The sequence below is a fragment of the Ranitomeya variabilis genome, chromosome 5, assembly GCF_051348905.1.
Source record: "Ranitomeya variabilis isolate aRanVar5 chromosome 5, aRanVar5.hap1, whole genome shotgun sequence".
Lineage (NCBI taxonomy): Eukaryota > Metazoa > Chordata > Amphibia > Anura > Dendrobatidae > Ranitomeya > Ranitomeya variabilis.
In genome coordinates this window covers 670,352,583-670,640,940 of record NC_135236.1, presented here as the reverse complement: position 1 = coordinate 670,640,940, position 288,358 = coordinate 670,352,583, and the positions used below count along the sequence as shown (strand labels likewise).

General features: G+C 42.2%; 2 protein-coding genes across 11 annotated transcripts; one reads left to right on the top strand and one right to left on the bottom strand.

Annotated features, from left to right (window-relative positions):
• Positions 1 to 85,031: 85,031 nt before the first annotated feature.
• On the top strand, positions 85,032 to 270,808 carry CHRM2 (cholinergic receptor muscarinic 2). 10 transcript variants are annotated; one of them, XM_077266742.1, is made up of 4 exons: positions 85,032 to 85,115; positions 86,271 to 86,375; positions 97,364 to 97,485; positions 267,357 to 270,808. In XM_077266742.1, the coding sequence occupies exon 4, from the start codon at positions 267,410 to 267,412 to the stop codon at positions 268,826 to 268,828; it is 1,419 nt and encodes a 472-aa protein (XP_077122857.1). In that variant the 5' UTR covers positions 85,032 to 85,115; positions 86,271 to 86,375; positions 97,364 to 97,485; positions 267,357 to 267,409; the 3' UTR covers positions 268,829 to 270,808. The 10 variants fall into 10 exon arrangements, with proteins under 10 accessions (XP_077122857.1, XP_077122858.1, XP_077122856.1 ...); XM_077266743.1 differs by having other exon boundaries at positions 85,034 to 85,231; positions 86,271 to 86,318; XM_077266741.1 differs by having other exon boundaries at positions 85,034 to 85,231.
• On the bottom strand, positions 235,754 to 262,569 carry LOC143775160 (uncharacterized). The gene is made up of 4 exons (XM_077263001.1): positions 262,361 to 262,569; positions 254,486 to 254,612; positions 253,015 to 254,179; positions 235,754 to 235,803 (listed from the first exon to the last, which is right to left on the bottom strand). Exons 1-4 carry the CDS (start codon positions 262,567 to 262,569, stop codon positions 235,754 to 235,756), a joined length of 1,551 nt encoding a protein of 516 aa, XP_077119116.1.
• Positions 270,809 to 288,358: the final 17,550 nt, after the last annotated feature.

The following is a 288,358-nucleotide window of genomic DNA, read 5'->3' as shown; positions in this document are numbered from 1 at the left end:
CACAAGAACCAACCGGATGCCATGCCGAATCCCCTGCCCCACCACGGATGGGCGGAGACCCAGGATGGTGACCCCGCGGTCCGTCGGGTGAAAGAGCTCTTGACGCAGGCAGGGTTGCATCCCGGCCCAGATGATCAACAGGAGACCCAGCAGCTGTGGAAGGGGAGAAGCAAACTATTTATCCATGATGGCAAGCTGTGCCGGAGAAGCATCGACCCACGTACTCACGAATTGGTATGGCAGATAGTAGTGCCAAGGCGAGATGCGCCCATGGTTCTGGGAGCCTACCACGATGGAGCCGGACACTTCGGATGGAAGAAGCTGGAGAGGCTACTCCGAGGGAGGTTCTATTGGATTGGCATGAAGAGAGCCATTGAGAAGTGGTGTCAGGAGTGTGGTCCATGTCGCCTACGCAGGAGGGACCGTGGCAGCCAACGGGCTCCCTTGCAGCCTATCATCACCAAGCGGCCGCTCGAACTGGTCGCGCTGGATCATGTGAAGCTGACACCTAGCCGGTCAGACTATGTCTACGCTCTTACCATCGTGGATCACTACTCCAGATTTTTGGTGGTTGTGCCTGTCAAGGATCTAACGGCCAGGACGGCCGCCAAGGCTTTCCAGCAGTACTTTTGTAGGCCCCATGGCTACCCGGAGAAGGTACTGACCGATCAGGGACCAGCATTCGAAGCGGAAGTGTTCCAAGAGTTCTGCCAATTGTACGAGTGTAAGAAGATCAGAACCACACTGTACCATCCCCAAACCAATGGGATGTGCGAAAAGATGAACCAGGTGGTGATCGACTTACTAAAGACCTTGCCCGTAGAGGAACGGAGCCTGTGGCCAACGAAGTTGCCTGACTTGGTGGACATATATAATCACATCCCAGTAAATTCCACCAACTGCACTCCAGCGTACCTGATGCGAGGAAGGTCTAGCAAGTTACCTGTTCATCTGGATATGGGGGTCCTAACCCCCGAAGATACCTCGCCGGATGCCGATTGGGATACCGAGAGGCGGCAAAGGTACCGCAAGGTACAGGAGTGCGTGTAAAGAAGCCTTGCTCAGACCAGGCAAAAACAGGAAAAAGACTACAATCAGCATGCCCCTGCAATTCCCTTGCCACCGGGTGAGCACGTACTCAAACGAAAGAGGAGGCTACACAAACTCGATGACCAATGGGAAGCGGAACCGTATACTGTCCTGCCATCCGATTTCGACAACACGAAGGTTTGCCTCATCAGCAAGGATGGAGGGGAGACCTCGACGGTGATATCCAGGGACCACCTTAAAACCTGCCCTGAGAAACTGAGAGCGAGGGAAATGGATCCAGGAACCTCCCCACCTGTAGAAAAGGAGAAGATGATCCACACTGTCCTTGGTGACTTTCCCCAGTCCTGGACTCAGATAAATCAGGCCATCGTGGTACCTGTTCTAACATTCCAGCAGCCGAACCCACCAGAACCAATGGTGGTACCAGATCATCCGGCCCCGCAACCTCAACAAGCCCTACCTGAAGATGCAGTGCCGACCGTTGAACTGGCAAATCTTCCCTCTGCTATCGGCGAGCCTGCCGTACCCACTGTTGCTAGCAGCAGCCCTGAGAGCCCCAGCCTGCCAGTGCTACCCAGACTCACTAGAAGTGTAGCTAGAAGGCAGTGCACTACACCAGCAGTAGCAAGCATAGTGGGCCCTGTTAGGCCAGTAGCAACCCCTGCGCTGCGAAGGTCTACGCGCAGCACTCAGAATCAAACCCCCCTCCGCTACAAAACTTGGAGGTATTAGTGAGGGCTGCTATTTAGTCAACAATTGTTTGTGTGCATATCTTTTGTTACAGGTTTTAAAATGGACAACGGAGTAATGGACAGTGAATTACTCCAAAAACTTCTAAAAGGGGACCCCTTTGTTTACCTGGGGTCCCCGCTGTTTCAACTACTGAACTGAGAGTCATAAACTGTGCATGACCTAACTTTCGCAATGTTCAAGAGTGCTCACCTCCCATAAAGGGAAGCACTGTTATGTTTAATTGTTTATGGTATTTCAAAATTTTGTGTGTTTTCTGTTAACATGTACTGTTGTTCTTGTTTTCCCAGCCCGGGAGTACTGGATTTAACCGGGGGGGAGTGCAGCGCCCCAGAGTCCTGGTCGTTGCAGTAATGTCGCTCTGCCACTAAGGGGAGTGATGTTACGTCTGACTGCACTAAAGGAGTTCACCTGACCAGGTAACACTCACACTACACTTCACACTCCGGCCACCAGGGGGGGTGGTTCTATCTAGTAGGCCACTCCTCACACTCTGGTAAAACTGGGGGTTGGACAGGAAGACAAGGAGAAGTAACTAGGAAGAGCTAGAGAGAGGACCTGTCAGGGATGGGATCCTGACAGATTCCTAAGAAAGGACAAAAAGAGAGAAAAACGGGAATACAGCAAAGAGGCGATAGGACCAGAAGGAGTCGTGCTGTAAGATCGAGGCAACATCCTTCTGAGGCGCAAACAGTCGGTGGCTGGAACGCCGAGAAAGTAAGAGACTTTAAGCATTACTTCAAACCACGGCAGGACAGTCAATTATAGGTTGGCTGTCTCACTAAAACACCTAAGCAGACAACGGAGGCAGTTGTGGGAGAGGGGCAACTCTAGAGTCCCGGAAGAACTCCAGGCCTACCCCGTCATACGGGTGCGTCCTACCATATCACCTGGGGGACGGAGAGAACGAACATCAGAGACAGACAGAATCAGTTGTGAGGACTATCCCGGGAGCTCAGCAGGGAAGAACTACAACACACAGGCGCTAGAAGGTAGACACTGATTCCCACCTGCAAAGGGAACTCTGGATGTGCCGTTAACAGTGCTCTGGATTGGGGACCTCCAAACCTTCAGTAAAAAGGTAAAGAGACTGCAACCTGGTGTCCTCGTTATTTACTGCGACCTGCACCGCACCACCACAACATCATCACCATTCCCTCCACCTTCATTGTACGCCCCTCAGCAGGGTCACGGACCGGGTCTAGCCACCGTGACAACCCCAGAACAGAGACTCAGAGGCCCGGTACCGGGTACCCCTCGGCCCTGCGGCAGTGGGGGCGCTACACTTATAGCATAGATTTTCTTACTTATTCTTATATTTATGTTATGGTTGTTACCATCATACATTATTCATGCACATATATCTTGGCACTGGTAGTGCGCTTGCGCCTCGTGGTCCCAGCCGGATTCTCCCCCTGGTGGCACAGGATGGCTCTGCACCCTCGCTCGACTTCTGCCGGGCCAGTGTGCGGACTTGTTCGCCGCCGCCAATGGGTGGATCCCTGTGGCTTGAGGAGTCCGACAGCGCATGCGCCGCCCACACCAGACCATTCACTTCTCAATATATATTTTCAGCCCAGCAGGTTATGTATAGGTTGCGGGCTTATATTATGTTTACACCTTATTAGCATTTTATGATTTTTTTCACAGCAAAATGCTTTTTAGCTTTATGCACGTTCGCACGTTCGTGTCCTTGCAGTCCGGCAATCTAGCGTCCTGGTATTTTGGCTACAAACCTATGGGGGGATAACGCTGTAATTTTTTCCAGCCTAGCTGGTTATGCATGGGTTGCGGGCTTGTATTATGTCCACATCTTAATAGTATTTTATGATTTATCACAGCAAACATTTTATGCACATCCGCACTTGCGCACTGATGCACTGTGTCCTTGCAGTCCGGCAATCAAGTGTCCTGGTATCCTAGCTACAATCCCACGTGGGGATATTGCCGTCATGCTTGGTCCAACGCTTTTGAGCAGCATTCTAACATTTGATTGGTCGGCATTAGGGTAAATACATTCCCATTTCCTGTCTGTATACACGCCCCTGGAAGAAGAATTCTATCGAAACGCGCGTCGGGCAGTCGGCAGGTCCTGTGCTCTGTCACAAGTGGTAATTATACTTCCAACTTTTCTGTTTGGGATTGATTCCTGGTTTCCACCATGGTTGCAAATGGTACTTTTATCGCTGTAACAGTAGTGGTCTTGATACAAGTAGTTCTCAGTGGAGTGTGTCATGGAGCCTTAATAACGCTTTAAACACTTGGTATATAAACAACGCTCTTTTTGCACAACTGCTTATGCAGCTTCAGTAGCAACTTATCATTTGGCACACATCAGTGTCTTGGTGCATGATTGTTAACATACAGTTTTAATATTAGCTTACTATTGATATGTATAGCGTTTTTCAATTTTGTATATACTTTTAGTATTTTTTTGGGCATAACGGTTACCATATAGCTTGAACAGCAGTTCATTATTCGGTATTTATACGGCGCGGTCTTTGTTGCACAGCTGCTATTATGCAGTTTTAGTATTGACATAGACATTATATAGCGTTTTTTTACGCATAATTACTTATTGTGCAATCCTAGCAGTAGCTTACCATTTCTACACATATATGGCATCTTTATGCATAATTGTTTCTCAACAGATGTTTTTTATTTACCACAACCATTATGCCATTTTTAGGCCAATTGCTATTCAGGCTGGCCAAGAGTAGGCGACGTTTTAGGTATTCGTTGGCACAATCACATGTGACCTGCTGTTTTGTAGATCAGAGGTATTTTTTATCTTAATGACCTATTTACGGTATATGGTTGAGAATTTTTTAAATTGTATGTTCTTTTCAATAAAAATATTCATGGTTTTGAACTCTACATTCATGTGATCTCTCTGGTTATTTATTTGAGGGGTCCTTATGTGCTTACCCCCATAGCAGTACCTAAAACATTAATTTATAAGTCACAATGAAAAATCTGTAACTGTGTGCCATTGATAATACTGGTGCCTTTCTATATGAAAAATGCACCTCTGGGCTCCGTCAGGCAACAGTACCTAGCTGCAGTGGCTACCTTTGTACCATTATTATTGTGTAGTACCACTACAAGGATTAAATGTTCCTATTTCCAACTTTTTGTTTCAATGCTTCTTTAATCATTGTGCCTAAGGTGGACTGGTATATGGTTTACCTATTGTGTATTAGGAAAAAGTGCCAAGGCAGACAAGGAATGGGGGTGGAAAAAAACGGAGGAAACGTATCAAGACAAATAGGTGAAACTCGTGGGCAGGATTTAGGCACAGAAGTGGAGGGGGTGATAATAATAATAATAATAATTTTTATTTATATAGCGCCAACATATTCCGCAGCGCTTTACAACTTATAGAGGGGACTTGTACAGACAATAGACATTACAGCATAACAGAAATCACAGTTCAAAACAGATACCAGGAGGAATGAGGGCCCTGCTCGCAAGCTTACAGACTATGAGGAAAATGGGAGACACGAGAGTTGGATGGTAACAATTGCTTTAGTTATTTGGACCAGCCATAGTGTAAGGCTCGGGTGTTCATGTAAAGATGCATGAACCAGTTAACTGCCTAAGTATGTAACAGTACAGACACAGAGGGCTATTAACTGCATAAAGTGTATGAGAACACGATGCGAGGAACCTGATTATGTGTTGTTGTTTTTTCTATTTTTAATAGGCCACACAGGGATAGTTAGGTTAATGCGTTGAGGCGGTAGGCCAGTCTGAACAAATGAGTTTTTAGGGCACGCTTAAAACTGTGGGGATTGGGGATTAATCGTATTAACCTAGGTAGTGCATTCCAAAGAATCGGCGCAGCACGTGTAAAGTCTTGGAGACGGGAGTGGGAGGTTCTGATTATTGAGGATGCTAACCTGAGGTCATTAGCGGAGCGGAGGGCACGGGTAGGGTGGTAGACTGAGACCAGAGAGGAGATGTAGGGTGGTGCTGAGCCATGGAGTGCTTTGTGGATGAGGGTAGTAGTTTTGTACTGGATTCAGGAGTGGATGGGTAGCCAGTGTAATGACTGGCACAAGGTAGAGGCATCGGTGTAACGGTTGGTGAGGAATATGATCCTGGCAGCAGCATTCAGGACAGATTGGAGGGGGGATAGTTTGGTAAGAGGGAGGCCGATTAGTAGAGAGTTACAATAGTCCAGACGGGAATGAATAAGAGAAACAGTAAGAGTTTTTGCAGAGTCGAAAGTAAGAAAAGGGCGAATTCTAGAAATGTTTTTGAGATGCAGATAAGAAGAGCGAGCCAGTGATCATATGTGGGGGGTGAATGAAAGCTCGGAATCAAGGATGATCCCAAGGCAGCGGGCATGTTGCTTTGGAGTAATGGTGGAACCACACACGGAGATGGCAATGTCAGGCAAAGGTAGGTTAGTAGAGGGAGAGAACACGAGGAGTTCAGTTTTTGACAGGTTCAGTTTCAGATAGAGGGAGGACATGATGTTAGAGACAGCGGTAAGACAATCACTGGTGTTTTCTAAGAAGGTCGGAGTGAAAGCAGGAGAAGACGTGTATAATTGGGTGTCGTCAGCATAGAGATGGTACTGGAAACCAAATCTACTGATTGTTTGTCCAATAGGGGCAGTATATAAAGAGAAGAGGAGGGGGCCTAGGACTGATCCTTGAGGAACCCCAACAGTAAGGGTACCGTCACACAGTACCATTTACATCGCTACGACGGCACGATTCGTGACGTCGCAGCGTCGTATGATTATCGCTCCAGCATCGTAGACTGCGGTCACACGTTGCAATCACGGCGCTGGAGCGATGCCGAAGTCCCCAGGTAACCAGGGTAAACATCGGGTTACTAAGCGCAGGGCCGCGCTTAGTAACCCGATGTTTACCGTGGTTACCAGCGTAAAAGTAAAAAAAAAAAAAACGTACATACTCACCATCTGATGTCCGTCAGGTCCCTTGCCGTCTGCTTCCTGCTCTGACTGAGATCCGGCCGTACAGTGAGAGCAGAGCGCAGCGGCGACGTCACCGCTGTGATCTGCTCTTACTTTCCGGCCGGCAGACAGTCAGAGCGGGAAGCAGACGACAAGGGACCTGACGGACATCAGATGGTGAGTATGTACTGTTTGTTTTTTTTTTACTTTTACGCTGGTAACCACGGTAAACATCGGGTTACTAAGCGCAGCCCTGCGCTTAGTTACCCGATGTTTACCCTGGTTACAAGCGAACGCATCGCTGGATCGCTGTCACACACAACGATCCAGCGATGACAGCGGGAGATCCAGCGACGAAAGAAAGTTTCAAACGATCTGCTACGACGTACGATTCTCAGCTGGGTGCCTGATCGCAGTAGCGTGTCAGACACTGCGAGATCGTAACGATATCGCTAGAACGTCACGAATCGTGCCGTCGTAGCGATAAAAATGCCACTGTGTGACGGTACCCTAAGGGGAAGGTGAGAGGAGGAGGAACCAGCAAAACATACAGTGAAAGATCGGTCAGAGAGATAGGAGGAGAACTAAGAGATAATGTTTCTATGAAGCCAAGCCATAAGGAAAGGGGTTGCTCTCCCCTTGTCATGCCACCCCACTGTGCAGTATTCAGCATAGAGCTGCAGAAGTCAAAGAAACATGACCAAGGCTTTGTCCTCATCACATTTAGAGCCTACAATGGAGGTATATGTCAAAAAGATATTTTTCAAGTTTCGGACTACTCCAGGGATTAAAATCGGAGAATACATGATGGTGTCTGTTGACCGTGATCTCACTGGTCAAAATGGAACTAAAGCACTAATAGGTGGTTAAAAATACTGTGTAGGGAATCAGAAAATCTGATTTTTGGAGGAGTTATCCATTTCTGGACTTTTGTAACATACACAGAAGATAGAGAGCGCATTCCATACACTTTGGCTTCAGACAATGAAGTGCAAACATTTGACCCTGTTCCACGCGAAGCATCTCACGGTTAAGCAGTTATTTTATCATGTGTCCCCCGAGATTCAGAGGCCTTGTTTACAAGCACTCAAGAATGGTATAAAGATAATTATATTTAGCAGGAGCTTCTAGAGTTTGTCCTTGACTGACAGCCAGCGTTAACACAGCCTTCGCTTCCCGATCGGCCAGAGTCTATTATCCACCTGTTCGCTGTCAGCCTTGGGAATTGCCATCACATTGCCTCATAATGCTCCAAATAGTCAATGACGATTAATGGGTATTTTATTTTTAACTATGCCCATGAATTTTCTAAATTGTCAAAGTTCTCATAGTCCCGGATAGTAGTCTCCAACCCTTGGCTCGCCAATTGGTTGGAGGCCGGTGATCGCGGCCTTACGGACATGTTCTTCCTTAGCTTTTCCTCTTAGCTCGAGACGTGTTGAGATGGTGTAAGGTGACCAGCTTTCAGAAAAACGCTTTAGGAAACTTATACTGCCCAACAGATTAGTGCATGTAGGATCACATATTTCGGTTATATCTTGAAACCAGAGGAGGACACATCTGATTTTTCAGGTTTCGTTTTATGCTTGAAGTCTAATATTTGATCATTGTTTCTGAATTTTTTAATAATTAAATAGCATGACCAATCTACGGATCAAGAAAAACACGCCAAAGTAGCAACTTTGGATCAGATTAAGGTCCCTGATTTTGCCCCCGGTACTGTAAGGTTTGGTGCTTGATTTCCCTTTTCCAGTTACGTTTGTGACTCTTGGGACAACATCTCATATTTTGCAGTTCCAAAAAAAAGGGCACCCAGCACAGGAAGGCCACTACTGAATAGGATTGGTAAAGAGAGCTAATGGTGTCCAAAGTTACTTTTTTGTGAGCTTTTGTTCCTCTCATTGAACTCAATGTCTCTGGCAAGTGACTGATTATCGTTTTTTTATATTTAGATGGAAGCAGGAACTATGACGCCTGTTGTACTCTCAACTCTTTGTTGCACATGGGCAATTTTTTGCGTCTGAAGATCTATGAATGGTTTTATGTTTGAAGGGCTGTTGGCGAAGATGTCCATTAAAGTTCCTAGGCCACAATACAAAACACATAACATGGCCTCCACCGTACCTATCATCATTTATAAGCTGGTGCCTTCTTATGAGGACCAAGGATCCTTGGACACCAGGGCCTGGATGCATCGGCCAACTTTTCATACATCTATGCCTCTGGCTCTAAGTGCAGATTGGTTGGCCAATTTCCATCATGCTAACCTAGACTTCTCCTGACGTGAAAAAGGGATTTTCCAAAATGTCAACCAGGGATCCGGCATCCCATTCCCTGCATCTGGGAGGTCATATGTTTGTAACCACATTTCCATTGAAGGGATAAGGTGTTAGGGTTTCTATTCATGGTGGAACACATATAGCCATGGTTCCACTGAAATTATAAACCAGAACTCGTCTTCATCAGTGGACCACCAACTGGTCCACACAGTCGTCCATCTTTGAAGGTTGAATATCAAAACAAAGAGGGAAAAATAAAGGCTTATATGCAGAATAAATAAAAATAAATTCTTGCCTATCACAGGCGTTGTATGAGATTAGATAAAAATGGCTTCCGGAAGCAGTGCCATACATGTCCATGGCCTGGACTGGTAACACAGCCCAGCTCTGCTCAAATCATGTGGTACTATCAAGGGCGCATGTACCATAAGGGCAACTGGCATGGCAGAAATTGGGCCATTTGAGGGGCCAAGCTTTCCTGTTAAATTCTCCCTCTAGGTAGAGAGAGTGCTTCTCTTACTTTCTTCCTTCCTTCTGTCTTTGTAATAATTATATGGATACTACGGAATCTGATAGCATGGGATAAAGCCAGTCTGAGAACAAAGTTGCAGCAAAAGATGTATTTACTCACAAACGAAAATGTAAATAGAACTAACAGATATTTCTGCAATTGTAACGAGAGCTTCAGCTCTATATAGAAAACAGCCAACAGGTTAGCAAACAAAACATAGTACAGATATTTCTGCAATTGTAACGAGATCCTCAGCTCTATATAGAAAGTCACAGCAAACTGAGTAGCGGGGAGCGACCGCTAATGTGAACCAGTCCAGCAAGGAAATTATGTGGGAGCAAACAAGACACTTAAACAAGGAAGTCCAATAAGGTTTAGTGCACACAGTATTTAAATGATGATGTCCAGCAACACTTGTTAATACGTGCGCACAGTACTTGCAAGTAGGAGTCCAATAGTTCACAGAAGATGCGTCATGTGAATGTCGTCCTAGAAAAGAGAGGGCGAGGGGAGAAAGAGGGAGAGCGCCATCTAAGCGTAGTAGATGAGTAAATATTTCTTGTAGCGATAACACAGCTTGAATCTTGCTCACCTGGTGTGGTTGTGCAAAGAGGCACAACACTGGGAAAGGTTTGGTACACAAAGGAAACTGGTGTGCTGCCAGTCGCAGCAGTTCCAGAGGCGAGAGGTAGCTGAACAGGGCGAGGCAGATCTGAGTAGTGAGCAGCAGCAGGGAGTTAACCAGCAAGCAGGCAGATGCTCAGGAGCCAGCAGCACAAAATATTCAGGCACAGGTGAACACAAGACCCGGACTTAAATAATCAGACAGACAGGAAGTTCCATGACAGGGTGAGATCCAAGCCTCCATCTTGGATCAGGGCAAACAGACACCAGGAAAGTCCGGAATCCTTACATTACTCCCACCTCAGAAGCGGCCTCAGGACGATCCAGGACCAGGCTTGTCAGGATATTTTTGATGGAACAAAGTAATCTTTTGAGGAGCACAGATATTGTCCACCGGCTCCCAAGAGTTCTCCTCAGACGGATATCCTTGCCATTTAATGAGGTACTGCAGTTGATTCCTGCGGATCCTGGAGTCCAGAATCTTCTCTACCACAAACTGTTCTTGTCCGTCCACTAACACAGGCTGAGGAGGAGGTGTAATCCGACCCTGAAATGTATTTGGAGACACCGGTTTTAACAGGGAGACATGAAACACAGGATGTACCTTCAAGGTTCTTGGCAACTTCAAACGACAGGCAACGGAACTCACAATCCCAGAGATCTTGAACGGGCCGATGAACTTTTGTCCGAGTTTCTGTGATGGAATGTTCAATCTCAAATTTTTAGTAGATAACCATACAGAATCCCCTACCTTGAACATAGGTGCAGGCTTCCGAAACCTGTCGGCAGATCTCTTATATCTCTCCTGTGCAGTAGACAGTGATTCCTTCAGGGTTTCCAGATTCTGTCTCATGGCCGCCAACCTCTCATGAACTGCAGGCACCGGTGCGTTGATTGGGGATCTGGGAAGAATACTGGGATGATAACCTAGGTTGGCAAAGAAAGGTGTTACCTTAGTAGAAGAACTCTGAGAGTTGTTATAACAGAATTCTGCGAGCGGGAGCAACTCCAACCAGTCATCCTGAGAATGGTTGATGTAACATCGAAGATACTGTTCCAGAGTCTGATTCGTCCGTTCTGTCTGCCCATTAGTCTGAGGATGGTATGCAGAGGACAAACAAACATTAACACCAAGCGAAACACAGAATCCTTTCCAGAACTTGGACGTAAACTGCACTCCCCGATCTGAGATGACTTCGTCCGGAACTCCATGCAGCCGAAACACATTCTGGATGACCAGATCTGCCGTCTCCTTGGCTGAAGGAAGACCATTGCAGGGGATGAAGTGGGCAGCCTTAGTAAGGCGATCTACAACCACCAAAATAGAATTTTTTCCCCCAGAGGTGGGCAATTCAACTATAAAGTCCATTGAAATAGACCCCCAAGGACGAGAGGGGACAGGTAGTGGTTGAAGCAGTCCAGTAGGTGATACACGAGGAGTCTTGAAACGTGCACATACCTCACAAGAGAGAACGTAACTTTTCACGTCCTTCAGACAGGTAGGCCACCAAAAAAAACGACTCAGAAACTCCTGTGTCTTCTGTACCCCCCGATGACCCGCCAACTTGGAATCATGGACAAACTTGAGGACCTGCAGCTTTATGGCCTCTGGAACGTATAAACGTTGATCCCGAACCCACATACCGTTTCTGAGAACCAAGTTCACATCAGCAGTCGGGTTGGCGAGAAATGGATCTGCGTCGTAGGCCTCCTTAATGGTCTTCCATAAGTCCTTATTCTGAATGACTCCAATAAAGTTGGCATCAGACAGGATGGTCTTAGACGGGGTCCCAGGTACGGAATCCGTGGCATGGATTCGGGACAAAGCATCCGCTTTCCCATTACGTGAACCTGGGCGGTACGAAATGACAAAATTAAATTGATTCAAAAATAGACTCCAACGAGCCTGCCGTGGAGAAAGACATCTTGCAGATCTAAGGAACTCCAGGTTGCGATGATCCGTGAGAACAATAACTTGTTGTGATGCCCCCTGCAGATGATGTCTCCATTCCTTAAATGCAGCGATGATAGCAAGAAGTTCCTTATCTCCCACATCGTAGTTCTTTTCTGCAGCGGAGAGTCTGCGAGAAAAAAAAGCACATGGATGTAACAAGCTTTTCTCTCCCATTCTCTGTGAGAGGATGGCCCCCAGAGCACAATCCGAAGCATCCACTTCTACAATGAAAGGCAGTGCTGGGTTTGGGTGAATTAGTACAGGTGCAGATGTAAACCGGGATTTAAGACAATCAAAAGCATCCTGAGCCTGTGCGGACCACAAGAAAGTATTTTCCTTCTTAGTTAGCTGTGTAATGGGTCGCACAATTTCAGAGAAATTACGAATGAATCGTCTGTAGAAGTTTGCGAATCCGATGAAACGCTGTACCTCCTTGACATTTTTAGGTGCGGGCCAATCAAGAATAGCCTGGATCTTACTTGCCTCCATGTTAAGCCCCTGTGGCGAGATGACGTACCCCAGGAACTGAATCTCTGTGCGATGGAATTCGCATTTCTCAGGCTTAATGTAGAGGTGATTCTCCTTTAGACGCCTCAGGACAGTCTTCACATGCTGCTGATGTTCCTGCAAAGAGTCAGAAAAAATTAAGATGTCATCCAGATAGATCACGACAAAATGGTCCAAAAGATCTCTGAAAATATCATTAGCCAGATGTTGGAAGGTTGCCGGAGCATTGCAGAGACCAAAAGGCATCACCAGATATTCGAAATGCCCATACCGACATCTAAAAGCAGTCTTCCATTCATCTCCAGAGCGGATCCTTATTAAATTATATGCTCCCCGAAGATCTAACTTGGAGAAGATCTTGGCCTGTCGCACTCTTTCCAGCAGTTCAGGGATCAACGGCAATGGGTAGCGATTCCGAATAGTCACTTTATTGAGCTCCCGATAGTCGATGCATGGTCTAAGAGTTCCATCCTTCTTTTTAACGAAAAAGATAGGTGCTCCTGCCGGTGATGAGGAGGGGCGAATAAAACCCTTAGCCAAATTCTCATCGATGTATTCCTTTAAAGCCTTCAGCTCAGGAGCTGCAAGTGGGTAGACATTCTTAAAAGGAATAGCGGCCCCCGGAAGAAGCTCAATGGGACAATCATACGGTCTGTGAGGAGGAAGCTGGTCTGCCATCTTCTTCTCACAAATGTCAGAGAACTCACTATACACAGATGGTAAAGTAGATACCTCAGTGGCACATTTAATATCTTGAGGACTCACTTGACCTGTCACCAGTGTCTCCTTTGATGGGAAAGTGATTTCCTTTGTCTCCCAGTTGATAATAGGATTTTGTGACTGCAGCCATGGAATCCCTAAAATTAAAGGGAAATGTGGTGAAGAGATCAACATAAATGACAGCATTTCCTGATGATCAGGGTCTATGAAGACTTCCAGAAGTACAGTCTCTTGATCTACTGGTCCAGAGACTAGAGGGGAACCATCCACCGTTTCCATAGTTACTGGGGTGGCTTTCTGCTGGGTCTGTATTCCATGTTCCCGGGCAAATGATAAGTCCATAAAATTTCCTCCTGCCCCTGAATCCACCATAGCTGCACAGGGAATCCATTGGCCCGACGACCGGATCTTAATAGGAAGGGAGCAATGTGTGTCCCTACGCTCCAGCGTCTTGGGAGAGGCAGTCATAGATAGAGAATGAAAAATAGCATTCACAGAAAAACTAGACTCAGATGTAATGGATTCAGCATCCTGATTATCAAATTCCCCAACCGTGGCTAGTATCTTGCGGGGCCGCTTCGGACAATTGATAAGAAAGTGATCTGACTGACCGCAGTAAAAGCACAGACTTTCTCGGAAACGATGCTCCCTGCGCTCGTTACTTTCGCGCCGCTGTAGTGCATCCACCTGCATGGGAACTGGTTCAGCCTCCCAAGAGGATTTGCCTGACGGTTCTTTAGAAGGAAGGGAAGGGTTAGCGACACGATTAGAGGCTGCAAATTTCTCCTGTCTACGCTCTGTAACACGTATATCTATGCGTACACAATGCTGTATAAAAGCATCTAACTCTTCCGGAGCATCTGCATGAGCAAGTTCATCCTTTAACACATTAGACAATCCCCTCTTAAAAATGGGTAATTGAGCATAACTGTCCCAAATCGTATCCACCGCCAGCCGTCTAAACTCAGTAGCGTATTCAATGACAGGACGCTTACCCTGACGTAGTGATAACAAGGCGGTCTCAGCTGTAGTGCGACGATTAGGGTCATCAAACATCATAGACATTGCAGCAAGAAAATCATCTAGGTTATTCAGTCGAGGGTCACGAGTCTCCATAAGCGGATTTGCCCATGCAAGAGCTCGGGATGTGAGCAACATGATTATACATAAAACCTTAGATCGGTCAGTAAGGAAATGGGCGGCATGCACATCAAAATACAAAAGGCATTGGTTTATAAACCCACGAAACTTGTAACGGTCCCCACTGAACCTAAATGGTGGTAACTTTGGAGGAGTAGCTGGCTGTGGCTGTACTGGGGGTGGAGGTGCTCGTGCAGTCATCTGCCCAGCCACCTGATTACCTAAGTCCTGAAGAGCCTGTCCAAAATGACCCTCCAAGTTAGCAACCTTGTTTTGCAATGCCTCAACATCCCCCTGTAAAGAGTGGATCATAGAGAACAACTGATCCATCTTTGTCTCAGTCGACATTATCCCAGCAGATTCCTTTAATGGCCTGAATATCCTGTAATAATTATATGGATACTACGGAATCTGATAGCATGGGATAAAGCCAGTCTGAGAACAAAGTTGCAGCAAAAGATGTATTTACTCACAAACGAAAATGTAAATAGAACTAACAGATATTTCTGCAATTGTAACGAGAGCTTCAGCTCTATATAGAAAACAGCCAACAGGTTAGCAAACAAAACATAGTACAGATATTTCTGCAATTGTAACGAGATCCTCAGCTCTATATAGAAAGTCACAGCAAACTGAGTAGCGGGGAGCGACCGCTAATGTGAACCAGTCCAGCAAGGAAATTATGTGGGAGCAAACAAGACACTTAAACAAGGAAGTCCAATAAGGTTTAGTGCACACAGTATTTAAATGATGATGTCCAGCAACACTTGTTAATACGTGCGCACAGTACTTGCAAGTAGGAGTCCAATAGTTCACAGAAGATGCGTCATGTGAATGTCGTCCTAGAAAAGAGAGGGCGAGGGGAGAAAGAGGGAGAGCGCCATCTAAGCGTAGTAGATGAGTAAATATTTCTTGTAGCGATAACACAGCTTGAATCTTGCTCACCTGGTGTGGTTGTGCAAAGAGGCACAACACTGGGAAAGGTTTGGTACACAAAGGAAACTGGTGTGCTGCCAGTCGCAGCAGTTCCAGAGGCGAGAGGTAGCTGAACAGGGCGAGGCAGATCTGAGTAGTGAGCAGCAGCAGGGAGTTAACCAGCAAGCAGGCAGATGCTCAGGAGCCAGCAGCACAAAATATTCAGGCACAGGTGAACACAAGACCCGGACTTAAATAATCAGACAGACAGGAAGTTCCATGACAGGGTGAGATCCAAGCCTCCATCTTGGATCAGGGCAAACAGACACCAGGAAAGTCCGGAATCCTTACAGTCTTTCTTCTTTCCACCCTCCTTGACTTAGTTTCTTCTCCTCCCATTTTTTCCTTATAACCTTTCTATGGCTTTTAATTTTTTAACATTATCTATTTAGTGGTGAATACCCATTTTCTTTTTTGTTTTCATCAGACTCCTATTGTTTTCTTTCTTTTTCTTTCCTTTCTTTCTTTCTTTCTTTCTTTCTTTCTTTCCTTCCCTCCTTCCTCCCTCCCTTCTTTAATTCCCTGCTCCCTTTCTCTCTTCCTTCCTTCCTTTCTTCCTTCCTTCCTTCCTTCCTTCCTTCCTTCCTTCCTTCCTCCCTCCCCCCTTCCTTCTTTCCTTCCTTGCTCCCTTTCTCTCTTCCTTCCTTTCTTCCTTCCTTCTCTCTTCCTTCCTTCTCTTCCTCCCTTCTTTCTCCCTTCTTTTCCTCCTTCCTTCCCTCCTCCCTTCCCTCTTCCTTTCTTCCTTCCTTCTTTCCCTCTTTCCTTCCCTCCTTCCTCCCTTCCTTTCATTCCTGACTTCCTTCTTTTCTTTCTTCTTTCTCACTTTCTCATATCTTTATTCTCTTTCTTTTATTTTTCTCTCTTTCATTTCCCCTCTTTCTTTTCCTTCTTCTTATTCTCTGTGTGCTGTCTATGAGACATGTCCTACATTTCGCCCCTTCTCTCTTTTATACATTTATTTTTATTGTTTACTTCTTTGCTTGTTCCTTCCTTAAAGAAAACCTCGTACCAGGTCAAGATAGGACAGATTTTGTACTTTCTTCCCACTTCTCATACCGAGTATTATGTGTTTTATTTTTTTTAATTCTCCCCTACGGCAAAAGAGATATGGGTCTTTTTATTTAGTGCTAATTTTTATTGTCTTTACCAAGGGGGCGGTACTTACAGAATAATTATGCAAGTGGGTCAAAAGACACGCCCCAGAGGAGCCTGCCTCCTTGATAAAAACCATAAAAAGCACTGTAAAAAAGCCCATATCTATAAAACTATATGACGATCTTTAAAAAAAATGGATTCTTCAGGTGAGCAATGGGAGAAAAATTAGAGCAAAAACTGGTAGTTTTATTTACCTAGTCTTTAACTTGGTCTCATTAAGTTACCAGTGGACACCTGTAGAGATGCAGCATAGTAATAATAAAGTGCAAATTTATCTCCCTGTATGTACTGAGACATTTCCCTACAGAATTCCAAATTTAAATTCTCATTTGAGTGATTTTTCAATGAGGATCTTAGAAGACACCTGTTGACAAGTAGTAGATAATTCTCTTTTTCTATCTGTAATATCTGCATTCACCACTAGGGGAGCTTAGAAGTATACGGCATACAGTTGTATTATAAGCAGTAGGCACTTAGCTCCCCCTAGTGGTGGCTGCAGACACCCTGAATATAATGATATAACTCAGATTTGTGCCGTGGATGTTATACTGTATCAAGACCCAGAACTTCATCCAGATTATAATCTGTGAATCCAAATTACCTTTTTAAGTGTTGCAGACTTTGTAAAATACAATATAATCTCAGGGCTGACCGAGCCACAGTAATACTTGAGCAAAAAAAAATGTCTGCTTTTGGATTTTTAGAGTTTTTTTTAAATTTAATTGCTTATCTCCTCGCCTAGCTCTCCGTGCTTACTGTGAGCCTCCTCTCTCCACTATCTGAACACAATGCTGGTTGTCTGTAATAATTACAGGTAACGTGATTTCACAATCGTGTTATTATTTATCTCTGTTCTCTGCATTTACCTTTATTATCCCTAGATCTAATTAATGGTGTGTGATTAAAAAGCCTTTAAAATGTATAATTATTGTAATTCGTTTTCATTACTTTTTTTTTGCAATTTTATAGAAAAAAAAAGAAATCTTTGACTTGTCTTTTACCCCTAATATAATGGTATACATAGATGAACTGCTATATAAAGACGTATCTCTATATGCCAGTGAAATATGCCTGTAAAGAAGAAGATTCATATTTAGATCTTTAGGCAGAAAAGACAGCACAGGCCTCTGTGTAGATGCGCATGCGGTTTGTCTTCTGGTTCCCTGTATTGATTTATCCAGAATTTATGTTAATCATTTTCTTATTTAGATCTTTAGGTAGAGAAAATCTTCCTATACTTAGCTATGCAGCCTGTGGCTCACTGCTAAGGTTTCTGTCTCTGAGTTTGAGTCCCGGGAAAGACTGCCCAAGCTCATGTGGTTTGTCTTTCATTCCCCTGTATTGATTTATACAGAATTTATCCTGATCATTTTCTTATTTAGATCTCTGGGCAGAGAAAATCCTCCTACAGTTATCAGTGCAGCTTGTAGCTCACTGTTAAAGTTTCTGCCTGTGAGTTTGATTCCCGGGAAAAAATGCCCAAGCCCCTGCATAGCTGCACATGCAGTTTGTTCTCTCCTGTATCGATTTATCCAGAATTTATCTTGATCATTTTCTTATTTAGATATTTAGGCAGAGAAAATCTTCCTATACAGCTATGCAGCCTGTGGCTCACTGCTAAGGTTTCTGTCTCTGAGTTTGAGTCCCGGGAAAGACTGCCCAAGCTCATGTGGTTTGTCTTTCATTCCCCTGTATTGATTTATCCAGAATTTATCCTCATCATTTTTTATTTAGATCTCTGGCAGAGAAAATCTTTCTATATATATCAGTGCAGTTTGTGGCTCACTGTTAAAGTTTCTGCCTGTGAGTTTGAGTCCCGGGAAAAAATGCCCAAGCCCCTGCATAGCTGCACATGCAGTTTGTTCTCTCCTGTATCGATTTATCCAGAATTCATCTTGATCATTTTCTTATTTAGATCTTTAGGCAGAGAAAGTCATCCTATACTTAGCAGTGCAGCCTGTGGCTCACTGTTAAAATTTCTGTCTGTGAATTTGGGTCCTGGGAAAAACCACACAGGCCCCTGTGTAGCTTCACATGTGATTTGTCTAAGTTATCCAGAATTTATCTTGATCATTTTACCATTTAGATCTTTAGGCAAAGAAAATCCTCCTATACTTAGCAGAGCAGCCTGTGGCTCACTGTTAAAGTTTCTGTCTGTGAGTTTGGGTTCTGGGAAAAAAACACCCATGACTCTGCGTAGCTGCCCAAGCAGTTTGTCCTCCCCTGTATCACTTTATGCAGAATTTATCTTGATCAGTTTACCATTTAGATATTTAGGCAGAGAAAATCCTCCTATACTTAGTAGTGCAGCTTGTGGCTTATTGTTAAAGTTTCCATTTGTGAATTTGGGTTCTGGAAAAAAAAGCCCAAGCCCTGCGTAGCTGCACATGCAGTTTGTTCTCTCCTGTATCGATTTATCCAGAATTTATCTTGATCATTTTCTTATTTAGATCTTTAGGCAAAGAAAATCCTCCTATACTTAGCAGTGCAGCTTGTGGCTTACTGTTAAAGTTTCTGTCTGTAAGTTTGGGTTCTGGGAAAAAAAGCCCATGACTCTGCGTAGCTGCACAAGCAGTTTGTCCTCCCCTTTATCAGCTTATCCAGAATTTATGTTGATCATTTTACCATTTAAATATTTAGGCAAAGAAAATCTTCCTACACTTAGCAGTGCAGCTTGTGGCTTATTGTAAATGTTTCTGTCTGTGAATTTTGGTTCTGGAAAAAAATCCAAACCCCTGCACAGCTGCACATGCAGTTTGTTCTCTCCTGTATCGATGTATCCAGAATTTATCTTGATCATTTTCTTGTTTAGATCATTAGGCAGAGAAAATCCTTCTATACTTAGCAGTGCAGCTTGTGGCTCACTGCTAAAGTTTCTGTCTGTGAGTTTGGCTCCCGGGAAAGACTTCATGGTCCCCTGTGTCCCCCCTGCACATGCAATTTGTTTCTCCCTGCATCTATCAAACTAGAATTTATCTTTATTACCATATTTTCCCTTTACAGATTTCAATAAATCAATGTTATTAGTACATATATCATCGGTGACAGATACATTCACTTCTAATTAAAATTATAAGCATCACGTCTCTGCTGAAGTGAGATTCTGCAATCAATAATGACTGTTATTATTGATTTCTTTTCATTACATAACCAACTATCTAACTTAACCCTCCCTTGCCCACTATCCATTAATTTTAACTCTGGGTACAAATACTTAAAAGACTTTTTTCCAAAAGCAGCGCCACTTACGCTACTTTACTCCACATGATACGCAGAATTTTCTATTTCTAAAGGGAAATAAAATTGTGTTAACTCTTTAACATTGCTGTGTCTTCCCCAGTGACTTCGATCCTTGAAGCCTTTGGTCCAGATAAGCACTTTTTAGAGCAACACGGACAGGCGATGCGGTGCATCAGGATGGCAGAAACGAAGTGAAGTGGTGTTGAAGATGTAATGAGCTGGAGAGAAACTGATGCAGCAGAGCTGGACCAGCTATGAGAAAGGTTACACAGCTGGAACAGCAATGAGAAATGTTATAGAGCTGGAACAGCAATGAAAAATGTTATAGAGCTGGACCAGCTATGAGAAATGTTATAGAGCTGGAACAGCTATGAGAAATGTTATAGAGCTGGAACAGCAATGAGAAATGTTGCAGAGCTGGAACAGCAATGAGAAATGTTGCAGAGCTGGAACAGCAATGAGAAATGTTGCTGAGCTGGAACAGCAATGAGAAATGTTGCAGAGCTGGAACAGCAATGAGAAATGTTGCAGAGCTGGAACAGCGGTGGCAGATGTAGCAAAGCTTGAACAGTAATGACAGATGAAGTAGAACTGGAACAGCAATGACAGATGTAGCAGAGCTGTCATAGCAATAATAGATGTAACAGAGCTTGAACAGCAAGGACGGATGAAGCAGAGCTGGCACAGCGGAGGCAGATAAAGAAGAGGTGGAACAGCAATGACAAATATAGCAGAGCTGTAATAGCAATAACAGATGTAGCAGAGGAGGCAACGAGAAATGCCACAATGCTAGCACAATGCTAGGTATCACAGATGTGGGACAACAAGACTGATGTAGCAGAGTTGAAACAGCAGATACTGATATAGTAGAGTTGTAAAAGTGAAGGCTTATGTACTAGAGCTGGAACAATGATGATTGGAAGAGCAGAGTTTTAGCTGAAGTGGCTGATGTAGCAGAGCATGAACAATAATGGGTGGAATAGCAGGGTTGTAGCAGCGGAGTGGAACCAACGCGGGATAGCTGAGTTTGCAATGGTGGTACAATGTGGCAAATCTGAGACAGTGGCACTGTGATAAAGGAGAGACCAGAATGCCAGACACCTGAATACTCAGGCAGTGACATGCCTCCTGAACAGAGTATAAATTACCCAGGCAGATGACAATACTGAGCGGAAAGACAGACAAGACCAGGCACTACAGAGAGGGGATGCAGGAAAGCCAGAAGTGGTGAATCACAGACATTTTTTCATAAAGCATGATGATAGTTGCAATAGTATGTCTGTTTCTCTTTCAATTTTGGGCTGATTTATTTCCTTATGTTTCTTTATAGCGATCTGAGCTTTATTGATACGAATACCAAACCTCCTGCATACAGGTAATACAGATATTTCCAACAGGTAATACAGATATTTCCAAAAACCGGCCACCACTAGTGGGAGCTCACAACAATCATGCTTTAACAGGCTCCCTCTAGTGGTCGCCAAAGGCTGACAAAATTTTAGAACTTAAAGTTGTTTTCCCAAATTTCAGTATTAAAAAGGCTGATCACTCCTATGACCACCTCTTCTTAAAAACTATATCCCACTCAAAAAATAAAAGGACCCTATAGTCCCCTTCCGCACTGGCACCACTCCAGCAATATTGGCGCTGGGTCTCCCGAGGTTGGCGTGACATTGTTGTGCTATGTGAGTCTGCAGACGATCAGCGGTTGCTCTTCAGCTGCGGCACTCTCACGTCTTTCGAACAAACCTTGGACGCCAGAGGGAGGTGTGCGCTCTACAGCAAAATAGCAGCCACTGATTGGCTGCAGGGCTCATGAGGCAAAACAATATCATGCCCACCCCCCGAAACCAGCGCCGACATCGCTGGAACGGGAGATAAAAGTAAGGTGTTTTTATTTTACATTGGGAACATAATATGTAAGAACTTAGGTTTAGTGCTGGTAGTTAACCCCCTAATGACGACGTATCCTTTCAATTTCTCACTTGTTCCGCCCTTCCTCTACTCAGACAACCCCTTTATAGCCAATTATTAGGATAGGTCCTCAAAAGGGGGCTACGCCACCTTACCTACCAGTACGCTGAGCAATCAAAAAATCAAGTGAGAGTAAGGGCGGAAGGTAGGAAGATATAAGGGAGGGATGGATGGAGGGAGTGATGGAAGGAAGGAGGGAAGGAGAGAGGGTTTAAGGATGAAGAGAGGGGAAAGGGATGAAGGAAGGCGATAAAAGAAAGGGAGGGAAGCAAAAGAAAGTGTAGGTTTGAGAAAGGAGAAAAGAAGGAAGGAAGGAATTGAGAAAATCAAAAAGGGGATAGGGTTGGAGGAGAAGAGAAAAGAATGAAGTAAAGAAAAGAGGAAGGAAGAAAGGGAAAAGTCAGAAAAGGGTAAGGGTTAGAGGAAAGGAGAAAAGAAGGAAGGAAAAGAAGAAGAGAGGAAGGGAAGAAAGGACAGAATGACAGAAGTTAGGAAGGAAGGAAGTGAAAAATCAAAAAGGGGATATGGTTGGAGGAAGAAAGAAAAGAATTAAGTAAAGAAAAGAGGAAGGTAATAAAGGAAGGATAGAAAAAAGGAAGAAAGGCAAAAATCTGAAAGGGGAAAGGGTTAGAGGAAAGGGGAAACAAGGAAGGAAAGAATAGAGGAAGGAAAGGCAGAAGAGAGGAAGGGAAGGAAGGACGGAAGGAAGGAAGGAAGGACGGAAGAAGGAAGGAAATTAGAAAGGGCATAGGGTTAGAGAAAAGAAGGAAGTGAAGAGCAGAGTAAGTACAGAATGAAGGAAGAGAGGAAAGGAAGGAAGAAAGGAAGAAAATAAGAAAGAAAGTAGGAAGGAAGATTTGGGTGCACATGGCATTAGAAAAAAAGAAGAAATGCAGGAAGGCAGAATGGAAGAAAGTAAGGAAGAAATAAAAAAAGAAAAGAAAAATGGAAAAAGGAAAGCATGAAAGAATGGAAGTAGGAAGGAAGATTTGTGTGTGGCCTTAGAGCGCAAGCTGCGAGTGCCCGTGCCATCAGAGCCCATGTTGCCCTTCTTGAGCTCGCACACCCCCACAGTTGTCGCTGTGCCCCACAACACACACATGTCCCACAAGTGCAGCGGATCCTATAGACGACCGCTGCGCTAATGATATATGTGAGCCGGCGCTGCCACCACAAGACGAGCTGCTCCTTTATAATCCGCTCTTATTTCTGTCCCTTTGTTTCCTCGGCAGATTTCACAAGGCGAGGCCATTACACCACGTCTTATCTGTCTATTCCGCTGACGCGTTCCTTTTTATTTTTTTCACATTGTGCACAAATAATTACCAATAATTGCACATATAGCGCGCGCCTTCATCAGCTCGTATTTATGCTGCTGCAGCGCGTGTTTTCACACCACAGTCCTTTGTATATAATTAGGAAGGAGACGCGAGGGAACTGTCAGGCCGGCTGTAATTATCTCCTGTTTTATTCCTTCTGACAGTGACGTGTTTTCCCACTCGGTGTGACCTGTGGCACATGGATCTTCAGACAATGTGGCGGATTTATCGGCTCCGCCTAACGTGCGGACAGCTGAGACTAAGACCAGACCGTTTACACGTCTCTCAGGTGACTGACAGGGTGGCAGAAATCTGCTGCAGATTTTGGAGCGTTTTTGGCGCACGGTTTATTATTTCGGCCATGAGATCTAAAGTTTAGTAAATGTCCGCCATTGTGATGGGAGCAGCAGTGCGATAGCGGAGATATAAGGCGAGGAGGGAGCAGCTCCGCGGCGTAAGGGCCGTTCTCTGCTGCTCACACTGCGGCCAGGGCGGAAGTATACAGCATGTGTGCATGGAGGAAGGTGAATAGGCGAGAGTGAAGAAATACTGTCACTGTGTAGTGAGGAGGGAAGTATGGAATAAGAGGGGAAGGGAAGGAAGGAGGAAAAGGAGGAAGGAAGGAAGGAACGGAGGAAGGAAGGATGTAGGGAGGGAAGGTGGGAAGGAAGGAAGGAAAGAAGGAAGGAAGGAAGGAAGTAGGGAGGAAAGGAAAGAAGGAAGGAAGGACATAGGGAAGGAAGGGAGGATGGAGAGAAGGAAAAAAGGAAGGAAGGGCATACAGAAGGAAAGAAGGAAGGAGGGAAGGGAGGAAGGAACGGAGGAAGGAAGGATGTAGGGAAGGAAGGTGGGTGGGAAGGAAGGAAGGAAAGAAGGAAGGAAGGACGTAGGGAGGAAAGGAAAGAAGGGAGGAAGGAAGGACATAGGGAAGGAAGGAAGGGAGGATGGAGAGAAGGAAAGAAGGAAGGACATACGGAAGGAAAGAAGGAAGGAGGTAAGGGAGGAAGGAAGGAATGAAGGAAGGAGAGAAGGAAGGAAGGTGGGAAGGAAGGAAGGAGGGAAGGAAGGATGGACAGGAGGAAGTAAGGATGTAGGAAAGGAAGGAATCAAAAGGAGGAAGGAAGGACGTAGGGAAGGAAGGGAGGACGGAGAGAAGGATGGAAGGACATACGGAAGGAAAGAAGGAAGGAGGGAAGGGAGGAAGGGAGGAATGAAGGAAGGAGGGAAGAAAGAAAAGTGGAAAGGAAGGAAGGATGGACCGGGGAAGTAAGGAATGAAGGAAAAAAGGAAGGAAGCATTGAAGGAAAGAATAAGATAAGGAAGATGTGACAGCGGTGGATGTGGACCCACTGTGTCACTAGCCGGGTTTACCTTGGAGGGGCATAAATAAGTGGCTACCTGAACTTTACTAGGGCCTTTGATGGTGAAGAGAGGCTTAGGCCATTAGGGTAGTCACCAGGTGCCGAGGCAGGGCATTCCTCGGACCTGAAGCAGCTGGTCAAAAGGTCAAAGGCAGAACACAAGGCACTGAGGGCAAAGACAGAGACTTGGTCAGGAAGTCTGAGGTCGGGGCGGGCAGCACAGGTTCAAAATACAAAGCCGGAGTCAGGAGAGAAGAGATCGGAGAGATTGAGTAAACTAGCGAGGTCGGCAACAGAAGAATCACAATTAGTGTTGAGCGATACCGTCCGATACTTGAAAGTATCGGTATCGGAAAGTATCGGCCGATACCGGCAAAGTATCGGATCCAATCCGATACCGATACCCGATACCAATACAAGTCAATGGGACTCAGGTATCGGACGGTATTCCTGATGGTTCCCAGGGTCTGAAGGAGAGGAAACTCTCCTTCAGGCCCTGGGAACCATATTAATGTGTAAAAGAAAGAATTAAAATAAAAAATATCGCTATACTCACCTGTCCGACGCAGCCGGGACCTCAGCGAGGGAACCGGCAGCGTTGTTTGTTTAAAATTCGCGCTTTTACTTGGTTACGTGAGGTCCCGGCTTGTGATTGGTCAGGGCGGCCATGTTGCCGGGACGCGGACCAATCACAGCAAGCCGTGACGAAATTACGTCACGGCTTGCTGTGATTGGTCCGCGTCCCGGCAACATGGCCGCCCTGACCAATCACAAGCCGTGACGTCACGGGAGGCTGGACACGCGCGCTTTTCAAAATACGCGCATGTCCAGCCTCCCGTGACGTCACGGCTTGTGATTGGTTAATGGCGGCCATGTTGCCGGGACGTCACTGGAGGCTGGACACGCGCGCTTTTCAAAATACGCGCATGTCCAGCCTCCCGTGACGTCACGGCTTGTGATTGGTTAATGGCGGCCATGTTGCCGGGACGCGGACCAATCACAGCAAGCCGTGACGTAATTTCGTCACAGCTTGCTGTGATTGGTCCGCGTCCCGGCAACATGGCCGCCCTGACCAATCACAAGCCGGGACTTCACGTAACCAAGTAAAAGCGCGAAATTTAAACAAACAACGCTGCCGGTTCCCTCGCTGAGGTCCCGGCTGCGTCGGACAGGTGAGTATAGCGATATTTTTTATTTTAATTCTCTTTTTTACACATTATTACATTAATGTTGTTGCGATACCCGATACCCGATACCACAAAAGTATCGGATCTCGGTATCGGAAATTCCGATACAGCAAGTATCGGCCGATACCCGATACTTGCAGTATCGGAATGCTCAACACTAGTCACAATAATAAAGCACTTAGACTAGATACTACTGTAGAAACAAACTGCAACTAAAACCAAAGCTCTGGAAAGAAGTTGAGGGATGAGCTGCCTAATACAATATTTCCACTGCTGGCAGGGAATAGGCCAGGGAAGCAAAACTCTGCAGGACACAGTGGCCTTAAATTGCTATAGAGTCTGGCTGTGCCTCTCTGTAGCCAGGAGACTGTAGCAGTACTGGAAGGGTTTGCCAAAGGCAGCTCAGCGAGATGGTCTGACAGTGGAAGGAGCAGAGCGGTGTATGCAGGGAGTAGGACGATGCTTAGAAACCATGTGAGTCACCAGCATAAAAGAAAAAAAGATAGAAAAAAGGAAGTAAGAAAGAAAGAAAGAAAGAAAGAAAGAAAGAAAGAAAGAAAGAAAGAAAGAGGAAATTAATGAGGGAAAACAGTAGGAGAAAAGGTAGAAAAGAGTGAAGAAAGATTGGAAATATGAAGGAAGGAAAGAAAGAAGATTTAGATGATAGGAAGGAAAATGAATGAAGAAAAGAGGGAAGAAGTGAGGGAAGGATGAATGTCTTTCTTACAATGAAAAGTAATGTTCCCAATTTTGTAGATCTCAGAGACCCCTGCTCTCCTCCTGTATACTATAGTAGGGTCTTGCACACATCCCCTCCACTGTCGTTTCTGTCCCTCAGTCTCCTCTCACTTCTATGACACAATCAGACACTATTACAGCGCAGATATTCTCAGGATTCATTATTCCTATTTGTTACATGGAGAATCTGAATACGGCGATGTCTGACAACGATCAGTTATTGTGAAGCCCAGAGTCTCATGGGAAAAGGCAACATGAGAGACATGTACAGTGCTGTGACTACTCAATAGGGGCAAGCATGTCAAGCTGTGTGATCTGCTGCAGAACCACACAATACACCTCAGCTGCTGCAGAACCTCATCAAACACCTCAGCTGCTGCAGAACCTCATAATACACATCAACTGCTGCAGAACTTCATCATACACCTCAGCTGCTGCAGAACCTCATCATACACCTCAGCAGCTGCAGAACCTCATAATACAGCTCAGCTGCTGCAGAACCTCATAATACACCTCAGCTGCTGCAGTACCTCATAATACACCTCAGCTGCTGCAGAACTACATCATACACCTCAGCAGCTGCAGAACCTCATAATACAGCTCAGCTGCTGCAGAACCTCATAATACACCTCAGCTGCTGCAGTACCATATAATACACCTCAGCTGCTGCAGAACTACATCATACACCTCAGCTGCTGCAGAACCTCATAATACACCTCAGCTGCTGCAGAACCTCATAATACACCTCAGCTGCTGCAGAACTACATCATACACCTCAGCTGCTGCAGAACCTCATAATATAATGTCACTATCATTATTCTTAGGCTAGCTGCTTGCAGCGTCCGAGGTGCGTCCGAGGTCCATTCCTCGCTAGCGCAGATCAGGGATCTGCGCTAGCGGGACGGCGAACGCGAACCCTAAAGATACATTGCGTTAGCGCAATCCGCTAGCGCTATGCGCTTAACGGATTGCCCTAACGCAATGTGAACCTAGCCTAACACTACTGGTTTCCGCAGACCCGGCTCTGACTTGGCTTTCTCCTGAGTTTCCTTTCCTCCTGCTTATCAAGCACATCTAACAATCATTAACTAACTGCAGGAATTTATTTTTATGAGACTTAATTATTTGGCTACACAAGTTCTCTGGGTGTTATTGCAGCGCCCCAGAGTCCTGGTCGTTGCAGTACTGTGGCTCCGCCACTAAGGGGAGCTATGGTACGTTTGATGGCACTGAAGGAGTTCATCTGATCAGGTATCACAGACACCAATACATTTCACAGTCGGGCCTCCGGGGGGAGCTAAGGGTTCTATTCACTAGGCCACTCCCCACCATAGTGGGTAAACTGGGGGTCAGAGTATATAATTCACCACCACAAAGATCTTATTTTTAAAAAATTCAATTTTTATTTGTATATTCCATATAAAAACAATAAAGTACAAATAAATACAATAGAGGAGAACAACAACTGAGCACTCAAAGGGGGATGTACATCCCCTTTGAGAAAGCCATCTAAACGCGAAACGCGCGTCAGGGGTCGCAGGGTGGACCACCGCTTCTAACCGAACTTACAATGGGTAAGCAATGATGCTGGGAGTGTATATGTATTGTTAGGGATTATGTGGTATCAAGTAACTTGCAATTTGGGTATGATCTTGAAACTAATAGCATTCATAGCAACGATATCACCTCCCAAATATATGGACACATGCTATACCTAGTCAGACTAAATGGAGCAGTGGTTCCCCCTTTGAGTGCTCAGTTGTTGTTCTCCTCTATTGTATTTATTTGTACTTTATTGTTTTTATATGGAATATACAAATAAAAATTGAATTTTTTAAAAATAAGATCTTTGTGGTGGTGAATTATATACTCTGGTTCCTTTAGTATATAATCTGTTTTTTGGAGTATTTCACCGGGCGATGTGCCAGATTGTTATATGGGAAAGGTTTTAAATCATTCACCTTTGGCCCTTGGGAATATGCAGTGCTGGATTATTTCTGTTTGTAAACTGGGGGTCAGGCAGGAAGTTAGATCAGAAAGCTGACTGGGTTGGAACCAGGCAACACCTTGTGGCAGAGGGTGTTGTGGGGGAAGATACAGTAGGGTCTCTGTCAGGGGTGGGATCCTGACAGGGGCTTGGCAACTTGAGAGAACGTAACGGGACCGTGCCTGCTCAGCATAGCGGCGGTGCCCAAGGAAGGATCAGAAGCGAGATAGATTGTGCTGAGTGAGAAACGAGATCACGCAAAAGGAGAAATACCAGTAGGAGTCGTGCTGTAAGACCGAAGCAACATCCTACTGAGGCGCACTACCGGTGGCCGGAACGCCGAGGGAGTATCATAACATTCAGCTTCAAGCAATACTCCAAACAGCGGCAGGACAGTCAGTCTAAGGCGGGCTGTCTAACTTAAATCACATATGCAGTCTTGGGGGGCAACTTGTGGAGAGGGGCGACTCTAGGGTCCCGGAAGAGCTCCGAGCCTACCCGTCAAACGGGTGCCGTCCCAACCAGAACACCAGGGAGGGACGGAGGATTAGCAGAACATCATCTAATCGAGTTGTGAGGGAACTTAAGAAACAGACACAACAGTTGTGGGGACTTTCTGTAAGCACAGCAGGGAAGGACCGCAACACATAGCGCTAGAAGGAAGGCACAGATTTCCACCTGCTAAGAGAACTCTGGAGGTGCCATTGGACCGGCCGGACTTGCGCAGCCTGGTTATCCGGATTCCGGACTGAGGACCCAGAGACCTTCAGTAAAGAGATAAAGAGACTGCAACCTGGTGTCCTCGTTATTTACTGCACCGCACCACTACAGCCTCACCACTACCTCCACCTGTCACATCATTCACTGTGCGCCCCTCGGCAGGGTCACGGACCGGGGCCTAGCTACCGTGACAACCCCAGAGCAGAGACTCGGAGGCCCGGTACCGGGTACCCCTCGGGCCTGCGGCGGTGGGGGCGCTACAAACTTGGCGTCACGAACAGGATCTACTTAAGCCTGAAGAATCAGGTCATGTGTGCCTTGGAACTGTGATTTATTGTGCTTGGACTGTACTTTATTGCAAAGACTGTGGATTGTCACTTGCCGCCAAAAGTTCGCGCCAAAACCGCCGCCATTACAGCGCTAAGGAGAGCGCAGGAGAAGAAGAAGGGCGTGGAAGTGGGCGTGAACAAGCTGAAGAGCGCGAAAGACAATGGCCGCCCAGTCTAAATATCTCGGCCCCTTGAGGACGTGTCTGTCAGCAGCCGAGATCCGCCTCCTGATCCTCAATGGTGGGCAGAGACAGAGAAAACGAAACCGCCCACGAAGGAGAGAGCGGGAAAAGGACCAGGAAGAAGAAGTCAGAGACATGGAGGACGCCATGGCGAGCCACCCGGAGCCGGAGCGTGGGGTCGGAGCCGAGGACTCCCCCAGCTACCAGGAGGGGCACCGCAACCAGGCCTCCACTGCTGATATTGAATTCCTGCAGGCCAGAGCGGACGAGCTCGGCGACCAACTCCGGCGGACGCAGCGGAGCACTGAGGCCGAGTGGAAGAAGACCTTCATCGGGAGCCTCACCAGATGTCTGTCGGTAGCCTCGTCTGGTCCGGAGCAAGAAAAAAGTTCCAGCGCTCCGAAGCCAGAAGGCAAGGCCCTGCCGGAAAGCGAGATGCTGCAAACGGAGATGACAACGCCGCAGCGCAAGGCCCTGCAGCTAGCGTTCCAGACCCCAGCGGAGACGGAGCAGACCGGCACCGGAGGGACCGCATCTGAAGCAGGTATGAAGGACGACCCTGCCCTGATGACTGACACCACTCCCGCGACTGCTAGTGCCACAGCTGCTGACTCCGTTCCAGTGACTGACCTTGCAGCAGCCACTACCTCTGCTGCAGCAAATGCCCATACTCAAGCTGCGCAGACCTCCATCGCTGCGCATGATTTTACCGTACATGAAAGACGGATTAACGGCGTTTGTCCAGCACTGGGTGCAACCCTGGACCTCACTTTTCCCAGACCAAGAAGGGTTAAGTGCCAGGTGCAGCCCTGGAAGCCGTCCAACTAAACCTCGGAAACCTGAACATGTAAATAGTTAACTGTTTGTTTCCCTGCTTTTGCTGCTTTAAACCCGACTAGGGTTATTCTTAAAGGGATCCCTTTGTTTACCCGGGATCCCTATTGCCTTTTATTTTTGCTTTTGTTTTCCTTTTTGCTTTTTGTTCACCCATGTTGAAAAGAACTGCTGGATCATGAACAGTGCATGATACAAACTGCTTGCAAAAAGTTTGCACCTTATTAAAGGTGCTCCCTACTGGTTTTACTTAAAGAAGGACTCTTTGTGAAGATACCACACTGGAACCTTTGCTGAGTATGGACTGGTAGCTTGAGAAGACGTGCTACCTCATAGAGACTTTGTCCCCTCTTAAAGGGGATGTTCGTTTGTCGCACTTAAACGGTGATATTGCTTTAAGACGGGTAGCAATAATGTTTTGACGAAAGAAAGTGATGATAATGTTTACATGAGAAAGTTAGATGTATCCAACTAGTTAATTGTGAAGAAATGTTGATGATGTTCCCTGAAAGAAAGTGAAAGATGGAAGAAAGTTTAATGTTCTATAGGAAATGATTGATAATGTTGATAGACAATGGGGATAGAAGGTGAACCCTGAGTCCTCCTAGGAGCCATATAGAAATGGCTCGGTGCTCTTAAACTGAAAGTAATGTTATGCTCTATACCGTGTATAGTAGTTGAAAAGGCAGTAGGCCCGGGCTGAAAGGAGCGGTCCTGTAACAGAAAGGAGAGGCAGTAGGTCTGGTGCCGTTAGGACAGGCGGTCCTGCAGATTTAAAGTAGGAGAATGAAAAAGTTAAACTGCCTTATAATGTGATTATAAGAAGGTCTTTAGTGGATTCAGAGTGTATGTCCTTAAAGGCAATGTTAAATTATTGTTCAACAATTTTGCACTTAGTAGAATACCCGGTTGGGTAGAAGCAAGTTATTTATAGCATGTTGCTATGACATTTAACCATGTTTGTAACGTTCAAGTGTCCTCACCTCCCATAAAGGGAAGTTCTGTTTAAATATGCTTATTGTTATTGCACTCAACAAAACTGTATGTCTTTTTGCTAACCTGTATTGTTGTTTTCTTCTCAGTCCCGGAGTACTGTGTTTAACCAGGGGGGAGTGCAGCGCCCCAGAGTCCTGGTCGTTGCAGTACTGTGGCTCCGCCACTAAGGGGAGCTATGGTACGTTTGATGGCACTGAAGGAGTTCATCTGATCAGGTATCACAGACACCAATACATTTCACAGTCGGGCCTCCGGGGGGAGCTAAGGGTTCTATTCACTAGGCCACTCCCCACCATAGTGGGTAAACTGGGGGTCAGGCAGGAAGTTAGATCAGAAAGCTGACTGGGTTGGAACCAGGCAACACCTTGTGGCAGAGGGTGTTGTGGGGGAAGATACAGTAGGGTCTCTGTCAGGGGTGGGATCCTGACAGGGGCTTGGCAACTTGAGAGAACGTAACGGGACCGTGCCTGCTCAGGATAGCGGCGGTGCCCAAGGAAGGATTAGAAGAGAGATATATTGTGCTGAGTGAGAAACGAGATCACGCAAAAGGAGAAATACCAGTAGGAGTCGTGCTGTAAGACCGAAGCAACATCCTACTGAGGCGCACAACCGGTGGCCGGAACGCCGAGGGAGTATCATAACATTCAGCTTCAAGCAATACTCCAAACAGCGGCAGGACAGTCAGTCTAAGGCGGGCTGTCTAACTTAAATCACCTATGCAGTCTTGGGGGGCAACTTGTGGAGAGGGGCGACTCTAGGGTCCCGGAAGAGCTCTGAGCCTACCCGTCAAACGGGTGCCGTCCCAACCAGAACACCAGGGAGGGACGGAGGATTAGCAGAACATCATCTAATCGAGTTGTGAGGGAACTTAAGAAACAGACACAACAGTTGTGGGGACTTTCCGTAAGCACAGCAGGGAAGGACCGCAACACATAGCGCTAGAAGGAAGGCACAGATTTCCACCTGCTAAGAGAACTCTGGAGGTGCCATTGGACCGGCCGGACTTGCGCAGCCTGGTTATCCGGATTCCGGACTGAGGACCCAGAGATCTTCAGTAAAGAGGTAAAGAGACTGCAACCTGGTGTCCTCGTTATTTACTGCACCGCACCACTACAGCCTCACCACTACCTCCACCTGTCACATCATTCACTGTGCGCCCCTCGGCAGGGTCACGGACCGGGGCCTAGCCACCGTGACAACCCCAGAGCAGAGACTCGGAGGCCCGGTACCGGGTACCCCTCGGCCCTGCGGCGGTGGGGGCGCTACAAACTTGGCGTCACGAACAGGATCTACTTAAGCCTGAAGAATCGGGTCATGTGTGCCTTGGAACTGTGATTTATTGTGCTTGGACTGTACTTTATTGCAAAGACTGTGGATTGTCACTTGCCGCCAAAAGTTCGCGCCAAAACCGCCGCCATTACAGCGCTAAGGAGAGCGCAGGAGAAGAAGAAGGGCGTGGAAGTGGGCGTGAACAAGCTGCAGAGTGCGAAAGACAATGGCCGCCCAGTCTAAATATCTCGGCCCCTTGAGGACGTGTCTGTCAGCAGCCGAGATCCGCCTCCTGATCCTCAATGGTGGGCAGAGACAGAGAAAACGAAACCGCCCACGAAGGAGAGAGCGGGAAAAGGACCAGGAAGAAGAAGTCAGAGACATGGAGGACGCCATGGCGAGCCACCCGGAGCCGGAGCGTGGGGTCGGAGCCGAGGACTCCCCCAGCTACCAGGAGGGGCACCGCAACCAGGCCTCCACTGCTGATATTGAATTCCTGCAGGCCAGAGCGGACGAGCTCGGCGACCAACTCCGGCGGACGCAGCGGAGCACTGAGGCCGAGTGGAAGAAGACCTTCATCGGGAGCCTCACCAGATGTCTGTCGGTAGCCTCGTCTGGTCCGGAGCAAGAAAAAAGTTCCAGCGCTCCGAAGCCAGAAGGCAAGGCCCTGCCGGAAAGCGAGATGCTGCAAACGGAGATGACAACGCCGCAGCGCAAGGCCCTGCAGTTAGCGTTCCAGACCCCAGCGGAGACGGAGCAGACCGGCACCGGAGGGACCGCATCTGAAGCAGGTATGAAGGACGACCCTGCCCTGATGACTGACACCACTCCCGCGACTGCTAGTGCCACAGCTGCTGACTCCGTTCCAGTGACTGACCTTGCAGCAGCCGCTACCTCTGCTGCAGCAAATGCCCATACTCAAGCTGCGCAGACCTCCATCGCTGCGCATGATTTTACCGTACATGAAAGACGGATTAACGGCGTTTGTCCAGCACTGGGTGTAACCCTGGACCTCACTTTTCCCAGACCAAGAAGGGTTAAGTGCCAGGTGCAGCCCTGGAAGCCGCCCAACTAAACCTCGGAAACCTGAACATGTAAATAGTTAACTGTTTGTTTCCCTGCTTTTGCTGCTTTAAACCCGACTAGGGTTATTCTTAAAGGGATCCCTTTGTTTACCCGGGATCCCTATTGCCTTTTATTTTTGCTTTTGTTTTCCTTTTTGCTTTTTGTTCACCCATGTTGAAAAGAACTGCTGGATCATGAACAGTGCATGATACAAACTGCTTGTAAATAGTTTGCACCTTATTAAAGGTGCTCCCTACTGGTTTTACTTAAAGAAGGACTCTTTGTGAAGATACCACACTGGAACCTTTGCTGAGTATGGACTGGTAGCTTGAGAAGACGTGCTACCTCATAGAGACTTGGTCCCCTCTTAAAGGGGATGTTCGTTTGTCGCACTTAAACGGTGATATTGCTTTAAGACGGGTAGCAATAATGTTTTGACGAAAGAAAGTGATGATAATGTTTACATGAGAAAGTTAGATGTATCCAACTAGTTAATTGTGAAGAAATGTTGATGATGTTCCCTGAAAGAAAGTGAAAGATGAAAGAAAGTTTAATGTTCTATAGGAAATGATTGATAATGTTGATAGACAATGGGGATAGAAGGTGAACCCTGAGTCCTCCTAGGAGCCATATAGAAATGGCTCGGTGCTCTTAAACTGAAAGTAATGTTATGCTCTATACCGTGTATAGTAGTTGAAAAGGCAGTAGGCCCGGGCTGAAAGGAGCGGTCCTGTAACAGAAAGGAGAGGCAGTAGGTCTGGTGCCGTTAGGACAGGCGGTCCTGCAGATTTAAAGTAGGAGAATGAAAAAGTTAAACTGCCTTATAATGTGATTATAAGAAGGTCTTTAGTGGATTCAGAGTGTATGTCCTTAAAGGCAATGTTAAAGTATTGTTCAACAATTTTGCACTTAGTAGAATACCCGGTTGGGTAGAAGCAAGTTATTTATAGCATGTTGCTATGACATTTAACCATGTTTGTAACGTTCAAGTGTCCTCACCTCCCATAAAGGGAAGTTCTGTTTAAATATGCTTATTGTTATTGCACTCAACAAAACTGTATGTCTTTTTGCTAACTTGTATTGTTGTTTTCTTCCCAGTCCCGGAGTACTGTGTTTAACCAGGGGGGAGTGCAGCGCCCCAGAGTCCTGGTCGTTGCAGTACTGTGGCTCCGCCACTAAGGGGAGCTATGGTACGTTTGATGGCACTGAAGGAGTTCATCTGATCAGGTATCACAGACACCAATACATTTCACAGTCGGGCCTCCGGGGGGAGCTAAGGGTGCTATTCACTAGGCGACTCCCCACCATAGTGGGTAAACTGGGGGTCAGGCAGGAAGTTAGATCAGAAAGCTGACTGGGTTGGAACCAGGCAACACCTTGTGGCAGAGGGTGTTGTGGGGGAAGATACAGTAGGGTCTCTGTCAGGGGTGGGATCCTGACAGAGGCCTGGCAACTTGAGAGAACGTAACGGGACCGTGCCTGCTCCGGGTAGCGGCGGTGCCCAAGGAAGGATCAGAAGCGAGATAGATTGTGCTGAGTGAGAAACGAGATCACGCAAAAGGAGAAATACCAGTAGGAGTCGTGCTGTAAGACCGAAGCAACATCCTACTGAGGCGCACTACCGGTGGCCGGAACGCCGAGAGGTTATTTCAACATCCAGCTTCAAGCAATACTCTAAACAGCGGCAGGACAGTCAGTCTAAGGCGGGCTGTCTAACTTAAATCACCTATGCAGTCTTGGGGGGCAACTTGTGGAGAGGGGCGACTCTAGGGTCCCGGAAGAGCTCCGAGCCTACCCGTCAAACGGGTGCCGTCCCAACCAGAACATCAGGGAGGGACGGAGGATTAGCAGAACATCATCTAATCGAGTTGTGAGGGAACTTAAGAAACAGACACAACAGTTGTGGGGACTTTCCGTAAGCACAGCAGGGAAGGACCGCAACACATAGCGCTAGAAGGAAGGCACAGATTTCCACCTGTGAAGAGAACTCTGGAGGTGCCATTGGACCGGCCGGACTTGCGCAGCCTGGTGAACCGTGTTCCGGACTGAGGACCCAGAGATCTTCAGTAAAGAGGTAAAGAGACTGCAACCTGGTGTCCTCGTTATTTACTGCACCGCACCACTATACCACCATCACCATTATATCATATCTATCACTGTACGCCCCTCGGCAGGGTCACGGACCGGGGCCTAGCCACCGTGACAACCCCAGAGCAGAGACTCGGAGGCCCGGTACCGGGTACCCCTCGGCCCTGCGGCGGTGGGGGCGCTACATTATTCTACGCATTTGCCTTTATAATAGTTTTACAAATGCAGCAGAGCTGAGTGTGCGACCTAAGAGAGCGCAGAGTGATACCGCAACGTGTCATCGGTGCAGCTGAAATAGCTGCATTATAATAAGTCATACGGGAATCCCCATAATGCAGGTCAGCAATGTATGTACACGGAATAGTGAGTCCAGCTCTGGGGTATAATACAGGATGTAACTCAGGATCAGTAATGTAATGTATGTACACAGTGACTGCACCAGCAGAATAGAGGATTTTTTTTTTTTGGTATTGTAGTATTTTTCATTGATTCTGAGCTGTAGTACCATGGACTGTGGTGCTGCCTCTTAACATAAATCAGCCGTGTTTTCTGAATCTCATTGTTATGTTACCTATGAGCCAGTGCTGTATTCTGTCACGATGATATGATCTCGCTGTCCTCTGTCCATGGTGCTGAACTCCGGATCCTGCTGTAGGAGCTCATGTCTGTCATTTGTTCACTTGACCTTGAGTTTTTTCTTATTGCATCCGATTAGGATTTAGCCATGCATTTGTATATCTTACTTCTGCTATCTATAATGACAAGGACACAGACTCCATTAATCCCTATAGGAAATGTAAAACTCAATCTCACCACTAGGAGCGCTGTAGTGGAATTGAGCGATCACTGATTGATTCCCCAAGGTTTATAGCTCTGTCATTGAATGATGCTTTCTGAATCTATGTTAGTGGCAGGACTTGACCCCACCGGAAGATCTACCGTTATCCCGATGCATCATTATGACCCTAATTTTATCTTATATTCTGTTTATTCCATTAAAAAATAAATAAATAAATAAATGAAAAATATTGACAGACTGGAATCACTAATGACTGACAAGTCAGCGATAGCAATTATCAGTGTTTTGCTCCTCATTATCTGACAACAAATAGGGCCTGACCAAATTGCCCCATTACCTAGTGAGGTTCACGGTCCTAATTACTGGGACTCTCGTGTTCCAAGTTGTAACCTCCTAACCCTATTTTACATATCCATCTTTGTATGTTTGTCTTGGGTCCATTAATAGGGCAGCTCAGTTCTCAGCGGACCGTAGAGGAAACCACCAATCAACGTGGCTGTAATGTAAGCCCGGAGAGAAATTCTCCAGGAATCGCAGACTGTTTGCACACATTAAATAACTGGAATGCCTGGAAACTCTCCAGAGGTGAGCAAAGTACAGACGCGTCTCGCGGACTAGAATACTTTCTGCGCCCAGCACCTACTGGAACCTCTACATAAAGCTATGACTCTAGTTCTAATTTCATGACTTAAAGTTGTCATGATATATTATTTTTTTCCCCAAACAGAACCATTCTTGTCTATGAAGTTCAACAGCATTCAACCTATGAAGATGTCCTATGTGTGTGAGGAACTGGACGTGGAACAAAAACTACTGGACCAATGGACGTAGAGTGGAGTCCACGGCTCTACCAATGGACGTAGAGCAGAGTCCACCGCTCTACCAATGGACGTAGAGCAGAGTCCACCGCTCTACCAATTGACGTAGAGCAGAGTCCATGGCTCTACTAATGGATTAGAGCAGAGTCCACGGCTCTACTAATGGACACAGTGTGGAGTCCACGGCTCTACCAATGGACGTAGAGCAGAGTCCATGGCTCTACCAATGGACATAGAGCGGAGTCCATGGCTCTACCAATGGACATAGAGCGGAGTCCGTGGCTCTACCAATGGACGTAGAGCAGAGTCCATGGCTCTACTAATGGATTAGAGCAGAGTCCACGGCTCTACTAATGGACACAGTGTGGAGTCCACGGCTCTACCAATGGACGTAGAGCAGAGTCCGCGGCTCTACCAATGGACATAGAGCGGAGTCCGTGGCTCTACCAATGGACATAGAGCGGAGTCCGTGGCTCTACCAATGGACGTAGAGCAGAGTCCATGGCTCTACTAATGGATTAGAGCAGAGTCCACGGCTCTACTAATGGACACAGTGTGGAGTCCACGGCTCTACCAATGGACGTAGAGCAGAGTCCGCGGCTCTACCTCCCTGACGAAGCTGCCTAGCGGCAGCGATACGCGTGGGATCTTCCCACACCCTTCTCCTTGTTATGCTCAGCCCTGTCATTCTTGGACCTGAATTCTACCTGCATCTTTCTCTGTGAACTTTTGCAGACATGACTGCTTTCCAGGTCTGGTTATCGGTTCCACGCACGGGGTAGGCGCATTATCTTTTGTGTTAGGCTCAGCCACTTTATATGGCATTTTTCCAGCCATTACCCTATACTTTGCCATGGTTTGGTCATTTGGCTGCAGGCTTTTCTAACTTTTACAGGGCTTCATCTTACCCGTCCATTGTCCTACACAACACATTTGCTGGGCATTTATTTATTTATGACAAATTTGAGGCCGCCCACTTTTTGTCTCACTATACTCATACTAAGACCATGGCCCAGCGCTATATGTTTCTATTTGTGGTATGCACAGTGACTTTTTATACATGATCACTGTATTATATGACAGTCTATATACAGTTTTGTGTTACAGATTGTCGGGTATAGATGTATAGCACTATATATACTGTATGTGTATTATTTCTTGATATTGGCATATGGGGAAGGGTGTTTTTGTCATGCTTTTAATTGGTTTTATATTGATGTTTGTGTCCTTGCTGTTATAATAATAAAAATGTATATTCTTTTGCATTACGTAGCAGGTGTGCACATTTGTATGCATTGGCTTTTCTCCCTTGTTGTAGTTTACAGTTTTCCATGCTTTTTGGAGCACCCTGACTTATATATATATATATTTGTTGTGATAGTGGTGCACCCGATTCTGGATTTTTCCTCTACCAATGGACATAACGCAGAGTCCACAGCTCTAAGGGATACAGACTTTTTCCAGAACAGAGCACCGGTCACGTCTTATTGTTGTATTTTATTAGGAATTTTCTTGCTTGGTGTAAAGGTGTAAAAATCTCTCCTTAAAAAAGCTCTGCCTCCGGAACCAATGTTTCCATTCAGTGACAGAAAGTAGAGGAAGGTATGAGGGCTTGATCTTATGCATATATAAGTCCAGAAACAAGACTGGTAATCATGTAAAGCAATCATTCCATTACTCTCATCAGGGTCTCGGGGGGCCTCAATTAAGACATTGTTCTCCCAGTCACTAGTCCCATTGTGTGGCTGGTGCTAGAAGACCCAATGGACCCATCACCACAGGGGCTCTCACATGCAGTCCTAGGTGATGGAGCTTGGCCTGATGAAAATACCTCCACCAGTGCACAGTTAGCTTAAGATAGAGTATTTCCCGAAGGCAGGGTTTAATTCCCGAGGGGCAACTTGTAGTATTTAGGACACTGACAAGAAAATGGAGGATTTCTTGCTGGCTGGAGTGGGATATACGTGCTATGGTCGTGATATCCATCATCTGGAGGAGCATGGGCAGACTATCCTGGCATGAGATACAAAAGCTGTAGGCCAAGTAAAAGTTGAAAGACAGTGGGTATCACCTGGTATGAAGGCAGTGGATGGGATCTTGTGGACTGGGAAAATTGCATTGTGACCATCTACCTGTAAACGGACGTAAAGAATAAAAAATAGTTGCATCATTAACCTGCGTAGGTTATTCGCTCCTCTCCCATGATGTGTTTAATGCTACATTAGTCAGTAATAATTCATCAGAAGTGAAGTGCCCATTGCAGTTCCTGCAGTTCCTGTCCTTTATTCCCAAAATGGAGTTTCATTCCCCGATACATTAGCCCTGCTCCATTCTTCTGTGTTGCAAGTTCTATCCTGAGAATGTCTTACTTCTCCATTATCACTAATCAGAAATGCGTTGCCTGTTACAGGTCCTGAAGGTCCTGTATCCTTACACAGAACTTCCTTCATCTATTTTGTCCCAATGTTTGCATCCAACCCCACTGATGTGAGTGAAATGGTTACGTCCTTGTTCCACATGTTGGGAATTCTTTAAGAGGTAGTGTCACGAGGTCCTTCTCTGATACCACACAATCAACAGAGCGAGGGAAGTGTGAAAAATCCCAAGACCTTTATTATAGGCAAAACTAAAAGGTCCATAAACAATCCACCACACTGAGGATACAATAGTCCAGAACACGAATGCAGTTCAGTAATAGGATAAAAGTCCAAGGAGATGAGAGTCCAATAATCCAGCAGACAGAGGATAAAAATGGTCCATATGCTTCCCTTTCTCTCTGACGTGCTGTGTTCACACCATCCTCATCACACGGGATCTGACTTCCAGCTCCTGTCCTCCCCAGGCCCCTCCTTATGTCCAGGGGTAGTCAGACAGGTTGGGGCAGTTTTCAGGCCTCCCAGACCTGATATAGGTGCCTCCGGGATTAAGGCATTACAGGGGTTTCATCAGGAGGCATAGATACAGTCAGGCTGCAGACAGTAAGTGAGCTAATTCAATTATCAGCCTTTTGGAAGGTAATTGAGACTCTAGACAATATGGGGAAAACACGGAATGATACAGGGCAACAAGAGAACACTATGAAAATCAGTACAATATAAATATACACAAAATGATACCCACATAACATATCACACCATCACAGGTAGTGACGTCTTTAGCTGAAGATCTGTGTAATAAGGGTCTTACTGAAGTTGTAGGGGGTGTAGAGGTTATAGCCAGACCCCAAAGGAGACGCCAATGTTATAAATATCCCACTATGACCCGGGGTCTGTTTCTAGCTTGTGTTCGTAACCAGCTGCTGTTAGTTCTCATTATACGGACCCCGGCTTGGCAGTCGTCTCATTTGCTGATAGTCAAGCTGGAATTAGGATGGAATGGCGCTTAATGCAGGCGGTTAATTGATTTTTATTCCCAGTTACAGATGAACAATAGACGGGATCCTGACACAGTCACCCCCTCGAAATGAGAAGGAGCATTCAATTTGCAAAGCATCCATATTGATCTATTTTAAGAGAAACGATGGGGCGCAAATGAGAGTGCCGAGTCAGGAGCGAGGGTTTCAGCATTAAAAGAGGAAAAGAAAAAAAGATTCACTGTCACGTTGTTTTAATTAATGAACTAGAGCCCAAAATAAAGTTTAAAATTCCTATTAACTCTATAAAGACCGCTTTCTTCTGACAACACCTTTATAATGAAGTCATACCAAGCTTCTGTTCATTACTTTCTTTCCTGGTGTTACTCCATTTTTATTTCTTATAGGTAAAATAAAAAGATGCATGTGGAAACCAACAGTGAGTAGGTGTGCTGACCGTATTTTATCCCATTTATAAAGGAAAGATTGGCCATTCATGAGTTCATGTATCTACTAAAGGAGGGCACTATAAAGTGTCTATAACCTAATGGGGACACCCTCTATGATGTCTGTATACCCTATTAGGCCACATTAAAAGGGTTTTACTTCATGAAGCAACCCTTAAAGTCATACAGATGTTACAGAATAAAGTCTTCGAATTGAAACTTCCAATCTTTGTCATAGCAGAGAATAGAATAAGGTCGTCCCCTATAGGACTCTACCCATTGTAGTGCCTGGAGCCCGTGATGGAGGAGAAAGCTGCTAAACCTCAGTTATATGATGAAAACATTTCCACATTGAAAGGGGTTAACTTCATGAACCAACTCTTAAAGTCATACGGACGTTACAGAATGAGGTCTTCTACTTGAGAGTTCCACTCTTACTCATGGTAGAGAATAGAGTAAGGTCGTCCCCTGTAGGAATCTCACCATCTTAACGCCTAGAGCTCTTGATGGAGGGATAAGCAGCTAAACGTCCATTATATGATGAAACCATTTCCATAATTAATTTGCATTTTAATTGCATGAAATAAGTATTTGATCACCGACCAACCAGCAAGAATTCTGTCTCTCACAGACCTGATAGTTCTTCTGTAAGAAGCCTCCTACTCTGTGCTCATTACCTGGATTAATTGCTCCTGTTTGACCTCGTTACCTGTATCAAAGACACCTCTCCACACACTCAATCACACTCCACCCTCTCCACCATGGCCAAGACCAAAGAGTTGTCTAAGGACAAAATTGTAGACCTGCACAAGGCTACAGAATAAAATATGGAAACCTTCTTTTAAAACCGTTCTTATTTCCTAATCCACAGTCTATGGACGGGACAAGACACCGATGGCTCCACTTTACCGCGCTTAAAGGTGAATGTAAAAACACAGGAGTGGAGGATTCTGGGTAATAAAAATGGATTAAAATAATAATAATAAAAAAAAAGCACAAGACAGAAGTGATTAAGATCACGCTCCGTGCCCCGATTGTCTTCTTATCGCTGCATTTGATAATGGTGCAGTTGGGTTTATGGGCGACGGCCCTTGACTACTGCCCTGTCCTGTCCTATTATCGCCGCCGTTCTAAGCCTGCCGGCGATAATACGTTAAAGTCGGGGAGTTTATCTCCGGCTTTTGTTTTGTAGACGGTAACATTATGCAGGACTCCTCTTTAATTCCGCTGTCTCATCCGAGCACAATCGCCTGGGCTGAAGCCGTGCCGTCTATCCCATTACCGCAATCCAGAGGCTTTTGTTTTTTTCCCTTATAATGATTGTGCTCATTATAAATCCCCCACAGTCCTGGAGATCCCAGCGCCCCCTCCGCACCGCTCCATGTGCCAACCCTTCAGTAACCACGGTAAATAGCGAATATTACAATCCCAGGGGGCGTTTCTCTCACGTCTGATATTGAGAGGATGAATCTGGGTTAAAATAATAGAAAAAAAAATTTTACATTTGCATAACAATACGATATTCTTATTTTCGAAGCCGAAATGACTTAAAAAGAGAGATATAGACGTAAATGTCATGAGTTGCAAAAGTTTTCACACCCACAATGTGAGGGGGTTGGAACCTATAGAGGAGGCATATTTATCGAACTCATTTCTGAAGAAAAGGAAAGGATTAGGGGAGGGGTGCCAAGAAGTTTCAAATAATTTCCATATTGCAGTTTCACCCCACGTCCCAAGGTCGGGGTCGGCCATCGCCATACACGTGAGATTGGTAAATCCTCCAAAATATGACCCTAAAGGTGTCTCGAAAGCATAAATCTGCAAAGCTGAGATAGGCGGTGTTGTTTGATGGGATCATAGTTTATGGGGTTTTTCATGACCCAGAACACACTATTAAAAGGGTCTTTTTACATCTAATATCTCCCCCCAAAATGCTCCCACATATTTTTTTTCTTAACTTCTCCCTTTCCACTTTGAAAAACAGCTTGGATAAAATAAAAGGGACAGTCAGGTCACTGAGGTATCAGATTACAGCTGCCTGTTGAAGGGATCAGATTACAGCTGTCTGTTGAAGGGATCAGATTACAGTTGTTGAAGGGATCAGATTACAGTTGCCTGTTGAAGGGATCAGATTACAGTTGTCTGTACTCTGATCGTTAAGGGATCAGATTACAGTTGCCTGTTGAAGAGATCAGATTACAGCTGTCTGTTGAAGGGATCAGATTACAGTTGTTGAAGGGATCAGATTACAGCTGTTGAAGGGATCAGATTACAGTTGCCTGTTGAAGGGATCAGATTGCAGCTGTCTGTACTCTGATCGTTAAGGGATCAGATTACAGTTGCCTGTTGAAGAGATCAGATTACAGCTGTCTGTTGAAGGGATCAGATTACAGTTGTTGAAGGGATCAGATTACAGCTGTTGAAGGGATCAGATTACAGTTGCCTGTTGAAGAGATCAGATTACAGCTGGCTGTTGAAGGGATCAGATTACAGTTGTCTGTACTCTAATCGCTAAGGGATCAGATTACAGTTGCCTGTTGAAGGTATCACATTACAGCTGTCTGTAGAAGGGATCAGATTACAGTTGTCTGTACTCTGATCGCTAAGGGATCAGATTAGAGCTGCCTGTTGATGGGATCAGATTACAGCTGTTTATTGATGAGATCAGATTACAGCTACCTGTTGAAGGGATCAGATTACAGTTGTCTGTACCCTAATCACTAAGGGATCAGATTACAGTTGCCTGTTGAAGGGATCACATTACAGCTGTCTGCTGAAGGGATCACAATGTAGTTGTCTGTAATTTGATTGCTGTAATCTGATCACTAAGGGATCAGATTTCAGCTGCCTGTTGAAGGGATCAGATTACAGTTGCCTGCAGTTGGGATCAGATTACAGCTGCCTGTTGATGGGATTAGATTACAGCTGTCTGCAGTCTGATTGCTAAGGGATGCCTGTTCAAGTCAATGAAGAGGAGAAGAGAGGAGTAGAGTCAAAAGTAGATTAAAGGGAAAAAAAAGCATAGACCAATGCTGTGGATTTCCAGTGAGTTTTTTTTATCTCACACAAATCTGGATTCAAGGCTACACTGCTTAGTACCACTGTGAAATGTACTCCATAGTCTAGCTTAATATTAAGTCTTTTATTTAATCCCACATCTAAATTTAAATCTACGCTGCATAGTATTACTGTATAATACCCTCCATTCTGCAATTTTTAAGTGTTTTATGTCATCCTAGAACTGGATTCAGCTTTCTAATAAGTGTATTATCTTACCCCAGAGCTGGATTCATAGTTACACTGCTCAATGCTGCTATGTTATGCCTTCCATACTGCAACTTTTTAGAGTTTCATCTCACCCTATAACTGCAATAGAATGTTATAAATACTGTACCTTTCTAACAAGTGATTTCTCTTACACCAAAGCTGGATTCACAGTTACATTGGTCAGTTTATTGTCCTCCATATTGCTAAATACTGCTGTAAATGTCTGCCGTATTGTTGCATTGTACTAAGTGTTTCATCACACCTCACAGCTGTTTTCACTTCTACACTGCTCAATACTGCTGTGCGTTGTGCAACTTTTTAGTATTTTCTGTCACCCTAGAACTGGATTCAATGCTACATTGCTGTAAAATGCCACAAGTGCTGTAGCTTTCTAGTAAGTGTATGATCTCACCCGAGAGCTGGATTCATGTCTACACTGCTTAGTACTGTTGTAATATGTCTTCCATCTGCCACATAGAGAAAAAAGGCCTGGAATCCCTCATGTCTGTGTTTGTGTTGTATGGGAGACATCATTGAAGCTAGTCTCTCCCCACTAGCTCGGAAAGAGCTGTAAATTTGAGGCCACAGAGGGAAAAACTGGTGATAAATACCGGGTACAACTCATATAACGGACAAAAATATTGTTACTCCTCATGTCCACACACGGCAGCTCATTCATGCCTGACACTACAAGTGAATTTCAAAAATTTCAGAGCCTTTAAAACTCAAAGTCATCAACACGTCCCGAATAAGTGAACCCCTCTTTCGTACCCGGGGCAGAGAGGAGAGCAGCTTTGTGCTACAGCAACCGGCCTGACTATGTATTACTTAATTGGATATGTGCAATACTTTATGTCACCTGCGGGAGTGCTGTAGGGAAGCTGAGCACTTACTATTTGTTTTTATCACAGATCAGCAGCTATCATAGGTGTTAATAAATATTGTCCAAACTGAATAACCGCCTTTAAGCTTAGAATTATGGCTAATAAGTTAGGAGAATATGTTGGGGGTTGTAGTTTTTTGAGTAAATTATCTCAGTCTCTTTGGAAAATACTCCCAAAAATTCTATTTAACTCTTTTCCGGCCATTTGTTAGCGAACTTCAAGCACTGGAGCTACTTAAAAGTCCTTTCTTTCCTTAGAACCGTATATCATTTCATTAAATAGCACGAAGCCAAAAGAAAAAAAAAATCAATAAAAACCATAAAATGTGCTAAAATACATTTAAAAACAAGCAGGAAATCGATTTAGAGGAATGAGTCCGCGGAGCCAAATTTGGATACTCTTACTGCTTTAATAAGCAGAAATGAAATTAAGGAATTCTCGTCGGCCAGAAATATATTGCGATTGAATTGCCAACCTGACTGGAATATTAGAGCCGGGCAGCACCAAATGGAGACTGTGTTCTGCTCGTCGTCTACGGGAGGCTCAAAGCTGTTAATGAAAAAATGGAAAATGTTCCAGTTTTTCTTTTTTTTTTTAATTAATGAAATTTATGCCCATAACTATTTATTTTTCTCTTCCTTTTTATTACAGTTTTTCATTAGTGATTTAATTATTTACATTCGAATTAAAGTTAGGATTAATCAGTCTAAGGTCGGTTTTTCTAATACAGAGCTTTTCAAATTTCCATAGACAATTTTTGTTGCAGGTAGTCACCACTAGGGGGAGCAGAGAGTTGACTGCATACAGTTTATACATTAAAATCAATTGTAAATCAGTATTCCTTAAGCGCCATTGCTCCCTCTAGTGGTGAATGCAGATAGAAAGAAGTTATCTCTGTTTATGAAGATTTGGAGCTCTGTATCAGAGCAATAGGGGCGTCTCACAAAATTAGAAAATCATCAAAAAGTTAATTTATTTTAGCTCTTTGATACAAAAACTGAATCTCATATATTACATAGAGTCATTACAAACAGAGTGATCTATTTCACATTTCTGATAACGTTGATGATTATGTCTGTGTGGAGGCTCTTGAAGCAATGACTCCAGCAGCAGTCCACTCCTTGTGAATCTCCCTCAATGGCCTTTTCTTAACATTCCTTCCAAGGCTGCGGTTATCCCGGTTGCTTGTGCACCTTTTTCTACCACACCTTTTCCTTCCACTCAACTTTCCATTAATATGCTTGGATACAGCATTGCTTCTTTAGCAATTAATTTTTGTGGCTTCCTCTCCTTGTGGAGTGTGTCAGTGACTGCCTTCTGGACATATGTGAAGTCAGCAGTCTTCCCCATGATTGTGGAGCTACTGAAACAGACTAAAGGACCTTTATAAATGCTTTGTCAAGTCAGCAGTCTTCCCCATGATTGTGGAGCTACTGAAACAGACTAAGGGACCTTTATAAATGCTTTGTCAAGTCAGCAGTCTTCCCCATGATTGTGGAGCTACTGAAACAGACTAAGGGACCTTTATAAATGCTTTGTCAAGTCAGCAGTCTTCCCCATGATTGTGGAGCTACTGAAACAGACTAAGGGACCTTTATAAACGCTTAGGAAGCCTTTGCAGTTGTTTTTTTGTTAATTATTCTTATTTACTGAGATAATGACTTTTGGGTTTTCATTGGCTGTAAGCCATAATCATCAACATTAACAGAAATAAACACGTGAAATAGATCACTCTGTTTGGGTTCAACTTGACATGTCCTACTGATCCTGAGATTCCTGATTGTCCAAGTTCTCACGGTTCCTTGTATCCTCTAGGAAGCTGCACCAACTGCCGAGGTCCATGTGAGCACCGAGATTTGAGGCTTAGTGGATCCACATCTCTAGGTGTTTCTTACGGTTTGAGAATAGATGCTCCTCTCTGACAATGCACCAACTGCAAAGCCCCATGGGGCAGACTGTCCAACATCTTTTCCTCCCCGATAGACTCATTTTACCACATCTTTATTGTATTTTTCTGAATTGTATGTAGGGCTCCCTGACAAAGGTGAAACCACCTGGACTCTTGGAGAAGTTGGCAAAACTTAGCTCCCAAGTAAGCAGCACTTTTAGGAGCTTTGTAGCATGACACCAGGATTCTCCATCCTTAGACGGACCTCTGATGAACAATCCTAAAATTTGGGTGTGAAAAATTGGTTGTAGTCAGTGAAAAAGGCATGGGTTTGCGAAAACCCTTGCCTTGACCTGCAGGCTCTTCGAATTAACTTGATAAGTATGGTCTACGATGGGGCATCACCACCAAACATCCAACCATTGAGTTATATCCTGGATTATTTTTGGCCCATACTGAATTTTCAGCTGCGGTCTTGGATCATCGTTTTCCAGCCCATGGAACTCCACAACAATATTATTGCATTCAGTCATTATCCCAGATGCTGTAGAACATAAAAATAAACTTTTTGAAACTTAGCGCGATCATTTATCATAGCTGGAAGCGGTTCAATTACTGGAATCTCCGCGGACCTGGCCCTCTTGGATCACCTTGGCACAGAGTAACCAGTCAGAAAGACATCTTGTTTGTAGCGGCCTGTTACAGAACAATTAGGTGAATAAGGGACACGACCGGAGGTGGAAAAGATGACAGTTCTAGAACATGGCTGGGGGCTTAGGAAGGAGGAGGACAAGAAGATCACCCTGAGATCACCGCGCTGCCTCCAACATGGACACAACACATGATAAATGGGAAAAAGAGCCGGACTATTAAAGGAACTGTCCACTTCAAGGCATATGGAGTTAATGATGAACGAGCCCCTAATTAGGATTCCTGCTATTAGGGGGTCTGAGGAAAGGGAGGGAGGTGATGTTAATGTTCCGTGACTAGTCACATTACGGACAGTCCATGACAAAGAAACATAAACATACCCAGTGCTCCACCGCCGGTCCGGTATCGAAAAAAGTATATTTATATCACTAGTTCTTGCATTTTATCCTCCCGCTCGTGTCCGCGGTCCCGCTGTCCTGCCACTTGTATATACCACACTCTAGGCAGGAGGTAAAAGATGTTTTATATATAAAATATGAAAAATCTTCTCTTGTCTCCTCCTGGCTTCACCTTTTTCAAGCTTTCTCAGTAGATGCAGAACATGGAACAACACGGAGCGCGAACATAAAGGTGCGGAAAGGTTTCTATAGTACTGCAATGGTGCCGGTATCTGTATAGGGCGCAAGGAAAAGTAAAAAGGAAGCTGACAACACCGACTCTACTTGTTATAGAGGGATAAGGGTACAATAAGAACTGTTGTTAGAAATATCAATTGTTTCCAGCTACCTCGATAAAGGGCATGAGTTACATCTTGTATTATTCCCCAGAGCTGCGCTCACTATTCTGCTGGTGCAGTCACTGTGTACATACATTACATTACTGATCCTGAGTTACATGCTGTATTATACCCCAGAGCTGCACTCACTATTCTGCTGGTGCAGTCACTGTGTACATACATTACATTACTGATCCTGAGTTACATGCTGTATTATACCCCAGAGCTGCACTCACTATTCTGCTGGTGCAGTCACTGTGTACATACATTACATTACTGATCCTGAGTTATACCCTGTATTATACCCCAGAGCTGCGCTCACTATTCTGCTGGTGCAGTCACTGTGTACATACATTACATTACTGATCCTGAGTTACATCCTGCATTATACTCCAGAGCTGCGCTCACTATTCTGCTGGTGCACTCACTGTGTACATACATTACATTACTGATCCTGAGTTACATCCTGTATTATACCCCAGAGCTGCACTCACTATTCTGCTGGTGCAGTCACTGTGTACATACATTACATTACTGATCCTGAGTTACATCCTGTATTATACTCCAGAGCTGCACTCACTATTCTGCTGGTGCAGTCACTGTGTACATACATTACATTACTGATCCTGAGTTACATCCTGTCTTATACCCCAGAGCTGCACTCACTATTCTGCTGGTGCAGTCACTGTGTACATGCAGCGCCCCAGAGTCCTGGTCGTTGCAGTACTGTTGCTCCGCCGCTAAGGGGGGCTATGGTACGTCTGATGGCACTGAAGGAGTTCATCTGACCAGGTATCACAGACACCAATACATTTCACAGTCTGGCCTCCAGGGGGAGCTAAGGGTTCTATTTATTAGGCCACTCCTCACAATCTGGTAAAACTGGGGGTTAGGCAGGAAGTTAGGAAGAAAGCTGACTGGTTGGAACCAGGCAACACCTTGTGGCAGAGGGTGTTGTAGGGGAAGATTCAGAGGGGTCCCTGTCAGGGGTGGGATCCAGACAGAGGCCTAGCAACCAGAGAGAACGTTACGGGACCACGCCTGCACGATATAGCGGCGGTACCCCAAGAAAGGACAAGAAGCGAGGTTTATTATGCTGAGTGAGAAACGAGATCAATGCAACAAGGAGATTACCAGTAGTAGTCGTGCTGTAAGACGAGGCAACATCCTATTGAGGCGCATAACCGGTGGCCGGAACGCCGAGGAAGTATAGAGCTCCAAGCCAAACTTCAAACCTACGGCAGGACAGTGAGTTACAGGCGGGCTGTCTCACCCAGACCCAGGAAGACACAGGGGGGTAACAACAGGAGTGGGGCGACGCTGGAGTCCCGGAAGAGCTCCGAGCCTCCCCGTCATACGGGTGCGTCGTAACCGTAAGATCAGGGGGACGTAGAGGGAGAACATCAGAATCGAGTTGTGAGGGAACACGAGAAACAGACACAACAGTTGTGGGGACTATCCCGTAAGCACAGCAGGGGAGGACCACAACACACAAGCGCAGGAAGGTAGGCACAGATTTCCACCTGCAAAGGGAACTCTGGAGGTGCCATCGGACCGGCCGGACTTGCGCAGCCCGGTTAAACGTATTCCAGATTGAGGACTCAGAAGCCTTCAGTAAAGAGGTAAAGAGACTGCAACCTGGTGTCCTCGTTATTGACCCCGACCGGCACTACACCGCACCATAACATCAGCACCATACCATCACCTATCATTGTGCACCCCTCAGCAGGGTCACGGACCGGGTCTAGCCACCGTGACAACCCCAGAACAGAGACTAAGAGGCCCGGTACCGGGTACCCCTCGGCCCTGCGGCAGTGGGGGCGCTACAACTTGGCGTCACGAACAGGATCTACTTAAGCCTGAAGAATCAGGTCATGTGTGCCTTGGAACTGTGATTTATTGTGCTTGGACTGTGACTTATTGCAAAGACTGTGTATTGCCACTTGCCGCCAGAAGTTCCCGCCAAAACCGCCGCCATTACAGCGCTAAGGAGAGCGTAGGAGAAGAAGAAGGGCGTGGAGTGGGCGTAGACAAGCTGAAGAGCGCGAAAGACAACGGCCGCCCAGTCTAAATATTTTGGCTCTTCGAGGACGTGTCCGTCAGCAGCCGAGATCTGCCTCCTGATCCTTAATGGTGGGCAGAGACAAAGAAAGCGAAACCGCCCACGAAGGAGAGAGCGGGAAAAGGACCAGGAAGAAGAAGTCAGTGACATGGAGGATGCCATGGCCAGCCACCCGGAGCCGGAGCGTGGGGTAGGAGCAGAGGACTCCCCCAGCTACCCGGAGGGGCACCGCAACCAGGCCTCCACTGCTGATGCTGATCTCCTGCAGGCTGGCGTGGAAGAGCTCAGCGACCAACTCCTGCGGACGCAGCTGAGCACTGAGGCCGGGTGGAAGAAGATCTTCATCGGGAGCCTCGCCAGACGCCTGTCGGCAGCCTCGTTTGGTCCGGAGCAGGAAAGAAGGTCCAGCGCTCTGAAGCTGGAAAGCAAGGCCCTGCCGGAAAGCGGGATGCTGCAAGCAGAGATGACGACGTCGCAGCACAAGGCCCCGCAACCAGCGTTCCAGACCCCAGCGGAGACGGAGCAGACCGGCACCGGAGGGACCACGTCTGAAGCAGGTATGAAGGACGACCCTGCCCTGACGACCGACACCACTCCAGTGACTGCTAGTGCCACAGCTGCTGACGCCGTTCCAGTGACTGATCTTGCAGCAGCCGCTATCGCTGCGCATGATTTAACTGTACATGAAAGACGGATTAACGGCATGTGTCCAGCACTGGGTGTAACCCTGGACCTCACTTTTCCCAGGCCAAGAAGGGTTAAGTGCCAGGTGCAGCCCTGGAAGCCGTCCAACTAAACCTCGGAGAACCGAAGATTGTAAATAGTTAACTGTTTGTTTCCTGCTGTTTTGCTGCTAATACCCGACTAGGGTTATTCTTAAAGGGATCCCTTCGTTTACCCGGGATCCCTATTGCTTTTTATTTTTGCTTTTATTTTCATTTTTGCTTTTGTTCCACAATGATACAAAGACTAACGAATCATGGACGATGAATGATTCACAAACTGTTTTGTAAATAGTTTGCACCTTATTAAAGGTGCCCCCTACTGGTTTTACAAGGAAAAGGACACTTTGCGAAGATACTGTTTTTGAAAACATTACTGGAGTCCTTATTGCGAACAGGCTTGCAGCTTGAGAAGTTGCACTACCTCATAGAGACTTGGTCCCCTCTTAAAGGGGATGTTCATTGATAGTACTTAGAGAATGATGATGCTCTAAAAGAGAAAGTACTAATGCTGATATGTGAAAGTTGAATGTAACTAACTAGTTGATTGTAAGAAATGTTTAATGATGTTGATAGAAGAACGAGGACAGGAAGTGAACCCGTACGGGGTTAGTTAGTGAGTCCTCCTAGGAGCCATACAGAGATGGCTCAGTGATCTTGAACTGAAAGAAAAATGATATGTTCTATACTGTGTATAGTAGTGGAAGGACAGTAGGCCCGGGCGGAAAGGGGCGGTCCTGTACAGAAAGGAGAGGCAGTAGGTCTGGAGCAGTTAGGACAGGCGGTCCTGCAGACGTAAAGTAGGAGAATGCAAAAACGTTAAGTAGCCTTATAATGTCTTATAAGAAGGTCTTTAGTGGATTTAGCGAGTATGTCCTTAAAGGCAATGTTAAATTATTGTTCAAAGATTTTGCACTTAGTAGAATACCCGGTTGGGTAAGAGAAGTTATTTATAGTCTGTTATTGAAAGTATTTAACCATGTTTGTAACGTTCAAGTGTCCTCACCTCCCATAAAGGGAAGCTCTGTTAAAAAGTTTACTAGTACTTGCATTTTCAAAATTGTATGTCTTTTTGCTGACATGTATTGTTGTTTTCTTCCCAGTCCAGGAGTACTGGATTTAACCGGGGGGGAGTGCAGCGCCCCAGAGTCCTGGTCGTTGCAGTACTGTTGCTCCGCCGCTAAGGGGGGCTATGGTACGTCTGATGGCACTGAAGGAGTTCATCTGACCAGGTATCACAGACACCAATACATTTCACAGTCTGGCCTCCAGGGGGAGCTAAGGGTTCTATTTATTAGGCCACTCCTCACAATCTGGTAAAACTGGGGGTTAGGCAGGAAGTTAGGAAGAAAGCTGACTGGGTTGGAACCAGGCAACACCTTGTGGCAGAGGGTGTTGTAGGGGAAGATTCAGAGGGGTCTCTGTCAGGGGTGGGATCCTGACAGAGGCCTAGCAACCAGAGAGAACGTTACGGGACCGTGCCTGCACGATATAGCGGCGGTACCCCAAGAAAGGACAAGAAGCGAGGTTTATTGTGCTGAGTGAGAAACGAGATCAACGCAACAAGGAGAATACCAGTAGGAGTCGTGCTGTAAGACGAGGCAACATCCTATTGAGGCGCATAACCGGTGGCCGGAACGCCGAGGAAGTATAGAGCTCCAAGCCAAACTTCAAACCTACGGCAGGACAGTCAGTTACAGGCGGGCTGTCTCACCCAGACCCAGGAAGACACAGGGGGGTAACAACAGGAGTGGGGCGACGCTGGAGTCCCGGAAGAGCTCCGAGCCTCCCCGTCATATGGGTGCGTCCTAACCGTAAGATCAGGGGGACGTAGAGGGAGAACATCAGAATCGAGTTGTGAGGGAACACGAGAAACAGACACAACAGTTGTGGGGACTATCCCGTAAGCACAGCAGGGGAGGACCACAACACACAAGCGCTGGAAGGTAGGCACAGATTTCCACCTGCAAAGGGAACTCTGGAGGTGCCATCGGACCGGCCGGACTTGCGTAGCCCGGTTAACCGTATTCCGGATTGAGGACTCAGAAGCCTTCAGTAAAGAGGTAAAGAGACTGCAACCTGGTGTCCTCGTTATTGACCGCGACCGGCACTACACCGCACCATAACATCAGCACCATACCATCACCTATCATTGTGCACCCCTCAGCAGGGTCACGGACCGGGTCTAGCCACCGTGACAACCCCAGAACAGAGACTCAGAGGCCCGGTACCGGGTACCCCTCGGCCCTGCGGCAGTGGGGGCGCTACATACATACATTACATTACTGATCCTGAGTTACATCCTGTATTATACCCCAGAGCTGCACTCACTATTCTGCTGGTGCAGTCACTGTGTACATACATTACATTACTGATCCGGAGTTACATCCTGTATTATACTCCAGAGCTGCACTCACTATTCTGCTGGTGCAGTCACTGTGTACATACATTACATTACTGATCCTGAGTTACATCCTGTATTATACTCCAGAGCTGCACTCACTATTCTGCTGGTGCAGCCACTGTGTGCATACATTACATTACTGATCCTGAGTTACATCCTGTATTATACCCCAGAGCTGCACTCACTATTCTGCTGGTGCAGTCACTGTGTACATACATTACATTACTGATCCTGAGTTACATCATGTATTATACTCCAGAGCTGCACTCACTATTCTGCTGGTGCAGTCACTGTGTACATACATTACATTACTGATCCTGAGTTACATCATGTATTATACTCCAGAGCTGCACTCTCTATTCTGCTGGTGCAGTCACTGTGTACATACATTACATTACTGATCCTGAGTTACATCCTGTATTATACTCCAGAGCTGCACTCACTATTCTGCTGGTGCAGCCACTGTGTGCATACATTACATTACTGATCCTGAGTTACATCCTGTATTATACCCCAGAGCTGCACTCACTATTCTGCTGGTGCAGTCACTGTGTACATACATTACATTACTGATCCTGAGTTACATCCTGTATTATACTCCAGAGCTGCACTCACTATTCTGCTGGTGCAGTCACTGTGTACATACATTACATTACTGATCCTGAGTTACATCATGTATTATACTCCAGAGCTGCACTCACTATTCTGCTGGTGCAGTCACTGTGTACATACATTACATTACTGATCCTGAGTTACATCCTGTATTATACTCCAGAGCTGCACTCACTATTCTGCTGGTGCAGTCACTGTGTACATACATTACATTACTGATCCTGAGTTACATCCTGTATTATACTCCAGAGCTGCACTCACTATTCTGCTGGTGCAGCCGCTGTGTGCATACATTACATTACTGATCCTGAGTTACATCCTGTATTATACCCCAGAGCTGCACTCACTATTCTGCTGGTGCAGTCACTGTGTACATACATTACATTACTGATCCTGAGTTACATCATGTATTATACTCCAGAGCTGCACTCACTATTCTGCTGGTGCAGTCACTGTGTACATACATTACATTACTGATCCTGAGTTACATCATGTATTATACTCCAGAGCTGCACTCACTATTCTGCTGGTGCAGTCACTGTGTACATACATTACATTACTGATCCTGAGTTACATCATGTATTATACTCCAGAGCTGCACTCACTATTCTGCTGGTGCAGTCACTGTGTACATACATTACATTACTGATCCTGAGTTACATCATGTATTATACTCCAGAGCTGCACTCACTATTCTGCTGGTGCAGTCACTGTGTACATACATTACATTACTGATCCTGAGTTACATCCTGTATTATACTCCAGAGCTGCACTCACTATTCTGCTGGTGCAGCCACTGTGTTCATACATTACATTACTGATCCTGAGTTACATCCTGTATTATACTCCAGAGCTGCACTCACTATTCTGCTGGTGCAGTCACTGTGTACATACAGTGGGGCAAAAAAGTATTTAGTCAGTCAGCAATAGTGCAAGTTCCACCACTTAAAAAGATGAGAGGCATCTGTAATTTACATCATAGGTAGACCTCAACTATGGGAGACAAACTGAGAAAAAAAAATCCAGAAAATCACATTGTCTGTTTTTTTATCATTTTATTTGCATATTATGGTGGAAAATAAGTATTTGGTCAGAAACAAAATTTCATCTCAATACTTTGTAATATATCCTTTGTTGGCAATGACAGAGTTCAAACGTTTTCTGTAAGTCTTCACAAGGTTGCCACACACTGATGTTGGTATGTTGGCCCATTCCTCCATGCAGATCTCCTCTAGAGCAGTGATGTTTTGGGCTTTTCGCTTGGCAACACGGACTTTCAACTCCCTCCAAAGGTTTTCTATAGGGTTGAGATCTGGAGACTGGCTAGGCCACTCCAGGACCTTGAAATGCTTCTTACGAAGCCACTCCTTCGTTGCCCTGGCGGTGTGCTTTGGATCATTGTCATGTTGAAAGACCCAGCCACGTTTCATCTTCAATGCCCTTGCTGATGGAAGGAGGTTTGCACTCAAAATCTCACGATACATGGCCCCATTCATTCTTTCATGTACCCGGATCAGTCGTCCTGGCCCCTTTGCAGAGAAACAGCCCCAAAGCATGATGTTTCCACCACCATGCTTTACAGTAGGTATGGTGTTTGATGGATGCAACTCAGTATTCTTTTTCCTCCAAACACGACAAGTTGTGTTTCTACCAAACAGTTCCAGTTTGGTTTCATCAGACCATAGGACATTCTCCCAAAACTCCTCTGGATCATCCAAATGCTCTCTAGCAAACTTCAGACGGGCCCGGACATGTACTGGCTTAAGCAGTGGGACACGTCTGGCACTGCAGGATCTGAGTCCATGGTGGCGTAGTGTGTTACTTATGGTAGGCCTTGTTACATTGGTCCCAGCTCTCTGCAGTTCATTCACTAGGTACCCCCGCGTGGTTCTGGGATTTTTGCTCACCGTTCTTGTGATCATTCTGACCCCACGGGGTGGGATTTTGTGTGGAGCCCCAGATCGAGGGAGATTATCAGTGGTCTTGAATGTCTTCCATTTTCTAATTTTTGCTCCCACTGTTGATTTCTTCACTCCAAGCTGGTTGGCTATTGCAGATTCAGTCTTCCCAGCCTGGTGCAGGGCTACAATTTTGTTTCTGGTGTCCTTTGACAGCTCTTTGGTCTTCACCATAGTGGAGTTTGGAGTCAGACTGTTTGAGGGTGTGCACAGGTGTATTTTTATACTGATAACAAGTTTAAACAGGTGCCATTACTACAGGTAATGAGTGGAGGAAAGAGGAGACTCTTAAAGAAGAAGTTACAGGTCTGTGAGAGCCAGAAATCTTGATTGTTTGTTTCTGACCAAATACTTATTTTCCACCATAATATGCAAATAAAATGATAAAAAAACAGACAATGTGATTTTCTGGATTTTTTTGTCTCAGTTTGTCTCCCATAGTTGAGGTCTACCTATGATGTAAATTACAGACGCCTCTCATCTTTTTTAGTGGTGGAACTTGCACTATTGCTGACTGACTAAATACTTTTTTGCCCCACTGTACATTACATTACTGATCCTGAGTTACATCCTGTATTATACTCCAGAGCTGCACTCACTATTCTGCTGGTGCAGTCACTGTGTACATACATTACATTACTGATCCTGAGTTACATCCTGTATTATACTCCAGAGCTGCACTCACTATTCTGCTGGTGCAGTCACTGTGTACATACATTACATTACTGATCCTGAGTTACATCCTGTATTATACTCCAGAGCTGCACTCACTATTCTGCTGGTGCAGTCACTGTGTACATACATTACATTACTGATCCTGAGTTACATCCTGTATTATACCCCAGAGCTGCACTCACTATTCTGCTGGTGCAGTCACTGTGTACATACATTACATTACTGATCCTGAGTTACATCCTGTATTATACCCCAGAGCTGCACTCACTATTCTGCTGGTGCAGTCACTGTGTACATACATTACATTACTGATCCTGAGTTACATCCTGTATTATACTCCAGAGCTGCACTCACTATTCTGCTGGTGCAGTCACTGTGTACATACATTACATTACTGATCCTGAGTTACACCCTGTATTATACCCCAGAGCTGCACTCACTATTCTGCTGGTGCAGTCACTGTGTACATACATTACATTACTGATCCTGAGCTACATCCTGTATTATACCCCAGAGCTGCACTCACTATTCTGCTGGTGCAGTCACTGTGTACATACATTACATTACTGATCCTGAGTTACATCCTGTATTATACTCCAGAGCTGCACTCACTATTCTGCTGGTGCAGTCACTGTGTACATACATTACATTACTGATCCTGAGTTACATCCTGTATTATACTCCAGAGCTGCACTCACTATTCTGCTGGTGCAGTCACTGTGTACATACATTACATTACTGATCCTGAGTTACATCCTGTATTATACTCCAGAGCTGCACTCACTATTCTGCTGGTGCAGTCACTGTGTAGATACATTACATTACTGATCCTGAGCTACATCCTGTATTATACCCCAGAGCTGCACTCACTATTCTGCTGGTGCAGTCACTGTGTACATACATTACATTACTGATCCTGAGTTACATCCTGTATTATACTCCAGAGCTGCACTCACTATTCTGCTGGTGCAGTCACTGTGTACATACATTACATTACTGATCCTGAGGTACATCCTGTATTATACTCCAGAGCTGCACTCACTATTCTGCTGGTGCAGTCACTGTGTACATACATTACATTACTGATCCTGAGTTACATCCTGTATTATACTCCAGAGCTGCACTCACTATTCTGCTGGTGCAGTCACTGTGTACATACATTACATTACTGATCCTGAGTTACATCCTGTATTATACCCCAGAGCTGCACTCACTATTCTGCTGGTGCAGTCACTGTGTACATACATTACATTACTGATCCTGAGTTACATCCTGTATTATACTCCAGAGCTGCACTCACTATTCTGCTGGTGCAGTCACTGTGTACATACATTACATTACTGATCCTGAGTTACATCCTGTATTATACTCCAGAGCTGCACTCACTATTCTGCTGGTGCAGTCACTGTGTACATACATTACATTACTGATCCTGAGTTATATCCTGTATTATACCCCAGAGTTGCACTCACTAATCTGTTGATTAGTGTGGGACTTGTGAGGATTTCAGCTCTGAAGCTAACCTACCTGTTATTCTATTCACAATTCTACCAGCTGAAATCCCTCATCACCTCCTGCTTGTTCATGAACATCTACCCTCCGTGTCCCAGCACAGCCGCAGCCTCAGCAGATGAAGCTTCATTACAGTGCAGTTCCTAATAGCAGCCATACAGTTAATTCTGCCAGCTTAGTTTCCGCCCTTTGTATATTCCTTTCCCACTGGTGATTTATCCCAGTTCTCCCACTAAACATAATAAACTGACGGTACTTTGGCGATTGGGAGCGGAGCAGTCGGTGATCATCCATCGCTGTCTGGCGCACCAACCTCCGAGAAGCGTCTGCTGACTAATGGGACGTCGCTGCGGTTGAATTTATCAGGAGAACTAAGTCAAACCAAAGTGGCACTGTTTACCAAACACCGCTCCGGGAGAGCAGACGGCAGCGTTTGCTTAGTGCAAATATTACAATGTACCAGCGGGTGCGTTATAGAGTGGAGGCAGCGGGAATAGCTCTGCATCTGTGGAAAACTCTCACATCACGGTTGTATCTCCAAAGCAAGAGGCCGGAGCAAAAACTGATCATTAAAGGGGTTCTCTGCTTGGGCTTTCTCCTTTCCACTGACAATAAGCTAATTACTACCAGTTCTACTGCTGCAACTCCCAGTGATCAGCATAATTTGTGATGGAAGCTAGCAGTAAGTGTTCGATTTCCCTGCAGCACCCCCGCAGGTGAAATGGAGAATTACAAGGTTTCCAATGCGTTGTCCTTGTAATGTATGGACATGCTGGGTCCTCCAGACTGGGAGATGCTATTTTTAGTTTTCAGAACTTTTGACGAGGTTTATATTTGTTCCTGACAACCATAAAGGCAGGATTAACGATGTTATTAGGGGTTGTCACCCAGCCTTCATAGAAGTCATGTGGGATTGGGGCATCCAGGCAGAAGCAGAACATGTGGCTGCAACGTTGCCTTTGGGAAGAGAGGTTTGTACCTAGTTGTACTCATCTCCTCTGTTACTTGAACCTCGTAACCATCATGTCCGAATACTGCTATCTTCTTATATGGAGTGAAACCAATGGACCCATCAGAGCAAGGGCCCAGATGTGACTGGTGTCTATACACATCATTTACATTATTAATACCCCTGGAGGAGCTGTCACGAAGGGTCAGCTCCATTCACTAGCTCTGTACTCTGGCCATGGCCAAGGGGCTTGATGGCACCACCTGTGGCACCAAGAACCTTGGGTATATTTTTTGATAGTCCCTCAACTAAGCCCCTGACCTTTAGCAAGAACCTGTCCAGGATTTATTATTTATCTAACAGCCTTCAGCTCAACCTCGAGCTATGGTGACTTGATGGATGAATGCTCTGTAGGAAGATCGATCTTGTGCAAGCCTAGATACAGTAGGTCCACCATATTGATAGTATCAAGCCATCAGGTTGCTTGTTCTTTCTCTTCTTCCGACCATGATGTCCTTCTCTAGTGATTGCTTTCTTTGTATGATGTGTCCAAAGTAGACAAGTCGTAGCTTGATGATCCTTGCTTTGAGGGACATGTCTGGCTTGAGTTATTTGTTCCTCTTGCCAGCCGTGGTTTTGGTAGAATCCTTCTCCAGCACCACATTTCAAAGGCATCGATTCTTCTTCTGTCTCGTTCCTTTATCATCCAGGTTTTGCAACCGTATGTTACCACAGAGAAGACCAGACAATGTACGAGCCGTGTCTTCATCGCCAGTGAATTGTTCCTCGATTTTAAGACCTTGTCCAGTGACTTCATTGTTGACTTGCCGATAGCTATTCTACTTTTGATTTCTGGTGTTGTCGCTACATCTTGAGTCATCATCGAAATGAGAAGATTGAAATCCTTTACAACTTCCTTGTTCGTTGTCCATCTCAAGTGTGTCCTGGCAGTAGTCAATATCTTTGCCTTCTATGTGTCGAGGAGCAGACCCATATTCGAGCTTTCCATCTCAATATTGGCCCACAAGACGGGCTTGGAGTTGAAAGCAAACATAAGCCCCTTCTGTCTCCAGCGGCACCATATCTCCAGTGGCAACTTTTGACATCCCTTTTGAATTGTTATAGAGTTTCCCTACATTCTGGAATCATCCATGGTTGGATATTCCCCACAAAAATTCCCTCATCCTTGGGAACTAAGGAAATGAATCATTAAATCATTAGTCTGTGGGGTTAGGCGGACCATATGAAAGCTGCTATTTTTGGTGGGAAGGTAGAAACTTTTCACCTACGACATTTTTTTTTCCCAAAATTCTACAAATTTCAATATCCGTTTGTTTTGCTTTTTTTCCCGAATATGTCACTAGGGCGCATGCAGCGCCCCTCCCCCTCTCTTCTTTTCCCTACCTATTATATGGCAAATAATGGATTAATGAAATATCGCATTAGACAAGCCGTAAATAACACGACACTTCCCATCTTAATAAAACCCGTACGTTCGTACACATCGGACAGGACGTGGCCGGTGCTGCCGCCGTACGGCGGTAATGAATTTTCTCGGTATACCGGAGATTAATGAATAAATCAACGGATGTAATTTAAAACCGATGCAACCCACTGTGGCCCCTGACCCACATTTCCTTTCCACGGACATTCTTAGTTATAGGTTTAATAATTCCTACAAATCTGGGCGCCACTTTTATTACGATACATTAAAGCATTCCGGAGGGCACCGCACCCCTTCTCGGGGCTCGTACTTTCTCTGCGTAATGATAGGTTTGGGGTCATCGGTGTTGCCCCCTGCGACCTGGTACACAGTCATATTTTTAGACATTGTATGCTATAAGCAAAGTTTATAGGGTTCAGTTTGCTAAAGTTTACTGTCTATTTAGGGCACACGTTACGCCACTTAAAATAGGGCCCACATCTTTTTCCAAATAGTTAATAATCCAAACTTTCTCGACCCCCCCAAAATTTTGTTATGATCAATGTACTGATGGCATTAATATATTATTATATGATTTATATTATATTAAACCCAGCATTGTATACTTCTCTGTAAACTGTACATTCCACATATCAAAAATAAACAAGTTCGGGTCTAGTATTAATTTAGACCCAGCATTGAACACGTGTCATCAAATTAGTTTAAACATTTTTTATTTAATTATTAATCACTCTTTGCAAAGTTACATTTTTAATATTCTCCATTAATTTGTTTACCGTGCTGAAAGTGCTGTTTTAGCTGCCTAGTTTATACTCTTTTATGAGCTGCTTTGAACTGCTGCTCTGGCAAGAATCCGTGCTCAGCCATTATTTAAAACCCCTTGCCTGTGTGCACTGTGAGAAGATGAAGTGTAAAAACTGGAATAACAATAAGCACAATATTGTTTTATCCAAGTAACAATGGGGAGACCAATGGCAATGGTACTAACCACAATCACTATAAAGCTCAAGGCTGCTGCAGATCCACGTCTTGGAAAACAACTGAAATGGAATGATAGGGTTAATGTATGGAAGGATAGAAGAGAAGAACGATATCTAGGAATGCGGTTTGTCAACGTGTTTCGAAATTCCAAACTTCTTCATCAGGACAAACCACAATTAATCACTGTGTAACAGCGGTTTGGCTTAATGAAGACGTTTGGAACTTCGAAACGCGTTGACAAATAAATTATATTCCTGGATACCGTTCACCTCTTCTATCCTTCCATACCGACAGCGCAGAATTAAACCTACCATTCCATTTCAGTCAGTGTGAGAAGATGATACACGGAGGATGATTGTAAAAAGCATTTAAGTGTGGAATTTTGCTGGAGCAGCAATTCAAAGCAGCTTATAAAAGAGTATGAATTAGGCAGCTAAAACAGCACTTTCAGCATGGTGTTTGAGAGAAGCAAGATAAAAATAATGGTGGATACAACAAAGAACGTTACAAAAAAGGTAACGAAGTATATTACAAAGGTATAGTACATTATAAAACAAGGTAGTGAAGCATATCACAGTTTCCTAATTTCGCAGATTCTATTCAATATTTAAAAACTAAAAAAATTGAGATCGTCTGACACAAGGTGAGGTCATCATACTAGAGGATAGGACTGTCCCGATTGGGGTACATCTTGTTGCGGTGAGATGGCTTTTACGCCTTTTTGTTTACTAAGCGCCGTATGTTGTTTATATGCACTATTAATATTTACAGGGTATTTGCTCATCTCGTTTCTATCTAAGGTTTTGTCTGCTAAATGGCCACAGTGTGAACATGCTCTTATAGGTTGCATGTACACTAACTTATGCTCCAGCTCATTTATTTAGCTTTAATAAAAAAAATTAGTAATAATTAATAAATTAGTCGTTAGTAGTGTTGAGCGATACCGTCCGATACTTGAAAGTATCGGTATCGGAAAGTATCGGCCGATACCGGCAAAGTATCGGATCCAATCCGATACCGATACCCGATACCAATACAAGTCAATGGGACTCAAGTATCGGACGGTATTCCTGATGGTTCCCAGGGTCTGAAGGAGAGGAAACTCTCCTTCAGGCCCTGGGAACCATATAAATGTGTAAAAGAAAGAATTAAAATAAAAAATATCGCTATACTCACCTGTCCGACGCAGCCGGGACCTCAGCGAGGGAACCGGCAGCGTTGTTTGTTTAAAATTCGCGCTTTTACTTGGTTACGTGAATTCCCGGCTTGTGATTGGTCAGGGCGGCCATGTTGCCGGGACGCGGACCAATCACAGCAAGCCGTGACGAAATTACGTCACGGCTTGCTGTGATTGGTCCGCGTCCCGGCAACATGGCCGCCATTAACCAATCACAAGCCGTGACGTCACGGGAGGCTGGACTTGCGCACTTTTTAAAAAACGCGCGTGTCCAGCCTCCCGTGACGTCACGGCTTGTGATTGGTTAATGGCGGCCATGTTGCCGGGACGCGGACCAATCACAGCAAGCCGTGACGTAATTTCGTCACGGCTTGCTGTGATTGGTCCGCGTCCCGGCAACATGGCCGCCCTGACCAATCACAAGCCGGGAATTCACGTAACCAAGTAAAAGCGCGAATTTTAAACAAACAACGCTGCCGGTTCCCTCGGTGAGGTGCAGGCTGCGTCGGACAGGTGAGTATAGCGATATTTTTTATTTTAATTCTTTCTTTTACACATTTTTACATTAATGTTGTTTCGATACTGATACCCGATATCACAAAAATATCGGATCTCGGTATCGGAAATTCCGATACAGCAAGTATCGGCCGATACCCGATACTTGCAGCATCGGAATGCTCAACACTAGTCGTTAGCCACATATTATATTACACTCAGCATTGTATACATTCTGTAACTTGTAACTTATTTTTCAGACTAAACATAAACAATTATGGGCCTAATATTAGTTTAATACATTTGTAAATTAGCAGCTAGTAGAGATGAGCCAATCTGATTAAATTTGGCTAGGAAATTCACTCGAAAATTGGCAGAGAAATTGGATTTTCCTCAAATTTACAGGTGTGGGGGGATAATAAGCAGAGGAATTAAAAAGTTAAAAAATCTAATACTCTCCTCTCCCCTTACTTGTCCTCCTGACCCACAGCTCCCTTCTTGTTCTCCCCTGGTTGACTTCCTCCTTCCAACTTTTGTCTTCTCTACTTTCTTGAGTATTTTTTACTTTTCGGCTCCTTCAACACTCGGTGAAGATGGAAGAAGAGCCAGAGGGAGGAAGCGACCCAGAAAAGAACTGGGCAAGGAGCTTCAGTGCCAGGTGTCACGAGTGGGTCACATCCTCCTGCAAAATGTGGGGTTAGGAGATCACTACGTATTGTGAATCGAACATCTTCCATTTAGCCTGTGTGTTTATGTTCCATATTAAATGGATTTGGTTTCCTTTGGTGCTGAAGAGGTTAACAACCCTTTTCTATGCTGGTCAGAAACTTAGCGCTCAATTTCATCTGCTTCTGATCTGGTCATTACCTCTCCCTATAAAACCTGGCCAGACCTTGCCTTGCCAGTGAAAGCTTTGCTTCCTAGCTCCTTGGAGACGCTGTGCTGAATTGGAGTCTGTTGTGTGCTGTTTTCGGGTGTATGCTTTCCCCATTGTCCTCTTCCCATTTGGTTGGTATATTCCTATCCTTCCTAACATACCTCTTTACCTTTGGTGTTTGTATGTTTGCTGCTTTCTGTTATCCCTGTTTTGTCTTTGCGTCCTGTTTACCTTACATTTCTGTCCCATTCCTCATGGGGTTTGTGAGTGGACAGCTTAGGACATTAACAAGAGCATAATAAGATCAGAGACTCAGGCCTCTCTACCTTCAAGAGTACCCCCCGGACAGGGATAGTTAGGGTCCCAGTTCCAGGGACAGCTTGAGGCCCCCCTTCCTTACAGAAGACCGTCATAGCGTGACACCAGGACAGTTGAGGGCTGTGGTGAGTATAATCTTTTTTTATTTTTTCACATTAAAAAGAATCAAGCAGAATGAATCAAGTAGGCAACACAATTTTGCTTGACGCCAGATTTGAGCTCGGGAGAACCTGAATTTTTAGGGAAATTTGAAACGAGAAATCTGAGATTTTTCTTGAATTTTTGTCGTATTTGAGACGAAATTCCTAACAAATTCAATTTGCCTTGAATCAATTTGCTCATCTAGAGTGTTGGGTAAATGTCAGTAAAATCAGATGATTTTTCAGACAAACCATGAACAATGCTGGACCTAGTATTGGTGTAGTCACCAAAAATTATAGATTCAGAAAATGTCAGGAATATTGTACATTATTCCCATCATTGTATGTAAATCACAATTTAGTTTACAGATCAAACATAAGCAATGTTGGGTCTAGTATTGTAGTTCAAGCATTGCACATTTCTCATTAGCAGCATATTTGATGAGAACCAGTGTTGTTCACTATTTGTCAAGAAAAAAATGTCTTTTTCAGACCAGTCACGACTCACGAGCAATGTCTGAATTTAGACCCGGCTTTCTATATCTATCAACAAACCAAAATGAGTTTTACACAACTCATTAGCAATGAACTAGATAATGAAAATAAGAAAAAAATACAGCTCTTCGAAACTTCAGGGTGCACGGAACTCCGTCCTGGTGAGACGTAAATGCATGAAGAGAAAACAAACTTGTTGTTCCAGCTCCTTGGGGTTAAATCTATTGAGACATAATAAAGCATGATATGCTCCTAGACCGCACTATAGTGCACACTGGGACAAAGAGCGACACAAGAGCGATCTTTATCAAAGCTGAACTAGATAATACCCAACACTGAATACTGACTGTAAACTGGACCAGAATATATACCATGTATCAGGTTTAGAGATTAGCAAATCTTTTAACATTCCAATTCGCCAACTTTCCAATTTTTTCCAAGAAATTCCATTTGAAGCAAATGTGTTAGTCACAAATTGCATGTACTCCAAACCTGTAATTGCAACGAAAAGACATGCTTGAATTACAGCTGCAATATAACCATACTGATCAATGAAACAACAGCTGCACAATAGCTATACTGATCAAGGAAGCAGAAGATGCACTATAGCTATACTGATCAAAGAAATAGCAGCTGCAGTATAACTATATTGATAAAGGTAACAACAGCTACACTATAACCATACTGATCAAGGCATCGTCACATGCACTATAGCTATACTAATCAAGGAATCATCAGCTGCACTATTACTATTCTTTTTTTTTTATTTAAATAGGTTTTTATTAAGAATGAACAAAAACATTACATATCAATCACCTTTCAATTTGTTACATACAAATTTTCTCATTTTCCAACGACCCCAACAATCCCAAGGACAACTCAACTCTATTGGAACTTCTATATCTGGCATTAATGACTCTCCATCCCACTTATCTCAGTTATGACCGCTTAAACGTCTAGTAATTTCCACCATTAAAAGGCGCTCAGCCACCCATTCCTTTTACCCACTATCCCAACTCAATCCATGGAGACCACATTTTATCAAACGTTTCTATTTTCCCGCGTCTCTTGTAAACCCCCTTTTCCAGTTCGAGACCATGTTTAACATATTGAAGGAATTCTCTCCTAGCAGGCGGATCCTCCTTAATCCCGTTCCGTGCTAGCACTTTCCGAGCCATATATAATAGCCTAGCGATTGCTATCTTCCAGGCGTTATCCACTCCAATTTCATCCATATATCCCAGTAAGCACATAATCGGATCTCTCGGAACCCTACATCTGTACGCACCTTCCACTCTACTCAGAACCACCAACCAAAAAGCAGCCAGTCTTGGACACGTCCACATCATATGATATATTCCTGCATTCTCAGTCCCACTATTACTATTCTTATCAAGGAATCATCAGCTGCTCTATAACTATACTGATCAAGGAAGCAGCAGCTGCTCTATAACTATACTGATCAAGGAAGCAGCAGCTGCTCTATAACTATACTGATCAAGGAAGCAGCAGCTGCTCTATAACTATACTGATCACGGAAGCAGCAGCTGCTCTATAACTATACTGATCAAGGAAGCAGCAGCTGCTCTATAACTATACTGATCACGGAAGCAGCAGCTGCTCTATAACTATACTGATCAAGGAATCATTAGCTGCTCTATAACTATACTGATCAAGGAAGCAGCAGCTGCTCTATAACTATACTGATCAAGGAATCATCAGCTGCTCTATAACTATACTGATCAAGGAAGCAGCAGCTGCTCTATAACTATACTGATCAAGGAAGCAGCAGCTGCTCTATAACTATACTGATCAAGGAATCATCAGCTGCTCTATAACTATACTGATCAAGGAAGTAGCAGCTGCTCTATAACTATACTGATCAAGGAATCATCAGCTGCTCTATAACTATACTGATCAAGGAAGTAGCAGCTGCTCTATAACTATACTGATCAAGGAATCATCAGCTGCTCCATAACTATACTGATCACGGAAGCAGCAGCTGCTCTATAACTATACTGATCAAGGAATCATCAGCTGCTCTATAACTATACTGATCAAGGAAGCAGCAGCTGCACTATAACTATACTGATCAAGGAATCATCAGCTGCTCTATAACTATACTGATCACGGAAGCAGCAGCTGCTCTATAACTATACTGATCAAGGAATCATCAGCTGCTCTATAACTATACTGATCAAGGAATCATCAGCTGCTCTATAACTATACTGATCAAGGAATCAGCAGCTGCTCTATAACTATACTGATCAAGGAATCATCAGCTGCTCCATAACTATACTGATCATGGAAGCAGCAGCTGCTCTATAACTATACTGATCAAGGAATCATCAGCTGCTCTATAACTATACTGATCAAGGAATCATCAGCTGCTCTATAACTATACTGATCAAGGAAGCAGCAGCTGCTCTATAACTATACTGATCAAGGAATCATCAGCTGCTCTATAACTATACTGATCACGGAAGCAGCAGCTGCTCTATAACTATACTGATCAAGGAATCATCAGCTGCTCTATAACTATACTGATCAAGGAAGTAGCAGCTGCTCTATAACTATACTGATCAAGGAATCATCAGCTGCTCCATAACTATACTGATCACGGAAGCAGCAGCTGCTCTATAACTATACTGATCAAGGAATCATCAGCTGCTCTATAACTATACTGATCAAGGAAGCAGCAGCTGCACTATAACTATACTGATCAAGGAATCATCAGCTGCTCTATAACTATACTGATCACGGAAGCAGCAGCTGCTCTATAACTATACTGATCAAGGAATCATCAGCTGCTCTATAACTATACTGATCAAGGAATCATCAGCTGCTCTATAACTATACTGATCAAGGAATCAGCAGCTGCTCTATAACTATACTGATCAAGGAATCATCAGCTGCTCCATAACTATACTGATCATGGAAGCAGCAGCTGCTCTATAACTATACTGATCAAGGAATCATCAGCTGCTCTATAACTATACTGATCAAGGAATCATCAGCTGCTCTATAACTATACTGATCAAGGAAGCAGCAGCTGCTCTATAACTATACTGATCAAGGAATCATCAGCTGCTCCATAACTATACTGATCACGGAAGCAGCAGCTGCTCTATAACTATACTGATCAAGGAATCATCAGCTGCTCTATAACTATACTGATCAAGGAATCATCAGCTGCTCTATAACTATACTGATCAAGGAAGCAGCAGCTGCTCTATAACTATACTGATCAAGGAATCATCAGCTGCTCCATAACTATACTGATCATGGAAGCAGCAGCTGCTCTATAACTATACTGATCAAGGAAGCAGCAGCTGCTCTATAACTATACTGATCAAGGAATCATCAGCTGCTCTATAACTATACTGATCAAGGAATCATCAGCTGCTCTATAACTATACTGATCAAGGATGCAGCAGCTGCTCTATAACTATACTGATCAAGGAATCATCAGCTGCTCTATAACTATACTGATCAAGGAAGCAGCAGCTGCTCTATACCTATACTGATCAAGGAATCATCAGCTGCTCTATACCTATACTGATCAAGGAATCATCAGCTGCTCTATAACTATACTGATCAAGGAATCATCTGTTGCTCTATAACTATACTGATGAAGGAATCATCAGCTGCTCTATAACTATACTGATCAAGGAATCATCAGCTGCTCTATGACTATACTGATCAAGGAATCATCAGCTGCTCTAAACTATACTGATCAAGGAAGCAGCAGCTCCTCTAAACTATACTGATCAAGGAATCAGCAGCTGCTCTATAACTATACTGATCAAGGAAGCAGCAGCTGCTCTATAACTATACTGATCAAGGAAGCAGCAGCTGCTCTATAACTATACTGATCAAGGAAGCAGCAGCTGCTCTAAACTATACTGATCAAGGAAGCAGCAGCTCCTCTAAACTATACTGATCAAGGAATCAGCAGCTGCTCTATAACTATACTGATCAAGGAAGCAGCAGCTGCTCTATAACTATACTGATCAAGGAAGCAGCAGCTGCTCTATAACTATACTGATCAAGGAAGCAGCAGCTGCTCTATAACTATACTGATCAAGGAATCAGCAGATGCACTATAACTATACTGATCAAGGAAGCAGCAGCTGCTCTATAACTATACTGATCAAGGAATCATCAGCTGCTCTATAACTATACTGATCTAGGAATCATCAGCTGCTCTATAACTATACTGATCAAGGAATCAGCAGATGCACTATAACTATACTGATCAAGGAATCATCAGCTGCTCTATAACTATACTGATAAAGGAAGCAGCAGCTGCTCTAAACTATACTGATCATGGAAGCAGCAGCTGCTCTATAACTATACTGATCAAGGAATCATCAGCTGCTCTATAACTATACTGATCAAGGAATCATCAGCTGCTCTATAACTATACTGATCAAGGAAGCAGCAGCTGCTCTATAACTATACTGATCAAGGAATCATCAGCTGCTCTATAACTATACTGATCACGGAAGCAGCAGCTGCTCTATAACTATACTGATCAAGGAATCATCAGCTGCTCTATAACTATACTGATCAAGGAAGTAGCAGCTGCTCTATAACTATACTGATCAAGGAATCATCAGCTGCTCCATAACTATACTGATCACGGAAGCAGCAGCTGCTCTATAACTATACTGATCAAGGAATCATCAGCTGCTCTATAACTATACTGATCAAGGAAGCAGCAGCTGCACTATAACTATACTGATCAAGGAATCATCAGCTGCTCTATAACTATACTGATCACGGAAGCAGCAGCTGCTCTATAACTATACTGATCAAGGAATCATCAGCTGCTCTATAACTATACTGATCAAGGAATCATCAGCTGCTCTATAACTATACTGATCAAGGAATCAGCAGCTGCTCTATAACTATACTGATCAAGGAATCATCAGCTGCTCCATAACTATACTGATCATGGAAGCAGCAGCTGCTCTATAACTATACTGATCAAGGAATCATCAGCTGCTCTATAACTATACTGATCAAGGAATCATCAGCTGCTCTATAACTATACTGATCAAGGAAGCAGCAGCTGCTCTATAACTATACTGATCAAGGAATCATCAGCTGCTCTATAACTATACTGATCACGGAAGCAGCAGCTGCTCTATAACTATACTGATCAAGGAATCATCAGCTGCTCTATAACTATACTGATCAAGGAAGTAGCAGCTGCTCTATAACTATACTGATCAAGGAATCATCAGCTGCTCCATAACTATACTGATCACGGAAGCAGCAGCTGCTCTATAACTATACTGATCAAGGAATCATCAGCTGCTCCATAACTATACTGATCAAGGAAGCAGCAGCTGCACTATAACTATACTGATCAAGGAATCATCAGCTGCTCTATAACTATACTGATCACGGAAGCAGCAGCTGCTCTATAACTATACTGATCAAGGAATCATCAGCTGCTCTATAACTATACTGATCAAGGAATCATCAGCTGCTCTATAACTATACTGATCAAGGAATCAGCAGCTGCTCTATAACTATACTGATCAAGGAATCATCAGCTGCTCCATAACTATACTGATCATGGAAGCAGCAGCTGCTCTATAACTATACTGATCAAGGAATCATCAGCTGCTCTATAACTATACTGATCAAGGAATCATCAGCTGCTCTATAACTATACTGATCAAGGAAGCAGCAGCTGCTCTATAACTATACTGATCAAGGAATCATCAGCTGCTCCATAACTATACTGATCACGGAAGCAGCAGCTGCTCTATAACTATACTGATCAAGGAATCATCAGCTGCTCTATAACTATACTGATCAAGGAATCATCAGCTGCTCTATAACTATACTGATCAAGGAAGCAGCAGCTGCTCTATAACTATACTGATCAAGGAATCATCAGCTGCTCCATAACTATACTGATCATGGAAGCAGCAGCTGCTCTATAACTATACTGATCAAGGAAGCAGCAGCTGCTCTATAACTATACTGATCAAGGAATCATCAGCTGCTCTATAACTATACTGATCAAGGAATCATCAGCTGCTCTATAACTATACTGATCAAGGATGCAGCAGCTGCTCTATAACTATACTGATCAAGGAATCATCAGCTGCTCTATAACTATACTGATCAAGGAAGCAGCAGCTGCTCTATACCTATACTGATCAAGGAATCATCAGCTGCTCTATACCTATACTGATCAAGGAATCATCAGCTGCTCTATAACTATACTGATCAAGGAATCATCTGTTGCTCTATAACTATACTGATGAAGGAATCATCAGCTGCTCTATAACTATACTGATCAAGGAATCATCAGCTGCTCTATGACTATACTGATCAAGGAATCATCAGCTGCTCTAAACTATACTGATCAAGGAAGCAGCAGCTCCTCTAAACTATACTGATCAAGGAATCAGCAGCTGCTCTATAACTATACTGATCAAGGAAGCAGCAGCTGCTCTATAACTATACTGATCAAGGAAGCAGCAGCTGCTCTATAACTATACTGATCAAGGAAGCAGCAGCTGCTCTATAACTATACTGATCAAGGAATCAGCAGATGCACTATAACTATACTGATCAAGGAAGCAGCAGCTGCTCTATAACTATACTGATCAAGGAATCATCAGCTGCTCTATAACTATACTGATCTAGGAATCATCAGCTGCTCTATAACTATACTGATCAAGGAATCAGCAGATGCACTATAACTATACTGATCAAGGAATCATCAGCTGCTCTATAACTATACTGATAAAGGAAGCAGCAGCTGCTCTAAACTATACTGATCAAGGAAGCAGCAGCTGCTCTATAACTATACTGATCAAGGATGCAGCAGCTGCTCTATAACTATACTGATCAAGAAAGCAGCAGCTGCTCTATAACTATACTGATCAAGGAAGCAGCAGCTGCTCTATAACTATACTAATCAAAGAATCATCAGCTGCTCTATAACTATACTGATCAAGGAATCAGCAGCTGCTCTATAACTATACTGATCAAGGAAGCAGCTGCTCTAAACTATACTGATCAAGGAAGCAGCAGCTGCTCTATAACTATACTGATCAAGGATGCAGCAGCTGCTCTATAACTATACTGATCAAGGAAGCAGCAGCTGCTCTATAACTATACTGATCAAGGAATCATCAGCTGCTCTATAACTATACTGATCAAGGAATCAGCAGATGCACTATAACTATACTGATCAAGGAATCATCAGCTGCTCTATACCTATACTGATCAAGGAATCATCAGCTGCTCTATAACTATACTGATCAAGGAATCATCAGCTGCTCTATGACTATACTGATCAAGGAAGCAGCAGATGCACTATAACTATACTGATCAAGGAAGCAGCAGCTGCTCTATAACTATACTGATCAAAGAATCATCAGCTGCTCTATAACTATACTGATCAAGGAATCAGCAGCTGCTCTATAACTATACTGATCAAGGAAGCAGCTGCTCTAAACTATACTGATCAAGGAAGCAGCAGCTGCTCTATAACTATACTGATCAAGGATGCAGCAGCTGCTCTATAACTATACTGATCAAGGATGAAGCAGCTGCTCTATAGCTATATTGATCAAGGAATCATCAGCTGCTCTATAACTATACTGATCAAGGGTGCAGCAGCTGCTCTATAACTATACTGATCAAGGGTGCAGCAGCTGCTCTATAACTATACTGATCAAGGAAGCAGCAGCTGCTCTATAACTATACTGATCAAGGAAGCAGCAGCTGCTTTATAACTATACTGATCAAGGAAGCAGCAGCTGCTTTATAACTATACTGATCAAGGAAGCAGCAGCTGCTTTATAACTATACTGATCAAGGAAGCAGCAGCTGCTCTATAACTATACTGATCAAAGAATTATCAAATGCACTATAACTATACTGATCAAAGAACTACCAGTTACGGTTTCTTCATCATTTTATGACTAAATTGTGAGCTGTGTTGTCCTGTCACTATCCATGATCACCCCAATATAGCTGCTGCATTCCCTGCCTCTGCTTTTGCATGGGCTGTTATAATCCCTTCTGATTTTCGGTGCTACATAATGTGATGTTATAGCTGCAAAGCATTATGGATAAGCCCACGTGGCCATGCCCGAGGACATGTGATCCTTCTCTGGTCGATGCAATATTCTACATTATTGTTCTAATTTATTGAGTTCAGTGAATTCCTAAAACTGAATTAAAGGTGAATTAAATTTGCATCAAATCTTTTCGCTCATCTCTAATTATTATAAACCAAAATTATATATTTGTCACAAAAATTAAATGTTTAAGGTGCATTTACACTGTCCGATTATTGAAAACGATAGTGACTTTCTATACGCTTTTTTACCAATAATCGGCCAGTGTAAATACCGTGATGATCAATAAAAGGAATAGGCAAAATGTTCTTTAAGCTCGCTTAAAAAAAATCATCTTTCTCTGCAGCACATTGTCCTGTGTAAACAGAATATGTGCTGCCGAATAAAGAAACAGACTACGTGCAGAGAACAATAATTTATCGTTCATTCTTTAATTATCATTCCGTGTGGATAGGAGTGCGGTTGACCTATCTAAAGGAGCAATTAAACAGCCTCAATCGATCAGAGTAACTGCTTCCTTACACCAGTAAAAAAAATTAACAGTCTTGTATACTTGTCCGCAAACCAGAATACGTTTCTCAGACTAGCTGCCAATGTTGGAAGGTTATAAATTCGATCAGGCCAAGCAATATATTACTATTTGTCCCCAAATTAGAATCTGTTTTCTACTTTATTCCTTAACGATATATCACATTAAATGCATCATTGTCTATTGGTCACCAAACCAATATTAGTTTTATAGACTAATCATAGGCGGTGAGTTATACAAGATGCAGCCTCATAAATGTATAAAAAAAACAGATTTATTAGTAATTGTGCAATACTTATTTTCTCCTGCGGAGGTGCTATAGGGAAATGGAACACTTTGCTTTCAGGTTCCATCACAAATTACAGCTGATTGCTGATACATTGTTATCTGCTTATCACTGGCGGACCCTCCTAACTATAAAGGAGGTTGGCCAAAATGGACAACCCCATTAAATAATAATAATACCTTTCCTAAGGAGTAAATGTCACCATGTTGCCTCTTGTCTTTTAGATTCATGGTGATCTCACCTGCCTTAAAAATCATGCAGAAAAAAATGATTGGATTGGGATAACTGAGGGCTTCATGGAGAGAAAAGACATTTCTACAGCCACGATCCTTGAATATATCCAGTATATCCAGTATATGGAAAGAAATAGATATCACAGGCTCAGATTTCTTACTATGTGTGGGAGAAGTGGAAATCTGTCTGAGGATCTCCCCTAAAGGTGAGCTGCATCGTTATTAGAGTTGTATTATCGGAGTGACGGAGAGAACCCGGTGTGGCCCAGCAAGTGGTAACCCCCAGCTGCCATTTAATTAACCATTAGGAAGCCTGTAAAATGGTATTTTGTGTGGATGACCTTGTGTGACACCCCAGGTTATTGGTTGTCACAGTGGCATTGCTTTCCTCACGGGGAGAGTGATGTCACGCTTGGAAGCGAGGAAGGATCTTCTTTACCAGATAAACACAAGCATACAACATGTTCACACTCCAGGCCAAAAAGGGGAGCTCTGATCCAGCTTGTGGGTGGCTCCCCTATATATATTCTGGTCTGGAGGGAAAGTGGGTCAGTGAGTGCCAGACAGCAGACTGGAGCAGTCTGAGTCAGAGAGTTCCTGTAAGAGAGACAGAGGAGAAGGAAGCAGAGGGGCTGCAGCTCCTAGAAAGAGAAAGCCAAACAGCTGTAGGAGAAGTAAGCGCAGGAGAGTGAGAACTGGGGAGAATAGCTGCGACTGGGCTACCTCCCTACAGAGCGCAGACACCGGTAGCCGGAAGACCGAGGTTGTGAGGAACTCCATGACTCACAGCAAAAACCGTCAGGACAGCTAGATTACAAGTCACCTGTCCACCCTGACACCTGGAGACAGTGGCACATAGAGCCCGGGTCGTGATAGAGACCCTGTGAAAAGGCTCAAGCCACCTGTCATACGGGTTAGTGTCCTACCTACAAGGAGGACAGAGAGAACAGGTGAGGACCTTGCCAGAAGCCATAGGCAGCAAGGAACTACACCACAGTGCTAGAGGGAAGGTTTCTAACGCCACCTGGTAAAGGGGACTCCCACCTCGCTTCCAAGCCAGCCGGACTCTACCTGTACCTGTGATCTGGTACCTTGGACTGTGGCTGCATGAATTCTTCAGTAAACCAGGTAAAAAGACTGCAACCTGTGTCCTCCATTTCTTTCTACACTACCCACCATCTCCATCTATACACTGGGAGCCCTGGGGACCCAGCTTCACCTTTGGGAAGCCATACCATTCCTGCTGCAAAAACATCACCCCACAGGACTCCTTTAAGCAGCGTCGGTCACCTCTGACCGAATACCACAGGTGGCATCACGAACAAACTTTATTTCACAAATCCCTTTAAAGACATTCCCGTTTTCATGGGTGCCCAGGGCCACAGACTGGGTCACCACCGCTGTGACACATCCCTTTAAGTACTGGACCCGGTACCAAGTACACCACGGCCCTGGTGGGCGTTCCACTTGTCAGAAGACCACCTTCTCCTCACTAATAATTGGACCCATAACGGGACACATATTGACACTAGCCTCAGTATTTGTCAGCACCTCATTTTATGCTGCCCATGAGGTCCGGACACAGAAGTACTGACTCTCCACGAGCCTCGTACGGAAAGCTGTAAGTGTCCGAAAAGTGCAGGGTGGAGGTGTACATCGGAGATGCCCAGGAGCTGTGGTATGATCAGACCATGTCCCTGTACGGTCAGACACAGCCATTACACAGTACACAGCAGGGGCACATTTATAAGATTATCTCAGCACAGGAACATTTTATTTAAACACATCCAATTGTGGAATTATTCCAAGATCTACTGATTAAAATCAACTTTTGTTCATGGGCAAACCCCTTTAAGGAAAGCCAAATAGTTAATAGTAAAATCAATTGAGAGGGACAGAAGGAAGGATGAAAGAAAATAAGCAAAAAGTAGGAGGTAGGAAGGATGGATAGATGTGGAAAGGAAGGAAGAGAGAAAGGAAGGAGGGAGGGAAGGATGGAAGGAAAGAGGGAGGGAGGAGGGAATGAAGGAGGGAGGGAGGAAAGGAAGAAGGGAGGGATGGAAGTAAGGAAGGAAATGGGGGAAAGGTGAGAGGGAAGGTAGGAAGGAGGGAGGAAAGGAGGAAAGGAAGGAGGGAGGGAAGGAAGAAAGAAGGAAGGGAAGGGAGGAGGGAGGGAGGAAAGGAAGGAGGAAGGGAAAGAAGGAAGGAGGGAGAGATGAAAGGAGGGAGGAAAGGAGGGAGGGAAGGATGGAGGGAGGGATGGAAGGAAAGAGGGAAGGAATTAGGGAGGGAGGAAAGGAAGAAGGGAGGTGTAGAAGTAAGGAAGGAAAGGGAGGAAAGGAGGGAGGGAAGGTGGGAAGGAGGGAATGGAGGAAGGTAGGAGGGAGGGAAGGAAGGAAGGAAAGCGGGAAGGAGGGAGGAAGGAAGGAGGAAGGGAAAGAAGGAAGGAGGAAGAGAGGAAAGGAGGGAGGGAAGGAAGGAGGGGTGGAAGGAGAGAGGGGGAATGAAGGAAGGAGGGAGGGGGGAAAAGAAGGAAGGAGAGAGGGACGGAAGGAAGGGAAGAAGAAAGGAGAGAGGGAAGTAAGGAAGGAGGGAGGGAATGAAGGAGGGAGAGAGGGAAGGAAGAAAGGAGGGAGGGAAGGAAGGAAGGAAAGAAGGATGGAGGGAGGGAAGGAGGGAAATGGTAGGGAACAAAGGAAAGAAGGGAGGGAAAGAAGGAGGGAAGGAAGGAAGGATATAAAGAAGGAAGGAAGGTGCGTGCATGCTCTGGCTCACCTTGTGAGCTGAATTCTCTAAGCCCCAGGTCCAGCTGGGCACACAGGCATCGGTGCTGCAGGGAAACACGTATGGAGCAGGTAGTCGTGCACAGTGAAATATGAGTCTTAATAGCAAGACACAGGTGTGGGACTTCTATAGGCAGATCATCACATGGGGGCATGCTAGACCACAGCAGAGAACAGCGGACCGGAGTAAGGGGAGCAGAGCCTGACCTGGGATAGGTGTGTAACAGTAGGAAGGAAGGAAGACATTTGACATTGAACCTATGATATTGCTATTTACCCAGTGCTGATCCCGTAGACGTCCATTAGATGTGAGCGGACGTTTATTTTCTTTCGTCAGGCACAGGCAGTTCTGGGCGCAGTGATACTCGCCGTCTAATTGAATTGCTGCATAAATCAATTGCCGAATGAATAATGCAGGTTGAATCATATTACCATTTATTCATTTAGCAAGTACATGTCAGGCTGAGCCATAAGACAGGACACATACAGGATGACAGCGGCAAACATTAAACCTGGGAGCTGCGCTCAGGCCAAGTTCCTGCACGTGCCTGGATACTGCAGACTCCGGAGTATATATCTGGACGGTATACTCATGACGGATCTGCAGCATTATGCCGTATATTATGCCATTACATTAGGACAATCAATTTCATAAATCTCATTAAATGTGATTGCAATGTCTGTCTTTTTCTACAAAGATGCTCATCATGCACAAGCAACAAAGTCTGGGAAACGTCCAGTACAATGGACCAGGCAGAATAAAACCTAATAAACCCTGGAAGGGGAGGGCAGGTGGAACAATGGACACTTAGGACCATGGAAATGTCGATCTTTCATTAAATGTAAAACGTTTTGTATAGATTTTTCAGTCCAAAGTGTTGAATGTCGATCACCGATCAGTAGTCAAAAACAATCTGCAAAGATCGAGATGGGACCCCATAATACTGTAGTGTCAAGTCTTTGCCCGTGCATATGTTCCTCACCTATTTATGGATTTTATAAAGTTACTTATTCATGGGATCATCCTCAAATCAAGATATAGAGCGGATTAGCTCTGAGAATTTCCCAGCTTATCAGTCCTGGTGTTAAAAATATTAGTCACATGATAAAAATTGACATCCCCCTTTAAGATATTTCAAATCATGTGCCCAATAATAATGGTTGAATGTGGTGCCAAAATAATAGTGCCATTGTGTGCACAATAATAATGGTACAACATGGTGCCTAAATAATAGTGCCATTGTGTGCACAATAATAATAGTACAACACGGTGCTTAAATAATAGTGCCATTGTGCACCCAATAATAATTAGTGATGAGCGAATATACTTGTTACTCGAGATTTCTCGAGCACGCTCCGGGGTCCTCCGAGTGTTTGTTAGTGCTCGGAGATTTAGTTTTTCTTGCCGCTGCTGAATGATTTACATCTTTTAGCCAGAATAAGTACATGTGGGGGGTTGCCTGGTTGCTAGGGAATCCCCACATGTACTTATGCTGGCTAACAGATGTAAATCATTCAGCAGCGGCAAGAAAAACTAAATCTCCGAGCACTAAAAAATACTCGGAGGACCCCCGAGCATGCTCGAGAAATCTCGAGTAACGAGTATATTCGCTCATCACTAATAATAATCGTACAATGTGGTGGCAAAATAATAGTGTCATTGTGCGCCCAATAATAATGGTACAACATGGTGCCAAAATAATAGTGCCATTGTGTGCCTAATAATAATGGTAAAATGTGGTGGCAAAATAGTAGTGCCTAAAAAAGCCCAATAAATAATGCAGCCCAAATAGTAGTGCCATAAAGTGCCCACTTTTATTAGTACAAGACAGTGTCAAAATAATATTGCCATAAAATGACCACTGACCAATAATAATAGGACAATATAGTGGCAAAATATTAATGGTATAAAGTGCCCAAAAATAACAGTTCTTACAGTACCATAAAGAATCCAATATTAAAACACTAGGCAATAATCCAAAATAATACCAGATAATGCCAGAATAACATTACCATATGTGCCCAATAACATTAATACTATGCAGAGCTCAAATAGTAACGTATTACCTGCAGCTGCATTGCCCTCCTACCCCTCCTTTTTTTTCCTGCTGTCTATAGTTTTACTCAGGAAGGATTTTTTTTCATACTTGAGATTTAGGATACAAAACTTGGGGCACCATACACAATACATACATAGCTATCAGCTGAACGATGGTTTGACCAGTGGTTCAGCAGGTGGTTTGGCAGGTGGCTCGGCCGGTGGTTCAGTAGGTGGTTCGGCAGGTTGTTCCGTAGGTGGTTCAGCCAGTGGTTCAGCAGGTGGTTCCGCAAATCGTTCGGCAGGTGGTTCGGCAGGTGGTTCGGCAGGTGGTTCGGCAGGTGGTTCAACAGGTGGTTCATCTGCTGATTTGTCTGATGGTTCAGCCAGTAGCCACCTCTCCTGACTCATACACATGATAGCTTGCTGTCCTGAGCCTTTTTTTGAGAAGGATGCAGTAAGACATCTCTGGCCATGGTTCTTCTAGCTGAGAAATAAGGGCTCTGAAATCAAACATGCGTATCTCTCCCAACATCATCTGTCGGGGAAGTTTTGGGAGGCTCTCAAGTACATTAAGCTGTCAGCCGAGTTTGTTGTTGGGTATGGTCAATCTTAAGCTAGTGTGCATGGGGGCATCTACAGTCAGGAAAAAGTCTGCTATAAGGTGGTAAAGATGAAGCTGAGTGAGAAACTGCAGTTGCATCTCCCTCTTACCCATATTTATTATTACTGTACATATATACAATTTAAAAACTTGTAGGAAATGAGGAGGTTTCTGAATATTTACTGATATTTTTAAGACAGGAAATGGGGAACCACAGGATGCTGTAGGCGGAGGAACATGATGCTGAGTGAGAAGCTGAAGCTGCATCCCCCTCTTACCCCTCCTCCCAATTTTCATTTACAACTGGATGGATTTTTAAGTACTTTCAAGGCTATTTTACTAGTGGGGTGAATCCGCCTGGTGGATGTGCCTATCTTAACGGTAATATGTCAGCAGATTTTTGCTATGTAATATGAGAGCAGTACGATGTAGGGTCAGAGTCCATGATTCCAGCAATGCGACACTTACCTAGCCTGTGTGCTGCTGTTTCAATAAAATCAGTGTTTTATCACCAGGAGATTATTACTACAGGACTAGGTGTCTCCTGAGTCCTGACATGTAATCCATCTGCTATTTGTAACCCCATTACTGTTTAACTGATTTCTGCATATGCTCAGCGTACATAGAAAGCTGCCAATCAGCGGTATAGGCAGTGTTATAAAGATTTCAGCATTATGAGCACTGCTAGATCTGCAGCAGAGAAAACAGTGATTTTATCAAAATGACAGCAAGTAACACATCACTGGAATCAGGGTCTCAGACACTACATCTTGCTGCTCCCAGATTACACTGCAAAAGCCTCTTAATAGACTACCTTTAAGCAGCATGGACAGGAGGCACTAGGGCAACAGAGAGGATGAGTCAGTAATGAAAGCAGCATCAGAGTTCTGGTTGTTTTAAAACTGAGCAGCAGAACTGAAGAAATGGAGACGGGAAGAGTAGCAGAACTGAGTTGTAGAACTGAACAAATGGAGACTGCTTCAATAACAATCAAACTATGCCTCAAACCCAAGATAGATGGATAATTAGTTCCTGTCCAGATTGTAAAAAAGTGCAGATGTAAGAGGGTGGGGCTGTTATGGACAGTAAGGAACATGCTGTCACTTTAAGAGACTGCGCCCCATTGTCTGGTGTGATGGAATGTTCTGCTTCTCCCCTGCAATAGACTGTGTGAATGAGCTGGACTGTGCAGAGGGTGGGGGTGAAGCCTGAACAGTGTGTGTGAGCTGAAGCTGCTGCAGAGAGAACTTTGTGCTGTTTTCTGCAAGAGAGGACCCACAGCCTGTAATGGAGTGGACTTGTGAAATTTGACAGACTTTTCTGGGTGCAGCAAGAGTGGCTGTCCTGTGTGAGTTTGAGAAGCCACGAAGATACCGAGAAAGGGATTTACAGTTTCCAGGAGCACCTCCAGGACCCAGAAGCAAGGAGAAGACCACGTTTCACGGAGCTGGCAGAAAGCCGTGCGCACCACCGTACTAGACTGTAGGGCCCCCCCCGGGACTGGATTTGAGTCCCCAACATCACTTTGAGTTTGTTCCTGTTTTGTGCACATGTCAGGGCCTAGTGTAGGCTTCAATAGTCAGTAAACGGGAGCCGTGTGGCCTGCTTAGTAAAGGCCAGAGAGGTTATAAATAGAGTAACATTATTCTTTGTTTATTGTTTGCATTTACTTGTGTGACATATATTGAGTCTGTAACAGTTGGAGCACTGTGCTATTTTACGGACAAGCTAAAGAATATAACTCTTGTAAAGTGTATTTTGCCATTGCATACCCCTGTTTGCATCTTCCTCATCCACTTCATTCCTTGCCTTCCAATAAATCTACCCGTTGTTGTTTGCACCTCATCTTGTGTGTTATTATGGAGTCTTTATAGATTAAAAATAATGGTCTATCAATGACTGTACTTAGTTCCTGCAGTACTCGGGGGTGTATCCCATCCGGGCCCGGAGATTTGTCAATTTTAGTGATTTTTAGACGCCGCCGTACTTCCTGCTGCGTTAAGCAGGTGACACTTAATGGGGAATTTTTGTTATCACTGATCATATTGCAGATAGCAGAACTGAGTTGCAGAACTGGAAAAATGGAGACGAGAAGAGTAGCAGAACTGAGTTTCAGAACTGGAAAAATTGAGATGGGGAGAGTAGCAGAACTGAGTTGCAGAACTGAAGAAATGGAGATGGGGAGAGTAACAGAACTGAGTTGCAGAACTGAAGAAATGGAGATGGGGAGAGTAACAGAACTGAGTTGCAGAACTGGAATAATGCAGACGGGGAGAGTAGCAGAACTGAGTTTCAGAACTGGAAAAATGGAGATGGGGATAGTAGCAGAACTGAGTGCAGAACTGGAGAAATAGAGACCAGGAGAGTAGCAGAACTGAGTTGCAGAACTGGAATAATAGAGATGGGGAGAGTAGCAGAACTGAGTTGCAGAACTGAAGAAATGGAGATGGGGAGAGTAGCAGAACTGAGTTGCAGAACTGGAATAATAGAGATGGGGAGAGTAGCAGAACTGAGTTGCAGAACTGAAGAAATGGAGATGGGGAGAGTAGCAGAACTGAGTTGCAGAACTGGAATAATGGAGACGGGGAGAGTAGCAGAACTGAGTTGCAGAGCTGAAGAAATGGAGATGGGGAGAGTAGCAGAACTGAGTTGCAGAACTGGAGAAATAGAGACATGGAGAGTAGCAGAACTGAGTTGCAGAACTGGAATAATGGAGACGGGGAGAGTAGCCGAACTGAGTTGCAGAACTGGAATAATGGAGATGGGGAGAGTAGCAGAACTGAGTTGCAGAACTGAAGAAATGGAGATGGGGAGAGTAGCAGAACTGAGTTGCAGAACTGGAGAAATAGAGACAGGGAGAGTAGCAGAACTGAGTTGCAGAACTGGAATAATGGAGACGGGGAGAGTAGCAGAACTGAGTTGCAGAACTGGAGAAATAGAGACAGGGAGAGTAGCAGAACTGAGTTGCAGAACTGGAGAAATTGAGATGGGGAGAGTAGCAGAACTGATTTGCAGAACTGGAATAATGGAGACTTGGATGTAGTGGACCTCAGCGATGGAACTGGACTTTGCTGTAGCAGAACTGAGGAGTGGTATCGCAGGAGCAGAGACCTGAATGTAGCAGAGCTGAGCAGTGGAGCAGGAGGAAAGACATATGGATGTAGGAGAGATGACCACCAGTGACATTCGATTAGTGACATTTGGATGTAGCAGAGCTGAGCAGCGATATTGTAGTAATGTCACATAGATGTAGCAGAGCCGAGCAGGAATACTGGAAAAGAGGCGAGCTACTAGAAATGTTGACTACCTGAATACTCTGGTTTGAATGAGTTGGAGGCATGAGGCTGATACCTGTCGAGCAGGAGAGGAGATGGGACTGGATGTAAAATTGATGTAAGAGCTAGGGAAGACTAGAAGGACTTAGAATGTTTTGGGACATTTACAGAGATCTATTTTATAGAAAATGGGAGCTACAGGCCGCTGAAAGGTGAGAAAGATGATTCATAGTGAGCAGCTGCAGCTGCATCTCCCTCTCCCCTCTCTTATTATCTTTCATTCACACTAGATTCATTTTTAAGTAACTTAGAAGGTTCACATGCATGGAGAAAGCTTAGGAAGATTTCCTGGGGAGGCGGGTGTACTTACTGATATAGAATTTTGTATTATTTTTTTTGCAAAAGATACTTTCAAGATAAAAACACTTTTTTTTTTACAACAGGTCATTTTCTGAATTTTCTGATTATATATTCCCGGTTACTGAATGCAGTCTTCAGGCTAATCTCGGTTGCCATGCAGAACACATACCGGTACCTACAAAACAAAAAAGGGCAAGTTCAGTCAAAACTCCTAATCCCGATCTTGCTTTGTTCATTTTCCTTTGGTTTTATGTACTTGGGTCTCAAACATTCTTGAAATTATTCCTGCCCACATACCGAAAATACTTTCACTTCATCTAGGAATACTAAAAGTCCTTAAAAAGCAACCTATCACCTTGTACGTGGCGTCTGATCTGCAGGCAAAATGTTATGGAGCGTGAGGAGCCGAACAGATTGATATATGGCTTGTGGGAAAGGGATTCACTAGAACTTGCAATTTATTCATTAAAATAAAGCTCATTCAAGGCTTAGGAGTCCAGTGGGCGGTCCTACCGGTGACTGACAACTGAGTCTCTACACGCTTGGACCGTAAAGGTTGTTAATCAGTGATTATTATTGGCCAGATCTGGCCGTCAGACAACTGGCTGAAGCAGAAACTCTCCCTTGAGACAAGATGATTATTGCTAAGGTTCCCATCAGCTATTAAAAGTGCTTAATAGGGCTATAAAAATAGCACCATCCTAGTCTATAGGCTGTCTCTGGTATTGCGACTTAGACCAATTCAATCCCATTGTTGCCTTGACAACTGCAGAATTGGGGGACAGGACAGAATAAAGTCCCCTTGGGTATAAGTCTATGCTCCCCAGTGCTCCTCCATCTCCCTTGTATATACACTTTAATATGGAAGTATTATCTTATGATTTCCATGATAATCTAGGAGAAGCACTGCCATAGCTATAGTAGGTGTGGAGGCCTAAACGCCTAAGGCAGCCCTGAGACCCCTCTATAAGAAGCGTTATCAATGCAGTATGGCAGATTGAGGCCTAGATATGGGTTTTATATTGGGGTCTAGCAGGCTCAAGTTACGGCCATACTGGTTTTATATTGGGGCCTAGTAGGCCCAAGATACGAGAAATACTGTTTGGTTGCTCATAGCAACCAATCAGAGCCCAGCTTCCATCTCTGAAACTGCTCAGTTAAAATGAAAGCTGCACTCTGATTGGTTGCTATGGATTCTCTTAGAGACCGTGCTGGTAAATCTGGGGCCTAGTGGTGTCGCCAGTAATATGGCACTGCCCTCATACTGTAATCTTATGTTAGTGTTTTGGCACCATTTCCTTGGTAGGAAAAACACCAGAAAAATAAAATTAAATTCTTGTATTGTTCTTGCTTTTGACAGAGGTCCGTCCCGGTATAATACATGAGTGACGGGCCACAGAAGGCGGACATCTCCACCGGTATGCTGGCCTAGTTATGGGGGTTCCTCTGGGAGCTCAGGGACAACCTACAAAAATACACAGTTGAAAGGCCCGAGATGCTAGAATCTACAAATGGAGACAGATTTAACAATTGTTATTTAACCCCCTCATGCCGTGGCCATTTTTAGTTTTTGTTTTCATTTTATCATGTGAGGGACTGAAAAGCGGGAAAAAAATTCCAAGTGCATTAAAATTGCAAAAAAAAAGGGGAAGTTTCAAAATTATTTATTTTTTCTATTTACCATGTTCACTATATGGTAAAATTGACCTGCCATTATGATATTCCAGGTCAGTGCGAGTACGCAGATACCAAATATGTATAGTTTTGGGATTTTTGTTTTATTGGTGAGACAAAATTTGGAAATTCGTAAAAAATTAAAACCTTTGTTGTGTCGCCATTTTCCAACACCTGTAACGGTTTTATTTTTCGGGATATGGGGCTGTGTGAGGGTTTATTTTTTGCGCCCTGAGCTGACTTTTTTTCTGTTACCATTTTAGGGTACATGCAATGTTTTCAATTTTTTTCTTGTTGCGCCATTTACTGATCAGATTAATTTACATTATATTTTGATACTTTGCACTTTTACGAACGTATGTGTATTTTTACATTTTTTTATTTTCAATGGGGCAATAAAGGGGTGATTTGAACTTTTGTGTTTTTTTATTTTTTTAATTTTTTTTCATATTTTTAAAAGCATTTTTTTCACTTTTTAACTTTATTCAATAGTCCCCTTAGGGGAGTTGAAGCTGCAATCACATAACAGAGCATTGCAGGAGGATCATAATGACAGGCACAGGGGGAGGACTAATTTTTAAAAAAATTATTTTGGCTTTATCTTACTGGTGAAATATTGTGATTTTTTTAAATTGTACACACTATGATACCAAATATGCCTTTTCTTTCTTTTTTTAAAATTTTGCATTTCGAAAATTGGTTTGACCTTTAATTTTTTTTGTATACTTTTTTTTGTGTACTTTTTTTGTATACTTACTGTTTTCTTTTTCCATTTTTTTATAGGTCTCCCAAGGGGACTTGAACCTGCAATCGCTCCTGCAAAATACTTCAGTAAGTTTTGGGGTGCCATAAAAACACCATAGGCACCCCACAATCGTACAGTGGAAGGTTAGTCACCCGAAGCCTAATTGCCAACTGTTATCTGCTGTGGTCACAATTTACAGTGACATAGGCTACTTTCACACTAGCGTTTTTCTGCATACGTCGCAATGCGTCGTTTTGACGAAAAAACGCATCCTGCAAAAGTGCTTGCAGGATGCGTTTTTTCTCCATAGACTAGCATTAGTGACGCATTGCGACGCATTGACACACGTCGCAACAATCGTGCAACGGTTGCGTCGTGTTGTGGCGGACCGTCGGCAGCAAAAAACGTTGCTTGCAACGTTTTTTGCTACGTCGAGAACGTCTTTTCCGACCGCGCATGCGCGTCCGGAACTCCGCCCCCTCCTCCCCGCACCTCACAATGGGGCAGCGGATGCATGGAAAAACAGCATCCGCTGCCCCCATTGTGCGGCGCATTCACTGCTAGCGTCGGTACGTCGGCTCGACGCACTGCGACGGGCCGAGTACGACGCTAGTGTGAAAGTAACCTTAGGGGTTGATCTGCTGCCATCGGATTACAGCAGTTACACTTGGGTGCAGGCTGTATAACACAGTCAACACCTGCTCTCTGACATTGTTTTTTTTTTTAATTGTTTTTACAGCGTACATTGTGTGTTAATCATGACTTAGAAATATGATTGTGGTCGTCAGTACGATTACAGCAATGCTAAACATGTCCACATTTTTTATTATTTTGACGGTGAAAAGAAAAATCTGAAAATTTGAAAATTTGGGGGGTTGTGTCCCCATTTTCCGACACCCCTAACATTTTCATTTTTCAGTCGATGGAGCTGTGTGAGGTCTTATATATTGCGGGGCGAGGCGCCCTTTTTATTAATCCCATTTTAGTATAAATATGACATTTTAATCGCTTGTTACAGCATTTTTTGTGTTTTTTGACCCCAAAAATGTCATTCTTGAATTTTTGTCCTTTATAGTGTTTAGTTATTGGGTTAATTATTTTTTTTATTTCGATAGATCGGTCTTTTCTGAATGTGACAATACCACCTATGTGAATTTTTTATTATCTTTATTTTTTAATGGGGGAAAAAAGGAGGGTTATTTGAACTTTTAATTTTCTAATTTTTTACATTTTTTCTTAAAAAATATTTTTCACTGTATTTGTTAGTCCCCTTAGGGGACTTGAACCTGCGATTGTCTGATCGCTTCTACTATATTCTGCAATTAAACAGTATCGCTATATATATAGTAAAAATCACTGTTTCAAGAACCAAGGCCCGTATATTAAGGTTCTTAATAAAATATTAAGGTTCTTGAAAAAAAAATTCAGGAACGTGGCGTAACCCCTTTCATACCCCTTAAGGACGCTCCAGATGTGCTTCTCTTACACACGAGAAACAGAAATCCCAAAATCAGCATTAATAAATAAACGACTGTCACTGCGAGTCTCCGTTCACAGTCTGGCGATGGAACAATCAGATCGGATATGTTGAAAGCTTGTAAGATGGTCCTTCATCATCAACATTAACCCTAGCTCCAAATTTGCAGACGGTCCTCTAATGGGCCACATGTTCAAGCCACAAATTGCGTCCAAAACTTTTTAAATTTTTTTTTAATTTTCACTGTATTTGTTAGTCCCCTTTGGGGACCTGAATCTGCGTTTTTATGGGTGATGTACTTCCACATAAAAGCAACCAGTCTTTCATCCATGGTGCTTTTCCAGACCCCAGTTTTACTTCAATGTATCAGTGCAGATAAAATGTATCAGCCAAGTTCCTTATCATCAATGATTTTCTAGACTGGATGCATTGTAGCAACCGTTCACATGGAAAAAGAATTAGGTCTGAACCAGAAGCTTCTGGGAGCTAAAGAGATATTGAAAATGGCAAAGGATTAATAGACAAACTTTAGTAAAAAGTTACAGACATTTTTATTATTGGAGATAAAGTCAATAGAAATATCAACGTGTGTCCACGAGACATGAGCATGTAAATACAGAGGAAGATGAGGGATTCCTTGTCTTTCATCAGCACAAAGCAGAGATAAAGGATTTCATATTATCTGGAAGCCTGAGAAGATGACTCAATTATCCAAACCATTTACTGCTAAAGCTACTCAACATCTTGTACTGTGAAACACCCAGTGCGGAGAAACGGAGGAACGAGACTAAAATCCCAAAGATTGGATATTCGATAATAAAAAAAAACATAAAACATTTCTCAGTATCCCAACGGCTTAGTTATCTCCATGAGGTGTTGAATTGTCATTCATTGTGCATAAGGGATCATACATACTTCTCATAATTAATACTGCCCCTATGTACAAAAATATAACTACTATAATACTGCCCCTATGTACAAAAATATAACTACTATAATACTGCCCCTATGTACAAGAATATAACTACTATAATACTGCTCCTATGTACAAAAATATAACTGCTATAATACTGCCCCTATATACAAGAATATAACTACAATAATTCTGTCCCTATGTACAAGAATAGAACTACTATAATACTGTCCCTATGTACAAGAATATAACTACTATAATACTGCCCCTATGTACAAGAATATAACTACTATAATACTGCCCCCTATGTACAAGACTATAACTACTATAATACTGCCCCTATGTACAAGAATATAACTAGTATAATACTGCCCCTATGTACAAGAATATAACTACTATAGTACTGCCCCTATATACAAGAATATAACTACTATAATACTGCTCCTATGTACATGAATATAACTACTACAATACTGCCCCTATGTACAAGAATATAACTACTATAATACTGCCCCTATGTACAAGAAACTACTATAATACTGCCCCTATGTACAAGAATATAACTACTATAATACTGCTCCCTATGTACAAGAATATAACTACTATAATACTGCCCCATGTGCAAGAATATAACTGCTATAATACTGCCCCTATATACAAGAATATAACTACTATAATACTGCTCCTATATACAAGAATATATCTACTATAATACTGCCCCATGTGCAAGAATATAACTGCTATAATACTGCCCCTATATACAAGAATATAACTACTATAATACTGCCCCTATGTACAAGAATATAACTACTATAATACTGCTCCTATGTACAAGAATATAACTACTATAATACTGCCCTTATGTACAAGAATATAACTACTATAATACTGCTCCTATGTACAAGAATATAACTACTATAATACTGCTCCTATGTACAAAAATATAACTGCTATAATACTGCCCCTATATACAAGAATATAACTACAATAATTCTGTCCCTATGTACAAGAATAGAACTACTATAATACTGTCCCTATGTACAAGAATATAACTACTGTTGTGAAATTGGATTTTGGGCTCCCCCGGTGGCCACTGGTGGAATTGAACTGGTGTGCATCATCCTCTCTGTTCACCTGTTTCCATCAGGATGTGGGAGTCGCTATTTAGCCTTGTTCCTCTGTCACTTCCATGCCAGTCAACATTGTAATCAGAAGCCTTTCTGTGCATGTTCCTGCTGCTAGACAACTCCCAGCTAAGTTGGACTTGAGTCCTTGTTTGTTTTTGCATTTTGTTCCAGTTCACAGCTGTAGTTTCGTTTCTGTGTCTGGAAAGCTCTTGTGATCTGAAATTGCCACTCTGATGTTATGAGTTAATACTAGAGTCTTAAAGTAATTTCAGGATGGTGTTTTGATAGGGTTTTCAGCTGACCATGAAAGTGCCCTTTCTGTCTTCCTGCTATCTAGTAAGCGGACCTCAATTTTGCTAAACCTATTTTCATACTACGTTTGTCATTTCATCTAAAATCACCGCCAATATTTGTGGGGGCCTCTGTCTGCCTTTCGGGGAAATTTCTCTAGAGGTGAGCCAGGACTATATTTTCCTCTGCCAGGATTAGTTAGTCCTCCGGCCGGCGCTGGGCGTCTAGGGATAAAACGCAGGCTACGCTACCCGGCTACTGTTAGTTGTGCGGCAGGTTTAGTTCATGGTCAGTTTAGTTTCCATCCTTCCAAGAGCTAGTTCTTATGTTTGCTGGGCTATGTTCTCTTGCCATTGAGAACCATAACAGTTTGACCGGCCAAAAAAGGGTTAAATTAATTGACAGAGAAAGGAGAGAAAAGAGAAGTCTGCTGAAGATTTTTTTTTTTTTTTCCTCAGTTCTGAGTGTGCTTGTAATTGAATCTCTCGCAAGTCTGCCTCTATTGCAGCCTTTCTCTCTCTCTCTCCTTCTAATCCTGGAATGGCTCTGTGTTCACCTGTTTAAAATGGATATTCAGAGTTTAGCTGCAGGTTTGAATAATCTCACCACGAAAGTTCAAAATTTACAAGATTTTGTTGTTCATGTTCCTATATCTGAACCTAGAATTCCTTTGCCTGAATTTTTCTCGGGGAATAGATCTTGCTTTCAAAATTTCAAAAATAATTGCAAGTTGTTTTTGTCCCTGAAATCTCGCTCTGCTGGAGATCCTGCTCAGCAGGTCAGGATTGTGATTTCCTTGCTCCGGGGCGACCCTCAGGATTGGGCTTTTGCATTGGCTCCAGGGGATCCTGCGTTGCTCAATGTGGATGCGTTTTTTCTGGCCTTGGGGTTGCTTTATGAGGAACCTCAGTTAGAACTTCAGGCGGAAAAGGCCTTGATGTCCCTATCTCAGGGGCAAGACGAAGCTGAAATATACTGCCAGAAATTCCGCAAATGGTCTGTGCTTACTCAGTGGAATGAGTGCGCCCTGGCGGCGAATTTCAGAGAGGGTCTCTCTGATGCCATTAAGGATGTTATGGTGGGGTTCCCTGTGCCTGCGGGTCTGAATGAGTCCATGACAATGGCTATCCAGATCAATAGGCGTCTGCGGGAGCGCAAACCTGTGCACCATTTGGCGGTGTCTACTGAGAAGACGCCAGAGAATATGCAATGTGATAGAATTCTGTCCAGAAGTGAACGGCAGAATTTTAGACGAAAAAATGGGTTGTGCTTCTATTGCGGTGATTCAACTCATGTTATATCAGCATGCTCTAAGCGTACTAAGAAGCTTGATAAGTCTGTTTCAATTGGCACTTTACAGTCTAAGTTTATTCTTTCTGTGACCCTGATTTGTTCTTTATCATCTATTACCGCGGATGCCTATGTCGACTCTGGCGCCGCTTTGAGTCTTATGGATTGGTCCTTTGCCAAACGCTGTGGGTATGATTTGGAGCCTCTTGAAACTCCTATACCCCTGAAGGGGATTGACTCCACCCCATTGGCTAGCAATAAACCACAATACTGGACACAAGTAACTATGCGGATTAATCCGGATCACCAGGAGATTATTCGCTTTCTTGTGCTGTATAACCTACATGATGTGTTGGTGCTTGGATTGCCATGGCTGCAATCTCATAACCCAGTCCTTGACTGGAAAGCTATGTCTGTGTTAAGCTGGGGATGTAAGGGGATGCATGGGGACGTACCTGTGGTTTCCATTTCATCATCTATTCCCTCTGAGATTCCTGAATTCTTGACTGAATATCGTGACGTTTTTGAAGAACCTAAGCTTGGTTCATTACCTCCGCACCGGGAGTGCGATTGTGCCATAGATTTGATTCCGGGTAGTAAATACCCTAAGGGTCGTTTATTTAATCTGTCTGTGCCTGAGCATGCTGCTATGCGAGAATATATAAAGGAGTCCTTGGAAAAGGGACATATTCGTCCTTCGTCATCTCCCTTAGGAGCCGGTTTTTTCTTTGTGGCTAAGAAAGATGGCTCTTTGAGGCCGTGCATTGATTATCGGCTTTTGAATAAAATCACGGTTAAATATCAATATCCGTTGCCACTGCTGACTGATTTGTTTGCTCGCATAAAGGGGGCCAAGTGGTTCTCTAAGATAGATCTCCGTGGGGCGTATAATTTGGTGCGAATTAAGCAGGGGGATGAGTGGAAAACCGCATTTAATACGCCCGAGGGCCACTTTGAGTATTTGGTGATGCCTTTTGGTCTTTCAAATGCCCCTTCAGTCTTTCAGTCCTTTATGCATGACATTTTCCGTGATTATTTGGATAAATTTATGATTGTGTATCTGGATGATATTTTGATTTTTTCGGATGACTGGGACTCTCATGTCCAGCAGGTCAGGAGGGTTTTTCAGGTTTTGCGGTCTAATTCCTTGTGTGTGAAGGGTTCTAAGTGCGTTTTTGGGGTTCAAAAGATTTCCTTTTTGGGATATATTTTTTCCCCCTCTTCCATCGAGATGGATCCTGTCAAGGTTCAGGCTATTTGTGATTGGACGCAACCCTCTTCTCTTAAGAGTCTTCAGAAATTTTTGGGCTTTGCTAACTTTTATCGTCGATTTATTGCTGGTTTTTCTGATGTTGTTAAGCCATTGACTGATTTGACTAAGAAGGGTGCTGATGTTGCTGATTGGTCCCCTGCTGCTGTGGAGGCCTTTCGGGAGCTTAAGCGCCGCTTTTCTTCCGCCCCTGTGTTGCGTCAGCCTGATGTTGCTCTTCCTTTTCAGGTTGAGGTCGACGCTTCTGAAATCGGAGCTGGGGCGGTTTTGTCGCAGAGAAGTTCCGATTGCTCCGTGATGAGACCTTGTGCTTTTTTCTCGCGTAAATTTTCGCCCGCCGAGCGGAATTATGATGTTGGGAATCGGGAGCTTTTGGCCATGAAGTGGGCTTTTGAGGAGTGGCGTCATTGGCTTGAGGGGGCTAGACATCAGGTGGTGGTATTGACTGACCACAAAAATCTAATTTATCTTGAGTCCGCCAGACGCCTGAATCCTAGACAGGCGCGCTGGTCGTTGTTTTTCTCTCGGTTTGATTTTGTGGTGTCCTACCTGCCGGGTTCTAAGAATGTTAAGGCGGATGCCCTTTCTAGGAGTTTTGAGCCTGACTCCCCTGGTAATTCTGAACCTACAGGTATCCTTAAGGATGGAGTGATATTGTCTGCCGTTTCTCCAGACCTGCGGCGGGCCTTGCAGGAGTTTCAGGCGGATAGACCTGATCGTTGCCCACCTGGTAGACTGTTTGTTCCTGATGATTGGACCAGTAAAGTCATTTCTGAGGTTCATTCTTCTGCGTTGGCAGGTCATCCTGGAATCTTTGGTACCAGGGATTTGGTGGCAAGGTCCTTCTGGTGGCCTTCCCTGTCTCGAGATGTGCGAGGCTTCGTGCAGTCTTGTGACGTTTGCGCTCGGGCCAAGCCTTGTTGTTCTCGGGCTAGTGGATTGTTGTTGCCCTTGCCTATCCCGAAGAGGCCCTGGACGCACATCTCGATGGATTTTATTTCGGATCTTCCTGTTTCTCAGAAGATGTCTGTCATCTGGGTGGTGTGTGATCGTTTCTCTAAGATGGTCCATTTGGTTCCCCTGCCTAAGTTGCCTTCTTCTTCCGAGTTGGTTCCTCTGTTTTTTCAAAATGTGGTCCGTTTGCATGGTATTCCGGAGAATATCGTTTCTGACAGAGGTACCCAATTCGTGTCTAGATTTTGGCGAGCATTCTGTGCTAGGATGGGCATAGATTTGTCTTTCTCGTCTGCTTTCCATCCTCAGACTAATGGCCAGACCGAGCGGACGAATCAGACCTTGGAGACATATTTGAGGTGTTTTGTGTCTGCAGATCAGGATGATTGGGTTGCTTTTTTGCCTTTAGCGGAGTTTGCCCTCAATAATCGGGCCAGCTCTGCCACCTTGGTGTCTCCCTTTTTCTGTAATTCGGGGTTTCATCCTCGATTTTCTTCTGGTCAGGTGGAATCTTCGGATTGTCCTGGAGTGGATGCTGTGGTGGAGAGGTTGCATCAGATTTGGGGGCAGGTAGTGGACAATTTGAAGTTGTCCCAGGAGAAGACTCAGCTTTTTGCCAACCGCCGGCGTCGGGTTGGTCCTCGGCTTTGTGTTGGGGACTTGGTGTGGTTGTCTTCTCGTTTTGTCCCTATGAGGGTTTCTTCTCCCAAGTTTAAGCCTCGGTTCATCGGCCCGTACAAGATATTGGAGATTCTTAACCCTGTGTCCTTCCGTTTGGACCTCCCTGCATCTTTTTCTATTCATAATGTTTTTCATCGGTCATTATTGCGCAGGTATGAGGTACCGGTTGTGCCTTCCGTTAAGCCTCCTGCTCCGGTGTTGGTTGAGGGCGAGTTGGAGTACGTTGTGGAAAAAATCTTGGACTCCCGTGTTTCCAGACGGAAACTCCAGTATCTGGTCAAATGGAAGGGATACGGTCAGGAGGATAATTCTTGGGTGACTGCCTCTGATGTTCATGCCTCCGATTTGGTCCGTGCCTTTCATAGGGCTCATCCTGATCGCCCTGGTGGTTCTGGTGAGGGTTCGGTGCCCCCTCCTTGAGGGGGGGGTACTGTTGTGAAATTGGATTTTGGGCTCCCCCTGTGGCCACTGGTGGAATTGAACTGGTGTGCATCATCCTCTCTGTTCACCTGTTTCCATCAGGATGTGGGAGTCGCTATTTAGCCTTGTTCCTCTGTCACTTCCATGCCGGTCAACATTGTAATCAGAAGCCTTTCTGTGCATGTTCCTGCTGCTAGACAACTCCCAGCTAAGTTGGACTTGAGTCCTTGTTTGTTTTTGCATTTTGTTCCAGTTCACAGCTGTAGTTTCGTTTCTGTGTCTGGAAAGCTCTTGTGATCTGAAATTGCCACTCTGATGTTATGAGTTAATACTAGAGTCTTAAAGTAATTTCAGGATGGTGTTTTGATAGGGTTTTCAGCTGACCATGAAAGTGCCCTTTCTGTCTTCCTGCTATCTAGTAAGCGGACCTCAATTTTGCTAAACCTATTTTCATACTACGTTTGTCATTTCATCTAAAATCACCGCCAATATTTGTGGGGGCCTCTGTCTGCCTTTCGGGGAAATTTCTCTAGAGGTGAGCCAGGACTATATTTTCCTCTGCCAGGATTAGTTAGTCCTCCGGCCGGCGCTGGGCGTCTAGGGATAAAACGCAGGCTACGCTACCCGGCTACTGTTAGTTGTGCGGCAGGTTTAGTTCATGGTCAGTTTAGTTTCCATCCTTCCAAGAGCTAGTTCTTATGTTTGCTGGGCTATGTTCTCTTGCCATTGAGAACCATAACAAACTACTATAATACTGCCCCTATGTACAAGAATATAACTACTATAATACTGCCCCCTATGTACAAGACTATAACTACTATAATACTGCCCCTATGTACAAGAATATAACTAGTATAATACTGCCCCTATGTACAAGAATATAACTACTATAGTACTGCCCCTATATACAAGAATATAACTACTATAATACTGCTCCTATGTACATGAATATAACTACTACAATACTGCCCCTATGTACAAGAATATAACTACTATAATACTGCCCCTATGTACAAGAATATAACTACTATAATACTGCCCCTATGTACAAGAAACTACTATAATACTGCCCCTATGTACAAGAATATAACTACTATAATACTGCTCCCTATGTACAAGAATATAACTACTATAATACTGCCCCATGTGCAAGAATATAACTGCTATAATACTGCCCCTATATACAAGAATATAACTACTATAATACTGCTCCTATATACAAGAATATATCTACTATAATACTGCCCCATGTGCAAGAATATAACTGCTATAATACTGCCCCTATATACAAGAATATAACTACTATAATACTGCCCCTATGTACAAGAATATAACTACTATAATACTGCTCCCTATGTACAAGAATATAACTACTATAATACTGCCCCATGTGCAAGAATATAACTGCTATAATACTGCCCCTATATACAAGAATATAACTACTATAATACTGCCCCTATGTACAAGAATATAACTACTATAATACTGCCCCATGTACAAGAATATAACTACTATAATACTGCCCTCTATGTACAAGAATATAACTACTATAATACTGCTCCCTATGTACAAGAATATAACTACTATAATACTGCCCCCTATGTACAAGAATATAACTACTATAATACTGCCCCTATGTTCAAGAATAGAACTACTATAATACTGCTCCTATGTACAAGAATATAACTACTATAATACTGCCCCTATGTCCAAGAATATAACTAGTATAATACTGCCCCCAATGTACAAGACTATAACTACTATAATACTGCCCCATGTACAAGAATATAACTACTATAATACTGCCCCTATGTACAACAATATAACTACTATAATACTGCCCCAGTACAAGAATATAACTAGTATAATACTGCCCTTATGTACAACAATATAACTACTATAATACTGCTCCTATGTACAAGAATATAACTACTATAATACTGTCCCCTATGTACAAGAATATAACTACTATAATACTGCCCCTATGTACAAGAATATAACTACTATAATACTGCCCCTATGTACAAGAATATAACTACTATAATACTGCCCCTATGTACAACAATATAACTACTATAATACTGCCCCTATGTACAAGAATATAACTACTATAATACTGCCCCTATATACAAGAATATAACTACTATAATACTGCCCCTATATAGAAGAATATAACTACTATAATACTGCCCCTATGTACAAGAATATAACTACTATAATACTGCCCCTATGTACAAGAATATAACTACTATAATACTGCTCCTATGTACAAGAATATAACTACTATAATACTGCTCCTATATACAGGAATATAACTACTATAATACTGCCCTATATACAGGTATATGAACTGGTTTTAGCCTGTGCATTTCTAGCTGTAGCTGCTCATTTGGATGCATACGGTGACTTTCTATCATAAGTGCTTCACATTTCTGCACTTCTGAATCTAATCTGAGCAGTTAACTCTTTTCCTCCTGTGTCATGTTAGGCCATAAATCACACAGGAATATTTGGCGCTGCAGCTACCACCAAGTCTTCCTGATGTCTCACTGTTTAATTAAACAGAGATACGTGGCAGCCAGTGAGATGTAATAGCGCTCGGCTCTTTCTTCATTTGTCATTCTTTCCCATGAATATGTAATTATGATAATCTGTTTACATAAGGAAAAAAAGAATCATAAGAATGTAACATTTGTATCCATTTACAGGATAGACCCCCTTATAAACAGAAGGTACGCAGATAAAATGGAAGCAAACAGCCTGTCAGCCCCAGAAGCGGAGATGAAATGTGAGACCGAGCGGTAAAACTGGGGGTGATACAAGGTGTCAGGTAGGAAGTGCGGGGGGAGAATGGCAGCGTTTGATGTGACAGGTGGAGATAGGGAGGAGGAGGGTGTCAAGGTTACGGAACGAGAGAGAATATTAAGCAAATCATGAAAATACTAAATATATTGTCGCTGTTCGGAAAAGTGATGGGAAAGAGAACTGCGGGAGTGATAGATAGGAGAGGCAATGCATATAATTTGTATCCAGAGGAAACACTCAAGTTGTCGCTTGCTCTTTAAGACGCTAATCTGATAGCATGACGAATCTGCAAGTCTCTTACTCCAATCTCTTCTTTCTTACTTTCTGTCCACTGCCTGTTGTCAAGCATAATCCATCATTAGCAGCACAGAAGTTGAAATGGGTTACAAGTAGTGGGTTCGGTTTTTGTCCTTTTGTTGCTGCACTTTTTTCCTTTGCACCACTCTTAGGCATAACAAAGACAGGACACTGAATCTATTGAATAATTGCCAGTGCACTATATACTGGGAAGTGTCGAAAAGGGGAGCTCCAGCATGTGGTTTCTACAAATTGCATCTACTGCTGCTCAGGCCTGCAGGTTAACACATTGTTTGCTGTAAGCATCATGAACTGTTAGCTTCAGGTTATTGATGTTGTACTGCATTCATCTGCAATCTTTTGTGGCCTGGGATGTTTCCTGCTTGGCTCATCTGCCATTCAACATAACCTGTTGTCCTTGTCCTTGCTATGTACGAGTGACCGAGAAGAACTGATGGAGCCGACGGGAGGCGAGGTGACTAGAGGCCTTGAGGCCACATGGGAGGTTGTCAAGGATAAAAGAATTACTCCGAGACATATATGCAAAAACAGGAAGACAAGGAGTAAAGACATAACGACAAAGGAATTGTGAATGAAGGACTCACATAGAGTAAGTCTGGGGTCAACACAATTAAAATATAAGAATTTCTAAATTAAAACAATGGGGTTTAAATCCCAGGAAATGAAGATGTAACAATCCTCAATGGTGATAAATATCGCAGCATGCAGTATAAAGTTATGTTTGAGGATAAGTATCACTCAACTACCCAAGAATAAATGGGGATAAACCTCTAATACATGTGTAACTTAGTGAAGTGCTGCAGGAATGCTCCTTACCCATGTGAATCCCTGTATGACGCCAGACCACACAGCCCCAACGCGCGTTTCGTGTGGGATTCTTCAGGGGGCCGTTCCTCCATAACCTGTGTACAAGTGACCGAGAACAACTGACGGAGGCGACGGGAGGTCACCAAATACTGACGAGCTTTAGATTTCTCTATTGTTTATTTTAGTTTCATTGTTCAATTGGTAAAAATAAGTTATTAACACTTCTGTTTCTGAAAGCTTCTCACTCTGCAGCATTTTTTTCCACAGCAGCCTGAAACTTTTGCACAGTACTATATACTGTATATATATATGTACACTGTATAATGTTTACATACATGTGTGCATGATATCTGTAATTGTGTCTCCGTAATGTGTCTTCATATATATATATATATATAGATATATATATATCTGTGTGGTTGTTGTACTAATAAATCCTTTTTCAAAAGTCTGAAAAAGAAAGGCGGATAAGAGATCAAACCAAGAAAACAATAGGAGAAGGCAGCAAAGTGTGAGATATAAGACAAGAAAGAACAACAATAGTGAGACAATGTGAGAGTGTCTGGGGGAGAGACATGCAGGGACTGATAGGAAAGAGAGGGAGAAAGTGGGGGAGAGACACACAGGGACTGAAAGGAAAGAGAAGGAGAAAGAGGGGGAGAGACATACAGGGACTGAAAGGAAAGAGAAGGAGAAAGTGGGGGAGAGACATACAGGGACTGAAAGGAAAGAGAAGGAGAAAGTGGGGGAGAGACATACAGGGACTGAAAGGAAAGAGAAGGAGAAAGTGGGGGAGAGACATACAGGGACTGAAAGGAAAGAGAAGGAGAAAGTGGGGGAGAGACATACAGGGACTGAAAGGAAAGAGAAGGAGAAAGTGGGGGAGAGACATACAGGGACTGATAGGAAAGAGAGGGAAAAAGTAGGGGAGAGATATACAGGGACAGATAAGATAGAGAGGCAGAAAGTAGGGGAGAGACATACAGGGACTGAAAGGAAAGAGGAGAAAGCTGGGGAGAGACATACAGGGACTGAAAGGAAAGAGAAGGAGAAAGTGGGGGAGAGACATACAGGGACTGAAAGGAAAGAGAAGGAGAAAGTGGGGGAGAGACATTCAGGGACTGAAAGGAAAGAGAAGGAGAAAGTGGGGGAGAGACATACAGGGACTGAAAGGAAAGAGAAGGAGAAAGTGGGGGAGAGACATACAGGGACTGAAAGGAAAGAGAAGGAGAAAGTGGGGGAGAGACATACAGGGACTGATAGGAAAGAGAGGGAGAAAGTGGGGGAGAGACACACAGGGACTGATAGGAAAGAGAGGGAGAAAGTAGGGGAGAGACATACTGGGACTGATAGGAAAGAGAGGGAGAAAGTAGGGGAGAGACATACTGGGACTGATAGGAAAGAGAGGGAGAAAGTAGGGGAGAGACATACTGGGACTGATAGGAAAGAGAGGGAGAAAGTGGGGGAGGAACATACTGGGACTGATAGGAAAGAGAGGGAGAAAGTGGGGGAGAGACATACAGGGACTGAAAGGAAAGAGAAGGAGAAAGTGGGGGAGAGACATACAGGGACTGAAAGGAAAGAGAAGGAGAAAGTGGGGGAGAGACACACAGGGACTGATAGGAAAGAGAGGGAGAAAGTGGGGGAGAGACATACTGGGACAGATAGGACAGAGATAAGACAGAGAGCAGTGCAGAGAGGTAGGTGTAAAGAGACAGCAGTGGTCAGTGAGTGAGGTGTGAACATAAAAAGTGAGTGATGGACTTGCAAAGACTGTAACGGTATATGACATAAAAGAGAGACAGAGGAGTGAGGGAGCAGAGAACAGACAATGAGGGATAAACATACAGCAGAGTCAGAGAGAGCCATGAGACAGGCGAGAGAATATCAGAGCCATTGATAAATGGACAGAGAAAGGAGAGAGAAGAGACATTGTGAGATAACATGAGCGATACAGAGACAGAGGAAAAGAGACATAAAAACAGAGGACACTGGGAAATGGATGGAGGAAGGAGAGAGAAGAGACACATTGTGAGACACACATGAAAAAAGACTGGGGGACACAGAGAAGCAGAGACAGAGGAACAAGAGAAGAGACATAGTGAGGGAGGTAGGAAGAGGAGTAGAGAAAGAAGAGACAGAGGAATATACCAGACAGGTAAAGATGAGAGACAGAAGAGGGACATGCAGAGACCACCAGAGAGGAGGGCGAGACTACCCAAAAACAGAAGACAAAAAGATAAACTGGATGTGAGAGTCTCATCAGAGATGCAGGAACAGAGAAATCAGCATGGAAGACACAGAGAGAGGAAAGAGAAAGACAGAGGGGAGCAGAGGCAGTAAAGAGACAGCAGGAATGGGGAAGAGACAGAGAGGGGGTGATGTGTGTAGAAAGAGGCAGCAGAATATGATGATGAGAGTGACAGGAGGGGAGACAGAGTCATTCTCTATTCAGCCAGAGCCACCAAATCAGGGAGCAGTGCGGATCTCATTGGAGGAGCCGCACATTCAGCAGCTGTAATCCTGTCCTAGTGCAGGGTCTGCGCACAGTCACCGCCAGCAGCTCAGCGGGCAGCAGCAGCACCAGGAGCAGCGGGCACTGAGCGGAGCCGGCACCTGCAGGAGCAGCGGGCACTGAGCGGAGCCGGCACCTGCAGGAGCAGCGGGCACTGAGCGGAGCCGGCACCTGCAGGAGCAGCGGGCACTGAGCGGAGCCGGCACCTGCAAGAGCAGCGGGCACTGAGCGGAACCGGCACCTGCAGGAGAGGTGGGCACAGAGGGGAGCCGGCACCTGCAAGAGCAGCGGGCACTGAGCGGAACCGGCACCTGCAGGAGCAGCGGGCACTGAGCGGAGCCGGCACCTGCAGGAGCAGCGGGCACTGAGCGTAGCCTGCACCTGCAGGAGAGGTGGGCACTGAGCGGAGACGGCACCTGCAGGAGAGGTGGGCACAGAGGGGAGCCGGCACCTGCAAGAGCAGCGGGCACTGAGCGGAACCGGCACCTGCAAGAGCAGCAGGCACTGAGCGGAGCAGGAGCAGCAGGCACTGAGCGGAGCCGGCAACTGCAGGAGAAGTGGGCACCTGCAGGAGAGGTGGGCACTGAGTGGAGCCGGCACCTGCAGGAGCAGCGGACACTGAGCGGAACCGGCAACTGCAGGAGAGGTGGGCACTGAGGTGAGCCGACACCTGCAGGAGAAGTGGGCACTGGGCGGAGCCGACACCTACAGGAGAGGTCGGCACTGAGCGGAGCCAGCACCTGAAGAAGAAGTGGGCTCTGACCGGAGCCGACAACTGCAGGAGAGGTGGGCACTGAAGGGAGCCGGCACCCGCAGCAGAGGTGGGCACAGCACCTCCCCCGCTTCACCTTTATGACCAGATGGATGAATTCTCCTCACCTTGCAGCCTCTGACACTGCAGCCATTCCCCACATTGCCTGAGAGCGCATGAAGTTGGCAGTGCCATCTTCTAACAGCAGGGATGTGACCATCACCCAGGACAATGCCACTGCTCTTCTGACTGTCCTGCCACAGCAGCCAACACCCTCAGCTCCAAGGAAGACAGGATGGGAGACTTGTTCCAAGACCCCTGCCCCTTCTTATGACTGGTGGGCACTGCACCGACCACCTCTGCTGCCCAGCGGGGAGCCCAGCTTGCAGAGCGCTCTTTCCCAGGTAGGTGGCTGCTCTTGTCTTGTCCCCATAGAGCTGTGACTGTGGTGCCATGCTGCCTGGGGCATGTGTAGGCTGGCATTGGCGCTGGCTGCGTTGGCACCTCTCGCTGTGGGGACGCAGAAGGTGCTGTCGTCAACTGTTTCAGTAACACCAGATGCTCCCTCTCTGCAGAAATCCAGAAATCCACTACAGTCATTTGTCAGTTTCCCACCCAAGGCAAACATTGCTGCACTTAATTACCGCCAGTCCTAATGACAAACTGCATTGTTTGCCATGTCGTCATTTAACACTTTCACCTATCAGCTGGCGAGGAGGTGCCAACCTTGCAGGGTTGTGCTTAGGTGCCAGTCTGGATGGTCTGCTGATCCCATCCCACCCCTACTTAAGGATTTCATTCACACCTTCATGGTTCACCTGTGGCTGTTGCTCAGTGGACAAGGGGTTAATTCCTACCTATGCCTCCTACACCACTGGCAACATATTGGCCAACATTGTTTTTTTTAATCACGTTCACGTCTGTCCCTAACCTGGTTGGCACAAGTTCAGTATAATCTGTCACCTATTACGGAGCCCATTGTGATGTCCAATTGTTTATGCAGCATTGGCAGCATCCAGAACATGGCCGGTCATTGCCCTGGAATACGGAGGGTTAAATACTCTCATTACCTCCATTATTACTAGCAGCATATTCGTGGCACCGTATATTTATTATGGCGCTAACTTATTATGCAGTGTCGTACACAAGCTTATTGGTGCACTTTCCTCTTGGTTGATGCCCCTTCCTCCTTGTTGTTGCCTCTTCCTTTTTGTTGGTACTACTTCCTCCTTATAGGTGCCTCTACCTCCTTGTTGCCCATTTGTCCTTGTTGGTGACCTGACCTCCTTGTTGGTAACCCTTCCTCCTTGCTGGTGCCCCTTCCTCATTGTTGCTTCCCCTTCCTCCTTGTTGTTACCCGTTCCTCCTTGTTGTTACCCACTCTTCTTGGGTGCCCCTTTCTCCTTGTTGGCACCCCCTCCTCATTGTTGGCGCCCCTTCCACCTTGTTGATCCCCATTCCTCCTTGTTGGTGCTCCTTATTCCATGTTGGTGCCCCTTCTTCCATGTTGTGGCCCCTTCTTACTTGTTGTTGCCCATTCCTCCTTGTTGATACCTCTTCCTCCTTGTTGGCACACCTTCCTCCTCATTGGCACCCCTTCCTCCTTGTTTGTGCCCTTACCTCCTTATTGATGTCTCTTCCTCCTTGTTGGTGTCCCTTCTTCCTTGTTATTGCCCCTTCCTCTTTGTTGGTGCCTCATCCTCCTTGTTGTTGCCCTTTTGCCTTGTTGGTGCCCTTTCCTCATTGTTGGTGCCTTTTCCACCTTGTTGATCCCCCTTTCTCCTTGTTGGTGCTTCTTATTCCGTGTTGGTGCCCCTTCCTCCATGTTGTGGCCCCTTCCTCCCTGTTATTGCCCTTTCCTCCTTTTTGATACCCCTTCCTACTTGTTGGCACCCCTTCCTTCTTGTTGGCACCCCATCCTCCTTGTTTGTGCCCTTTCCTCATTGATGTCTCTTCCTCCTTGTTGGTGCCCCTTCTTCCTTTTTATTGCCCCTTCCTCTTTTTTGGTGCCTCGTCCTCCTTGTTTGTGCCCTTTCCTCCTTATTGATGTTTCTTCCTCCTTGTTGGTGCCCCTTCTTCCTTGTTATTGCCCCTTCCTCATTGTTGGTGCCTTGTCCTCCTTGTTGTTGCCCCTTTTTCCTTGGTGGTGCCCTTTCCTCGAGGTTACGCCTTCCTCCTTGCTGATGCCTCTTCCTCCTTATTGTTGCCCCTTCCTTCTTGTTGGTGTCCTTTTTTCCATGTTGGTACCCCTTCCTCTTTTTTGTTGCCCCTTCCTCCTTGTTGGTGCCTCATCCTCCTTGTTGTTGCCCCTTTTTCCTTGGTGGTCCCCTTTCCTCGTTGTTATGCCTTTCTCCTTGCTGATGCCCCTTCCTCTTATTGTTGCCCCTTCCTGCTTGTTGATGTCCCTTTTTTCATCTTGGTACCCCTTCCTTTTTATTGTTGCCTCTTCCTCCATGTTGGTGCCCTTTCTCAATTCTCCTCTTAGCTGCTCAAAAATGTTAACATTACCAGGTTGGGATTTCAATGGGTTAATAATAGTGTCTAATTTTCTGTTATTTCCATAGCACCAACCTATTCCACGGCGCTGTTTGCCTCCACCTGCTAGTGAGAGTGCCTTCCCCTACCTAGCCCTTTGTTCCTAATCTGTTGAGCATCCCTCTTAATTCTCGGGTTACTCCTCAACACAACCTGGGAGGTAGATGGAAAAATAAAAAGGAAGAGGAGGAGGAGGTCCCGCTGCAACATTTCTGTCCACCACCACCCTTCTCCCAAATCTACGTAATCTTATTTCCCATAATCTAGAACATTTTTGCTGATGGCGACTTTATAAGGACAAGTAGGTTAAACCCATTATACAAAGGACCTATGCTCCATCTCCAGACCCCCTCCCATCCTCCTACTAAGGATGGCGGAGAACATGGGCAGTGGGATCTGATACATTAATATACGGACGATTACCAAGGGGGGAACTTGGTCTTCTAATTAAAGGGATGATATAAACTGGAAGCCCATGAATCATTTATACCCGGGGAGAGGAGCTCTTTAATTTTCCTGCCCGGGAACATTAAGTGATGATGATCTCTCTATACGTTTGGGGAAGACTTTGTTACCAGCTCGGAAGGCACCTCAAGAGTGGGCAAATTGGAAGCGTTAAGGGATTAATCTTCGGAGCCTTTGATCATTTGCTTCCAGGGGGCTTTCATCTTCTCCTAGCCAGAGCCCGATGTCCACGGAGGATGAGTGGTGGGACACGATTCCGTAGCTGCATCGATAAGGACATCTGATGGGAGATCTATTTTATGATCATGAGATCAAATTAGGTCCAATTAAAACATAAAAATCAAGATGGGGGTTCACAAACTTTCCAGATTCGTTATATTGTGGTAGCCATGAGCATGAATCAATAGTGTGAGGGAGGTGTGATGGCTGTGAAATGGTGCAGAAGGGGAGCGAACTGGGGTATGATCTGTATACTGGGAAATACCGACATGGCGAGGACTAGAGGCGAAGGGTGGAAAGTAATGGTATAGATGTAAAAACCTGCAGAATAGTGGGATGTTTACATGAGTTATTCTATCATCTATCTATTATCTATTATCCATCTATCTATCTATTATCCATCTATTATCTATCTATCTATTATCTATCTATCTATCTATCTATCTATCTATCTATCTATCTATCTATCTATTATCTATCTATTATCTATCTATCTATCTATCTATCTATCTATCTATCTATCTATTATCTATCTATCTATCTATCTATCTATCTATCTATTATCTATCTATTATCTATCTATTATCTATTATCTATCTATCTATTATCTATCTATCTATCTATCTATCTATCTATCTATCTATCTATCTATCTATTATCTATCTATTATCTATTATCTATCTATCTATTATCTATCTATTATCTATTATATATCTATCTATTATCCATATATTATCTATTATCTATCTATTATCCATCTATTATCCGTCTATTATCTATTATCTCTCTATTATCTATCTATCTATCTATCTATCTATCTATCAATTATCTATTATCTATCTATCTATCTATCTATCTATCTATCTATCTATCTATCTATTATCTATCTATCTATCTATCTATCTATCTGTTATCTATCGATCTATCTATCTATCTATCTATTATCTATCTATCTATCTATCTATCTATCTATCTATCTATTATCTATATATCTATTATCTATATATCTATCTACCTATCTTTTCATCCATCCATCCATCCACCTTTCCTTCCATCCATCCCCCATCCTTCCATCTTTCCATCCATCCATCCATCAATCATCCATCCATCCACCCATCTATCCACCCATCCATCAATCATCCATCCATCCACCCATCCATCCACCCATCATCCATACATCCACCCATCCATCAATCCATCCAACCATCAATCCACTCACCCATCCACCCATCCATCCACCCATCCGCCCATCCATCCGTCTGTCCATCCATCCATCCAACCAACCATCAATCTACCCATCCATCCATCCACCTATCCATCCATCCACCCATCCATCCATCCATCCATCCATCCATCCATCTTATCTCTCTATCTGCACCTTGCGGCGTGGCCATTTTTCTGTCATGCAATCTTATTGTGAATGAGCATGTATTGGCAGTGCAGAGTCTTTGCTCCAGGTGAAGTAAAGCCTGGCCAGTGGCCACATCTCTGCCATATTGGGCTAGCTGTGGTTGGGCACGGCTCGCCGGCTGTGTTCCTTCCCATCACTGGTGCCCATTGTCTGTTGTCGGCCTCATCCCTCACAGAACGAGTATTTCACCGATGCCCTTGTAATTGGCCCCCTGCCCCCCATTAATGCAGTCGTTCATCCTCCTGGCTCTGTTGGATTTACATCTATTGGACTTACAGTGGCAGAAGTGAACCAGCCTGGATGGCATGAGACCGATGTAGCAGAGCTAAGGTTGTCATTTCACTCGTATTCAAACTCCTGAAGCAAACTGATAGCATCAGAACAGTGAAGGATTGCTGAGCTCAGGCTGCGATGCTGCAGATGTAGCAGAGCTAAATTTGTCATTTATCTCATGGTCACATTGATTCTTGAAGCCCGAAAGCTGTAGCATGAGAACTGTATAGGAATGTGAATTTTGCAGATGTCATTTAACTCAGTACATGAAGCCCAGTGAGGACAGTATATAGGGATGTAAAGCCAATTACAACCATAAAGCTTTTAGATGTAGCAGAGTTGACTGCGTCTTCCATCTCATCACAGGATATAGGAATTTTCATTTTGATGACTGCGTCCCTCTATTCAGCCCAATGTGAACAGTGATGCAGCAGAGCTGAGTTTGGTGAAGCAGAGCTCACTTTATCATTGTCACGACTCCCCAAGACCCTGCAAGGTGTCACCTGAGGTTTTCCATAAGACTCCTTCCTTATCTGCAGAAATGAAGCGGTTAAGGACAAAGTCAGCTCTGCTACATCTGTAAATGGGTTACTGCGAGGCCGAGCAGCGTGAAGTTACGTAGGAGAAGATTAGATATTAAATCAGTATTTTATCTCAATGAGATACTATACAGCGATGCTAGCTTTGTCAGAGGTAGCAGAGCTGGCTTTGTCGCTGAGTGCAGGCGAAACGTGTTGCCAGGTGGTTTTGCGGCAGAGTAGCAGAGCCGCCCCGTATGGGGTGCTCAACAAGTGTCGGAGCTTACGGCGCAGAGGCCGCTGGCTCGCGGGGAATACCGCAGCAGTGTGTTTCTCCGCAGGATGTGCTTTCATTAGTGCAGATCTAGATTTATGGGAGCGAAGCCTCGTGCCAAGCTGGACCGCACTCAAGACGCTCGACGGCTTAATATCCTAATGGCTCTTAGGGAAAATCTTCTCCGTCCGAAACACAAACAACTGGTTCCACCGAAATAAAAGCTCGTCAGACACGAAGAGGGGATGGCGCCGTAGATTGCAAGCTCCTGCGCTTCTCTGCTTCCATTTGTAAATATTTATTTCAAATATATTGTTGAATTATTTCAAAACTTTTTTATTTTTTTATATTTTTTTTTGCAATCAAAGCCAATAATCAATATCTGTGTGTGCGAAGCTACACGATTAACGTTCTGGCCAACAACCATGGGCACGGTCTGATCATATGGGCCAAATATTGGGCCCCTTAAGCTCCAGGGCCCGGGTGCAATTGCAACTCCTGCACCTATTATAGTTACACCCCTGTATATTAATCCTAATGAATTCAGTATAGATATATAATAGAATACGTGAGATCACTGACTATTAGTTGTGCCGTCAGCATTCGGAATTATAATAATGGCAATTAGCTATTTATTATTCTGATTTTTTATTATAATTATATTTGTACTAGTATTATTTTGTGTTGTGCTATTTTATGGGGTTGGGGGGGAGGGGCGGTCACAGCTCATAAATCCTCCTCTGACAGTCAAGTAGTAGATTATTTAGCAATAATAACAATGCAGATTTATGGATGGATAGATAATAGATAGATAATAGATAGATAATAGATAGATAGATAATAGATAATAGATAGATAATAGATACTGTACATAATAGATAGATAGACAGATAATAGAGGGATATATAGAGAGATCAATAGACAGTTTACAGATGTCCCCCTACATGTCATGTGTAATATTGGGGGCTTATTATAGGACCCTTTTAGATACAGGGGCCCAGATGAGACTTCAGATTCTGACCCCGCTATATCTAAACCTCAGATCACTACAGGTGTTTTATCCATCTATATCGGTTAATTGCTTAATTATTAGGTGTTAGTTTAAAAAAAATCCTCAAATATTTATGATTTTAATTGATTTTATTTTCCAATATTTAAATTTTTTTTTCATTGTGTTATTAGCATCTTACACAATGTAAGACACATTTCTGCCCTTATTATTGTTATTATTGCTTTTATGTTTTTTACCCCGCTATTATAATCAGCATAGATGCAGCGATCCCCCGATCCTCCATCCATTCTCCCTTGATCCTCCCTCTATTCTCCCCCATCCTCCAGAATCCTCCCCATTGTCCCCCAATCCTCCCCGCAACCTCCCCCGATCCTCCATGTATCCTCCCCATCCTCTCCTGATCCTCCCTCCATCCTCCCCCAATCCTCCCCTCCATCTTTCCCCGATCCTCCCCCACATCCTCCCCTGATCCTCCCCCCAACCTCCCCCAATACTCCCTCCATCCTACCCCAATCCTCCCCTGCATCCTGGCTACATTCTCCCCTGCATTTTCCCCCGATCCTCCCTTTATCGTCCCCAATCCTCCCTACATCTTCCTCCTCATACTCCCCCAATCCTCCCTCGCATCCTCCCCCAATCCTCTCTCCATCCACCCCCGCTTCCTCCCCTGATCCTCCCCTTATCCTCCCCGATCCTCCCCTCCATCCTCCCCAATCCTCCCCCGATCCTCCTTCTATCCTCCCCCAATCCTCCCCTGCATCCTCCCTGATCCTCCCTACATTCTCCCCGATCCTCCCCCACATCCTCCCCTAATCCTCCCCCGCATCCTCCCTTTATCCTCCCCCGATTCTCCCTCTTTCCTCCCCCGATCCTCCCTCTTTCCTCCCCCGATCCTCCCCTGCATCCTCCCCAATCCTCCCTATATCCTCCTCCGATCCTCCCCCACATCCTCCCCTAATCCTCCCCCGCATCCTCCCTTTATCCTCCCCGATCCTCACTCTTTCCTCCCCCGATCCTCCCCTGCACCCTCCCCCGATCCTCCCCCCATCCTCCCCAGGTCCTCCCCCATCCTCCACCGGTCCTCCCCCATCTTCCCCGATCCTCCCCCGCATCCACCCTCTTTCCTCCCCCAATCCTCCCCTTCACCCTCCCCCGATCCTCCCTACATCCTCCCCCGATCCTCCCCCGGTCCTCCCCCTATCTTCCCCGATCCTCCCCTGCATCCTCCCTTTATCCTCCCCCGATCCTCCCTCTTTCCTCCCCCGATCCTCCCTGCATCCTCCCCCGATCCTCCCCTGCACCCTCCCCCGATCCTCCCCCCATCCTCCCCCGGTCCTCCCCCCATCTTCCCCGATCCTCCCCCACATCCTCCCCCGGTCCTCCCGATCCATCATCCCATTAGTTCTCCCGGAGCCTCCGTGTGACATAATGGACGCTGCACGTTCTGATATCTGACGCTCCACTTTTCACTGCTCGTCGTGATCACGTTAAGAGAGGAAATTGCAATTTGTGGAAGACCTCGTGTGATTGCAGCAGGCGGGACTGCCCGGATTAACGAACCTTCAGGGATTTATAAAAATAAAAAATATCAAAAATATCAAACTTAAAAAATTCGGAATGAAGCAAAAGTCGTCCTGAGCCCATGTCTTCTCTTGGAGTTTTATCTTGTCAGTCCAGCAGATTCTCGCTGATCCTTCCTCGCGCTCGTTTGTTCCTTCTTCCAGCTTCTTTTTTTCCTGTAAATTTAGGGATTTCAAGGATAAAAATGCATCTGGGAGCAGCCGTAGAATCCATCTGTGAGTCTCATTTTTATAAATTCCATATTCGAGGCTTTGCAATTCTCGGGCTTCATGGGTCAATATTGTTTTTTTTATATTTTAAAGATGGCGCTCGCCATTACATTAATCAGAATGCTGGAACTGCAGAGAACACTTTCCAACCAAATTGATCAGGCCCTTTTGTAACTACAGCCCAATCTACTGGCACCATGTTATAGAGCAGGAGGAGCTGAGAAGATTGATATACCGTTTTGTGGAAAAATATTCAGTATATCTTGTATTTTTCTTAATGTTAAAACTGACTTTTTTATATTTAAGAGTCCAGTGGGCGGAGATTAGGTCCGCCCACTGGACTCCTAAGTCTAGAATCAGCCGGGATTTAAATAGATACAGTACAAGATGTATTGAATGTTTTTCCAGAAACCTATATATCAATCTGCTCAGCTCCTCCGGCTCTATAACATGCCGCCTGAAGATTGGGCGCCCCAAAATTTTAGAAAATATCAATTTATGGAAGTCTTATTGATTGGTCCACATTGGAAATAACATCAGTTTTAGTTACAACTATGGTTCTTGATTGGCTGAAACCTTTTCTATTGTGACAGAGCAGAAATCAACAAGGTTGCATGGAGCTATTACTATGGACAACCCCTTTAAGCAAGATTATATCTGAATCCTGATGAAGGGCGCTTAGCCAAAACGTCGCTACAATTAATATTTGTTGACCCTCCCTTCATATAGTGAACACTCCCACCTAACAAAAACCTTCAGGGTATACAGAAGAGAAAGGGGCTCCACAGCCAAAGATTAAAGGGAACCTGTTACTGTGGGTAGCATTGCATAGAGAAGAAGGAGCTGAGCAGATTGATATATCATTTTGTGGGAAAAGATTCAGTGTTACTTATATAACTCATTTAAAAGAGTTTTTATGCTTAGGGGTCCAGTGGGTGGTCCTACTTAGCGAGAGGTAACGCCCACTGGACTTCTCAGGCAGGAATACCAGGCAAGTCCTAGCTGTGGGCTGCTTTGTGTAAAAAAGAAGAAGCTGAACAGATTGATATATGAAAAGATTCAGTATAACATATAACTCCCTTAAATGCCTTTTTATGCGTAGGAGTCCAGTGGGTGGTCCTTCTTAGTGAGTGGTACTGCCCACTGGACTTTTCAGGCAGGAATACCAGGCAAGTCCTAGCTGTGGACTACATTATATAGAAAAGTAGGAGCTGAGCTGATTGATATATCATTTTGTAGGAAAAGATTCAGTATAACACATAACTCCATTAAATGCCTTTTTGTGCTTAGGAGTCCAGTGGGTGGTCCTAATTAGTGAGAGGTACCACCCACTGGACTTCTTAGACAGGAACACCAGGCGAGTCCTAGCTGTGGGCTGCATTATATAGATAAGAAGGAGCTGAGCAGATTAATATATCACTTTGTGGGAAAAGATTCAGTATAACTTATATAACTCAGTTAAGTGCCTTTTTGTGCTTAGGAGTCCAGTGGGCGGTCCCGCTTAGTGAGAAGTACCACCTACTGGACTTTTCAGTTAAGAACAGGAAGAATAATGTATAAAATACAAGTTCTCCTGAAACTTTTTCCAGAGAGTGATATATCAATCTTCTCGGTTTCTCCTGCTCTTTACTACGGCGCCATCAGATTGGACTTTATATACACTCTGTAAACTTTCCCTTTATTTATGTTCAGTTTTGACACTCAGAACTTGGGAATGGTATTTGTTTCCCCTCCCCTTCATGAGGAACTGATCGGATTGATATACACTTTTGTTGGAAAAGTTTCAGTAAACCTTGCATTTTATTCATCAAACTCCATGGTGTTCGTATGCCTATGAGTCCAGTGGGCGGTCCTATTCAGTGTTCACTGGGTTAGGACCGCCCACTGGACTCCTCTGCATACAAACGCCAGGGATTTTAAGCATAAAATACAAATTTTACTGGCTATTTTCTAACAAACCTATATATCGTTCCGCTCAGGTTCTCTGTCGACAGACACAGCGTGACAGATTCTCCTTAAAGTTGGCTTTATCTATCATAACATGGCATTAATTATTATCTATGTGTTTTATACTGTTCACATGTCCTTTGTGTAGTATAAACTTTTAGGGCTAGTGTCAGGCAGCTGCCGTAAAGCCAAATGTGACCATCCGTGACACAGCCCAGTTACAATTATTTTTATGTTCCTGCTGGCGCCCCCTGTGCTTGGTTGAGTGGAATTACATTGTAAGAGCCGCAGAGCAGAACAAAACCTTCTTTTCTCCGATTTTCTTAAAACGTATTGTGTGTCAGCTGGCTGCAACAAGATAATGAGTGCTCATTTGCATAGGAAATCAATTATAATGAGGTAAAACTTATTTTTATCTGCGCCCTCACAAAGCGCTGACAGCTTTGCGCCGCAGGAGGAGAGGCAGGCGCGGCGATGTCGCCTATTGATGCATTGTGTATAGGAGACGGGCGGTCCAGGTAGTCATCACTCGGGGCAGATTGCAGATTTTGGCCCTCGTCTCTCCGTGTTTATGGGTTCAGGATGACCTCATGCTTGATATGGATCGTGCATGGCAGAAAAAGAAAGAAAACCCAATCCCCCAGCAGCTCAGTCTTGTCTGATTTGGCCCAAACGGATGATTGAATTTGGGCCGAGAGTCAACGAGCAGATTGCAGATTAGAAGCCTTTTATAGTATTTTTTTTGTGCTGTTTTGGTTGAGGACAGAATACCCTGCCACCAACAAAAAAGATTTACGCGATCGGAGAAAATGATTTTTTCTTAAAGGATCCTTGGAAAATCAGTTGATCGGAGAGCAAGGCAGCAAGTGTTTAGTTTCCCTGCAGTGACACCACTGGCTAGATGGAGTATTACAGCTTCCATTTAAATCAATAGGGTGCCCCTGTAATACACGGACTTGTAGGGTCCTCCAGAGGGAGAGATGCTTGTGTAGCCACTTACTACTCCAAAGATGCCTAAAAAAGGACTGTCCCTTTATTATATTCTGAGAAAGTGATTAAAATTGGGGTTTCCAAACCAGACAACTCCTATAAGTCACTGAAATGTTCTCAGCAGCGTAGGATGAGTGTTGACGTGCTTTGGTCCAGTGGGTGGTGAAAGAACCTGTTGTAGCCAATGAGATCGCAAGAGCAAATAATGAATTCTGGCAGTGGGCGGAGATAGAACACTATGTAGCCAATCAGAAACGAGCAGTAGAAGAGGAATGTTCTGATTCTGAGGGAGGCAAGTGACCTGCGAGGAGAAAGCGACTGAGTAGTTTGTGGTTGTAGATAAATGATAATTCGAAAGAAGAGGGCCTTTTAGTAGCACAAATGGTTTCAGGAGAGGAGTGTGCTGATTTTTTGGGGGTGGGCAGTGCTTTTTCCACTCATATTAATTATGTAATAGGAAAGTGTCACGAGTGTAAAAACATTTATATAAAACATTTCATTTTTACATGTAGTACCCCTCCTGGCCATATGGAGTGCTGTTACAGCCAAACATAACTATAACCTCTTGGAGGAAAAAAAAATGTACTTACAGCCTTGTGCTATGCCACCTACTGGTAAAAAAAAAATTAGTAATACAGTCATTTGAACATTTTTAACAGTTTTTTTTTAAACTTTACAACCTGCATGTTAGTGCTTAGCTTAATGTGGCTACCAATAAAACCAGGACAAAGCTAAGCTTTTTTTTATCAAACAATTATTCAGAAGGCTACAACCATGGCTTTATTTCAGACTAATTTCATGCTGTTTTAGCAGGCTGGTGTCGCTTCTAACAGAACTGTGATACATATTGAGTTTCATAATTGATGGCAGATATTGCTGTGACGACTCTGTAGTTGAGTATCGCGGGATTCCTTGTCCCTAACACTAAGGGTGCCCTATCTTGCCCTGTTCCCCCGGATTACTTCTGATGGTGAAGATGCCTTTTCCAGATACCTTGCTTTAGCTCTTGAATCCGCCCTCAGTCTCCCAGGTGAGAGGAGAGTAGTAGTGTACTGTAGTAAACCAACCAGACTAACAAGGTAATATGAACAGGGATAAAGGAAAATACCAATAATACAAATGTACTTACACATATAACAGAGGAATGCAGTGACTGGCGGATGGGGTAAAACCAAAGTAGGAGAAGGAGGGGAATTAGCATACATCCAAAACCTAGCAACAGTCTTAGATAAATCCACCAAACGCCTTCTCAAACAACTACAGCAAACCACCATCTACTAACCATGCAGCATGGAGCTATCTCTGACAATGAGTGCTATCCAGGACCAGATTATATAGGAGATGGGAGTGGCTAACAGTGAACAGCTGAGAGCCTTAATGCAGGAAAGCTTCCAAGAGCTCTCAACTAAGCAGATTAACCCTTGCACTGCTAAAAAGAAACCTGCACCATTTAATATGAAGGTGAAGTTATTCTTTACATTGCAGGAGTAGGAGAAATAAGATGCTGCGGTCTTCTGGCTCCTCTCTGTCTTGGTAAACCAGTGACAATTGCATTATTGATACAGGACACATAGAGTTAATTTAAGTTTATTCATTTCTGTAATTGAGGCAAGCTGTTGTACAATATACTTTACACCAGATGGGAACTTTGTCTATTTCCCTAAATATTTCACTAGAAGTTTATAACAGTCACGATTCGTTCATACGTAGGACATTTTTAAAGAAAATGTAGTGAGCATGCTTTGTTTGTGTGCAGAGGTCACGCTACAGAGAGAGGGAGAAGGAGCTGAACTTCATCAGTCGTCATTGTATGATCCCGTTTTACTATTTACTTTAATCCGTTCATAATATTAAAATGAGATGAAGAAAGTATTTTTTCTTGAATCATTTTTTTTAAAGGAGACAATAGTGAGCATGCTTTATGTGCAGAGATCACCATACAGAGAGGAGAAGGAGCTAAACTTCATCTATTTTCAATGGTACTGTGTTACCTTTTTATTGTCATTCTTCCATGATAATGAGATGAGATCAATAAATAATTATTTTTCCTTCGTAAATGCAACTTTTTTTAAAAGAACAATGGAGTGAGCATGCTCTATGTGCAGAGGTCCCAATACAGAGAGAAGGAGGACGAATTGAGCTTCATTTTTTGACAATGGTATCATCCTATGTTACATTTATTGTGATCCTTTCATAATAATGAAATGACATTAGGAAAGTATTTTTTTTTTCCTAAATATTATATTTTTAAAGAAAGACGTAGTGGGCATGCTTTATGTGCTGAGGTCACCATATATAGAGAGGGAGGAGGAAGGAGGAGCTAAATTAATCTGTTGTCAATAGAACAATCCCGTTATCGTTTATTGAGGTCAAGAAAGAATTTTCTCTTTCTTGAATATGACTTTTATGTAAAAGAGACTGTAGTGAGCATGCTTAATGTACAGAGGTTACCGTACAGAGAGGGAGAAGGGAGGTGGAACTGAGCTTCCTCTTTTGTCAATCATATGATTACGTTACCATTTATTATAATCCTTTTATGATATTAATATAAAATTAAGAAACTTAAAATATGTATATATATACATTTATTTTAAAAGATACTGTAGTGAGCATGCTTTATGTGCAGAGGTCACCGCACAGAGAGAGGGAGGAGCTTATATTCATCTGCTGTCAAATGTATGATCATGAGTGACCTTTTATTGATATTAAAATCAAATCAAGAAAGTATTTTTTAACTTAAATATATATATATATCTGCGCATAAAGCATGCTCACTACATTTTCCTTTTCTTTATATATATATATATATATATATATATATATATATATATATATAAAGAAAAGGAAAATGTAGTGAGCATGCTTTATGCGCAGAGGTTACCATACAGAGAGAGGGAAGAATATGGAGGAGCTGAACTTGATCTGTTGTCAAAAGAATGATTCCATGTTATCTTTTAGTTAGAGCAATAAATAATTTACTTTTTCTTGAATAGGGCTCTATTTAAGGGAGGATGTCATGAGCATGCTTAATGCATGGAGAAAGGGAGGAGGAACTCAACTTCCTTTGTTGTCAATCATATTATCCTGTGTTACCTTTTTTTGCTATCCTTTTAGGATATTAATTTGATATCAAGATAGAATTTTTTTATACATGGAGAGTGTAGTGAGCATGTTTTATGTGCAGAGGTCACCATACAGGGAGGGTGAGGAGCTTATATTCATCTGTTGTCAAACATATGATCCTGTGTGACCTTTTATTATAATACTTTCATGATGTTAAGCAAGTCATTTTTTTCCTAAGTAGATAAAAATAGAAAATATAGTGAGCATGCTTTATGTGCAGAGGTCACTCTGAAGAGAGGAGGAGGAGCTGAACATCATAAATTATCAATACGATCTTGTTTTACCTTTTATTGTAACCTTTCCATTATATTAACATGAGATCAAAAAGTATTTTTTATACATGGAGAGTGTAGTGAGCACGCTTAATGTGCAGAGGTCACCGTACAGAGAGGGTGAGGAGCTTATATTCATCTGTTGTCAATATGATCTTGTGGGACCTTTTATTATAATACTTTCATGATGTTAATCAAGTCATTTATTTCCTAAATAGATTAAAAAAAGAAAATATAGTGATCATGCTTTATGCTCAGAGGTCCCTATACAGAGAGGAAGGAGGAACTGAACAGCATAAACTGTGAATGACACGATTTTGTGTTACCTTTTATTGTAAACTTCCCATAATATTAACATGAGATCAAAAAAGGAATTTTTCCTTCGATTTTTTTAAGGAGAGTGTAGTGGGCATGCTTTTGTGCAGAGGTCACCGTACAGAGAGGAGGGAGGAGCAGCCGCACTTCATAGTTTGTCGATAGTGGGATCCTATGTACTTCCCATAATATTAACATGAGATCAAGAATGTAATTTTTCCTTCGATTTTTTAAGGAGAATGTAGTGGGCATGCTTTATGCGCAGAGGTCACTATGCAGAGAGGAGGGAGGAGAAACCACACTTCATTTATTGTCGATAGTGTGATCCTGTGTACTTCCCATAATATTAACTTGAGATCAAGAAAGTAATTTTTCTTTTAATTTTTTTAAAGAGAGTGTAGTGGACATGCTTTATGTGCAGAGGTCACTATGCAGAGAGGAGGGAGGAGAAGCCACACTTCATCAATTGTCGATACTGTGATCCTGTGTAAACATGTCATTGTCATTCTTTTATAACAAGCTGGAACGTGATGGGGATCACAGCCTGTTATTCGGGGTTTAGTGTGATATTTGAGGAGTTTAGAGAACGACAAAAAAATGTTGTACACATTGAGTAATTTTTTAAATATATCACTCCTGTGCTTGGGTTTTTAGGTTACTGTCCTCATATCCCTATGACAACACTTCTAGCTCATGTTGATCATTAACATAGGTACGTTGGAACTCAACCCGACCAATCGTTATAAGTTCAGAGAACGGCTGATATAACTAAATATTGAATGTTTGTGGTAAAAGCAGGAAGTGTTGTCATAGGGATTGCAATAAATGAATTACTAGGAATTTAGAAGAGAGAGCAGAAGTGACATCTCCTTCTCACGAAATGACGCTTTGGCATCAGAACAGAACGTTCCCAGCGGACTTAAATCCATCTACTGAAAGTGGTTCATCAGTCTGCATTGCTCCGTTGGTTGCTGCGTACCCTTCTGTATGAAGAAATGGATTATTGCCAGGGATCAGCCTTTTAACCCTATCGTGTCCAAAGCATTGGACAGTATGCGCCATGACACACACGGCACATGATGCCTCATTAGCGGAAATTATCTGCCCGGCATGGCAGCTCTCCATGTAACCTTGTTAGATATGGGTGAGCAGGCTTTAGCGGCTGCAGACTGACTCTACACATTCCACCGATCACAGCAACCCTGGGAGAAGAACCTGCAAGACCAGGCTCAACGTTGGGGGGATGAAGCTGCACATACGGATGGATTAACCTTCTTCTACCCCTTCCTGCATGTTTTTGACTTTTTGGGGAGGAAATGGAAAAACGCCCAAAAAAACCCAAAGTCTAACCCAGATAATCCCTAAATCTGGGGTAAAATGTAGGAAGGAATGAAGAAATTAGGGCTTGTAAAAATTGTCTTCCGTAAACAGCTCCACTCTCATCCATGTGGCTGTGTGCGATTGGGTCTTGCAATACCAAACATGGCCACATTAACAAGAGTGGCGCTATTTATACAAGAAAAAAATTAAAATTTCATGCATCTACTAAATAGGTTCCTCTTCCGGCGTCGCCCCAAAATATCTAAATATTTCCAAATTTAAATACTTCCAAATAAGTCCGTCATATTTATCTATTTTATATGATAATAACTTTATCTATTACTTTTTTTCGTCATTTTTATCTATTTTATGATAATAACTTTACCGTGTCACTTATTTTTCAGCTCAGTAGAGAAAGCCCTATTTTCTATATGGAAACTGTCAGCAAGTAGCTAGAAGGTGGAGGTGTAGGAGGTGAATGGTTGGAGGTGTAGTGTCCGGTCTTTGCTCTGTGTGAGCTTTTTTGCTGTCTTTATTTGCTCTTCTGATGTGACCTACCTGCTGACAGTTTCCAGCTACATATATGACGTATTTATCGGTTAGGTTAGAGGAAGCTTTGCTTTTTGGGCAGCTGATGATCTATGAATACCCACAAGCGCTGCACAGACCTTCTGCCGCGATTGTGTACATTTATAGGACGGCGGCCATTTATGTGTCGCTTGAGTCATCCGCCCTAGAGCGGCTGTGAGTTAAGCCGCACTTGACGTAATTCCGGGACGGCAGCTCTTTTCACATCGTTCAATAATCATACGCACCAATATGGGATAAGTATCCGAGACCCGGGGTGTCCTACTCTGAAAATCAAAATTGTGCCTGGCTGTGTCTCATCATTCCAAAAATACAGGCGCAGCAGAGCTCAGTTTGTCACTTGGCAGCTGTTATGAGTCATGGTTATGGATGATCCTATGGAACGTTGGGCCATCATTAAAAATATCGGGGTCCTCAAATGGTTACCGGCGCCCCCCTGAATTCTCCATTATGTCCATCCACCACCCATCTCCAATGAAAGGTAATACTTTGATCTTTATGCCTCCTCTTAGCCCCGCGCTATAAATGTAGTGGTCCCATGTGGAAGGGGGGTAATTAATAGTAATTGGACCCTGTGCATTTACACTTTTGTGAAATAGATGGCACCCCCCTGGGCACCAGATTTGCACCCTCTGCCCATGGGGCGTGGGGAACAGAATACTGATAGTCTAGGCTGCATTTGCACTTATGTAAAGTGAAAGGCACCGCACTGGGAACCGGGTCGCACCTCATTATGCATCATTGCCCAAAGGGGAAGGGGGTAATTAATAGTAATTAGCACTTGTGCATTTACATTTATGTGAAACAAATGGCACCGCGTTGGGAACCAGATTTGAACCCTGCTGCCCATGGGGAGTGGGGACCAGAATACTAATAGTCAGCCTTGAGTTTGCACTTACGTAATGTGAGAGGCACCCCATTGGGAACCGCGTCGAACCTCATTACGCATCATTGCCCAATGGGGAAGGGGGTAATTAATAGTAATTAGCACTTGTGCATTTACATTTATGTAACATGAAGGGCACGACTTTGGAAACCAGATTTGAACCCTGCTGCCCATGGGGAGTGGGGAACAGAATACTAATAGTCAACTCTGCATTTGCACTTGCGCACCACATTGGGCGCCAGGTTTGCACCTCATTACCCATTGTCCATAATGGAGGGGGCACAGAATACTAATTGATATTTGTGCACTCAGGACCAGGTTTGCACCACATTGCCCATTGCTCCTGGCAGACAGTGTGCAGAATACTGATTGGCGCCTGTGGCTCCAGGTTGGCACCTCAATGCTCCTGATATAGGTTCCTATGAAGCTCCTCTGCATTGGCGGCTCGTGGCAGGATGGTGGCCATCCCTGTGGCCCTGGAAGATGTAGCAGAGCTTGGTACAATTGGTGATGACTGCAGGGACACCCTCAGAATATCCAGCTCTGCTGCATCGCAGCTATTGACTTTCGCTCTGCTCTCGTGCCTCCGTTCTCCGCTCGGTGGAATATTCTGAGTTGCCCGCAGTTGTTTTGCATATGGATAAGACACCGCTGGAGTTGCCGTACTCAGGGTGCCCATTAGTGAGTACGGTTGGGTACTTGCCAATTTTTTTTAAGCAGCCGGTAATGGTTCTCGATCCAGGAGACGATCAGCCGAGCATTAAATATTCTGTTCGCGTTCAGCGGCGGTCTGCAGGTACGGCTCTGCGTCCTCACATTCCGCTAATTGCTCACAAATACTTATCATTACGAGATATTGTGAATGCGGTAAGGGTAATTATTGAAAATCTGGCAAGGTGATTATCTTTACGTGCTGCTCCGCACTAGGAATGTGCACTCCGCGTTCCCGGCAATCATCGCTTCTCCAACGCTCTCTGGACACTGTTATGTGAGAGCGGGGCGGAGGAGGGATTCCATGATAGACTTCAAGGGAAGCTTAATGTTTCTTGATTACATTAAAGGAAACATTACAGAAAACTGATGCTTTATATTATGTCCAGCGCAGGGACGGAGCATGACCGCGAGGTTCCAAGAACCGCAAAGAATTCATGTAATATTCCGGCAGTCCCTGTATTAAGCTTCGCTCGATGGACAAGTTTTATGACCGACTTTGTGCTTGTTTTTTTTTGTATAATTGTTAACTCTCTTAAAACATCAGGGAGGTTCCTGAAAACAAAAATGTAGACCTTCTGACCTCCGGATATATAGACCTTCTGACCTCCAAATTCTCAAGTCAGACTCCTGTGCCTCCCAAACAAAGGTTTCGAGAGTTTTTTTGTGTGTTCCGACCGGTTGGACATCAAGGAGAGTCAGAAACGGGGCCAATGAGATGTGACTAGAGATGGTCAGGCCAAATTCGGATTCGCTTGTTTACATGTTTTTCTAGGGAAATTGGCAGAGAATGTCAATTATTACATTCTGTGGTGTATCTCAGAGCATAGTAAATGTAAGATGTAAAAAATAAGAAAAAATCCTTATACTCACCACATTGCTCACTTCCCCGGCCCTCTCTGCTCCTCACTGTCATTCATCTGGTCCTCGCGGAGTCTTCAGATCGCCACCGCTCACACTGAGATCCTCAGGTCTCTCACACGGGGCTGAGACTTCTAGGTTTGATGGGGCCCGGGAGGGACTTGAGCATACGCGCGCAAGTCATTACCTTTCGAACACTTGCGCAGAACCCTCCTGGACCCTCATAAAAGCCGGAAGTCCCGGCCCAGCATGAGAATGGCCAAAGATTTCAGCACGAGCGCTGGTAATCTGAAGATGCGGTGAGAACCAGATGGGTGATGAGGAGGGGCCGGAGAGGTGAGTATAAGGTTTTTTTAACATTTTGATGGCCTTTTATGGTTCAAAAATGGCACCACATTAAAAATATGAATTTTGGTGAATTTAGTGATTTTTCTAAAATGCGAATAGAATTTGGCTCCACTCAAATTTTTTGCTCATCTCTAGATGTTTTTTTTTTTTTCAAAAGTGGAGGTGGACCCCAGATTTATTAAAACTTGTGTCCAAAATTAACGCAAATCTAGATGTCAATCTTCGGAAAAAGACGCTCCTCGTAAGAAATGTGGAGCATCTTAGTTCCACGTCAGGATTGGTACCAGCCTTGGTAATTTCTCCCCTATGTATCAATTATTTTCAAGTGTTGGAAAACTATGAGTTTGGGGGGTTTTAGTCTCCTGGAGGAAGGTAAATCTCCCGATGATGCTAACCCTCGATCTCGGGATCAGTGGTGGTCTAGAGAGTAGAGCCTCCTATGACCAATAATTTATGGTCTATTCGGAAAAAAATTGACAACAATTTTGGAGATGTGAAATTGTGATTAATGTATATTCTGGAGTTTACTGTCTCCTTCAACGGATGCTAACCTCGATCTGAGGATCAGTGGTGGTCTAGATGGTAGAGCCTCCTCTGATCAGTAATTTATGGTCTATCTACAAAGAATTGACAACAATTTTGAAAATTGGAAATGCTGATTATCTCCCCTCCAACTGAGGCTAACCTCGATCTCAGGATCAGTGGCGGTCTAGACGGTAGAGCCTCCTCTGATCAGTCATTTGTGGTCTATCCAGAGAAAATTGGCAACAATTTCAGAGATTGGAAATTCTGATTACTGTATATCCTGGAGTTTACTGTTTTCCCTCCAATTGATGCTAACCCCGATCTCAGGATCATTGGCGGTCTAGATGGTAGAGCCCCCTCTGATCAGTAAATTATGGTCTATCCGGAAAAAATTGACAACAATTTCGGAGATGGGAAAATGTGATTAATGTATATTCTGGAGTTTACTGTCTCCCCTCCATCTGATGCTAACCCCGATCTAAGGATCAGTGGCGGTCTCGACAGTAGGGCCTCCTCTGATCAGTCATTTATGGTCTATCTACAAAGAATTGACAACAATTTCAGAGATGGGAAAATGTGATTAATGTATATTCTGGAGTTTACTGTCTCCCCTCCATCTGATGCTAACCCCGATCTAAGGATCAGTGGCGGTCTCGACAGTAGAGGCCTTCTCTGATGTCATTTATGGTCTAACCGGAAAAATTGCCAACAATTTCGGAGATGGGAAACCCCAAAGATTTACATTTCTTTTCCCAAAAAGAATGTCGTCATTTCTAGATGTGTCTGTGCCCACAGTCTCACAGGGGAAATTCATCCAGATTAAGGAGAGGGAATCACGGGGTTAAATACTCGGATTCGGTATATTTTTAGCCTTCAAAGGCTCCTGGAGCTTATACACTGAAGATGAAAACACGAGGCAGACAGACTAAAGTATACACCAGAAATGCCTCCTTCTTTCTTTGAAGAGCGGCAGGGAACAGCTGGTGGACTCCGAGGGGACCTTGTTTATCTCACTTATACACCGAAAACTTAATGCCTTTAAAAAAAATCCCAATTTTCCGGATAATGGGATTGGGATGATGGGGGGGGTGAAACAACCACAGGTGATATTATCGGGCAAGAAGAAGAAGCTTTTTGACCACTGATAGCCTTAAACGGAAGATAGCCTCACAAAATTTATTTTTTAAACAAGCCTTTACAAAAAAAATGACTTTTTTTTATATCAAAATAATGACATTTTCACACTGGCCACTAAGGCTTTATTTAGAACCATATTTTTAATCGGGCTCATTGTCATCAGACGCAGGATTGCAGTGACAGCTGAAAACACAGGATCCACCAATCACATGCTTGGCTCCTCCTACCATCACTATGACCTTTGCACATGCTTATTAGATGCTTCAAAATAAAGGATAGGGGCGGAGTCTGTTTACTGTGGCTAATGTGCGTGTGTTGTTTCCTGAAACAACAGAAAGTGGGAGTCTAAAAATTATAAGATTTCTAAATTTTTTATTTTTAGTACAGAATGTGTTTACAAAATGAAAAAAAAACAAAAATTAGTTTAAAAATATGTTTAGACAAAACCTGGCAGTGTAACATGGTAGTCTATGTTAATATTACATCTTAGCAGTACGGCACAATTACCTGCACACTGTATGGCAATGCAATATGGTAATCTATATTACTATTACATATTAACAGTATGGCTCAATTACCTGCACGCTATATGGCAGTGCAATATGGCATTCTATATTAATATTCCATTTTAGCAGTATGGCACAACTACCTGCGCATTATATGACAGTATTATCACTGTATAGGTCTGTTACATCTTCGCTGTATGGCACAATTATTTTCCCACAATATAGCAGCATTATATCACACTGTATAGTGCTGTTATATCTTAACTGTATGGCTCAATGACCTATACACTATATGGCAGCATTATGTGGCACTGTATAATACTATTATATTTTAGCTGTATGGCACAGTTATCGGCATACAATATGTCAGTATTATATGACACTGTATATGTATGGCACAATTGTTTGGACACAATATGGCAGCATTATGTAGCACTGTATAGTACTGGTATTTCTTAGCAGTACGGCACATTTATCTGCACACAATGTGACAGTAGTGTTTAATACTGTATAGTACTATTACGTCTCAGCTCTATGGCACAATTATTTGCACACAGTATGGCAACATTGTGTAGCACTGTATAGCATTGTTGATTCGTAACTCTATGGCACAATGATCTACACACTATATGGAAGTATTATGTGGGACTGTATAGTACTGTTATATTCCCTGTACGGTATAATAGACTGCATACTATATGGTAATATTATGTAGCCCTGTATTGTAATTATTTTCTTGTATAGGGCAATTTTCTGTGCATTATATGGCAGTATTATTTGACAACGTATAGTACTGTTACTTCTTAACGGGAACTCTGATCTATGTTTTCACATGTAAGTTAGGCTGGAAGTACCTCATGGGCGTGTCTATGCATATTCCCCCCTAATTTGCATGGAACTTTAAAGCTTGATTTCTCAGAGCTGGCACATCCAATCACTACAAGACAGGTGTCATTTTTATTTTTGTTCTATATCCTATACAGCCATAATAACACTGTTTTAGTTAAAACAACCTCATATCAATGATAGGTTAAACACTATTACTTTGCATCCTATGGGATGCAAAACAAGCTAACAAAAATGTAAATATTATCTTTGTATAAATCTAAGGAAAGGTTTATTGAGTTATATCACATAAAATATATAAAGCGGAAGAGCAGTACAGAACATCTATTGCCACAAAAGTGAAGATACCAACAGTATGTCGCCATATAAAGAAGAACATTTGTGTTGCCAGATACAAATCAACACAAGATAAGGAACTCGGCGTATATATTCTGCTTTATATGGCGGCATACTGTTTATATTTTCACTTATGTGGCAATAATTGTTCCGTATTGCTCTTCCTCTTTACTCACATTATAATGATGTATTCTATAAAACTCAATAAAGCATTTGCTGTATCCCACATACATGGCTAAGTAAGAGTGTTTAGACTATCCTATCGGCCGCTCAATTGAACCAGTGGGCTGGCTGTCTAGGTCGTAAAACCACAACAAAAATGACACCTCTCATGTTGAAATCCGATTTACCATTGCTGAGAAATTAAGCTTTAAAGTAATATGCAAATTAACCAAGAAGTACATTGACACGCCCCCAAAGCACTTCGTCTAATTTGCATCTTACTTGAAAGCTTAATTTCTCAGTCATAGCACATCAGATTTCTACAAAAGAGGTATCGTTGTTATTGTTGTTCCATGATCTATACAGCCATGCCACATGTTTGGTTATTTAAAGTGCCTTGACAATTCCCTTTAAGTGGCATAATTGTCTGCAGACTATATTGCAGTAGTACTAAATTGTATTAATATTTTTTTTCTGCATAGTATAGAGGATATAGACACTATATAGAGCCACAAAATGGGGTGGCATAAAGATATCTGTGTGGTGTAGCATCATCAGAACTGGGAATCTGAAAAATTATGGATGAGAAAAACTGATTAGTTGTCAGACCGCAAGAAATTTGCAGAAGTAGCAGAGCTGAGTTTGTTTTTGGCACAATAAGCCATTCTATAAGAGGGCTGGGCGTTATTGGTCGAAGTGTCATCATATGAGGAGGTGAATAAAAACAAGTGGCTCACGGAAAGCTCATAGCATAAGGCATCCCAGCAGCACAGAGTATTTTAGAAGGGGAGTGTGCTGACCTGGTTGGTGCCAGTAATATGTCTATCTATGGGCTGTAAATACTGGGCACAGGGTAGGTGTAAGAGGAACAACATCATGATAAAGGGGGAGTAGGATTCAGGTTTTCCAGCAGTACAGAGTATTTCAGGAAAGAAGCAATAGGCACTGACTACTTATATGATGTAGTCAGTGAGAGCAGCCCCGTGTGTTATAGAGGCACTATAATGATGGGAGGAAGGGAATGGAGACAAGTCCATTGTCATTCCAACGGCGCAGAGTATTTCAGGAGAGAAATGTGCTAATCTTAAGGAAGGCTGCAATAAAAAAGGAGAATAACTTTACATGCAAATTGAAATCATTCTTGGAATATCAAAACCATCCAGTCCTCGAAGTGAAGTGTACGCTGTGGTGACGCTTAAGTGTTTAGAGGCTTTAGAGTAAAGTGAGGCATAAAATGCACAAGGGTCTCCCCGTAGGGTCACCTCCACCCCCTCCTTCCACGAGGAAAAACATCACACTCACTGACAATTCTGGGTGTAGCTGGACTGGGTTTGTCAGGCGCAGCAGAGCTAAGCTTGGCAGGTGTAGCAAAGATGAGTTTGATAGCCACAGCAGAGCTTAGTTTGTCAGGTGTGGTAGAGTTGAGTCATTCAGGTATATCAAAGACGAGTTTGTCAAGAATAGCTGAACTTAGTTTGTTAAGTGAGAAAATTGAATTTGGAGAGTACGGTAGAGCTTAATTTGTCAGGGATTGCAAGGCTGAGTTTGTTAGGTTTAGCAGGGCTTAGTTTCTCAGATGTACCAGTGCAGAGTTGGTAAAGTGTAGCAGAGCTTAGTTTGTCAGTAGCAGGGTTTAGTTTGTCAAGTATAGCAGGGCTTAGGTGCAACAGAGCTGAGTTTGGCTTAATTTGTCAGGTGTAGCAGAGCTAAGTTTGTAATGTGTACTAGAGTTTAGTTTGTCAGTAGCAGTGATGAGTTTGTCAGGTGTAGCAGGGCCCAGTTGGACAGGGGAGGCAGAGCTGAGTTTGCCAGTTTTAGCAAGGCTTAGTTTGCCAGATGTAGCAGAGCTTAGTTTGTCAGGTGAAGCAAAGTTGAGCTTGCTAGTTTTAGCAAGGCATAGTTTGTCAGGTGTAGGAGAACTTAGTTTGTCAGTTGCAGCAGGGCTTAGTTTGTCAAGTGTAGCAGAGCTGAGTTTGTCAGGTGAAGTAGACCTGAGTTTGCTAGTTTTAGCAAGGCTAAGTTTGCTTTAATTTCTCAGCTGTAGCAGAGCTGAGTTTGTCAGTTAGTAGGGCTTAGTTGGTCTGGTGTATTAACGCTGAGTTTGTCAAGCATAGCAAAACTTAGTTTGTTAATTGTGGCAGATTTGTGCTGGTCGGATGCAGCAGAGCTGAGTTTTCCAGCTTTAGCGCGTTTATATTTGTCAGTTGTAGCAGAGCTACAGCTGTCACATATCGCAGGGCTCTGCTGTAACAGAGCTTAGTTTGACAGGTTTGTTAGGTGTAGCAATTTTTCTCTGGTTTCAGCCCATAATGCGGCGATTTAGTAAGAATTTTGGCCCAAATTGGCCAAATTTGTGTTTTCGACACTTTTTCACCTTTATTAATACCTTACAGCAACACCTAAAGGTGCGTATAGCAGGGCTGAGTTTGCTATCTTTATAATGAACGGGTCAACACTTGAAAAGTTTCCAAAGGATTTTCAAATGCAGAATTATTTTTTTTCCGGCGAGATCTCAGATACCTGCCAGCTGATCCGAAGGCTAGAAGACCCCCACGTCCCCCCCACCAAGTATCAAACTTCTTCATGATAATTGTGACCTCTATGGAAATAGAATAATCTATTCCGGTTCCGTTACCATGGAGATAAGGAGCGGAGAACATGGGGACTCCATACCGCAGCAATTTGTCCTGCTGTTCTCCATGACAGAAGAGACACTATTCAATCCACGCGGAGGCTTCTCCTTGGGTGGGATGCGGGGAGCCACTTAATCATGGCCGCCTCTGGAAAACTCTGGGGGTTAATCTTTGAGGTCGGAGGAAAAATAAAAATAAAAATGAAAAAAAAAGTTGCTGTCAATGAGACAGAAGGTTCTGAGCCATAATCTATGGAGATATATTACGTGTAGATGTAGCAGAGCTGAGTCTGCCATTTTGCACGCTTCATTATGAGGTCCCCATATGTTGTCTGAAGTTCTGCGGCATCTACACGGTTGCTAAGATACAGCAGAGCTGAGAAAGCAGCGACGACAAACTCAGCTCTGCTGTTTCTGTACCGGATCATTAGATTCCAATGTAATGCTTATTAGCCGAGTTATCAGTAATGGCAGAAAGGGACAACTGAGGCGAGATGGACTCCAGTGATTTGGAGAACTGTTCCATAAACAGCGCCACCGCTGATCACAGGCTGTGTGGGGTACGGCAGCTCTGCTCCATTCAAGGAAATTATGCTGAGCTGCAATACCACACACGGCCTCTGGAACAGAGTGGTGCTGTTTCTGAAAGCATGCAGTTAGTTTCTAATCATGGACAACCCCTTTAAGGGTCTTTAAGGTATGTGACTTCACCTCGTCCATGAACCTTTTATCAAACTTCAGGGTAGAGGGGCTTATATAAAGAGGTGGGGCTTATATAAAGAGATAAAAGGTGGGGCTTATATAAAGAGGAGGGTCTTATGTAAGAGGTGGGGCTTATATAAAGAGATAAGAGGTGGGGCTTATATAAGAGGTGGGGCTTATATAAAGGGGAGGGTCTTATGTAAGAGGTGGGGCTTATATAAGAGGTGGGGCTTATGCAAAGAGAAAGGGTTTATATGAAAAGGTGGGGCTTTTTGTAAAAAGGCGTGGCTTATATAAAGAGGTGGGACATATGTAAGGAGGTGGGTCTTAATGAGACTTATTGGTCTCCATCGCTGACAGAGCAAAAGGCTGGAAGCCAAAGACCAAGTGATGTAGACCGCTCCAAGCATACTTCTCTCTGCCTTTCTTTTCTTCCCTACCTTCCTTATTCTTTCCTTCTTTCTTTCCTTCTTTCCTCAACTAATTTCCTGCTCCTTCACAAGCACTGGAAAAGGAGAAGGTGATAGAATGTATAGCTACTGGGATGCACACTTTCATCTACTATCTATATATTTATCCATCCGTCTATCATTATCTATCTATTATCTATATATGATCTATTATCTATCTATTATCTATATATGATCTATTATCTATCTATTATCTATTATCTATACATCTATTATCTATCTATTATCTATTATCTATACATCTATTATCTATCTATCTATTTATATATCTATTATCTATCTATCTATCCATTATCTATCTATTATTTATCTATCTATTATCTATCTATTTATTATCTATCTGTTATCTATCTCTCTATTTTCTATCTATCAATATATCTATCTATCTATCTCTCTATTATCTATCTATTATCTATCTATCTATCATCTATCAATCTATCTATCTATCTATCTATCTATCTATCTATCTATCATCTATCTATTATCTGTATATTATCTATCTATCTATTATCTCTCTATTATCTATCTATCTATCTATCTATCTATCTATCTATCTATTATTTATTATCTATCTATATATTATCTATCTATTATCTATCTATCTATCTATCTATCTATTATCTATCTATCTATCATATATTGTCTCTTTTTCTGGCTGTTCCTCCATCCTCGGTCTTTCTGCCTCTGCACAGACCCCTCTCTCCTCTTTCACTTTCTTACAGTTGTTCACTGAACACCACTGGATCGGAGATCAGTAATTAATGCCCAAAGCTTTCATAATCTTGCGACATCTGGCTGCCGGGCATTACCCATGTTTCCCGCAGATCCTGCAGCCGCCGTGCACAGAGTGTGTTGTGTGTTTGCACTTTATTGGATACGCGGGTTGTGGCGCTGGCAGTATACGCCCCTTGTATTACAGTACAGCCGGGAGCCGGCGTGCTAGCCCCGGCCTTCCCCCCGTATGTGCCCTCTGGATGAGACTATATATCATCATTAGTCAGGCAGAACTTTATAAAATATTAATGTTTGTGTTGAAAACAACATGTGGCTTCCGTTGCTGTTCGGGCTGGAGCGCGGTTCATGTCGTATTGACACAGAGAGTTTCCTCGGTGTAATTGTATCGTCTTTCATGGGTTCTCTCACATTGTCTGCCAAATTTGTATTGTTTCAATGCATCTAAGAATAAATAGAAAAATGGACGAACTTTGCAAATAGTTTTCGTTATAAATATCCTACCATATTAAGCCGATGTTTCCTTGGTAACAGACTACAAACACTCCCTGTGTAGTCAGATCCTGCAGTCATATTTCCTGTCCACAAACTTCTCCCTATCTTCGATCTTCTCAGGGGCTGCAATAAGTCATAATAACCCTAAGAGAAATTCGGCAGCCTCTCAAGCAACAATAATGAGTGCACCCCTAAAGATATGCAGATAATGTGAAGACACATTATCACAGCAAACTGTTCCATAGAGAGAGAAATTGCAGCCGCATCCCCCTCCTCCCTCTCTCTACAAATCTCATTGCATCTTTTTTGTGACTTTGCACATAGAAGAAATGAGTAATTACCGGCTGATGGAGGAAGAGGATGATGCCACTTTCCCTATGCTATAAGTCCAATACTTTGCATTTATATACAGGATGTTACTGAGTTATACTTAGCCTTGAAGTCCACTTTTTCCCACTGCCAATGACTTCCTTTAATCCAGAATCAGTAACTTGGGGTCTCCAAAAATTCAAGATAGTCATACTTTGTATCAAAAGCTCTTTAAGAAATGAACCGATCAGCCATATTGGTCATTCTTGCCTTCTGTCGAAAAACTGTTATGAAAATAATTGCTTATAAAATGAACATGAGGAACAGATAAGTCTTGGGTTAGTAGAAGGGGCTATTGATGGCCCTCTTATATTAGCCAAAGAAGAAAGTGACTACTAAGAGTTGTCTTCTACATTGGAGGACCCGACAGCCATTGATTCCAGGATAAGTAGTGTAATGCCTTATTTCACCAGCGGTGGCACTGCAGGGAAACGGAACACTTGCTTCTAAGTTCATTAGCTGATCATTAGAGATCCAAGAAGACACCTATCATCAGGAGAATAATGTTCTTTTTCAGCTGTGGGCTCTGGAAATAATAGAGTTACAAGAAAACCAAATGATGTGGATAGATGGAATGGTTGTTGGGTTCATTGATCCTTATTAATATATTCCCAGGGGGCACAGCCTTCAAAAAAAGCACTGCCCAAAGTGAACAATTCCTGTAAATGTTTCTTACCTTACCAGTCTGGACAAATTTACACTGACGAGCGTGTGACGTCTTCTTTCTTACAGTCACTGCCTCATACTGTGAATATTTTAACCCAGAATTGTGAGACATTAAAGATCCACCTTTGTTGTTTCCTGGGAACATTCTTTAACCCTTTTTTAAGCAATTTATGAATTTTGCGGAAATGTAAAAAAAAAAAATTGCATATACAAGAATCAGAAATTTTTGGGATTCAATTTCCGCGAATCCAGCAAAGTACTGGACAGATGGACATCATTTTTGGTGGCCACTTCCACTTACCTCTTCTCTACCTTCCCCATACTTGTTTTGCCACTGCCCAGTCATCTTATTGGCTCTTGATTCAGATTTATTCCCTTTCCGATCATTTAAGGGTTTTCTCTGCCATTTTCTGAGCCTCACATGGTAATCTGGTTGTGATCCACTAAATTAATGGCAATGATGTGACCATGTGGGTTCTAGTCAATGGCAGCAGGATCCAGTAGAAGATAGAAGGCCAAAGAGGAGCCAATCAGGAGCCCTGACGGTAGCAAGTATTGAGAGGGCCATGGAGAGGTCAAAACCCTTCTACGAAGATTTGATTTCTACTGAATTTATTTGTACCAAATTTCGGTATGAAAGAATCTGCCCATTCAAACTGAGCGAATCTGCCACAAATTTTGGAAAATGTGCTTAACTCTATTACAAAATTATAGGGGGTGCAAAGATAGCAGTGACATCCAGGCCCTGGGTCTCCAAAGACCCCACTTGGTAGAACCGGGGGTCTCGACTACAGATTTTGCATTGATAATTTGCAAATTATATATTTGACCCCCAAATAAAAATCTAACACATGTAAAATCAATGTAAAAGAAAATAAAAACCGGTAAAAAAAAAGAAGAGTAACTAAGAGTAAAAAAAAGAGTAACTGAGAGTTAAAAAAGAGTAAAAAAAATAAAGTAACTAAGAATAAAAAAATAACTGAAAGTTAAAGATGAGTAAAGAAAAGAGTAAATAATAAAAAAAAAGTAAATAAAAGTAAAAAAAAAAGAGTTAACACAAAAAGTAATTAAGAGTAAAAAGAAATAACTAAGAAGTAGTAATTATTACATCCATTGATCTTCAGGCAATTCAAGTGCCTGCTAAGTAGGAAAAATCAAGAAGAAAGTTTTCTACTCTTTAATTCTTAAAATAAATCAATAAAAAAGGAAACTTTTTAACCTAATTTAAAAAAAAATAAAAGAAAATCTTATTGGACAAAACCCATGGATTTACTGGTGGAGAACCTTATTAGTGTTTTTTTTTTTAATAAACAGTGAAATTTATCGATCTCATTTTAATTTTTTTTATTTATTATTTAAGGTGAGATTTAAAGTGTATCGTGGGGTCTATCACTTATCATCCTGTCTCAGTTTGTATCTAGGCTAATAAGATTCACTGGCGCCCCAGGCATCAAATCAAGCAGCCAGTGCTTCGGATCTATCATATGTGTGGAGCCTGCTGGGATTCAGACATGCTGACATTATGCTGCATAAAAAACATATATCATTTAAATATGTTTATGCAAATGAGCAAAACTCTGTAACTACACTTGTGTGGCACCGTACGTAGCAGGCGAGCGGCGCGCTTCATGCGAGGCGCAGTCAGCGACGCTTGGGTATCGGGCCAAGGATCTGATTTGCATAATCGACTGAGAATCTCCCATGATTAAAAAATTACAATGTTTCATGTAGCCACCGGTGTTCAGAGAAACAAATACAAGGCAGAGCTGTGTTACATTGTTTCTTCCCCCATTTAAAGGGGTTGTCCGGTGAAAAGACTCGTTGGGATTCTGACCAGTCATCAGAATGGGGCACTTTTATCCCCATTAGACAATTTTGCATAAGCCCAACTTAGTATGACGGAGAAGAGCAAGACCACCTTAGTCTAACTACATTCCGTGGATGGGAAGGGGCCCCAGTACTCATCCAGCCAATCAGAACCCAGCTCTGTACTGATGAGGACAGCTCCGAGACAGCTGTCTACAGATGGAGGTCTCTGGATTAGCTAATATTCATGGTCATGATCCATGGCCCTTTAATGGTCCAGATGTTGACTTACCGGGCAACCACCTGTAGGTGGCACTAGAGAGAGTTTTCTTCCTTCTGGAGGAGAGCTAATGTACATGCTCTTTAGAGAAATTCCCTACACCATCTGTATGTCAATAAGGAGAGCCAATACCCCCAGAGAATCCATGGTAAAAAGAAAGCCTAGTTTCATTCTTGGCTAAGGAGAACATCATTATAAACTAAGTAACCTCAGAAGTTCATTATCGTCTTTAGATGAAGTTTATGAACAGCTGCAGGACACTATTTACTCAATTTGTATTTTTTTGGATGCCACTTAAAATATCAGCACAGACAAAAAAATAAATAAAAGGAGTTGGCGCCGTGCCCATCGCTGTCCCTCCAAACACGGGGTGACATTCAAAGGCAAGACTGACTTGTCAGGTCAACTGAACATGTACAAACAGAAATAAAGGGTTAGGAAGCCAAAAAGACCACAGATGTGTCGGCTATTGCAAAGATCATGAATTGCTCCGGGCAGGCGGCACTGAATTGACAGCTCATGAATAAAAAAAAGATTACATACACACTTAATTAATGTTATCGTTCCAAGTTGGAGGAAAGAGACTAAAAAAAAAAAATTGGACTTATTTCATGTTTGACCTGAAAAAACTTGTGAACTTTTGGATTCATCTATTTTATAACAGGAAGGACGGATTCGATTCCAGAAATTGTTTTTCACAATCAAGTCCCCTTTTGCAACTCAACTTGAAATGATCTCATTTTTTTTCCATATGTATTTATTTATTAGCTGAAGAGCCCGGCATTGCCGGGCATAGTAACTAACTTTGGTTAGTTATAAGAAATTATAATGATTACGTTGCGCATAAAAACATTTCACATCATATATTCAACACTACAGATTTGCAACACAAATTAACTAAATAATTACCCAAGTATTGGTAGTATTCATTCAAGAGGCTTTTGGATAAACAACATTGTTGGTGAACACAATATTAACCCCTTATCGACTGCCGATACGACTTTTAACAGCGGTAGTTAAGGGGCCTCATTCCTCCTCCACCTCACGCTCCTCCTTTATTCACAGAATTTTTCTGCAGCACAGCTTTTCTCCTTTATAGTCGCCTCCTCCGGCAGCACCTCACTCTCCTCTTCCATATACAGTTGGAAACACTTGATCACGAGAGAAAGCGTATCGTATGCACAGCCTACTTCTTCTGCACCACCACACTTTTCTCCTTTAGACCTCGTTCAAACGTTATTTGGTCAGTATTTTTACCTTAGTATTTGTAAGCTAAAACTTGGAGTAAAACAATCAGAGGAAAAGTATATTAGAAACACGTCACCATTTCTGTATTTTTCTCCCACTCTTGGTTTGAGCTTATAAATACTGAGGTAAAAATGCTGACCAAATACTGAACATGTGAATGTGGCCTTATACACAACTTCCAACAGCATCGCTTCACTCTTCTCAATACACAACCTCATGCTGCAGCAGCACCTCACTTGTCTCATTTTCCCCTCACGTCTCTCATTTTCCCATCACACCTCTCATTTTCCCCCTCACATCTCTCCTTTTCCCCCTCACATCTCTCATTTTCCCCTCCTCTCATTTTCCCCTCACATCTCTCCTTTTCCACCTCACATCTCTCCTTTTACCCTCCTCTCATTTTCCCCTCACATCTCTCCTTTTCCACCTCACATCTCTCCTTTTACCCTCCTCTCATTTTCCCCCTCACTCCCCCCATTTTCCAATCACTCCACTATTTTCCCCTCACTCCTCAATTTCCACTCACACCTTTTCATTTTCAATTCACACCTCTCATTTTCACCTCACATCTCTCTCGTTTTCCCCTCGCTCCACTATTTTCCCCTCTCTCCTCTCATTTTCCCTTCACTCCTCTCATTTTCCCCTTACTCCTCTCATTTTACCCTCACACTTTTTCATTTTCAATTCACACCTCTCATTTTCACCTCACACCTCTCATTTTCACCTCACTCCACTATTTTCCCCTCACTCCTCTCATTTTCCCCTCACTCCTCTCATTTTCCCCTCACTCCTCTCATTTTCACCTCATTCCTGTTTTCCCCTCACACTTGCACAGCAACTTCCTGTTATGAGCACAGCGGTGTAATCCATGAGGCTCCTCCATTTCCCTGATGTTATGGAGTGCCAACCAGGGCCGTGGGGTACTCGGCACCGGACCTGTCAGTTCTTCGGGGGTTTGTCACAGCATCAGTGACCCAGTCCATGGCCCTGGGCATCCACTAAAAAGTGAAGTTTAGGGGAATAAAGTTTATAAGGGATTAGTTTGTGATGCCACCCATGGTATTCGGAAATAAATAAATGGCCCATGCAGCAATTTAGGTCCACTGGGGCAGTTGGTGACGCAGCTGAGATATTACAGCTCTCCACAGGTAGAGCTAGGCCTCAGGGCAGTTAAAGTCAATGATGAGCTGTTGTAGTGCAGGGCAGGTGACGCAGTAAATAATTCTGAGGACACAGCAGGGTGCAATTTTCACGCTTTACTCACAGTCTCCAGATTACAATCACCAGCCGGGTGCTGTGTCCTCTGGGTGAGTGGTCTCAGGTAGTTTGGGGTGCACTTTTCCAGGACCCCCTTCTTGTGTACCTTTCTCAGTCGTCTTCCTGCGCTGGCTCTCACCCTTCCTGCCCTGCGCCTCACACACAGTGTCCCAAGCCAGCAGCCTTGGATTCTGTCGGCGACAAACTCCTAGTCCCCTTGATCCTATGTGGCTGCCTTTTCAGCGAATGTGTGCAGATTTGACTGTTACTACAGCCTCCGGTTTGCTAGCTGAGTCTTACACTCTCTCCACTAGTCTGGGGCTGGTCCCTTACTGCGACTTGGTCCCTCCACCCGACTACGGTCAGCGTGGATTCGGGTGCCACAGGTGGATTCTTCACTTCCCTGTCCCCTAGGACCCCTTCTTTCTTCAGAAGCTTCTCTCCTCACCTCCGTACTCCTCTCACTCCTCTCACCAACCCTCGCTCTCCTTCTGTTCCTGCCAACTGCACTACTCCTCCTCCCTTTTCCATGACAACACCTCACTTCAAACTGTCACTCCACCTTTATCTACTTACTCCACCCACACCCTCTATCTAGTCTCCCCTCCAGCCTGAGATGGGGCCCTCCCTAAATAGGGTCCACCCAGATCCCCTGGCCTGGAGTGGTGTAGTGTTGGATGCTAGTGTGTGGGTACCAGATAGTGTCCCCTCCTTACCAGAGAGCTGGGGCACCACACCTCTGGCTGAGGTGCAGTACCTCTGTGGTGACTGGACCCTCAGGGGCGCCACAGTCATGCCTCACAGGAGCAACTCCATTCTAGACACAACGGAGCTAGATATGGCCTGTGCCTGCCACGCACTGATACTCTGAAGGCGGCAGCCCTGATTGTAGGTCACAGTGGCTGGGACGTCGCAGCCGGTGAGTTTTGCAGGGTGGCTTTCGAGGTGAATGAGTCTCCGCCCATGTGCGCTAACAACATGGAAAGTGTGCACAGGGCTTTGTGTGTGGAGAGAGTGTGGCTATGTGGATTGGGTGGGGTTATGTGGAGTGGGCGTGGCTTGATACATACACACATACGTACACTCAGCTTCAAATATATACCGTATTTCGCGGACTATAAGACGCACCGGACCATAAGACGCACCCCAAATTTGGGGTGAAAATTGCAGAAAAAAAGATTTTTTATAAGATGGGGGTCCGTCTTATTGTCCGAATTTACAGTATCTTACCTGTGGGCTGGTGGTGGCAGAGCAGGGTCACAGGAGGCATGGTGTCGGCAGAGGTGGGGTGAGGCGGTACGGCGTGCACCTGAGCAGGGTCCCTTCCTGCTTAGGTGGGCGACGCCACGGCCTGGTGTCCATGGGAGGGTGGCAGCAGTGGTTACCGGCAGAGGTGTTGGGATGAGGAGGCACAGTGAGAGGTATGGCGTTAGTGGGGTCCCTTTCCCCGGTGAGGTGATGCAGCAGCCCGGTAATGCAGCAGAGCCGGGTGAATCCTGTTGTTACCGCGGTGGCAGAGGTGTGGAGACGAGGAGGCGCAGTGAGCGGGGTCCCTTTCCCCGGTGAGGTGATGCAGCAGCCCCGGTAATGCAGCAGGGCCGGGTGAATCCTGTTGTTACCGTGGTGGCAGAGGTGTGGAGATGAGGAGGCGCAGTGAGTGGGGTCCCTTTCCCCGGTGAGGTGATGCAGCAGCCCTGGTAATGCAGCAGGGCCAGGTGAATCCTGTTGTTACCGTGGTGGCAGAGGTGTGGAGATGAGGAGGCGCAGTGAGCGGGGTCCCTTTCCCCGGTGAGGTGATGCAGCAGCCCCGGTAATGCAGCAGGGCCGGGTGAATCCTGTTGTTACCGTGGTGGCAGAGGTGTGGAGATGAGGAGGCGCAGTGAGCGGGGTCCCTTTCCCCGGTGAGGTGATGCAGCAGCCCCGGTAATGCAGCAGGGCCGGGTGAATCCTGTTGTTATCGGTGCGCGCGGCCATCTTCCTGAGGCCGCGCGTTCGCAGATGGAGCTCTGCTGCCCGGGGCTTCAGGAAAATGGCCGCGGGATGCCGCGCGTGCGCAGATGGGGATCGCGGCGGCCATTTTCCTGAAGCCCCGGGCAGCAGAGCTCCATCTGCGAACGCGCGTCCTCAGGAAGATGGCCGCGCGCACCGATAACAACAGGATTCACCCGGCCCTGCTGCATTACCGGGGCTGCTGCATCACCTCACCGGGGAAAGGGACCCCGCTCACTGCGCCTCCTCATCTCCACACCTCTGCCGCCACACCTCTGCCGCCGCACCTCTGCCGCCACGGTCCACGGTAAGCCTGCATTGTGAATATAAGACGCACCCCCCATTTTCCCCCCTTTTTTGGGGGGGAAAAGTGCGTCTTATATGCCAAAAAATACGGTAGATTTATTTTTTACATTTATGACTGTTTTTATTGTCATTTAGTATTTAATTTGTATATGTGCTTATTTTTTATTTTATTTCTAATTTGTGTTTTTTTATTTAACTTTTTTAGACTATATATTTTTTCATTTCATTTTTTTCATTTGTGATTGTTTTTCTTAAAAATTTTGTATCCATTTTTTAAAATTAATACATGACTTTATGTAAGGTTTTTTTTAAATAAATGTTTCCATTTTTCTACATGGATTTCATTTATATAAGCATGCTTTTTATAGTCTTTTTTATTCATTTGTGGATTTTATTTATTCTATTTCATCATGGCCTTTAGGTGAACGCTTTTCTAAGATAAGATTATTATATTATTGGTTTTTTTTTAATTTTAATTTCAGGAAGGCTAAATAAATAAAATGTCAAATAAACTATGTTAAATGTAATGGAATTTTTCAGATTTTTTCCCTGTAGTCATTTAGATTAGGTTGTAGATAGGGGGATGGGTTTTATTTAAGAGACACTGAAGGGCATTTGCAGAGGACAGGATGGAAATGACCATCAGTCTGCTTGCCCGGAGGGTGAACTTATGTGGCAAAACACACACATGAATGCCAAGAAAGTCCTCGGCTGTTTGCAAACTCTTCTTGCGTAAGAGTTGTCCGTCTGTGCCCTGACTTTAAAGGTCACCAAGCATGTTAATTATTAATTAAATGTTTTACTAATTTGTTTGAAAAAAAGGCAAAATCAAAAAGATCGATTTTTTAACAAGATTCTATTTTATAAAAAAAAATTGAAAAATCAATTCTTAAAAAAATATGTTTTTGAATAGTTTTCGTTTTTATTTTACCATTTTCTCAATTTTTAATGAGTAACTCACCCTTCTTATCCCTCTGTTTGTAACCCACAGGAAACAGGTACAAGTGGCACTGGACATTCCTGTATAAGAGAAAATCTATTATAGAGGTCTCTTTTTATAGTGCCCCCTACAGGTAGAGGATATTACCGATACATCTCAGACATCTAAGCCTGCTATGTAACATAGAAAAAATGCAATAAAAAATCATATTCTCCATTTGAGGAAACTATCACAAAATAATGATAAAAAAAATTAAATAAAATTGAAAAAAATAATTTTAGGGAAAAATAATGATAACAAAATAAAAAAATTAAAAAAAAAAAATTTAGGGGAAAATGTTAAAATAAAATTTGAATGAAAATTGGGGGAAACATTCCTAAACAAAAATTTGAATTAAATCAAATTTATTTTAAGGAAAACATTTTAAAAGGAATTGGCGAAAATATTCCTAAATTAAATTTGAATTAAAACAAATGAGGAAATTTAAATGAAAAATAAAAATAAATACATTTTAGGGAAACTTTCACTTCCACAAAACAATTTATAATTTTTTATTTAAAAGTAAATTTGGGAAAGCATTCCTAAAATAAATTAGAATTTAATTTTACTGAGATTAAAAGAAAAATGTGAAAAAAATAATATATAATTAAAAAAGTGTTAAACAGTTAAATAATGAAAAATAAGTCCGCCATCATTGGTCCAATCTAGAATCACAATGCTGCACTGACTGACCGAGCATCTCGAGACCCGAGCGTGATAGCTGCATATATTTTAAGAGGCTCAGGAGATGTGTGGTCAGTGAGTGCATGATGATCCGTGATTGGACCGATGATCGCGGATGTCTGAAATAACCCTAAATGAAATTAGTAAAACAGCAAAAATGATAAAGTGACAAAATAGCTAAAGAGTAATTGCCATTTTAATTTTTATTTCAGTATTTAAAGGGAACCTGTCACCAGCTTTGGCAGATTAGAGATACGGCAATCACCTTTCAGGGCTGATATACAGCATTCTATAATGCTGCATACAGTTGTGCTCAAAAGTTTACATACCACGAAAGAATTTTTCACATTTCAGAGAATGTGAATGATAACACCAAAACGTTTCCTCCACTCATGGTTCGTGGTTGGGTGAAGCCATTTATTGTCAAACTACTGTGTTTTCTCTTTTTAAATCATAATGACAACCCAAAACATTCAAATGACCCTGATCAAAAGTTCACATACCCCATTTCTTAATACCGTGTATTGCCCCCTCTAACATCAATGGCAGCTTGAAGTCTTCTGTGGTAGTTGTGGATGAGGTTCTTTATTTTCTCAGATGGTAAAACTGCCCACTCTTCTTGGCAAAAAGCCTCCAGTTCCTCTAAATTCCAGGGCTGTCTAGCATGAACTGCGCGTTTGAGATCTCCCCAGAGTGACTCAATGATATTGAGGTCAGGAGACTGAGATGGCCACTCCAGAACCTTCACTTTGTTCTGCTGTTGCCAATGACAGGTCGACTTGGCCTTGTGTTTTGGATCGTTGTCATGTTGGAACGTCCAATTACTTCCCAATCAGTCCTTGGAGCAGATATTGCGATGTCTTGCTACGTCCAGACAGGATGATTGGTGTTCTGCGGTACCCATGGCGGAATTTGCTTTTAATAATCGTGTCAATCAGTCCACTGGTACGTCCCCGTTTTTCTGCAACTATGGGTTTCACCCTCACTTTGGTGAGTTTTCCCGGCTGGATTCGGGGTGTCCAGGGGCTGATTCAGCCTTTCTGCGGTTAGGAGAGATCTGGAGGGAGGTTCAGAGAAACATGGGGGAGGCTTATGGCAAGTATAAATTTTTTGCCGATAAACGACGTTCTGTGGGGTCGACTTACCAGCTGGGGGATAAGGTATGGTTATCCACTAAGAATATTAGATTGAGGATTCCCTCTGCTAAGTTGGGTCCCAAGTTTATTCGCCCTTATGAAATTTTGGAGGTGCTTAATCCCATGTCCTTCCGTCTGCGCTTGCCTCCATCATTGCGGATCCCCAATGTATTCCATAAGGCGCTTCTGAAGCCATCTGTGCCTTCCTCAGGTGAGTCTCCCGCGCACCCTCCGCCTGTTGTGGTTGATGGCCAGACTGAGTATGAGGTGGAACGGGTGGTGGATTCTCGTATGCTCCCCCGTTCACTACAGTACTTGGTCCATTGGAGGGGTTATGGTCCTGAGGACCGGTCGTGGGTGCCGGCGCGTTCGGTCCATGCAGATCGGTTGGTCCGGGCCTTTCACGCTCGTTATCCAGGGAAGCCTGGGGGTCCAGTGGCCCCCCATTGAGAGGGGGGTACTGTCATGATCCAGTTCTGTGTTTATTTTTAGCTGTCTTGTCTCTGGACTGGTCATGTGGGAGTTAATTCCCTCTGCCTCACTTTGAAGCTGGCTGAGCTATTTAAGTCCTCTGCAGCCTGTGGGCCAGTGTCTGCTATAGTTCATGCTGCACGGCTTGAGCACCTGACCTGTTCACTTGTACTAGTGTTCCTTTTTGCCTCTGACTGCCTGTACCTGTTTATGACTTGTTCTGACCTTTGGCTTGTATCCTGACTTCGTCTTATGTCTCACGTTTTTGTTACCATGTTCCCGGTAGGCTCTGACTTCTTGTTTGTCCCCGACCATTCTTCTGACTTCCCCTGTGTACTGCGCTTATCTCTATGTGTATGACCTTGGCTTGTCTGACTTCTCTTGCATTAGCTGTGACACCTGTGTTGTTGTTCAGTATTGCTGCACTGTGTGTACAACCTCTTTTCCTGAACCATGCAGCACATTATAGTGGCATTTGCAAATATCAGTGGGGAGGAGCTAGAGACAGACAGACATTTTGCTGCCAGTTGTCCTGGAACGACAGTTACAGTTTTCCGTAGAACGTTTTGAGCAATAACTGCCATTTCCTATCTCGCTGAAGACAGATTTTACCTGAGACTTGACAATTTTGAAAATGAAAGTTCATTCCAGGAGGAGAAATAAGCAGATTTATCTGATAAGATACATTACAAAGTTTTTCATTTTGGTGTATACTACTGATTTATGAAATAAAAACTGAAAGGATGGAGACACTTTAAATGTCACCAAACCGTTGCGGAATGGTATGTTGTTATTCGGTAGCACAATTCTCTGGCGGTCATTATATTGTGAGATGCTGATGGTGTGGATGTGATGTCATGATTTCATGGGACCTAGTTACGATTACGAAAGATGGTGAAAAGAGAGTTGTGACAATTGTAATGAAATGGAAGTGGATTTCCCTGTAGGATTTTCCTGTGGCTCGTTAGTCCCGGTGACATGCAATAATATGGAGGTTATGGGAAGTTTAATAACATTTCAGGCCCCGGCAGATCATAAACTTGGCCTCCTGTTCTCTTGCATTGTTCTCCTTGCTGTCTCACCTTTTTTTGCAGGCTACATTGTAAAAAAAAAAAAAATATATATATATATATATATATCCCTTGGAGATGGCACACTTACTGCTTAGCATTTAATTAAATTCTGCCTTTGACAGTCGCAGCTTCCTGCTGCCATCCCACTGGGGCGACATCGCTTAGCAGGGGGACCGGAGCGAGAGGAAGTCTATGTATAATGTGTCTGATATCAATGTTCTGTCACCGTTGATATTATTTCAAGGATTTTTATTGTTCGGGAGCCACGGAAAATCATTTCTTCTGAACCTCGCACTGTTTCCTTTTAATAAGTGTATAATCTGATTGTGGAATAACCCTTTCGGGGCCGCAGATGTCGTCTACAAAGCCGCGTTTTCTTTATCTTTGTAGATATTTATTTGACTTTGGCTCTTTGTTAGATCAAGGAAGAGGTTCAGGCAGGAGAGACAGCCTGGAATTGTCACCCCTGCCTAAAAGTGGCAAATATGCATTAAAATTGGGCAAAACCACCAATTTCGGTTATCGTATCTGTGATGTCCTCATGACATCAGGGACTAGAAGAAAAAACTGAGCCACTAAAGAAGTCAATATTAAAGAAGCACTCCCATCAAAGATTGATATAATGCAATCACCAAATTCACAATTGCTCCTTTTGCCTTTCTACCCAGTTAGTTCTTCTCTTTTCTCTGCTCTACGTAGAAACAGGAAAGCGCTGGTCCCTGCTTTTATCATTCCTCTCTTCACCTCCTGACCCAGCTGGTCCTCACCTTCCCCTGTCCCTGCCATAGACTATTGACTTGACTCATGACTTGTGCAGAGAAATTTGACCTCCTGTTTCTACATAGAGCTTTGGTGGATTCAGCTAGATAGATTTTAATCACGGGATGTCATAGACCTAATGGAAAAGAGAAGAATTAGCTGGGTCGAAAGGCAAAATGAGAATATTAGTAGGGTAAAAACTTTGGTGGGAGTGCTTCATTAAACCATTGGACACCAGGGATCTAGTCACCAATCCAGACAAAATTAACCAACCAACTGGACACCAGTGATCTAGACATAAAAAAAAGTCAAAAAATAAATGTATCCTGTGGATCCAGTCCCAAAATCAGTCAACAATAAACCAGTGGATAATATGAATCTATTCACTAAAACAGTAAAAATTTAACTATTGGAGATCAGGGATCAAATCACCAAAAAAGTAAAAATTAAACTACTGGAGACCAGGGATCAAATCATAAAATAAGTAAAAATGTAACCACTGGAGACCAGGGATCAAATCACCAAATAAGTAAAAATGTAACCCCTGGAGACCAGGGATCAAATCACTAAATAAGTAAACATATAACTACTGGACACCAGGGCTCTAAAATGGGAAACAGTGAAAATGAAAAACCTGGAAATCGTGGATTAGTCCCCAAACCGGCCAACAGTGAATTACTAGACTCAAGTGATTTAGACGCTAAACCAGTTAACACTTAACTACTGGACACCAGGGATCAAATCACCCATTAAGCAAAAACTTAATTGCTAGACACCAGGGATATAGACATTAAAACAGTCAAAACTAAACTGTTTAGTCCATAAACCAGTCAACAATAAACCACTGAAAACCAGTGAGCTAGTCACCAAACCACTAGGCACCAGGGATCTAGTCACCAAATTAGATAACATTAAACCACTGGACAGCAGGGATGTAGACACCGAACCAGTGAACACTTAGCTACTGGACAACAGGGATCTAGACATCAAAACATCCCTTGGATCCAGGGATTAAGTCACCACTAAATCACTAGGCACCAGGGATCTACTTACTAAACCAGTTAACACTTAATCACTGGACACCAGTGATCTAGACAATAACCAAGTCTAGACTAAACTATTGGATCCCAGAGATCTAGACAACATCAACACTAGGACATTAGGGAAGGACCCAGTCAACCAATCAACAATACACCACCGGACACCAGGGATCTAGACAACAACCAAGTCTACACTAAACTATTGGATCCCAGAGAGCTAGACAACATCAACACTAGGACATTAGAGAAGTACCCAGTCAACCAATCAACAATACACCACTGGACACCAGGGATCTAGACAATAACCAAGTCTACACTAAACTATTGGATCCCAGAGATCTAGACAACATCAACACTAGGACATTAGGGAAGGACCCAGTCAACCAATCAACAATACACCACCGGACACCAGGGATCTAGACAACAACCAAGTCTACACTAAACTATTGGATCCCAGAGATCCAGACAACATCAACACTAGGACATTAGAGAAGTACCCAGTCAACCAATCAACAATACACCACTGGACACCAGGGATCTCATTAAAACCGCTGTCTTTTAAGAGACTAAAAGAAAACCAGGGACTGAACAAGTAATTAATAAGGGAGGGCACGTGTTTGGCCATTTTACCTTTGCAACCAAAGGAGCGCTGGGATAAAAGTTAGGTATGGCTGGCTTCCTTGGGGTGCAAGTGAAAAAGGGGGACATATCTTTGCTGTAGGACAGTGTCCTAGCTTTCTGTTATAACGAAAGCTGTTAATGGGGTCGATGGGAAATATTCTGTATTTTCAACACTGGCTACATGAGTTTGTCAGCAAGCTAAGTATCTTTAATAAATCCTTCAGAATCGGAAGGATAATTCCGCAGATTAGCAAGAGGGTGATTCTCCTTGCCAAGATGTTCTGCAGAGGTTGACGACCTGTTAAGATCAATCAGTCATGGAAAATGGAGATATGACACTTTACAGGCAGAGTAAGGCAGAAAAAGGACCCAAATGATGTGACTGGTGTTGTCCCCTGCACAGTGTTCTGCCGGCACAAGGATATGAGCAGTGACCTCGATGACCTTGTCCTGTGTCACCCGCTCTGCTTCATGTGGAAGTGGAGCTGCCAATCACAGAGGAGGCCGCAGCCTGGGATGAGTGGCAAACATCTGCCCGCTGTGGGCACCACACATATGTTCCATCATCCTCAGCAGCAAAAAGAAAAGCGTCAGCGACACTGACTGTTCTGTACGGAGGATCCTAAGGGCAGAGCGACTGGGCAAACACAGCTCGATGGAAGCTCTTATTGTCCACCAATCAGAAGGGTTCCTGGTCTGAGCTCACATATCTACAGTATCTATCTATCTATTATCTATTATCTATCATCTATTATCTATTATCTATCTATTATCTATATATTATCTATCTATATATTATCTATCTATTATCTATCTATCATCTATTATCTATCTATTATCTATCTATCTATATATTATCTATCATTTATTATCTATTATCTATATATTATCTATCTATCTATCTATTATCTATCTATTATCTCTTATCTATATATTATCTATCTATTATCTTTCTATCTATGTATTATATATCTATTATCTATCCAATGTTAGTTATAGTCAGAATGAATTTTAGAGAACCATTTCTGGATACAATCTATCACTATGCATGCATCTAAATACTAAAACTCTGATATTAATCAACACTGTGGAATGGGCAGATATAATATAACTAGATGGTGGCCCGATTCTAACACATCAGGTATTCTAGAATATGTATGTAGTTTATTTATGAAGATGTAAGAATAATGCAATGAATACACAGGATTTTCCGGGTAAAATAGCGAAGCGAAGCGTGGTTCAAATCCCGCGCCAATTCGCGGCCGGACTGCACCTGTCGCTGATTGGTCGTGGCCAGACGGGTGCGACCAATCAGCGAAGCGGTGTTTATATCCCGCGCCAATATCACTGATTGGTCGCGGCCAGCCGGGCGTGACCAGTCAGCGAAGCGTGGTTCAAATCCCACCCCAATTTGCGGCCGGACTGCGCCTGTCGCTGATTGGTCGCGGGCGGCTGGCGCGACCAATCCGCAACGTGGGATTTCCATTACAGACAGACAGAAATAGACGATTATATAGTAGATTATGGTTGCCTGTAGAAAACTAAACAAAGTTGCAATGTACATGACAGGCAAGGAATATACTGTAAGTGCGGTCGGGAAAGGACAGGAAACCAGAACCTCTAATTGTGATGATCACTGGAGGCCTAGAAATATACAGATCAGCTCTGTGGGTCTCTTATTGGTCTCTTAGAGGGGTGCAGGCTATCCCTTCTCCTTATAAAACATCAATTTGCATACTGGCCACTAGTAACACACAATGGACTCTTTGGCTTTTCTGCGTAGGCTGGGAGAGATTCAGCAGAGTCATCTCATTATCTTTAGACGGCTGGAGATTTATTTGCAACTCGATTATGCTACTGGAGTCTTACATATGGTAGAAAAGTAACAACATACACTAGATATCCTGATATGATATTTCTTCTGCTACTTGCTGGTTGCTGAAATAGAAGGGTCTCTTCTCGGTGACTGTATTTACAGTATGGACATTTTTATGACCATTAGCTCTAATTCATAAACCACATACATCCCACTAAAAATAACTCTACAAAAAGAGCTGTCATTCTTAAATCCCCAGGCTTTAGTAAAAATGAGATGACTCTGCTGACCCCGCCTGCTATTGACCATGAGATGACTGTGCAGAGGCTGCCCTTTAACTATAACAAGATGCATCTGCTGACCTTACCCTCTAATAACAATGAGATGCCTCTGCTGACCCTGCGTTCTGATAACAATGAGATGCCTCTGCTAACCCTACCTTCTGATAACAATGAGATGCCTCTGCTGACCCTACCTTCTGATAACAATGAGATACATCTGCTGGCCCTACCTTCTGATAACAATGAGATGCCTCTGCTGACCCTACCTTCTGATAACAATGAGATGCCTCTGCTGACCCTACCTTCTGATAACAATGAGATGCCTCTGCTGACCCTACTTTCTGATAACAATGAGATGCCTCTGCTGACCCTACCTTCTGATAACAATGAGATGCCTCTGCTGACCCTACCTTCTGATAACAATGAGATGCCTCTGCTGACCATACCTTCTGATAATATAGAGATGCCTCTGCTAACCCTACCTTCTGATAACAATGAGATGCCTCTGCTAACCCTACCTTCTGATAACAATGAGATGCCTCTGCTGACCCTACTTTCTGATAACAATGAGATGCCTCTGCTGACCTTATCTTCTGATAACAATGAGATGCCTCTGCTGACCCTACCTTCTGATAACAATGAGATGCCTCTGCTAACCATACCTTCTGATAACAATGAGATGCCTCTGCTGACCCTATGTTCTGATAACAATGAGATGCCTCTGCTGACCCTACCTTCTGATAGCAATGAGATGCTTGTAACCCTACCTTCTGAAAACAATGAAATACATCTACTGACCCTACCTTCTGATAACAATGAGATTCGTCTGCTGACCCTACCTTCTGATAGCAATGAGATGCCTCTGCTGACCCTACCTTCTGATAACAATGAGATGCCTTTGCTGACCCTACCTTCTGATAACAATGAGATGCCTCTGTTAACCCTACCTTCTGATAACAATAAGATGCATCTGCTGACCCTACCTTCTGATAACAATGAGATACATCTGCTGACCCTACCTTCTGATAACAATGAGATGCCTCTGCTAACCCTACCTGCTGATAACAATGAGATGCCTCTGCTGACCCTACCTTCTGATAACAATGAGAGACATCTGCTGACCCTACCTTCTGATAACAATAAGATAAGATGCATCTGCTGACCCTACCTTCTGATAACAATGAGATGCCTCTGCTGACCCTACCTTCTGATAACAATGAGATGCCTCTGCTAACCCTACCTTCTGATAACAATGAGATGCCTCTGCTAACCCTACCTTCTGATAACAATGAGATGCCTCTGCTAACCCTACCTTCTGATAACAATGAGATGCCTCTGCTAACCCTACCTTCTGATAACAATGAGATGCCTCTGCTGACCCTACTTTCTGATAACAATGAGATCCCTCTGCTGACCTTATCTTCTGATAACAATGAGATGCCTCTGCTAACCCTACCTTCTGATAACAATGAGATGCCTCTGCTAACCCTACCTTCTGATAACAATGAGATGCCTCTCCTGACCCTACGTTCTGATAACAATGAGATGCCTCTGCTGACCCTACCTTCTGATAATAATGAGATGCCTCTGCTGACCCTACCTTCTGATAGCAATGAGATGCCTTTGCTAACCCTACCTTCTGATAACAATGAGATACATCTACTGACCCTACCTTCTGATAACAATAAGATGACTCTACCCTTTAATGCTAAGAAGATGACTGTACCAGGCTCATCCTCTTATGATAATGAGATGACTATGCCTATTGTGCCTTAGTCTAATCAGTAAAGCAAAAACATGAAATGTCAACCTTAATGGGCTAAGTGAAAACTTGGTTGGAAAGGGAATGGGGACTAAGAACCATTTTGCAGGTTAAGGGTAAAATCAAGGATAATTTTAGGGTTTCTCCAAGTTTTTGTGAAATTATCTGGCATGCTGTAGAGATATGCCTCTTGTAGGATAGCGCAAGCTCATAAATAACCCTTTCAACCGGTGACACAGGGCGCTACATGTACTTAACACTAACTGCAGTGTTTACAGACACTCTTACTGCTAACGTAAACCGTCCAGGAAAAAAAATGCTAGCAATCAATATAACACAGGGGAGGCTTGTCAATTTATACAGAGGTGTTTATGACTGTTGTGTAGCAGGATTCAGCAAACACCAGCTCATTAAAGTTTAACACTCAGCAGCTGCCTTACAATCTTAGGTCACCGGTATCGGGGAAAAATGAAGAGTTTCAAGAGATTCTTCTTCAGATTGTTTGAAGTGGAAAAAAGTGGATTGAACATATATATATATGTTTTATTATTGTTATTTTTTTATTATGTATAGCAATAATATTGACTAAGATATAAAACACACAACTATAAATAACACAAAATAAGAAAAGTAATTCATGTAAAAATAGCAGTAAAAACAGCAATTAAATACATGAAATTGTATCAATAAAGTAAAGAAAAATATAAATACACATGTAATTAAATTAATATTGATAAATAATAATAATAATAATTTAATAAACTTTCCAATAAATAGTACTAGAGAATTTAAGAAACTTTGCAATATATCTTACTTGAGAAATCTGCTCCTTTCTCCTCTTATGAGACACTTTACCTTCTCCACCCGCCTCCTGAAAAAAAAAAAAGCCCAACTCCATCTTAGTCAAGACAGGATGGGCCACCAAGTGCAGTTACACCTCCTATTATACTTTATGGAGAGGGAAGAAAGGGGGAGCAGAGTAAGAAGACAGGCAAAAGAGAAAAACAGATTGTGCTGAGCTTTCTAACAAGTCTTTAACCTCACTCCAGAGCTGGATTCACATCTACACTGATCAAAACTGCTGCATAATTTTTTCCATGCTGCTGCTTTTGCTTAAAAATAAGTCCCAATCTGTTTCACAATCATGAATGAAAACTTATCATATACTAACTTGCATCTATGGAAGGCATCATCAATAGTGCAGGGTATTGCCCTTTAAGCTGCATGTTTTATATATATATATATATATATATATATATATATATATATATATATATATATAGTCCTCAACTAAAAAAATAGCTAAAAAGCAAATAATGAAAACATTTTAATTAAAAGAGAAGAAAAATGAATATTTGCTTTAGTAATTGAAGTGACTGAGCAGAGCCGCCCGCACAAGATGCTGTTTACCTTCCTGTGACCTGAGACAGTCTGTAGAGTTCATCTGATTAGTAATATTCTCTCCAAAGTCCATGAAATAAAAAGGAAGAGGCTGCAGCCTGGATTTTTTTTTGCTGAGTATCCATCATCTAAATCTGCTGCCAGTCATGCAGATAACTCGTCCGGTTGGGATGTGTATATATTCACATCTGACAGGCTAAATTTATGTAATGGAGGGCACAACCTTACAGCGGGCGTCCACGTATCCAGGCAGGACGCCGGCCTGGGAGGCCTTTTCTTTCAATTAGATTAATAGATATAGACTTAAATGGAAAACTAATGATGAAGAAAAAAAAAACTCATAGAAAATTATTCATCCAATGCCATAGTTAGAAGCAGATAATAAACTAAATAAAGTTGTTTAAATTAAACGTATTTTTAAAAAAGCGACATAATATACATTTATTTGGAATTTTTTTTAATGTTTTTAATTAAAATGTATTTCCTCGCATCTGAGCGTCCGTTTGACATCCGTACAGCGAGGTTTTCTCGCCGGCTTGCAAAATGGACATATAATGGATCAATGGCCTCAAATATTCTTGAAAACATATATACAGTCTATATACAGTATATGTCAGTGAGACACCTATATATATATATATATTTATATTTCATACAGCGCTAGATAGCAGAAAAGCCGGTAATTCAATTGTTGGCTTTTGCTAAGTCCTTACCGAACCCGACAGGATATGAGACATGGTTTACATACAGTAAATCATTACATATCCCTTATATTTTTACATATCCCTCACTAATAATGTTGGAAATGTTTGTGTGCAAAATTTGGGAGCTCTAGGTGTTAAAATAAAGGGTTAAATCACAGAAAAAACAGGCGAAGGCTCCCGTGCAATTTTCTCCGCCAGAGTGGGAAAGCCAGTGACTGAGAGCAGATATTAATAACCTAGAGAGGGACCATGGTTATAGGACCCCCCCCTGGCTAAAAACATCTGCCCCCAGCCACCCCAGAAGAGGCACATCTGTAAGATGTGCCTATTCTGGCACTTGGCCTCTCTCTTCCCACTCCCGTGTAGCGGTGGGATATGGGGTAATGAAGGGGTAAATGTCACCTTGCTAGTGTAAGGTGACATTAAGCCTGGTTAATAATGGAGAGGAGTCAATAAGACACCTATCCATTATTAATCCAATAATATTAAAGGGTTGAAAATACACACACATTAAGAATAAAGTATTTTGATGAAATAAATAGACACATGGGGTTTTATTATCTTTATTGTACTCTCAATCCAACTGACGACCCTCGATCTTCCGGAAAAAAAATAATAATAAAAAAACAACAATATCCCATAGCTGTCCACCGTACAGTCATGTCCCACGATGTAAATCCATCGCAAGGGGTTAAATAAATTTTACAACCAGGAGCCTGCTAATGCAGCTGCCCCTGACTGTAAAAACTGAACGGAACTCTGTCTTAACTTGGACGTGTAGCAATAGAAGACGAAAAGAAGAAATTGGTGTTCCAGCTCCGTAAATTGACAACTCTTTAATGATCCATATAAACATTTATATGGATCAATAAAAGAGTTGTCAATTTTAAGGAGCTGGAACGCCAATTTCTTCTTTTCATAATCAGGAGATGACTCTACTGACCCAGTCCTTTAGTGATAGTGACATAACTCAGCTGACCCTGCCCTCTAATGATAATGATGATTCTGCTGACCCTGCCCTCTAACAATAATGATGATTCTGCTGACCCTGCCCTCTAATGATAATGATGATTCTGCTGACCCTGCCCTCTAATGATAATGATGATTCTGCTGACCCTGCCCTCTAATGATAATGATGATTCTGCTGACCCTGCCCTCTAATGATAATGATGATTCTGCTGACCCTGCCCTCTAATGATAATGATGATTCTGCTGACCCTGCCCTCTAATGATAATGATGATTCTGCTGACCCTGCCCTCTTCTAATTATAAGATGATTTAGTTGATCCTGCCCTTATAATAAGATGACCATGCTGACTCTATCTTAGTCTACACGGCAAATCAAAATGTTGAAATGAGCTGCAGAAAACATGGAATTTATTCTCTTCATTAGCTAATGTGAAAATTTTATTAATACAGAAATTTGTATATGGTTAGTCACATACAGAGAATACATTTTTTTTATAAAACTATGGAAATATGATGCCATTTTCTGATGATACATTATCTATAAATACTTAATATGTGGAATAAAAATTCAGCTGCTCGTAGAAGTCACGTGATTCATCCCTCTGGCTAGAAAATTTTGACCTTGTTTTTTTTTTTTTACTATTTATCTGTTACTTTTTTTTCTTATTTTAACCAAGTAACAGTAACCCATGTCATTGCCCAAAGATATCCAACTAACATAGAGAGTAAAGCAATGTGACAAGCCGCAGATAAAAAGCGATGGATATTTCAGCTAATTGGATATTTGTAGATATAAATCTAAAATGCAGCAAGGAGTTTATTTCATATGGTGCAATAATGATGGGTAAATTATATCACAGCTCCATAATTAACTCTGGGAATGAGTCACCATTACTATATCTGTAGCGCAGAACATCTTATACGCAGGGCGGGCGGGGGGCACCTGTAGTCGCACTTTCCAGAACTAGATGTGCAGTGAAAACTTTATATTGGTACTTACAGATTACTGAGAAGCGAGGGCACAAATTTAATCAATTTTGATCGTTACATCAATAATACATATGTGTATTTAAAAAAAACCAGAAGAAAATATACTTCCTGGTGGTCTAGGGGAATGAAAACTGGTTGCTGTAGCAATGGCAGAAGAGGGTGTATATAGGTATAGAAATGTTTGTACTATGAGACATACTTAAGTTTACACGCGGAAAATGATTCAAGACTTCCCTGGTATTCTTGGATAGAGGACGTGATAATGATGGATCCCTGGTGGTCTAGAGTAGAGCAATAGTTAATATATTTTTTTCTTGGTTGTCGCAGTTTCTGTCTATTTCCCTGATGGGTGGTTAACAGTACAAGAGTAGATAATGTCTGTTTCCCTGGTGGTCTAGAATATAGAAGTAATTGATATTTTTCCCCTGGTGGTATAGAGGAGTGAGTAGTTAATGTCTGTTTCCCTGCTGGTCTACAGTACAGGAATATTTAATGTATCTTTCCCTGGTGGTATAGAGTAGAGGAGTAGACAATGTCTGTTCCCCTGGTGGTCTTGAATAGAGAAATAATTAATATCTTGCTCATGGTGGTACAGAGTAGAGGAGGAGTTAATATCTGTTTCCCTGGTGGTATAGAGTAGAGGAGGAGTTAATATCTGTTTCCCTGGTGGCCTAGAGTAGAGTAGAAGTTAATATACATTTCCCTGGTGGCCTAGAGTGGAATATGAGTTAATATCTGTTTCCCTAGTTGTATAGAGTAGGGTAGGAGTTAATATCTGTTTCCTTGGTGGTCTAGAGTAGAGGAGGACTTAATATCTGTTTCCCTGGTGGCCTAGAGTATAATATATGTTAATATCTCTTTCCCTGGTGGCCTAGAGTAGAAGAGGATAGTATCTGTATCACTGGTGGTCTAGAGTAGAGGAGAAGTTAATATCTGTTTCCTTGGTGGTCTAGAGTAGAGGAGAACTTAATAAATGTTTCCCTGGTGGCCTACAGTATAATATATGTTAATATCTGTTTCCCTGGTGGCCTAAAGTAGAGTAGAAGTTAATAAATGTTTTGCTGGTAGCCAAGAGTAGAATATGAGTTAATATCTGTTTCTCTAGTTTCCTAGTGTAGAGAAGGAGTTAATATCTGTTTCCCTGATGGCCTAGAGTAGAGGGATAGTTAATATCTGCTTCCCTGGTGAATTAGAATAAAGGAGTAGTTAATGTCTGTTTCCCTGGTGGTCTAGAGTAGTGGAATATATTTGTCTCGTGGTCGTCTCTCTAGAATAGAGGAGCAGCTTATTTATTTTTCCCTGGTGGTCTAGTGGCAGGGTTAATGATTTCTTCCCTGTGCTCTGGGTAAGTCCTTACTTTGTGGTCCGTAGTAGGTGCAGCAGCCACAGAGAATGGGTTGCGGGTGGACACAAATATAAATATAGTCTTTTTTTTTTACTATACGATATACCCATGTTCAGATAAGAAAAAAATAGATGTCAGATTTCATTGATGATCTAGGAAAGAGGACGAATGAATATCTGCTTCCCTCCCTCTACCAGAGTAATACAGCAATCAATGTTTGCTGTCCTGGTGGTCTAGAGTAGTTGATAAGTTAATTCCAATTTATATGGTGGTATAAAATAATGTAATACCACCGCGATCATGCGCTCAGTAGAAAGACTCTTCAATGTCAATGATGCATTCTGATTCGGGATTATTAGGGTCGTTGTGAAGTTTGCAATTATACAAGGATTGTGATTACTATGAATATACACAATAGTATTGTTATTAGATTACAGTTTATTATTTTTGTAGAGTACGGTGTGGCGGCACTATATAATATTTGGGATATGTGTTCTTCAGCTTATGTATATCACTCTTATGGCGTCACTGACAATGGTCAGTAATTCATATGTACTATGTACGGTGTGGCGGCACTATATAATATTTGGGATATGCTTTCTTCAGCTTATGTATATCATCATTATGGCATCACTGACAATGGTCAGCAATTCATATTTACTATGTACGGTGTGGCGGCACTATATAATATATGGAATATGTGTTCTTCAGCTTATGTATATCACAGTCATGGCGTCACTGACAATGGTCAGTAATTGTACGGTGTGGCGGCACTATATAATATATGGAATATGTGTTCTTCAGCTTATGTATATCACAGTCATGGCGTCACTGACAATGGTCAGTAATTGTACGGTGTGGCAGCACTATATAATATATGGAATATGTGTTCTTCGGCTTATGTATATCACAGTCATGGCGTCACTGACAATGGTCAGTAATTGTACGGTGTGGCGGCACTATATAATATATGGAATATGTGTTCTTCAGCTTATGTATATCACCGTTATGGTGTCACTGACAATGGTCAGTAATTCATATTTACTATGTACGGTGTGGCGGCACTATATAATATTTGGAATTTGTGTTCTTCGGCTTATGTATATCACCATCATGGCATCACTGACAATGGTCAGTAATTGTACGGTGTGGCGGCACTATATAATATATGGAATATGTGTTCTTCGGCTTATGTATATCACAGTCATGGTGTCACTGACAATTGTCAGTAATTCATATTTACTATGTACGGTGTGGTGGCACTATATAATATTTGGGATATGCTTTCTTCAGCTTATGTATATCACCGTTATGGTGTCACTGACAGTGGTCAGTAATTCATAGTTACTATGTACGGTGTGGCGGCACTATATAATATTTGGAATATGTGTTCTTCAGCTTATGTATATCACCGTTATGGTGTCACTGACAATTGTCAGTAATTCATATTTACTATGTACGGTGTGGCGGCACTATATAATATTTGGAATATGTGTTCTTCGGCTTATGTATATCACCGTCATGGCGTCACTGACAATGGGGAGTAAATGATATCTACTATGTACAGTTTGGCAGCATTACGTAGCGTTTTTCAGTTAGGAAACAATATGAAAGTATTATTTTGACAACGCATATTTCGGCACTACATCGCATGCTTATTTGTATGGGATCTCGCAGAACTCCCCACGTCGGGTATCCTGGGGCCAGCTCTGATTAATGGTAAATTTCGCAGCTGTCGGGTGCATTAATGTATATGTGTCATTCAGAGTAACTTGAGGAAAGCCTCCACAGTTTTTGCTCGTTGCTTTTATGTTTATTTTTACCTCTCGGCGAGTTACTTTTCCCTAAGTGCTGCTTATAGTTTCTTAGCTAAATAATAAATTAGATGTTGGTTCCGTCTTAATTAGAGATGTGTGTATTGTGGGGCGGTGTGTGACACGGAGAACCTCACGTCATATCACAAACACTATATAATGTGTTACTTACCCTTTGGCAGTGAAAAGGGCTGAATAATTAAAAGCGCATAGCTGGAATACTGAGGGTTTCCATGCGGTATTATCAGGGGGTTTCATCGCTAAATATACTGGAGGCTACGAGTGCTGAAAAAAATGTTATTATTGACCATTTTCTATACATGAACTGACAACTAGTTGTTTCTAGATGTAATTGTGCGTCTCTCTCACTCAGCGAGATCTTCTAAGACATTTTCCGATTTCAATAATTTTCATGCAGTGCCTCATTTCCCCTGCGGAGGTGCTGCAGGGAAATTAAACACTTGCGGCTAGATTCCCTCGCAAATTCTTTTAATGTTAATGCTCCAGGGCTTGACGGGATTATACAAAATGCAAAAGGGGCAGTTTCTCAGTAGTCTCCCGCACCTAGGAGCCTTCATTGACCAGTTTTCTTCACTCCTTTCCAGCACCAAGACGGGGGGCTACGAAAATGTACCTCTTGAAATGTATCCAGAGTCAGTCTGGCAGTTCCCAAAGCATGGTGCTAGAAATCTTCAACTACATCCTTGCTCCTTTTAGAGGTCACATTCCCTCTATGCATATTCTCTGCCCTTCTAATGTCCATTTTCTGCTCCTCCACAACCATTCTAAGCCCCTCCACATCATTTTAAACCCCTCTCTTCCCCTGCTTCCATGTCCCACTGATGTCAAGACACAAAGAACCTCAATGGTTCCTCAGCCCCTCCACATCATTTTTACACCCCTCTACTCCACAACTCCCATGTCCCATAGATGTCAGGGGTCAGGACACAAAGAACCTCAGAGGTTCCTCAACCCCTCCATATCATTTTCATGCCCCTCTATTCTCCAGCTTCCATGTCGCAGAGATGTCAGAGGTCAGGACACAAAGAACCTCAGAGATTCCTCAACCCCTCCACATCATTTTTACACTTCTCTAATCCTCAGCTTCCATGTCCCATAGATATCAGGGTCAGGGCACAAAGAACCTCAGAGGTTCCTCAACCCCTCCACATAATTTTTACACCCCTCTATTCCACAGCTCCCATGTCTCATAGATGTCAGGAGTCAGGACTCAGGACATAAAGAATCTCAATGGTTCCTCAACCCCTCCACATCATTTTTACGCCCCTCTATTCCCCAGTTTCCATGTCCCATAGATGTCAGGAGTTAGGACATAAAGAAACTATTATTATTATTATTATTTATTTATTTATATAGCACCATTAATTCCATGGTGCTGTACATGAGAAGGGGTTACATCAAAATACAAATATCACTTACAGTAAACAAAACTAACAACGACAAACTGGTACAGAGGGAAGAGGACCCTGCCCTTGCGGGCTTACATTCTACAGGATTATGGGGAAGGAGACAGTAGGTTGAGGGTTGCAGTAGCTCCAATGGTGTTGAGGTGGCTGTGTGGTCTTTACAGGCTGTAAGCTTCTTTGAAGAGATGGGTTTTCAGGTTTCTTTTGAAGGATCCAAAAGTAGTGGATAACCGGATGTGTTGGGGCACTGAATTCCAGAGGATGGGTGATATTCAGGAGAAGTCTTGGATGCGATTGGGTGAGGAGCGAATAAGCGTGGAGGAGAGGAGGAGGTCTTGGGAGGATCGGAGATTACGTGAGGGAAGATATTGAGAGATTAGTGTGGAAATATACGGAGGAGAAAGATTATGGTTCCTCAACCCCTCCACATCATTTTTACGCCCCTCTTTTTCCCTGCTCCTCTGTCCCACAGATGTCGTTATACAAAGAGACTTGCCCACATTTCCAGGATTCCTTTTTTCTGTGAACCTCCCTGAGTTAACTGGGAGTGAACGTATCTGCTCTCATACGCATTGGATTGTTGTGAGGTCACTTCAACATCGATGAGATCTAGCTCTGTTGACAAAAATATGGCCATCATACTTAACATGGTTCTTGTGAAAATGGGCAGCTGCTATATTTTTTTGTTGCTTAGAGAGTTCCATCACACTTGATCTGGCCATGTTAAGGACCTAAAACAAGTCTGTAGCACTAGAAGGCAGTACATTATATTGAAGATACTGATATTGAAGCTACATTGGCATTAGTGGTGGTCATCTTAATGGGAAGTTTATTGGTTCCACCCATTCCACTCATCAACCATTACTCCAATTTAGATGAAATTTCACTGTAAATTAGGGAGGATGCAACAGTTCTCTGCAACTAGGTCTACAAGTGGGATATGTTGCTACCTGCTACGACATTTGGATTTGTAAGCCAGGGAAAAGTGTGGTCATACGTGCACCTCGTCTAATGCGAACACTGTTTAAAAATCATCTACTTTCACCTTAACCATGACACAGTCCATAGGGACAATGGACCATGAAGAATCTGCCCAGTCCTAAAATAATTTTAAGTCTTTTCAACATTTAGACTCTAACATCAAGAACATAGGTGCTCATGAAAGGGCACCAAATTCAGACAAGTCCACCAGAAAAGGTTTTTTACCAAAAGTTTCTTGTCAAATACATATTACTATCTTTAGCCTTGCGACCCTAACTCCCAAATTTTGGATACTTCTTGTAGAAATCTTTAAGTTCTCATATAGAGAACTTTCAAGCAATAGTTGCCCAAATTATGAGCTCTTCATTTTTGGATATTTCCGATAGGGAATGTTTGACCACTAATTGGCCAAATTATTGAAACCTTCAAAAAAGGATATTTATCACAGAGAACTTTCAACCAATTGTTCCAATTGTTGGCCAAATTGTCAACCTCTTCAATTTTGGATATTTCGTATAGAGAACTTCTTCCAACCAATAGTTATCGAAAATTATTGAGTCCTTCAATTTTACATATTTCTCGTAGAAAACTTTCAACCAATAGTTGGCCAAATTGTTGAGTTCATCAACTTTGAATATTTCTCGCAGAGAACTTGCGACCAATGGTTGGCCAAATTGTCAAGCTCTTCGATTTGAGATATTATTTATAGGAAACTTTTTACCAATTGTTGGCCATTTTGTTGAGCATTTCAATTTTGGTTATTTCTTGTAGAGAACTTTCAACCCATTTTTGACTAAATTTTCTTAGCTCTTCGATATTGTACATTTCTCTTAGAGAAATGTCAACCAATTGTTGGCTATATTCTCACGCTCTTCAATTTTGGATGTTTAGTATAGAGAAGTTTCGACCAGTAGTTAACCAAATCGTTGAGGTCTTCAATTTTGGATATTTCTTGTAGAGAACTTTCAACCAATTTTTGACTAAATGTTCAAGCTCTTCAATATTGTGCATTTCTCTTAGAGAAATTTCAACTAATTCTTGGCCATATTGTAAAACTCTTCCGTTTTGGATATTTATCATAGAGACGTTTCGACCAATAGTTGGCCAAATCCTTGAGGTCTTCAATTTCGGATATTTCTTGTAGAGAACTTTCAACCGATATTTGGCCAAATTGTTGAACTTTTAAATTTTGGATCTCTCAGAGAGAACTTCCGTCCGATATTTGTCCAAATTATCAAGCTCTTCTATTTGGAATGTTTCTCATAGAGAACTTTCGACCAATAGTTGGCCAAATTGTTGAGTTCTTCCTATTTTTCCTAATTTTTGTAGAGAACCGTTCAACTAAGCTGTCAAGATTTTTACCATGGATATTCATCTATTGTCTTCTTCTCCGGCTTTACATGTTGGACACCAATACTGGTAAAGTCATCCAGTATGGTAGAGGTTAAACCTGTTCCAACATTTCCATTTTCCACCGTGATTGAGGGTGGGTGCCTAAAATCGAATAAGGAATGTAATCAGCCCCCTGTCTCTTTGTATTATCTTACGGCAGCTTTCTTCTGTGCAGGAACCACAACTCATTTACTTGTGACAGACATTTCATTGCTGGGGGAACCTCCATCAGGTACAATTCGTATCATCCCAAGGTATTTTGTGGTTTTGCAGCGGAGCTCTTTGGCTTTGTAGGTGGTGCGACAATGCCGAGGAGCAGAGCACCACAGGAGCTGACAGCTGATAAGGACCTCTCTGTGCCTGCACACTCTCACAAACAGGTCTCTCGGGCACAGATAATATGTGAGCTCTGGATGTTTTCCATATCTGAGATACGTCTATTTTTTCCATCCTATGGATGGATCCTTGCCAGCGACCGGTCACTACTGATAAAGGGGGACTGCAACCTGACAATGGATAATGAGTACAATTGGATGGAGGTCTTTTCATTGGATCTGGCTCATGTCCCATACCCATGCATTTTTCCCTACACTGATAGTGGGTCAGAGCAAGGAAAGGATAAATCATAACATCCCTGATGGGCTAGGGAAGCAAAGGGATTAATGGTAAAATGCCTAATGAGCTAGGACAAAGAAGGATTAATGGTAACATCGCTTGTGGGCTAGTGCAAAGAGGAATTAATGGTGATAACCCTGGTGGGCCACGGAAAAGAGGGATTAGTAGTAACATTCCTTGTGGGCTAGGGTAAAGAGGAATTAATGGTAATAACCCTTGTGGCCTAGGGAAAAGAGGAATTAATGGTAATAACCCTTGTGGGCCACGGAAAAGAGGGATTAATTGTAACATCCCTTGAGGACTAGGGAAAAGAGTAATTAATAGTAATAACCCTTGTGGGCTAGGGAAAAGAGGGATTAATTATAACATTCCTTGTGGGCTAGGGCAAAGAGGAATTAATGGTAATAACCCTTGTGGCCTAGAGTAAAGAGGAATTAATGGTAACCCTTGTGGGCTAGGGAAAAGAGAGATTAATTATAACATTCCTTGTGGGCTAGGGCAAAGAGGAATTAATGGTAATAACCTTTGTAGCCTAGGGAAAAGAGGGATTAGTAGTAACATTCCTTGTTGGCTAGGGCAAGAGGAATTAATGGTAATAACCCTTGTGGGCTAGGGAAAAGAGAGATTAATTATAACATTCCTTGTTGGCTAGGGCAAAGAGGAATTAATGGTAATAACCCTTGTGGTATAGGGAAAAGAGGGATTAATGGTAATAACCCTTGTGGTCTAGGGAAAAGAGGGATTAATGGTAACATCCCTGGTGGGCTAGAGAAAATAGGGATTAATGGTAACATTTCTTGTGGGCTAGGACAAAGAGGGATTAATGGTAACATGCCTGGTGGCCCAGGGTAGTGAACAAATAATGGTAGCAGCCCCTGGTGGGCTAGGGCTGTGAAGAAATGAATGTTAGTATCCCTAGTGGGCTGGGTGATGACTAGATTCATGATTACAGCCTCGGTGGGCTTGGGCAACGCAGTGAAGAAAATGTTTGAGCTCCCTTCTGGGCCTCTATTCAAACCTTTTTAGCCAACCCATTATTTGGGGAAATCCAATGGACTCAGTACCTCTAAATCTCTGGCCACATCTCCATTGAAACCAATGCCTTGATGAAGACTAGACTGGAGGTAATCCGGTCCTTGGCCCCCCACCGACATCACTTTCATGTATTTTGGTGACGAGTCGACGCCTTCCAACAGGTGGACAGGGGTGCGTGTAAATTACCAAAAAAAATGTTTGCCTGTTCTACGAGAGGTAAGAGAATAAGGATCACTGACGCGCTCCAAACCTTGTCATCTATCACATTGATAGACTATTCTCATAATTGCCAATCCCAAAAATGGTTTCTCCACTCCGATAATATATGACAGGCTGATATAAGTGGAGAGCGGCTATTGATTGAGCGACGCTCGGCCGCTGTTAGGGGGAATTAGTCCGTCACTGTTTTACAGTTTGCAGCTGATGTACATACGTGAGGAGCATACAGAGCCGGGGTGACGGATGAATGGCTCGTCCTCCGTCCATCACAAAACCTTCATAATAGTGAGAAGAAGAGGACAGGAATCACAAGGCATCCATCACAGCCGCCTGAGCGTGGAGAACAGAACTCATCACTTATTCAGGTCAAAACTACAAATATCATAAGAATATCTATGTAGATAGCGCCATTAATATACACAGCGCCGTACAGGCCTTGTCATCATTGTCCCCATAGGGGCTCACAGGCTAAATCCCCTATCACTAAGTCTTCGGAGTGTGGGAGAAAACAAGACGAAACTCAAGGAAAAAACAGACACATTTCTCCTATTTGAACATTTTGATAGTTATAATCTTGTACATAGGGGGCAGTATTATAGTAGTTATATTCTTGTACATAGGAGCAGTATTATAGTAGTTATGTTCTTGTACATAGGAGCAGTATTATAGTAGTTATATTCTTGTACATAGGAGCAGTATTATAGTAGTTATATTCTTGTACATAGGAGACAGTATTATAGTAGTTATATTCTTGTACATAGGAGACAGTATTATAGTAGTTATATTCTTGTACATAGGGGCAGTATTATAGTAGTTATATTCTTGTACATAGGGGCAGTATTATAGTAGTTATATTCTTGTACATAGGAGCAGAATTATAGTAGTTATATTCTTATACATAGGAGCAGTATTATAGTAGTTATATTCTTGTACATAGGAGACAGTATTATAGTAGTTATATTCTTGTACATAGGAGCAGTATTATAGTAGTTATATTCTTGTACATAGGAGACAGTATTATAGTAGTTATATTCTTGTACATAGGGGCAGTATTATAGTAGTTATATTCTTCTACATAGGAGACAGTATTATAGTAGTTATATTCTTGTACATAGGAGACAGTATTATAGTAGTTATATTCTTGTACATAGGAGCAGTATTATAGTAGTTATATTCTTGTACATAGGAGACAGTATTATAGTAGTTATATTCTTGTACATAGGAGCAGTATTATAGTAGTTATATTCTTGTACATAGGAGACAGTATTATAGTAGTTATATTCTTGTACATAGGATACAGTATTATAGTAGTTATATTCTTGTACATAGGAGCAGTATTATAGTAGTTATATTCCTGTACATAGTAGACAGTATTATAGTAGTTATATTCTTGTACATAGGAGCACTATTATAGTAGTTATATTCTTGTACATAGGAGCAGTATTATAGTAGTTATATTCTTGTACATAGGAGACAGTATTATAGTAGTTATATTCTTGTACATAGGGGCAGTATTATAGTAGTTATATTCTTCTACATAGGAGACAGTATTATAGTAGTTATATTCTTGTACATAGGGGGCAGTATTATAGTAGTTATATTCTTGTACATAGGAGCAGTATTATAGTAGTCATATTCTTGTACATAGGGGCAGTATTATAGTAGTTATATTCTTGTATATAGGGGCAGTATTATAGTAGTTATATTCTTGTACATAGGAGCAGTATTATAGTAGTTATATTCTTGTACATAGGGGCAGTATTATAGTAGTTATATTCTTGTACATAGGAGCAGTATTATAGTAGTTATATTCTTGTACATAGGAGCAGTATTATAGTAGTTATATTCTTGTACATAGGGGCAGTATTATAGTAGTTATATTCTTGTACATAGGGGGCAGTATTATAGTAGTTATATTCTTGTACATAGGGGGCAGTATTATAGTAGTTATATTCTTGTACATAGGGGCAGTATTATAGTAGTTATATTCTTGTATATAGGGGCAGTATTATAGTAGTTATATTCTTGTATATAGGGGCAGTATTATAGTAGTTATATTCTTGTACATAGGAGCAGTATTATAGTAGTTATATTCTTGTACATAGGGGGCAGTATTATAGTAGTTATATTCTTGTATATAGGGGCAGTATTATAGTAGTTATATTCTTGTATATAGGGGCAGTATTATAGTAGTTATATTCTTGTACATAGGAGCAGTATTATAGTAGTTATATTCTTGTACATAGGGGGCAGTATTATAGTAGTTATATTCTTGTACATAGAGGCAGTATTATAGTAGTTATATTCTTGTACATAGGGGCAGTATTATAGTAGTTATATTCTTGTACATAGGAGCAGTATTATAGTAGTTATATTCTTGTACATAGGGGCAGTATTATAGTAGTGTGTTCTAGTACATAGAGGGTAGTATTAGAACTAGTGATGAGCGAATATACTCGTTGCTCGGGTGACCTCTGAGTATTTGTTAGTGTTCGGAGATTAAGTTTTCATCGCCTCAGCTGAATGATTTACAGCTATTAGCCAGGCTGAATACATGTGGGGGTTGCCTGGTTGCTAGGGAATCCCCACATGTAATCAAGCTGGCTAATAGCTGTAAATCATTCAGCTGCCGAGATGAAAACTAAATCTCCGAACACTAACAAATACTCGGAGGTCACCCGAGCAACGAGTACACTCGCTCATCACTAATTAGAACTAGTAATAATCTGGTCTGGATATTGCATATGTACGTACTAACCCACATTTTTCATAGACAAATGTTTAATGGAATGATTACTATAATTTCTTATGCTAAAATCTGCCTTAAGCTAATAAAGTGCGGTGGTTTTTCAATGTTGGGTCATTAACAATGGGATTTGGCGATGATTATTTTTTCTGTCTCAGAGTCAGGAAGGCTTTTCATGTTGTGTATGAGCAATGATATCCCATGGATAGATAGAACCACCGATTAGCGGGCAGTCCATGAATTAGCTGCACCGTTAATATCCTCCCCATTGTAAATGGTTCCCTATATTTTATAAGTGATGCATTATCCCTTAATGTTCTTCTTGTATAATGCTATTATAAGTTATCTCGGCTCCCTGATAAGGATGAGAGCTTCGCTTATAGAGCCCGGAGCCATATGGTGATTAACTCCTTAACTAACATCATACGTTATACCCCATGACGGGAGACATAATGGCTTTACTATCTGAGCTTGACACATTGAACGTGTCATTGTTTAATGGATTAACTTGGTTTCCAACATAATGGGATCCTCCGATGGGGCTTCTTCCGTCTTTACCCACACGCCGTAATGTTCATCTCCATTGATAATGCAAATATGGACATTTCCGACAAAGGTTTAACCACTAAAGACCAACATCAGGCCCTACACTTGGACCTATGACTTAGATAATAATTGGGTATAAGAGTAATTCAATTGTCCAGTGAAGATTTTCATTTACAACATTTTCAGTGGTACCCCCAAAAATCCAGAAATTGGCTTTGTGAAGTTGGACACTTGTTGATGCCATATTTTTAGACTCTCTATACTGGTGGTCTCCAGTGCCTCGTTCTTTAGGTATTGTGCCCAGTCCTTGATCTCGTCTTTGGAAAAATTTAGGTAAAACCCAAGATTTTAGTCATCGATACAGTAACATACCATATCTGATGATTTATAGGACTGGTCTCCGAGCTGTCGAATAGACTACAGGGTGGGCCGCATTTTCCTTCCGTAGCCTGTGATTCACATATATATTGGTTTGATCTGGAAGCTGCTGATGGTGAAAGAAAATTGGACACTACTTGTTTGGAGTGGCCACTAAAAAATAGACGCCAGCAATTGTTTATTACTCTTCTTTAATCCTTGGACTGCTCACACTCAGAGGCGGCAGCTAAAGTGATTTAGGCACACATGGTCATTTTTTATGAGGTCAACTTCTTGGGAACTATCGTAATCCTCTCCTGGACATCTGCAATAACGACTAGTGTCCATACACATAGTGTACATTTTTCTTTCGCCTTCAACCTCTTCCATGCCAAACAGTATATGTGAAACAAAAAAACAAGAAGGGAATACGGCCCACCCTATAATTTTTCAACAGCTCAATGACCAGTCCTGTAAATCATCAGATATGGTATTTTATTGTATTGATAACTAAAATCTTGGGTTTTTGTAAATTTTTTCAAAGGGCAATTCATTTTTAAAACACCTTTACAAAAAAAAATAATTGAAGAACTGGGAGTTAAAGGGGTTCTCCGAGACGATGTGTACATACTGTCTCCCTTAGTTGATTCGGGTTTACGTCACGAGGCTTGGACTTGATTGCTCCCAATTTTATATGAATTTTACTTTAGTTATTATTTGGGCAGCCCCTAAGAAAATTCTGCATCTCGGGTGCCCATAAAGAAGACATCCAGTCTCTCGAGAACTAAGCTGAGAGTTTGTGGAAGGTCGGCTCATGCCTCCCCACGGACATTGTGATGCCCCCTTCTCATCAGTTTCTGTAGACTTTTTGACACATCTTCATTTCTCAGGAATGTTTTCTACTGTTCAGTTAATTGCGGTGGAGATGGGAACGTGGGAACAGATGACGAGCCATGTCCTACATTGATAGAATATTCCGTCTCCCACACAGACTCCCGGGAACTCTGTATTTCCCGGATAATAGTTGGCTCAGGATTATCTCCAAACCCACAGAGATACACAGGGGGCCGCTGATCGTAAGGATCTGCATAAGTAACATTAATATTCATGGACCACCGATGACTTTCAGTTCGGAGTTGCTATGTATACAGTTATAGCAGGGTCCCAACATTGAGTGGTTTACATGGTGCCATTCATCCATAGCACAGAGACGTAAAAAGAAAGGTGTCGTGAATGGGGGACCTCCTGTACAGACCTAATAATTTCCACAGCCGTACAGTAGTATCCAGTATGAACAACATTTCTATTCAAAAATGCCATATAGTGCAGATATAATACAGTCACACAGTACACACAGATTGCACAGTTGTCACGTTCTACTGTACACTGGCGTCATACTCGTCTGCACTGCTCTTCCCGCCTGTCTCCTGTGCAGACCAGATCCACAGCAGTGGCAGGAATCAGCACACGGTAATGCTGTGTGTGTAAATGAGGATGAAAAGGGATTTAAGTGATTATAGAAGGATGGACAAGAGCTTAATGCCGCGCAGTCGGGGCAGAGAGCTGAGCCGCCAGAGCAAGGTGCCACTCTATTAATAAGACTGCTGGGATAGTAACCATTTCATGTTCGCTCTATACCAGTGCAAAACCTGTAGCAGACCCTCATCTACTATGTACCAGTGGTAATAAATGGTTGGACATGCAATAGGAAGAGTGTTACAAGTGGGGTACCACAAGGCTCTGTCCTGGCCCCAGTGTTGTTCAACATTTTTATAAATGATGTAAATAAGGGAACTGAAAGTAAACTGATCACGTTTGCAGACGATGCAAAGCTAGGAGGGACAGCTAACACTAGAGAAGATAGAGAAAAGGATTCAGAAGGATCTAGATAAGCTTGAACAATGGACAGCCACTAATAGAATGGTATTTAACAGGGAGAAATACAAGATTCTACATCTGGGCAAAAACACAAAAATTATATCCACAGAATGGGAGGAATAGAACTAAACAACAGCACGTGTGAAACAGACTTGGGTAAACTAATACTGGAATACTGTGTCCAGTTCTGGGAACCACATTGTAAAAAAGACAGCACGTTCAGAGAGTAGCGACCAGGATAGTGAGCGGTCTGCAAAGTATGTCCTACAAGGAACGGTTAAAGGATCTGGGAATGTTTAGCTTGCAAAAAAGAATGTTAAGAGGAGACTTAATAGCTTTCTACAAATATCTGAAGGGCTGTCACAGTGTAGAGGGATCATTCTCATTTGCACATGGAAACATGAGAAGCAATGGAATGAAACCGAAAGGGAGAAGATACAGATTAGTTATTGCAAATTACTGGTAAGGAAACAGATCTGCAAAACAATCTCCCGGAACGTCAGCCATCCCCTGCACCTGCCGAGCAGAAAACTAACAGTGACATAAAATAAAGCAATTCAATTACCGATATTCAAGACAGCTGGATATTAAATGTGGAGTAGAAGTCTACACCAGTGCCTTGAAAAAAAAGTTTGTGCCTCCCCCCTCCGGTCACCTTCATATCTGCTTGTCGAAAATATTGTTCCAAAACGTAGTTGGAAATTTCGCCTTTTCCCTGGTTTTCCGATAGACAAGACTATGACTTTGTGATTTCACGTGGTCAGTCACCATTTTGAGTCTTGTGATCAAGTTTATCGTAAAGATGTTGGATTAGGTTGACGTCGGGGGGCATTGCATAAAGACGAAGAATCCCTGGATAACGCTCTTATTCTCATTTGGAAACACAAGAAGCAATAGAATGAAACTGAAAGGGAGAAGATACAGATTAGATATTAGAAAAAAAAAATTGACAGTGAGGGTGATCAATGAGTGGAGCAAGCTGCCACGAGAGGTGGTGAGTTCTCCTTCAATGTAGGTCTTCAAACAGAGGCTGGACAGACATCTGTCTGAGATGGTTTAGTGACTCCTTCAATGAGCAGGAGGTTGGACACGATGACCCTGGAGGTCCCGACAACCCTGGAGGTCCCGACAACCCTGGAGGTCCCTTCCAACTCTAACATTCTAGGAGTCTATGATTTATCTACTGGTGTCTTCTAATGTGGCAGAGGGGCTTGTGGTGGTCTCATGAACCCGTGCAGGGGATAACAGAATCCTATGGGATCACAGGTGCCCACGGTGAAAATATAACTTACCATTTAACTAATGACTAAAATAAAAGACAAACAACCAGGACTTGGAATGAAAGGCCGCGGTGTTTATTTAGGGTTACCCAAGAATTATAATTAATTACACCACACATTAATAATGTTTTTATTCAACCATCAATCCAAATATTATATCAATCCATTCAAAAATCCCTTCCAGCCAACGTTAGCAGGGCGACTCCCTCAAACTAAACACTGTGACGAATGTCATGGGCGGGTGGGCGCGGGGTGCTTCAGGGTAGATCTCTTCAGTCAGACAAGTCCCGAGCCGGCGAGCTGGAGCTTTTATAGAACTTCTTTCCCGCCTAAATTGACATCTGCCAATCAGAGACCTGTCGCTCAAATCTGCCTCCCCGTGCGACCTGATGGCAGACCTTTCTAGAAGGTTAGTACCAACACAATTTACCTCAGCACAAAAGGAGGAGAGAAAAAGGGGACGAGGGAGAACTAAGAAAGCGGAATGTACCATTATGATTCACACCAAAGATGCATAAAGGGGGCGACGTGATCCCAAGTGCCCCTTCTGGTGATATGTTTCAGGGGCTCACAGTAGTTATCTGCTGGAGACCAGCGCCAGACGGTCAGGTGACGGGTGACATCGTCTCATCTATGCGGTAATGATGGAAAATCTCTGGTCACATGGAAACTGATAATTGCCTGTAGAAAATAAGAGCTGAAGTGCTAAATGTTGGGAAAATTAATTAGAGATTCATTAAGGAGTCATTACCCTACATAACAGTGTATAAATAAGAGGTGATGTGGAGGCAAAAGTGTCCGAAAATGAGATAGCGAGAGATACAGATAGGTAATGGACAGATAATAGATAGATGATAGACAGATAGATAATAGAAAATAGATAGATCATAGATAGGTAGATAGATAATAGATAGATAGATAGATAATAGATAGATAGTTAATAGATAGATAATAGATAGATAGATAGATAGATAGATAGATAGATAATAGATAGATAGATAATAGATAGATAGATAGATAGATAATAGATAGATATATAATAGATAGATTAATAGATAGATAATAGATACATAGATAGATAATAGAGAGATAATAGATAATAGATAGATATATAATAGATAGATAATAGATACATAGATAGATAATAGAGAGATAATAGATAATAGATAGATATATAATAGATAGATTAATAGATAGAAAGATAAAAGTAAAAAAGGAAAACAGCACAGAAAAAATTATGAAAAAAGTGGGCTTTAATGCCTGAACAGCAGATAGATAGATAGATAAATAGATAGATAGGTAATAGATAGATAGATAATAGAAAGATAGACAATAGAGAGATAATAGATATATAATAGATAGATAATAGAAAGATAGATAGATAGATAATAGATAAATAGATAATAGATAGATAATAGATAAACAATAGATAAATAATAGATAGATAATAGATAGATAATAGATAGATAGAAGAGGATTCAGGATATCTCTGTACTTGGCCACATTCATGTTTCCTTCAATGACAACCAGTCGTCCGTCCCTGCAGCTGAAAAACACCCCCATAGCATGATGCTGCATCCACCATGTTTCACTGTTGGGATGGTATTGGGCAGGTGATGAGCAGTGTCTGGTTTTCTCCACACATACCACTTAGAATTATCCCCAAAAAGGTCTATCTTTGTCTCATCAGACCAGAGAATCTTATTTCTCATAGTCTGGGAGTCCTTCATGTGATTTTTAGCAAACTCTATGCGGCTTTCATATGTTTTGCATTGAGGAGAGGCTTACGTTATGCCACTCTGCCATAAAGGCCCGACTGGTGGAGGACTGCAGTGATAGTTGACTTTGTGGAACTTTCTCCCATCTCCCTACTGCATTTCTAGAGCTCAGCCACAGTGATCTTGGGGTTCTTCTTTACCTCTCTCACCAAGGCTCTTCTCCCATGATTGCTCAGTTTGGCTGAACGGCCAGGTCTAGGAAGACTTCTGGTGGTCCCAAACGTCTAACATTTAAGGATTATGGAGGCCACTGTGCTCTTAGGAACCTTGAGTACTGCAGAAATTCTGTTGTAACCTTGGCCAGATCTGTGCCTTGCCACAATCCTGTCTCTGAGCTCCTTGGCCAGTTCCTTTGGCCTCATGATTCTCATTTGGTCTGACATGCACTGTGAGCTGTGAGGTCTTATATAGACAGGTGTGCGCCTTTCCAAATAAAGAGATAATAGATAATAGATAAATAACAGAAATATAATAGATAGATAGTAGATAGATAGATAGATAGATAGATAGATAGATAGATAGATAGATGGATAGATAGATGGATAATAGAGACAAAAAAAGAAGACAGAACTCCATTAATATATATATTTTTTCCAAGCGATAGTGGATTTTATTTAGACCCACATGGTGTGGTGACATTTCGGCTCAACTAAGCTTTTCTCAAGCAGTGAAATTACCACTCAAACAGGTGTATATAGGGGTGATCTAGTTAATATTAATGGAGTGTTGCCATCCTTTTTTGTCTCTATGAAATTCTGGCAAGTAATGGATGTATTGCTGGGGAGGCCTGAGCACCCGATGTTCTACTATTGTGCTGTTCCATTTTTTCTAGATAACAGGTAATAGATGATGGATGGATAGATAGATAATAGGTAGATAAAAGATAGATGATAGATATATGATAGATAGATAGATAGATAGATAGATAGATAGATAGATAGATAATAGGTAGATAATAGATAGATGATAGAGAGATAATAGATGGATAGATAGATAATAGATAGATTATAGATAGATAATAAATAATAGATAGATAATAGATATATACAATAGATAGATACTGTAGATACATAGATAGATAGATAATAGATGGATTATAGATAGATAATAGATACAATAGATAGAAAATAGATAGATATAATAGATAGATACTGTAGATAGACGGATGGATAGATAGACAGATAATAGATAATATAGGTAATAGATAAATAATAGATAGATGTTTGTGTCTTTCTACATAGATAGATGTGACATTGTTACACATACGAATAGATAAAAAGTAGATACTAAATATATTGCCTGAAACAGTGAATTAGATAGAGTCCGATGGGCCCCGTTTGGACCTGGGTACCCAGTTGTATGTTGGGCCCTTGTAGCATTTTAGATTGTATAAAATGATATGTGTTCACCCTCCAGGTTATGATGTCCCTCATCCTGGCCCCTTTCTTTAATGTCCCCTTTCTTGGCCCCTTCTTGTAATAATGTCCCCCATTCTGGACCCTTTCTGTAATAATGTCCGCTGTCCTGGGCCCTTCCTGTAATGTGCCACATTCTGGGCCCCATTAGTTGATCATGTCCCCCATCCCGGGACCCTCCTGGATGTTTGTTCTTCCTCTCTTTTCCAACACATCACATAAATGATTCTTCTTACCTTCCTCCGCTCTGCGGCCTGCAGCTGACTGACATGCCTGCCCTGCGCGGCCCCTGACCTCACTGCCCTGCGTGGCCCCCGACCTCACTGCCGTGCATCGCTCGTGACAGTTATCTCAGCTGCCAGCCTCTGATTGGAAATTCACGCTGGTGTCGGCGGCCATCCTCCCGCTCAGCCCGGTTACCGCCGCACCGTCTGCGACTTCGATCGTCACACCCCTGGATTTTGAGGTAAATAATGGAGGGATAAGTAGAGATGAGATAGACATTTAGTAAATTTCCGGTTGAATCTTCGGTTTTATTGTTTTTAGCTTCGTCCTTTCTTAAAGTCCCGCCGCCGGTTTCTCATTATTCCTCCTTCTTCCTTCTCGCCTCACATTTCACATAACATGCCGGCGACAAGGACACGATAGTTGTGAATCCTGCGGTAACGGGCGGTGCTGGGTCATTACCGCCTCGCGACTCATCATATGGCGGCAGGACCCCTGAGGAGCCGCACAGGAGCGACGGTGGGATCCGTCACCGCAGGATGTTACATTAGGCTCCTCTGCTCAGCGCCGATGTTACTCCGCATTTCTTACCTCTATCACATGTACAGGAGACCCAGATCTGTGAGTCAGGACTCCGCTATTGTTATTTTTAGGCCGTCTGTTCTCCTTCTTCCCATCGATGACGGTAATTGGCCCATTATAAAGTTTTGTCTTAAGCGAGATTCTCATTATCAAACTTTTAGACCTTTTATATAAACCAGACTGTCATAAAGTAGCGGATCAGAGAGTAACAAATGCTGATATAACCCGGGCATCTCCTGTATATAATTATATATGTACAACTGGTATAACCTGGGTATCTCCTGTATATAATTATATATTTACAGCTGGTATAACCTGGGCATCTCCTGTATATAATTATATATGTACAGCTAGTATAACCTGGGCATCTCCTGTATATAATTATATATGTACAGCTGGTATAACCTGGGCATCTCCTGTATATAATTATATATGTACAACTGGTATAACCTGGGTATCTCCTGTATATAATTATATATTTACAGCTGGTATAACCTGGGCATCTCCTGTATATAATTATATATCTACAGCTGGTATAACCTGGGCATCTCCTGTATATAATTATATATTTACAACTGGTATAACCTGGGTATCTCCTGTATATAATTATATATTTACAGCTGGTATAACCTGGGCATCTCCTGTATATAATTATATATGTACAGCTGGTATAACCTGGGCATCTCCTGTATATAATTATATATGTACAACTGGTATAACCTGGGTATCTCCTGTATATAATTATATATTTACAGCTGGTATAACCTGGGCATCTCCTGTATATAATTATATATCTACAGCTGGTATAACCTGGGCATCTCCTGTATATAATTATATATGTACAGCTGGTATAACCTGGGCATCTCCTGTATATAATTATATATGTACAACTGGTATAACCTGGGCATCTCCTGTATATAATTATATATGTACAGCTGGTATAACCAGGGCATCTCCTATATATAATTATATATTTACATCTGGTATAACCTGGGCATCTCCTGTATATAATTATATATCTACAGCTGGTATAACCTGGGCATCTTCTGTATATAATTATATATGTACAGCTGGTATAACCTGGGCATCTCCTGTATATAATTATATATGTACAGCTGGTATAACCTGGGCATCTCCTGTATATAATTATATATTTACATCTGGTATAACCTGGGCATCTCCTGTATATAATTATATATCTACAGCTGGTATAACCTGGGCATCTCCTGTATATAATTATATATGTACAGCTAGTATAACCTGGGCATCTCCTGTATATAATTATATATGTACATCTGGTATAACCTGGGCATCTCCTGTATATAATTATATATGTACAGCTGGTATAACCTGGGCATCTCCTGTATATAATTATATATTTACATCTGGTATAACCTGGGCATCTCCTGTATATAATTATATATCTACAGCTGGTATAACCTGGGCATCTCCTGTATATAATTATATATGTACAGCTGGTATAACCTGGGCATCTCCTGTATATAATTATATATGTACAGCTGGTATAACCTGGGCATCTCCTGTATATAATTATATATGTACAGCTGGTATAACCTGGGCATCTCCTGTATATAATTATATATGTACATCTGGTATAACCTGGGCATCTCCTATATATAATTATATATGTACAGCTGGTATAACCTGGGCATCTCCTGTATATAATTATATATGTACAGCTGGTATAACCTGGTTATCTCCTGTATATACTTATATATGTACAGCTTGTATAACCTGGGCATCTCATGTATATAATTATATATGAGCAGCTGGTATAACCTGGGCATCTCCTGTATATAATTATATATGTACAGCTGGTATAACCTGGGCATCTCCTGTATATAATTATATATGTACAGCTGGTATAACCTGGGCATCTCCTGTATAGTATTGTATAGCTGGTGTAAGTTGTACTTCTCCTTGCATATCACACAGTTGTCTCCATACCACCAGTAGATATTTTTCAGGTCACTTCATTATGTATTTCGGCATTAATTTAAACAACTACCACATTTGCATAATTTAACTCTACTCCTACGCACTCTAAAACGAATTGCGGCGGTTGCTGGAACGCGCATCACTCCTGCAGCTTTGATGAATGACCTGCTTCCTGCACCCGTCCCTGAAGATCGTATTTGCAATGAATTGACCCCTTTGAGGAGTCTCGTGCATAACGCTGGCTGTAGGATGGAGATGGCTCGGCGCTACCTGCCTTGGTGACAAAGACCTACTGGCAGCACACAGTTAGGTAGACGGAATTTATTAATGGCTGTGCATAGCTGCCAGGGGTACGGACTGGAAGATCCATCATACTGACAAGACTGTAGAGCAGCAGAGTCTTGGAAATGCCCCTTATTTGCCTCCTGGAGTCCCACAATTGTGCAAAGCAATCTGAACATTCCCTACCTCGGGGAAATTCACTTTCTTGTATAAGAAGAGACCATCAAGGTTTATGTTACACCTGATTACTCAGAAAACTGCAGTCGGATCCCCCGGTCTTCTTCTTTCCCTACAAGCTCTTTCTATCTTCTTGTCCCCAAGGATCTCAGTCCTCTTCCCCTCTCCAGTTACTATATAGTGCCATCTATCTAGATACTACCGATACGATATCTGCAGACAGAGAGAGAGGAAAGAAAGCAGAATAGGTCCTTCTTTGCTACAGAATTCCAATAAAGTGTAATATTTTTTCTGATATCATTAAGGAAGAAGGTCCTGGCAAGAACTAGATAGCTGAAATTGCAAATTTTGAAAAAAAAAGTTATTAAAGGGGATCTGTCATCGAGTCAAACGTATCTAGTTTTTGCTCTGATTTTATTCCTGCCATTCCCCTGAGTATTCCGCTTTTTGTTTTTTTTAAATCCAACAAACGATTCCAGAGATATGGGCATTTTTATTTGGTGCTAATTTTTATGGCCTCTACTAAGAAGGCGTGGCTCGCACGATTCTCTGGGGGCGTGTCTTTATGCTGCTCTGCAGTATTACCTTGTGAACTATGCCCCTCAGTAAAGCTCTAAATAAAAAGGCCCATATCTCTGAAACCGTATGGCGGATTTGAAAAAAACAAAAAATGTAATGCTCAGGAGAGCGGCGAGAATGAAATAAGAGCAGAAACCAGTGACTTATTACCTGATGACAAGATCCCTTTAAAGTCAATTATTATGAGTATTATTTTGGGCTATGTCCTATTTATATATTTTAAGGTCCTAAATATGGCCAATGCCCACCGGGAGCGAGTCATTTCTGCAAAGCATCTTTAGATGGCCTCCGCAAGGAGACATCTTTCTTGCATACGTTCAGAGTATTAATTCTCATCATTTCCATTATGGTGATAAAATGGCTGCTTTAGATGAAGATGTTAATGACGTCTATTTATCAAACTCCAGATGTGAATCCGGTGATGAGGATGGATGTGTTTTTCTCCCGCTTGTCAGTCAGAGACGATTTGTAAGAAAATCCTGCCCCAGGATTTGGCATTAACTGCCTTGTATCTGTGTATCAATTAAGGATAATGAATACAAATTCTCCGCATTTTTTTGAATACATTCCCGAGATCTGAAGAGGTTTGCCAAATCTGCTATATCTGGGCCGCACAGAGACAGGAAAATAAAAAAATGTGGCAAAATGATCCAGATTTAATCCACCATAGTTTATTTTATTAAATTTCAGAACAGCACTCCCAGAGGGGAAAATAAGTATTACACTACGCTCATAAAAATCAATAAGCATGCCTGGTCCTCCAAAGCAAGAGATACTCTAACAGATAGGATTTCCCATCAGACTCACTCCTGAACCGGCTTGTGAATAAAAGGAGCTTTGACATATGTCCCCCTTGTCCTCTAGGAGCAGGAATAGGAATGAGCAACTACATCTCTCTAAATAAGGCGGAAAAAGCTCCTTCCTGTGATATTGATGCTTCCAGGTCTCGAATTAATAATTATCCTTATTGACAAAGTTGCAATCAGCTATGGATCAGCAAAGGAAACAGGCAGCAAGTGTTTAATTGCTCAACAGCGCCTATTTCTGCCCATAAACCGGATTGCTATCAGCTGTAATATTTAAAGGAAATCATCAGCAAGTATTTCATTCTACAACAGTGCCCCCGCAGGTGAAAGGCAGTATTACACAGATTGACAGAAATCAATTAGCATATGTGACAGGTAGGAGCTGCACTGTTGATTTAGAATCATCCAGTAACTATAGGGGATAAAATGGTCATAGCAGACAGTGAGTGGTTAGCTCAACCCCAGGGGTTACTGGGAAAGTTGTTGTGTCTGGGACATCCAAGAGTAAGGTGTGTGCTAGAGAGTCTCCTGCCAGATTGAAATCAGACAAGCTGTATAGACTAGTTCTTCCTGGTAGGCAATTGCTGTAATGATAGAAGCAGTCAGGACAGCCAGGAGCCTCTTTATTACCTCAATATAAAAGTGAGAGAGCTACAGCACCGGACTCATCCCCCTTCCTCAAGCTCACTGCATGAGGAAGGTACAGCTTTGCTTAGGTTAAGACACTGTGTGTGATGAGAAGTTATCTGTGAAAAGAAGTTATCTGTGAAGAGACTTTCATATATGTAGATGAAGCATTGCATGAAGTGATTCTGTGTGATGAAAAAAACCTTGAATAAAACCCCTGTGATCAACTTAAGTCAGAACTGTGTCATAGCTGTGTGCCTGTAAACCGTTACCTCCCCTCTACTGTGAAGAATTCTAATTAATGGTCGCCCTGGGTAAGATTTCCCCAGGAATTTAAAAAAAGTAACTCATGTTTCCTTTGTTTCACCCTCATATCCTGAGTGTCGCCCAATTCCTCCAAGGGCAATCTAATATATAGAGACACCTACGCTCTGTGAAGGCCCTCTCCTGTGATATCGGTGTTTGCTTGTCCAGGATCTTGGTCTTTAATAATATTTTCTGCTCATAACCCAGGGTTGTAATCAGCTGTGATCTATTAGATAAATCTGTTTGATTTAATAACAGCACTCCTGCAGGTGAAAAAAGGTATTACAACATGGTTATAGAAATCAATGAACACTGATGATTTTCCAAACCACAAAGTGCTCTATCAGATAGGGATCTAGAATGAGGGATCTAGAACATTTTAAAATTGTTTTTCAAAACAGAACACTTCCTTTATAAAAAAAAAAAAACCCTAGGTCAGCTATCTAATAGTTACCAGGTATGTTGATCTTGGCAGTCCTATGTAAGACCACACAGAACACATTGTAATATGACCAGTGACTAACACAGTTCTAACACTGGTGATCACATACGTACATGAACAGTCTGCTTGAAAACTTTTTTTTCCCACGCTAAGCAGCATCCATATGGTTCTTACTGCCCATTATGGGTATAATAGACCATTCCTGAAAAGAGGGCATACATGTCCTAAAATAGGATTGTGTAGGCGAAAGCCATAGTGCAGTGTAAGAACGATTCTTCACTAGCAGATTCACACTAGGTCTGCAGCGCGATGGCGGTTCTATTTATTTCACACTCTATTTTGGAAAAATTGCACCTGTATCTAATATTGTCTCTGCGCCCCCTGCAGGGCTGAAATAGAACAAGCAGGGAGCACATAACACTGTGGAACAGTGGCGACATAGGCATTATAGGGGGCTTGTGCATGACTGTGAAGGGTCCTTGTGCGGGATTTGTGCCGACAGATTGTCTATACACAGTGCTACACCACATGGGTCACTACCTCTCTACACTACACCACACAGGACACAACCTCTCTACACTACACCACACGGGACACATCCTCTATATACTACACCACACGGGACACGTCCTCTATATACTACACCACACCGGGACACATGCTCTATATACTACACCACACAGGACACAACCTCTATATACTACACCACACGGGACACATACTCTATATACTACACCACACGGGACACATCCTCTATATACTACACCACACAGGACACAACCTCTCTACACTACACCACACGGGACACATCCTCTATATACTGCACCACCCGGGACACATCCTCTATATACTACACCACACGGGACACATCCTCTATATACTACACCACACGGGACACCTCCTCTATATACTACACCACACATCCTCTATATACTACACCACACGGGACACATCCTCTATATACTACACCACACGGACACATCCTCTATATACTACACCACACGGGACACCTCCTCTATATACTACACCACACGGGACACATCCTCTATATACTACACCACACGGGACACATCCTCTATATACTACACCACACTGGACACATCCTCTATATACTGCACCACACAGGACACAACCTCTATATACTACACCACACGGGACACATCCTCTATATACTGCACCGCATGGGTCACTACCTCTATATACTACACCACACGGGACACAACCTCTATATACTACACCACACGGGACACATCCCCTATATACTACACCACATGGGACACATCCTCTATACACTACACCACACGGGACACCTCCTCTATATACTACACCACCCGGGACACGTCCTCTATATACTACACCACACGGGACACATCCTCTATATACTGCACCACACAGGACACAACCTCTATATACTACACCACACGGGACACATCCTCTATATACTGCACCACACAGGACACAACCTCTATATACTACACCACACGGGACACATCCTCTATATACTACACCACACGGGACACATCCTCTATATACTGCACCACACGGGACACATCCTCTATATACTACACCACACGGGACACATCCTCTATATACTACACCACACCGGGACACATCCTCTATATACTGCACCACACGGGACACATCCTCTATATACTACACCACATGGGACACATCCTCTATATACTGCACCACACAGGACACAACCTCTATATACTACACCACACGGGACACATCCTCTATATACTGCACCACACAGGACACAACCTCTATATACTACACCACACAGGACACATCCTCTATATACTACACCACACGGGACACATCCTCTATATACTACACCACACGGGACACATCCTCTATATACTACACCACACGGGACACATCCTCTATATACTACATCACACGGGACACAACCTCTATATACTACACCACACGGGACACATCCTCTATATACTACACCACACGGGACACATCCTCTATATAATACACCACATGGGACACATCCTCTATATACTACACCACACGGGACACATCCTCTATATACTACACCACACGGGACACATCCTCTATATACTACACGGCACGGGACACATCCTCTATATACTACACCACACAGGACACATCCTCTATATACTGCACCACACGGGACACATCCTCTATATACTACACCACACGGGACACATCCGCTATATACTACACCACACGGGACACATCCTCTATATACTACATCACACGGGACACAACCTCTATATACTACACCACACGGGATACATCCTCTATATACTACAACACACGGGACACATCCTCTCTACACTACACCACACGGGACACATCCTCTATATACTACACCACACGGGGCACATCCTCTATATACTACACCACACGGGGCACATCCTCTATATACACCACACAGGACACATCCTCTATATACTACACCACACGGGACACATCCTCTATATACTGCACCACACGGGACACATCCTCTATATACTACACCACACGGGACACATCCTCTATATACTACACCACACGGGACACCTCCTCTATATACTACACCACACGGGACACATCCTCTATATACTACACCACATGGGACACAACCTCTATATACTGCACCACACAGGACACATCCTCTATATACTACACCACACGGGACACATCCTCTATATACTACACCACACGGGACACATCCTCTATATACTACACCACACGGGACACATCCTCTATATACTACACCACACGGGACACATCCACTATATACTACACCACACGGGGCACATCCTCTATATACTACACCACACGGGGCACATCCTCTATATACACCACACAGGACACATCCTCTATATACTACACCACACGGGACACATCCTCTATATACTACACCACACGGGACACCTCCTCTATATACTACACCACACGGGACACATCCTCTATATACTACACCACACGGGACACATCCTCTATATACTACACCACACGGGACACATCCTCTATATACTACACCACACGGGACACATCCTCTATATACTACACCACACGGGACACATCCTCTATATACTACACCACACGGGACACATCCTCTATATACTACACCACACGGGACTCATCCACTATATACTACACCACACGGGACACATCCTCTATATACTACATCACACGGGACACAACCTCTATATACTACACCACACGGGATACATCCTCTATATACTACACCACACGGGATACATCCTCTATATACTACACCACACAGGACACATCCTCTATATACTACACCACACAGGACACATCCTCTATATACTACACCACACGGGACACATCCTCTATATACACCACACGGGACACATCCTCTATATACTACACCACACGGGGCACATCCTCTATATACTACACCACACGGGACACATCCACTATATACTACCCCACACGGGACACATCCTCTATATACTACATCACACGGGACACAACCTCTATATACTACACCACACGGGGCACATCCTCTATATACTACACCATACGGGACACCTCCTCTATATACTACACCACACGGGGCACATCCTCTATATACTACACCACACGGGACACATCCTCTATATACTACACCACACGGGACACATAATCTATATACTACACCACACGGGACACATCCTCTATATACTACACCACACGGGACACATCCTCTATATACTACACCACACGGGACACATCCTCTATATACTACACCACACGGGACACATCCTCTATATACTACATCACACGGGACACAACCTCTATATACTACACCACACGGGACACCTCCTCTATATACTACACCACACGGGACACCTCCTCTATATACTACACCACACGGGACACATCCTCTATATACTACACCACACGGGACACATCCTCTATATACTACACCACACGGGACACATCCTCTATATACTATACCACACGGGACACAACCTCTCTACACTACACCACACAGGACACAACTTCTCTACACTACACCACATGGGACACAACCTACACTACACCACACAGGACACAACTTCTCTACACTACACCACACGGGACCCATCCTCTATATACTACACCACACGGGACACATCCTCTATATACTACACCACACGGGACACATCCTCTATATACTACACCACACGGGACACATCCTCTATATTCTACACCACACGGGACACATCCTCTATATACTACACCACACAGGACACATCCTCTATATACTACACCCCACAGGACACATCCTCTATATACTACACCACACAGGACACATCCTCTATATACTTCACCACACACATAGCTCCCAACCGTCCCTCATTGTGCGGGACTGTCCCGGATTTGATGCTTTGCCCCTCTGTCCAGCACGGGACACTCTGATCCCGCAGACAGCAGGAGAAGCACCCGACACGCCCCCTTGTGTTAAGCCATGCCCCCCTGCAGTCTGTTTATCTTCCAGTGTGCGTGGTACAGCTCAGAGGGAGAGAGAGGAGACATGTTTGAGTTACGTGTCACGCCCCCTTGTGTTAGGCCACGCCCCTTCCCCTTCGGGTATGTTCCTGAGTGAGTTTCCAGTGTGCGTGCGGTACAGAAATTCAGAGAGGGAGACAATGAGAGGGGACACTTCTGTTCTTTGAGGTACATAAGTTACAACACAGTCAGTCACCACCTCCAGGGCTTATCTGCCGAACACAGCCCTGGGTGCCGCAATAAGCAGCAGACTAGTGGACTGCTGAGCTAATCATGCCTGGCTAGTAAACTAATCATGCATGGAATGAGTGGGGCTGAGCAGGGTGGGATGGACCACTCACAGCCGCCTCTGTTACTGGCCTCTGCTGCTGTGATTGCAGATCGATGTATCAGGTATGGAGAAGTCTGTGCAGTTAGCCGTGTGTGTATGAGGTGTACGGAGCGGAGCCGTGTGTGTATGAGGTGTACGGAGTGGAGCCCTGTGTGTGTAAGGTTTATGGAGCGGAGCCGTGTGTGTATGAGGTGTATGGAGCGGAGCCGTGTGTGTAAAAGGTGTATGGAGCGGAGCCATGTGTGTACGAGGTGTACGGAGCAGAGCCGTGTGTGTATGAGATGTACGGAGTGGAGCCATGTGTGTACGAGGTGTATGGAGCGGAGCTGAATGTGTACGAGGTGTACGGAGCGGAGCTAAATGTGTACGAGGTGTATGGAGCGGAGCCGTGTGTGTATGAGATGTATGGAGCGGAGCTATGTGTGTATGAGGTGTATGGAGTGGAGCCGTGTGTGTGCGAGGTGTATGGAGCGGAGCCGTGTGTGTGCGAGGTGTATAGAGCGGAGCCGTGTGTGTATGAAATGTACGGAGTGGAGCCATGTGTGTACGAGGTGTATGGAGCGGAGCCTTGTGTGTATGAGGTGTACGGAGCGGAGCTAAATGTGTACGGAGTGGAGCCGCGTGTGTACGAGGTGTACGGAGTGGAGCCGCGTGTGTATGAGGTGTATGGAGCGGAGCGCGTGTGTACGGAGTGGAGCCGTGTGTGCAAAGTGTACGGAGCGTAGCGGCGTGTGTAGGAGTAGCTATGTGTGGCCATTATATGGTACGAAGTATCATGTGCGGCCAATATACAGTATGGAGCATCATGTGCGGTCATTATACAGTATTGAGCATCATGTGGGGTCATTATACAGTATGGAGCATCATGTGGGGTCATTATACAGTATGGAGCATCATGTGCGGTCATTATACAGTATTGAGCATCATGTGAAGTCATTATACAGTATGGAGCATCATGTGCGGTCATTATACAGTATGAAGCATCATGTGGGGTCATTATACAGCATGGAGCATCATGTGCGGTCATTATACAGTATGGAGCATCATGTGGGGTCATTATACAGTATGGAGCATCATGTGCGGTCATTACACAATATGGAGCATCATGTGCGGCCTTTATACAGTATGGAGCATCATGTGCGGTCATTATACAATATGGAGCATCATGTGCAGTCATTATACAGTATGGAGCATCATGTGCGGTCATTATACAATATGGAGCATCATGTGCGGCCATTATACAGTATGGAGCATCATGTGCGGCCATTATACAGTATGGAGCATCATGTGTGGCCATTATACAGTATGGAGCATCATGTGCAGTCATTATACAGTATGGAGCATCATGTGTGGCCATTATACAGTATGGAGCATCATGTGCGGCCATTATACAATATGGAGCATCATGTGCAGTCATTATACAGTATGGAGCATCATGTGCAGTCATTATACAGTATGGAGCATCATGTGTGGCCATTATACAGTATGGAGCATCATGTGCGGCCATTATACAATATGGAGCATCATGTGCAGCCATTATACAATATGGAGCATCATGTGCAGTCATTATACAGTATGGAGCATTATGTGTGGCCATTATACAATATGGAGCATCATGTGCAGTCATTATACAGTATGGAGCATCATGTGTTTCCATTATACAGTATGGAGCATCATGTGTGGTCATCATACAGTATGGAGCATCATGTGTGGCCGTTATACAGTATGGAGCATCATGTGCGGTCATTATACAGTATGGAGCATCATGTGCGGTCATTATACAGTATGGAGCATCATGTGCGGTCATTATACAGTATGGAGCATCATGTGTGGCCATTATACAGTATGGAGCATCATGTGCGGCCATTATACAATATGGAGCATCATGTGCGGTCATTATACAACATGGAGCATCATGTGCAGTCATTATACAGTATGCAGCATCATGTGGGGCCATTATACAGTATGGAGCATCATGTGCGGTCATTATACAGTATGGAGCATCATGTGCGGTCATTATACAGTATGGAGCATCATGTGCGGTCATTATACAGTATGGAGCATCATGTGCGGTCATTATACATTATGCAGCATCATGTGTGGTCATTATACAGCATGGAGCATCATGTACGGTCATTATACAGTATTGAGCATCATGTGCGGCCATTATACAGTATGGAGCATCATGTGCGGTCATTATACAATATGGAGCATCATGTGCAGTCATTATACAGTATGGAGCATCATGTGCAGTCATTATACAGTATGGAGCATCATGTGCGGTCATTATACAGCATGGAGCATCATGTACGGTCATTATACAGTATTGAGCATCATGTGCGGCCATTATACAGTATGGAGCATCATGTGCGGTCATTATACAATATGGAGCATCATGTGCAGTCATTATACAGTATGGAGCATCATGTGCAGTCATTATACAGTATGGAGCATCATGTGTGGCCATTATACAGTATGGAGCATCATGTGCGGCCATTATACAATATGGAGCATCATGTGCAGCCATTATACAATATGGAGCATCATGTGCAGTCACTATACAGTATGGAGCATTATGTGTGGCCATTATACAGTATGGAGCATCATGTGCGGCCATTATACAATATGGAGCATCATGTGCAGTCATTATACAGTATGGAGCATCATGTGTTTCCATTATACAGTATGGAGCATCATGTGTGGTCATCATACAGTATGGAGCATCATGTGTGGCCTTTATACAGTATGGAGCATCATGTGCGGTCATTATACAGTATGGAGCATCATGTGCGGTCATTATACAGTATGGAGCATCATGTGCGGTTATTATACAGTATGGAGCATCATGTGTGGCCATTATACAGTATGGAGCATCATGTGCGGCCATTATACAATATGGAGCATCATGTGCGGTCATTATACAACATGGAGCATCATGTGCAGTCATTATACAGTATGGAGCATCATGTGGGGCCATTATACAGTATGGAGCATCATGTGCGGTCATTATACAGTATGGAGCATCATGTGCGGTCATTATACAGTATGGAGCATCATGTGCGGTCATTATACAGTATGGAGCATCATGTGCGGTCATTATGCAGTATGGAGCATCATGTGCGGTCATTATACAGTATGGAGCATCATGTGTGGCCATTATACAGTATGGAGCATCATGTGCGGCCATTATACAATATGGAGCATCATGTGCAGCCATTATACAATATGGAGCATCATGTGCAGTCACTATACAGTATGGAGCATTATGTGTGGCCATTATACAGTATGGAGCATCATGTGCGGCCATTATACAATATGGAGCATCATGTGCAGTCATTATACAGTATGGAGCATCATGTGTGGCCATTATACAGTATGGAGCATCATGTGCGGCCATTATACAATATGGAGCATCATGTGCAGTCACTATACAGTATGGAGCATTATGTGTGGCCATTATACAGTATGGAGCATCATGTGCGGCCATTATACAATATGGAGCATCATGTGCAGTCATTATACAGTATGGAGCATCATGTGTTTCCATTATACAGTATGGAGCATCATGTGTGGTCATCATACAGTATGGAGCATCATGTGTGGCCTTTATACAGTATGGAGCATCATGTGCGGTCATTATACAGTATGGAGCATCATGTGCGGTCATTATACAGTATGGAGCATCATGTGCGGTTATTATACAGTATGGAGCATCATGTGTGGCCATTATACAGTATGGAGCATCATGTGCGGCCATTATACAATATGGAGCATCATGTGCGGTCATTATACAACATGGAGCATCATGTGCAGTCATTATACAGTATGGAGCATCATGTGGGGCCATTATACAGTATGGAGCATCATGTGCGGTCATTATACAGTATGGAGCATCATGTGCGGTCATTATACAGTATGGAGCATCATGTGCGGTCATTATACAGTATGGAGCATCATGTGCGGTCATTATACAGTATGCAGCATCATGTGCGGTCATTATGCAGTATGGAGCATCATGTGCGGTCATTATACAGTATGGAGCATCATGTGCGGTCATTATACAGTATGGAGCATCATGTGTGGCCATTATACAGTATGGAGCATCATGTGCGGTCATTATACAGTATGGAGCATCATGTGCGGTCATTATACAGTATGGAACATCATGTGCAGTCATTATACAGTATGGAGCATCATGTGCAGTCATTATACAGTATGGAGCATCATGTGCGGTCATTATACAGTATGGAGCATCATGTGCGGTCATTATACAGTATGGAGCATCATGTGCGGCCATTATACAGTATGGAGCATCATGTGCGGTCATTATACAGTATGGAGCATCATGTGCGGTCATTATACAGTATGGAGCATCATGTGTGGTCATTATACAGTATGGAACATCATGTGCGGTCATTATACAGTATGGAGCATCGTGTGCGGTCATTATACAATATGGAGCATCATGTGCGGCCTTTATACAGTATGGAGCATCATGTGCGGTCATTATACAATATGGAGCATCATGTGCGGCCATTATACAGTATGGAGCATCATGTGCGGTCATTATACAATATGGAGCATCATGTGCAGTCATTATACAGTATGGAGCATCATGTGCAGTCATTATACAGTATGGAGCATCATGTGTGGCCATTATACAGTATGGAGCATCATGTGCGGCCATTATACAATATGGAGCATCATGTGCGGTCATTATACAACATGGAGCATCATGTGCAGTCATTATACAGTATGGAGCATCATGTGGGGCCATTATACAGTATGGAGCATCATGTGCGTTCATTATACAGTATGGAGCATCATGTGCGGTCATTATACAGTATGGAGCATCATGTGCGGTCATTATACAGTATGGAGCATCATGTGCGGTCATTATACAGTATGCAGCATCATGTGTGGTCATTATACAATATGGAGCATCATGTGCAGTCATTATACAGTATGGAGCATCATGTGTGGCCATTATACAGTATTGAGCATCATGTGGGGTCATTATACAGTATGGAGCATCATGGGCGGTCATTATACAGTATGGAGCATCATGTGTGGTCATTATACAATATGGAGCACTGTGTGGCCATATTTTTGTTTATAATTATTGTATATGAAACAGTGTGATCAGCAGTGCTAAATGGGTGTGGTTGGGACGTGGATATGGGTGTGACTAATTATGAATGGGTGTGGTCAGAGGGGTGGCCTAAAATTTGCCGCGGTGCGGTCCGTTGGCTGACTGTTTGGTATAAGAGGCCATTTTGCTGCAGCGCTGACATGGTGAGAGATCTGCATGTAAATATGATTATCTGTGCATCTTTAGCAAGTGTGACATTTAATAAACCGCAGAACTCGGCCAATGTGACAAACCCGGTTAATGGAATTATATTCTTGTAATTCACGGAGGCTTTCTATATTATTCTCACTGGAGGCTTACATCATTAATGGGGGCACATTAGACATATGAGCGAGATCTCCAACCGTTCAAAAGGGGCTGAAAAATATTTCCTGATCGTTGTGTCAAATATTTATAAATTACTTAAAAAAAAATATTTTAATTAGAGGGAAATGGATTAAATATGCCTTCATAAAATAATATTTTGGACGATTTCTCTGTCTGGAATAAATTGTAGTGTATTTATATACATTTGATATTGAAAAAAAGCCACATAAAATAAAAACGCACAATAATATAGAATTTAATCCTAATCTTCGCTGCCTTCAGCCTCCACTGTCAGAGGCTGACAGCAGAGATTTACCCCTGTATGCAATCGGCTCTGGAGCTCCCTCTAGTGGTGGCAGAAGGCAGACAGAATCTTATCCCAATTTATCATTTTTATCAAAAGCAGCTCTAGAGATGTCTAATGACAGTAATCGGGGGGCATTTTTTCACCTCCTGTGGTTTTAAAGGGCAGACATTCATTTTACTTCTCATATACTTAAACTGTTGCAAAAAAAACATTATTGTTGTCTGCCTCATCCAAAGTTTATCTCTTCTGCACTGGAAAAATTAATCTTGACCATTAGGATATAGCGTTTTTTGGAACAGTTTTCTCTCCGCAGCTATTTACATTATTCCCATTTTTATGGGGGGAGGGGGTTTCATTTTTCATGCCTTTTTATGCCTTCAATCTAAGCGTTAAAAAAACAGCAAAAACTGAAAAATTGACCGGCTGCTGTTTAAAAAAAAAAAAACGTAAGAAGAAAATGGGATTTTAGAAATCTACTTTATTTTGCTGCTACTGTAAAATAGATGTTTTTAGCATATATAGATAATAGATAGATAATAGAGATAATATTTAGATAATAGGTAAATAGATAGATTCAGTGGGGAGAATAAGTATTTGATACTCTGCCGATTTTGCAAGTTTTCCCACCTACACAGAATGGAGAGGGCTGTCATTTTTATCGTAGGTACACTTCACCTGTGAGAGACAGAATCTAAAAATAAAATCCAGAAAATCCCATTGTAGGATTTTTACATAATTAATTTTCATTTTATTGTATTAATTAAGTATGTGATACAAGAGAGAATCAGAACTTAGTATTTTGTCCAGAAACCTTTGTTTGCAATTACAGAGGTCAGACGTTTCCTGTGGTTCTTGACCAGGTTCGCACACACTGCAGCCGGGATATAGGCCCCCTCCCCCATACAGATCTTCTCCAGATCTTTCAGGTTTCAGGGCTGTCACTGGGCAACATTGAGTTTCTGCTTTCTCCTCTTTGGTCTTGGCCATGGTGGAGAAGGTGGAGAGTGATTGAGTGTGTGGACAGGTGTCTTTTATACAGGTAACGAGGTCAAACAGGAGCAATTAATCCAGGTAATGAGTTCCGAGTAGGAGGCTTCTTACAGAAAACTAACAGGTCTGTGAGAGACAGAATTCTTACTGGTTGGTCGGTGATCAAATACTTATTTCAAATGCAAATTAATTAATTATAAAAATCCTACAATGTGATTTCCTGTTGTTGTTTTTTTTTTATTCTATCTCTCAGGTGAACAGGTGAAGTGTACCTACGATAGAAATTCCAGAGCTCTCCATTCTCTGTAGGTGGGTAGATAGATACTAGATAATAGATAATAGATAGATAATAGATAATAGATAGATAATAGATAATAGATAGATAATAGATATATAATAGATAGATAATAGATAGATAGATAGATAGATAGATAGATAGATAGATAGATAGATAGATAATAGATGGATAATAGATAGATAATAGATAGATAATATATAATAGATAGATAATAGATATATAATAGATAGATAATAGATAGATAGATAGATAGATAGATAGATAGATAGATAGATAGATAGATAATAGATGGATAATAGATAGATAATAGATAGATAATATATAATAGATAGATAATAGATAGATAGATAATAGATGGATAGATAGATAATATAGATATATAATAGATAATAGATAGATAATAGATAGATAATAGATGATAGATAGATAATAGATAGATAGATAATAGACAGATATATAATAGATAATAGATAGATAATAGATAGATAGATAGATAGATAATAGGTAAATAGATAGATAATAGATGGATAGATAATAGCTAGATAATAGATAGATAGATAGATAGATAGATAGATAGATAGATAGATAGATAGATGATAGATATGTAATAGACAATAGATAGATAATAGATGGATAGATAGATAATATATAGATAATAGTTAATAGATAGATAATAGATAGATAATAGATATATAATAGATAGATAATAGATAGATAATTGTTATGACCCCAATGGCGAGGGTCTCAGAGGAACGTGGAAGTCTGCAGAATACAAAAATCCAGCTCATAGGGCACTGGTAACTGGGTTGACCATATATCTACTCCTAACGCCAACACCAGAAGTAGCCGGGGATCATACCTACGTTGATTCTAGATGACACGCGCCAGCCGGAGAACACCAGCCCCCTAGAGCTTCCAGCAAAGGTCAGGATATAGATTTGGAACAAGCTGGACAAAAATACAAAACCAAAACAAATAGCAAAAAGCAAAAGGCAGACTTAGCTGATATAACTGGAACCAGGATCAGTAGACAAGAGCACAGCAGACTAGCTCTGATAACTACGTTGCCAGGCATTGAACTGAAGGTCCAGGGAGCTTATATAGCAACACCCCTAACTAACGACCCAGGTGCGGATAAAAGGAATGACAGAAAAACCAGAGTCAAAAAACTAGTAACCACTAGAGGGAGCAAAAAGCAAATTCACAACAGTACCCCCCCCTTAGTGAGGGGTCACCGAACCCTCACCACGACCACCAGGGCGATCAGGATGAGCGGCATGAAAGGCACGAACTAAATCGGCCGCATGAACATCAGAGGCGACCACCCAGGAATTATCCTCCTGACCATAGCCCTTCCACTTGACCAGGTACTGAAGCCTCCGCCTGGAGAGGCGAGAATCCAAGATCTTCTCCACCACGTACTCCAACTCGCCCTCAACCAACACCGGAGCAGGAGGCTCAGCAGAAGGAACTACAGGCACAATGTACCGCCGCAACAAGGACCTATGAAATACATTGTGAATAGCAAACGACACAGGAAGATCCAGACGAAAAGATACAGGATTAAGGATTTCCAATATCTTGTAAGGCCCAATAAAACGAGGTTTAAATTTGGGAGAGGAGACCTTCATAGGAACAAAGCGGGAAGAAAGCCATACCAAATCCCCAACGCGTAGTCGGGGACCCACACCGCGACGGCGGTTGGCAAAGCGCTGAGCCTTCTCCTGTGACAACTTCAAGTTGTCCACCACATGATTCCAGATCTGCTGCAACCTATCCACCACAGAATCCACCCCAGGACAGTCAGAAGGCTCCACATGACCCGAAGAAAAGCGAGGATGGAAACCAGAGTTGCAGAAAAAAGGCGAAACCAAGGTGGCGGAACTAGCCCGATTATTAAGGGCAAACTCAGCCAACGGCAAGAATGTCACCCAATCGTCCTGATCAGCAGAGACAAAACACCTCAAATAAGCCTCCAAAGTCTGATTGGTTCGCTCCGTCTGTCCATTAGTCTGAGGATGGAAAGCAGACGAAAACGACAAATCAATGCCCATCCTACTACAAAAGGATCGCCAGAACCTGGAAACGAACTGGGATCCTCTGTCTGACACAATATTCTCAGGGATGCCGTGCAAACGAACCACGTTCTGGAAAAACACAGGAACCAGATCGGAAGAGGAAGGCAGCTTAGGCAAAGGAACCAAATGGACCATCTTGGAGAAGCGATCACATATCACCCAGATAACGGACATGCCCTGAGATAGCGGAAGATCAGAAATGAAATCCATGGAGATATGTGTCCAAGGTCTCTTCGGGACAGGCAAGGGCAAGAGCAAACCGCTGGCACGAGAACAGCAAGGCTTAGCTCGAGCACAAGTCCCACAGGACTGCACAAATGACCGCACATCCCTTGACAAGGAAGGCCACCAAAAGGACCTGGCCACCAGATCTTTGGTGCCAAAAATTCCCGGGTGACCTGCCAACACCGAGGAATGAACCTCGGAAATGACTCTGCTGGTCCACTTATCCGGGACAAACAGTCTGTCAGGTGGACAAGACTCAGGCCTATCAGCCTGAAATCTCTGCAACACACGTCGCAGATCCGGAGAAATAGCTGACAAGATAACTCCATCTTTAAGAATACCAACAGGATCAGTGACTCCAGGAGCATCAGGCACAAAGCTCCTAGAAAGAGCATCGGCCTTCACATTCTTTGAACCTGGTAAATACGAGACAACAAAATCAAAGCGGGAGAAAAACAATGACCAGCGGGCCTGTCTAGGATTCAGGCGTTTAGCAGACTCGAGATACATCAGATTTTTGTGATCAGTCAAGACCACCACACGATGCTTAGCACCCTCGAGCCAATGACGCCACTCCTCAAATGCCCATTTCATGGCCAACAACTCCCGATTGCCCACATCATAATTTCTCTCGGCAGGCGAAAACTTCCTAGAGAAAAAGGCACAAGGTTTCATAACAGAGCAACCAGGGCCTCTCTGCGACAAAACGGCCCCTGCCCCAATCTCCGAAGCATCCACCTCAACCTGAAAGGGAAGTGAGACGTCAGGCTGGCACAAAACAGGCGCCGAAGTAAACCGGCGTTTCAACTCCTGGAAAGCCTCCACGGCAGCAGGAGCCCAGTTAGCTACATCGGAGCCCTTCTTGGTCATATCCGTCAAAGGTTTCACAATGCTAGAAAAATTAGCGATAAAACGACGGTAGAAGTTAGCGAAGCCCAAGAACTTCTGAAGACTCTTAACTGACGAGGGCTGAGTCCAATCAAGAATAGCTCGGACCTTGACTGGGTCCATCTCCACAGCAGAAGGGGAAAAAATGAACCCCAAAAAGGGAACCTTCTGTACACCAAAGAGACACTTTGAGCCCTTGACAAACAAAGAATTTTCACGCAAAATTTTAAAGACCAACCTGACCTGCTCCACATGCGAATCCCAATTATCAGAAAAAACCAGAATATCATCCAGATAAACAATCAAAAATTTATCCAGATACTTCCGGAAAATGTCATGCATAAAGGACTGAAAAACTGAAGGCGCATTGGAGAGCCCAAAAGGCATCACTAAGTACTCAAAATGACCTTCGGGCGTATTGAATGCGGTTTTCCATTCATCACCTTGCTTAATGCGCACAAGGTTGTACGCACCACGAAGGTCTATCTTGGTGAACCACTTGGCACCCTTAATCCGGGCAAACAAGTCAGACAACAGCGGTAAAGGATACTGAAATTTGACAGTGATCTTATTCAAAAGCCGATAATCAATACAAGGTCTCAAAGATCCGTCCTTTTTTGCCACAAAAAAGAATCCCGCACCAAGAGGGGAAGAAGACGGACGAATATGTCCTTTCTCCAGAGACTCCTTGATATATGAACGCATAGCGGTATGTTCAGGTACCGACAGATTAAACAGTCTTCCCTTAGGAAATTTACTGCCCGGGATCAAATCTATAGCACAGTCACAGTCCCTATGAGGAGGCAGTGCACTGGACTCAGACTCACTGAAGACATCCTGATAATCAGACAAATACTCCGGAACTTCCGAAGGCGTAGAAGAAGCAATAGACACAGGCAGGGAATCCCCATGAATACCACGACAGCCCCAACTTGAGACTGACATAGCCTTCCAGTCCAGGACTGGATTATGGGTCTGTAACCATGGCAGCCCTAAAACAACCAAATCATGCATTTTATGTAAAACCAGGAAACGTATCACCTCGCGGTGTTCAGGAGTCATGCACATGGTAACCTGTGTCCAATACTGCGGTTTATTTGCTGCCAATGGTGTAGCATCAATACCCCTAAGAAGAATAGGATTTTCTAATGGTTCAAGAGTAAAACCACAGCGCTTAGCAAATGAGAGATCCATGAGACTCAGGGCAGCACCTGAATCTACAAACGCCATGACAGGATAAGATGACAGTGAGCAAATCAAAGTTACAGACAGAATAAATTTAGGTTGCAAATTACCAACGGTGACAGGACTAACAACCTTAGCTATACGTTTAGAGCATGCTGAGATAACATGTGTAGAATCACCACAGTAGTAGCACAAGCCATTCTGGCGTCTATGAATTTTCCGCTCATTTCTAGTCAGGATTCTATCACATTGCATTAAATCAGGTGTCTGTTCAGACAACACCATGACGGAATTTGCGGTTTTGCGCTCCCACAACCGCCGGTCAATTTGAATAGCCAGTGCCATAGTATCATTCAGACCTGTGGGAATGGGAAAACCCACCATAACATTCTTAATGGCTTCAGAAAGGCCATTTCTAAAATTAGCGGCCAGTGCACACTCGTTCCAATGTGTCAGCACGGACCATTTCCGAAATTTTTGGCAATACACTTCAGCCTCGTCCTGCCCCTGAGACATAGCCAGCAAGGCCTTTTCTGCCTGAATCTCAAGATTGGGTTCCTCATAAAGTAAACCGAGCGCCAGAAAAAACGCATCAAGATCAGCCAATGCCGGATCTCCTGGCGCCAGCGAAAAAGCCCAATCCTGAGGGTCGCCCCGTAAGAACGAAATAACAATTTTAACTTGCTGAGCAGAATCTCCAGATGAACAGGGTCTCAGGGACAAAAACAATTTACAATTATTCACGAAATTCCTAAACTTAAACCTGTCTCCGGAAAACAGTTCAGGAATCGGTATTTTAGGTTCTGACCTAGGATTTCTGATAACATAGTCTTGTATGCCCTGCACACGAGTAGCCAGCTGGTCCACACTTGTAATCAAGGTCTGGACATTCATGTCTGCAGCAAGCATAGCCACTCTGAGGTAAAGGGGAAGAAGAAAAAAAAAAAAAAAAACTCAGAATCTTCTTTCTTATAATCCCTCTTCTGCAATGCATTAAACATTTAATACTGGCCTGGCAAACTGTTATGACCCCAATGGCGAGGGTCTCAGAGGAACGTGGAAGTCTGCAGAATACAAAAATCCAGCTCATAGGGCAGTGGTAACTGGGTTGACCATATATCTACTCCTAACGCCAACACCAGAAGTAGCCGGGGATCATACCTACGTTGATTCTAGATGACACGCGCCAGCCGGAGAACACCAGCCCCCTAGAGCTTCCAGCAAAGGTCAGGATATAGATTTGGAACAAGCTGGACAAAAATACAAAACCAAAACAAATAGCAAAAAGCAAAAGGCAGACTTAGCTGATATAACTGGAACCAGGATCAGTAGACAAGAGCACAGCAGGCTAGCTCTGATAACTACGTTGCCAGGCATTGAACTGAAGGTCCAGGGAGCTTATATAGCAACACCCCTAACTAACGACCCAGGTGCGGATAAAAGGAATGACAGAAAAACCAGAGTCAAAAAACTAGTAACCACTAGAGGGAGCAAAAAGCAAATTCACAACAGATAATAGATAATAGATAGATAATAGATAGATAGATAGATAGATAGATAGATAGATAATAGATGGATAGATAGATAGATAATATAGATATATAATAGATAATAGATAGATAATAGATGATAGATAGATAGATAGATAGATAGATAGATAGATAGATAATAGATAGATAATAGATGGATAGATAATAGATAGATGATAGATAGATAATAGATAGATAATAGATAGATAGATAATAGATAGATAGATAATAGATGGCTAGATAGATAATATATAGATAATAGATAGATAGATAATAGATAGATAGATAGATAATAGATGGATAGATAGATAATAGATAGATAATAGATAGATAGATAGATAATAGATATATAATAGATAATAGATAGATGATCGATAAATAATACTGTAGATAGATAGATAGATACATAATAGATAGATAGATAGATAGATAGATAGATAGATAGATAGATAATAGATAGATAGATGATAGATATGTAATAGATAGATAGATAATAGATGGATAGATAGATGATAGATAGATAATAGATAGATAATAGATGGATAGATAGATAATAGATAGATAGATAGATAGATAGATAGATAGATAATAGATAGATAGATGATAGATATGTAATAGACAATAGATAGATAGATAATAGATGGATAGATAATAGATAGATAGATAATAGATGGATAGATAGATAATAGATAGATAGATAATAGATATAGATAATAGATGGATAGATAATAGATATAGATAATATAGATAGATAATAGATGGATAGATAGATAATAGATAGATAATAGATAGATAGATAATAGATAGATAGATAATAGATGGATAGATAGATAATAGATAGATAATAGATAGATAGATAATAGATAGATAGATAATAGATGGATAGATAGATAATAGATGGATAGATAGATAATAGATAGATAGATAGATAGATAGATAGATAGATAATAGATATATAATAGATAATAGATAGATGATCGATAAATAATACTGTAGATAGATAGATAGATAGATAGATAGATAGATAATAGATAGATAGATAATAGATAGATGATAGATATGTAATAGATAGATAGATAATAGATGGATAGATAGATAATAGATAGATAGATAATAGATAGATAATAGATAGATGGATAGATAGATAATAGATAGATAGATAATAGATATAGATAATAGATAGATAGATAATAGATGGATAGATAATAGATATAGATAATAGATAGATAGATAATAGATGGATAGATAGATAATAGATAGATAATAGATAGATAGATAATAGATAGATAGATAGATAGATAGATAGATAGATAGATAGATAATAGATGGATAGATAGATAATAGATAGATAATAGATAGATAATAGATAGATAGATAATAGATAGATAATAGATAGATAGATAGATAATAGATATATAATAGATAATAGATAGATGATCGATAAATAATACTGTAGATAGATAGATAGATAGATAGATAGATAGATAGATAGATAGATAATAGATAGATAGATAGATAGATAGATAGATAATAGATAGATAGATGATAGATATGTAATAGATAGATAGATAATAGATGGATAGATAGATAATAGATAGATAGATAATAGATGGATAGATAGATAATAGATAGATAATAGATAGATAGATAGTAGATAGATAGATAGATAATAGATAGATAGATAATAGATATAGATAATAGATAGATAGATAGATAGATAGATAGATAGATAGATAATAGATAGATAGATAATAGATAGATAGATAATAGATGGATAGATAGATAATAGATAGATAATCGATAGATAGATAATAGATAGATAGATAATAGATGGATAGATAGATAATAGATAGATAATAGATAGATAATAGATAGATAGATAATAGATATATAATAGATAATAGATAGTTGATCGATAAATAATACTGTAGATAGATAGATAATAGATAGATAGATAGATAATAGATAGATAGATGATAGATATGTAATAGATAGATAGATAATAGATGGATAGATAGATAATAGATAGATAGATAATAGATGGATAGATAGATAATAGATAGATAATAGATAGATAGATAATAGATAGATAGATAGATAGATAGATAGATAGATAATAGATAGATAGATGATAGATATGTAATAGACAATAGATAGATAGATAGATAGATAATAAATAATAGACAGATGATAATAGATAGATGATAAATAGATAAATAGATAGATAATAGATAGATAAATAGATAATAGATAGATGATAGATAGATGATTTTCTTTCCCTTCCCCCTTCCCCGTTCTCTGCCCGTGATCACGTTTATGTCTTTGCTGATCGCGTCCCTAATGCAGTTGTCGGCCCCAGAGCCGATAATTGATGAAATTCCATTTACGGTGGATCTCGGACACCGGGAGACGCAGAGACAGAGACAGAAAATCCTTGCCGCCCGGACATTTCTGTGCAGAATTTCTCATTTATCCGCCAGGTCTGCGCTTCCCATGCCGGTCACGCACGCCGCCCATTATAAACTCAATATTCAGTGTATGTAAGGCATGATATTGTCGCCCACCGGGCGCTGGGGTGTCGGCCCCTCCACCTGGAGATGGGATTAAGTGTGACATTTTTATTACACGCTCGGTATTTTTCATTTCATACTCAGGTTCCCTCCATTCATTGATTCATTCACTGGATTTATTTTTTTTACATTTATTTTAACTATTTATTGGTCCGTACGCTCCCTACTTTGAGTTTTTTTGCCATTAGATAAATGAATTCAGTAATGGGTTAATTATGAAAAAAATAAGGCAGAAGATTTTTGATCAGGACGAATGACAAAGTTAATTTCATTTTTTTTAGATGCATTGACATAGGTTGCATAAGTCTACATCCCCTCTAAACTAAAGGTGTGGTGTATTTTTTTTTACATCATGTTGACACATTGCTCTGCACAGGAGCTGTGTACATTTTGAAGCCGGACTTATTAAAAAGTTATTTTTTTAATTTTAGACGCTCAATAATAAAATGATTGCATAAGTCTATGTCCCCCTTTGTGTGTTCATAGTCTGTCACCATGTAGACACATAGCTCTGCATAGGAGCTGTATACACAAATGGTAGGACTGACTAAAAAACATCTCCATTTTATTATAAAGGTGTAATTCAATAAAAAATAGGTTGCATAAGTCTGGACACCCTTTATACTAAAGTATGTTCATATTCCATCACCATTTTGACCCATAGCTTTTCATTTGAGCTGTATACACAAACGATAGAAGGTTTTTAAGGAAGACTGATTTGAAAATATCTTCATTTTAATTTAGTTTAAGATGCATTGACTCCATAAAAACGTGAGGTGCATAAGTCTACACGCCCCTTAGTCTGTCTATATTTTTCCCCCCTGCTAACACTCCTCATGCAGAAGCCAAGCGAGTCAAACTTTATGAATAAAGTGACTACAAGCTTCCTCTATATCTTGGTTGGTATCACAGATTGCTATGCAGAGCGCAGCAGTCAAGATTAATTTGTGATTAGCTGCTGTGCACTGACTGAGATAACAAAGCTCACTTCATCATGCTGAGAGCTTTGTTGTCTCAGTTGCTGTCTGTGCAGTTCACAACAGCTGGTGACACACTCATCTCAACTGATGTGCTCTGCATAGGCAGTAAATGACATGACAAAGAATGCACTGTGCGCTCCCACAGCTCTCCACTCCACTTTTACCCTCAATTGTAATTTTGCAAGATGAAGTACAGAGACCTGCTAGGAGAATAATCGTAATTAAAAAAAAATCCCCATAGTAACTAACTGTGGTTAGTTATAACAAATTATAAGGATTATATTTCACATAAAAACATTTCACAGCATATATTCAACATTACAGATTTGCTGCACAAATTAACTAAACGATTACCCAAGTATTGATAGTATTATATTTTCAAGTCATTCAAGAGGCTTTTGGATAAACAACATTTTTGTTTTTTTCCTTCCGGTGCAAAGATGATCAGATTTTTTGGCAGTTCCAACTCTTGAACAGGCCACGTAAAGTTGTCCATGAGAAAAGCATGGAGATTGCAAATCGATCCCTACTACTTTCAAGGACTTGTTAATGGACATTGTTAATGGACATTGCAAATGGCAGTCGAAGTGGAAACTGGAGGCGTTTAAAATCAAAAGGCAAATCAGATGGAATGAGAGGAATTCTTGGAATGAAAAGGCCCTCTCCTTTGGCACATCCTGTCAAAATGATTGCTTCAATTACGTGTGTAAACAGCTTCTTAATCAAGTGTCTTGTTCCATTACACAGCTTTGGTGGATCTAAATTTCTCAACAGCAGAATAGGTGCTCCAGGTTTTAGAAAGATTTTATGCGGAGGAAGTCCTTGTGGTTCTAAGGAGTTGAGGAACTCTATTGGATAGAATAATGCTTGATCAGGGTCTGTTGCTGTATCCACTGACTTGTAGGTCGTGAACATACCTGGAAGGAGATTTAATTTTTTTTTTTAAACACAATATTAACCCCTTAACGACTGCCGATACGACTTTTAACGGCGGCAGTTAAGGGGCCTCGTTCCTCCTGCACCTCCTGCTCCTTCTTTTTACACAGCCTCCTCCTGCACCTCACGCTCCTCCATTTATACACAGCATTTTTCTGCAGCACAGCTTTTCTCCTTTATAGTCGCCTCCTCCGGCAGCACCTCACATTCCTCTTCCATATACAATTGGAAACACTTGATCACGAGAGAAAGCGTATCGTATGCACAGCCTACTTCTTCTGCACCACCACACTTTTCTCCTTTAGACCTTGTTCACACGTTATTTGGTCAGTATTTTCACCTCAGTATTTGTAAGCTAAAACTTGGAGTAAAACAATCAGAGGAAAAGTATATTAGAAACACGTCACCACTTCTGTATTTTTCTCCCTCTCGTGGTTTTGGCTACTGAGGTAAAATACTGACCAAATACTGAACGTGCGAATGTGGCCTTATACACAGCCTCCACCTGTAGCGCCTCACCCTTCTCTATACACAGCCTCATACTGCAGCAGCACCTCACTTCTCTCATTTTTCCATCACGTCTTTCCCTTTCCCCCTCACATCTCTAATTTTTCCCCTCACATCTGTCATTTTCCCCTCACTCTTCTCATTTTCCCCCTCACACCTCTCATTTTTCCCCTTACTCCTCTCATTTTCCACTCACACCTGTCATTTTGACCTCACACCTCTCATTTTCCGATCACACCACTATTTTCCCCTCACTCCTCTCATTTTCCACTCACCCCCCTTCATTTTCACCTGACACCTCTCATTTTCACCTCACTCCACTATTTTCCCCTCACTCCATTTTCCCTTCACTCCACTATTTTCCCCTCACTCCACTATTGTTCCCTCACTCCACTAGTTTCTCCTCACTCCACTAGTTTCCCCTCACTCCACTAGTTTCCCCTCACTCCACTAGTTTCCCCTCACTCCACTAGTTTCCCCTCACTCCACTAGTTTCCCCTCACTCCTCTCATTTTCACATCACTCCTCTCATTTTCACCTCAATCCTCTCATTTTCACCTCACACCTCTCATTTTCACCTCTCTCCACTATTTTGCCCTCACACCACTATCTTGCCCTCACTCCACTATTTTCACCTCACTCCTCTCATTTTCCTCTCACTCCTCTCATTTTGACCTCACACCTCATTTTCACCTCCACTATTTTCCTCTCACTCCACTATTTTCCCCTAACTCCACTATTTTGCCCTCACTCCACTATATTTCCCTCATTCCACTATTTTCACCTCACTCCTCTCATTTTCCCCTCACTTTCCCCTCACTCCTCTCATTTTCACATCACTCCTCTCATTTTCCCCTCACTCCACTATTTTCCCCTCACTCCAGTTTCCCCCTCACTCCAGTTTTCCCCTCACTTCACTATTGTTCCCCCCTCCACTATTTTCCCCTCACCCCTCTCATTTTCCCCTCACTCCTCTCATTTTCACCTCATTACTCTCATTTTCCCCTCACTCCTTTCATTTTCATCTCACTCCTTTCATTTTCATCTCACTCCTTTCATTTTCACCTCACTCCTTTCATTTTCACCTCAATCCTTTCATTTTCACCTCACTCCTTTCATTTTCACCTCACTCCTCTTTTTCCCCTCACTCCTCTCATTTTCCCCTCACACGTGCACAAAAACTTCCTGTTATGAGCACAGCGGTGTAATCCATGAGGCTCCTCCCTTTCTCTTGACGTCATGCCTCACAGAAGCAACTCCATTCTAGACACGACGGATCTAGATGTGGCCTGTGCCTGCAGCTCACTGATACTCTGAAGGCGGCGGCCCTGATTGTAGCTCGCAGCGGCTGGGACATCGCATCCTATGAGTTTTGCAGGGTGGCTTTCGAGGAGAATGTGTCTCCGCCCGTGTGCGCTAACAACGTGGGCCGTGTGTTCGGGGCTTTGTGTGTGGAGTGGGGCTATGCGGAGTGGGCAGGGCTATGTGGAGTGGGCGTGGTTTGATACATACATACACACTCACACACACACATACATACACTCAGCTTTATATATATATATATATATATATAGATATATAGATTTTTCTTACCCTAACTATATGTTTAGGGTTAGAACAAAGGTAGGAATATAGTTACTTCTAGGGTTGAGACTAGAGTTGGAGCTACGAATAGGAATAGGGTTAGGACTAGGTTAGAGCTAGGATTAGGACTTGGGTTAAGACTAGGGTTAGGACTAAGGTTAGGGCTAGGGTTGGAACTAGGTTAAGGGTTAGGACTAGGATTGTGGCTAAGGTTAGAACTAGGGCTAGGGTTAAGATTAGGACTAGGTTTAGCGCTAAGGTTAGGACTGCGGTTTGAGCTAGGATTAAGACTAAGGTAAGAGCTAGTGTTAGGATTAGGGTAAGGTTTAGGACTAGGATTGTGGCTAAGGTTAGATCTAGGGATAGGATTAGGACTAGGGTTAGAGCTAGGATAAGGACTAAGGTTAGGACTAGGGTAAGAGTTAGGACTAGGGATAGAGCTAGGATAAGGACTAAGGTTAAGACTAGGGTAAGGGTTAGGACTAGAAATAGAAATAGGGTTAGGACTAGGGTAAGGATTAGAACTAGGATTAAATCTAGGGTTAGGATGAACATTAGGACAACGTTTGGAATAGAGTGAAGCCTAGGTTTAGAATTAGGATTCAGACTAGGGATAGGACTAAGCTTAGGACTCCGGTAAGGGTTAAGACTTTTCTTAGGGTAGGGTTAGGACTAGGGTTAAGGCTTTGGTTAAGACTAGTGTTAGGGATAGCATTAGGAGTAAGGCTTGGTTTAGGAGTAGGATACAAATACGTAGTTTCATAAAAAAAATACTGAAATTAAATAAAAATAAGAAAAAGTAAAAAAAAATCAAACAATTTTTAACTTATTTTTAAAATGTTATTTCTATGCTTCCCAAGGCAGGGGGCAAAAATTCTAGCCGAGCCCTGCGTGCTACACCTCCGATAGCTGGGACTTTCCGCACAATTTTAAGCCTCGCTTTCTGTGCAGCGGTGAAGTTGACATGTGTTAATGGATCGCTTTACTCTGATGCTGTGAAAATAAAATAAGCTGTTTAGTGATGCAGAAAACAAAAATGCCTTTATATTCCGAGCTCCATTTGTTCTAATTTTAGGATGTGAGGCTTCTGGAGCCGGAGCCTGATATGTGCAGTTTAATATCTGTTTCATACAGTGGCATAGATGTATCGCCAGCACTGTCCATCAGACGTGGTGCATCTTAATGAGGTGATCTCCATAAATTAATATCATTATTTTCTCATCTGTGAATGTTCTGCCAACTGTTCTAAAATCATGTTCTTTCTTTGTATTGCCCGAATCCTTCTATTTCCATTTTCTGATTGATCTGAAACATTTCATTACCAGAGAGACGGAGCCTTTAGCGTCACCAGCCTGACCCCATGACCATTCCTAATGTCGGAGAGACAGGGAACCTCCCAATGTAGATGTGCCTGAACTCTGTTCTGTGTTTGCTGACTCTAAAGCCAGCAAACGTCACCTCGAATATATATACGGTATATATATATATATATATATATATATATATATATATACTGTATATATATATACATATACTGTATGGCTGCACATATTAATTATGCAGCCACACAGTAGGCATAAATAATGTCACCATACAGTATGAAGTGCCTTTAAAATGGTGCCATGTGCACATCGGGTGTCCAAAAATTACGCGATACAAATAGTGACCTTGAAAAGAATCAGCACAGATGTGGTCCACATGGGTCCTGTAAAGTCTGTGAATATAGGAGGTTTTAATCATTGGTGGTTGCAGTGCTGGTGTCAAGCAGCAGCTGAAAAGGAGCTATAAAATGGTGCCATGTGTCCAAAAATTACGATATACAAAAAGTGACCTTGAAAAGAATCAGCACAGATGTGGTCCCCATGGGTCCTGCAAAGTCTGTGAAAATAGGAGCTTTTATTCATTGGTGGTTGGAGTGCTAGTGTCAAGCAGTAGCTGAAAAGGAGCTATAAAATGGTGCCATGTGTCCAAAAATGATGCTATACAAAAAGTGACCTTGACAAGAATCAGCATAGATGTGGTCCCCATGGGTACTGCAAAGTCCGTGAAAATAGGAGCTTTTAATCATTGGTGGTTGGAGTGCTGGTGTCAAGCAGTATCTAAAAAGGGGCTGTAAAATGGTGTCATGTGTCCAAAAATTATGCTATACAAAAAGTGACCTTGAAAAGAATCAGCACAGATGTGGTCCCCATGGGTACTGCAAAGTCCGTGAATATAGGAGCTTTTAATCATTGGTGGTTGGAGTGCTGGTGTCAAGCAGCAGCTGAAAAGGGGTTATATTTTTATCATTGCAGTGATGCTCAGCTTAATGCATAAGGTTTCTATAATTTATGTAATTGCCCATTTGACCCATCACTAGCACACATCTGGAAGTGTGAAGGAGAGTCATCATCTCACATTTCTAATTAGCTCTATGGGAATTGCAATAACGGCACGTCTTGCTTTCTGTCATCTCTCTCCTTGTCCGACAAGAGTGACGGCTTAAGCTGCCGCACAGAATGAATACCAAAAAAGAAAAACCATGGTATCGAAGTCAGACAAAATCTCAGGTGCCAAGGTCAAATTGTTTCCATTACGGCTGCAATAATATATCTGTGGAGCGAGTTATTTGTTGTAATGGAGACCGTGACCACAGGCTGACGACACATCAGGAATCTTAATGAAGGGATGTCTACTTTGAAAATTCCCATCCATGTTGGAGATATCTCACAGGTGAGCACCGCAAGACGTTTTGTGCATCTAAAAAATTGCCAGTAAATCCGTAAATTCTTAAAGGGTCCAGTTCATAAAGCCCTCTTATTCAAGAACCTAAACTCTTGGCCAAAATGGAGAGACTGAAGAAAGACGAGACCACCTGTTGATTTTAATGGGAACTGTCTAATGCCTCATTTCACCAACAAAATGAAACCATTACCGTCATGATTCCCATGATTGGGTTCTAATAGGTGACACTTAGGGTTAAGGTATCCTCCCTAAAAAAAAGTTGTACCACCTTGGCCAACTGCTTGGATTCTGACATCTGGAAACTCTCCTGGTCCCAAGAACAAGGTTCTGAAATGCCTTTTGAGAAAGTATCCTTCCTCTTCCTTCGAAGGGTAATCCCACTTCAGTCAATTGCTTGGTTTCTGACATCTGGAACCTCAACCAGTCCTGAGAACAGTGTTCGGTAATGCATCTCAAGAATGGAGCGGTGGCTGCGCATGCACATCCAAAAAGGCACTTCAAAGCCCCTTCTTGGCCAATTTGGCCAAGGTGCGTTTTTCTAGCTCTGGGTTCTTGACCACGTCCTCTTGTCTTTTGCCTATCGATTACTTATGACCACACTCTGTCTTCACCAATCCATCCATTATTTTGCCTAACATTTCCATAAGTTGTGACTTGGAGTTTTCAGTCTTCTTACTCACCAGCCATTGTTATTGGAGATTACTTTGACAGTGGTGATCTTGGCGCTTCCATGGTAAAGTCTGCACTCCTTTGTTTGGGTTAAAAGTGAAGAACTCAAAGTCCTAAAACTAAAATCCTTGGATTAGGCAAAGTTAAACCTTTTAATGACCCAGTGGGCCCCTTGTATTGTTATACACCTGTCCTAGGTCTGGGCTTGGCTTCCTTCACCTCAGTCCACTAAACTTTCTTGTGCTCTACGTCGGGCTTTGCAGGTAGAATGCGGGTTCCCACCTAATCATCTACTTAGGCCTATATAAGGCCTTCCTAGCCCCACACCTGTGTCTTGGCATTAAGATTTTCAAGTTGCTCCGCATTTCTGTCTGCTACCTGTTCTTGGTCTTCTAGGACCTCGGCTATGTATCCACCTGTCACTTTCAGGACGTCTCCTGTCTGCCTGCGGCTTCCAAAACCTCTGCTACCTGTTCTGGATCTAATAGGACCTCTGCTATTTATCCGCCTTTAGCTTCCAAGGCGTCTCCTGTCGACTTGCGGCTTTCAGGACCTCTGTTACCTGGTCACGGTCTTCCAAGACCGCTTCTAAGTGTCCGTCTGTGGCTTCCAGGATGTTTGCTCTCTGCCTGTGGCTTCCAGGACCTCTGCTACCTGTTTCTTGCATGCTTCATCTGCCTGCTTCAACAAACCACTTGGTATGTGTGCCCACCCAGACATTGGGCTTTGAGGATCTACTTCACCTAGGGAGCCCATTACATGTATCCTCCTTTTTTACAACATACTTTGGCCAATCTTTTGTTCCAGGAGGAACACAGAGTGACGGGAACATTTTTCTGTTTTCTTAATCATGCCTCTTATATATCTTGTCTCATTTCCTTCATGCCACCTAGGTGTGAGTTTGGGCACCACCAAAGCCTACTGAATAGTTTTGGAAGCAACCAGGGAGCGAGCCATACTTTGTAGGGAAATAGTTGGAAAACATAACCTAGGAAGGCAGACCATGCCATTGCAGATTTGGAGGCAAAGTCAATTCATTTCGGGAGACTCAGTGGTGAAACTCATCACACGGGCACAGATTGTGTACTTGGATACATTGGCATCACTTAAAACTCGTGGGCACCAAACTCTCCAATAATATTGGTCTTTTCTTATGGATCAAAGAGATGTTTTGGACCAAGGTACAACCACTGAAAGCACTAGTGCCCATGCTTCGAGAGGAGGTATGGATGGTTTAATGGAAGGACCTTAGAACCCCAAGAACTGTGGAGGTGGTATCCAGCATCTGAACGGCAGCTTGTTGCTTATCCCAAGTTCCCGATATGTAGTGAAGTAACTGAAGGGAGAAAAGATGAAGAAAGTTATTTGATAACAGTGTAAAAGCACAGCTGGCATCACACCGGACTTACACAGCTTTTTATTTAATAATTTTAATGTCGGAACTGAGCGTTGCCAGTGAGCCCAGGTCCTCCTGGAAATGCAATGCAATCTGATTAATTCCTTTATGGATTCAAGAGAAGAAAAAATGCCACTTACTTAAATTAAGGGTTTTCTTGTAAAGGAATTGCATGTCGTTACAGTGGGCTGAGAGCCAGACCATTCATCAGCAGGCTAAACAAAATGACTGGAGAAAAGCATCAAGAAAAGCTGATAATGTAAGAGATTCTATCATCCTCCATATTACTGCAGCAATAAAAATGGCCGAAGTTAGAAAAATTACTAAAATAACTCCTAACAAACATCCCCTGTGTATAAGACTATTACTATAATACTGCCCCTATGTACAAGAATATAACTACTATAATACTGTCCTCTATGTACAAGAATATAACTACTATAATACTGCCCCTATGTACAAGAATATAACTACTATAATACTGTCCTCTATGTACAAGAATATAACTACTATAATACTGCCTCTATGTACAAGAATATAACTACTATAATACTGCTCCTATGTAGAAGAATATAACTACTATAATACTGCCCCTATGTACAAGAATATAACTACTATAATACTGCCTCTATGTACAAGAATATAACTACTATAATACTGCCCCTATGTACAAGAATATAACTACTATAATACTGCCCCTATGTACAAGAATATAACTACTATAATACTGCCCCTATGTACAAGAATATAACTACTATAATACTGCTCCTATGTACAAGAATATAACTACTATAATACTGCCCCTATGTACAAGAATATAACTACTATAATACTGTCTCCTATGTACAAGAATATAACTACTATAATACTGCTCCTATGTACAAGAATATAACTACTATAATACTGCTCCTATGTACGAGAATATAACTACTATAATACTGCTCCTATGTACAAGAATATAACTACTATAATACTGCCCCTATGTACAAGAATATAACTACTATAATACTGCCCCTATGTACAAGAATATAACTACTATAATACTGCCCCCTATGTATAAGAATATAACTACTATAATACTGCCCCTATGTACAAGAATATAACTACTATAATACTGCTCCTATGTACAAGAATATAACTACTATAATACTGCCCCTATGCACAAGAATATAACTACTATAATACTGCCCTCTATGTACAAGAATATAACTACTACAATACTGCCCCTATGTACAAGAATATAACTACTATAATACTGCCCCTATGTACAAGAAATAACTACTATAATACTGCTCCTATGTACAAGAATATAGCTACTATAATACTGCTCCAATGTACAAGAATATAACTACTATAATATTGCCCCTATACTCAAGAATATAAATACTATAATACTGCTCCTATGTACATGAATATAACTACTATAATACTGCTCCCTATGTACAAGAATATAACTACTATAATACTGCCCTCTATGTACAAGAATATAACTACTATAATACTGCCCTCTATGTGCAAGAACATAACTACTATAATACTGCCCCTATGTACAAGAATACAACTACTATAATACTGCCCCTATGTACAAGAATATAACTACTATAATACTGCTCCTATGTACAAGACTATAACTACTATAATACTGCTCCTATGTACAAGAATATAACTACTATAATACTGCTCCTATGTACAAGAATATAACTACTATAATACTGCCCCTATGTACAAGAATATAACTACTATAATACTGCTCCTATGTACAAGACTATAACTACTATAATACTGCTCCTATGTACAAGAATTGTTGTGAAATTGGATTCTGGGCTCCCCCGGTGGCCACTTGTGGAATTGAACTTGTGTGCATCATCCCCTCTGTTCACCTGCTCCTATCAGGATGTGGGAGTCGCTATATAACCTTGCTCCTCTGTCAGTTTCATGCCGGTCAACAATGTAATCAGAAGCCTTCTGTGCTTGTTCCTGCTACTAGACAACCCCCAGCTAAGTTGGACTTTTGTCCTTGTGTGTTTTTGCATTTTGTTCCTGTTCACAGCTGCTGTTTCGTTACTGTGTCTGGAAAGCTCTTGTGATCGGAAATTGCCACTCTGGTGTTATGAGTTAATGCTAGAGTCTTAAAGTAATTTCTGGATGGTGTTTTGATAGGGTTTTCTGCTGACCATGAAAGTGCCCTTTCTGTCTTTCTGCTATCTAGTAAGCGGACCTCGATTTTGCTAAACCTATTTTCATACTACGTTTGTCTTTTCATCTAATATCACCGCCAATATATGTGGGGGCCTCTGTCTGCCTTTTGGGAAAATTTCTCTAGAGGTGAGCCAGGACTGTCTTTTCCTCTGCTAGGATTAGGTAGTTCTCCGGCTGGCGCTGGGCATCTAGGAATAAAAAAACGTAGGCATGCTACCCGGCCACTTCTAGTTGTGCGGCAGGTTTAGTTCATGGTCAGTATAGTTTCCATCTTCCAAGAGCTAGTTCTCATATATGCTGGGCTATGTTCTCTCGCCATTGAGAATCATGACAGTTTGACCGGCCCAAAAAAGGGTTAAATTACTGGCTGAGAAAGGAGAGAAAAAAGAAGTCTGCTACAACTTTTTTTTTTTTTTTCCCTCTAGTTCTGAGTGTGCTCTTAATTTAATCACTTGCTATTCTGCCTATGCTGCAGCCTTCCTCTCTTTCTCTCCTTCTAATCCTTGAATGGCTCTGTGTTCACCTGTTTCAAATGGATCTTCAGAGTGTAGCTACAGGTTTGAATAATCTCGCCACAAAAGTACAAAATTTGCAAGATTTTGTTGTTCATGCACCTATGTCTGAGCCTAGAATTCCTTTGCCTGAGTTCTTCTCGGGGAATAGATCTCACTTTCAAAATTTTAAAAATAATTGCAAATTGTTTTTGTCCCTGAAGTCTCGCTCTGCCGGAGACCCTGCACAGCAGGTCAGGATTGTAATTTCCTTGCTCCGGGGCGACCCTCAAGACTGGGCTTTTGCATTGGCACCAGGGGATCCTGCGTTGCTCAATGTGGATGCGTTTTTTCTGGCCTTGGGGTTGCTTTATGAGGAACCTCATTTAGAGCTTCAGGCGGAAAAGGCCTTGATGTCCTTGTCTCAGGGGCAAGATGAAGCTGAAATATACTGCCAAAAATTCCGCAAATGGTCTGTGCTTACTCAGTGGAATGAGTGCGCCCTGGCGGCGATTTTCAGAGAAGGTCTCTCTGATGCCATTAAGGATGTTATGGTGGGGTTCCCTGTGCCTGCAAGTCTGAATGAGTCCATGACGATGGCTATTCAGATCGATAGGCGTCTGCGGGAGCGCAAACCTGTGCACCATTTGGCGGTGTCTACTGAGAAAACGCCAGAAAATATGCAATGTGATAGAATTCTGTCCAGAAGCGAGCGGCAGAATTTTAGACGAAAAAATGGGTTGTGCTTCTATTGTGGTGATTCAACTCATGTTATATCAGCATGCTTTAAGCGTACTAAGAAGCCTGACAAGTCTGTTTCAATTAGCACTTTACAGTCTAAGTTTATTCTATCTGTGACCCTGATTTGTTCTTTGTCATCTATTACCGCGGACGCCTATGTCGACTCTGGCGCTGCTTTGAGTCTTATGGATTGGTCCTTTGCCAAACGCTGTGGGTATGATTTGGAGCCTCTTGAAACTCCTATACCCCTGAAGGGGATTGACTCCACCCCATTGGCTAGTAATAAACCACAATACTGGACACAAGTGACTATGCGTGTTAATCCGGATCACCAGGAGGTTATTCGCTTTCTGGTGCTGTATAATCTACATGATGTTTTGGTGCTGGGATTGCCATGGCTGCAATCTCATAACCCAGTCCTCGACTGGAGAGCTATGTCTGTGTTAAGCTGGGGATGTAAAGGAACTCATGGGGACGTACCTTTGGTTTCCATTTCATCATCTATTCCCTCTGAGATTCCTGAATTCTTGTCTGACTTTCGTGACGTTTTTGAAGAACCCAAGGTTGGTTCAATACCTCCGCACCGGGAGTGCGATTGTGCCATAGACTTGATTCCGGGTAGTAAATACCCTAAGGGGCGTTTATTTAATCTGTCTGTGCCTGAACACGCGGCTATGCGAGAATATATAAAGGAGTCCTTGGAAAAGGGACATATTCGTCCTTCGTCATCTCCCTTAGGAGCCGGTTTTTTCTTTGTGTCTAAGAAAGACGGCTCTTTGAGGCCGTGTATTGATTATCGACTTTTGAATAAAATCACGGTTAAATATCAATATCCGTTACCACTGCTTACTGATTTGTTTGCTCGTATAAAGGGGGCCAAGTGGTTCTCTAAGATTGATCTCCGTGGGGCGTATAATTTGGTGCGAATCAAGCAGGGGGATGAGTGGAAAACCGCATTTAATACGCCCGAGGGCCATTTTGAGTATTTGGTGATGCCTTTTGGTCTTTCAAATGCCCCTTCAGTCTTCCAGTCCTTTATGCATGACATTTTCCGTGATTATTTGGATAAATTTATGATTGTGTATCTGGATGATATTCTGATTTTTTCGGATGACTGGGACTCTCATGTCCAGCAGGTCAGGAGGGTTTTTCAGGTTTTGCGGTCTAATTCCTTGTGTGTGAAGGGTTCTAAGTGTGTTTTTGGGGTTCAGAAGATTTCCTTCTTGGGATACATTTTTTCCCCCTCTTCCATCGAGATGGATCCTGTCAAGGTTCAGGCTATTGGTGATTGGACGCAACCCTCTTCTCTTAAGAGTCTTCAGAAATTTTTGGGCTTTGCTAACTTTTATCGTCGATTTATTGCTGGTTTTTCTGATGTTGTAAAACCATTGACTGATTTGACTAAGAAGGGTGCTGATGTTGCTGATTGGTCCCCTGATGCTGTGGAGGCCTTTCGGGAGCTCAAGCGCCGCTTTTCTTCCGCCCCAGTGTTGCGTCAGCCTGATGTTGCTCTTCCTTTTCAGGTTGAGGTCGACGCTTCTGAAATCGGAGCTGGGGCGGTGTTGTCGCAGAGAAGTTCCGACTGCTCCGTGATGAGACCTTGTGCTTTTTTTTCCCGTAAATTTTCGCCCGCCGAGCGGAATTATGATATTGGGAATCGGGAGCTTTTGGCCATGAAGTGGGCTTTTGAGGAGTGGCGTCACTGGCTTGAGGGGGCCAGACATCAGGTGGTGGTATTGACTGACCACAAAAATTTAATTTACCTTGAGTCTGCCAGGCGCCTGAATCCTAGACAGGCGCGCTGGTCGCTGTTTTTCTCTCGGTTTAATTTTGTGGTGTCTTACCTGCCGGGTTCTAAGAATGTTAAGGCGGATGCCCTTTCTAGGAGTTTTGAGCCTGACTCCCCTGGTAATTCTGAGCCCACAGGTATCCTTAAAGATGGAGTGATATTGTCTGCCGTTTCTCCAGACCTGCGGCGGGCCTTGCAGGAGTTTCAGGCGGATAGACCTGATCGTTGCCCACCTGGTAGACTGTTTGTTCCTGATGATTGGACCAGTAGAGTCATCTATGAGGTTCATTCTTCTGCGTTGGCAGGTCATCCTGGAATCTTTGGTACCAGGGATTTGGTGGCAAGGTCCTTCTGGTGGCCTTCCCTGTCACGAGATGTGCGAGGCTTTGTGCAGTCTTGTGACGTTTGTGCTCGGGCCAAGCCTTGTTGCTCTCGGGCTAGTGGATTGTTGTTACCCTTGCCTATCCCGAAGAGGCCTTGGACGCACATCTCGATGGATTTTATTTCGGATCTGCCTGTTTCTCAGAAGATGTCTGTCATCTGGGTGGTGTGTGACCGTTTCTCTAAGATGGTCCATCTGGTTCCCTTGCCTAAGTTGCCTTCTTCTTCCGAGTTGGTTCCTCTGTTTTTTCAAAATGTTGTTCGTTTGCATGGTATTCCGGAGAATATAGTTTCTGACAGAGGGACCCAATTCGTGTCTAGATTTTGGCGGGCATTCTGTGCTAGGATGGGCATAGATTTGTCTTTTTCGTCTGCTTTCCATCCTCAGACTAATGGCCAGACCGAGCGGACTAATCAGACCTTGGAGACATATTTGAGGTGTTTTGTGTCTGCGGATCAGGATGATTGGGTTGCTTTTTTGCCTTTGGCGGAGTTCGCCCTCAATAATCGGGCCAGCTCTGCCACCTTGGTGTCCCCGTTTTTCTGTAATTCGGGGTTTCATCCTCGATTTTCCTCCGGTCAAGTGGAATCTTCGGATTGTCCTGGAGTGGATGCTGTGGTGGAGAGGTTGCATCAGATTTGGGGGCAGGTGGTGGACAATTTGAAGTTGTCCCAGGAGAAGACTCAGCTTTTTGCCAACCGCCGTCGTCGTGTTGGTCCTCGGCTTTGTGTTGGGGACTTGGTGTGGTTGTCTTCTCGTTTTGTCCCTATGAGGGTTTCTTCTCCTAAATTTAAGCCTCGGTTCATCGGCCCGTACAAGATATTGGAGATTCTTAACCCTGTGTCCTTCCGTTTGGACCTCCCTGCATCCTTTTCGATTCATAATGTTTTTCATCGGTCATTGTTGCGCAGGTATGAGGTACCGGCTGTGCCTTCCGTTGAGCCTCCTGCTCCGGTGTTGGTTGAGGGTGAGTTGGAGTACGTTGTGGAAAAGATCTTAGACTCTCGTGTTTCCAGACGGAAACTCCAGTATCTGGTCAAATGGAAGGGATACGGTCAGGAGGATAATTCTTGGGTCACTGCCTCTGATGTTCATGCCTCCGATCTTGTCCGTGCCTTTCATAGGGCTCATCCTGATCGCCCTGGTGGTTCTGGTGAGGGTTCGGTGCCCCCTCCTTGAGGGGGGGGTACTGTTGTGAAATTGGATTCTGGGCTCCCCCGGTGGCCACTTGTGGAATTGAACTTGTGTGCATCATCCCCTCTGTTCACCTGCTCCTATCAGGATGTGGGAGTCGCTATATAACCTTGCTCCTCTGTCAGTTTCATGCCGGTCAACAATGTAATCAGAAGCCTTCTGTGCTTGTTCCTGCTACTAGACAACCCCCAGCTAAGTTGGACTTTTGTCCTTGTGTGTTTTTGCATTTTGTTCCTGTTCACAGCTGCTGTTTCGTTACTGTGTCTGGAAAGCTCTTGTGATCGGAAATTGCCACTCTGGTGTTATGAGTTAATGCTAGAGTCTTAAAGTAATTTCTGGATGGTGTTTTGATAGGGTTTTCTGCTGACCATGAAAGTGCCCTTTCTGTCTTTCTGCTATCTAGTAAGCGGACCTCGATTTTGCTAAACCTATTTTCATACTACGTTTGTCTTTTCATCTAATATCACCGCCAATATATGTGGGGGCCTCTGTCTGCCTTTTGGGAAAATTTCTCTAGAGGTGAGCCAGGACTGTCTTTTCCTCTGCTAGGATTAGGTAGTTCTCCGGCTGGCGCTGGGCATCTAGGAATAAAAAAACGTAGGCATGCTACCCGGCCACTTCTAGTTGTGCGGCAGGTTTAGTTCATGGTCAGTATAGTTTCCATCTTCCAAGAGCTAGTTCTCATATATGCTGGGCTATGTTCTCTCGCCATTGAGAATCATGACAAAGAATATAACTACTATAATACTGCTATGTACAAGAATATAACTACTATAATACTGCCCTCTATGTACAAGAATATAACTACTATAATACTGCCCCTATGTACAAGAATATAACTACTATAATACTGCTCCTATGTACAGGAATATAACTACTATAATACTGTCCCCTATGTACAAGAATATAACTACTATAACACTGCTCCTATGTACAAGAATATAACTACTATAATACTGCCCCTATGTACAAGAATATAACTACTATAATACTGCTCCTATATACAAGAATATAACTACTATAATACTGCTCCTATGTACAAGACTATAACTACTATAATACTGCTCCTATGTACAAGAATATAACTACTATAATACTGCCCCTATGTACATGAATACAACTACTATAATACTGCCCCTATGTACAAGAATATAACTACTATAATACTGCTCCTATGTACAAGACTATAACTACTATAATACTGCTCCTATGTACAAGAATATAACTACTATAATACTGCTCCTATGTACAAGAATATAACTACTATAATACTGCCCTCTATGTACAAGAATATAACTACTATAATACTGCCCTCTATGTACAAGAATATAACTACTATAATACTGCCCCTATGTACAAGACTATAACTACTATAATACTGCTCCTATGTACAAGAATATAACTACTATAATACTGCTCCTATGTACAAGAATATAACTACTATAATACTGCCTCTATGTACAAGAATACAACTACTATAATACTGCCCCTATGTACAAGAATATAACTACTATAATACTGCCCCTATGTACAAGAATATAATTACTATAATACTGCCCCTATGTACAAGAATATAACTACTATACATACTTCCCCCTATATACAAGAATATAACTACTATAATACTGCCCCTATGTACAAGAATATAACTACTATAATACTGCTCCTATGTACAAGAATATAACTACTATAATACTGCCCCTATGTACAAGAATATAACTACTATAATACTGCTCCTATGTACAAGAATATAACTACTATAATACTGCCCCAATGTACAAGAATATAACTACTATAATACTTCCCCCTATATACAAGAATATAACTACTATAATACTGCCCCTATGTACAAGAATATAAAGACTATAATACTGCTCCCTATGTACAAGAATATAACTACTATAATACTGCTCACTATGTACAAGAATATAATTACTATAATACTGCTCCTATGTACAAGAATATAACTACTATAATACTGCCCCTATGTACAAGAATATAACTACTATAATACTGCTCACTATGTACAAGAATATAACTACTATAATACTGCCCCTATGTACAAGAATATAACTACTATAATACTGCCCCTATGTACTAGAATATAACTACTATAATACTGCTCCTATGTACAAGAATATAACTACTATAATACTTCCCCCTATATACAAGAATATAACTACTATAATACTGCCCCTATCTACAAGAATATAAAGACTATAATACTGCTCCCTATGTACAAGAATATAACTACTATAATACTGCTCACTATGTACAAGAATATAACTACTATAATACTGCCCCTATGTACTAGAATATAACTACTATAATACTGCTCCTATGTACAAGAATATAACTACTATAATACTGCTCCTATGTACAAGAATATAACTACTATAATACTTCCCCCTATATACAAGAATATAACTACTATAATACTGCCCCTATGTACAAGAATATAAAGACTATAATACTGCTCCCTATGTACAAGAATATAACTACTATAATACTGCTCACTATGTACAAGAATATAACTACTATAATACTGCCCCTATGTACTAGAATATAACTACTATAATACTGCTCCTATGTACAAGAATATAACTGCTAGAATAGTTAATCTATATTGTATATATGGATAGCAGTTTTACGATGGGCAACAGTCATCTATTTTTATGTGGCCGTTACAAGAGCTTCTTTCTGTGAGCAATGATTTTCTGTAGTGATCTGATTATTTATAAACTCATGACCTGGTTTGGGATATATTGATGAGTTATAAGCCTCTTACTAATGACACCAGTATGGCTGCATGAGAGAAGTCTGTGTTCATCAGTCAAAATAAATGGACATTATGAAGAGTCCTCCAGATCCATCACTGGATAAACATGTCTACTCATTACTATACACAACCATCCACACACCGTTCATTTTATAGGGAATAATGACATCTGCAATATTTCTTTTTTCTGCCTCTAAGAAAGAGTAATATACTAATAAATGATGGGATATATAACACTGCTCAGCTGACAGTATATCAAAGAATATGATTATATATACCACTCTCAGAATACTGTATCATAGTTATTAAAAATATTAGAAACTGGACAAAGTATAGGAGACAAATTCTGTACTAATCCTGAGAAACATCCTGGATTATACCCCAGAGCTGCACTCACTATTCTGCTGGTGCAGTCACTGTGTACATACATTACTGATCCTGAGTTACATCCTGTATTATATTCCAGAGCTGCACTCACTATTCTGCTGGTGCAGTCACTGTGTACATACATTACATTACTGATCCTGAGTTACATCCTGTATTATACCCCAGAGCTGCACTCACTATTCTGCTGGTGCAGTCACGGTGTACATACATTACATTACTGATCCTGAGTTACATCCTGTATTATACCCCAGAGCTGCACTCACTATTCTGCTGGTGCAGTCACTGTGTACATACATTACATTACTGATCCTGAGTTACATCCTGTATTATATTCCAGAGCTGCACTCACTATTCTGCTGGTGCAGTCACTGTGTACATACATTATATTACTGATCTTAAGTTACTTCCTGTGTTATACTCCAGAGCTGCACTCACTATTCTGCTGGTGCAGTCACTGTGTACATACATTACATTACTGATCCTGAGTTACATCCTGTATTATACCCCAGAGCTGCACTCACTATTCTGCTGGTGCGGTCACTGTGTACATACATTACATTACTGATCCTGAGTTACATCCTGTATTATACCCCAGAGCTGCACTCACTATTCTGCTGGTGCAGTCACTGTGTACATACATTACATTACTGATCCTGAGTTACATCCTGTATTGTACCCCAGAGCTGCACTCACTATTCTGCTGGTGCAGTCACTGTGTACATACATTACATTACTGATCCTGAGTTACATCCTGTATTATACTCCAGAGCTGCACTCACTATTCTGCTGGTGCAGTCACTGTGTACATACATTACATTACTGATCCTGAGTTACATCCTGTATTATACCCCAGAGCTGCGCTCACTATTCTGCTGGTGCAGTCACTGTGTACATACATTACATTACTGATCCTGAGTTACATCCTGTATTGTACCCCAGAGCTGCACTCACTATTCTGCTGGCGCAGTCACTGTGTACATACATTACATTACTGATCCTGAGTTACATCCTGTATTATACCCCAGAGCTGCACTCACTATTCTGCTGGTGCAGTCACTGTGTACATAGATTACATTACTGATCCTGAGTTACATCCTGTATTATACCCCAGAGCTGCACTCACTATTCTGCTGGTGCAGTCACTGTGTACATACATTACATTACTGATCCTGAGTTACATCCTGTATTATACCCCAGAGCTGCACTTACTATTCTGCTGGTGCAGTCACTGTGTACATACATTACATTACAGATCCTGAGTTACATCCTGTATTGTACCCCAGAGCTGCACTCACTATTCTGCTGGTGCAGTCACTGTGTACATACAGTACATTACTGATCCTGAGTTACATCCTGTATTATACTCCAGAGCTGCACTCACTATTCTGCTGGTGCAGTCACTGTGTACATACATTACATTACTGATCCTGAGTTACATCCTGTATTATACCCCAGAGCTGCACTCACTATTCTGCTGGTGCAGTCACTGTGTACATACATTACATTACTGGTCCTGAGTTACATCCTGTATTGTACTCCAGAGCTTATAATTACAATACTTCAAATAAAGCAAAATGTAGGAGATAATTACCATTTATTTAAATTTTTTATTTTTTTCCCCATGACAACTTTTCTTGCTTCTTTGTCCTCGTAGCTCAACTTTATCATAATGAGATTATTCCTAATAGCAGCCAATCAGATCCTTCCATTGTCTTTGGCTAAAAAAGTAAAACTAGTTCCGTATTAAACTTCTTATCCTCCAAACATATGTTTTAAGAAAACACTGATGTAATTGTAGTTCCACTCTAAGAATTTTTTTTTTGCTAATGGCTAAAATTAGACATGCAATTTAAAAAATAAATTGTTTTGCATTGTTTTTAAAAAAAATTTTTACGTTTAATTTTTATTACATTTTTTATTCAACCATATAGCACTATCCCTATCCCTACCCCTATTCCTAACCCCAAATCTAGCCCTAACCCTAAACCTAGTCTAAGCTCTATGGGGTCCGATAGTAATGTATTATCAGCAGGTATTATAATTTTATGCAAATATGCCATAACACCAGTCCTATGCCTAACCCTAACCCCATTCCTAGTTAGAGCTAGAAAAAGTGTAAAAACTTAAAACCAGCTGTTAGTATTGGATGAAGACAGTATGGAATAATGTGCAAAACATCGCAAATGGTACTGTCTGCATTCATTATCTGTTCAGTATGTCCTTTCGGTTTCTGCCTATTCAGAGCGCTGGAGCTAATGTCAAACTCATCGTGCTCTGCATAGGCAGCAACTGAGACATGATTCCATAATGTCATCATTCACTACTAACAGCTGCTTTTCCAGTTTTACACTTTTTTTTACCCTAGCTGTGGTTAAGGCTAGGGCTAGGATTGGGGTTGGGAATAGGGTTAGGGATAGGGCTGGTTTTATCACAAATTTGCATAGAATTTAATAACAGCTCCTTTTCCATTTTTACACTTTTTTTTTACCCTAACTGTGATTAGTGATAGGGCTAGGTTAGGGGTTGGGAATAGGGTTAGGGATTGGGCTAGCATTCGGGTTGGGAATAGGGTTAGGGATAGAGCTAGGATTGGGATAGGGAATAGGGTTAGGGTTAGGGATAGGGCTAGGATTGGGATAGGGAATAGGGTTAGGGATAGGGTTAGGATTGGGATAGGGAATAGGGTTAGGGATAGGGCTAGGATTGGGATAGGGAATAGGGTTAGGGATAGGGATAGGATTGGGATAGGGTTAGGACTAGGGCTAGGTTTTGGGTTGGGAATAGGGTTAGGGCTAGGTCTAGGTTTAGCGTTAGGAATAGGGTTACAGGCATGGCTAGGATTGGGGTTGGGAATAGGGTTAGGGATAGGGATAGGATTGGGATAGGGTTAGGACTAGGGCTACTTTTTGGGTTGGGAATAGGGTTAGGGCTAGGTCTAGGTTTAGCGTTAGGAATAGGGTTACAGGCATGGCTAGGATTGAGGTTGGGAATAGGGTTAGGACTAGCGCTAAGTTTGGGGTTGGGAATAGGGTTAGGGCTAAGTTTGGTGTTGGAAATAAGGTCACGGCTAGGGCTAGGATTGGGGTTGGAAATAGGGTTTGGGATAGGGCTACATTTGGGGTTGGGAATAGGGTTAGGGCTACGATTGGGATAGGGTTAGGGATAGGGTTAGGATTGGGGTTGGAAATAGGGTTTGGGATAGGGCTACATTTGGGGTTGGGAATAGGGATAGTGCTAGGTTTGAGGTTGGGAATAGGGTTTTGGGTAGGGCTAGGATTGAGGTTGGGAATAGGGTTAGGACTAGCGCTAAGTTTGGGGTTGGGAATAGGGTTAGGGCTGTTTGGTGTTGGAAATAAGGTTATGGCTAGGGTTAGGATTGGGGTTGGGAATAGGTTTAGGGCTAGGATTGGGATAGGAAATAGGGTTAGGGATAGGGTTAGGATTGGGAATAGAGTTAGGGATAGTGCTAGGTTTGAGGTTGGGAATAGGGTTATGGCTATGGCTAGGATTGAGGTTGGGAATAGGGTTAGGGATAGGGCTGGTGTTCCAACATATTTGCATAAAAAATTTAATAACAGCTGTTTTTACGTTTTTACACTTTTTTGGAACGGCTTGGGTTAGAGCAAGGACTAGATTTAGGGTTAGGGCTAGATTTAGGGCTCTGAGAATAGGGTTAGGGCTGGTGTTATGACATTATAACCTAGTTGAATAAAAAATGTAATGAAAAATGAAACATATAAAAAGGAACAATGTAAAATGACAAAGCTCATTTCATGATACTAAAAGCTTTATCATCTCCTTCGCTGCCTATGCAGAGCGCAGCAATTGATAACGAACTCATCATACCAGCTGCACTCTGCATAGTCAGACTGAAAACATCGCTGTAAGAACAGCTCTTAATAGTGAGGTTGTGGGAGTACATTTTGCGCCCTCCAAAGAATTTGGCACCTTGGAAAACTGCTGCTGTTCCCCTTCCCCCATGCTGCGCCATTAGACTACACCCATCAGTTAGGTGACATGGAAGCAAGCGCCCCTACTGGTTAAATAAAATATTACACCTTTGTCATTAAAGTCAGATGTCAATCCGTGCACAAATATGCAACATTAGACTACCACTCATCAGCCGTAAACTGTGGATGGTCCCACTGGCAAGTGTTCAACCTCTGCAGCGCCGCCACAGGTGAAATAAAGTATTACAATCCCTTTAAATGCATTCCCTTGCTGCCGCCTCCCGGCATTCATCGGCATGCACGACGAGCCCCTAAAAAAAAGAAAGGCTAACCCAATAACGCACCTGTCAGAATGAGATGTGAGCAGGTGTTTTCGGCACGTGTCCTTTGTAGACACATAACCAATTACAGGGGCTTGAACAGATGCAAAACAAAACAAAAAGCTACAATTAGCCCGTGGGTGAAACAAAACCTCAGTAATTGAATTTTATCCGTTTCATTAAAAGTTTGCGCGGCGTTGCAATAGTTTACGGGTGGAAGAGCCGAGCGAGCAGAAAAACACGAAAACCTCATTAACCTCTTACTCACTTTTGCCAAAATAACTGAAAGCCTTAAAAATATCATTTCTAAAGAAAATCTGAGGGGTAGAAAAAAAAATTCCATAAGGGTGTAATGGACAACAGGGAGGAGCTTCGAATAAAACATAAAAATACTGCCCCCGTCTGCTGAGGGTGGAATATGCCATCACTTGTCCAACCCCTCACCTCAACCCCATAAGTCCTGAATTTCCAAGATTTCCAGGCACATTTGGGGCTATCTTGGATCATAAAAATATGAGGGCTATTTGAAAGAGCTCCTAGTGGGCATTCCCAGAAACAGATTGGGGACATCCTATGAGGAACATAAACATTCCTCCTCACCTTTGCTTGGACACCTGGTTAAACTGCAGACTCTGGTGACAGGGGTCTCCATAGCAGAAATCAAAGAGGGCACCCTAGGACTTAAAAGCTTGGTATTGGTTCCCCCCTTCAACTTATTTCCATAACTTGTGGGCTAATGCCATTTTTCCTTGTTTTCTAACAGTCCAGTTCCTCAGGGGAGGAGTCTTGAATAGTTTATTGTTTTCTAATAGATAACATTGGACAATGAAATATTCTTATAGGGCCACATGAGCTGCTAATATTATAAACTTCTTCTGACCTTTGTTTGGACACCTGGTTAAGGTAAATCAAATCAAAGTGGGCCCTTAGGACATAAAAGGATGGTATTTGGTCTCCCCTTCAACTTTATTCCATAACTTATTGGTTATTGCGCTTTTCTAACAGTCCAGTTCCTCGGGGGAGGAGTCTTGAATAGTTTATCGCTTTCTAATAGGTGACATTGGACAATGAAATACATTGGTCCCTTCTCTGATAGGACGTAGGGCCACATGGGCAGCTCCTATTATAAACTCCTCCTCACCTTTGCTTGGACACCTGGTTAAGGTAACCATTACTGGCAGACTCTGGTGACAAGAGTCTCCATAGCAGAAATCAAAGTGGGCACCCTAGGACTTAAAAGCTAGGCATTGGTTCTCCCCTTCAACTTATTTCCATAACTTGTGGGCTAATGCCATTTTTCCTTGTTTTCTAACAGTCCAGTTCCTCGGGGGAGGAGTCTTGAATAGTTTATCACTTTCTAATAGGTGACATTGGACAATTAAATACACTGGTCCCTTCTCTGATAGGACGTAGGGCCACATGGGCAGCTCCAATTATAAATTCCTCCTCACAAGTTAAATTATGCACAAAATAAATATCAGATTTTCTGGCTATAGAGTCTTCGTCTCGGCTTCAGTTTTGCACATTCCACCCAGCTGTTATCTTTCTACTGTCGGTGTAAAGAGGCCACTGGAATTTCTGGAGGGAAGGTGTGAAGGATTTGGACTATTTTAGGGCACTGATGTGACTGTCTGGGAAGCAGCCTCTGGTTTAGTCCAGATAAGACCCCATGGGACAGAGTCAGGTCCAGGATCTTCTCACCCAATCATCTCCTCAATGTTTGGCTTTGATACTATTATAAATGTAAGCGGGGGCGGTACCCAAAGCAGCCAATCAGATTGCAGTTACACTTCCCTCCTCAGGCTGGAGGATGAGACATACATATTTTTGGTTGTTTCAGGAGAATTTTTTTTGTTTATGAGATTTATAATGTAAATGTTAAGTATCGAGCTCTGAAAACAAAGCTACGACTCACAGCTATCAGCTTCTATCGGCCTCCTGAGAAAACTGTCACATTCCCATATTACTCACAGAAAGTCACACGAGGATGAAGCTACAAACCGCACTGAGTGATTTATCTAATCATATATGGAGGGAGAGACGCCCAGGTTATACCAGCTGTATATATATAATTATATACAGGAGATGCCCAGGTTATACCAGCTGTACATATATAGTTATATACAGGAGATGCCCAGGTTATACCAGCTGTATATATATAATTATATACAGGAGATGCCCAGGTTATACCAGCTGTACATATATAGTTATATACAGGAGATGCCCAGGTTATACCAGCTGTATATATATAATTATATACAGGAGATGCCCAGGTTATACCAGCTGTACATATATAATTATATACAGGAGATACCCAGGTTATACCAGCTGTACATATATAATTATATACAGGAAATGCCCAGGTTATACCATCTATACATACATAATTATATACAGGAGATACCCAGGTTATACCGGCTGTACATATATAATTATATACAGGAGATGCCCAGGTTATAGCAGCTGTACATATATAATTATATACAGGAGATGCCCAGGTTATAGCAGCTGTACATATATAGTTATATACAGGAGATGCCCAGGTTATACCAGCTGTACATATATAATTATATACAGGAAATGCCCAGGTTATACCATCTATACATATATAATTATATACAGGAGATACCCAGGTTATAGCAGCTGTACATATATAATTATATACAGGAGATGCCCAGGTTATACCAGCTGTACATATATAATTATATACAGGAGATGCCCAGGTTATACCGGCTGTACATATATAATTATATACAGGAGATACCCAGGTTATACCGGCTGTACATATATAATTATATACAGGAGATGCCCAGGTTATACCAGCTGTACATATATAGTTATATACAGGAGATGCCCAGGTTATACCATCTATACATATATAATTATATACAGGAGATGCCCGGGTTATACCATCTATACATATATAATTATATACAGGAGATACCCAGGTTATACCGGCTGTACATATATAATTATATACAGGAGATGCCCAGGTTATACCAGCTGTACATATATAATTATATACAGGAGATGCCCAGGTTATACCGGCTGTACATATATAATTATATACAGGAGATGCCCAGGTTATACCGGCTGTACATATATAATTATATACAGGAGATGCCCAGGTTATACCAGCTGTACATATATAATTATATACAGGAGATACCCAGGTTATACCAGCTGTACATATATAATTATATACAGGAGATACCCAGGTTATACCAGCTGTACATATATAATTATATACAGGAGATGCCCAGGTTATAACGGCTGTACATATGTAATTATATACAGGAGATGCCCAGGTTATACCATCTGTACATATATAATTATATACAGGAGATGCCCAGGTTATACCGGCTGTACATATATAATTATATACAGGAGATGCCCAGGTTATACCAGCTGTACATATATAATTATATACAGAAGATGCCCAGGTTATACCAGCTGTACATATATAATTATATACAGGAGATGCCCAGGTTATAACGGCTGTACATATGTAATTATATACAGGAGATGCCCAGGTTATACCATCTGTACATATATAATTATATACAGGAGATACCCAGGTTATACCAGCTGTACATATATAACTATATACAGGAGATGCCCAGGTTATACTGGCTGTACATATACAATTATATACAGGAGATACCCAGGTTATACCAGCTGTACATGTATAATTATATACAGGAGATGCCCAGGTTATACCGGCAGTACATGTATAATTATATACAGGAGATGCCCTGGTTATACCAGCTGTAGATATATCATTATATACAGGAGATGCCCAGGTTATACCAGCTGTACATATATAATTATATACAGGAGATGCCCAGGTTATACCGGCAGTACATGTATAATTATATACAGGAGATGCCCAGGTTATAGCAGCTGTACATATATAATTTTATACAGGAGATGCCCAGGTTATATCAGCTGTACATATATAATTATCTACAGGAGATGCACAGGTTATACCAGCTGTACATATATAATTATATACAGGAGATGCCCAGGTTATACCAGCTGTACATATATAATTATATACAGGAGATACCCAGGTTATAGCAGCTGTACATATATAAATATATACAGGAGATGCCCAGGTTATACCAGCTGTACATATATAATTATATACAGGAGATGCCCAGGTTATACCAGCTGTAGATATGTCATTATATACAGGAGATGCCCAGGTTATACCAGCTGTACATATATAATTATCTACAGGAGATGCCCAGGTTATACCAGCTGTACATATATCATTATATACAGGAGATTCCCAGGTTATACCAGCTGTACATATATAATTATCTACAGGAGATGCCCAGGTTATAGCAGCTGTACATATATAATTATCTACAGGAGATACCCAGGTTATACCAGCTGTACATATATCATTATATACAGGAGATGCCCAGGTTATACCAGCTGTACATGTATAATTATATACAGGAGATACCCAGGTTATAGAAGCTGTACATGTATAATTATATACAGGAGATACCCAGGTTATACCAGCTGTATATATATAATTATATACAGGAGATACCTAGGTTATAGCGGCTGTACATATATAATTATATACAGGAGATACCCAGGTTATACCAGCTGTATATATATAATTATATACAGGAGATACCTAGGTTATAGCGGCTGTACATATATAATTATATACAGGAGATACCCAGGTTATAGCAGCTGTACATATATAATTATCTACAGGAGATACCCAGGTTATACCAGCTGTACATATATCATTATATACAGGAGATGCCCAGGTTATACCAGCTGTACATGTATAATTATATACAGGAGATACCCAGGTTATAGAAGCTGTACATGTATAATTATATACAGGAGATACCCAGGTTATACCAGCTGTATATATATAATTATATACAGGAGATACCTAGGTTATAGCGGCTGTACATATATAATTATATACAGGAGATACCCAGGTTATACCAGCTGTATATATATAATTATATACAGGAGATACCTAGGTTATAGCGGCTGTACATATATAATTATATACAGGAGATACCCAGGTTATACCAGCTGTATATATATAATTATATACAGGAGATGCCCAGGTTATAGCAGCTGTACATATATAATTATCTATAGGAGATACCCAGGTTATACCAGCTGTACATATATCATTATATACAGGAGATGCCCAGGTTATACCAGCTGTACATGTATAATTATATACAGGAGATACCCAGGTTATAGAAGCTGTACATGTATAATTATATACAGGAGATACCCAGGTTATACCAGCTGTACATGTATAATTATATACAGGAGATACCTAGGTTATAGCGGCTGTACATATATAATTATATACAGGAGATACCTAGGTTATAGCGGCTGTACATATATAATTATATACAGGAGATGCCCAGGTTATAGCAGCTGTACATATATCATTATATACAGGAGATTCCCAGGTTATACCAGCTGTACATATATAATTATCTACAGGAGATGCCCAGGTTATAGCAGCTGTACATATATAATTATCTACAGGAGATACCCAGGTTATACCAGCTGTACATATATCATTATATACAGGAGATGCCCAGGTTATACCAGCTGTACATGTATAATTATATACAGGAGATACCCAGGTTATAGAAGCTGTACATGTATAATTATATACAGGAGATACCCAGGTTATACCAGCTGTATATATATAATTATATACAGGAGATACCTAGGTTATAGCGGCTGTACATATATAATTATATACAGGAGATACCCAGGTTATACCAGCTATATATATAATTATATACAGGAGATACCTAGGTTATAGCGGCTGTACATATATAATTATATACAGGAGATACCCAGGTTATAGCAGCTGTACATATATAATTATCTACAGGAGATACCCAGGTTATACCAGCTGTACATATATCATTATATACAGGAGATGCCCAGGTTATACCAGCTGTACATGTATAATTATATACAGGAGATACCCAGGTTATAGAAGCTGTACATGTATAATTATATACAGGAGATACCCAGGTTATACCAGCTGTATATATATAATTATATACAGGAGATACCTAGGTTATAGCGGCTGTACATATATAATTATATACAGGAGATACCCAGGTTATGCCAGCTGTATATATATAATTATATACAGGAGATGCCCAGGTTATACCAGCTGTACATATATAATTATCTACAGGAGATGCCCAGGTTATACCAGCTGTACATATATAATTATATACAGGAGATGCCCAGGTTATACCAGCTGTACATATATAATTATATACAGGAGATGCCCAGGTTATGGCAGCTGTACATGTATAATTATACACAGGAGATGCCCAGGTTATAGCAGCTGTACATATATAATTATATACAGGAGATGCCCAGGTTATACTAGCTGTACATATATAATTATATACAGGAGATGCCCAGGTTATACCAGCTGTAGATATATCATTATATGCAGGAGATGCCCAGGTTATACCAGCTGTACATATATAATTATATACAGGAGATACCCAGGTTATACCAGCTGTACATATATAATTATATACAGGAGATACCCAGGTTATACCAGCTGTATATATATAATTATATACAGGAGATACCTAGGTTATAGCGGCTGTACATATATAATTATATACAGGAGATGCCCAGGTTATAGCAGCTGTACATATATAATTATATACAGGAGATGCCCAGGTTATAGCAGCTGTACATGTATAATTATGTACAGATGATGCCCAGGTTATAGCAGTATGTTATTAGTGCTTGTGTGGGGTGTGCGGCTCCTCCGTGTATACAGATGTCATTAGTTACTCCACGTCGGGGAAGTAATGGCGTTGCGGCTGCAGATTGCTTCTCGGTGACGCAGGGCCTAATGGACGGCGCAGCACTATTAGCATTCATCCCGCTCGCACCGCTCGGTAATGCAGCGCAGGTTTCCATTTGCCCCTAAAATCTGTTTCCCGAGAAGGAGATTTACAGAAAGGTTATTTGTCCTTCACGCGAGAGCGCGGCTTCTGCAGAGAGGATTAAACATGAATTGTTTAACAGCAGTAAATGGCCTGGAACTTCATCAAAGCGCGCGGCTATGGGATCGCTCGTCTGATTAACTCTGCCGCTGCCAGACGGCACAGAACCGCGCTCCGCGCCCACAGCGCTCCGTGTACAGAAAGCCAAGGAGCAGCGCGTCAGAGTATACGGCTGGCCTATGGGCTCACTGGCCAAATCCGTTCATTTAGGGGGTCTGGTTTGGGGTCTGTGACCCTGATTCTGCCAGCCTGGCCCTTTTCTTTCCAATGTTGGAGCTGATGCTCCTGATTCATCATGAGCCATAGGCCTCTTAAAGGGAATCTGTCAGCACGGTTTATCTACATAATCTGAGAGCAGCATGATGTAGGGGCAGAGATTCTGATTCCAGCGATGTGTCACTTACTGGGCTGCTTGCTGTAGTTTTGATAAAATCACAGTTTTTTTCTGCTGTAGATGTATCAGTGATTAGAATGCTGAGCTCTGTGTAACCCCACCCACACCCCTGATTGGTAACTTCCTGTGTGCCCTGCTAATCAGTGGTGGGGGCGGGGTTACACAGATTAGCCTGACTACTGTGCATGTGACACCTAGTCCAACAGTGATAATCTCCTGCTGATAAAACACTGATTGCATTGAAACTACGGCACACAGCCTAGTAAGTGATACATCACTGGAATCAGGGTCTCTTGCTCCACATTATGCTGCTTTCATATTACATAGCAAAAACCTGCTGACAGATTCCCTCTAATGAATCAATTGAGGCGAGTAATGGCATGCGACTCGGTATGCTGGAGAAAGGTTTGTAGTGTAGTGAACGCTGCCGCTCATCATGAATTTGACAAGTGAGGGTCGCCAAAAGTCACAACATATATAGAAAGTCAGTTATGGGTTCTGTATTTATTTAGGGACTTGGTTTGGGGTCCATAGTTCTTTAGAGGTTCTGGTTTTAGGGTCTGAGTCTAAAGAGTTTGGATTCGAGTCTCTATTTGTTAATATGTGGTTTAGGGTCTGTATTTATATAGGGTCCTGGTCTGGGTACATAGTAGTTTAGAGGGTCTGGTTTGGGGACTGTATTTATCAGGTTTGGACTTGTTAATGTCTGGCTTGGGGTCTGTCTTTATTATGGAGGCCTGGCTTGGTGGTTTGCATTTAGAGGGCTTGGTCTGGGGTCTTTATTTGTCTGAATGTTATTTAGGGTCTATATTTATTTAGGGACCTGGTCTGGGGTCCATAGTTCTTTAGAAGTTTTAGGTTTGGGGTTTGCGTTTAGGGGGCTTGGTCTTGGGTCTTTATTTGTTCATGTACGGTTTGGGTTCTGTATTTATATAGGGACCTGGTCTGGGATCCGTACTTCTTTATAAGTTTTGTGTTTGGGGTTTTTGTTTAGGGGTCTCTATTTGTTAATGTCTGCCTTGGGGTCTGTTGTTTTTTTTAGGGACTTGGCTTGGTGTCCTTAATCCGTTAGAGGGTCTGGGTTTGGGGGTCTGAATTTTTGAGGCTTGGTATGAGGTTTCTATTTTTTAATGTCTGGTTTGGGGTCGTTATTTATTATGGAGGTCTAGATTGATGGATTTGGTGGTCCACGAAGCTGAAGAGGGGTGGGCTTTCTCTTTTGAGGGTGCAGATTTGGCTGCCCCCTCTGTTATAGGTGTACTAGGGAGCAGTTTGGGGTCTGGAACCCCCAGCAGAGCGGATCCATGGGAATTACTAATGTCTGGCACTGATACAGAGTTTTGCAAACATTGCGATCTGCAGTCGTGTCTGTCCCTTTCCTCGGTGTACCTAAAAGAGTGTGATATAATGGACATCACCTTTAAGATATCATGGAAGAGTATCTTAAAGGAGTATCTCAAAAACTGGGAGAGGAGTCCCCATTTAATCTTCTAATGCTATTTCTGTGATCCCCTAAACTTAAAGGTTCCCCCAGTGATTAGCTGTGAACCGGGATCTTATTAGCAATTACTCACTCTCCCTGCAGCTCCCCCGCAGGAGAAAGGAGGTATTACGCCGCCCTCACAGAACTCGCCAATGAGCTGCCTATGTAATATGTGGCCACTCTGGGTCCTCCAAGTAGGCGGACCATCCTCCACGGCTGAATATTCACAATTTTTTAGTCTCTGACTGTTTCAGGTCTCAGAAATTCCCTTCATGCCTCATGAATCATTCACTTGATTTAATAATTACTTTTTTTTTTGCTTCCATCAATAATCCGGATTATTCCGCGCCGCGGCGGCCGTCGTTTATTTTTCTCCGAATACTTGTCGTCTCCCATTGATTTTCACATTCATTAGAATTTTGTAATATTACGGCCCTTGTTACCGCCGTGACGCCCCCGTAATAAGTCATCATTCACACGCGGCGTTCATCAATCTCACACGTACAAACATGACGCGATTCATCACTCACCTGCAGCCACAGGCGCCAAAGCAGGTTTGTTTTTTTTCCTTTTGCGTTTTTTTCTCCCCTTCTTCCAAGACCCAGAACTTTTTTATTTTGCCATCCCCATAATCGTATGAGGGCTTGTTTTTTGCGCGTCGACCTGTAGATTTCATTGATGCCATATTGGGGTACACACGATGAACTGATCACTTTTTCTTTGCACTTTTTCTGAGAGGAGGCGCCCTCCCTAAAAGACTCAAGGGCAGGATCATGCCACTGCAAGGCGCCAGCTGTACAACACAGCAGGCGCCTGTCCTATATGGAGAGGATCCAGCTCCTTTTCCTGCTTGCCTACAAATCCCTGCAATCACCACTAGAGGGAGCTCACTGCATACAGATTTGTTGGATGCTAGTGTGGGTCTCGGGTAGGAGCGGAGTAGCACACCTCTGGCTGAGGTGCAGTACCTCTGTGGCGACTGGACCCTCAGGTGCGCCACAGAATCATACCCCCATCCTTCCTATTTATTTATTCCTATAGAATAAAGAACAATTTACATTATACCTATACAGAGGAAAATCAGACAAACTGAACATTTTGCAACTCTGTTATAGGGGGGCTTCAGATAAAGCTTTCTGCATCTGGGGATGTAGGTGATTTATTCTGGGGTCCGGGCAGGCTTCCGCGGTCACATTTGTCTATTACACGTCTTATTAATACTCGGCGCTGATGTATAAGACAAACAGACTTCTCAGCGCAGCGCGTCATTCCCATGAGAAGTGCGCTCAAAAATCTGACAAAACAGCGAAACAAATTGTAACTTTCCGCTCTCACGATCCAGCAGAAAACGTTTGTACAAGATTAGAAAAACATGGCCGAGCTTTTATTCCTAATGCAGCGCCACCCCCATCCACAGGTTGTATGTGGAATTGCAACTTTGACCAATGAACAAGCGGCGCATTGTTCAGGGTCCCACTTGGACCCCAAAGAACACTATATTATATTATGCATGATAGCGGGATTTGTGACTGATAAACAAGACTCGTACGTCGGTAATTACCAACCATGACTGCGGAGAGAGTCTGACATTACGCGACCTCCATCACTGACAGGAGTCAGCTGCAAAATCAAATAATATTACGTCACCACTATTAGCTGCAGCTCCTCAAATGAAACACCAGAGGGCGATAATCACTAGACAGTGTTACCCCCTGAGCATTCATACATCTATACAGACTCACTAAAAGACAGGACAAATAATAAAAATACCGCAGATGTGTTCTTAGTGTATATTCATACATCCTATAGAAAAGCTACGAGTATGACACACCAGATGTTCGACTCCTAAATGTAATTTCATGGCACTAATGATATTCATGTCCCTTACTGAATTTAAAGTGGCTAATTTCTACAGTATAGCACAATAAATGCAATTTATTAAATGTGCATACTAATGTACCCTATATAGAATGTAAATACTATAATACAGCCCCCATGCACAAGAATATAACTACTATAAAACTGCCCCCTATGTACAAGAATATAACTACTATAATACTGCTCCTATGTACAAGAATATAACTACTATAATACTGCCCCTATGTACAAGAATATAACTACTATAATACTGCCCCTATGTACAAGAATATAACTACTATAATACTGCCTCTATATACAAGAATATAACTACTATAATACTGCCTCTATATACAAGAATATAACTACTATAATACTGCTCCTATGTACAAGAATATTACTATAATACTGCCCCTATGTACAAGAATATAACTACTATAATACTGCCCCCTATGTACCAGAATATAACTACTATAATACTGCCCCTATGTACAAGAATATAACTACTATAATACTGCCCCTATGTACAAGAATATAACTACTATAATACTGCCCCTATGTACAAGAATATAACTACTATAATACTGCCCCTATGTACAAGAATATAACTAGTATAATACTGTCCCTATGTACAAGAATATAACTACTATAATACTGCCCCTATGTACAAGAATATAACTACTATAATACTACCCCTATGTACAAGAATATAACTACTATAATACTGCCCCTATGTACAAGAATATAACTAGTATAATACTGTCCCTATGTACAAGAATATAACTACTATAATACTGCCCCCTATGTACAAGAATATAACTACTATAATACTGCTCCTATGTACAAGAATATAACTACTATAATACTGCCCCTATGTACAAGAATATAACTACTATAATACTGCTCCTATGTACAAGAATATAACTACTATAATACTGCTCCTATGTACAAGAATATAACTACTATAATACTGCTCCTATGTACAAGAATATAACTACTATAATACTGCCCCCTATGTACAAGAATATAACTACTATAATACTGCCCCTATGTACAGTAATATAACTACTATAATACTGCCTCCTGTACATGTGCATAGATTTATCCATATCTGACTAGATCCGCTGTTTTGATATAAGCGGGCAGGCTTCTTGCGGTGTTCTGGCAGTGCCAGCGTTAAGCTCTGCTCTATATTTGCAGCTCTCCCGGTGAGGCTCTGCCTTATCCTTCTGCTCGTTCTCAGCCGCCTTGAACCATCCTCACATTTATGCTGCAGAAGTTATTTGAAACAGAATGTCCTTCTGGATTCCAATCCTCCCAAGAAATGTGACTGAAAATCCAGAAACCCTGTGAGATGTGGCAGTAGCAGACTTATAAATCATTCATGCCAGAGAGCAGCAGCTAAAAAGGAGTCGCTTGGTGAGAAATCGAGAGGCCACCAGCTCCCTCGAGAGGAAGGATTTCATTTATCCTGTTGTACACGCACTTATAATGGCAACAGAAACATCCCTCTCTATCACATACCCCTCACTCCATCCCTCATCCCCCCCAACTCCGTAATTCACTGCTCTATAATCTCTAGATAGTTGAGGGGGATCGCAGGACCGGAGCTTGATACGATAGTTTTCTTCTATCTAAACTCTTTGGTGGCCAAAAGAGATGTTTAAATTGATAAAACCTAAGAATAACCCATCTATGAAATATTAGGAAGAACCCGACCAATCAGCAGAAAACATTACCACATGTACAGTTATGGATCAGTGAGCTCCAGCAACGTTGATGGCCCCTTTATTTTGCAGATCCAGTAGGTTGGACCATTGGACGCCATACTGTAGGTGTTTTGGTGTTCTCGATCTCTCCTTGATGTTAAAAGGGAAAATCTGTCACTTACCAGCCTCTCGATTTTGCTTGACTTCATATGAGAAGACCTTTGTGAACCCTTTTCCACCGTAGTACTGCTCAGTTTTACTTTTGGTTAGGAACATATACTTAGTTGGGAAGCCCTCCTCATGTAGACCTTCAAATACCCTGGAGTAGCACCAAAATCAAACATCTCAGAGTCTTAGGTCTTCAATGTTTTATGGTCATATCCATAGGTAAACCTTTCGGAAGATTAAAATAGCTTATCTCAGAGTCACTCAACCTGTATTGGTCAGGTGGATGGGACTTCTATTGATGCTCTTCATATCCACCCCCACGGATCCTTCCCAAAAATTAGTCTTGATCCAATAGATGGAAAGGGAATGAAGCTTGAGGTCAACTTGTTGAAGGTGACCTTTAGCCCTTCACCTCTCAGGCCCATGACTTTATGACATCTTTCATATTGCTGTTGACAAATCCAAACATACTACAACCAAAATGTCTCCCAAAAATTAGATGGTGACACACTTTTCTTCATTCGTTCTGCCACTCATCAGTATTCCACCCATCTGCATGCCCACCTCTGCTCCACATATTGTAGATCACTCCTCATTCTCGAAGTTTCCGCTCAACTCAACTCTGAGACGTGGGAAGATGAAGAGAAGACTGTGATTCTCACCATGGGGGACGATGAAGAACAATGAGGTAACACGCAGTTAGCAATGTATTTACTTCTATTCACTTGTAAAGAGAAGTTAATATATTGTTAGCTGTGCATTAACCAACTTCTCTCTGCACTGCAGAACGGAACGTGAGAGACTCGGATATTCCCACACCACACACAGTGCAGTAGTTTCACCATGTCCTATGTGAGGGAGGGCCAACTCCACCATCACTTCATATACATATTTTCTTGAGATTGTTAATGGTAAGCCATTGTAGACGAAGGTTACTGATCTAATCACGCATGGTTGTTCATGAGGTCAAGCTTGCTTATTAACCTGTCAAATGCGTTTCATGGCAATCTACATTAACCATATGCCCATGAATCATATAAACAACAAACATCCACTGTTTGGACCACCATTTTCATTCATTTCAACCTAACAGGATTCAAAGAGTCTAAAGATATCAACTATGGATATCATAGAAAGAAAGGACTCACCTCAAGGTGGGAGCCCATGGAGAGGAAGTCTCCTCATAGGATGACCCATCTCAGTTTGTAGGGCCATGGAAAGGTTTGACTTACCTTGACTAATGCACCTATGTAGACAGTGCTACACCAAAAGTTGGGGTTCCATTGAGAGGGAAGCATGAAAAAAGACTCAACTTGGATTTTAAGGCTATGAAAAATAGAATGTCTGGTTGTGTGTCCATGAAGAGGGAAACAATATCTAAGGTTGGGTTTCTATAGAAAGAAAAGAATCCTTATGGTTAAGTTAGGAGCTCATGAAAAATGTGGATCCACCTCAAGTTGTAGGTTCATGGAAAGTTAGAATTCACCTCAGTTTTTGAGGTCATCCAACTGAGATTAGAGTTTCATGTGGAAGGGGAATCCCATGTCAGGTTGTGAACCCAAAGAAAAGAAGTATTGACCCATTTTTATGAAACCAAGTATCCCTCTCAGGTTGGGAATTCATAGAGAAAGAGATCTCACCTATGGTTTTGGAATTGATGGAGAAGAAGGATCCCTGACAGGGTGTTTCCGCCATGGAAAGAGAGGACTAACCTTAGGTATTGGGCTTCATGAAAAAGAAGTATCCTGCTCAGATTGTGAACATATAAAGAGCAAAGATCCACCTCAGGTTAAAGATTTCACGGAAAAGAAGGATCGCTCTGAGAATGTGAACCTAAAGGGTGGGAGGACCTACCGTAGGTTACTGGCTCCATGAAACAAATATTGCTCTCAGGCTGTAAGCCAATAGAGATGGAGCATCAGTTTTAGGTGGGCTCCATGGAAAATAAAGAAAGATCCATCTCTGTTTGTGAACCCACAGAAATGGAGGACCCACCTTAGATTAGGGTTTCCATGAAAAGTAAGGACCCTTTCAGATGTTGAGCAAATAGGGACAGAGGATTCACCTCTGAGGTTTCATGGAGAAGGAGAACCCATCTTGAGGTTGTGAGGCTATTGAAAAGAGGATCCACATCAGGTCACGTGTTATATAGAAAAGGAGGACCCACCTTAGATATTAGTTCCATTAAAAAGAAGGATCCCTCTCAGAATGTGATCCCACATAGAGGTAAGACCCACCATAGGTTAAGGGCACCATGAAAAAGAAGGATCTATCTCAGGTTGGTAACCCACAGAGAGGGATGACCTACTTCAGCATAGGGTTTCCATGAAAAGTAAGGACCCCTCTCAAATTCTAAGCAAATAGGGTCAGAGGACCCATTTCAGTTTGGGGTTTTATAGAGAGGGAGAACCCAACTGAGGTTGTGACCCTATAGAAAAGAGGACCCACATCAGGTCAGGAGTTCTGTGGAGAAGGAGGACCCACTTTAGGTTTAGGGCTTTATAATAAAGAAGGATTCCTTTCAAATTATAAACCCATTTAGAGGGAAGACCCACCATAGGTTTAGGTCATCATAAAAAAGAAAGATTCATCTCCGGTTGGTAACCCACAGGTAGGGAGGACCCACCTCAGGTTAGGGTTTCCATGGAAAGTAGGGACTGATCGTGAGCAAATAGAGACTAATGACCAATCACCTTTAGATTATCAGCAAATTGGGACAAAGAACCCACTTTAGTTTGGGGTTTCATACAGAAGGAGAACCCAACTGAGGCCATAAAAAAGAGGACCCACATCAGGTCAGGGGTTCCATGGAAAAGAAGGACCCACGTTAGGCTGAGAGAACCCAAAAACAGAGCCAAAAGGAATGAACAAACCCTCTTCAGGTTGGCGGTCTCTGGAGAGTTAGTACCCACCAGGGTCTTATAGGTGGAGTGAACTTTCATGGAGCTCCTCATGTCCATAGGTCTACAGATAATGTACTTCATTGTGAGCAAACAGTAGGACCTGACCATACGGAAGGTCTCACCACATGGGTGGAAAAGTGTCGGGCGCGAATGACCCTGAGGATTTTTAGGGTTCAAACCCCACAATATCTACAGTATGCCGAGTGAGAGTGATTACAGCATGGAAAACCTGCAGCTCCAGATACATCTCATTAGACGCGGTGCGATTTATTACGGCGCGGCTCTAATAACTTCATGGCGCACGTAGCGCTCACACCCGGTGCTCACAATGACAGTGGATTTATATTTTCACATGATAATTTCTCTTTAATGGAATCTGCTGTGCTCTCTGCCATCTCTCCAACTTTTATTACTCCTGTGAGCGACCGCTCGCTATCTGCCGTTTCCTAAATCTCGCAGACGCCGATGAGTCACGCCGGTCCCAAAAAGGCCCTTTTTCACATCAAAACTTTCCCCCCCTTATCTCCTCGCTGTTAAATCATCTCTATGTGTCACCGAGCGGTTTTAATTTACTTTCCATTAAGTCTGTATAAAAGAGCAGCAATTCTGGGCTCCTAGGTAAATGAATGACAGGCGGGAGGGTGGGGAGGGAGCCACGCAGCCATAGAAGTCATCTTAATGATGGCACAGAAATTTTTATTTTTTGCAAAGTTTGATATTTTTTTTAATGTGAGGCACTTAGAAAATATATTCTGTATTGTTGAGCAAGTTTGGTCGTGTATTTCACCTTCAGACCCTCCAACCAAGGTCAAAAACTAGCACTGAAAACGGCGCGAATGCTGGGGAACCATAAAACAACACTACACCTGTGCAGAGAGTGCAAATGTGAGTGGGATTCGACCCCAGGGTGGCATAAAAGGCATATTGGTAGCCACTAAGGGGTTAAGTACATCCTACTATCCCACCCCTTGCATACGTCACGTGGCTGCGCCGCCGGTATGAAAAGTTTCAACCATGACCCGCCATGACTCCGAGGTGCGGCCGTGGTAAATAGTAATAATAGTAATGATAGAGGTGGAGGAGATATATACGTGGTGAGAGCCAAGATAGCAGCGGTGGTTGTGTTACTATTAGTAGTATCCTAGTAGTAATAGTAAATGTAAGGTTTGTTTTAGTAGAAGCAGTGGTAATAGTAATGATAAGGAGCTCTACTAGTAGCAGTGACTGCGGCTGATAGACGTATTAGTAATGGTATTGTAGTAGTAATAGTAGTAGTAAAAGGTGGAGTAGTAGGAGAAGTAGTGTTAGTACAAGTTGTGGTAATAGTAGTAGAAGTAGTAAAAGGTGGAGTAGTAGGAGAAGTAGTGTTAGTACAAGTTGTGGTAATAGTAGTAGAAGTAGTAGCAGAACATGTACGAGTGTTAGTAGTATTAGTAGAAGTAAAGGTATTATTAGAAGTAGTAGTTTTACAAGTAGTAATATTAGTAGTAGTTGTATTACTCATAATAGTAGTAGAAAAAGTAGTAGTACTAGAATTAGCAGTAGCATTAGTAGTAATAATAGTATTAGTAGTATTAATAGTAGTAATAAGAGTAGTAGAAAAAGTATCAGTGTTGTAGTATTAGTAGAAGTTGTAGTGTTATTAGTAGTAGTAGTATTAGTAGTATTACTTGCAATAGTAGTAAGAGAACTTGCAATAGTAGTAAGAGAAGTAGTAGTAATAGCAGAAGATGTTGTAGTAATAGTGATAGAAGCAGTTCCAGAACATGTACGAGTGTTAGTAGTATTAGAAGTAAAGGTATTATTAGAAGTAGTAGTTTTAAAAGTAGTAATATTAGTAGTTGTATTACTCATAATGGTAGTAGAAAAAGTAGTAGTAATAGTAATAGAATTAGCAGCAGCATTAGTAGTAATAATAGTATTAGTAATAGAATTAGCAGCAGCATTAGTAGTAATAATAGTATTAGTAATGGAATTAGCAGCAGCATTAGTAGTAATAATAGTATTAGTAATAGAATTAGCAGCAGCATTAGTAGCAATAATAGTACTAGTAATAGAATTAGCAGCAGCATTAGTAGTAATAATAGTATTAGTAATAGAATTAGCAGCAGCATTAGTAGTAATAATAGTATTAGTAATAGAATTAGCAGCAGCATTTGTAGTAATAATAGTATTAGTAATAGAATTAGCAGCAGCATTAGTAGTAATAATAGTATTAGTAATAGAATTAGCAGCAGCATTAGTAGCAATAATAGTACTAGTAATAGAATTAGCAGCAGCATTAGTAGTAATAATAGTATTAGTAATGGAATTAGCAGTAGCATTAGTAGTAATAATAGTATTAGTAATAGAATTAGCAGCAGCGTTAGTAGTAATAATAGTATTAGTAATAGAATTAGCAGCAGCGTTAGTAGTAATAATAGTATTAGTAATAGAATTAGCAGCAGCATTAGTAGTAATAATAGTATTAGTAATAGAATTAGCAGCAGCATTAGTAGTAATAATAGTATTAGTAATAGAATTAGCAGCAGCATTTGTAGTAATAATAGTATTAGTAATAGAATTAGCAGCAGCATTAGTAGTAATAATAGTATTAGTAATAGAATTAGCAGCAGCATTAGTAGTAATAATAGTATTAGTAATGGAATTAGCAGTAGCATTAGTAGTAATAATAGTATTAGTAATAGAATTAGCAGCAGCATTAGTAGTAATAATAGTATTAGTAATAGAATTAGCAGCAGCGTTAGTAGTAATAATAGTATTAGTAATAGAATTAGCAGCAGCATTTGTAGTAATAATAGTATTAGTAATAGAATTAGCAGCAGCGTTAGTAGTAATAATAGTATTAGTAGTAATAGAATTAGCAGCAGAATTAGTAGTAATAATAGTATTAGTAGTAGTAATAGAATTAGCAGTAGCATTAGTAGTAATAATAGTATTAGTAGTAGTAATAGAATTAGCAGCAGCATTAGTAGTAATAATAGTATTAGTAATAGAATTAGCAGCAGCATTAGTAGTAATAATAGTATTAGTAATAGAATTAGCAGTAGCATTAGTAGTAATAATAGTATTAGTAATAGAATTAGCAGCAGAATTAGTAGTAATAATAGTATTAGTAATATAATTAGCAGCAGCATTTGTAGTAATAATAGTATTAGTAACAGAATTAGCAGCAGAATTAGTAGTAATAATAGTATTAGTAATAGAATTAGCAGTAGCATTAGTAGTAATAATAGCATTAGTAATAGAATTAGCAGCAGAATTAGTAGTAATAATAGTATTAGTAGTAATAGAATTAGCAGCAGAATTAGTAGTAATAATAGTATTAGTAGTAGTAATAGAATTAGCAGTAGCATTAGTAGTAATAATAGTATTAGTAATAGAATTAGCAGCAGAATTAGTAGTAATAATAGTATTAGTAATAGAATTAGCAGCAGCATTAGTAGTAATAATAGTATTAGTAGTAATAGAATTAGCAGTAGCATTAGTAGTAATAATAGTATTAGTAGTAATAGAATTAGCAGTAGCATTAGTACTAGTAGTAACAATAGTATTAGTATTAGTAGTTGTAGTATTAATAGTAGTAATAAGAGTAGTAGAAAAAGTATCAGTGTTGTAGTATTATTAGTAGCATTAGTAGTATTACTTGCAATAGTAGTAAGAGAAGTAGTATTAGTAATAGTAGTAGAATTTGTAGAAATAATAGTAGTAGTAGTAGCAGAACATGTACGGGTGTTAGTAGTATTAGTGGAAGTAAAGGTATTATTAGACGTCGTAGTTTTACAAGTAGTAATATTATTAGTAGTAGTTGTATTAGTCATAATGGTAGTAAAAAAAGTAGTAGTACTAGTAACAGAATTAGCAGCAGCATTAGTAGTAATAATAGTAATAATAGTAATAATAGTATTAGTAGTATTAATAGTAGTAATAAAAGTAGTAGAAAAAGTATCAGTGTTGGTAGTATTAATAGAAGTTGTAGTATTATTAGTAGCAATATTAGTAGAATTAGTAGTAGTATTACCTGTAATAGTAGTAAGAGAAGTAGTAGTAGTAGACGTTGTAGTAATAGTTGTAGTAGTCGCAGAAGAAGTACCAGTGTTAGAAGTATTAGTAGAAGTACAGGTATTCTTAGCAGCAGAAGTAGTAGTTTTACTAGTAGTAATATTACTAGTAGTAGTGTTATTTATAACTGTAGTATAAAAAGTGGTGGTGGTAGTAGAATAACTAGTAATAGAATTAGCAGTGGCATTAGTAGTAGTATTAATAGTGGTAATAACCGTAGTAGAAAAGGTATCAGCAGTGTTGGTAGTATTAGTTGTAGTACTGTTATTAGTTTGACTAGTAGTAATATTGTTAGTAGTATTAGTAGTAGTATTACTTGTAATAGCAGTAAATAGAAGTAGTATTAATAGTAGTACTATTTATAGCAGTTGAAGTTGTAGTAGAAGTAGTAGCAGAAGATGTACCACTGCTAGTAGTAATATTACTAGTAGTATTAGTAGTAGTATTACTCATAATAGTAGTAACACAAACAGCAGGGCACTACGCTTGGGTGGTTCATTCGTTTTTGGTTTTGGTAGAAGTAGTAGTAGTAGTAATAGCAGCAGTAGTAGTAGAAGTAGTAAAAACATACCAGAAAAAGAAACAGTCGTATCAACACCAAGTAAGCCTACAAATGCACTGGCAGGATGCAGCAGCCCCCCATGACAAAGGCGGGGGGCACACAGGTGCAACTACTGGTGGAGGCAGCCACTCACACATTCATTTCATGGAGGGGGCGGCTGCCTAGTAAAAACTGCACACAGATGAGGCTGGTGTAGGACGCCAGTCACACAGGTACGTGTGATGCACAGTGTCCGGCTTACAGCTTATTAATGACGCCCATACTGTTAGATCAGATGGGCTGTCCAGCATTACACTGTGTTCCAAATTATTATGCAAATTGGATTTAAGTGTCATAAAGATTTAATTGTTTTGTTTTTCAAATAAATTCGTGGATGGTATTGTGTCTCAGGGCTCAATGGATCACTGAAATGAATCTTAAACACATGTGATAATTGGTTTTCCAGGTGATTCTAATTAAAGGAAAACTACTTAAAAATGATGTTCCACATTATTAAGCAGGTCACAGTTTTCAAGTACAAAATAGATCAATGGCCAAACTCGTCTGTGCTAAAAAATAGGGAAATGTGAAATATGTGAAACGTGAAATAGCATACTGGCTTATGAACTTAATGAACAAACACATGAGATTTTTAGCACAAGATTTGCAAACGTTGTGAGCCCATTCACCAAAACGTCAAGGTAATCTCAGATCGAATGGGTAACTACACTGACTGTCTGGTGTGAACACTTACCTATGGTATCTGAGCTGAATGCCTAATGTGAACACTTACTTGTGGCTAATGACAGGGTAAAGCCTACTAATATAGGAGGCTCAGAACCAATAGTGTTGAGATGTAATTAAAACATGGAGAAGGGCGGGACGTTCAAGTCAGAAAAGAGTATATAATAAAATAGATAAACTGACCGAACAATATATATATATATATATATATATAAATAGTTTGTAGCCAAAAAAAGTCAAAGTTTTCAAGTAACATGGGAAATAAAAAGGATCTCTGTTATGGTTCTCAATGGCAAGAGAACATAGCCCAGCAAACATGAGTACTAGCTCTTGGAAGGATGGAAACTAAACTGACCATGAACTAAACCTGCCGCACAACTAACAGTAGCCGGGTAGCGTTGCCTACGTTTTTATCCCTAGACGCCCAGCGCCGGCCGGAGGACTAACTAATCCTGGCAGAGGAAAATATAGTCCTGGCTCACCTCTAGAGAAATTTCCCCGATAGGCTGACAGAGGCCCCCACATATATTGGCGGTGATTTAAGATGAAATGACAAACGTAGTATGAAAATAGGTTTAGCAAAATTGAGGTCCGCTTACTAGATAGCAGGAAGACAGAAAGGGCACTTTCATGGTCAGCTGAAAACCCTATCAAAATACCATCCTGAAATTACTTTAAGACTCTAGTATTAACTCATAACATCAGAGTGGCAATTTCAGATCACAAGAGCTTTCCAGACACAGAAACGAAACTACAGCTGTGAACTGGAACAAAATGCAAAAACAAACGAGGACAAAAGTCCAACTTAGCTGGGAGTTGTCTAGTAGCAGGAACATGCACAGAAAGGCTTCTGATTACAATGTTGACCGGCATGGAAGTGACAGAGGAGCAAGGTTAAATAGCGACTCCCACATCCTGATGGAAACAGGTGAACAGAGGGGATGATGAACACCAGTTCAATTCCACCAGTGGCCACCGGGGGAGCCCAAAATCCAATTTCACAACAGTACCCCCCCCTCAAGGAGGGGGCACCGAACCCTCACCAGAACCACCAGGGCGATCAGGATGAGCCCTATGAAAGGCACGGACCAGATCGGAGGCATGAACATCAGAGGCAGTCACCCAAGAATTATCCTCCTGACCGTATCCCTTCCATTTGACCAGATACTGGAGTTTCCGTCTGGAAACACGGGAGTCCAAGATTTTTTCCACAACGTACTCCAACTCGCCCTCAACCAACACCGGAGCAGGAGGCTCAACGGAAGGCACAACCGGTACCTCATACCTGCGCAACAATGACCGATGAAAAACATTATGAATAGAAAAAGATGCAGGGAGGTCCAAACGGAAGGACACAGGGTTAAGAATCTCCAATATCTTGTACGGGCCGATGAACCGAGGCTTAAACTTAGGAGAAGAAACCCTCATAGGGACAAAACGAGAAGACAACCACACCAAGTCCCCAACACAAAGCCGAGGACCAACCCGACGCCGGCGGTTGGCAAAAAGCTGAGTCTTCTCCTGGGACAACTTCAAATTGTCCACTACCTGCCCCCAAATCTGATGCAACCTCTCCACCACAGCATCCACTCCAGGACAATCCGAAGATTCCACCTGACCAGAAGAAAATCGAGGATGAAACCCCGAATTACAGAAAAAAGGAGACACCAAGGTGGCAGAGCTGGCCCGATTATTGAGGGCAAACTCCGCTAAAGGCAAAAAAGCAACCCAATCATCCTGATCTGCAGACACAAAACACCTCAAATATGTCTCCAAGGTCTGATTCGTCCGCTCGGTCTGGCCATTTGTCTGAGGATGGAAAGCAGACGAGAAAGACAAATCTATGCCCATCCTAGCACAGAATGCTCGCCAAAATCTAGACACGAATTGGGTTCCTCTGTCAGAAACGATATTCTCCGGAATACCATGCAAACGGACCACATTTTGAAAAAACAGAGGAACCAACTCGGAAGAAGAAGGCAACTTAGGCAGGGGAACCAAATGGACCATCTTAGAGAAACGGTCACACACCACCCAGATGACAGACATCTTCTGAGAAACAGGAAGATCCGAAATAAAATCCATCGAGATGTGCGTCCAGGGCCTCTTCGGGATAGGCAAGGGCAACAACAATCCACTAGCCCGAGAACAACAAGGCTTGGCCCGAGCACAAACGTCACAAGACTGCACAAAGCCTCGCACATCTCGAGACAGGGAAGGCCACCAGAAGGACCTTGCCACCAAATCCCTGGTACCAAAGATTCCAGGATGACCTGTCAACGCAGAAGAATGAACCTCAGAAATGACTTTACTGGTCCAATCATCAGGAACAAACAGTCTACCAGGTGGGCAACGATCAGGTCTATCCGCCTGAAACTCCTGCAAGGCCCGCCGCAGGTCTGGAGAAACGGCAGACAATATCACTCCATCCTTAAGGATACCTGTAGGTTCAGAGTTACCAGGGGAGTCAGGCTCAAAACTCCTAGAAAGGGCATCCGCCTTAACATTCTTAGAACCCGGCAGGTAGGACACCACAAAATTAAACCGAGAGAAAAACAACGACCAGCGCGCCTGTCTAGGATTCAGGCGTCTGGCGGACTCAAGATAAATTAGATTTTTGTGGTCAGTCAATACCACCACCTGATGTCTAGCCCCCTCAAGCCAATGACGCCACTCCTCAAAAGCCCACTTCATGGCCAAAAGCTCCCGATTCCCAACATCATAATTCCACTCGGCAGGCGAAAATTTACGCGAGAAAAAGGCACAAGGTCTCATCACGGAACAATCGGAACTTCTCTGCGACAAAACTGCCCCAGCTCCGATTTCAGAAGCGTCGACCTCAACCTGAAAAGGAAGAGCAACATCAGGCTGACGCAACACAGGGGCGGAAGAAAAGCGGCGCTTAAGCTCCCGAAAGGCCTCCACAGCAGCAGGGGACCAATCAGCAACATCAGCACCCTTCTTAGTCAAATCAGTCAATGGTTTAACAACATCAGAAAAACCAGCAATAAATCGACGATAAAAGTTAGCAAAGCCCAAAAATTGCTGAAGACTCTTAAGAGAAGAGGGTTGCGTCCAATCACAAATAGCTTGAACCTTGACAGGATCCATCTCGATGGAGGAGGGGGAAAAAATATATCCCAAAAAGGAAATCTTTTGAACCCCAAAAACGCACTTAGAACCCTTCACACACAAGGAATTAGACCGCAAAACCTGAAAAACCCTCCTGACCTGCTGGACATGAGAGTCCCAGTCATCCGAAAAAATCAAAATATCATCCAGATACACAATCATAAATTTATCCAAATAATCACGGAAAATGTCATGCATAAAGGACTGAAAGACTGAAGGGGCATTTGAAAGACCAAAAGGCATCACCAAATACTCAAAGTGGCCCTCGGGCGTATTAAATGCGGTCTTCCACTCATCCCCCTGCTTAATTCGCACCAAATTATACGCCCCACGGAGATCTATCTTAGAGAACCACTTGGCCCCCTTTATGCGAGCAAACAAATCAGTCAGCAGTGGCAACGGATATTGATATTTAACCGTGATTTTATTCAAAAGCCGATAATCAATACACGGTCTCAAAGAGCCATCTTTCTTAGCCACAAAGAAAAAACCGGCTCCTAAGGGAGATGACGAAGGACGAATATGTCCCTTTTCCAGGGACTCCTTTATATATTCTCGCATAGCAGCATGTTCAGGCACAGACAGATTAAATAAACGACCCTTAGGGTATTTACTACCCGGAATCAAATCTATGGCACAATCGCACTCCCGGTGCGGAGGTAATGAACCAAGCTTAGGTTCTTCAAAAACGTCACGATATTCAGTCAAGAATTCAGGAATCTCAGAGGGAATAGATGATGAAATGGAAACCACAGGTACGTCCCCATGAGTCCCCTTACATCCCCAGCTTAACACAGACATAGCTTTCCAGTCAAGGACTGGGTTATGAGATTGCAGCCATGGCAATCCAAGCACCAACACATCATGTAGGTTATACAGCACAAGAAAGCGAATAATCTCCTGATGATCCGGATTAATCCGCATAGTTACTTGTGTCCAGTATTGTGGTTTATTACTAGCCAATGGGGTGGAGTCAATCCCCTTCAGGGGTATAGGAGTTTCAAGAGGCTCCAAATCATACCCACAGCGTTTGGCAAAGGACCAATCCATAAGACTCAAAGCGGCGCCAGAGTCGACATAGGCATCCGCGGTAATAGATGATAAAGAACAAATCAGGGTCACAGATAGAATAAACTTAGACTGTAAAGTGCCAATTGAAACAGACTTATCAAGCTTCTTAGTACGCTTAGAGCATGCTGATATAACATGAGTTGAATCACCGCAATAGAAGCACAACCCATTTTTTCGTCTTAAATTCTGCCGTTCACTTCTGGACAGAATTCTATCACATTGCATATTCTCTGGCGTCTTCTCAGTAGACACCGCCAAATGGTGCACAGGTTTGCGCTCCCGCAGACGCCTATCGATCTGGATAGCCATTGTCATGGACTCATCCAGACCCGCAGGCACAGGGAACCCCACCATAACATCCTTAATGGCATCAGAGAGACCCTCTCTGAAATTCGCCGCCAGGGCGCACTCATTCCACTGAGTAAGCACAGCCCATTTACGGAATTTCTGGCAGTATATTTCAGCTTCGTCTTGCCCCTGAGATAGGGACATCAAGGCCTTTTCCGCCTGAAGCTCTAACTGAGGTTCCTCATAAAGCAACCCCAAGGCCAGAAAAAACGCATCCACATTGAGCAACGCAGGATCCCCTGGAGCCAATGCAAAAGCCCAATCCTGAGGGTCGCCCCGGAGCAAGGAAATCACAATCCTGACCTGCTGAGCAGGATCTCCAGCAGAGCGAGATTTCAGGGACAAAAACAACTTGCAATTATTTTTGAAATTTTGAAAGCAAGATCTATTCCCCGAGAAAAATTCAGGCAAAGGAATTCTAGGTTCAGATATAGGAACATGAACAACAAAATCTTGTAAATTTTGAACTTTCGTGGTGAGATTATTCAAACCTGCCGCTAAACTCTGAATATCCATTTTAAACAGGTGAACACAGAGCCATTCCAGGATTAGAAGGAGAGAAAGAGAGAGAAAGGCTGCAATATAGGCAGACTTGCAAGAGATTCAATTACAAGCACACTCAGAACTGAAGGGAAGGGGGGAAAAAAAAAAAAAAAAAAAATCTTCAGCAGACTTCTCTTTTCTCTCCTTTCTCTGTCAATTAATTTAACCCTTTGCGGCCGGTCAAACTGTTATGGTTCTCAATGGCAAGAGAACATAGCCCAGCAAACATGAGTACTAGCTCTTGGAAGGATGGAAACTAAACTGACCATGAACTAAACCTGCCGCACAACTAACAGTAGCCGGGTAGCGTTGCCTACGTTTTTATCCCTAGACGCCCAGCGCCGGCCGGAGGACTAACTAATCCTGGCAGAGGAAAATATAGTCCTGGCTCACCTCTAGAGAAATTTCCCCGATAGGCTGACAGAGGCCCCCACATATATTGGCGGTGATTTAAGATGAAATGACAAACGTAGTATGAAAATAGGTTTAGCAAAATTGAGGTCCGCTTACTAGATAGCAGGAAGACAGAAAGGGCACTTTCATGGTCAGCTGAAAACCCTATCAAAATACCATCCTGAAATTACTTTAAGACTCTAGTATTAACTCATAACATCAGAGTGGCAATTTCAGATCACAAGAGCTTTCCAGACACAGAAACGAAACTACAGCTGTGAACTGGAACAAAATGCAAAAACAAACGAGGACAAAAGTCCAACTTAGCTGGGAGTTGTCTAGTAGCAGGAACATGCACAGAAAGGCTTCTGATTACAATGTTGACCGGCATGGAAGTGACAGAGGAGCAAGGTTAAATAGCGACTCCCACATCCTGATGGAAACAGGTGAACAGAGGGGATGATGAACACCAGTTCAATTCCACCAGTGGCCACCGGGGGAGCCCAAAATCCAATTTCACAACAGATCTCTCTGCTGCTGAAAAGCATCAAATAGGGCAATGCCTTGGTGAAGGGATGAAAACATTAGAAATTTTCCAAAAACATAAGCGTGATCATCGTACTGTTAAGAGATTTGTGGCTGTATCTGAGCACAAATGTGTTTGTGCTGATAAAGGCATAATGAGGAAGATTTCTGCCAGGCAAGTTCATCGGATTAAGAGAGCAGCTGCTAAAAAGCCATTACAAAGCAGCAAACAGATATTTGAAGCTGCTGGTGCCTCTGGAGTCCCTCGAACCTCAAGGTGTAGGCTCCTTAAAAGGCTTGCTGTGGATCATAAACCTACTATTCGGCCACCCCTAAACAGTGTTCACAAGCAGAAATGGTTGTATTGGGCCCACACATACATGAAGACTAATTTCCAAACAGTCTTGTTTACTGATAAGTGTTGAGCAACCCTGGATGGTCCAGATGGATGGAGTAGTGGATGGTTGGTGGATGGCCACCATGTCCCAACAAGGCTGCAAAGTCAGCGAGGAGGTGGAGGAGTCATGTTTTGGGCCAGAATCATGGGAAACAACTGGTAGGGCCCTTTAAGGTTCCTGAAGGTGTGAAAATGACCTCTGCAAAGTATATAGAGTATCTGACTGACAACTTTCTTCTATGGTCTAAAAAGCAGAAACCAGGAGCAAAATCATCTTCATGCATGACAATGCACCATCTCATGCTGCAAAGAATACCTCTGAGTCATTGGCTGTTATGGGCATAAAAGGAGATAAACTCATTGTGTGGCCACCATCTTCCCCTGACCTCAACCCTATAGAGAACCTTTAGAGGATCATCAAGCAAAAGATCTATGAGGGTGGGAGGCCGTTCACATCAAACCAGCAGCTCTGGGAGGCGATTCCAACTTCATGCAAAGAAATACAAGCAGAAACTCTCCAAAAACTCACAAGTTCAATGGATGCAAGAATTGTGAAGGTGACATCAAAGAAGGCTCCTATGTTAACATGTAACTTGGCCTGTTAGGATGTTTTGGAGGTAAATAGCTTTTTTGTTCAGTGAATGTGACCTCCTAATGCTGCAAATTCCACAAATGAGCATTTTCAGTTCTTTAAAACATATCAAATGTTTAGAAATTCTATTGTGCATAATAATTTGGAACAGTGCATTGTGAGTTTTTATTCATTTTGGAGATTATACTGTTATCATTGGGAGGTTTCTTCAATAAAATTCGATGTATAATCTAACGGGTGATGACTTTTATTAGACTGACTGTCATTTGCACCGACCATTTAGGAAAATCTGATAAAAATGTAATTTGCATAATAATTTGGAACATAGTGTATATGAGTGCACCCCACCACGACAGACGCCCCCGATCACCCAACCAACACTAAAGGGCCTGGCTGCATCTTGCAAAAAATGTGCAATAAAATATGAAAGATAATGTATATGATAAATACTGTACATTTCAAGAGGTAGTAGTCACTATTATGGCCAAAATACACAAACCTGTAGAAGAAGTAATATTAGTAGTAGTAATAGCAGTAGTAGAAATAGTATTAGTAGTGGAAGAAGTAGTAGTTTTACTAATAGTAGAAGTTTTAGTATTAGTAGGAATAGTGGTAGAAGTAATAGTAGAAGTAGTAGTAATAATAGAAGTAGCGTTGGAAGTAGTAGTAGTATTAGTGGTAGTAGTATTAGTAGTGGAACTAGAAGTATTAGTGGTAGTATTAGTAGTGGAACTAGAAGTATTAGTAGTAGTATTAGTAGTGGAACTAGCAGTATTAGTGGTAGTAGTAGTAGTGGAACTAGCAGTATTAGCGGTATTAGTAGTGGAACTAGAAGTATTAGTAGTAGTATTAGTAGTGGAACTAGCAGTATTAGTAGTAGTAGTAGTAGTGGAACTAGCAGTATTAGTGGTGGTAGTAGTATTAGTAGTGGAACTAAAAGTAGTAGTAGTAGTAGTGGAACTAGCAGTATTAGTGGTATTAGTAGTGGAACTAGCAGTATTAGTGGTATTAGTAGTGGAACTAGCAGTTTTAGTGGTATTATTAGTGGAACTAGCAGTATTAGTAGTATTAGTAGTGGAACTAGCAGTATTAGTGGTATTAGTAGTGGAAATGGCAGTATTAGTAGTAGTAGTAGTGGAACTAGCAGCATTAGTAGTATTAATAGTGGAACTAGCAGTGTTAGTAGTATCAGTAGTGGAACTATTAGTAGTAGTAGTATTAGTAGTGGAACTGGTAGTATTAATGGTATTAGTAGTGGAACTAGCAGTATTAGTAGTACTAGTAGTGGAACTAGCAGTATTAGTAGTGGAACTGGTAGTATTAGTGGTATTAGTAGTGGAACTAGCAGTATTAGTAGTATTAATAGTGGAACTAGCAGTATTAGTGGTATTAGTAGTGGACATGGCAGTATTGGTGGTAGTAGTAGTGGAACTAGCAGTATTAGTAGTATCAGTAGTGGAACTATTAGTAGTAGTAGTATTAGTAGTGGAACTGGTAGTATTAGTGGTATTAGTAGTGGAACTAGCAGTATTAGTAGTAATAATAGTGGAACTAGCAGTATTAGTGGTATTAGTTGTGGAACTAGCAGTATTAGTAGTAGTAGTGGAACTAGCAGTATTAGTAGTAATAGTAGTGGAACTAGCAGTATTAGTGGTATTAGTGGTGGAACTAGCAGTATTAGGAGTAGTAGTAGTGGAACTAGCAGTATTAGTGGTATTAATAGTGGAATTAGCAGTATTAGGAGTAGTAGTAGTGGAACTAGCAGTATTAGTGGTATTAGTAGTGGAAATGGCAGTATTGATGGTAGTAGTAGTGGAACTGGCAGTATTAGTAGTATTTGTAGTGTAACTAGCAGTATTAGTAGTATTAGTAGTGGAACTAGCAGTATTAGTAGTGGAAATGGCAGTATTAGTAGTAGTAGTGGAACTAGCAGTATTAGTGGTATTAATAGTGGAACTAGCAGTATTAGTGGTATTAGTAGTGGAAATGGCAATATTGGTGGTAGTAGTAGTAGAACTAGCAGTATTAGTAGTATTTGTAGTGGAACTAGCAGTATTAGTAGTATTAGTAGAGGAACTAGCAGTAATAGTGGTATTAGTAGTGGAACTGGCAGTATTAGTGGTAGTAGTAGTGGAACTAGCAGTATTAGTAGTATTTGTAGTGGAACTAGCAGTACTAGTGGTACTAGTAGTGGAACTAGCAGTATTAGTAGTATTAGAAGAGGAACTGGCAGTATTAGTGGTATTAGTAATGGAACTAGCAGTATTAGTAGTATTTGTACTGGAACTAGCAGTATTAGTAGTCTTAGTAGTGGAACTGGCAGTATTAGTGGTATTAGTAGTGGAACTAGCAGTATTAGTAGTATTAGTAATGGATCTAGCAGTATTAGTAGTATTAGTAGTGGAACTAGCAGTATTAGTAGTATTAGTAGTGGAATTAGCAGTATTAGTAGTATTAATAGTGGAACTAGCAGTATTAGTGGTATTAGTAGTGGAACTGGTAGTATTAGAGGTATTAGTAGTAGAACTAGCAGTATTAGTGGTATTAGTAATGGAACTAGCAGTATTAGTGGTATTAGTAGTGGAACTGGTAGTATTAGTGGCACTAGTAGTGGAACTAGCAGTATTACTAGTATTAGTAGTGGAACTAGCAGTATTAGTGGTATTAGTAGTGAAACTGGTAGTATTAGTGGTATTAGTAGTGGAACTAGCAGTATTAGTAGTGGAACTAGCAGTATTAGTAGTATAAGAAGTAGAACTGGCAGTATTAGTGGTATTAGTAGCGGAACTAGCAGTATTAGTAGTGGAACTAGCAGTATTAGTAGTATTTGTAGTGGAATTAGCAGTATTAGTAGTATTAATAGTGGAACTGGCAGTATTAGTGGTATTAGTAGTGGAACTAGCAGTATGAGTAGTAGTAGTGGAACTGGTAGTATTAGTAGTATTAGTAGTGGAACTAGCAGTATGAGTAGTAGTAGTGGAACTAGCAGTATTAGTAGTATTAGTAGTGGAACTGGTAGTATTAGCAATATTAGTAGTGGAACTAGCAGTATTAGTAGTATTGGTAGTGGAACTGGCAGTATTAGTGGTATTAGTAGTGGAACTGGCGGTATTAGTGGTATTAGTAGTGGAACTGGTAGTATTAGTGGTATTAGTAGTGGAACTAGCAGTATTAGTAGTGGAACTGGTAGTATTAGTGGTATTAGTAGTGGAACTGGTAGTATTAGTAGTATTAGTAGTGGAACTAGCAGTATTAGTGGTATTGGTAGTGGAACTGGCAGTATTAGTGGTATTAGTAGTGGAACTGGTAGTATTAGCAGTATTAGTAGTGGAATTAGCAGTATTAGTAGTATTAGCAGTGAAACTGGCAGTATTAGTCGTAGTAGTAGTGGAACTAGCAGTATTAGTAATGGAACTAGCAGTATTAGTGGTATTAGTAGTGGAACTAGCAGTATTAGTAGTATTAGTAGTGGAACTAGCAGTATTAGTAGTGGAACTGGCAATATTAGTAGTAGTAGTGGAACTAGCAGTATTAGTGGTATTAGTAGTAGAACTGGCAGTATTAGTAGTATTAGTAGTGGAACTGGCAGTATTAGTAGTACTAGTGGAACTAGCAGTATTAGTTGTATTAGTAGTGGAACTAGCAGTATTAGTGGTATTAGTAGTGGAACTAGCAGTATTAGTAGTATTAGTAGTGGAACTAGCAGTATTAGTGATATTAGTAGTGGAACTGGCAGTATTAGTATTAGTAGTGGAACTGGCAGTATTAGTTGTAGTAGTAGTAGTAGTGGAACTAGCAGTATTAGTGGTATTAGTAGTGGAACTAGCAGTATTAGTAGTATTAGTAGTGGAACTAGCAGTATTACAGTATTAGTGGTATTAGTAGTGGAACTGGCAGTATTAGTAGTATTAGTAGTGGAACTAGCTGTATCAGTAGTATTAGTAGTGGAACTAGCAGTAATAGTGGTATCAGTAGTGGAATTGGCAGTATTAGTAGTAGTGGAACTAGCAGTATTAGTGGTATTAGTAGTGGAACTAGCAGTATTAGTAGTAGTAGTAGTAGTAGTGGAACTAGCAGTATCAGTAGCAGTAGTAGTGGAACTAGCAGTATTAATGGTATTAGTAGTGGAACTGGCAGTATTAGTAGTAGTAGTAGTAGTGGAACTAGCAGTATTAGTGGTATTAGTAGTGGAACTGGCAGTATTAGTAGTAGTGGAACTAGCAGTATTAGTGGTATTAGTAGTGGAACTAGCAGTATTAGTAGTAGTAGTAGTGGAACTAGCAGTATCAGTAGCAGTAGTAGTGGAACTAGCAGTATTAGTGGTATTAGTAGTGGAACTAGCAGTATTAGTAGTATTAGTAGTGGAACTGGCAGTATTAGTAGTAGTAGTGGAACTAGCAGTATTAGTAGTATTAGTAGTCGAACTGGCAGTATTAGCAGTATTAGTACTGGAACTGGCAGTATTAGTGGTATTAGTAGTGGAACTAGCAGTATTAGTGGTATTATTAGTGGAACTGGCAGTATTAGTAGTAGTAGTAGTGGAGCTAGCAGTATTAGTAGTATTAGTAGTGGAACTGGCAGTATTAGTAGTAGTATTAGTAGTGGAACTGGCAGCATTAGTAGTATTAGTAGTGGAACTGGCAATATCAGTATTAGTAGTGGAACTAGCAGTGTTAGTGGTATTAGTAGTGGAACTGGCAGTATTAGTAGTAGTAGTAGTGGAACTAGCAGTATTAGTGGTATTAGTAGTGGAACTGGCAGTATTAGTAGTAGTAGTAGTAGTGGAACTGGCAGTATTAGTAGTATTAGTACTGGAACTGGCAGTATTAGTGGTATTAGTAGTGGAACTAGCAGTATTAGTGGTATTAGTAGTGGAACTGGCAGTATTAGTAGTAGTAGTGGAACTAGCAGTATTAGTAGTATTAGTAGTGGAACTGGCAGTATTAGCATTAGTATTAGTAGTGGAACTAGCAGTATTAGTAGTATTAGTAGTGGAACTGGCAGTATCAGTAGTAGTAGTGGAACTAGCAGTATTAGTGGTATTAGTAGTGGAACTAGCAGTATCAGTAGTATTAGTAGTGGAACTAGCAGTATTAGTGGTATTAGTAGTGGAACTGGCAGTATTAGTAGTATTAGTACTGGAACTGGCAGTATTAGTGGTATTAGTAGTGGAACTAGCAGTATTAGTGGTATTAGTAGTGGAACTGGTAGTATTAGTAGTAGTAGTGGAACCAGCAGTATTAGTGGTATTAGTAGTGGAACTGGCAGTATTAGTAGTATTAGTACTGGAACTGGCAGTATTAGTAGTGGAACTAGCAGTATTGGTGGTATTAGTGGTGGAACTGGCAGTATTAGTAGTAGTAGTAGTGGAACTAGCAGTATTAGTAGTAGTAGTAGTGGAACTAGCAGTATCAGTAGTATTAGTAGTGGAACTAGCAGTATCAGTAGTATTAGTAGTGGAACTAGCAGTATTAGTGGTATTAGTAATGGAACTGGCAGTATTAGTAGCAGCAGTAGTGGAACTAGCAGTATTAGTAGTATTAGTAGTGGAACTAGCAGTGTTAGTGGTATTAGTAGTGGAACTAGCAGTATCAGTAGTAGTAGTGGAACTAGCAGTATTAGTGGCATTAGTATTGGAACTGGCAGTATTAGTAGTAGTAGTAATGGAACTAGCAGTATCAGTAGTATTAGTAGTGGAACTAGCAGTATTAGTGGTATTAGCAGTGGAACTGTCAGTATTAGTAGCAGTAGTAGTGGAACTAGCAGTATTAGTGGTATTAGTAGTGGAACTGGCAGTATTAGTAGTGGTATTAGTAGTGGAACTAGCAGTTTTAGTAGTATTAGTAGTGGAACTAGCAGTATTAGTGGTATTAGTAGTGGAACTAGCAGTATTAGTGGTATTAGTAGTGGAACTAGCAGTATTAGTGGTATTAGTAGTGGAACTAGCAGTATTAGTGGTATTAGTAGTGGAACTAGCAGTATTAGTGGTATTAGTAGTGGAACTGGCAGTATTAGTAGTATTAGTACTGGAACTGGCAGTATTAGTGGTATTAGTAGTGGAACTAGCAGTATTAGTGGTATTAGTAGTGGAACTGGCAGTATTAGTAGTAGTAGTGGAACCAGCAGTATAAGTGGTATTAGTAGTGGAACTGGCAGTATTAGTAGTAGTAGTAGTAGTAGTAGTGGAACTAGCTATATTAGTAGTATTAGTAGTGGAACTGCCAGTATTAGTAGTATTAGTACTGGAACTGGCAGTATTAGTGGTATTAGTAGTGGAACTAGCAGTATTGGTGGTATTAGTGGTGGAACTGGCAGTATTAGTAGTAGTATTAGTAGTGGAACAAGCAGTATTAGTGGTATTTGTAGTGGAACTGGCAGTATTAGTAGTAGTAGTAGTGGAACTAGCAGTATTAGTAGTAGTAGTAGTGGAACTAGCAGTATCAGTAGTATTAGTAGTGGAACTAGCAGTATCAGTAGTATTAGTAGTGGAACTAGCAGTATTAGTGGTATTAGTAGTGGAACTGGCAGTATTAGTAGCAGCAGTAGTGGAACTAGCAGTATTAGTAGTATTAGTAGTGGAACTAGCAGTATTAGTGGTATTAGTAGTGGAACTAGCAGTATCAGTAGTAGTAGTGGAACTAGCAGTATTAGTGGCATTAGTATTGGAACTGGCAGTATTAGCAGTAGTAGTAATGGAACTAGCAGTATCAGTAGTATTAGTAGTGGAACTAGCAGTATTAGTGGTATTAGTAGTGGAACTGTCAGTATTAGTAGCAGTAGTAGTGGAACTAGCAGTATTAGTGGTATTAGTAGTGGAACTGGCAGTATTAGTAGTGGTATTAGTAGTGGAACTAGCAGTATTAGTAGTATTAGTAGTGGAACTAGCAGTATTAGTGGTATTAGTAGTGGAACTAGCAGTATTAGTGGTATTAGTAGTGGAACTAGCAGTATTAGTGGTATTAGTAGTGGAACTGTCAGTATTAGTAGCAGTAGTAGTGGAACTAGCAGTATTAGTGGTATTAGTAGTGGAACTGGCAGTATTAGTGGTATTAGTAGTGGAACTGGCAGTATTAGTGGTATTAGTAGTGGAACTGGCAGTATTACTGATATTAGTAGTGGAACTGGCAGTATTAGTAGTGGTATTAGTAGTGGAACTAGCAGTATTAGTGGTATTAGTAGTGGAACTGGCAGTATTAGTAGTAGTGATATTAGAAGTAGTAGTAATAGTAGTAGCAAAAGTATCAGTAATGGTGGTATTAGTTGAATTAGTAGTATTATTAGTAGTAGAAGTCGCTTTACTAGTAGCAGTATTTTTAGTATTTGTAGGAATAGTGGTAGAAGTAATAGTAGTACAAAAATTATTAGTAGTAGTAATAATAACAGTAGTAGAAGTATCAGTGTTAGTAGTATTAGTAGACGTTGTAGTATTATAAGTAGTTTTACTAGTAGTATTTTTAGTATGTGTAGGAATAGTAGAAGAATTAGCAGTAGTAGTAGTAGAAGTCGTAGTAGCAATAGTAGTACTAATAGAAGTACAGTATGAGTAGTGTCATCAATATTTGTACTAGTAGTAGTCATTTTAATCATAAAGTAGACATAATAGCAGTGGTGGCTGTGTTGCTGTTTGAAGTAGTGATGCTTGAACCTCCGACCATCTTGGCTTCTGGGAGACTCTGCCTCTCTAACACGCTCTTTTTATACAGTCCCGTGACTTAGTATAAAATTGACCCTCCGGCTGTTTTTCATTAGTATAACTTTTTTTTCCAGTGTTTTGTTAACCCTGTTCTGACTTTTGACGCGTCGCCGCCATCGGTTTTCAAAATTAGTTAATTGTTACAAATGAAAAGTAAAAATATCCAACGTCTAACTTCTGATCTGTAACCGGTGGTGAATAAAAAATCCATTCTGATTTTATTAACATTTAACACACGGGACAAAGTTTTTGGGAAATGGAGATCCGGGCAGCGCTGCTTTCTGCTGTTGGCCGATGGTGTTGTGAGTAGGGATGAGCGGGTTCGTTGGGTTCAACCGAACTGTCGTCCAAAGTTTGGTTTGGGGACCAAAATTGTACCCGAACTTTAGCATGAACCCCATAGAGATTAATGGGGACCCGAACTTTGGTGTTGTAGTCTCTCTCCCCTCCGACGTCTCACGGAACTCAAAACACTAAAACAGATTTCCAAGAGAAGTCCAAGAGAAGTCCATGTTCAGACCTGAGCACCGGAGCACCGGTCACGTACGAACCTTGATCTTTAAAGTTCAGGATTGCTCATCTCTAGTTGTGAGTGCTCCCCGAGGTTTTCGAAAATATCACCCAGTGTGCCGATAACAACTGGTACCGCAGCTGCTGAGGATTTCATTATTATTATTATTATTATTTATTACTGAATTATCTAATTATTATTATTATTACATATTTTTAATTTATGTCTTATTTCTATGTTATTATTACTACTATTATTATTTAAGTGTTATCTATATTATTATCTATTTTTTATTATTGGTATTAAATATTATTTCTTACTTCTTTAGTTAAATACTATTATTACTATTATTACTTGCATTATTATTATCACTTATATATCTATTATGTATGTATGTCTATTTCATATTTATTGTTTATATATAATTATTATATTTTTTATATTATTATTATTATTATTATTATTATTATTATTAATAATAGAAGTAGTATTATTTATGTATTTTAGTTATGCATTATAATACTTTTATTATTGTTCATATTATTATATTATACTTATTGTTACATATTTATATCTTATTATTATTATTTTATTATTATTATTATTATTTAAATTAATATAACTATTATTGTATTATTACTGTATTATTACTGTTACATATTAATTTTTTGTATGTAATATTTTATTATTTTTAAGTTTTTTGGATTATTATTATGTATCTATTTCTTATTTATGCATTATTATTATTTTACTATTATTGTTTATATATTATTATTTATTATTATTTTAGTATTATTATATATTTTTTATTATTATTATTTTTCATATTACTATTATAACTTTCTTATTATTACATATTTAATTATTATTTATGTAATATTATTTTGGTATTATTATTGTTTATATATTATTATATTAATAGTATTTTAGTATTATTAATTAATCCGTAGTTATTTCAAATGTATTTCTTATTACTATATTATTATTATTATCAGCTTTAAGCTTTTATTAGTCCATTTGCACCAGGTTCTTCTAATTAATTGGCTTCCCGGTAAGATTCACATGTGTGAAGTATCATTATGGGCCAGTCAGGGATGAGTGATTACCTTCCATGTAGACCATAAGGGAAGATGTCATAATAATAATAATAATAATAATAATAGTAACACGAGACCATCCTGTCCTGGATAATTAGATGTGCACTGGTGTCAGGCAGCTGCTGAAAGGCTCCTCATTTTTATCATTGTACCTGCTACTCCCCCCTAACTGTGCTGAATTACCAGATGGATTTAGGCCACACTCAGTAGGTGCCGATGATCCCTTGTAGGATCAGATACGACTTGTGTGTCTATGTTTTCTTTGTGGTGAACGGTTCTTATCAGACATAACACCTAGCGCCATGTTGTGCACGGAGCTGACAGCGGCAGCTGTTATCTGTCCCTTTATGCCGCCCCGACGTGCTAAACTCCCATTCCGGATAATAATATCCCCGCAGTTTGTGGGCAAAAGAGACAAGTTTCATCACTCCGGCGGCCGGCGCTCCACATGTAATTATTCTGAGTGGAGATGAGTTCTCGTAAAGGTGATTTGAAGGGCGCCAGAGGGCTCCTCCGCACGCACTGCGCCATCCGCACATCCTCATTAGCATGGATCATGTTGTGAAGGAACCTTGTTTTTTTTTCTTGTGTTTCTCATGAGCTTTCGGCTGAGATCCTTTACCTGCCAGGAACCTGGCGGATGAGCCTCCCGTGTGGCCTCCCGTGTGGCAGGTGATGGCCGCTGACTCCTTTCAGACTCCCGTCGTAGAGAAATTAATCTTTTTTTCCCAAACCCCCCCCCCCTGGTGTTTTATGTTCTCCCCTTAAAAAGTTCCATGGAAAAATCCGGGGTTGTCTGATTTGACGCATGCCATGAATCTCTATCTCTTTCCTATGGTGTCCACCACTGGCCAACCATGTCTGGATTTCCAAGGTTTCGACAAACCCTATTGCCCCTGCCACGATATGATCTGTCATTGATCACATCTTCTATCATTTATGTCCGTTTTCAGAATACCCCTTTAATTTCTTATTTCCAGTAGAACTCTTTTTAAAGGGGTTGTCCATAGGATATGTAACAAATGAGGTTGCCTAGATTTGGGTGTCGAAGATTCGTAAAACCAAAACTTTGCTTACTTCTTCTGGTAATGTACATGTTGGAGCAGGGGTGGTCACCCAGGGGGACCTAGGACTCTTGTTCTTGTATTCGTGGTGGTTCCAAAGAATGGAAACCTCTATCTTAGGTGTTACATTTTTCATTAGCGAGGGTTCTATTCATAGGTTACAAAAATTAGGATCCGGTGTTGTCGGTTAGATAGCCCCTTTAAGACGGGGGTGTACATACATTTACGGGTGCGCCTACATTACTAGCTTTTTATACCAATGTAAATCTTCTCATAATTGTTGCCTTTGTCACTCAAGTCCCCGTGCCTGGTGATATCGCTGTCAGCGAGCCGTTTCTGCGATGACAGATGGTGCCGGGTGGCACTGAAATGTGGCCATCTGGTGACAAAAAATTAAAAATCAAAGCTTTTTTAATTCTGAAATTTTCACCTTTCCATTCCATCGGATATAAGTTCCCTTTTCAGCAATTTCTGGGTGTTTTCATGTTTTTTAGTGGGTAAATGAAACTTTGACAGAAGCGGGATGTAGGACCTGCAGGAAACAGGATGTAGGACCTGCAGGAAGCAGGATGTAGGACCTGCAGGAAGCAGGATGCAGGACCTGCAGGAGCGGTAACAGGCGTGACAATGACTGCACACTCCATCAGCTCGTGATTTTTATGGACGAGGGGATGTTGATGTAAAATTAGGATGCAGATACATTGGAAAATGCTGATCATGGGTGTATAATGACTCCGGACACCCACCAATGGATATCACTGATGTGGTAAATATACACAGTGCTCAGCATAAATGAGTACACCCCCTTTGAAAAGTAAGATTTTAATAAATATCTCTCTAAACATAAAACCAATTTCCAAAAAAAAATAAATTTTAAAGAACATTTTTTTAACCCATAACATGAAAGTAAGGTTAATAATATAATTATTCAGTTTTAGTCAAATTAGTTGATGCAAAAATGAGTACACCCAATTAAAAAACTACTATATCTAGTATTTAGTAGGACCGCCATGATTTTAAGGACATCACTAAGTCTTCTAGGCACGGAAGGAAAAGGTTTGTGACATATACACTCACTGGCCACTTTATTAGGTACACCTGTCCAACTTCTTGTTAACACTTAATTTCTAATCAGCCAATCACATGGCGGCAACTCAGTGCATTTAGGCATGTAGACATGGTCAAGACAATCTCCTGCAGTTCAAACCGAGCATCAGTATGGGGAAGAAAGGTGATTTGAGTGCCTTTGAACGTGGCATGGTTGTTGGTGCCAGAAGGGCTGGTCTGAGTATTTCAGAAACTGCTGATCTACTGGGATTTTCACGCACAACCATCTCTAGGGTTTACAGAGAATGGTCCGAAAAAGAAAAAAAATCCAGTGAGCGGCAGTTCTGTGGGCGGAAATGCCTTGTTGATGCCAGAGGTCAGAGGAGAATGGGCAGACTGGTTCGAGCTGATAGAAAGGCAACAGTGACTCAAATCGCCACCCGTTACAACCAAGGTAGGCCTAAGAGCATCTCTGAACGCACAGTGCGTCGAACTTTGAGGCAGATGGGCTACAGCAGCAGAAGACCACACCGGGTACCACTCCTTTCAGCTAAGAACAGGAAACTGAGGCTACAATTTGTACAAGCTCATCGAAATTGGACAGTAGAAGATTGGAAAAACGTTGCTTGGTCTGATGAGTCTCGATTTCTGCTGCGACATTTGGATGGTAGGGTCAGAATTTGGCGTAAACAACATGAAAGCATGGATCCATCCTGCCTTGTATGGAGCATCTTTGGGATGTGCAGCCGACAAATCTGCGGCAACTGTGTGATGCCATCATGTCAATATGGACCAAAATCTCTGAGGAATGCTTCCAGCACCTTGTTGAATCTATGCCACGAAGAATTGAGGCAGTTCTGAAGGCAAAAGGGGGTCCAACCCGTTACTAGCATGGTGTACCTAATAAAGTGGCCGGTGAGTGTACAGCAACATCTATATTTTTCATTTTTCAAGAACGAGCTGTTTTAGAGACTGGATGGAGAGTGATGACAACTTGTCTCTTCGGATTTCTCCACAGGTGTTGGGTTGGGTTAAGATCAGGAGACACTTGGCCAGTAAGTCACTTTCACCCTGTCCTTCTTCAGAAATGCAATAGATGTGTTTTGAGTCATTGTCATGTTGGAATAGTGCACATCTACCAAGGGCCCAGGATGATGGGAGCATCATTTCTTCCATTAAAGAGCAGTACATCTGTGAATTCATAATACCACCAATGAAATGTAGCTCCAAACACCAACAGCTCATGCAGACCCACGTAAGGACACTGCCACCATCATGCCTCACTGTAGGCACCATGCTTATCCAGATCATTGTCATATTGGAAAAGTGCACGTCTACCAATGGGTCTACAGAGTGATGGGAGCATCTTCTCTCTCACTATAGAGCAGTACACCTGTGAATTCATGATACCACTAACATGCTGCTCTCCGATACCAGCAGCTCATGCAGCCCCACATAAGGACACTGCCACTACCATATGTCACTGTAGGCACTATGTACATAGGAAAATGAATTTAGAAAAATGCATGGTACCTTCAATGAAACATGGTGGTGGCAGTGTCCCTATATGGGACTGCATGAGCTGTTGGTGTAAAGGAGCTACATTTCATTGATATTATCATGAATTCAAAGGTGTGCTGCTCTATGGTGTCAGAGAAGATGCTACTATCACTCCTTGCCCTTTGTAGACGTGCAGTTCTCCAACATGACAATGATCCAAAACATGCATCTGTTACGTTTATGAAGTAGAACAGGGGGAAAATGACTCAGTGGCCAAGTGTCTCCTGTTCTCACCCAACTGAACACCTATGGGAAGTTCTGAAGAGACAAGTTGTCATCACTCTCCATCCAGCATCCACTCTCTGTGAATTCATGATATCATCAATGAAGTGTAGTTTTCCAACATCATCCCTACATAATGACACTGCCACCACCATGCTTCATTGTAGGCACTATGCTGTTTTGTAAATTCCTTTTTCTATCTGTATGGTGGCTACGGTGTCACATGCTGGTGGCAGTGTCCTTATCTGGGTCTGCATGAGCTTCTGGTGTCGGGGAGCTATATTTCATTGATGGGATCATGAGCTCACAGATGTACTGCTCTGTAGTGAAAGAGAAGATGCTGCCATCACTTTGTGTCCTTGGTAGACGTGCACTTTTCCAACACGACAATAATCCAAAACACACATCTGTTGAGTTTCTGAAGAAGAACATGATGAAAGTGACTCAGTGGCCAAGTGTCTCCTGATCTTCACCCAACCGAAAACCTATGGGGAATTCTGAAGAGACAAGTTGTCATCACTCTCCATCCAGCATCCAGGTTCTAAAAGATCTCATTCTTGAAGAATAGAAAACATGGATGTGGCAACATGTCTCCAACTTTTTCCTTCCATGTCTAGAAGACTTAAAAAAGTCATATTGAATACTAGAAGTAGTATTTTTTATGTAGGGTGTACTCATTTTTGCATCACCTAAAACTAAAGATTTTGCAGTGAAAGTTAAATTATTTACTTTACTTTCATGATATGGCCAAGAAAAAAGTGTTCTATGAACCTCAGCCTCGTCAACATTTTTGGACATTGTTCTAGTGTTCCGTGAGATATTTATTAAAATATTACTTTTCAAAGGCGGGGGGTGTACTCGTTTCCGCTGAGCACTGTTGTATATCCTCACTCCCCATCCTGATCAGAGATCTCTCGTTAGGCTACAATTCGAAGAAAAAAAAAATTCTCATCCGTCTCGCAGCTCCGACCTTTTCCTGTGTCGGCACTTTCCTCATTATTTTCTGCCTGCTTTCCCTCGGCTGTTCTGTGATTTGATATAGCGGCGAGCCGGGATATTCTTGGCCGATTTTAGAAACGCAAGAATTTTTTGTTTTCCTTTTAAATGAGCCTTCAAAATCCTGAGCGAGAAATCAAATCGTAACCTTCAGCTCGGTGCAAATAAAGCAATGAGTTTGCTCCTGTGCAATTACCATTTGTTATGCCGGGAATGTAGGACGCCTGCAGGTTGCTCAATTTTCTCCCTTCGCGGATAGTTTATGGTAAATATCTCTTGCTCACGGGCTAAAAATTGCCTTACTACTGAGGCCGGCAGACAGAGGGGTGTGATGCATAGTAAATGCTATGGCCCGGATTTTTGGAGCAAATTTGTTGCATCCAGGGTCCTTGGCTACAGAAGAATCTTGACTTCAGGCAACCAAGACGTCTGAGCACAAAGCTCGTCTCCGGCTTATCTAATGTTTTTAGGTAAACTCCACTTGTTCTCCAACTTTCCCGTCCAACTACTCCTTCTCTAACCAAGATGTTTTTTTAATTTGCATTATTAATATGCAGACTTTACTTTTTGATCAAACTGCGTGAGCCCATCTGCCTTGTAGTATTTGATCAAATATCCACGAAGAACCTCATAGTTTAAAGTCTAGTCTACATAGCAGCAACGTAATTATTAATTCATGTTTTCAATAGTTGCATATTCCTCCGTGAACTCCGAGTATGTATTTTATCTTGATAAGAAGTGCTTGCCAATTTTTTATTTCTTTTTTTTTTTGCACTTTACAATTTTAGTTATTAGAGCAGGATCTTCCTTATTCTTTAAATTTCTAGGACTAAATCCAGGAGAGATAGGTCTGGTAGTGATGGATCACATCAGAGGAGGTCGCCTTGTCACTGGCAGATGGGCTCACTCACACCAGTTGATCAAAATGAAATCTATGAAGCAGTAATGGGGATCGTTATTGATTTATTCAATGTTTGCACATACCTTAGTACGCTCAGAGTACTGTTACATCTGTTTGTTTCTATGCTTCTACTTCTCCAACTATCCTGTGTACCAGACCAGTCCTTTTTCCACTACTCTTTATACTTGACAACTTCTTCTCTAGCTGTCCTATACGAGGCGCCACATCTTCTTATGTCAATCATTCCTTTTCCATCTGGTCTGTAGGCTAGGCCAGTCCTTTTCCACCTCTCATATACACCAGATACTAGACATCTCCTTTTTCAGTTCCCCGATATGCCAGACCTTTCTTTCTCCAATTGTCTTATATTTCTGATGAATCTTTCTCTAACTATTCTATGTACCAGACCACTCCTTCTCCAGTCATCCTATAAATAAGACCACTCCTTCTCCAACTATCCTATGTACCAAACCACTCCTCCAACTATCCTATGTACCAAACCACTCCTCCAACTATCCTATGTACAAAATAACTCCTCTAACTATCCTATGTTCCAGACCAATTCTTCTCCAATTGTCCTATATACCAGGCCACTGCTTCTCCAACTATCCTTTGAACCAGATCACTCCTATTTCAGCTCCTCAATATATCAGATTCCCCCTTTTCCTATTATCCTTTTTGTCATACCACTCCTTCTCTGACTATCCTGTATACCAGACCACTCCTTCTCCAATGATCTTTTATACCAGACCACTCCTTCTCCAAAGATCTTATATACCAGACCACTCCTTCTCCAAAGATCTTATATACGAGACCACTCCTTCTCCAATGATCTTATATACTGGACCACTCCTTCTCCAAAGATCTTATATACGAGACCACTCCTTCTCCAATGATCTTATATACTGGACCACTCCTTCTCCAAAGATCTTATATACGAGACCACTCCTTCTCCAATGATCTTATATACCGGACCACTCCTTCTCCAATGATCTTATATACCAGACCACTCCTTCTCCAATGATCTTACATACCAGACCACTCCTTCTCCAATGATCTTTTATACCGGACCACTCCTTCTCCAATGATCTTATATACCAGACCACTCCTTCTCCAATGATCTTATATACCGGACCACTCCTTCTCCAATTATCTTACATACCGGACCACTCCTTCTCCAATTATCTTATATACCAGACCACTCCTTCTCTGATTATCCTATATATCAGACCACTCCTTCCCCAACAATCATGTATACCACACCACTCATTCTCTGACTAATCTGCTTTCCATACTACTCCTTTTCCAGCTCCCTTATGAACCAGATGACTCTGACGACTGATGACTTTTCCTATTATCTCTAATGTCAGACCACTCATTTTCCAACTATCCTGTATACCAGACAACTCCTTCCCAAATTGGCCTGTATACCAGACCAATCCTGCACCAACTATCTTGTATACCAGACCAATCCTTCTCAGAATATCTTATTCACCAAACCACTCCTTCTCTGACTATCTATACAAAGACCACTGCTTATCCAAGTATCCTAAATACTAGACCACTCATTCTCCAGCTCTCCTATATTCCAGACCGCTCCTTATCCGACTATCCTGTATATCAGACCACTCTTTCCCTGACTATCCTGTATACCACTGCTTTTCCAGCTTTCCTATATAGCAGATGACTCCTTCTACTATGAACTCTTTTGTCAGACCACTCATTCTCCAACTATTCTGTATACCACACCACTCTGTCCCCAACTATCCTATATAGTAGACCACTTCCTCTCGGAATATCCTATATACCAGACCACTCTCTTCTCCAACCTTGATGTACACCAAACCATTCCTTCTCAGATTAGAACCTCCTTCTCCAACTATCCTTAAAACAAGACCCCTCGTTCTCCAATTTCCCTATTCACAATTTCCTTGTGCGCCCAAGGAAGGATCGATCAGCTCCTAGTCCACATCACTGTGCCTTCTCTGGGCACCTGTCTCCGTAGGTATTTATGGCATTTTGATATAATGGTTAGATATGCTGATTCATAATGACTGGATTGGCTCACTATGGATAAGGGGGATTTAACATGGATTGCTATGGCTCGTATATATCTGTAGTAGAGGACATTGTCATTAGCCATAAAAGTACTATACTTGATTACCTAAAAGATTAATTATTATATATGATGAGATAAGTGGCTGGAGCTTGATCTGATTTTTCCTTAGGACACTTTGTTTCTGTGATATCGCTTTGTCTTGTTGGTTTTATGTATATGGATTAATAAAGATTTAATATATTTTCTATTTATGGTTCTCTTCTTGCGGCTAAGTTAATCTAAGTCCGCTTTGGGTTACATATCCTATATGCCAGACCACTCCTTCTCTAACTATCCTGTATATCATGTTATTTTTTCTCCAACTATCCCATATACCAGACCACTCCTTCCCTGACTGTCCTATATACCAGACCACTCCTTCTCCGACTATCATGTATACCAGACCACTAATTATTCAACTATCCTATACAGCAGACCACTCCTTCTCTGAATATCCTGTATACCAGACCTCTATTTCTCCAATTATCCTATATACCAGACCACTCCTTCTCCAAATCTTCTGTATACCAGACCACTGCTTTTCCAACTATCCTGTATACCAGACCATCCCTTCTCCAACTATCCTGTATATCATGCCATTTCTTCTCCAACTATCCTATATACCAGACCACTACTTCTCCAATTATGCTATATAGCAGACAGCTCCTTCTCCAAGTGTCCTGCATACCAGACCTCTCCTTCTCCAACTATCCGGGATATCAGACCACTCCTTCTTTGACTATACTGTACACCAGACCTCTACTTCTCCAACTATCCTATATACCAGACAGCTCCTTCTTCAAATATTCTGTATACTGGACCTCTCCTTCTCCAACTATCCTGTATATCATGCCATTTCTTCTCCAACTATCCTGCATACCAGATCACTCCTTCATCTATACTGTATACCAGACCACCCCTTCTCCAACTATCCTGTATACCAGACCACTCCATCTCCAACTATCCTGTATATCATGCCATTTCTTCTCCAACTATCCTATATACCAGACCTCTCCTTCTCCAACTATCATGTATACCAGACCACTCCTTCATCTATCCTGTATACCAGACCTCTCCTTCTCCAACTATCATGTATATCAGACCACTCCTTCATCTATCCTACATACCAGACCACCCCTTCTCTGACTAAAAAAGATTCACTTGATTGTAGATGTGCATGTGATTTCTTGACTCTTGTGTAATATATGTTCTTCTTGTTCACAGGTGTAAATGATTTCTAGGAAGTAGTCAACCGTGAGTTGACCTGAGACGCAGCCATGAATAACACTAGCTTCGCCAATGTGTCCACAGACAACAGGACCATGATGGGGAGTCCTTACAAGACTGTAGAGGTTGTGTTCATTGTCATCGTTGCTGGATCGCTTAGCCTGGTGACTGTTATTGGAAATATCCTGGTAATGGTCTCTATAAAAGTTAATCGACATCTACAGACTGTCAATAATTATTTTCTGTTCAGCTTGGCATGTGCTGATTTAATTATTGGGGTCTTCTCCATGAACCTCTATACTTTGTACACTGTGATTGGTTACTGGCCATTAGGGCCTGTGGTTTGTGACCTTTGGCTGGCCCTGGACTATGTCGTCAGCAATGCCTCGGTCATGAACCTTCTCATCATCAGCTTTGACCGATATTTCTGCGTGACAAAACCACTGACCTATCCAGTAAGAAGAACCACCAAAATGGCTGGAATGATGATCGCCGCAGCTTGGGTGTTGTCATTTATCCTATGGGCACCTGCTATACTATTTTGGCAGTTTATTGTCGGTGGGCGAACTGTTAAAGAAGGTGAATGCTACATTCAGTTCTTCTCCAATGCTGCCGTCACATTTGGCACTGCAATTGCAGCGTTCTACTTGCCAGTCATTATTATGACCATATTGTATTGGCAAATATCTCGCGCCAGTAAGAGCAGAATAAAAAAAGACAAGAAAGAACCCACCCCCAATCAAGATCCCATATCTCCGAGCAACGTCCAAGGAAAAATAGTCAAACCAAACAATAACAACCTATCGGCCATCGAGGATGGCTTGGATCACAGCAAAATCCAGAATGGAAAAGCTTCAAGAAATTCCGTCACTGAAAATTGTGTCCAGACGGAAGGAGAGGAGAAAGAAATCTCCAACGACTCCACCTCCGTAAGCGTGGTTGGTTCGAATGCCAAGGAAGATGAAAGTGCCAAAGATGCTCCTCAAGCTTCAGGATCTCAAACCATTCCAAAAGTTGAGAACTCCAAGTTGACATGTATAAGAATCGTTACGAAATCCCAAAAGGGTGATTGTGGGTCTACAAGTGGCACCACTACAGAGATTGTCCCCAAAACTAACGGTCGGAACGGGGAAGACAAGCAGAACATCGTGGCTCGAAAAATTGTAAAAATGACAAAACAGCCAGCCAAAAAGAAAATTCCTCCATCCAGAGAAAAGAAAGTGACGAGGACTATCTTGGCCATACTTCTAGCGTTCATTATCACCTGGACACCTTATAACGTCATGGTTTTAATCAACACTTTTTGTGACGTATGTATCCCCAACACGGTGTGGACAATTGGCTACTGGCTTTGCTATATCAACAGCACCATCAACCCTGCTTGCTATGCCCTTTGCAATACCACTTTTAAGAAAACTTTCAAACATCTCCTAATGTGTCAGTACAAAAACATTGGCTCGGCAAGGTAAAAAAAACAAAAACAAAACCACAAAAATAAAGGTGGAGCTACCATTGAAGTTTTATGCCATAGCACTTTACACTCTGGAATGTGCAATCTAGTTTTCTTCTTCCGACACAGACCGGTGGATCATGTCCACCCACTGCACTTATATGTTCATTCTTCGACCGGGTATAGGTGGAACTGGCTACTGCTCTTTGATTTAAAAAAAAAAAAAGAAAAGGAAAAAAAGTAAAAACTTCAAAGGGCTTTTGAGGTCCATTCTTTTTCATATCTGTATTATTACCATACATATTTTTACGCGTTTTCAGACTAATTCTACAGACGCAAGTTTTCGAGATCTCAACGTATCGGACTGAACAAATGAAAAACAAAAATAATACGATCACTTTAGAAGGCTTTGGGATTAAAAACGTATCCTTTGACTTTTTTGTGGTACGACCATCTAAAGGCATTGGATGTATTGAGACACCTCAAGTTCTACGCGGAGTTTTCACCTTTTCTCCTTGCGTTAAAACTGGCTCTTCTGTGCCTCTTCTGTGTCTTTGGTGACTGTATTCAAAAAAATGTAACTTGAGTTTTTTGCCCCTTTGGGGGTCTATGTTAGAGCTTCCTGAAAAACAAAAAAAACAAGAAAAAAAAAAAAAAACTAGCCAAGCAAATAATATATATATATATAAGATGTTTTGTGTTCATGGCACAGATAAACACCCTTTCGTGCTCGAGTCGCTGCTGATATTCATTTTCCTACAACCCCGGGGGGATGATGTTCAGCCGTAACCCGTCAACGTAAAGGCCCATAGCCCATTTTACATAAACATAAAAAAATTTTAAAAAAATTGATATGATTGAAATGTAAAATGACACTTAACCCATCCACATTTACTAAGTGGTCATTGTAAAAGTCCTGACTCTTACAAAGTGGTTTCTGGGGATTGTTACATAGCTGATAACCTTATAGGCATGGGCATATTGACCATATAAGATGGAGGATTTTTTTTTTTTTTTTAAGTGTATCATTATTTTTTTTAATTTTTTTTTAATCTGCACAGTTACCTTAAGCTCATAATGATCAAGTCGAAGACTGATTGCCTTTTTCCGTTCTAACAGTGCCCACATTCAAGTGCATTAATTATTTTAAAGGGACCCATCAATTATATACATTTCAGATGGGGGACATTTAAAAAAAATAATCACATTTTCAATAAGTTCAGTAGTATGCAACGCTATCAGATAAGTATATACATATGTGAAATTAAAGGGGTCAGCCAGGAATAGAAAAACATGATTTAAATTCAAAAAAAAAAATTCTAAAAAAAAACCAGCGCCACATTTTTTCACAGGTTGTGTGTGGTATTGCAGCTCAATCCCATTCATTCCAATGGAGCACAGCTGAAATAATCAGACCCAACCAGGGTACATGTGTGGCACTGTTTTTTTTTTAATTTATTTATATTATTATTTTTTAATCCTGTACAGCCCCTTTAATAATTAATCTTTTTGTGGGCACATTCACGACTGCGTTCCGTTCTTCTTTTCCAAAAAATAAGAACTGCAATCTGATTGGCCGCTGCGATCAGTTGCTGTGGATTAAGCCCCTCCCACCATTGTTTCAAAGCCTGTAAAGAATTCAAATTCAAATCTTGCAAACAATTGTCAACCGTTAGGATTGCTGGTCGCTAGGCAACAACAAAGGAAAACGTCAACAGGCGGATTTAGACTTCTGTGTAAACCCGAAATGTTATCAATATTCAAATAAACTCTATTATTGTATTAATTGTAAGACGTGTAATGAGACGGGAAATCCTTGTAATATTCTACAGGTTCAAGTAATGTAAAATCTCTAAGCAATATGACTATTTGTCTTTTTGGAATTTTTTTTTTTTTTTTTTTTTTCATATATGTACTACTGAAAATTATTCCGAAATGTTGAAATGTGTAAAAGCTTGCACTTGACAAGATGATAAATATAAAGGACAATTCAGCACGTGTCGTCATTCTCATCAATATGGCCTCCCAACCGAGCTCATTCCTAAGATAACAATCGAGGTGCTGCACAGATCACACTCGACCCAGGGCTTCACCACCATGTTTGATCTTATGAATGTAAAAGTAAAAAATTACAGGTGGATGTAAACTTTGCTCTTTCTCAATGATTCCCTATGGTAAAAAAAAAGTTGTCGTGGAAAAAAGTATTGCAACTTTTTTCCCCCGGTAATGATTTTGTTTGAGTTCGTCACAAGCACTGGATTAAAAAAAACGTCAAAAAATGTAAATGGGTACGTACATGAATACATCACCAGAACCACCGTCAATACATTAATACATCATCAGAACCATGTTTTGACGATTTGGAGAGTTTTTGTTCAGTTTCTACTCCAAAAGATCAGTGAGAACACGCCCAAACTTATACTGAATTTTTGGAGAAGAAACTCAACCAAATCCTCATCGTAATCTAAAAACTAAGTTTTGAGGATGGTTCAGTTTTAACATGCAGCACATTATGGATTGCTATATGATCAGAACCACCGTCAGTACATGAATGCAGTACCAGAACCACCATCAGTACAGGAATACAATAACAGAATCACCATCAGTACATGAATACAATAACAGAACCACCATCAGTACAGGAATACAATAACAGAATCACCATCAGTACATGAATACAATAACAGAATCACCATCAGTACATGAATGCAGTACCAGAACCACCATCAGTACAGGAATACAATAACAGAATCATCATCAGTACATGAATACAATAACAGAACCACCATCAGTACAGGAATACAATAACAGAATCACCATCAGTACATGAATACTTGTGCTGAAGAATTCAGATTTTCCATCACTGGAACTAAAGGTCTGAAGTTGACCCCAGAAAAAAATCCTATAGCATTATCCCTCCTCCACCAAACTGTACCCAGTGCAGTCAGGCAGGTAACTTTCTCCTGACATTCAGCAAACACAGACTTCTCCATAAGACGCCAGATAGAGAGGTGCGATCCGTCACTGCATAGAACACGTCAAGTGGTGTTGGTTTTGCACAAGTCCATCCGACGCTCAGCATTGTGGTGGTGATGTAAGGTTGGAGGCAGCTGGTTGGCCATGAATCTCCCTGGTGTTGAGAGCATCATATCATGGACATCCACCAATGTCGTCCTGTACATGACAGAGGATGAATTCAGATGGAGTTCCCCTATTGTGATAGGAAGTTTGTAAGTGTGACCCCTATAAAAGAATATTCCCATCTTAGGGTCCCAGAAGTAGGTCACAGTATATGACAAAGATGCCATCTCTAGGAGCCTTACCTATAAGGTCTCCATTTTCATTTATGGGAGTTACAGAAAGAGCCAAACATGGAGATGGCCACCACCCTAAGGAAACTGGGATAGACATGAGTGAGCTAACACGAGTCACTTCTTTTTTATTAAATACATGCTATAAATACATAAAGGATTAACTAATTAAGACAACCATGTCTATATGATCTACTAGGCCATATGGTCTTCATAAAGGTTGACCACTATAGGCCAGAGCCTGTGGTGAACTACTCATGGCCATTTATCTAATTATCCAGAGTGTAATACAACATTTCTCCTGCAGTGGCCGCTGTAGGGAAACTGTCCAGTCGAAAAAGACCTTCACTTGCCAGGAATCAGCCCCAATCAATTGATCGCCCATTGTCACATTCTGAAAGGGTTTTCGTATGGGGATTTTTACTCGAAGACCATTTTTAAGATAGGAATACCCCTTTAATGTTTGAGCCATCATCTGTAACTTGAGTGAGAGGCTAAAAATGTAATCATTTTTGAAGGCTTCAGATATGACGAGTCTGGTTAAGACGGCTCCGAAGCCTCTTTTCATCTTCCTCCCACCGTTTCTTTGCTGTACGAGTCAAGCGGAGCGCATCTTCCTATCAAACGTTCCTCGAAGGAAAGAAACACCTAACTGGAAAAATAATGATTGAACTCCAGCCAGAAGCCGAGCATCGATGTTCAGGATTATTCTGCATCTTACTCTTGAGTTTTCAGATGTTGTAACATGAACTCGCGAGTCAAAAGCACCGAGACCTCCCGGAAAATTACACGGTTCAAAGAGTCAGGCTGCGAGCAAATTGATGAGGCCGTTATAATGTCTTACTAAAAAAAAAAAATCTGCACTATTCTAGCTGTATACACACACCGTCAATAATATCAAGAGCCGGTAATCCCCAGTGATCGGCTGGAATCTGTGGTTAAGCCTGGTAGTAAGTGTTTTGTTTCTCTGCAGCGCCACCGCAGGAGAAATGTAGCACTACACAGAGCTCATTCATATCCTGTGTAATACAGGACAGGTCGGGTCCTCCAGACTGAGAAACACTCTTTGTGGCTGCTAATGAAGCATATGAAAATTTATTTTTTAAAACTTGATAAACCCCATAAAAAAAGGGGACTATGAGATATGTGAGCATTAATACATTTTATACAAGGTGCTTACAGTATATGATTCTCTACAGCCAGGAGCTGTCCTGACTCTAATGCTCTGTAGCTTGCCATCTAGACTTTTTGAGTTAGAGGTTCCTCTCCCTCAGCATTCTGCCAGAACTATGAGAGTTGGAACTTCCTTTCTGTTACTCCCAAGCCACCTCTATGTTATGTCTTCAGTTAGACAGAAGCAGAGAGACAAAGACTCCAAAGACCCCATTTCTTGCATAAAGACAAACCATAGATGAAGACCGATCCCTACTTCCAGTAGAGGGACAGACCCACCCCACTTTCTACACAAGATAGAAGCCCTTCCCCACTTCCTGTAGAGAGACAAAGTCCTACTTCCATTTCTAGTAGGGAGACAAGGTCCCACCCCAACTTCCTGTCAAAAGACAAAGAACCTGTCCCACTTCTTATTCAGAAACCCACCCCACTTCTAGTAGAGAGACAAAGCCCCACTCTCATTTCCTGTGGAAATACAAAAAACCATCACCACTTCCTGTAAGAAAGACAAAAACCTGCCCCAAATTCCTTAGAGAGATAAAACCCCACGCTCACATTTTGTAGGGGAACAAAGTCATACCCTCTCTTCCTGTAGAGTGAAAAAGACCCTCTCCCACTCCTTATAGAAGGACAAAGCCCCAACCGACTTCCTACAGTGAAGTCCTACCTTCACTTCCGATAGAGAGACAAAGCTCTACTCCCACGTCCTACAAATAAAAAAAACCCACTTCCTATCAAGAGACAAAATAAACCATTCCTATTTCCTCTAGATAGTCAAAGACATGCCCTCACTTCTTGTAGAGAGAAAAACTCCACTCCCACCCATAAAACAATACAAATCCCCATCTCCACTTCCTATAACGAGACCAGGCCCCAGCTGCAGTTCCTGTAGAGAGACAAAGAGCTGCCTCCACTTCCAGTAGAGAGAAAAAAATGAATAAAATAAAAATAGTTCCAGCTTCCCTTATTGCAAAAATGCTAACATAGCTCAACACTAGTGCTGATAAAGCTAATACATGTGGACAAAAAAAAGCACAGAGGCAACGCGTTTCGACCTCAGCTATGGTCTTTGTCCCAGCTGGGACAAAGACTGCAGTTGTCGAAACGCGTTGCCTTTTCTCTACGTTTTTTTGTCAATATGTATTATCTTTATCAGCCCTAGTGCCGTATTATGTTAGCACTTTTACAATAAATAACATATTTTTGAAAATTTTACATGGAAGCTGGAACTGATTTTCATTAATTGTCTTTCCACGTGATGATCAGAATGGAGTTCCTTGCACCTGCTCAAGTATATTGGTGAGCTGACCTATATGCCATATTACAGAGAGAAAAAAAACTCACCCAAATGTACTGTAGAGAGACAAAGACCTGCCCCACTTCCTGTAGAGACAAAGCCCCTCCCAAACTTCCTGCAGAGAGACCAAAGACCTGCCCCACTTCCTGTAGAGACAAAGCCCCTCCCAAACTTCCTGCAGAGAGACCAAAGACCTGCCCCACTTCCTGTAGAGACAAAGCCCCTCCCAAACTTCCTGCAGAGAGACCAAAGAGCTGCCCCACTTCCTGTAGACAAAGCTCCCGAACTTCCTGCAGAGAGACCAAAGACCTGCCCCACTTCCTGTAGAGACAAAGCCCCTCCCAAACTTCCTGCAGAAAGACCAAAGACCTGCCCCACTTCCTGTAGAGACAAAGCCCCTCCCAAACTTCCTGCAGAGAGACCAAGACCTGACCCTACTTGCCATAAAGAGACAAAGCCCTACTAACAAATTAAAACAACCAGCACTTCTTAGTGTAGAGCGACAAAAATCCACTCCCACTTGCTATAGAGACAAAGCCCCACACCCACTTCCTACACAAAAAACCCCACCTCACTTCCTATCGAGACAAAACACCATCTCCACTTACTGTAGATAGCCAAAGACATGCCACTTCCATTAAAAAAAGCAAAAAAACAGACACACTTCCTGTAGAGAGTCAAATATCTGCTTCTACTTCCTATTGAGAGAAAAAATCCCCACACAAATTTCCTGTAGAGAAGCAAAGATCTGATCCCACTTCGCACAAAGAGACAAAGCCTCTCTCACACTTACTGTAAAAAGACACAGCATCGCTCCAACTTCCTATAGAGGAAAAAAGCCACACATCCCTTCCTTCAAAAAGACAAAATCCTGCCTTCACTTCCTGTAGAGAGAAAAAAGCCCCATCCATACGTTCCGTAGAGACAATCATACCCCCACTTCCTATAGAGGTAAAGCCGCCCCCAAACTTCATGTAGAGAGACAAAGACCTGACCCCATTTCCTATAAAGATACAAAGCCTCACTCACACTTCTGTTGTGAATTTGGATTCTGGGCTCCCCCGGTGGCTACTGGTGGAATTGAACTGGTGTTTTCATCTTCTCTGTTCACCTGTTCCCATCAAGATGTGGGAGTCGCTATATAACCTTGCTGCTCTGTTAGTTGCTTGCCGGTCAACAATGTTATCAGAAGCCTCTCTGTGCTTGTTCCTGCTCCTAGACAACTACTAGATAAGTTGGATTCTTGTCCATGTTTGTTTTTGCATTTTTGTTCCAGTTCACAGCTGTAGTTTCGTTACTGTGTCTGGAAAGCTCTTGTGAACAGGAATTGCCACTCTGGTGTTATGAGTTAATGCCAGAGTTTTAAAGTAATTTCTGGATGGTGTTTTGATAGGGTTTTCAGCTGACCATGAAAGTGCCCTTTCTGTCTTCTGCTATGTAGTAAGTGGACCTCAAATTTGCTAAACCTATTTTCATACTACGTTTGTTATTTCATCTTGATTCACCGCCAATACATGTGGGGGGCCTCTGTCTCCTTTCGGGGTATTTCTCTAGAGGTGAGCTAGGACTAATATTTCCCTCTGCTAGCATTATTTAGTCCTCCGGCTGGTGCTGGGCATCTAGAATCAACGTAGGCATGCTACCCGGCCACTGCTAGTTGTGTGTTAGGTTTAGTTCATGGTCAGCTCAGTTCCCATCTTCCAAGAGCTAGTTCCTATATATGCTGATGCTATGTTCTTTTGCCATTGAGAACATGACAGTTTGACCGGCCCACTAAAGGGTTAAAATCCTTGGCTGAGAAAGGAGAGAAATAAGAAGTCTGCTGAGAATTTTTTTTTTTTTTTTTTTTTCTCCTTCTAATCTTTGAATGGTTCTGTGTCCACCTGTTTGTAATGGATCTTCAGAGTGTAACTGCAGGTTTGAATAATCTCGCCACGAAGGTACAAAATTTGCAAGACTTTGTTTGTCATGCACCTATATCTGAGCCGAGAATTCCTTTGCCGGAATTTTTCTCGGGGAATAGATCTGGGTTTCAGAATTTTCGAAATAATTGCAAATTATTTTTGTCCCTGAAATTTCGCTCTGCCGGAGACCCTGCACAGCAGGTCAGGATTGTGATTTCCTTGCTCTGGGGCGACCCTCAAGACTGGGCTTTTTCATTGACACCAGGGGATCCTGCGTTGCTCAATGTGGATGCGTTTTTTCTGGCCTTGGGGTTGCTTTATGACGAACCTCATTTGGAGCTTCAGGCAGAAAAAACTTTGATGTCCCTATCTCAGGGGCAAGATGAAGCGGAAATTTACTGTCAAAGATTCCGTAAATGGTCTGTGCTTACTCAGTGGAATGAGTGCGCCCTGGCGGCGACTTTCAGAGAGGGTCTCTCTGATGCCATTAAGGATGTTATGGTGGGGTTCCCTGTGCCTGCGGGTCTGAATGAGTCCATGACAATGGCTATTCAGATCGATAGGCGTTTGCGGGAGCGCAAACCAGTGCACCATCTGGCGGTGTCCACTGAGAAGTCGCCAGAGAGTATGCAGTGTGATAGAATTCTGTCCCGAAGCGAGCGGCAGAATTTTAGACGGAAAAATGGGTTGTGTTTCTATTGTGGTGATTCTACTCATGTTATATCAGCATGCTCTAAGCGCACTAAAAAGCTTGATAAATCTGTTTCCATTTGCACCTTACCGTCTAAGTTTATTCTATCTGTGACCCTGATTTGCTCTTTGTCATCTATTACCACGGACGCCTATGTCGACTCTGGCGCCGCTTTGAGTCTTATGGATTGGTCCTTTGCCAAACGCTGTGGGTATGATTTAGAGCCTTTGGAGACTCTTATTCCTCTGAAGGGGATTGACTCCACCCCATTGGCTAATAATAAACCACAATACTGGACACAAGTAACTATGCGTATTAATCCGGATCACCAGGAGATTATTCGCTTTCTGGTGCTGTATAATCTACATGATGATTTGGTGCTAGGATTGCCTTGGCTGCAATCTCACAACCCAGTCCTTGACTGGAGAGCTATGTCTGTGTTGAGCTGGGGATGTAAGGGGGCTCATGGGGATGTACCTGTGGTTTCCATTTCATCATCTATTCCCTCTGAAATTCCAGAGTTCCTGTCTGACTATCGTGACGTCTTTGAAGAATCCAAGCTTGGTTCATTACCTCCGCACCGAGAGTGCGATTGTGCCATAGATTTAATCCCGGGTAGTAAATACCCAAAGGGTCGTTTATTTAATCTGTCTGTGCCTGAACATGCTGCTATGCGAGAATATATAAAGGAGTCCTTGGAAAAGGGACATATTCGTCCATCGTCATCTCCCTTAGGAGCCGGTTTTTTCTTTGTGTCAAAAAAAGACGGCTCTTTGAGACCATGTATCGATTATCGGCTTTTGAATAAAATCACTGTAAAATATCAATACCCATTGCCGTTGCTGACTGATTTGTTTGCTCGCTTAAAGGGGGCCAAGTGGTTCTCTAAGATTGACCTTCGTGGGGCGTATAATTTGGTGCGAATCAGGCAGGGGGATGAGTGGAAAACCGCATTTAATACGCCCGAGGGCCACTTTGAGTATTTAGTGATGCCTTTTGGTCTTTCAAATGCTCCGTCAGTTTTCCAGTCCTTTATGCATGATATTTTTCGCGATTATTTGGATAAATTTATGATTGTGTATCTGGATGATATTCTGATTTTTTCGGATGACTGGGACTCTCATGTCCGGCAAGTCAGGAGGGTTTTCCAGGTTTTGCGGTCTAATTCTTTGTGTGTGAAGGGTTCTAAGTGTGTTTTTGGGGTACAGAGGATTTCCTTTTTGGGATATATTTTTTCTCCCTCTTCCATTGAAATGGATCCTGTCAAGGTTCAAGCTATTTGTGATTGGACGCAGCCCTCTTCTCTTAAGAGTCTTCAGAAATTTTTGGGCTTTGCTAACTTTTATCGTCGATTTATTGCTGGTTTTTCGGATATTGCTAAACCATTGACTGATTTGACTAAGAAGGGTGCTGATGTTGCTGATTGGTCCCCTGACGCTGTGGAGGCCTTTCGGGAGCTTAAGCGCCGTTTTTCCTCTGCCCCTGTGTTGCGTCAGCCTGATGTTGCTCTACCTTTTCAGGTTGAGGTCGACGCTTCTGAGATCGGAGCTGGGGCAGTGTTGTCGCAGAAAAGTTCTGACTGCTCCGTGATGAGGCCTTGTGCCTTCTTTTCCCGTAAATTTTCGCCCGCCGAGCGGAATTATGATGTTGGGAATCGGGAGCTTTTGGCCATGAAGTGGGCTTTTGAGGAGTGGCGCCATTGGCTTGAGGGGGCCAGACATCAGGTGGTGGTATTGACTGACCACAAAAACTTGATTTATCTTGAGACCGCCAGGCGCCTGAATCCTAGACAGGCGCGCTGGTCATTATTTTTCTCTCGGTTTAATTTTGTGGTGTCATACCTACCGGGTTCTAAGAATGTTAAGGCGGATGCCCTTTCTAGGAGTTTTGAGCCTGACTCGCCTGGTAACTCTGAGCCCACAGGTATCCTTAAGGATGGAGTGATATTGTCAGCCGTTTCTCCAGACCTGCGGCGGGCCTTGCAGGAGTTTCAGGCGGATAGACCGGATCGTTGCCCACCTGATAAACTGTTTGTTCCTGATGATTGGACCAGTAGAGTCATCTCTGAGGTTCATTCTTCTGCGTTGGCAGGTCATCCTGGCATTTTTGGTACCAGGGATTTGGTGGCAAGGTCCTTCTGGTGGCCTTCCCTGTCACGAGATGTGCGAGGCTTTGTGCAGTCTTGTGACGTTTGTGCTCGGGCCAAGCCTTGTTGCTCTCGGGCTAGTGGATTATTGTTGCCCTTGCCTATTCCTAAGAGGCCTTGGACGCACATCTCGATGGATTTTATTTCAGATCTGCCTGTTTCTCAGAAGATGTCTGTCATCTGGGTGGTGTGTGACCGTTTCTCTAAGATGGTCCATTTGGTTCCTCTGCCCAAGTTGCCTTCTTCTTCCGAGTTGGTTCCTCTGTTTTTTCAAAATGTTGTTCGTTTGCATGGTATTCCTGAGAATATCATTTCTGACAGAGGGACCCAATTCGTGTCTAGATTTTGGCGGGCATTCTGTGCTAGGATGGGCATAGATTTGTCTTTTTCGTCCGCTTTCCATCCTCAGACGAATGGCCAGACCGAGCGGACTAATCAGACCCTGGAGACATATCTGAGGTGTTTTGTGTCTGCTGACCAGGATGATTGGGTTGCTTTTTTGCCATTGGCAGAGTTCGCTCTCAATAATCGGGCCAGCTCTGCCACTTTGGTGTCCCCGTTTTTCTGTAATTCGGGGTTTCATCCTCGATTTTCCTCTGGTCAGGTGGAATCTTCGGATTGTCCTGGAGTGGATGCTGTGGTGGAGAGATTGCATCAGATCTGGGGGCAGGTGGTGGACAATTTGAGGTTGTCCCAGGAGAAGACTCAGCTTTTTGCCAACCGCCACCGTCGTGTTGGTCCTCGGCTTTGTGTTGGGGATTTGGTGTGGTTGTCTTCTCGTTTTGTCCCTATGAGGGTCTCTTCTCCTAAGTTTAAGCCTCGGTTCATCGGCCCGTATAAGATATTGGAGATTCTTAACCCTGTTTCCTTTCGTTTGGACCTCCCTGCATCCTTTTCTATTCATAACGTTTTTCATCGGTCATTATTGCGCAGGTATGAGGTACCGGTTGTGCCTTCCGTTGAGCCTCCTGCTCTGGTGTTGGTTGAGGGTGAGTTGGAGTACGTTGTGGAGAAAATCTTAGACTCTCGTGTTTCCAGACGGAGACTCCAGTATCTGGTCAAGTGGAAGGGATACGGCCAGGAGGATAATTCTTGGGTGAATGCATCTGATGTTCATGCCTCTGATCTGGTTCGTGCCTTTCATAGGGCCCATCCTGATCGCCCTGGTGGTTCTGGTGAGGGTTCGGTGCCCCCTCCTTGAGGGGGGGGTACTGTTGTGAATTTGGATTCTGGGCTCCCCCGGTGGCTACTGGTGGAATTGAACTGGTGTTTTCATCTTCTCTGTTCACCTGTTCCCATCAAGATGTGGGAGTCGCTATATAACCTTGCTGCTCTGTTAGTTGCTTGCCGGTCAACAATGTTATCAGAAGCCTCTCTGTGCTTGTTCCTGCTCCTAGACAACTACTAGATAAGTTGGACTCTTGTCCATGTTTGTTTTTGCATTTTTGTTCCAGTTCACAGCTGTAGTTTCGTTACTGTGTCTGGAAAGCTCTTGTGAACAGGAATTGCCACTCTGGTGTTATGAGTTAATGCCAGAGTTTTAAAGTAATTTCTGGATGGTGTTTTGATAGGGTTTTCAGCTGACCATGAAAGTGCCCTTTCTGTCTTCTGCTATGTAGTAAGTGGACCTCAAATTTGCTAAACCTATTTTCATACTACGTTTGTTATTTCATCTTGATTCACCGCCAATACATGTGGGGGGCCTCTGTCTCCTTTCGGGGTATTTCTCTAGAGGTGAGCTAGGACTAATATTTCCCTCTGCTAGCATTATTTAGTCCTCCGGCTGGTGCTGGGCATCTAGAATCAACGTAGGCATGCTACCCGGCCACTGCTAGTTGTGTGTTAGGTTTAGTTCATGGTCAGCTCAGTTCCCATCTTCCAAGAGCTAGTTCCTATATATGCTGATGCTATGTTCTTTTGCCATTGAGAACATGACACACTTCCTGTAGAAAGACACAACCTTAATCCATCTTCCTATAGAACAAAGCCACACTCCACTTATTGTAGAATGACAAAAAGTCACCCACATTTGTAGAAAGAAAAATGCCCCACCCACACTTCTTCTATAGAGACAAAGACAAAGCCTTACTTCCTGTAGAGAGACAAATCCCTACCCACATTTCTTGTAAAGAGACAAACCCCCACGCGCACTTCCTGTAGAGACAAAGCCCCACCTACACTTCCTGTAGTCAAAGTCCCACCCACACTTCCTGTAAAGAGACAAAGCCCCACCCATGTTTCCTGTAAAGAGACAAAGCCCCACCCACATTCCCTGTAAATATACAAAGTCCCACCCACACAAACTGTAAAGAGACGAAGTCCCACCCACACTTCCTGTAGAGAGAAAAAGCCCCCCACACTCTTCCCGTAAAGAGATAAAGTCCCACCCACACTTCTTTTAAAGAGACAAAGCCCCACCAACACTTCCTGTAAAGAGACAAAGTCCCACCCACACTTCCTGCAAAGAGACAAAGCCCCACCCACATTTCCTGTAAAGAGACAAAGCCTCACCCACACTTCCTGTAAAGAGACAAAGCCTCACCCACACTTCCTGTAGAGACAAAGCCCTACCCATATTTTCTGTAAAGAGACAAAGCCTCACCCACACTTCCTGTAGAGAGACAAAGCCCCACCCACATTTCCTGTAAAGAGACAAAGTCCCACCCACACTTCCTGTAGAGACAAAGCCACACCCACACTTTCTATAGAGTCAAAGTCCCACCCACACTTCTTGTAAAGAGACAAAGTCCCACCCACACTTCCTGTAAAGAGACAAAGTCCCACCCACACTTCTTGTAAAGAGACAAAGTCCCACCCACACTTCCTGTAAAGAGACAAAGCCCCATCCATGTTTCCTGTAAAGAGACAAAGTCCCACCCACACTTCCTGTAAAGAGACAAAGTCCCACCCACACTTCTTGTAAAGAGACAAAGTCCCACCCACACTTCCTGTAAAGAGACAAAGCCCCATCCATGTTTCCTGTAAAGAGACAAAGTCCCACCCACACTTCCTGCAGAAAGAAAAAGCCCCACCTACACTTCCTGTAAAGAGACAAAGCCCCACTCACATGTCCTGTAAAGAGATAACATATCACCAACACTTCCTATAGAGAGAAAAAGCCCCATCCACACTTCCTGTAAAGAGACAAAGTCCCACCCACACTTCCTGTAGAAAGACAAAGACACACCCTTACTTCCTGTAGAGAGACAAAGTGCTATCAGAACTGCAAATGCATTATTAAATAAAATTTAGCCTACCTGCATTCACCACTAGAGGGAGCTGAGAGCAATACTGCAGACATAGTACAAAAAGATCCTAAGCTCCCCCTAGTGGTGGCAGTCGGAACTGCATTATTTTGTGAATGCAGAGGATTTAGAGGTCTCTGTCACAAAAATGGACCTTTGATCACTATATAGATTTATTAAAAACTAATCAGCACTGAATATTGGACCTGAAAAAACAATCAGTGTGAAAAAGCAGAGATCCCTTTTAAAATTTAAGTCCATTTTTACTAGAATTTGACATCTACAGTTTTTCTTTCAGTTTACTGATCCTAATCTAGAAACGTTAGAGTATTTGAAGGAAATTGCCCTCCTTGCCGGGAATGTCACCAAAATAATCGCCTAATGTCACAAAAGCAGCTGCACTGTGAGCTCCCATGCTTGAAGTCTCATATGTCAGGTTTTATGAGCTTTTTCAATCACATCAGTACGAGGTCAGACTCTCCCTGGTTGGGTAAAGTGCCCCGTGCCATCCAGGTTAATTGAAATGCTACATCTCTAAATTGCTACCTAATCTCTGAATTCTCAGCTTCTGAGAAGTTCTCGTGTCTCGGCAGGATCTTACCAGACTATAATAAACCAGCCGCAATCTCCCTTCACCCATATTCAAATAATACCTGTATAGAAAAAATCTCATGAAGGAGCCATCTATCACCACTTAGGTGTACAATCTCCGGAAACCAATGTCCCCTGCCCAAGTGTGTCCCACAAGATGTCTACCAAGTGCAAGGTCTTTTGTATGAAGTGTCAATGATAGGTGTCCTTCAAGATCACTCTTGACCTTTTTTTTGTTTTAGACCCTCAGCAAAATTGACATTGGGAACCGTTCTGCTGTGGCCTCTTACACCTCCTATCACATGGAAATGTGGACACTGGTAGGAACAGGAGTTGGAACCAGAATGGTCCATCTGAAAATAATGGAAAAGGCTATATGGTGGTGGCCTGGTTTGAGTCATACCTCATTTGGAAGCCACATCGAGAAAGGTGGTCTCACGTTGTGGAGGACCTGACATGTCCATACATTATATGGACAACCCATTGATTTTCAATTGGAGTTGTGTAATACTTAATTTCCCCTGTGGTGGCGTTGCAGGAAAAATGGAAGACTTATCTTCAGGATCGTCCACAGATCAGTTAGACATCCTCCGATCTGCTTATTTTTGGCAGACCATCTAAAAACAAGGAATGAAAAAAGGTCCTTACTAATAGCACTCAATTAAACAAAACCCAGCACTCAACTTTGCGGTGAGAAACTAAAAGGAATTTATTGATCCCAATGCGTGATAAAGACGTTTCGGTCCCTACACGGGGCCTTCATCAGTAACTGAAAAGATGCATACAGACATATACAATGTCACAGACCATCATATAAAATAAAATTAAACAAAAACCATAGGGAAAAAAACAAGAAAAACAAAAGTATATACAAGCGAATACCACAGAAAATATTAATAGTGGCTAAATTACAGACAAAGGTGAATTCACTATAGAAAGCTGTCACTAATCATGGCATAATGCAACATATTAAGTAATTGTTAGAAACATACCGTACAGAGGGATATGTGGTAAGGAAGACGGCTATGGAAGCCTGTGAGGGAAAAATAATGGTGGTATTTGAACGCCTGAAAGTGAGGCAGGATCGTGAGAAAGCAATAGTGTAGTCTTACCAGTAGCATGGATGTAGTTATGGAATGAGGGTTTCCACTTAAGGTAGGGACAAAGCCTATATATAGAATTATATTGGTAGGTGTTAGAGCGTGGCGCACATAGATGTACATATACACAACAGGGCAGTGCGTGCTGGCACAACCATGGCATGTGTGAAAGCCGGATAATGCGTACCTGTGTCCTGTGGTGCCGCGGTATCCACCGCTGTGAAGAGGACACAAGGAAGTGGACTAATTTATGCCAAATTGTGTTAGGGATCCAGCCGGAGTGAGGTTCCGGTTTCATGGCGTGGGCCGGACTGCACTGCGCATGTGCGGAAGTGACGCGTGCATGGGGATGTCACTCCTTGCGTTCCAACGCCGAAGATCTATGCGTTCCACTCAGAGTGACGCGGGCCGGACTGCACTACGCATGTGCGGAAGTGACGCGAGTATGGAGATGTCACTACATGCGTTCCACCGCCGAGAGATCTATGCGTTCCACTCATAGAGAGTGATGGGGCTCTATGCGTACTGAATTAAGAGCATGTACCAGGCGTGTGTACACTGTGGAGTTAGTGATAATAACGGAGCAAAGAGATACTTGGTGAACATAATGGGGTTACCTGGCTATGGAAGTGGGTTGTGACATGAGAAAACTAAAAGGGGGAAAATGTAAAGGAAAACAGGACTAGGTATACAATGACCAAGTGCACTTATCAGATAGAGAGGTGATGCAGATCGGTTCATATTAGACCCATAGGTGAGGTGAAGAGATGCTAAACATGCAGGTTTCTATTCAGTGCTCAGCGGTGTCCGTGGGTCAATAAAGGTGACTCTGGAGGGATAAAGGAAAAGTATTAGTATATGAGCAGACAAGCATTCTAAATCATTCATAAAAATGCCATCAGGTCATAATCCTTATTTAGACCCTTGGGAGAGAGAGTTTCCAATGTATGGATCCAAAATGCTTCCCGTTTTTTTAATAAAGAAACCCTGTCGCCACCTCTCCTAGGAGGTGGAACTGAATCGATGACCTGGTACCTAAGCTGTGATACCGAGTGCCCATGGGACTGAAAATGGTTAGGGATTGGTAATAACAGATTATTGCAACGGATTGTGGATTTGTGCTTAGAGATCCTGTTTCTGATGGGCTGCGTAGTTTCACCGATGTAAAGGAGGCCACATGGGCATTTTATCATATACACTACGAAGGAGGAATCGCACGTGAAATAATCTTTGATGTGGAAGACTCTACCAGACCTGGGGTGACGGAAAGTATTACCTCTTTGGATATTGTTACACTGGGCACAGTGTAAACAGGGAAATGTACCCGTTTTAGGTTTAGCCAAGAAGCGTTGTCTTTGAGGGATGTTTGGGCCAATATCGGCCCTCACTAGATTGTCCCTAAGATTTGGCGGTCTCTTGAAACAGGGTAAAAAGGTTTCCCTGAATTCCGGCACATTGGGATAAGCAGTGGCTAACAAGTGCCAGTGTTTTCTAATGGACTTATGTAGTATATATGAAGCAGGGTGGTAGAGATGGACAAACGGAATACGTTTGTCCATATTTCTGACAGGGATGGTGGATGGGGGGTCCCTTGATTGTTCCAAGACATCGGGAGGATAACCCCTCTTTTCAAACTTATTGGTCATATCCTGGAGACGTTTATTTCTCAGGGGGCCGTCTGGAACGATGCGGTTAACTCTATGAAACTGGGATCTGGGGATAGAACGTTTGACTGGAGGGGGATGGAAGCTTTGAAAATGAAGTATGCTATTCCTATCCGTTGGTTTAACATAGAGGTCGGTGGATAGTGAGCCCTCACAATCTTTGAGGACCATAGTGTCCAAAAAGTTGATGGTATGGTGGTCATAATTCATGGTGAATTTAATCCCTGGCCAGGCATCGTTGAGAAACGCAAAGAACTCCTGTAGGGACTCCAATGAGCCCCCCCAAATGCAAAATATATCATCGATATAACGTTTCCAGAGGGAAACGTTATTGATGTATAAGGGATGTTGATAAATGATAGAAGATTCAAACTCAAAGACCTCTATACTTCCATCCCACACATCAATGGTATCAATTCAGTTCATCATTCACTTACCAAGTCTGGCTTTGACATCGACCAAATCAATCTTTGCGTGGACCTTCTGACAACTGTGTTGTATAACAACTTTTTTCTATTTCAGAGTACCTTTTTCCTGCAGACCCGTGGGACCGCCATGGGCTCCAATGTAGCGCCCCCCTATGCTAATACTTACATGTCTGAGTTTGAATCTTCTATCATTTATCAACATCCCTTATACATCAATAACGTTTCCCTCTGGAAACGTTATATCGATGATATATTTTGCATTTGGGGGGGCTCATTGGAGTCCCTACAGGAGTTGTTTGCGTTTCTCAACGATGCCTGGCCAGAGATTAAATTCACCATGAATTATGACCACCATACCATCAACTTTTTGGACACTATGGTCCTCAAAGATTGTGAGGGCTCACTATCCACCGACCTCTATGTTAAACCAACGGATAGGAATAGCATACTTCATTTTCAAAGCTTCCATCCCCATCCAGTCAAACGTTCTATCCCCAGATCCCAGTTTCATAGAGTTAAACGCATCGTTCCAGACGGCCCCCTGAGAAATAAACGTCTCCAGGATATGACCAATAAGTTTGAAAAGAGGGGTTATCCTCCCGATGTCTTGGAACAATCAAGGGACCCCCCATCCACCATCCCTGTCAGAAATATGGACAAACGTATTCCGTTTGTCCATCTCTACCACCCTGCTTCACATATACTACATAAGTCCATTAGAAAACACTGGCACTTGTTAGCCACTGCTTATCCCAATGTGCCGGAATTCAGGGAAACCTTTTTACCCTGTTTCAAGAGACCGCCAAATCTTAGGGACAATCTAGTGAGGGCCGATATTGGCCCAAACATCCCTCAAAGACAACGCTTCTTGGCTAAACCTAAAACGGGTACATTTCCCTGTTTACACTGTGCCCAGTGTAACAATATCCAAAGAGGTAATACTTTCCGTCACCCCAGGTCTGGTAGAGTCTTCCACATCAAAGATTATTTCACGTGCGATTCCTCCTTCGTAGTGTATATGATAAAATGCCCATGTGGCCTCCTTTACATCGGTGAAACTACTCAGCCCATCAGAAACAGGATCTCTAAGCACAAATCCACAATACGTTGCAATAATCTGTTATTACCAATCCCTAACCATTTTCAGTCCCATGGGCACTCGGTATCACAGCTTAGGTACCTGTCATGATTCTCAATGGCGAGAGAACATAGCCCAGCATATATGAGAACTAGCTCTTGGAAGATGGAAACTAAACTGACCATGAACTAAACCTGCCGCACAACTAGAAGTGGCCGGGTAGCATGCCTACGTTTTTTAACCCTAGATGCCCAGCGCCAGCCGGAGAACTACCTAATCCTAGCAGAGGAAAAGACAGTCCTGGCTCACCTCTAGAGAAATTTTCCCAAAAGGCAGACAGAGGCCCCCACATATATTGGCGGTGATTTTAGATGAAATGACAAACGTAGTATGAAAATAGGTTTAGCAAAATCGAGGTCCGCTTTCTAGATAGCAGGAAGACAGAAAGGACACTTTCATGGTCAGCAGAAAACCCTATCAAAACACCATCCAGAAATTCCTTTAAGACTCTAGCATTAACTCATAACACCAGAGTGGCAATTTCCGATCACAAGAGCTTTCCAGACACAGTAACGAAACAGCAGCTGTGAACAGGAACAAAATGCAAAAACACACAAGGACAAAAGTCCAACTTAGCTGGGAGTTGTCTAGTAGCAGGAACAAGCACAGAAGGCTTCTGATTACATTGTTGACCGGCAAGAAACTGACAGAGGAGCAAGGTTGTATAGCGACTCCCACATCCTGATAGGAGCAGGTGAACAGAGGGGATGATGCACACAAGTTCAATTCCACAAGTGGCCACCGGGGGAGCCCAGAATCCAATTTCACAACAGTACCCCCCCCTCAAGGAGGGGGCACCGAACCCTCACCAGAACCACCAGGGCGATCAGGATGAGCCCTATGAAAGGCACGGACAAGATC

Excerpts from the sequence above, each read along its gene's own strand:
- LOC143775160 (XM_077263001.1), bottom strand. The coding sequence starts at position 262,569 with ATGTTCTTCTTCAGAAACTCAACAGATGTGTGTTTTGGATTATTGTCG. Across the intron at positions 254,180-254,485 it reads ACACTGCTAGTTCCACTACT|GCTGGTTCCACTACTACTAC; the intron begins AATACTACTAAT and ends ACCACTAATACT. Across the intron at positions 235,804-253,014 it reads TACTGCTACTGATACTGCTA|CCTCACAACCTCAAGATGGG; the intron begins GTTCCACTACTA and ends TCTTTTCAATAG.
- CHRM2 (XM_077266742.1), top strand. The coding sequence starts at position 267,410 with ATGAATAACACTAGCTTCGCCAATGTGTCCACAGACAACAGGACCATG.